This window comes from Loxodonta africana, chromosome X (assembly GCF_030014295.1).
Source record: "Loxodonta africana isolate mLoxAfr1 chromosome X, mLoxAfr1.hap2, whole genome shotgun sequence".
Taxonomy (NCBI): Eukaryota; Metazoa; Chordata; class Mammalia; order Proboscidea; family Elephantidae; genus Loxodonta; species Loxodonta africana.
In genome coordinates this window covers 46,979,619-47,265,350 of record NC_087369.1, presented here as the reverse complement: position 1 = coordinate 47,265,350, position 285,732 = coordinate 46,979,619, and the positions used below count along the sequence as shown (strand labels likewise).

General features: G+C 39.8%; 2 protein-coding genes and 1 long non-coding RNA gene across 14 annotated transcripts; all 3 read right to left on the bottom strand.

The window, feature by feature from the left end:
* Positions 1–55,204: 55,204 nt before the first annotated feature.
* On the bottom strand, positions 55,205–58,837 carry LOC100663733 (Golgi-associated RAB2 interactor protein 3-like). Its single transcript, XM_064278163.1, has 2 exons — positions 56,472–58,837; positions 55,205–56,225 (listed from the first exon to the last, which is right to left on the bottom strand). Exons 1-2 carry the CDS (start codon positions 57,328–57,330, stop codon positions 55,240–55,242), a joined length of 1,845 nt encoding a protein of 614 aa, XP_064134233.1. The 5' UTR covers positions 57,331–58,837; the 3' UTR covers positions 55,205–55,239.
* A 76,123-nt stretch (positions 58,838–134,960) lies between these two features.
* On the bottom strand, positions 134,961–270,856 carry USP9X (ubiquitin specific peptidase 9 X-linked). 12 transcript variants are annotated; one of them, XM_064278153.1, is made up of 47 exons: positions 270,742–270,856; positions 269,076–269,153; positions 265,999–266,077; positions 231,858–232,111; positions 221,549–221,694; positions 219,138–219,217; positions 217,054–217,166; positions 215,535–215,753; positions 210,498–210,613; positions 210,043–210,294; positions 209,827–209,965; positions 207,430–207,582; positions 206,381–206,485; positions 201,067–201,273; positions 198,916–199,052; positions 196,815–196,963; positions 191,587–191,674; positions 188,654–188,996; positions 187,317–187,412; positions 186,638–186,849; positions 185,498–185,738; positions 185,052–185,201; positions 184,159–184,279; positions 177,218–177,348; positions 176,748–177,026; positions 174,495–174,620; positions 173,381–173,506; positions 172,254–172,420; positions 166,752–166,860; positions 166,365–166,511; positions 165,629–165,775; positions 164,662–164,884; positions 162,286–162,506; positions 160,531–160,721; positions 156,553–156,726; positions 154,112–154,253; positions 151,708–152,461; positions 151,224–151,347; positions 149,808–150,033; positions 149,192–149,321; positions 143,096–143,281; positions 142,411–142,631; positions 142,235–142,323; positions 139,375–139,531; positions 138,945–139,205; positions 138,527–138,622; positions 134,961–136,993 (listed from the first exon to the last, which is right to left on the bottom strand). In XM_064278153.1, exons 4-47 carry the CDS (start codon positions 231,951–231,953, stop codon positions 136,856–136,858), a joined length of 7,728 nt encoding a protein of 2,575 aa, XP_064134223.1. In that variant the 5' UTR covers positions 231,954–232,111; positions 265,999–266,077; positions 269,076–269,153; positions 270,742–270,856; the 3' UTR covers positions 134,961–136,855. The 12 variants fall into 12 exon arrangements, with proteins under 12 accessions (XP_064134223.1, XP_064134222.1, XP_064134225.1 ...); XM_064278152.1 differs by lacking the exon at positions 269,076–269,153 and having other exon boundaries at positions 270,742–270,854; XM_064278155.1 differs by lacking the exons at positions 269,076–269,153; positions 270,742–270,856 and adding an exon at positions 266,299–266,381.
* Positions 222,167–231,851, bottom strand: LOC135228902 (uncharacterized). Its single transcript, XR_010319761.1, has 2 exons — positions 228,083–231,851; positions 222,167–224,760 (listed from the first exon to the last, which is right to left on the bottom strand). It is a non-coding gene; the product is annotated as an uncharacterized LOC135228902 (long non-coding RNA).
* Positions 270,857–285,732: the final 14,876 nt, after the last annotated feature.

Here is a 285,732-nt window from a genome sequence, read left to right as displayed (position 1 = left end):
GACTACCCTGGTTCTGGGCTTCATTTTACTTATGAGTAGAGCCTGTGTACAGGGTACTGCCATGGGAGTGTCTAAAAGAATTAAAATATACAGCAGTTTCCTATTTTTAATTAACCTCTGCTCATAAGCATACTCAGTTCAAACCACTAGGGTGTTTTGTTAATCAGTATGTTAGAATATCAAATTGGAAAAGAAGCAAAGAAACGTATAAAGCTTTTTTTCAAACACATTGACTCAGAAAAAGAATGATACACACACTTGAGGTAGCGTAATGAGCCAACTTTTGCAGCATTCCAAATGACTTTTCCATTAAGCAGTATTTGCATATCTTCACCTAGCAGGCATTTGCAAATTTTATTTGAAGTGGCCTAAAAAGGGATTGGAATGGCCGAAAGCAGGGAAGTTTGTTTGTTTTTCCACGCTCACTTTCTTATATTCCCAGGCATTTAAGTTTAGTGCCCATATTGGAGCAAATACACTATCTGCACCCACATCCACACCCCCACCCCTGCTCCATCTCTGGAGGCAGCCAAGTGGTCAAGAGCCAAAGAACTGGGGTCGGATTGACAGTTCAGTTCCCTGCTTTACTGCCTATAAGTTGCGTGAATGGGGGGCAACTTACTTGCCTTGTCAGTGCCTTATATTCCTGTAAAGTTGGAAGAAAAGCAGCATCTGGCTCAAAAGATGGTTAGGATTAAAGGGCTCATACATGAAAGTGCTTTGCAAGGAGTAAGTGCTTAGACATGGTAGATACATGTACATACGTTGTTGTCGTTAGTTACCGTGGAGTCAAGTCTGACTCAAGGCAACCCCATGTATGCAGAGTACAACTGCTCCCCAGGGTTTTCAAGGCTGTGACCTTTCAAAAGCAGATTGCCAGGCCTTTCTTCTGAGGTGCCTCTGGGTGAGTTTGAACCAACAGTTGAGCACTTAACTGTGCCACCTAGGGACTCCTACATGTATACATACATGTAGTCTATCTCCCTGTCGTCTCAACTTCCTCAGCAGAGTAGGTCGCTCTGGGCACTGGGCTCCCACTTTTCAACCCTCTACTATAACACCACATTGTCCTGCAGTTTTGGGTGGGTACCTCTCCTGGAGGAGCCGACAAAGGAGAGGGAGCTTATCAGACCCCAGCACTGTGCAAGGCATGGCCTGTACATAGCTGCTCAATAGGTGTTTGATGGCGAGTGAATAGGGCAAACGCCCACCCTGTGCCAGTCATGATGCGGGCCATGGTAAGGGGTCTAGATGCATTATTTTGCTTCCACAGATGGCTTTAAGCAAGTTTCATCATCACTCTGTTAGACTGAGATAGAGTGAAATCACATTATTGCAATGCAAATAAATAATGTGCCCAAGTTACCTAAAACCATGCTGAAATATAATTCAACTATTCTGCAGCTAGAAGAAAAGGAATAGTAACGGGGATTGCAAGCCATAGAAACTTGAGAGCCTTTAAAAAGCATCATGATTGCCGGGGCTTTTTAGCAGGGTCCAGGAGCAAGACCTGGGTCCACCTGACCCACACTTTTCTTTAGTGTGGGTTGGAAATAAAGTTCAAAGAGGGTGGAACTCCCCTGTAATCAGAATGATAATTATAGGTGTCGATGCAAAAGCAGTTCCCTGCTGAATCTCCTTTTATGTTTTAAAGTTTAATAGCCTTTTTAGATTTTTTGTTTGGGGCTTCAGGTAAAGCAGATTGTCTTCAAATGACAGATAGTTTATGATAATTATGAGAATATTACTACGGAGGATGATAAAAGTTCTAAAGGAAAAAGAGATCGTAAGACTTTAGGATATTGCTGTAAAACCTTGTTCTTCAAGGGTGAGATCTGGTACATACTAAACCAGGAATGTTACACCAGTAGCCACTGAATGGATTCTGACTCAGGGCAACCCCACGTGTGTCAGAGGAGAACTGTGCTCTGTAGCATTTTCAGTGGCTGATTTTTCAGAAGTCGATCGCCAGGCCTTTTTTCTGAATTGCCTCTGGGTAGACTCAAACCGCCAACCTTTCGGTTAGCAGCTGAGCACATTAGCCATTTGCATCGCCTAGGGCCTCCAGAGATGTTTTAGGCAATCATTATACTTCCAAGTAGCAGATCTGACCCAGAATCCACTTTGCTTCCACAGAGATGTCAAGACCAAAAGCAAAATTATATTGGGGGCATCTTCTCTATCACTAACGTTGCTAAGAATATTTCCAAACAGAAAACCCCGTGTGGAGTGATTGGGTAGTACAAGAGAGAAATGAACTGGCGTGAAAGGGGCGAGGAGGCTGCCTTGCCTTGGGAGAGAAGACAAGGAGCCTTGGAAGTACTATGAAGGAGGTTACATGCCCTCCAGATTCTAGGCTGCGTCTTGGGTTGTTGTTAGGTGCCATCAAGTTGATTTTGACTCATAGCGACCCCTTGTGACAGAGGAGAACTGCCCCGTAGGGTTTTCTTGGTTGTCATCTTTACAGAAGCAGATTGCCAGGTCTTTATTCTGCAGAGCTGCTGGGTGGGTTGGAACCGTCACCCTTTTGGTTAGCAGCTAAGCGCTTAACAATTGCACCACCAGGGCTCCTTGCATCTTGGGTATTAGGGGAATTTCTCACCGTTACTCTCTCAGATGATGTCGAACTTGCAGCGAGGCCGGAACTGCATAGATGGGCTGAGTACTGGTCCTGTGTTGTTTCAGTTGCGTGGTCTGTACTTCCTAAAACGACTCTGCTCTTTCCCTTGCACCTTCCTACTTGGTGATTACTGCTGTCATTGTCACACAGACCTTGGTGGCTACTATGTTCACTCATTTTAAAAGTTTTTCAATTTTTCAAAAATATCTTTAAAGACATTTTGTTATGATCGTCCGGTCCAAAACAGGATATTTTGCTTTGAACAGACTCCGAACACCCTTCTGCGAACTCTCTTTTCATGTTGACAATCCCAATATTATGAAGCAAAAGACAGGGAAGAATTCATCATGGAAATACAGTTTAATTACAGACTGTCTATGAGTATTGCCACCCACACAAGGCAGGTGACCCATTCTGGAATGTGGAGGCCAGAAGGGAAGGTGCTTTGGAAGTCTGATGTACATTCTCTAGGAAGCTAAATAGCTGCATTTTCAACAGTCTTTTCTGGGTGCCAGGCACTGTTACATGCTTCACATGTATTGGCTCATCTAATCCACACGGCAAACCTGTAAGGAAGGTACTATTCCCCAGTTTATAGATGGGGGAAGGAGCCCTGGTGGTGCAGTGATTAAGAGCTTGGCTGCTAACCAAAAGGTCAGCAGTTCCAACCCACCAGCAGCCCCTCAGGAGAAAAGACCTGACAATCTGCTCCCATAAAGATTATAGCCATGGAAACTCTATGGAGCAGTTCTACTCTGTCCTGTGGGGTTGCTATGAGTCAGAATTGATTGAACAGCACCCAACAACAACAACGCAGATGGGGACACAATGGCCTGCTCTTGTTCATGAAGCTAGTCAGTTGTGGACCTGGGAGTCAAAGCCAAACAGAAGGAATCCCGGGCCTGTGCAGTCAACCAAGGCTCCTCAAACACCTCAAACTCAACAAGTCCTCAGTAGAATGCCTCATCATCTCCAAAAACAACTGGTATATGCGTCTCCTTTCTGGGTGATCTTTCTCTCCCTCAACACTGTTCAAGCTCTCCATTTCTCTAGTTCTCCCGCCTCTTCTTTGGGGCATCTTTTTTCTCGGTAGAGCAGAATCTTAAAGAGGTACTAGGCTCTGCAGAGATGCAAGGAAACACTCTCTGCCCTCAATGAGTCCAGAGCCTCTGCAGTTAATCCAGACCCCTCAAACACCTCAAAGCTGGTTGCTGTTGAGTCGATCCCTGCTAACTGAGAGGGTGGAGGTTTGAGTTTACCCAGAGCAACTCCGGAAGAAAGGCCTGGTGATCTACTTCTGAAAACTCAGCCATTGAAAGTCCTGTGGAGCACAGTCCTACTGTGTCACACATGGGGTCACCAGGAGTCAGAACTGACTCAGCAGCAACTGGCAGTCAAACCTCGAACTCAACAAGTCCTTAACAGAATTCATCATCATCTCCAAAAATAACTTCCTCCTCTGATCGTTATCTCAGATGATAGCATCATCTTTCCGAACACCTAGACTTAAAACCTCGGGGGTTTTTCACTCCATTTCTCTTTTTCCCTACCTGCTATCCATAAACAAATCCTGCCCCCTTCTCCACCTTATGCCTCTCAAGTTGGTTTCCTTGTCTCGCTGCCTAGTTCAGACCTTTCTTTACCTCTATATCAGTGACGCACAATCTTTTTTTTTGTGTGTGTGTGAGTGCCAATTTAAGAACGATATAAATGTTGATGAGCTAGTTTTATTCCTTATAGGAAAAAAAAATTCTCCCCAATAGTCTGAGCATTGCCTCCACCTGCTCTTGATGAACCCAGGAGCGTCCTCACTGCCCCTCTTGCCTTGGCCTCTCACCCTCTACCTCACTCTTTACATTTCTGCACTTTTTGCCCCAAAATAGTCCTATTGTGCCACTTCCCTGCTCAAAAACCTTTGACAGCACCTGTAATATTCAAGAAGGAGCCCTGGTGGCGCAAACAGTTTTGCGCTTGGCTGTTAACCGGTTGGAACCCACCAGCTGCTCTGAGGGAGAAATGCCTGCTAATCTGCTCCTGTAAAGATAAGAGCCTAGGAAGTCCTATGGGGCAGTTCTACTCTGTCATATAGGGTCGCTATGAGTCGGAATTGACTCCACAGAACCCAAAAACAACATAGCATTCAAGTTCCCGACCTCCTCCAGCCTAGTTCTCTACTCACATTTTCTCCTGGACGCCACCATTCTCCACCCCTCTGTCCCTCTATCCACCTCCATAACCCCCACTACCATCCTGGCACTTTTTTTTTGAAATTTCAGAAACTATTTCCTGGTACTTTTTGCGCCTCCACTGGACTGCACATTATCCTCTGAGTAGACTCAGCACTTCCCCACCTCTGTGCCTTCATTCACTGTGTGCCCTCCACATACAATGTTCTTCTGTGTTCCTGCTTCCCAAATCCCTACAAAGCCCTCTTCCCTGAACCATCACACGCGCACACACACACATCTGACCTCTCGCTGCTGTGCTCCTGTAACTCTTGATTTCTATTACTGTGGACCTTGTATGATATGTAATCGTATACTGGTCACTTTCCTCTGCTGTTACATGTTCCCTAAGAGCAGAGGCCGTTCTCATCTTCGCATTTCCATGGAGCCTAGTACCTCTTCAAGGTTCTGCTCCACCCATAAAAATCCCAAAATCCCATTGTCACTGAGTTGATTCCAACTCAATGGCGACCCCATGTCTGTCAGAGTAGAACTGTATTCTGTAAGGTTTTCAGTGGCTGTAATCTTACAGGAGTAGAATGCCAGGGCTTCCTTCTGCAGCCCTTCTGGGTGGATTTGAACTGCCAACCTTTCGATTAGTAGCCAAGTGCAAACCATTTGTGCCACCCAGGGACCTTACCAATAAAAAAGATACCCCAAAACAGGCTCGAGAAATGGAGAGCTTGAACCATGACGGGAACCAAACCCAAAAAACCCATTCGAGTTGATTCCGACTCATAACGACCCTATAGGACAGAGTAGAACTGCCCCATAGGATTTCCAGGGAGTGGCTGGTGGATTTGAACTGCCGACCTTTTGGTTAGCAGCTGAGCTGTTAACCATTGCATCACCAGGGGCGGCCTACGGCAGGGCCAACCGATGATATCCCTATGGAATGCAGGCCCAGGAGTGCCAGGTGGTTCCAGAGTACCTGGCAATCCAGATTTTTGTATGAAAGATCCCAACTTTTAACTGTTGGCAACTAATTCAGGTCATTTCAACACACTGTTTTTGCCTAGGAGACTTCAGGGCTATTGATATTGTCCTGTTTTCCTTTTGTTTGGCTCTTTTAAAAATCAGATTTATTAAAATAATATCGAATAATAAAATTGACCCAATATAAGTGTACAGTTCAATGATTGCTAATAATTTTTTCCTTTGTTTTTTATTGTGCTTTAGATGAAAGTTTACAGAGCAAATTAGTTTCTCATTAAATAACTAATACACGAATTGTTTTATGGCATTGGTTGCCAATCCCGAGATGTGTCAACACTCTCACCTTCTCCACCCAGGGTTCCCTGTTTCCATTCGTCCAGTTTTCCTGTCCCTTCCTGTCTTCTCTCGTCCAGTTTTCCTGTCCCTTCCTGCCTTCTCTCATCCAGTTTTCCTGTCCCTTCCTGCCTTCTCATTTTTGCTTTTGGGCTGGTGTGCCCATTTAATCTCGTGTACATGATTGAATTATGAAACATGTTCCTCACGTGTGTTATTGTTTGCCCTATGATAATAATAATAAAACCAAACCCATTGCCGCCAAGCCGATTCCGACTCATAGTGACCATATAGGACAGAGTAGAACTGCCCCATAGAGTTTCCAAGGAGTGCTGGGTGGATTCGAACTGCTGACGTTTTGGTTAGCACCCATAGCACTTAACCACTACACCACCAGGGTTTCCATTTGCCCTGTCCACCTGTCTAATCTTTGACTGAAGGGTGAACCTCAGGAGTGACCCCAGTACTGAGTTAAAAAGGTGTCTGGGGGCTATACTCTGGGAGTTTTTCCAGTCTTTCTTACACCAGCAAGTCTGGTCTTTTTTTGTTCGTGAATTTGAATTTTGTTTGCATTTTTCTCCTGCTCTGTCCAAGACCCCCTATTGTGATCCCTGGCCAAGCAGTCAGTGGTGGTAGTTGGGTGCTATCTAGTTGTTCTGGGCTCAGCCTGGTGGAGGCTGTGGTAGTTGTGGTCCAACAGTTGCCATTTCTACAGTTATTCTTCTGTTTTTAAAGCTGGGTCAGTAGGTACATAAGTTGTTTTTTCCCTATATTTTTTAAACTTATATGTAAGTTACAAATTTCCTTTTATATGTATTCAAAATTAAATTAAAAAAATCTTTAAACCCTTTACATGAGTTCAAGTTTGTGGCCTCTGCTGTATGTTTGTTGTTTTGTGATATTTGCAGATTAAATGAAAGTCTGTGGCTATACACCTTCACTTGAATAATAATTAGATTTGTTAAGTGTTACTTTGTGCTGAAAATAGAAAAAGTCAGCAATGCCGTTTCTTCCACAGAATTGTTCTATGAAGGGAAAAATGCTGCAGCTCACCACCCACTCTTTCCTCTCTGGAGTGTTTTTGAATCCATCATATAAATTACCTCTCACACAACTTGATCTTGAATATAAGAATATTAACTGGTCTACGTAAGCCAAACCAGGGCTTCGAACCAGTTCATTTGGGTTCAAACCCCTGCTGACAATTTGCATTTCTAACAAGGACCTTGCTGAGAATTTGCGTTTCTAACAAGTTCCCAGGAAGTTATGCATAAGAATCAACTGGAGATCTTGTTTAAATGTCAATTCTGACTCAGTATATGTGGAATGGAAATGCAGATTCTTGACAGGGAACTTGTTAGAAATGAAAATTCTTGAGCAAACCAGTTTGAAGCCCTGAACCAAACATGTTCCTCTTAGTGACTTTGATAAAGTCTGTATATGAGTATGTTATTGTTATTGGGTGCCAACGAGTCATTTCCGACTCATAGCAACCTTATGTTCAACAGAACAAAACACCGCTGGGTCCTGCACCACCTTCACAATTGTTGCTATGTTTGAGTCCATTGTTGCAGCCACTATGTCAATCCATCTCACTGAAGGTCTTCCTCTTTTTTGCCGACCTTCTACTTTACCAGGCATGATTTCCTTCTCCAAGAACTGGTCCCTCCTGATAACATGTCCAAAGTACATGAGATGAAGTCTTGCTATCCTCTCTTCTAAAGAGCATTCTGGCTGTACTTCGAAGATAGATTTGTTCATTCTTCTGGCAGTCCATGGTATATCCAATATTCTTCGCCAAGACCATAATTCAAAGGCATCAATTCTTCTGTGGTCTTCCCTATTCATTCTCCAGCTTTCCCATGCATATGAGACGATTGAAAATACCATGGCTTGGGTCAGGCGCACCGTATTCCTCAAAATGACACCTTTGCTTTTTTTTTAACACTTTAAAGAGATCTTTTGCAGTGGATTTGCCCAATGCAATGTGTCGTTTGATTTCTTGACTGCTGCTTCCATGGGCGTTGATTGTGGATCCAAGTAAAATGAAATCCTTGACAACTTCAATCTTTTCTCCATTTATCATGATGTTGCTCATTGGTCCAGTTGTGAGGATTTTTGTTTTCTTTATGTTGAGGTGCAATCCATACTGAAGGCTGTGGTCTTTGATCTTCATCAGTAAGTGCTTCAAGTCCTCTTTACTTTCAGCAAGCGAGGTTGTGTCATCTGCATATCGCAGGTTGTTAATGAGTTTTCCTCCAATCCTGATGCCCCGTTCTTCTTCATACAGTCCAGCTTCTTGGACTATTTGCTCAGCATACAGATTGAATAAGTATGGTGAAATGATACAACCTTGACACACACCTTTCCTGACTTTAAACCACACATTCTGTTCAGATGACTGCCTCTTGGTCTATGTACAGATTGCTTGTGAGCACAATTAGGTGTTCTGGAATCCCTGTTCTTCCCAATGTCATCCATAATTTGTTACGAGGCACACAGTTGAATGCCTTTGCATAGTCAATAAAACACAGGTAAACGTCTTTCTGGTATTCTCTGCTTTCAGCCAGGATTGATCTGACATCAGCAATGATATCCTTGGTTCTACATACTCTTCTGAATCCAGCTTGAATTTCTGGCAGTTCCCTGTTAATATACTGCTACAACTATTTTTGAATTATCTTCAGCAAAATTTTACTTACACATGATATTAACGATATTGTTTGGTAATTTCTGCGTTCTGTTGAATCACCTTTCTTTGGAATGGGCACAAATATGGATCTCTTCTAGTCGCTTGGTCAGGTAGCTGACAGATAGTATGTGAGTATACTAGGGCACAATTTGTACCTCCGTGTTGATGAGAGATCTCTAAACAGTGGCACCACAGTTTGGTTTTTTTTTTTTTTTTTGGAATTTCCTGAGAAGTATGTTCAGAAGGATTCTTTTTTATTTTATTGTGCTTTAAGTGAAAGTTTACAAATAAGTCAGTCTCATAAAAAACTTATACTCACCTTGCTCTGTGCTCCTACCTGCTCTCTTTCTAATGAGACAGCACACTCCTCTCCACCCTGTATTCCCCATGTTCATTCAACCAGCTCCTGTCCCCCTCTGCCTTCTCATTTCCCCTCCAGACAGGAGCTGCCCACATAGTCTCATGTGTCTACTTGGGCCAAGAAGCTCACTCTTCCTCAACATCATTTTCTCTCTCATAGGCCAGTCCAATCCCTGTCAGAAGAGTTGGCTTCAGGAATGGTTCCAGTTTTGGCTAACATAGGGTCCAGGGGCCATGACCTCCGGGATCCTTCTAGTCTCAGTCAGACCATTAAGTCTGGTCTTTTTATGAGAATTTGAGGTCTGTATCCCACTGTTCTCCTGTTCCATCAGGGATTCTCTGTTGTGTTCCCTGTCAGGGCAGTGATGGGTGGTAGCCAGGCACCGTCTAGTTCTTCGGGTCTCGGGCTGATGTGGTCTCAGGTTTATGTGGCCCTTTCTGTTTCTTGGGCTCATATTTACCTTGTGTCTTTGGTGTTCTTCATTCTTCTTTGCTCCAGGTGGGTTGAGACCAATTGATGCATCTTAGATGGCCGCTTGCTGGCATTTAAGACCCCAGATGCTACTCACCAAAGTGGAATGCAGAACGTTTTCTTAATACATTTTGTTATGCCAGTTGACCTAGATGTGCCCTGAAACCATGGTCCCCAAACCTCGGCCCCTGCTACTCTGTTCCTCAAGGTGTTTGGTTGCGTTCAGGAAACTTCTTTGCTTTTTCACCTATACTTTGAATGAAGCAACCATGACCCACTTGCAGTCTGGAACAAGTTATATCATCATTCTGTGCCTCAGTTTCCTCGTTTATAAAATAAGGATAATGAGAGCCAGTCACTAAGTATCACATATAGGTGATAGGAAATTATTTTATCAACGTAGGGGAAGAAAACCGCAGGGGGGAGGGAGAGAGTATCAAATCAAAGTATGATGTTAATCATTCAAAAGATGTTTGTTGAACACCAAGGGCTCATGGGGAAAGAGGGGGGACAAATAAGTTAAAAACGTGGCCTCTGTCATCACAAACCTGAGAAGACAAGGCATACATACAAAAAGATCATTAGCACAAGAGGCACAACAAGAGGCAAATGCCATCTAGTCGGTGAGCTCCTCTATAGTAGTAGGTCTGTGTCCTGTTCATCTTAATAAATGTGGAATGAATGGTACGAAAAGTTCAGTAGCTTTTCTAAGGAGGAAGATAACATGGTGGCCTGGAAAGTTCAAGAAGCCTTCAGTGGGTTTGGAGTTTGAGGTAAACCTGGAAACATGGATAGAATTCAGATCATGGCGAGAAGGGAAAGTGCTATTTTTTGTTGTTGAGAATATACACAGTAGAACGTACACCAATTCAACAATTTCTACATGTATAATTCAGTGATGTTGATTACATTCTCACCCTCCTTTTCTGAATTGTTCCTCCCCCGTTAACAGAAACTTACAACCCCCTAGGTTTGCTATGTAATCTTTTGATTGTCAATTCGAACCTCCAGATAGTTCTCAAAAGAGCACAATGTTCAAGGCAGACATTCTTTTCTAATTAAGCTAAACTATTGTTTGCTTTAAAAAAAGACTTCAGGGGATATTTTTGGTTTAAGGGTTTAAAGATTATCTCAGGGCAGTAGTTTCAGGAGTTCATTCAACCTTCATGGCTCCAGAAAGTCTGGAGTCCATGAGAATTTGAAATTCTGTGCTACATTCTCCCCCTTTTCATCAGGATTCTGCTATAGAATCTTCAATCAAAACATTCAGTAATGGTAGCCGGGCACCATCCAGTTCTTCTGGTCTCATGGCAAAGGGTGCTGTTATTCATGAGGCAATTATCCACGCATTCCATTTTCTTTTCTAATTCTTGACTCTTCTTCTTTGTTACTCGAGGCAAATAGAGACCTGTTTTTGTACCTCAGATGGCTGCTTGCAAGCTTTTAAGACTGCAGGCACTATGCAACGAACTAGATGGTAAAATAGAAATGCTAAATATGATATTAGGTCAATTAACTGGGATGTCCCATGAAACTATATCCCATGAAACCTCCAAACCAAGAAACCAAATCCCATGAATTATTTGGTTGTACGTAAGCAGCCTCAGCAGCTGCCCTTTCATTGTTGTTGTGGATATATTTATCACACAACACTTGTCAATTCAATTTTTTACAGGAAAAGGCTATTTCTGGTGGAGGTGGCTCTGGGGATGAGAGAGAAGACAACGAGTGTGTGAAACTTGAGGTGGGGGGGAAGAATGGCCAAGGTGCTTTTGGAAATGGTGAGTTTTGGAAACAATGGTTGGAGGGGACAGTTGTATGATCACCCAACAAAACCCACAAGACACTGTCCTAGGAGCTGGGAATACAGTGGTGAATAAGAATGACACCAGTTCTTGACCTGATGGAACTGACCATCTGTTTTACCATGGTGTTTGAACAGACGTCTTAAAAACTCACCAAAACCAAACCTGTTGTTGTCAAGTTGATTCTGACTCATAGCAACCCTATAGGATGGAGCAGAACTGCCCTATAAGGTTTCTAAGGCTGTAATCTTTATGCAAGCAGACTGTCACATCTTTCTCCTGCAGAGTGGCGGGTGAGTTCGAACTGCCAACCTTTCGGTTAGCAGCTGAGCACTTAACCAGCATGCCACCAGGGATCCTTTCTAGAAAAATAGTGGAAGGTAAAAATTGGAATGGTAAGTTGAGGCTGCTCATGGAGGATGAAGTGTTTAGACTTTATTTTGTAAGCAGTGGGGAGCGACTCAAGATTTGTGAGCAGGGCAGCAACAGGAGGAAATGTTGCGTTTGGGGTATTAATCTGTCAGTGTTGTGTACAGGGTAGATTGGGGCAGGGAGAAGCTGAGGCTGGGTAGTCAGTTATCAAATGTCCCAGGGGCCAGACTGCAGCAGGAATAGGAGAGAAAGGAGAATAAAAAGAGGGACATCACACAAGGAGAAATGACAGGATGAGGTGCTGATTAGACATGGGGACAAAAAGCATTCTCAGGTTTTGAGGCCCAGATATTTGTTATATTGTTGTTAGTTGCCATTGAGTCAATTCCAACTCATGAAAACCCCATGCATGTAAAGTAGAACTGCTCTATAGGGTTTTCAAGGCTGTGGCCTTTCAGAAGCAGATCTCCAGGCCTGTCTTCCGAGGTGCCTCTGGGTGGGTTCAAACTGCCAACCTTTCAGCTAGTAGTTGAGTGCTTAACTCTTTGCGTCACTCAAGGACTCCATAGTATTTATCATGCTGTTAGGTGTCATTTAGTCGATTTCAACTCGTGGAGACCCACGTGTTACAGAGTAGAACTGCCCCATAGGGTTTTCTAGGGTGTTATCTTTACGGGAGCAGGTCTTTCTCCCATGGAGCCACTGAGTGGGTTCAAACAACCAACCTTTCAGTTAGTAGCCAAGTGCTTAACTGTAGTATTTGTTATAATGATCATTTAATCAATCCAAAGGTTCCTGGGTGGCACAGTTTGTGCTCCACTACTAACCGAAAAGGTTGGTGGTTCAAACCAACCCAGTGGCACTGTGGAAGAAAGATCTGGCAATCTGCTTCTGTAAAGATTACAACCAAGAAAACCCTATGGAATAATTCTACCCTGTAACACATGGGGTTGCCATGAGTCAGAATTGACTTAACAGCAATGGGTTTTTCGTTTTGTTTTGCTTTTCGATCAGTCCTAAATAACCCGGGTCCCTAGGTGGTGCTAACCAAAAGGTTGGCGGTTCGAATCCAACCAGAAACACCTCAAAAGAAAGACCTGGTAATCTATTTCTGAGAAATCTGCCATTGAAAACCCTACAGAGCACAGTTCTCTTCTGACACATGTGGGTTTGCCATGAGTCAGAATTGGCTCGATGGTAACTGGATTTCTGTTTCTGGTACAGAAGCGAGGTCAGGCCTTATACTTGAAAAAAATCTTGGAGGAGAACTTGGCCTAAACCAGAGGTTCAATCCTCTCTTCTCACTTACGAATCTCCAGGTTCCTTCCCAGCGTGCCACTGGACACACTTTTCTGGTTATCTGGGGAGGAAGCATCACACTCTGTTTGGAATATAGGCCACTGCCTAACGAATCTCATTTGCCTCCCTCGAAGAGTCAGTGCAAAAATTAGGCAGCTTGCCATGGGAGTCAAAGCTTCTCAAGTGAATGTTGCTGTGCAACAAGACCTACCTACACTTCTCCTTGATGCTTATACTTTACAGTGAAGACCACCTGTTGAACTCCCAGGTGTCATTTTAATTTTGAAAAATGATCATTTCCAGGGGTTAATTCTCTGTTTATCTCACAGGATCTCAGTTTTGGTATTAGTCATTTTGGGATGTAGAAAGAATCATCTATCTAGACAATGAGCCAGTGGTAATTAAAATGAAAAGAATGACTCAATGTTTTTACACAATATATAAAAAAAAAAAACCGTTGCCATCAAGTCGATTCTGACTTATAGCAGCCCTATAGGACAGAGGAGAACTGCCTCATAGCATTTCCAAGGAGCGCCTGGTGGATTTGAACTGCCGAAGTTTTGGTTAGCAGCTGTAGCACTTAACCGCTATGTCACCAGGGTTTCCTTTACACAATATACTAAGACCTGTATGTAGCTAGAATAATGCTAGAATAACACTAGAATTCAACTGGTCGGCAACAGATAGTGAATCAGAACCTGTCTGAAGGAGACAAGCAGGAGCAGCCTTCCCACCAGGCCCCGGGCCATACAGGTTTCTTTATATCCCTTACCATGTTCCGAGGGAAGGTGTATGCTCACATGCCCCTGCCCCCATGAGACTGTGAGCACTTGAAGGCAACTGGATTTTATTCATTTTCAAATCTCTTGTACCTGGTACTGAACCTGGTACATAATAGGTGCTTAACAAACACTGACTGAATAAATGATGAATGAATAAACAGATGAAATACGTATATGCCCTTATTTGACATGGATGACAGGGCAGGCCAGGAGATCACTATAATTATTTTTTTCTTTTTTAAAAAATTTTATTCTGGTAAAATATATGTAACAAGAAAATTTGTCATTTTAACTGTATCTAAGTGTGCAATTCCATGACACGAATTACATTTAACGTGTTGTGCACCCATCACTTCCAACAGAAACTCAGTAGCCCTTAAGTAATAACTCCCAATCCTCCCTCCCTTCAGCCCCTGATAATCACTAATAAACTTTTGTCTCTATGCTTTTACCTATTCTAGATACGTCATATAAGTGGAGTCATACAATATTTGTCCTTTTGTGTCTGGCTTATTTCACTCAGCATAATGTTTTCAGGGTTCATTTATGTTGTAGCATGTATCAGACCTTCATTTTTCTTTATGACTGAATAATCTTCCATTGTATGTGTAAACCACATTTTATTTATATTTTCACCTGTTGATGATCACGTGGGTGGTTTCTACCTTTTGGCTATTGTGAATAATACCGCAATGAATAATGGTGTACAGGGTTCTTTTGAGTCCCTGCTTTCAGGTCTTTTGGGTATATACCTAGGAGTGAAATTTCTGGGTTGTATGGTAATTCTATGTTTAACTTTTTGAAGAACTGCCAAACTGTTTTCCATAGTGGCTGCACAATTTTGCATTCCTCCCGGGAATGAACAAGAGCTCTAATTTCTTCACATAATCATAGCCATTTTAGTGAGTGTGAAGTGGTATCTCACTGTGTTTTTGATTTGCATTTCCCTAATGACTTATGGGAAACCCTGGTGATGTAGTGGTTAAGTGCTATGGCTGCTAACCAAAAGGTCAGCAGTTTGAATTCACTGGGCGCTCCTTCGAAACTCTATGGGGCAGTTCTACTCTGTCCTATAGGGTCACTATGAGTTGGGATCGACTCGACAGCAATGGGTTTGGGTTTTTTCTCTTTTGGTAATGACTTATTAGAGTGAGCATCTTTTCATGTGCTTGTTGCCCATTTGTATTTCTTCTTTGGTGAAATGCCTATTCAAGTCCTTTTCTCATTTTTTGATTGGGTTGTTTGTCTTTTTCTTGTTATTATAGTTCTTTATACATTTTGGATATTAAACCCTTATCAGACTTACGGTTCTCCCAATCTGTGGGTTGTCCCTTCATTGTATTGATAAAGTCCTTTGACAAACAAAAGTTTTTAATTTTGATAAATTCCCATTTATCTATTTTGCCTTTTGTTGCTTGTGTCTTTGGTGTCATATCAAGAATCTGTTGTTAAAAACTAGGTCCCACAGAATTACCCCTATTTTTTGTTCTAAGAGTTTTATGGTTTCAGTTCTTACATTTAGGTCTTTGAATCATTTTGAGTTAGTTTGAATATGGTGTGAGGTATGGGTCGAGGTACACCCTTGCTTTTAAAAACTGCTTCTTAAATCATGATTTATGAGAGCTTTGAGGCATTTAAAATACCATAATTTTATGTAAATAAAGTGCACCTTATACATTTGTTTCCCAACCGTGCCCTCCCACCTTGAGGTATTTTCATAAGCACCAATATGCCAATTTGTTTTAACATGTTGCTGTAATAATTAAAAAAAAAAAAAAGCATAGTGCGTTATTTGTGTAAAAATACACTGTATCTAGAGCCTTCAAACCTACCTTTAAAGTTTTATTCCTTTGTTATTGTGCTGATAATAGTGGAAACAGATTTCTTTTAAAGGCCCAGTGCTGATTCCTTCCTCCTTCCTCCATGGTAAAACTGTTCTGACAACTGTTAATCTGAAGTGTTTTCTGAGGGTCCTGGAGGATTTATATAGAGTTCTAGAAATGTAAACTAGTCAGTATTGTATGTGCTGAACTTTCCTTTTGTTGCTTCCCCCAAAGGTTTATTGGACAATTATGCTCTTTAATTAACCTAACTTTAATCGCTGGAAAGGCTCCTTACTTCGTAATTAACCATCACAACCTCCTTTTATTGTTTCTTGACCTCATTACAAGAGCAACTAGAGAAAATGTCTCCTAGGTCCTCCAGTTTGAGGTGACCCAGCACTGGGGGAAGCAGAAAGGAAACAAAGGCTTCTTGAGAAAGACCCCAAGGGGTTGGTGACAGTGGAGGTGGAATCAAGCCTCTTCTTATTTGGTGGACCAGTCTATCCTCTGCTCCTGCCTTCCTTGCCATCATTGTCACCATTATTACTTCTGAGAGACCTGCAGTTAGTTCTGTGGCCTAGTGCTGCTGGGGAAGGACCAGAATGAGGTAAACCCTTCCTCACGGGCTGCAGTCTGAGGGACACCTAGCTGCCTGCCTGTATCCTTAGCCGTGCCCTAGGGAAAGGGCACTGTGTTTTGGGAGCCCCAAGAGAAACCAGCTGCTGCAGCCGTGCTCAAAAACACCTTTGTCACTTCTGACTTCCTCCTTTGTGAGGCACCTTGGCAATGCTGACTGTAGAGTTTACATTGTATAGGGCTTTGAACAAAGCCTTTAAAAAAAAAAGAACAAAATATATAGATTTACTACATCCTTTGAGTTCAAACCAGTAAAAGATCAGAAATGTTTGATGTTAGAATACCGCTACTACCACACCACCACCAGCTGCCTTTGAGTTGACTCCAACCCATGGCGACCCCATGTGTATCAGAGTAGAACTGTGCTCCATAGGGTTTTCAGTGACTGATTTTCAGTTCCATAAAGTCTGGAAACATTGATACGATTTTTTTTCTGCAGATGTCCTTGATGACACTCTGTTTTTGCCTGTGTCCAGACTTTATGGGCACCCTATATACTTAGTTAGGCTGTAAGTCAATTAAAACATGAATGGAGCTTTTCTCCGTCTTGCCTGTGGGTTACCTGACTTTACGTCACTCAGTTTCCGACCCATTACATTTTTAAGTCATAGATTCGTTCCTTAGGCAAATTTTTTTGAGTTCCGTCTGTGTTTTATGGCAGAATTCCAAGTAGAAGGAGGAAAACAACTACTGTTTATTGAGTATCTACCTTGTACGGGAACTGACCCCTTGATAAATTCTTTGTGTCTTATCAGCTCCTTTAACGTAATTACACGTTTCCTTCTGGAACTGGTGAAACTCTGAGAGTCCTGAGTAAGCTCGGTGACTGTGTTACCCTGACTGATTTAATTTGTGTAATTGTTCAACCATGAGTCTGCCAGCCTTGTCATAAAAAAGAACAACAACCCACTGAAAATGCACCAAGAAAATGACTACTCTGTTAAAGTCATTTCCATAGTACAAGGAAGCTCAGGCTATGTGCCTAGAAGGTCTGTCTTTACTCAGTTCCTTAAGCCAGTCTCTGAAAAACACCTGCACTGCTCTGTCTGAGGAAGCATCCAGTTCTTTGAAAGAGATTATAAAGATGTAAAAGATTTTAACTAATATCAGTGAAACTGTAGAGACGGAAAGTTATTTTTCCAGTAAGCTATGGAACACTGACCCAGAGTTACTCGTGGAATTCCACCAAGGGTTTTCCACCAGAATGCCACAAATAGCTTATGTTACCTTGTTTACAGAATGAACCTCATTCAACAGTTCATGGTTATTATTAACTTCTTTTCCTTATTTGTGATTGCTAGACTTCCAGCCTAGGAAAGGGTCCATGAATCAGATTAAGGAGAAACAGACTAAGGTCTAAAAGCTGAGCATCCTGGGAGATTCTTGATTTTTTTAAGCAAGTTGATCATGGGACAACACATGTTTTTGGGAGTAGATAGTAATCTGGGACTGAAATGTTGTTGTGCTTTATAGGAAAGCAAATTTTTGGCGCAGTCTACATTCTGGTTATTGGTTTGTAAAAAACACCACAGAACTTAGTGGCTTCAAACAACAGTTTATTATGATTTCTCACAGTTTGGGGGAATGATAGCTCAGCTGCGTGGTTTTTCCTTAAGGTTCTAAATTAGATTGCAGTTAACTGGGGGATAAGGCGGAGTTATCTGAAGCTTCTTCACTCACATGTCTGGCACCTGGGCTGATGTGGCTGGAATGTCTGTGGGCTTCCTTACAGCATGGTGATCTCAGAGTACGGACCTCCCCAAGCCCACATGGCACCTGGCTGCACCCAGAGCACATGTTCCAAGAGACTCAGGTGATAGCTGCAAGGCTTCATCTGACTAAGCCTTGGAAATCATGCAGTGTCATTCGGCTGCAATCTGTTAGCCAAAATGCAAGTCCCAGGGCCAGCCAAGATCCATGGGCATGAATATGAGTGCTTTGGGGGGCACGTCTTTGGAGATTGGCTTTCACAGTCTGGTACTACAGAGCAGGTGGTGCCTGAGTTTGAGATGCAGTATTAAGGCGGGCCTCGTGTATGAATGGATGGATGCACACCGTGCCTTCTACCCTTTGCTCAGCACGCAGGTACAGCACCCAAGCTCACAGGCTGTAGCAGCCCAAGCCTTCCTTACCTTGCCATTCTTTCTTTCTCCTTACTGCAGCCTTTCACCACTCATGGCCCAGCAATTCCACCTCAGGCAATCTCTTTGGCTTATGTCATCTTTGAGCTTTTACCGTGATCCTCTAGCACTTCCCACTGGTACTTAGTTTCTTTAGTAAAATCTCTCCCTCTTTTCATTCCATGTTTGAGCCCAAACTCACTCCAGTCGTGGCTGGTGTATTAAGAAAAGAAAAGCCAGAAGCTGAGGAGTAAAATTAGGCAAAAAGAACCAGTGACTTCAAACCCTAAACCCTTTTAGAGTTCCCAGAAGTACCTGCCTTCCCAAGAGTTAACTGCTTCTTCCTTTGTCGTTGTCACATCTGGTTTCTTTACATGCTAATGTTTCAGATGAATAAAACCTGTCTTCTTTTCTATTCTAAAATTGTTTTTTAAATTATTAATATTGCAGAATGTCATTTTGTTTCCTACCGCTTTTTAATTTTAGGAGGTACGTTGGTATTGTTGCTGTTTAGTCAGCTCCAACTCGTGGTGACCCCATGTACAACAAAACAAAGCATTGCCCAACCCTGTGCCTTTTCACGGTTGCTGGTGTGCTTGAGTTGTTGCCACTGTATTTTGAGTGCCTTCCAACCTAGAGGGCTCATCTTCCAGCACTAGATTGGACAACATTCTGTGTAATTCATAGGGTTTTCATTGACCAAGTTTTGGAATTAAATCTCCAGGTCTTTCTTCCTAGTCTGTCTAGAATCTCTGCTGAAACCTATCCACTATGGGTGACCCTGCTGGTATTTGAGATACCAGTGGCATAGCTTCCAGCATTGTAGCAACATGCAAGCCACCATAGTATGACAAACTGACACATGGGTGATAGTAAGAGATGGATATTTCAGCCTTATTCTGAGTTATATGAAGAAACTTTGTGGTGCAATGGTTCGAGCACTCAGCCAATAATCAAAAGGTTGACGGTTCTAACCTACCCAGTGTCTGTGCAGGAGAAAAATCTGACAATCTGCTCCCGTAAAGTTTACAGCCTAGAAAACCCTACAGTGCAGTTCTGCTCTCTCAAATGGGTCGAAATTGACTCAATGGCACCTAACAACAACAACATGAGAGACAGAATTTTGAGTTCTAACCTAGGAATTTAACAACCATTCAAACACTGTTCTGTTTTTCTATATGAAAAAAGCATTCCAAACTTCCAAGTGACATTTTGCAGACATACCTCACTGGTATCTGACTACTGTCATTTGCTTCTTTCCATTGAGTTATATCATGAACTTGGATTTTGTTGCATGACATTAAAATGTTAAAAAGCAAAGAACAAATATTGTATGATTCCACATACATTAAATATCTGGAATAGGCAAATGCATAGACATCAAAGTCTCTTAGTGGTTACCAGGGATGGGTGGGAGGGGGAAATGAGGAGTTATATTGCTTAAGGGACACTGAGTTTCTGTTAAGGGTGATGGAAAAATTTGGAAACAGTGATGATGGCTATACAATATGATAAACGTAATTGATGTCACTGGATTGTACCCGTAAAAATAGTGGAAATGGCAAATGTTTTGTATACAGGCACTTCCTGGATTACAAACAAGTTCCATTCCTAAATCTGTCTTTAAGTTGAATTTGTATATAAGTCAGAACAGTTAGGTTTGTCTTAGTTTATCGTGTACCTTTCTGTGCACAAAAAACATGAAAGAAACACTTCCAGATACACTAAAACATCTTTAACATAATAATACAATAATGATAATAATGTTTTGTTGCGCTTCTCAAAGTAACGCTCATTTGTTATTACGACCATTGAATGTACCTCAGATTTTTAATATAATAGGCTTTACAGGTGTTGGTTTGTAACTATGGTTGTATGTAACCATAGTTCATAACCTGGGGATGGCCTGTATATGTTTTACCACAATAAAATAAAAAAATTTTTTGAAAAGCAGAGTTGATGTGGGGATTTCAGAAATGTTCGGTATTGGTTCAGAAATGAGTTATACATCTCCATGCCATGCTATCTACATCAAATCAAACCTTTAGTCTTCCTGTAAACCAAAGAAACCCTGGTTTGGTTTTTGTTTTTTTTTAAACCAAAGAGGGACAGGGATTTCCCTTTGGGAACGTTTTTCCACATAAACTGCCAGTTAACGTTGCTGGCCAGTTTGAAGGCACCACTGTCTGGGCTGGCAACCTCTGGGGTCATTTTCCACACTGATCTGCTTTCCCTCAGCTATACCCTCCAGCTGTTAGTACCCAAAGGCAGAGAAGCCAGTGGGAGCAGTTGGGATAGCAGCAGTGCCCCAACAGAAAAGACAGCCATAGACCCAGCCTATGAGCCTCATTATTGCCCCATACCCCACCCACTCCCAGCGATGTAGGGACACAGTTCTCAGAGACCCTGCCACACTCAAGAAAGCCATAAGGAACAGGACTGAGACTTAAAATGCAAAAACCCTCCCACAGCTCCTAGCACAGTGTTCTTTACACAGTAGGCACCTGGTAAGTGAACTGAGCAAGCAACTTTCAGTACTCCAGCTAGACAAAAATGTGGATTTGCAGCACATGTAATTATTTACTTGGCAAAAAAAAAAAAAAAAAGAATCACCCTGGGCTTTCTTTCAAGGGCAATCCTAAGAGAAATTAGAAATAGGATTTCAGTTACACATAACTTATATCCATTATGGAAAATAAGACCTGCCTTTATGCAGATGTTGTTAATTATGAATGATTTTTATTTAGACATACTCATTTTTCCTGGAATTATCCAGAAAATTGGGGCATGTCAGGGGGATTTGGGGACTAGCCATAATTCTTAAAACTTTCACAGACATAGAAGTTTTCTTTAATTAAAAAAATTTTTTAATTGTATTGTAGTGAAAATATACGTAACAAAACATGTACCATCTCAAGAATTTCTACATGTACAATTCAGTGACATTGATTACATACTTCAGGTTGTACAACCATTCTCACTATCGTTTTCCAAATCATTCCATCACCATTAACATAAACTCAGTGCCCCCTAAGCAAAAATTCTTGCTTCCCCCTCCTTCCCACCCCTGGTAACCATAATAATCTTTAGTTTCTATATATTTGCTAATTTCATATATGTGAGATCATACAATATTTGTCCTTTTGTGACTGACTGACTTCTCTCAGCATGATGTCTTCAAGGTTCATCCATGTTATAGCAGGCATCAGGACTTCATTTCTCTTTATGGCTGAGTAGTATTCCATTGTGTGTATATACCACATTTTGTTTATCCATTCATTGTTGATGGACATTTCGGTTATATCCACTTTTGGCTATTGTGAAAGTGCTTCAGTGAACGTTGATGTGCAGGTTTCTGTTTGTGTTCCTGCCTTCACTTCTTCTGGGTTTGGATTGTGATTGCTGGGTCATATGGTAGTTCTATATTCAGCTTTCTGAGGAATCGCCAAACTGTTTCCCACATCAGCTGCACCATTTTATATTCCCACCAGCAATGGATGAGAGTTTCAGTTTCTCCACAACCTCGTCAACACTTGCTATTTTTTGTTTTTTTGATCGTTGCTATTCTAATAGGGGTGAAGTAGTATCTCACTGTGATTTTGATTTGCATCTATACGGTCACTATGAGTCGGAATCGACTCAACGGCACTGGGTGTTGTTTTACTGGCTATAGGGTCGCTATGAGTCGGAATCAACTCGACAGCACTGGGTTTGGTTTGGGTTAATGGCTAATGACCTCGAGCATCTTTTCATGTGCTTGTTGGCCATTTGACCATCCTCTTTGGTGAGATGTCTGTTCACATCCTTTGCCCATTTTTTGACTGGGTTGTTGATCTTTTTGTTGTTAAGTTATAGAAGTTTTTTAAAATATATTTTGGATATTAGACCCTTACTGGATATATGGTTCCTGAAGAACACAGAAGTTGTTACTTAAGCTGGGGTAAGAGGAAGGAATCTTTTGAAAGAGTCGCCAGTATTTATTTGTTGCCACTTAATCTCATGGACTCTAAACTAATCACCCTGCCTTGAAATTAAGCTTTTACCATATCTATGAGTCTTCTAAACAGGCACCGAAAAGTAGGGTCATCTTCTGTTGAATAGCACCTGTCAGAGGTTGGCAAAAACTCTGGGGGAAATTCTCAGGCAATGTTAACTGTGCAGTCCACAGCCAGAGCACTGACCAGGTCCACACAGGACTCCAATAAAACCTGAAATGGCAGCACCAACCTATCAAATTGCAAATATTTTCCCCACCCCTCCCCCCAAAAGATAGCACCTTGTTATGGATTGAACTGTGTCCCCCAAAAATATGTGTTGTAAATCCTAACCTAGCCCTGGTGGCTAAGTGGTTAAGAGCTCGGCTGGTAGCCAAAAAGTCAGCAGTTCAAATCCCGCTCCTTGGAAACCCTATGGGGCAGTTTTACTCTGTCCCATTGGGTTGCTATAAGTGGGAATCCACTCAGTGGCAACAGGTTTGGTTTTTGTTTTGGTACATGCCTGTGGTTATGCTCTCATTTGAAAATGGGTTATCTTTGTTATGTTAATGAGGCAGGATTAGTGTACAGTGTGTCTTGAGTTGGAGATATAAAAGGGATTAAACGAGCAAGACAGTGAGCAGAGAGAGGGGAAGATGGATGCCAAGCCACAAGAAACCAGGAAACAGAAGCTGAAAAGACAAGAACCTTGCCCCAGAGCCGAAAGAAAGAGAAAGCCTTCCCTTAGAGCCAGCGCCCTGAATTTGAACTTCTAGCCTCCTAAACTGTGAAAAAATAAGTTTCTGTTGGTTAAAGCCATCCACTTGTGGTATTTCTGTTACAGCAGCGCTAGATAACTAAGACACACCCAATGACTACTGATGGCAGGATGCAAGGGAATATAATCTCATAAGCTGTTGGTAGAAGATTGGACTCAACTTCTGTGGAGAATAACTTGTCAATATCAAAATCCTTAAATAAAAACATTTATACCCTTAAAAAAAATTCCACTTCTAGAATTGTATTAAAAGAAGACAAAAAAGTATATGTAAGGGATGTTTATCCCATTTTTATTTATAAAAAAATGGGATAATAGTGGGGGAAAAAAACGAAAATGTGAAATAAATAAGACACAAATAATTAATGCTGTGAAGTCAGTAAAGCCATTATGATTGTTAGGGTTGTGTGTCAGCTTGGCTGGGCCATGATTCTCAGTGGTTTGGCAGTTATGATGTAGTTTGGCAGTCATATAATGATGTAATCACTTCCGTGATGAGATCTGATAAAATGTGATCACCTCCATGATGGGATCTGCTGTGAGTAGCCAATCAGTTGAAAGGCAGTTTCCTCGAGGGTGTGGTCTGTACCTAATATAGGTAGACTTTGTGGCAATGCTTATGGGCCTTTGCTTGCTCTGAATCCTGCAGCTGGCTCCTGTTCATCTGGGCTCCAGTTCTTGGGACTTGAGCTAGCAGCTTACCTGCCATCTTGCCTGCGGATCTCGGGATTTGTAGTTCTTTGCAGCCTGTGAGCCAGATCCCTGATCTCTGACTTGCCGATCTTGGGTTCACCAGCCCCTGCAGCTATGTGAGTCAGGTGAAGCCTCCAGCCTGATCCACGGACTTGGAACGTTCCAGCCTCTACAACCACGTGAGCCATTTCCTTGATATAAATCTCTCTATATATGTATTTATACATTTTACTGGTTTTGCTTCTCTAGAGAACCCAGCATAAGACAGTCATTAAAGTTATAGAAAGATATTTAATGACCTGGAAAAATGTCCATGACATCTTAAGTAGAAAGAAGTAGGTTACGAAGGAGCTTCTTCCCTAGGTTCAGAGGGATAATGTGTGTTTATATTTGCACAGAAAATGGCTTGGGGCGGGGCACACACATCAAAATGTTAACACGATTTTCTCTGGGTGGCAGAATCAAGGGCAATTTTTATAGTCTTTATGCTCTTTTTTTCTGATTTTACAGTAAACACAGCCTTTTTTTTATTCTGCTTTAGATGAAGGTTTACAGAGCAAATTAGTTTCTCATTAAACAATTAATACACATATTGTTTTGTGACATTGGTTGCCAACTCCACAACATGTCAACACTTTCCCCCTCTTGACCTTGGGTTCTCCATTACCAGGTTTCCTGCGCCCTCCTGCCTTCTCGTCCTTGCCCCTTGGCTGGTGTGCCCATTTAGTCTCGTTTTGTTTTATGGAACTGTCTAATCTTTGGGTGAAGGGTGAACCTCAGGAGTAACTTCATTACTGAGCTAAAAGGGCGTATGGGGGCCGTACTCTCGGGGTTTCTCCAGTTTGTGTCAGACCAGTAAGTCTGGTCTTTTTTTTGTGTGAGTTAGGATTTTGTTCTACATTTTTCTACAGCTCTGTTCGGACCGTCTATTGTGATCCCTGTCAGAGCAGTCAATGGTGGTAACTGGGCACCATCTAGTTGTGCTGGACTCAGCCTGGTGGAGGCCAAAACACAGCTTCCTTTTATAATCAGGAAGAGACATATTCTAATGAAAAAGTGGTTCTGTAGGGCCCCTTTTTTTCCTTTTCTGAACCTCATTTGTGTGACAAACCCCTTTGAGAATTTGATGAAAACTATGAATCTCCTCCTGTCATGGATTGAATTGTGTCCCCCAAAATATGTGTCAACTTGGCCAGGCAGTGATTCCCAGTACTGTGGATTGTCCACGATTTTTTCATCTGATGTGATTTTCCAATGTGTTGCAAATCCTACCTCTATGATGTTAACGAGGTGGATTAGCAACAGTTACATTAATGAGGCAGGACTCAATCTACAGGATTAGTCTGTGTCTTAAGTCAATCTGTTTCAAGATACAGAAGTAAGCAGAGAGACAGGGGGACCTCATACCACCAAGAAACAGGAACCAGGAGAATAACATGTCCTTTGGACCTGGGGTCCCTGCACTGAGAAGCTCCTCGACGTAAGGAAGATTGATGACAAGGACCTTCTGCTAGAGTTGACAGAGAGAGGAAGCCTTCCACTGGAGCTGGCACCCTGAATTTGGACTTGTAGCCTCCTAGACTGTGAAAGAATAAATGTCTCTTTGTTAAAGCCATCCACTTGCAGTATTTCTGTGATAGCGGAACTAGATGACTAAGGACACCTCCCCAGAAGTGCAAATGCACATCAGATTTGACGTATAATTTCAAGGTATTCACAGCTTCAAGGTTCCTAAGTCCCAGGTTAAGCACTGTTAATCAAGTCTGGGGGCTTCTGTCCCATGGACCTGGTCAGCTCTTTGCTCTTTGCCTGGGCCTGCACATCAGCCTCAGCATCTCAGTGGGCCACAAGCAGGTGCTTTGAATGTGCCCCAGTTTAGACTCTCAGGACACCAACAACTGAGAGGCGTGGATGGAGAAGGTCTTAGTGTTCTAGAATCCTGCCCTCAAAACCAGGTACTCAGAGTGGAGCATGCAGGCCGCTTTTGTAGCTCCCTAATGAGCCTTGCCTACTTGATACTCCCTAGGGGACTGGGGAGTATGTGCTCAGATGACTGTTATTTGAATGTGACCAGCATGATCCTTGAGACTTTGGAAATTAACAGCAGGCAGCCATCATTGAGAAACATGACTCATTACAGGAATAAAATGATGAGAGCAACAAAGTAATGACCAAGGACTGGAGGAAAACCACAGTTTCTAGGTTACTGTTAGAGATTGGAATACAGGGACTTGGTGGTGGAAGTGAAAAGGGACATAGAGCTTCAAACCACAGCCTCACTGGACCCAAGACCTTTGAGGAAGACCTCGTATGTATGCCTTGTGTGTGTGTACGTGCTAAGGCTGGGCAAGGGTGCTAAAGCCAGTTTGGGAAGACTTGTATCTCTTGTACAGGAATTGAAAGCTGATGATATGGCCAACAGAAAGGCCACAAAAGTTTCTAAATCAAAAGTGACCAGATCTGATTTTGCCTTAAAAAAGATAAAAAGAACTATAGATGTGGGGCCAGAGAAGGACTAGGAGGCTGTCGAGAGCATGATGGGGCCTGAACTGAGGCAGGGGGGATGGCAAGGAGATTTTGGAGCTATAGAACACTGAGGATCTGGTGATAGATTGGGTTGAATGGGGAGAGGAGAAGAGAAGGAGCACGTAAGAAAATCTCTGAGGTAGGTAGCCCGGGAGACAGTTCGGATGACTCCATTCACCGAGACCATGGATACACGAGGCAGAACTCAGTGGGAGGACATAATGAGCTGTTCTGGGCTTGTTAAGTCTGAGGTGCCTGCGGACATCTAAGTGGAAATGTCCAGTGGGCATTAGGAAATAGGGTCTAAGTAGCTAGATGACATGGCTTAGCACAACATTAGGCTGCATTTATAGCCACATAGTATTTAAACCAAACCTAGTGCCATCGAGTCGATTCCGACTCATAGCGACCCTATAGGACAGAGTAGAACTGCCCCATAGAGTTTCCAAGGAGCGCCTGGCGGATTCGAACTGCTGACCCTTTGGTTAGCAGCCGTAGCACTTAACCACTATGCCACCAGGGTTTAAAAAAAAAAAAAGGCAGAGGTAATTACCTACTATTTGCTAGTCAGGTATGACAGTGGAGTGCATCTCATTTGTGTCAGGAGCACTGGGGTGGCAGTGGGTGTATTTTAAGGCCAACGTCAGTAACCCAGCCTAGAACTGGTCCAGAGGGTGGCAACCAGAAGAATAGGAGAATTTTAAATTGTGTTATATGCACTAAAAAAAAACTAGATGTTAGTGTTGTCTGGAAAAAGAACTTCTGGGTTGAATGATCAGTGTGTAACAAGATATGAAAATAGAGGTTTCTACAGAGACACCAAGATACAATAAATGGAAAATTTTGGAGTGAGGTGCCAAATCACGAAATACAGATTGACAAAAGAAATGGTTCTTGGACCTATTCAGTGACTCTGGGAGCCCTCAGTCAGATCAAGGATATGAAAAGGTCAGAGAGTGGGAAGGGGAAAGTAGAAGAAGAATTGGCTTTTGGGGGGGAGTAGTTGCTGTGTTTGTGACCCCACCTGACCCCTAACATGAGAGGTTTACATGGGGAAGGGTGTATGTGGGGGGTGTTACCTTTTAACCCAAAGTCTAATGAGGGATCCATCTAACCTGTCTCCACACCCCCCAAGCCTGAAAGCAGAGCCTGAGGAAAGGGTTTCCTTGTAAGCAGTTTCTTTTGTGGAATGATCCCAAGGAACAAGAGTGAAACACAGGGAAGAGTGAAACACAGGGAAGAGTGAAACAGGGAAGGAGGGAAAGCCAACTAATTCAGACTCATCATTATGTAGGTAACTGGGCTTGATCTCACTGGGGACTCCCAGAGGAGCCATGTAAAATGTGCCTTAGAATTATCTGCCCAAGGGACGGAAGAGGAGAGTATTTGTCCTTGGGCTTCAATCCCAAATTGGTCATGGGGTGTCCCCAGCATGTTTGCACATGTTTCAGAATGCCACAGTGGGCCCTACTTTCTCCCAACCCTCCCAGCCAGAGAAGCCCCAGGGCCAGAGCAGGAGATGCTCAGTGCCACAGAGGGAGGGGCCACAGGAGACCCATGTCACGGCTACACCCAAGAAAGCCAAGGGAGAGGTGATCTGGGGTCTGCCCCAATGCAGAACAGCTAAAGGGCAAATGATTAGGTCTCGCTGCCATGGTGGCCAAGCAGGCCTGTGCAAAGGGTCAGAGACATGACAGGGCAGCATGGGCTGGAGAAGAGTACAAGGCGGGTAGAGAACACGGTTAGAAAGGTATTGGGGGAGGGGCTGAGGGGAGGCAGGTTGCAAGAGCCTTGAATGCCATGCTGAAGAATGTGGACTCTATTATGAGAAGCAGAGGAGAACTAGAATGGACCCAGAGGAGGGTGCCTAGGATGGTGAGAAGCCTAGAAATGCATGCTGTTGGAAACGGACTCTCTGGACTCCAGTGCCAAGGACTGGGCTATGTGGTGGGGAGGCTGCCCTGGGCGTGAGGGGAGAGGCAGGTGCCTCCTAGAAACGGTGGCTCTTCTGCCGGCTCACTGGCCTAACTCCCACTCTACCTTGTGCCTCCACTGGCTTGCTGCGCCTCACCCCACTTTGTATGGAGGCTTTTCCTTTCCTCAACCTCACTTCTCTTCCCTTTCCTCTTCTCATCGTTCCAGCTTCCCTCTTCTTTCCCTCCTGTTCTTTTCAGTTTGCCAAGTGTTCGGAAATCTACTTGCAGTGGTCATGCTGTCCTGGGAACATCCTTGATCCAGCTCCTTTTCTCTTCCCTGTGGGCTCCCCGGATTCAGGCCTGTGTGAAATGCGGTGCCACAAGGAAAGCAGCTGTACATATTTTTGCATACATTTTCTATTATTGAAAAAATTTTAACTTTTTATTATGGAAATTTTTAGCATATGCTCAAGTATAGAAAACAGTATAATAAGCCCCCTTGTACTCATCCCCCAGTTGTCAAAAGTATCGCCTCATGGCCAATCTTATTTCTGCTATACAGAGACCCACTCTCCCACACACCCCGAATACTTTGAAGCAAATCCCACAATCATCATTTCATCTGCAAATTTTTCAATATGTATCTCTAAGAGTTAAGAACTTTTATAAAAAACTATAACCACGCGATGACTGCCCTGACAGGGAGCACAATAGAGAACCCCTGAGGGAGCAGGAGATCAGTGGGATGCAGACCCCAAATTCTCATAAAAATACCATACTTAATGGTCTGACTGTGACTAGAGGAATCCCGGCGGGCATGGTCCACAAACCTTTTGTTGGCACAAGACAGGAACCATTCCCGAAGACAACTCATCAGACATGAAAGGGACTGGACAGTGGGTAGGAGAGAGACGCTGAAGAAGAGTGAGCTAATTATATCAGGTGGACACTTGAGACTGTGTTGTCATCTCCTGTCTGGGGGGGGGGATGGGAGGATAGAGAGAGTTGGAAGCTGGCAAAATTGTCACGAAAGGAGAGACTGGAAGGGCTGACTTATTAGGGGGAGAGCAAGTGGGAGTAAGGAGTAAGATGTATATAAACTTACATGTGACAGACTGACTTGATTTGTAAACGTTCACTTGAAGCTCAATAAAAGTTAATAAAAAATATTATTTATGGGTTTTGATGCCATTTTAAATTATTATCTTTCATTTCAATTTCTGATTATTTGTTGCTGATGTACTGAAATGGAATTGAAGTTTGTACACTGACCTGGTTTCTTATGATCTTGCTAAACTAACTTATTAGATCTAGTAGCTTGCTCTAGTTAGCAGTTCTAAGTAGTTTTATGAATATTAAAGGATTTTTTAGATATGAAAAAAAAAAAACTATAACCACGGTACCATTCATACCCCCTGTGTTAGTTATCTAGGGCTGCTATATAGGGTTGGAAACCCTGGTGGCGTAGTGGTTAAGTGCAATGGCTGCTAACCAAAGGGTCGGCAGTTCGAATTCGCCAGGCGCTCCTTGGAAACTCTGTGGGGCAGTTCTACTCTGTCCCATAGGGTTGCTATGAGTTGGAATTGACTCGACGGCACTGGGGTTAGGGGTTGGGGTGTATAGGGTCGCTGAGTCGGAATCGACTCGATGGCAACAGGTTTGGTTTTTTGGAGTAGGCCACAAGTCCAAATTCAGGACGTCAGCTCCAGGAGAAGGCTTTCTCTCTCTGTCAGCTCTGGAGGAAGGTCCTTGTCATCAATCTTTTCTTGGCCTGGGAGCATCTCTGCACAGGAACGCTGGGTCCAAAGGATGTACTCTGCTCCCGGTGCTTCTTCCTTGGTGGTATGAGGTTCCCATGTCTCTCTCCTCGCTTCTCTCTTTTATATCTCAAAAGAGATTGGCTTAAGACGCTACCTAATCTCGTAAACTTCATCAATATAATTACTGCTAATCCATTTTATTACATCATAGTGATATGATTTACAACATGTAGGGAAATCACATAAAATGGTGGACTGTCATACAATACTGAGAATCATGGCCCAGCTAAGTTGACAGATACTTTTGGGGGACACAATTCAATCCATGACACCCCCCAAAATAACAATAATTACTTCATATCATCAAATATATAGTCAGTATTCACATTTCCTCCAATTGTCTTACACATTTTTTATAGTTTGTTTGAACTGAGACCCAAATAAATCCAAATGTTGCATTTGGTTGGTATGTTTCTTAAGAGTTTAGTCTATAGGTTCTCCCACCATCGTATTTCCTTTCTGAAATTTGTTGTTGTTGTTGAAGGAATGGAATAGTTTGTCGTTAAGAGTTTCCATAGCCTGAATATTGCTCAGTGCATCCTCATGGTGCAATTTAACATGTTCCATTCCCCTCTGTATGTCCTGTAAAGTGGAAGTTAGAGCTAGAACAGTGCTGTCCAATAGAACTTGCTGCAATGACAAAAGTGTTCTATATCTGTACTATCCAATATGGTAGCCACTAGCCACATGTGGCTATTGAGCACTTAAGATATGGCTAGTATGACTGAGGAACTGAATTTTCATTTTATTTCATTTCAATTAATTTAAGTAGCCACATGTGGCTACTGTACTGGACAATACAGATCTAAAGGCTTGATCAGATTCCATTTTATTTTACTTCTATTTCAGAACTACTTTAGGTGGTCGTGTGTACTTCCATCAGAAGATACATAATGTCCAGTTGTTTTTCTTTTTTACTGTTAGCAGCCATTCTTTGATGATCATTGCTTAGATTCATTAATAATTCATTAAGGGCTGCAAAAGGTGATATACTAATTTTATCATTCCTTTTTCTTTGCGTATTGGAAACCCTGGTGGCGTAGTGGTTAAGTGCTACGGCTGCTAACCAAGAGGTCGGCAGTTCAAATCCGCCAGGCGCTCCTTGGAAACTCTATGGGGCAGTTCTACTCTGTCCTATAGGGTCGCTATGAGTCGGAATCGACTCGACGGCAGTGGGTTTTGGTTTGGGTTTTCTTCGTGTATTACGATGAGGTTAAAATCATACAGGAAATAGGAAAGGCAGGAAAAATGTCTGATTCTTTCCCTTTATCAGCTTTCAAAATAAAGAGGTGATTCCCTAGCATCCTCCAGTGTATGTATGTGTGTGCATGTGTGCATATAAATGGCATAGAATATCATTAGGAACTCATGGAGATTAACATATTTGATATGTTTCATTCCATCACAGTTATTATCCGTATTAATACTGAAATCATCTTGTCTTTGGCCAATGGGAGGTTATTAGTATTGACTTTTGAGTCTTTTCAGCATGACAACAGAAATCTGATAGCTTCTTTGCTAACTGCTACATTTCCTATCCAGACCTGGAATCAGCTATTTGTCCAAAGATCCTAGCTCATTTTATTTATTTATTTATTTATTTATTTTATTGTACTTTAGATGAAGGTTTACACAGCAACTTAGTTTCCTATTAAACAATTAATGCCCATATTATTTTGTGACATTGGTTGCCAACCCCACGACATGTCAACACTCTCCCCTTCTCAATCTTGGGTTCCCCATTACCAGCTTTCCTGTCCCCTCCTGCCTTCTCATCCTTGCCCCTGGGCTGGTGCGTCCATTTAGTCTCATTTTGCAAAGATCCTAGCTCCTTTTAGTGGGAAATGTTTTTCAGAGACCACAGTCTGGGCATTAGGAGTAACAGCAGTACTTTAAAATCTTCTGCCAACATCTTTTGCAACACGCTTGCCATTGCTCTTGAAGCTAGACAGACGGAAGTACGTTAGTTAGATGAATAGGCAAATAATCTAGGTTAAAAAAGACTCAGGTGAGATGGGGAGAGCTCTGATGTGCAGTCCTCGCCATACTTCATCCTCACCTGCCTCACCACTGCATTCACTCCAGATTTATTTCTTCTTGTTTGCAATTATCTGCCCTCATGACTACTAGCCTGAGGGTTGGTGGTTCAAATCCACCCAGCAGCACCTCGGAAGAAAAGTCTGGCAATCTGCTTCTGTAAAGATTACAGCCAAGAAAACCCTATGGAGCAGTTGTACTCTGTAACACATGGGGTTGCCATGAAGCGGAATCAACTCAACTGCAAAGGATTTAATTTTTTTTTTTTTTGGTGTATGTGTCTGTGCCTGTTATGCATTTCTCAACAAGTCAGTGGGTGGCACTTGTGGGCCTGATCCCTTCCAAGGAGTCCGCCAGTACCATAGGCACAATAACTTAGCCAGGACCCAGCTACACAGCAATTTTTCCCTTCCTGTTTTGTTGGGCGTCATCATATTTCCTTCACATAACTTATAAAATCATAGAATTAGAATATATCTTCATTTTACAGATGAATAAAATGGGTCAGGGAGAGGAGTAGGGTGCTTTTCAAAGCTGTGCTTCCCTTTTCAATGAAGAGCTCCTCTTGAGAACCCCTTTGGAGGCGATGGGTGGATAGAAGCAAAAGGGTACACAGCTAGTTAATGGTAAAGCAGATAGAACTTAAGTCCATCTCCTCATGCTCACACCAGTATTCTTTCTTCTTTATTCTATCATATTGTGAGTTCTGTGGTAAACATGCTGGTGTTGAACCATCCTTGCATTCCTGCAATAACTCTGTTTGGCCATAATGTTTTAGTTTCTTACACATTTTTGGATTTGACTTGCTAATATTTTATTTAGGATTTTTTAATTTGTGTTCATAAATGAATTTAGCCAATTTCTTTTTTACCTTGTTATTGTATGTTATAGATTGAATTGTGTTCCCCCAAAATATGTGTTGTAATCCTAACCCTTGTGGATATAATCCTGTTTGGAAGTAAGATAATGAGACCATATCAAGGTAGGGTATGTCCTAAACCTAATCACTTCTGAGATATAAAAAGACCAGATTAGACACAGATATAAGCACAAATGGAGAAAGACATATGTCGTGTGAGGATGACCAAGGAACCAAGGAATACTGGGGTTATAGAAGCTGAAAGAGACAAGGATCTCCCCCTAGAGTCATACCCTGAATTTGGACTTCTTGCCTCGAGAACTGTGAGGAAATAAATTTCTGTTCTTTAAGCCACCCACTTGTGGTATTTCTGTTACAGCAGCACTAGGAAACTATACTTGTCTGGTTTGGGTATCAAAATTCTAATAGCACCATAAAATTAGTTGGGCACATTCCCTTTTTTCTATTTACTGTAACAGTTTTTTGTGGTATAAAGGCAGCCTGTGGAATTATTCAAATAAGCCAATCACATCCTCCCCCAGGAACCAAGGGTTACCTCAACCTGTTGTTACTACAAAGCCTGCTTCCCACAGCCCCTGCTTGTTCACTCTGTTCCCAAATGCAACCCCCATGTGGCCCTGCATGGCATGTTATGTCCTCCTTCTTGGGGCTGTGAGTATAAGTGACTAATAAACTACTGTTGATTTCACTGTCCAGTGTCAAATGTTGTGTATTCACTCCCATAGCCCTAGGGTAGGGATCCCTCCCTTACCAACGGGGCGAAGAGGAGGTGATCAAAACATTTATATAAGGAAGGATTTCCTACTTTTTGAAGACTGAGTGAAACACATCCATGAAATTGTCCGGACCTAGTTTGTTCTTCCTCCTCCCTTCCTTCCTCCTTTTCTTTCTTTCTGTCTTTCCTGGGAGGTGTGGTAAAGTGCACTGGGAAAGATTTTTGATTCACTGATTTTTTAAAAAGGTTATTGGTTTATTCTGATTTTTCATTTCTTATTGAATCAATTTTGATATTTTACATCTGGAGGATTGTCTCTTTCATCTAATTTTCCAAATTTACACCATAAAGTTGTTCACTGTGATCTCATGTGGTTTTTAAATCTCTTCCAGCACACTTTCCTCCCCACCGTGCTGATTCCTGTACAGTCCCGTGCCACAAGGCCTGCATGATGACTTTGTATTCATGATTCTGAATACCAACCCCAAATGTACAGTACATGTATATTATTCATTTATTGGTAAGACAGAGAGTGTTAACCCGATGTGGAGAGAAAGCAACAGTTCTTAGGACTTACAAAGGGCATTTAGTTTTATCTGTTGTATTTCCCCCATAAACCAAAAAACCAAATCCAGTGCCGTCGGGTCGATTCCGACTCACAGCGACCCTATGGGACAGGGTAGAACTGCCCAATAGAGTTTCCAAGGAGCGCCTGGCAGTTTTAAACTGCCAACCCTCTGGTTGGCAGCCATAGCACTTAACCACTACACCACCAGGGCTTCCATTTTCCCCCATAGGAAAGACAAATCTATGTAAAATACTGCTGAGTTTTGTCACTGTCTTGCTTAAGAATGTCCCCTTAGCACTGAGTGTAAATTGTTTTAGCAGGCTCTCAGGATCCTGTGAAATCAGCCCTCAATGAATCACTGTGACCAGTATTGAACTTAGAACCAGAGAGAATTCTGGAAACAATGACCACATCTTCAGGGGGTTGGGAAGACATACTGACACAAATAAGAGGTAAATTACATGCTAATTTGTAAGGTACTACTGTAGTTACAAACAGCAGGGAGCAATTGGACAAAGGAAAAGTTGTACTAGTCCCAGGGGCCAGGAAAGGATTGGCTAGGCAGGGAGAGCACAGAGAAAGTTTTGGGCAACAGAAAGTTCAAGGAGAAAGGCAAAATCGGTAGAACAAAGACACAGAGGCAAGAAACACCAGAGGACACAGAAAGAGGGGCCTGGCCTAGAGGACCATTCAATTATAGACATAGAAGGAGAGAGGGCATATCTGCTGGTGTCTTCTATGTATAAATAGGTGGGGGGTGAGAGAGAATCGACAATTAACTTATATATAAGAATATAGTCTTAGATTATCCTGTATCATATAAGAATGTATTCTTAGGCGGGGCCAAGTGGTGGAATAGTCAGATGCTTCCTGTAGACCTGAAAAACAAGTGAATCAATTATATGTGACAATCTAGGAGCCCTGAACATCAAAGACAAAGTTGAAGAGTCAGACTGAGCAGCATGGAGAGGGAGAGACAGTCCAGAAGCAGCGAGGATATGCCAGACCTGACCTGGCTGGCACCCCACAGGCTGGATCGGCTGATGCACACCAGCTGAGGCAAGCAGTAGTACTCATGATGCATTTTCCACTCCAGGAGAAACCGAGCGGCAGAGAGTCTGCACAAGCCTGTGAAACAAGGTGAAAGCAGTGCAAGATCTGCGGAAGCTAAGTACAAGCATCTAACCTACCATACAGAATCAGAAAAACTCTTCCCTTCTGGGAACTACCTCTCTCCCATTTACCCACCCCCTCCCCACTTTGCTCCAGTCTAGGCCTGACTTCAGTGATTGCTGCATGCCCTGGGCCGGAAGTGGGGCCGTCCTGCACCCTGAGCAATTCTTGTGGCTTTGGAGAGGAGACAAATTAACATACAAATAACAAACAGGAAAAAATGATAGAGCCAGCACAGCCCCTTTGCGTAGGCACAGGCATAAGGGGTCCATGGACTTTGAATGCCTTTCACCCCTGCCTATACCTATGTGGGCCCATTTCAACAGCATAGGCCTTCGTTAGCATAGAACAACAAGGTACACACCTGAGGCCCATTTTCAACTGCAACAGCTAAGGGGAAGTGGCAGATTCATGACATTTGACACTGTCCTACCCATTAAGCAGGGTCCTTGCCTACCCACATCAGGGGCCTGAGGACTGTTGGCTCCACCCACCCCTATTAGCCACCCAGGACGGGTCTGAGAATAAGTGGTGCCTCCCATTCCTTACAGTGAGCAGAATTCAGTGCCCAAAGTCTGGTTGCAAAACCCACTGACCTACGTGCTCTAAGGAACAGGGACATGCCTTCCACCCAGGCACTCAGGGGCAGCCATCAGCCCCCTGCCTTGCTCAGCACATAACCCCCTACTACAGCCAGATACTGTTCCTGCTCCAATCACCCCTACGTAGCTCTGCCCATCTAGGACTGTAGGTGAGAGTATATACCACACACTCGGTGACTGAAGACCTGGACACCTGAACTGAATCCACACAAGAAAAGTAAACAGGCTCCTGGACTCACATACATAGTAGAAGCTCTGCTACTAGGTATGTCAGAGCTTCAAGGACGCCAATAATCAAAGTAGTTCACACGACCAGCCTATTTGGGTATATAAAAAAAAAAAAAAAAAAGCTAGGACACAGTAAGCAAACATAAAATAAATAAATATAATAACTTATAGATGGCTCAACAGATGGCTCGGAGACAACAGTCAATATCAAATCACATAAAGAGGCAGACCGTGATGGCTTCAGCAAGTAACCAAAACAAAGAACCAAGAAACCGCCTGGAGGAAGAAAAGGTCTTGGAATTACTGGAGGTAGAATTCAAAAGATTAATATACAGAGCCTTCAAGAGATCAGGAAGAAGATCAGGCAAAACTCAGACCAAGCCAAGGAACACACAAACAAAGCAACAGAGGAACTTAAGAAGGTTATACAAGAGCATAGCGACAAATTTAACAGGCTGCAAGAATCCATAGAGAGACAGCAAATAGAAATCCAAATGGTTAACCACAAAATTTCAGAATTAGACAACTCAACAGAAAGTCATAGGAGCAGAATTGAGGCAGTGGAAGTCAGAATTAGTGAAATTGAAGACAAAGCACTTGACGCCAATTTATTTGAGGAAAAACCACATAAAGGAATTAAAAAAAATGAAGAAACCCTAAGAATTACGTGGGACTCTATCAAGAGGAATAACCTATGAGTGATTGGAGTACCAGAATGGGGTGGGGGGGGATAACAGAAAATACAGAGAGAATTGTTGAAGATTTGTTGGCAGAAAACTTCCCTGATATTGTAAAAGACAAGAAGATATCTGTCCAAGAAGCTCATTGAACCCCACACAGGGTAGATCCCAAAAGAAAATCACCAAGACATATTATAATCAAACTCGCCAAAACCAAAGATAAAGAGAGAATTTTAAGAGCAGCTAGGGATAACCGAAAAGTCATCTATAAAGGAGAGTCAGTAAGACTAATCTCTGACTACTCAACAGAAACCATGCAGGCAAGAAGGCAATGGGATGACATATATAAAGCCTCTAAGGAAAAAAAAATTGCCAATCAAGAATCCAGCAAAACTGTCTCTCAAATATGATGGTGAAATTAGGGTATTTCCAGATAAACAGAAGTTAAAAGAATTTGTGCAAACCAAACCAGAATTATAAGAAATACTAAAGGGTGTCCTCTGGTTAGAGAATCAATAACATCAGATAACAGCCCAAGACTAGAACACAGGAAAGAACAACCAGATATCAACCTAGATAGGGAAATCACAAAAACAAACCAAAGCTAAAACACTGAAAATACACAAACAGAAACATCGATATGTAAAAGATGACAATTAAAAAAGAGGGACTAAATAATGTAGTCATAGATCTTTCATATGGAGAGGAAGTCAACGCGATAAAAAGAAATAAAAGATTGGTTTAAACATAGAAAAATAGAGGTAAATATTAAGGTAACCACAAAAGAAGCTAACAACCCTACACATCAAAATAAAAAGGAAGAAAAACATAAAGACTCAGCAAATGCAAAATCAGCAACAATGGAAAAGATGAAAAGAAAATAAACAAAAATGACTCAGCACAGAAAATTAAGTGGAACAAAGAAACTGTCAACAACACACACAAAAAAAGACATCAAAATGACAGCACTAAACTCATACCTATCCATAATTACGCTGAATGTAAATGGACTAAATGTACCAATAAAGAGACAAAGAGTAGCACAATGGATAACAAAACACAATCTGTCTATATGCTGCCTACAAGAGACATACCTTAGACTTAAGGAAAAACAAACTAAAACTCAAAGAATGGGAAAAAAATATATATCAAGCCAACAGCAATCAAAAAAGAGCAGGAGTGGCAATATTAATTTCTGACAAAATAGACTTTAAAGTAAAATCTTCTACAGAGGATAAGGAAGGACACTAATAATTAAAGGGTCAATACACCAGGAGGACATAACCATAATAAATATTTACGCACCCAACGACAGGGCTCCAAAATACATGAAACAAACTCTAACAGCATTGAAAAGAGAGAGAGAGAGCTCCACAAAAATAGTCGGAGATGTAACACACCACTTGCGGTAAAAGGACAGAACATCCAGAAAGAAGCTCAGTAAAGACACAGAAGATCTAAATGCCACAAGCAACCAACTTGATCTCATACACAGAACACTCCACCCAACAGTAGTCAATTATGCTTTCTTGTCCAACGCACGTGGAACATTCTCCAGAATAGACCACATATTAGGCCACAAAGCAAGCCTTAACAGAATCCAAAACATTGAAATATTTCAATGTATCTTTTCTGACCATAAAGCCATAAAAATAGAAATCAGTAACAGGAAAAGCAAGAGGAAAAAATCAAATACATGAAAACTGAACTACACCTTGCTCAAAAAATACTGGCTTTTTGAAATCAAGGACAGAATAAAGAAATTCACAGAATGAAATGAGAATGAAAACACATCCTACCAGAACTTTTAGGACACAGCAAAAGCAGTGCTCGGAAGTCAATTTATAGCAATAAATGTATACATACAAAAAGAAGAAAGGGCCAAAATCAAAGCATTAGCCCAACAACTTGAACAAATAGAGAACAGCAAAAGAAGCCCATGGGCACCAGAAGAAAGGAAATAATAAAAATTAGAGCAGCAATAAATGAAATAGAGAATAGAAAAACAATTGAAAGAGTTAACAAGACCAAAAGCTGGTTCTTTGAAAAGATTAGCAAAATCGATAAACCATTGGCCAAACTGATGAAAGAAAAACAGGAGAGGAAGCAAATAACTCAAATAAGAAACAAGATAGGTGATATCACAACAGACCCAACTGAAATTAAAAGAATCATAACAGAATACTATGAAAAATTGTACTCCAACAAATTTGAAAACCTAGAGAAAATGGACAAATTTCTAGAAGCATACTACCTACATAAACTAACACAAACCGAGGTAGAACAACTAAATAAACCCATAACAAAGGAAAAGGTAATTAAAAACTCCCAACAACAAAAAAAAGCCCTGGCCCTGACATCTTCACTGGAGAATTCTACCAAACTTTCAGAGAAGAGTTAACACCAACACTACTAAAGCTATTTCAGAGCACAGAAAAAGATGGATGCTCCGGAACTTATTCTGTGAAGGCAGCATAACCCTGATACCAAAACCAGGTAAACAAAACAAAACAAAACCCACGGCCATCGAGTTGGTTCCGACTCATAGCAACCCTATAGGACAGAGTAGAACTGCCCCACAGAGTTTCCAAGGAGCACCTAGCAGATTCGAACTGCTGACCTATTGGTTAGCAGCCGTAGCACTTAACCACTGTGCCACCAGGGTTTCCAAACCAGGTAAAGACACCACAAAAAAAGAAAATTATAGACCAGTATCCCTCCTGAACATAGACGTAAAAATTCTAGCCAATAGAATTCAACAACATATCAAAAAAATCATTTATTGTGAAGTGACCAAGTGAGATTCATACCAGGTATGCAGGGATGGTTCAACATTAGAAAAGCAATCAATGTAATCCATCACACAAATAAAAGATAAAAACCATATTATCTTATCAATTGATACAGAAAAGGCATTTGACAAAGGCCAACACCCATTCCTGATAAAAAAAAGTCTCAGCAAAATAGGAATAGAAGAGAAATTCCTCAACATAATAAAGGGCATTTATACAAAGCCAACAGCCAACATCATCCTAAATGGAGAATGTCTGAAAGCATTTCCATTGACAAAAGAAGCCAGACAAGAATGCCCTTTATCACCACTTTTATTCAACATTGTGCTGGAGGTCCTAGCCAGAGCAATAAGGCAAGAAAAAGAAAAGGACATCCAAATTGGTAAGGAAGAAGTAAAAGTATCCCTATTTGCAGATGATATGATCTCATACACAGAAAACCCTAAATAATCCCCACGATAACTTCTGGGACTAATAGAAGAGTTCGGCAGAGTATCAGGTTACAAGATAAACATACAAAACTCAGTTGGATTCCTCTACACCAACAAACTAAAAAAAAAAAATTTTTTTTTTTACACCAACAAGGAGAACTTCAAAGAGGAAATCACCAAATCAATACCATTTATAATAGCCCCCAAGAAGATAAAATACTTAGGAATAAATCTAACCAGAGACATAAAACACATATACAAAGAAAACTACAAGGCACTATTGCAAGAAATCAAAAAAGATCTATATAAGTGGAAAAACATACCTTGCTCAAGGATAGGAAAACTCAGCATTGTGAAAATGTCACTTCTATCCATAGTGATCTACAGATACTATGCAATCCTGATCCAAATTCCAACGACGTTTTTTAACAAGATGGAGAAAAAAATCACCAACTTCATATGGAAAGGGAACACGCCCTAGATAGGTAAACATTACTGAAGAAGAAGAACAAAGGGGGAGGCCTCACACTACCTGATTTTAGAACCTGTTATACCACCACAGTAGTCAAAACTGGTACTGGTACAACAACAGATACATAGACCAATGGAACAGAATTGAGAATCCAGATGTAAATTCATCCACCTGTGAGCAGCTGATGTTTGACAAAGGTCCAAAGTGCGTTAAATGGGGAAAGACAGTCTCTTTAACAAATGGTGCTGGCATAACTACATATCCATCTGCCAAAAAATGAAACAAGACCCATACCTCACACCACATACAAAAACTAACTCAAAATAGATAAAAGACCTAAATATAAAATCTAAAATGATAAAGATCATGGAAAAATAGGGACAATGCTAGAAGCCCTAATACATGGCATAAACAGAATATAAAATATAACTAACAATGTACGAACACCAGAAGAGAACCTAGATAACTGGAGCTCCTAAAAATCACACACTTATGCTCATCAAAAGACTTCACCAAAAAAGTAAAAAACAACCTACAGACTGGGAAAAAATGTTTGGTTATGACATATCCAATCAGGATCTAATCTCTAAAATCTACAAGATACTGCAAAACCTCAGCAACAAAAAGACAAATAACCCAACTAAAAAATGGGCAAAGGATATGAACAAGCTCTTCACCAAAGACGTTCAGGCGGCTAAGAGATACATGAGGAAATGCTCACAATCGTCAGCCATTAGAAAAATGCAAATCAAAACTGCAGTGAGATACCATCTCACCCCAACTAGGCTAACATAATCCAAAAAACACAAACTGATAAATGTTGGAGAGGCTGTGGAGAGACTGGAACACTTATACACTGCTGGTGGGAATGTAAAATGGTACAACCACTTTGGAAATCGATTTGGCACTTCCTTAAAAAGCTAGAAATAGAACTACCATATGATCCAGCAATCCCACTCCTTGGAATATATCCTAGAGAGATAAGAGCCTTTACATGAACAGATACATGCACACCCATGTTCATTGCAGCACTGTTTACAATAGCAAAAAGATGGAAGCGACCAAGGTGCCCATCAACGGGTGAATGGATAAATAAATTATGGTATATTCACACAATGGAATACTAGGCATCGATAAAGAACAGTGATGAATCTGTGAAACATGTCATAACATGGAGGAATGTGGAAGGCATTATGCTGAATAAAATTAGTCACAAAAGGACAAATATTTTATGAGACTACTATTACAAGAACTCAAGAAAAGGTTTAAACACAGAAGAAAACATTCTTTGATGGTTAGGAGGGTGGGGAGGGAGGGAGAGGGTAATTCACTGACTAGATAATAGACAAGAATTATCTTAGGTGAAGGGAAGGACAACACACAATGCAGGGGAAGTCAGCACAACTGGACTAAACCAAAATCTAAGAAGTTTCCTGAACACAACCAAACACTTCGAGGGACACAGTAGCAGGGGTACGGATCTGGGTACCGTGGTTTCGGGGGACATCTAGGTCAATTGGCGTAGCAAAGTTTATTAAGAAAATGTTCTGCATCCCACCTTGGTGAGTAGCATCTGGGCTCTTAAAAGCTAGTGGGCAGCCCTCTAAGATGCATAAATTGGTCCTAACCACCTAGGACAAAGGAGAATGAAGAGCACCAAAGACACAAGGAAAATATTGGCCCAAGAGACAAAAACCAAAAAAACCAAATGCAGTGCCGTTGAGTCAATTCTGACTCATAGCGACCCTGTAGGACAGTGTAGAACTGTCCCATAGAGTTTCCAAGGAGCGCCTGGCGGATTCGAACTGCCAACCCTTTGGTTAGTAGCCATAGCACTTAACCACTACGCCGCCAGGGTTTCCAAGAGACAAAAAGGCCACATAAATCAGAGACTCCATCAGCCTGAGACCAGAAGAACTAGATGGTGCCCGGCTACCACCAATGACCGAGGAACAGGGAACACAACAGAGAGTCCCTGATGGAACAGTCCCTGTGGTGCAGAACTCAAATTCACATAAAAAGACCAGTCTTAATGGTCTGACTGAGACTAGAGGAACCCCTGAAGCCATGGCCCCTGGGCTGTCTGTTAACCCAGAACTAAAACCATTCCCAAAGGCCACTCTTCAGACAAAGATTAGACTGGACTATAAAACATAAAATAACACTCGTGAAGAGTGTGCTTCTTAGTTCAAGTAGATACATGAGACTAAAATGGGCGGCTCCTGTCCAGAGGTGGGATGAGAAGGGAGAAAGGAATAGGAGCTGGCTGAACGGACATGGGAAACCCTGGGTGGAAAGGGGAAGTGTGCTTTCACATTATAGGGATTGCAACTAGGGTCACATAACAATGCATGTGTAAGTTTTTGTTGGAGAGATTAACTTGAGCTATAAACTTTCACCTAAAGCACAATAAATTAAAAAAATATATATATGTATATATATTCTTATACATAACCAGTTGCCCTAGAGTCAGTTCTGACTCATGGTGACCCCATGTGTGTCAGAGTAGAGCTGTGCTACATAGGGTTTTCAATGGCTGATTTTTTGAAAGTAGATCACCAGGCCTTTCTTCTGAGGCACCTCTAGGTGGACCCAAACCTTCAACTGTCTGGTTATTGGCTGAGCAATTTTACTATTTGTACCACCCAAGGACTATTCTTATATGTAAGAGAAGAAAACAATGTGTGTCTGTGTATATATCCTGAAATATATAGACCAGAGAAATCAGTAATTTTTGGAAGTTGGGAGAACAGAGAATATTCTGTATTCTACATTTCCATATTGTTTGAATATCTTTATAGGAGCATATAATTTTGCAATCATGAAATAATTAAGGATGAAAAAATGGAACAGGATGTAATGAGATAGATTATCATGAAAAGTACTTGTGCTGTGGCCACAAGTCACCTCAGAGGAGAGTTTTTTCTTCTTTAGGTTGAGGGTGGGAACATCTGCTTTCCCTTAGAACCCCTGGAATGCCTGAGAGATGGGGAAGAGCAGACAGAAAAAGGTAGGGCTTCACAGGAAGCTGCTTCCTGGGGACCTCTCAGGATTCTCCCCCTTGAGAAATAGGGGTCTTGGAGGCTGGCAGTCAACTGAACAGACGCATCCCACTTCCACATGCCCTGGCCCGTCACCCACTCACCTCCCGTCCCTGGGCCTGTCCAGGGATCTGAGCTGGCCAAGTGCACAGCAGCTAACAGACACACAAGCAGAGGTTCTGAGGCAGGGCCTCTGGCTGGAGAACACCCCAGGCTTCTGGGTCAGCACAGCAGCCTCCCTCTCCAACCAGAGACAGGCCCATCTAGAGATTTTGTAAGGCCAGCCCACTTTCCTTGTGGGAGAACCCAGCAGAAGGAGACTGGGAGGGAATGGGCGTTTGAAACTCCTGTTCCTATACTCTGCCTCCCAAGTTGCTAGGGTAAAATCCATAAACAAGCTGACTGGTTTTATTACTGATTAATGAGCTCCAGCTTTATGCCTGACAGTCCTTGGACTGGACCCAAGGTGGCTCCCTGCTTCTCCAAACAGCAGGTTTGAAACTTTGTGGCTCTTGGATCCCCAGACTCCCACCAGCCCAGTCCCAGCAAGTAACTGGGGACTTCTTCTCCACCAAGGCCTGGTGCAGTGGCCTTCTCTTTGCTTCTCGGCTCATGGGTGTCTCCATTTGCATATCAGGGTTGCTATGAGTCTCAACGGGTTTGGTTTGTTTGGAGGGGGGTTTAATCAGAGACTGTGTGAATGCCCTTGCTGCTTTCCCAAGGCTGACCCAGCACCTGTGCCCTCGAACCCATCCCACTCGCCCCCTATCTCTGGGATGTTTCTTTTTTTTTTTCCTTAAATGAATTTACATTTTATCACGCAGGTGTACATACATTTGAAAATATAACCAATGAGTAATTTAGCAATACCTATGAGTGATTTTGGTGTTTTATGAGTGATTTGGAGTCCCTGGGTGATATAAATGGTAAACACACTCGGCTACTACCCAAAAAGTTGGAGGTTTTGAGTCTACCCAGAGACACCTCAGAAGAAAGTCCTGGCAATCTTCCATGAAATCAGCCATTGAAAACTCTATGGAGCACAGTTCTACTCTGGCACACATGGGGTTGCCATGAGCCGGAATCAACTCAAAAGCAACTGTTTTTTGTTTGTTTTTACTAGATGAATGATTTAATCAATAGACAATGCCTAGTGCTCATAGGTGTTAGAGCATACCTTGCAGTCTTCACTTCCTTGGGGAGAGAACTACTAATCTAGCAAACCAAACCTCCCCCTCAGTTTTTTAGTGAGGGAGTTGGAGAGAAGCATGGACCCGTCCACACTCATTAGTTACTCAGAGCTAAAATTTGAAGCAGCTTCATATCCAAGATTAATCAATCTTGGGGTGCCAAGGGGTGTTTTATCAGAGGTGCTGACTGGGCAGAGGACATCTTGGGCCAGGCCACTAGTGACTGTTCGATTATGGGGCAGAAACTATTCATGGAGGTAGCCAGAAACAAAGACCCACTGCTGTTTGTAGAAAATATGCATATAAAAAAAGTCTAGAAGGAAAAACACAAACACAGTGAAAATAGATGTTACGGTAATGAAAATGCAATTTTTTAAAATCTTATTTCCTAAATTTTCCATAAAGTGGCTGTATTGCCTTTTTTTCCTGTATTTATTTATTTTGTTGTTGTTGAGAATATACACAGCAAAACATACACCAACCAACAGTTTTTATATGCACAATTTAGTGACATTGACTACATTCTTCAAGTTGTGCAACCATTCCCACCCACTTTTTCTTGGTTGTTGTTCCCTCGTTAACATAAACTCACTGCCCTCTAAGGTTTCCATCTAATCTTTTGAGTTGCTATTGTCAATTTGATCCCATATAGATAGTTCTTAAAAGAGCGTAATACTCAAGGCAGACCTTTTTTACTAGTTAAGCTAAACTATTGTTCAGTTTTAAGATGACTTCATGGGATATTTTTGGTTTAAGGTTTAAAGATTATCTCAGGGCAATAGTTTTAGGGGTTCATCTACCTTCTATGGCTCCAGAAAGTCTAGAGTCCATGAGAATTTGAAATTCTTTCCTGCATTTCCCTTCTTTTCATCAGGATTCTTCTATGGAATCTTTGATCAAAATGTTTAGTAACAGCAGGGCACCATCCAGTTCTTCTGGTCTCATGGCAAAGGAGGCAGTTGTTCAAGGAAGCAATTAGCCGCACATTCCATATCCTCCTTCTATTCCTGACTCGCCTTCTTCCTCTGTTGCTCCAGGGGAATAGAAACTAATTGTTGTGCCTTAGATGGCAGCTTGCAAGCTTTTAAGACCCCAGGTACTATGCAACAAACTAGGAGGTAGAACAGAAGCACTAAATGTGTTATTAAGCCAATTAACTGGGATGTCCTGTGAAACCATAACCCTACACCTCCAAACCAAGGAACCAAATCCCACGAGATGTTTGGTTGTACATAAGCAGCCTCAGCAGCTACCCTTTTTTTTTGGTCCTTATTGTAAATAGATCTAGCACACAACTTTTGCCAGTTCAGCTTTTTACAGATGTGCAGGTTATTGACAGCAATGACAGTAATTGGCTGTGCAACTCCACCCTTAATCAATGTGATTTTTCCATCACTGTTAACCCCCCTTTTTTCCCTCCCTGTTAACCCCCCTTTTTTCCCTCCCCCCCAACCAGTGGTAACCGCTAATAAACTTTAGTCTCTATACATTTCCCTTTTTTTTTTAATTTCTTAGATTTTTGTTGTTGTACTTTAGGCAAAGGTTTACAGAACAAACTAGCTTCTCATTAAACAATTAGTACACATACTATTTGCAACATTGGTTACCGACCCCATGGCATGTCAACACTATCCCTTCTCGACCTTGGGTTCCCTATTACCAGCTTTCCTGTCCCCTCCTGCCTTCTTCTCCTTGCCCCTGGGCTAGTGTGTCCCTTTAATCTCATTTTGTTTTATGGGCCTGTCTAAGCTTTGGCTGAAGGGTAAGCCTCAAGACTTCATTACTACATTTGCCTTTTCTTGTCTTTTTATTTAAATGAGGTCATAGAATATTTATCCTTTCATGATTGGCTTATTTCACTCTGCATAATGTCTTCAAGCTCTGTCCATACTGCAGCATGTATCAAGATTTCATTTCTCCTGAGTAGTATTCCATTGTATGTATTGTACCACATTTTGTTTATCCATTCATCTGTTGATGGGCATTTAGGTTGTTCTCACCTTTTGACTATTGTGAATATGCTGCAGTGAACATTGGTGTACAAGTCTCTCTTTGAGTCTCTGCTTTCAAGTCTTTTGGATATATACCTAGGAGTGGAATTGTTGGGTCATATGGCAGTTCTGCTCTGTCCTATAAGGTCGCTATGTGTCGAAGCCACGCAACAGCAACAGGGTTTTTTTTTCCTTATGGTATTTCTATTTTCAGTTTTTTGAGGAACCTCCACACTTTTTCACAACTGCTGCACCATTTGCATTCTCACCAGCAATGGATAAGGGTTCCAATTTCTACATAACCTTGCCAACATTTGTTATTTTCTGTTTTTTTTTTTATCTTAGCCATCCTAGTGGGAGTGAAACGGTATCTTATTGTGGTTTTGATTTGCATCTATCTGATGGCTAATGACACTGAACATCTTTTCATGTGTTTGGTGGCCATTTGAATATCCTCTTTGGTGAAATGTCTATTCAGGTCCTTTGCCCATTTTATGATTGGGTTGTCTTTTTGCTGTTAAGTTGTCAAAGTTTTATATATATATATATATATATTGATTATTAGATGCTTGTTGGATATATGGTTCCTGAAGATATTCTCCCAGTCAGTAGCTTGTCTTTTCACTTTTTTGGTAAAGTCTTTTGATGAACAAAAGTATTTAATTTTTATGAGGTCCCATTTATATATTTGGTCTTTTGCTGTTTGTGGTTTTGTTGTTATGTTAGATAATCCATTGTTGAAAGCTAGGCCTGACAGCACTGCCTCTGCTTTTTCTTCTAAGAATTTTATGGTTTTAGTTTGCACATTTAGGTCCTTCCTTAATAGATTTTGAATTTGTTTCTGTGTATGGTGTGAGGCATGGATCCTGTTTCATTTTTCTGCATGTGGAAATCCAATTTTCCGAGCACCATTTACTGAAGAGACTCTTCTTTCCCCATTGAATGGACTTAGCAGCCTTGTAAAAAATCAATTGACCGTAGATGTGAGCGTTTATTTCTGGACTCTCAATTCTATTCCATTGGCATATGTTTCTACTGTTATACCAGTACAAGGCTGTTTTGGTTACTATAGCTGTATACCCAAACCAAACCAAACTCATTGCCGTTGCGTCGATTCTGACTCATATTAAAATCAGGGAGTATGAGTCCTCCTGCTTTGTTCTTCTCTTTCAGCATTGCTTTAGCTATTTGGGGCTTCTTGCCATTCCATATAAAGTTGAAGACTTGTTTTTCTATGTCTGTAGAGAAGGCTGTTGGAATTTTGATTGGGAATGCATTGAACCTATGGATCACTTTAGGTAGTATTAAAATCTTAAAAATATTAAGTCTTCTCAGACTTAATGGTCTGACTGAGACTAGAGGAATCCTGGCAGTCATGGTCCCCAAACCTTCTGTTGGCCCAGGACAGGAACCATTCCCGAAGACAACTCATCAGACATAGAAGGGACTGGACAATGGGTTGGAGAGAGATGCTGACGAAGAGTGAGCTACTTGTATCAGGTGGACACTTGAGACTGTGTTGGCATCTCCTGTCTGGAGGGGAGATAGGAGGGTAGAGAGGGTTAGAAACTGGCAAAATTGTCATGAAAGGAGAGACTGGAAGGAGGGAGTGGGCTGACTCATTAGGGGGAGAGTAAGTGGGAGTATGGAGTAAGGTGTGTATCAGCTTATATGTGACAGACTGACTTCATTTGTAAACTTTCACTTGAAGCACAATAAAAATTATTTAAAAAAAATTAAGTCTTCCAATCCATGAACATGGAACATTCTTCCATTTATTTAAGTCTTCTTTAATCTGTTTCTGCAGTGTTTTATAGTTTTCATTATATAAGCCCTTCACATCCCTGGTTAGATTTATTCCTAGGTGTCTTATTCTGTTAGACGCTATTGTAAATGGACTTGTTTCCCTAATTTCCCTGGTGTATAGAAATCCAACTGATTTTTGTTCGTTGACCTCATACCCTGCAAATTTGCTAAATTCCTTTATTAGCTCTATAAGCTTTTTTGTGGACTCTTTGGAATTTTCCATGTATAGGATCGTATCCACGAACAGAGATAATCTTACTTCTTCTTTTCCAATCTGAATACCTTTTATTTCTTTTTCTTGTCTTATTGCCGTGGCTAGGACTTCTAATACAATATTGAATAGAAGTGGTGAGAGCAGGCACTGTTCTTCCCAATTTCAAGGGGAAAGCTCTCAGTTTTTCTTCATTTAGTATAGTGTTGGCTGTTGGCTTTTTGTATATGCCCTGAATCATATTGAGGAATTTCCCTTCTGTTCCAGTCTTTTTTAGGGTTTCCATCAAATGCTTTTTCTGAATCCATAGAGATGATCATATGGTTCCTTCCCTTTGTTCTATTGATTGAACTATTCCTGCATTCCTGGAATAAATCTCACTTGGTCATGGTGTATGACTCTTTCGGTATGCTGTTGGATTCTGTTTGCTAGTATTCTGTTGAGGATTTTTGCATCCGTATTCATAAGAGATATTGGCCTATAGTTTTCTTTTCTTGTGGTGTCTTTGTCTGGGTTGAGTATCAGGGTTAAGTTTGCTTCATAGAATGAATTAGGTAGTATTACTTCTTTCTGTATCTTTTGGAAAAGTTTAAACAATATGGGTGTCAATTCTCTAAGTGTTTGGTAGAATTTCCCAGTGAAACCATCTGCTCCAGAACTTTTTTTCTGTTGGGAGGTTTTTCATCACTGATTCAATTTCTTCGCGTCTTATGGGTTTGTCGAGACTTTCTATTTCCTCTTGAGTCACTTTGGGTAGGTCATGTGCTTCTAAGAATTTGTCCATTTCATCTAGGTGATTAGTTTGTTGCCATACAGTTGTTTATAATATTCTGTCATGATCCTCTTTATTTCTCTCGTCTCAGTTGTAATGTCTACTCTTTCATTTTATATTTTGGTTATTTGCATGTTTTCTTTTTTTTGTCTGTCTAGCTAAAGGTTTGTCAATTTTATTGATCTTTTCAAAGAACCAACTTCTGGTTTTATTGATTCTGTCTATGGTTTTTCTATTTTCAATTTTATTTATTTCTGCTCTGATCTTTGTTTTTTCCTTTCTTCTGGTAGATTTAGGCTTAGTTTGCTCTTCTCTTTATAGTTCCTGGAGTTGTTGAGTCAGGCTGTTAATTTGAGATCTTTCTTCTTTTTTTTATGTAGGTATTTATTGCTATAAGTTTCCCTCTGAGTACTGCCTTTGTTGCATCCCAGAAGTTTTGGTGTGTTGTGCTTTCATCTTCATTTGGCTCTAAGAAATTTGTAATTTTTCTTTTGATTTCTTCTTTGACCCATTGGTAGTGTAATAGTGTGTTGTTTAATTTCCATGTGTTTGTGTATTTCCCAGGTTTTTTTTTTTCCTGTTATTGATTTCTAGCTTCACTCCATTGTGGTAAGAGAAAATACTCGGTATGATTTCAGTCTTTTAAATTTTATCAAGACTTGCTTTATGACCTAAAATGTGGTCTGTCCTGGAGAACGATCCATGTGCACTTGAGTAGAATGTACGCCATGCTATTATTGGGTAGAGTGTTCTATATATGTCTGTTAAGTTTACTTGGTTTATAGTGTCAGTCAGGTCCTCTGTTTCCTTGTTGATCTTCTTTCTAGATGTTCTGTCCAATATTGAAAGTGGTGTATTGAAGGCTCCAACTACTGTTGTAAATCATTGCCATGGAGTCAATTCTGAATCATAGTGACCCTATAGGACAGAGTAGAACTGGCCCATAGAGTTTCCAAGGAGCACCTGGTGGATTCAAACTGCCGACCTTTTGGTTGGCAGCCATAGCACTTAACCACTACGCCACCAGGGTTTCCAACTATTATTGCAGTACTGTCTATTTCTCCCTTCAATTCTATCAGTGTTTGCTTTCTATATTTAGGTCCCCCGATGTTGGGTGCATATATATTTATAATTGTTAAATCTTCTTGATTAATTGACCCTTTTATCACTATATAATATCCATCTTTATCTCTTCTGACAGATTTTGTCTTAAAGTCTACTTTGTCTGATATTAAGATTACCACCTCAGCTCTCTTTGGGTTATTATTTACATGAAATATTTTTTTTACATCCTTTCACTTTCAACCTATTTGTGTCCTTTGGTTTAAAGTGTGTCTCTTGTGAACAGCAAATAGTTGTGTCATGTTTTTTTTATCCATTCTGCCACTCTCTGCCTTTTGATTGGAGCATTTAGTCCATTTACATTCATTGTAATAACTGATAAGAAGTGACTTGCTACTGCCATTGTGTTGTTTTTTGTGTGTCTTAAGCCTTCTTGGTCTTTGCCCTTTACTACTTTTTCCTTTTGTGTTTTGTTGCTTTATTGTAGCGATCCTTTTTGGTTCCCTTCTCCTCTCTTTTTGTGTATGTTTTTTTATATATTTTCTTAGTGGTTACATTAATATTACATTTAAGAGCTTGTATTTATAATATTCTAGGGTAAGTTGGTATCAACTTAACTTCAGTAAAAAAAAAAACTTCAGTAGCATACAAGAAATTCTATATACCATTCCTCTCCCCCCTTTGGTTGTCATTATCACTAATTACATCTTTATATTTCATGTACCCTGTAACATTTTATCCTTGCATTTTATATATTTGTTATTAAAAAAAACACGAAGGACAAAATACTTAGAATGGTTAAGCATGAATACCTTATTATTAGCCTTATACTTGTCCATGCATTTCCCTTTATTAGGGGTCTTTCTTTTTATGTATAGCTTTGAATTACTTTCTATTGTCTTTTCCCTTCCATCCGCAGAACTCCCATTAGAATTTTTTGGGCTGGTCTGGTGGATATGAGCTCTCTCAGCTTCTGTTTGTCTGGGAATGTTTTAATTTTACCATCATTCTTTTTTTCTTTTTTTTGTAGCTTAGATGAAGGTTTACAGAACAAACTAGCTATGGGATGCACAGGGAAGGAGGTAGAGTGTTTACAATGGGAGCGGACTCACTGTGGGGGCTTTCTGTACCAGTTTGCGACAGTGTGGCAACCATCAATTACCAGGTGGGGGAGGAGGTTTCACACTCCGGTCAGATCCCCATAGAAGTCTGCTTTGTTACTCTCAGAATCCCCCTCAATAGATTGTTGGCTGTGAGTGCAGCCTCCACTCAAGATTCCTGCTTCCTAACACACAGCAGCCTCAGTCATAAGTTCTCAGCACCAACTGGAAATGGGAGCAGACTAGCCCTAATTGACCCCCAGGGAAGTTTGTCCTAGAAGAGGCCAGCGCTATGGGGTACACAGGGAGGCAGGTAGAGTGGTGTGACAGTGGGAGTAGATGCCACTGCAAGGCCCTTCTGTAGCAATTCACAGCAGGCTTGCAAGAGACAGTATCTGGGTGGGAGGGGGCTGTCATTCTCCAAGCAGACCCCCAGGGTGGTCTACCTTGTTGCTATCAGAGCTGTCCCTGGAGTATGTTGGCTGTGGTTGTAGCCTCCACTAAAGACGCCTGCTTCTCAGCACACAGCAGCCTCAGTCAGCTAGTCCTCAGCACTGACTGAAAGGGAGAGCAAACAGATCAGAACTGACTCTCTGGGAGGTCTGTCCTGTTGTCCTGTTGGTTTGGGGTACACAGGGAGGCAGGTAGAGAGTGCTGACTATGAAAGCAGACTCCACTGCATGGGCCTTCTGTAGCAATTTACAGTAGGCTTGTAACCAACAGTGTCTCAGTGAGGGAGGTGCTGGTACACTCCAAATGGATCCTCAGAGTAGTCTGCCTTGTTGATTTTAGGGCAGAAGCTTGGGGTCCTGTTTCTTTATACAGGCAGAGGCTGTGGTGGTTAGGGAAGCAAACTCTTTTTTTCTGGGGCCACTATGCCAGTTCACAGCAGCCGGCAGCCCACGTGGCTGGGGGTGGGGCAGGGATGGTGGAAGAAGTGATTTTCCTACTGTATGTGACTTGTTGATTTTGTTTATTCTTTCCTGTCTGCAGTTCCCCGCTGCTTTCCACTGCTGCCCAATTCAGAGTCCCCCAAAGTTGAGCACCATTCCCTTGTTGTATTGCTTATTGTATTTGTGGGAGAGAGCTGTAACAAATGTTTGTTTACACCACCACCTTCCCAGAATCTCTGAGATCTTTATTTCCCTAAAATCTCTCATGTTTTCCTTCTCTCCGTCAACAGACTTCTTCCTCACACACTGTAAACATGATCCATATCTCCCCTGTCCTTAAAAAATAATCCCCAAGTCTTGTGCTTCATACAGCCTCTGATATAGGCCACATTGCACCTCTCTCATCCCCCCTCCAAATCACTAGAGACAGTTGCATAAGGTCTAATACAAGTCTCCCAAATACTTCCCATGCATTCTGTTTTCCTTTAAAAAAAAAAAGTTTTATGAAAGTATACTTTACGTACAATCAAATGAACCAATTTTAAGTATACATTTTGATGAGATTTGACGAATGCATACGCACATGTGACCACTACCACAATCAAGGTATTTCCATTACCCCCAAAAAAGTTCTCTGGTGCCTCTTCCCAGACAACCTTCTCCCTCCACCCCCATCTCAGGCAACCACTGATCTGCTTTCTGTCACTATTGTCTTTTCTACAGTTTCATATAAATGGAATCATACAGTTTATCTACCCTTTTACATTTTGCTTTTTTTCATTCAACAGGTTTTTTGAGATTCACCCGTGTCAATAGTTCATTCCTTTTTATTGATGAGTATACCACAATTCTTTTATCCATTCACCTGTTGATGTATATTTATGCTGCTTCCATATTTTGGCTATTGTGAATAAAGTTGCTGTGAACAGTCTTTCTGTGGACACATGTTTTCATTTCACTCAGGTAAATACCTAAGAGTAAAATGGCTGGGTCATATGGTAATTCTTTGTTTAAATTTATAAGGAAATGCCAAATGATTTTCCAGAGAGTCACAGTTACTCAATGTTATGGGTTGAATTGTGTCTTCAAAAAATATGTGTCAACTTGGCTGGGCCATGATTCCCAGTATTGTGTGGTCATCTACCACTTTGTGATCTAATGTGATTTTCCTATGTGTTGTAAATCCTACTTCTATGATGTTAATGAGGCAGGATTAGAGGCAGTTATGTTAATGAGGCAGGACTCAATCTATAGGATTAGCTGTATCTTGAGTCAATCTCTTTTGAGATATGAAAAAGAATCCAGCAGAGAGGAGAGGGACCTCATACCACCAAGAAAGAAGAGCTGGGAGCAGAGCATATCCTTTGGACCCAGAGTCCCTGTGCTGAGAAGCTCCCAGACCAGGAGAAGATTGATGACAAGGACCTTCCCCCAGAGCCACAGAAAGCCTTCCCCTGGAGTTAGTGCCCTGAATTAGGACTTATAGCCTCCTAGACTGTGAGAGAATAAATTTCTGTTTGCTAAAACCACCCACTTGTGGTATTTCTGTTATAGCAGCACTAGATAACTAAGACACTCAATATGCCTTCTAGCACTTGGTATTGTTAATCTTTAATTTTAGCCATTTTAAAATTGATATGTATTGGCACTTTGTTTTCTTTTACATTTGTATCATGAAATATTTTAAGTATTCAAAATATTAGAGAAAATGAGATAACAATACCCAGGAACCCAGCACCTAGCTTTGTCAGATATTAAGATTTTGCCATAATTGCTTCAGATCTATGTTTTTTTATGCTAAGAATCTATTGAAGAAACTAGTCCACAGGACTGATAGCCCACATAAACCACATCCTCTTATAGCCTGAGACCAGAAGAACTAGATGGCACCTGGCTACCACTACCAACCATTCTGACCAGGGACGCAGTAGAAGGTCCCGGATAGAATGGGAGAAAAATGTAGAACAAAATTCAGATTCCTAATAAAGGCCACACTCACCGGACCGATAAAGACTAGAGGATCCCCCAAGACTATCTGTAAACCAGTTTGGGGAGTACATATTTCCATCTTAGTAATATTAAGTCTTCTGATCCATGAATATGGATGTCGCCATATATTTAGTTCATTAAATTTTTTTGACAGTTTTGTAGTTTCAGTGTATAAGTCTTACACTTCTTTTGCTATATTTAAGTATTTTATTCTTTCACTACTAATGTAAATGGAATTGTTTTCTTAATTTCATTTTTCCATTTGCTCATTGCTACTGTATAGAAATACAATTGATTTGTTTTCATTTGGCATTGTATGGCTTTATTATTTATTTACACTGCAGTAACAAAAGCTGGAATTGGCTCCCTAGGGAAACTTCCCTGAGCCCTGTTCTCCACTGCAGCTTCCTGCTCTCACTCCCTTTTAAATGGATTTGGCCTCAAAGATTATTGTCTCCGTGGTCTCAGATGTCATGGTACCCATGATCTCCAGGTCCTGGCCATCCTGTGGTTTCTCCATCTTGGCCTCAATGTTGCACCTCTCCACAGTCTTGGCCACTATGTCTACCCCTCTCTCGTGGGATGTCATTGCTGTTTTTGAAGCAGGAATGGCTCTGAAGCTCCTGAAAAAAGAGCCAATCCTGCTGGATTTCTTACCTGCAGAAGTTGAGCTAGTTGCAGATTGGGTCCACTCCAGTTTGTGAGTTGTCCGAGACTCCTTTGGGGTGGGACTGTGGCTGACACTTTTGTGAGAGGAGGATCTGTATTCTTTACTTTTTAGGATGCTGTGGCATTTTTCTTTTTTGTCTTCTCTGGTGGTTCCATGGCTGGTTAAGGACCGGTGGGAGGATGATTTCTGGGTTGACTTGTCCTTACCTGTCCTGTGGTGATGAGAACTTTTCCTAGTGGGATTTTTGTCCTTCTTTGCTCTTCTTCCCTTTTGTTCCTTCCAGGCTTCAGCGCTGGACTGGGAGCCCCTCTGGCTCCCATCCCCCTCACTCATGTAGCCTTCATGCTGCAAACTTGAGACAAGGGGTCCTCCAGCGCTTTCTGTGACAGGCTTGTTGGTAGTGACTACTCCTGCAAAAACCATGCTCATGTTGCTTTCTGGGGAGGGACTGGTAGCCATTGTTGATATGGCAGAGCTACCCAGTGCAGATGTGCTTGCAGCGCCCACCAAGACCACGTTAACATTCTTTGAGGACATGTCAGTAGCACCCACTATGGCCTTGCTGGATCCCCTTTCTCCTGGACCCTTGGTGGCCACTCCTGCCAGGGCCGCACTTGCCTGTCCTGGGCCCGAAGACTTGGTGATAGTGATGCCCATGGCACCTGCTGTAAGGCCTGCAGCCGTCCCTGCTACTGCTGCACCTGCTGTACGGCCTACAGTTGTCCCTGCTACTGCTGCTCCTGCTTCGGGGCCTGCAGCTGTCCCTGCTAGTGCTGCACCTGCTGTACGGCCTACAGTTGTCCCTGCTACTGCTGCTCCTGCTTCGGGGCCTGCCGCCGTCCCTGCTACTGCTGCACCTGCTGTATGGCCTACAGTTGTCCCTGCTACTGCTGCTCCTGCTTCGGGGCCTGCAGCCGTCCCTGCTAGTGCTGCACCTGCTGTACGGCCTACAGTTGTCCCTGCTACTGCTGCTCCTGCTTCGGGGCCTGCAGCTGTCCCTGCTACTGCTGTTCCTAAGGCAGGCCCTGGAGGTTTCGTGGCTGCAGGAGTTGTATGAGGCATTCCATGGACGGCTTGTTGGATTACCTCTCCCCCAGCGTAAGCAGAAGAGGTAGCTCCAGACACCTCGCGGAGCTTGGGAAGCCTGACCTCACCCTGATCCTCTTCTCCACAGAGCTCTGCAGTCATGATGCTTTTGTCATCATTTGTCAAACTCACGGAAGTGGTTGTTAGATCCCCAGTTAGGAGGGTCGGGGTACTGGTATAACTCTCCACTGGTGGCCTCAGGAGATAAACTAGTTTTTCCCAATAGCAAAAGAGGTCTTCTCGTGCATCCGAAGAGGGACACAGCTGCAGATAGAAAGTACGGCCAGTGGCAAGCTTCAGGCGCAGCTGCTGCTTCTCGTGATCATGGATGGAGATCTTGACAAACTTCAAGGGCAGAAGCCTGGTGAGCTCTAAGGTCTTTGTGGCCTTGCCACCTCTCCCCTTGGTGGGCTGGCCGTACCCAGCATGCTCTTCACAGACTCTAGCTGGCCGGGCCAGCAGCATGATGTCAGGCAGGGGGAGGATGGGGCTGGTGGATGTGATGCCCACAGTCACCATTCGGACACGGTTGTGTACATCAATCACCTGTCCTTTCTTGCTGATCTGGATAAAGTCACTCTCAAACATCGGTGAGTACTTGAAAATGTCATACTCTCCTCCCTTGTATAGTTGTCGTTGTAAGTCCCCCATGGAGATATTGAACACACCCATTGAACGGTAGCTGTGGGCGGTGTAATAAGGTAACACATATTCATTGCTCATAGTTCTCTTCTTTGAAGAGAGCTCCGCCAGCCACATATAGCGTCCCCAAGAGAGAGGGAGCAAAGGCCACTGCCCAGCTCCCTCCAGGGCTTCTGCCTAAAATTTCTTGCACCACTGCATTTATCCTCCACTGTCCTTTGTGACCTATCACCATCACATACCCCTTTGTCTTAACCTTCAAATAGCCGCCTCCTCAGGGCAGGGCCACCAGCCTCCCCCCAGCCAACTACCACCTCCAAAGGGACAGGCTGACTGACCCTGCCCAAGTGTAAGTGTGGGTGGACTGGATATTCTTTTTAAATAATTATGTGGGGTTGTATACTTGATGAAACCATCCTACTTTTGTAAATGTCTGGGTTGTTTCCAATTTTTTTGTTGTTTTTGTTGTTGTTACAGATAGCCCACAGTGATCATCTTCCTGCAGATATTCTGAAAATCATATTTCTGAACATTCGGCGGAATTACTTCCTGGCAATAAATGGTTGGAAGTAGACTGTGTGTTTGCCAAGGGCTGGGATGGTTTCTAGAATGTTGTTCTCTGTGTCCCCAGTGTATCACAGTGCTGGCAGGCACGTAGAAGTAGCTGCTGAATGAATGGTCCGGTGGAGCTTCTGCTACATATCAGAACCAGAGTTCCATCGGCACGTGGTTTCCAGGGTCTGGAGGATTTTCCCACCCTTTTTCTCATTTGAGGGTGGTTTAAAAAAAAGGCAAAAAACCATAATTTTAGGGTGAGGAAACTGAGGCTCAGGATTAAGTGTCTCACTCAGGGTCAAAGTGTTGGAGTCTAGCCCAGGTCTAGTGATGGAGGTCAGGGCATTTTCTCTGCCTCCAGCTGCCTGGCTCACCGTTATGCTCTCATTCTACACCCAATATGGACACACTGGTGCTCAGCAGTATGCGTGGGGACTTACTGGGAACCACAGGGATTCCTAGAGGTCTCAAATCATTATAGGGTTTCCCACACTGGCATGCCAGCTACTTCACTCTTTTTTGTTGTTGTTGATGAGAATATACACAGCAAAACATACACCAAATTCAACAGTTTATACGGTTCAGTGACATTGCTGACAGTCTTCAACTTGTGCAACCATTCTCACCCACCTTTTCTGAGTCGTTCCTCCATCATTAACATAAACTCAGTGCCCTGTAAGGTTCCTATCTAATCTGTCAAGCTGTTGTTGTCAATTTGATCCCAAATAGATAGTTCTTAAAAGAGCATAATGCTCAAGGCAGACCTTTTTTACTAGTTAAGCTAAATTATTGTTTGGTTTTAAGATGACTTCATGGGATATTTTTGGTTTAAGGTTTAAAGATTATCTCAGGCAGTAGTTTCAGGAGTTCATCCACCCTCCATGGCTCCAGAAAGTCAAGAGTCCTTGAGAATCTGAAATTCTGTTCTGCATTTTCCCCCTTTTCATCAGGATTCTTCTATGGAATCTTTGATCAAAATGTTCAGTAATGGCAGCCGGGCACCATCCAGTTCCTCTGGTCTCATGGCAGAGGAGGCAGTTGTTCATGGAGGCAATTAGTCACGCATTCCATATCCTCCTCCTGTTCCTGACTCTCCTTCGTCCTCTGTTGTTTCAGGTGACTAGAAACCAATTGTTGTGCCTCAGAGGGCTGCTTGTGAGCTTCTAAGACCCCAGGCACTACGCAACGAACTAGGAAGTAGAACCGAAGCACTAAACACATTATTAAGCCAATTAACTCGGATATCCTGTGAAACCATGACCCCCTAAACCTCCAAACCAAATCCCATGAGGTATTTGGTTGTATATAAGCAGCCTCAGCAGCTACTCTTTTTTTTGTTATAAATATATGTAGCACACAACTTTTGCCAGTTTGACTTTTTAGAAATATAATTGATTTTTGTATATTGACCTTGTATCCTACAACCTTGCTGAACTTGTACGTTAGCTCTAGTAGGTTGTTTTTCGTGTGTATGGATTCCTTGGGATTTCCTTTACTCAAGATCATGTCATCTACAAATAGAGGTAGTTTTACTCCTTCCTTTTTAATTTGGATGCCACTTATTTCTTTTTCTTGCCTAATTGTCCCGGCTAGAACCTCCGGTACAATGTTGAATAGAAGTGGGAGAATGGAAATCCCTGTTTTGTTTTTAGTCTTTGGAAGTTTTCACCGTTGAGTGTTATACTAGCTGTGGGTTTTTCATAGATGTCCTCTATCAGGTTGAGGAAATTGTCTTTTATTCCTAGTTTGTTGAGGATTTTTATCATAAAAGCATGTTGGATTTTGCCAAGTGGTTTTTCAGTGTCTATTCAAGTGATCGTGTTGTTTTGTCCTTTATTCTGTTAATGTGTTGTATCACATTGATTGGTTTTCATATGTTGAACCAACCTTGAATTCCCAGGATGAATCTCACTTGTTCATGGTGTATAATTCTTTTTATATGCTGCTAGATTCTGTTTAGGAGTTCCTGAGTGGTGCAAACAGTGAAGCACTTGATTACTAACTGAAAGGTTAGTAGTTTGAACCCACCCAGTGGCACCTTAGAATAAAGGCCTGGAAATCTGCCTCCGAAAGGGCACAGCCTTGAAAACCTATGGAGCACATTTCTACTCTGCAACACATGGGGTCATCATGAGTCAGAATCAACTCAATGGCAACTGTTTTTTTTGTTTGTTTAGATTCTGTTTGCTAGTATTTTGTTGAGGAATATAGCACCAATATTCATAAAGAATATGGTCTGTAATTTTCCTTTTTTGTGATATCTTCATCTGGTTTCAGTATCATGGTAATACTGGCTTTGTAGAATGAGTTCTTCCCTCCTCCTCTATTTTTTGGAAGAGTTTGTGAAGGATTAGTGTTAATTCTTCTTTAAATGTTTGGCAGAGAGGCGGGGCCAAGATGGCAGAGTAGTCAGACGCTTCCTGTGGTCCCTCTTACAACAAAGACCCCCAAAAAACAAGTCAGTTGATTATATATGACAGTCTAGGAGCCCTGAACATCAAAGGCAAAGTTGAGGAATTGGACTGAGTGGCAGGGGGAGGGAGAGACAGTTCAGAAGCGGTGACGAGTTACCAGACCTGACCTGTCGGGAACTGGCACCCTGCAGGCTGGATTGGCTGGCGCACACAGTGAGGCAAGCAGTGGTGCTTGGGACACATCGGGGAAGACAGTGGTGAAGAGTCTGCTCAACCCTCCGGAAACAGCGAGAAGCGGCGCTCGGTTGGCAAACGATAAATACATGCATCTAACCTACCACACAGATCAAAAAAACACCCCCTACGGGAAGAAGGCCTCTCCCTGCTCTGCACCGGGTCCGGGCCAGCTTCAGTGATTTCCATGTCCCCTGGGCCTAAAGTAGGACCCGTCATGTGCTCTGAGCCATTCTCTTATCTTTGGAGAGGGAACAAATTAACAAACAGGAAAAAATAATCTGCCAGCTCCCCTAAACCAGAAACTCAGGGCAGGCACAGCCCCTTTGCCTAGGCACAGGCATAAAGGGTCCACAGATTTTGAATGCCTTTCACCCCTGCCTCAACCTGTGTGGGCCCATTTCAACAGCGTAGGCCCTGATTATCACAGTATAACAGGGTATATACCTGAAGCCTATTTTCATCTGTATCAGCTATAAGAAACCCTGGTGGTGTAGTGGTTAAGTGCTACGGCTGCTAACCATAAGGTCAGCAGTTCAAATCCGCCAGGTGCTCCTTGGAAACTCTATGGGGCAGTTCTACTCTGTCCTATAGGGTTGCTGTAAGTCCGAATCGACTCAACAGCAGCGGGTTTTTTTTTTTTTTGTTATCAGCTATAAGGTGGAGTGGCAGGTTCAAGACATTTGACACCACTCTGCCCATGAAGTAGGGTCCACACCTACCCACATCAGCGGCCTGAGTACTGGTGGCTTCATCCACTCCACCTAGCCACCCGTGACAGGGGTCCAAGAATAAGTGGTGCTTCCCAGTCCTTACAGCCAACAATGTTGGGTACCCATCGTCTGGCTGCAAAACGCACCCACCTGTGTGCTTTAGGGAACAGGGACATGCTTTGCTCTCAGACACTCAGGGGCAGCCGTCAGCCCCCTGCCTTGCTCAGTGCATAACCCCCCACTGCAGCCAGATACCTGTGCCTACTCCAATCACCCCTGCCCTTCTAGGACTGTAGGTGAGAGCCTGCACCACAAACTTGATGACTGACTATCTGGACACCTGAGCTGAATCCATACAAGAAAAGTAAATGGACTCCTGGGGTCACATACCTAGTAACAGTTCTAACCACCTGCTGACGGGACATGAGAGCTTCAAAGTCACCAATAATTAAACTAGCTCACACAAGCAGCCTATCTGGGCATATCAAAACAAAACAAAACAAGAAGCTAGGACATAGTAAGCAAGCAAAATAATAAACATAATAACTTATTGATGGCTCGGAGACAACCGTCAATATCAAATCACATAAAGAGGCAGACCTTGATGACTTCAGCAACCACCCAAAACAAAGTTTCCAGAAATCTTCCAGAGGAAGATAATTTCTTGGAACTACCAGAGGTAGAAGTCAAAAGATTAATATACAGAACTCTTCAAGAAATCAGGAAGGACATCAGGCCAAATGCAGAACAAGCCAAGGAACACACAGACAAAGCAATAGAGGAACTTAAGAAGGTTATTCAAGAGCATAATGACAAATTTAACAGGCTGCAAGAATCCATAGAGAGACAACGAATAGAAAGCCAGGAGAGTAACAATAAAATTTCAGAATTAGACAACTCAATAGAAAGCCATAGGAGCAGAACTGAGGCAATGGAAGTCAGAAATTAGTGAGATTGTGTATGTTGGTACACTTGATGGTGTCCCACAGGTCTTTGAGGCCCTGTTCATTTTCTCTCTCTCTCTTTTCTTCCTATTTCTCAGACTGGATAATCTCAATTATCTTCAAGTTATCTGATTCTTTCTTCTGCCTGCTCAAATCTCCTGTTGAGCCCGTTAGTGACTTTTTTTTTTATTTCAGTTATCATACTTTTCAACTCCAGTTCTATTTGGTTCTTATTGATAATTTCTGTCTTTTTATTGATATTCTCTATTTGGTGAGATATCATTCTCATGCTTTCCTTTTGTTCTTTAGACATGGTTTCCTTTAGTTCTTTGAACATATTTTATTTTATTTTTTAAAATAATTTTTATTGAGCTTTAAGTGAACGTTTACAAATCAAGTCAGTCTGTCACATATAAGCTTATATACACCTTACTCCATACTCCCACTTACTCTCCCCCTAATGAGTCAGCCCTTCCAGTCTCTCCTTTCGTGACAATTTTGCCAGTTTCTAACCCTCTCTACCCTCCTATCTCCCCTCCAGACAGGAGATGCCAACACAGTCTCAAGTGTCCACCTGATACAAGTAGCTCACTCTTCGTCAGCATCTCTCTCCAACCCATTGTCCAGTCCCTTCCGTGAGTTGTCTTTGGGAATGGTTCCTGTCCTGGGCCAACAGAAGGTTTGGGGACCATGACCGCTGGGATTCCTCTAGTCACAGTCAGACCATTAAGTCTGGTCTTTTTATGAAAATTTGGGGTCTGCATCCCACTGATCTCCTGCTCCCTCAGGGGTTCTCCGTTGTGCTCCCTGTCAGGGCAGTCATCGGTTGTGGCCGGGCACCATCTAGTTCTTCTTTGAACATATTTTAATAGCTGATTTAAAATCTTCAGTAAATCCAACATCTGGGCTTACTAAGGGACAGTTTCTAATGACTTCTTCCCCCCCCCCCGCCCCGTGTACGTATCATACTTTCTTGTTTCTTTGCATGTCTTATAATTTTTTCTTGAAGACTGGATACTTTAAATAAGATAATGTGGCAACTCAGGAAATCAGATTCTGCCCCCCCCCACAGGTTTGTTGTTGTTGCTGTTTATTCTTGTTTGCTTCTGAGTTAATTTTATAAAGTGTATTCTTTGTCATGTGTGGCCACTAAAGTGTCTGCTTGGTTAGCTTAGTGGTCAGCTAATGAATGGACAAAGATTTCCTTAAAGGCCAAGAACCAGTAAGTCTCCCAGTCTTTGTTGGTGAGCTCTTTGTGTGTGTTATGGTATGCCTTCTAAGGCCATCTCAGAGACTTTCCTGGGTGTGCACATAGCCCTGAGCATGCAGATGGCCTCTGAGGTTCCCAGGACTGTGCTGGAGCTTTTCAAAGCCCTCTATGGACATCTTATTCGCCTGCTCCTCCTCTTGTTGTTTTCTCTGTCTCTGTTGATAACATGGAAACCCTGGTGGCATGGTGGTTAAGTGCTATGGCTGCTAACCAAAAGGTCGGCAGTTCAAATCCACCAAGCGCTCCTTGGGAACCCTATGGGCCAGTTCTACCCTGTCCTATAGGGTCACTATGAGTCAGAATTAACTTGATGGCAGTGGGTTTTTGGGTTGATAACATCTCTAGTTTAATTGTGATTCTTTGGTTACAGGAAGTACCTTATTCCTCAGTGAGGTCAGCTGTAGGTGCCATGTGGGGCAATTAGAGAGACAGGCTTCAGGGCATAGTCAGGTCTTAATGGGCAGAGAGAAGCCTAGGCAGCCTAGAGCCTGAGACCCTTTCAGGCCACCCTCTCATGGCTTCTTCACTGCTCCTGGGCACTCTGCTTTCCTCTATCCCTGATGACCACATCCTCTGCTTATTCATTCATCCTTTCTATTCCCTCATAACCTCTGATTACTCATGGCCTACCCACTTCATGACCTTTTAGCTTCTGCTCCCACGGTTAACTGAGTTAGACCTCCGTTGTGTCTAAGTTTTTTTTTTTTATTAACTTTTATTGAGCTTCAAGTGAACGTTTACAAATCAAGTCAGATTGTCACATATAAGTTTATATACACCTTACTCCGTACTCCCACTTGCTCTCCCCATAATGAGTCAGCCCTTCCAGTCTCTCCCTTCGTGACAATTTTGCCAGCTTCCAACTCTCTCTATCCTCCCATCCCCCCTCCAGACAGGAGATGCCAACACAGTCTCAAGTGTCCACCTGATACAAGTAGCTCACTCTTCATCAGCATCTCTCTCCTACCCACTGTCCAGTCCCTTTCATGTCTGATGAGTTGTCTTCGGGAATGTTTCCTGTCCTGGGCCAACAGAAGGTTTGGGGACCATGGCCGCCGGGATTCCTCTAGTCTCAGTCAGACCATTAAGTATGGTCTTTTTGTGAGAATTTGGGGTCTGCATCCCCCTGATCTCCTGCTCCCTCAGGGGTTCTCTGTTGTGCTCCCTGTCAGGGCAGTCATAGGTTGTGGCCGGGCACCAACTAGTTCTTCTGGTCTCAGGATGATGTAGGTCTCTGGTTCATGTGGCCCTTTCTGTCTCTTGGGGCTCTTAGTTATCGTGTGACCTTGGTGTTCTTCATTCTCCTTTGATCCAGGTGGGTTGAGACCAATTGATGCATCTTAGTTGGCCGCTTGTTAGCATTTAAGACCCCCGACGCCACATTTCAAAGTGGGATGCAGAATGTTTTCATAATAGAATTATTTTGCCAATTGACTTAGAAGCCCCCTTAAACCATGGTCCCCAAACCCCCGCCCTTGCTCCGCTGACCTTTGAAGCATTCAGTTTATCCTGGAAACTTCTTTGCTTTTGGCCCCGTCCAGTTGAGCTGACCTTCCATGTATTGAGTATTGTCCTTCCCTTCACCTAAAGCAGTTCTTAGCTACTAATTAATCCGTAAAAAACCCTCTCCCACCCTCCCTCCCTCCCCCCGCTCATAACCACAAAAGTATGTGTTCTTCTCAGTTTATACTATTTCTCAAGATCTCATAATAGTGGTCTTATACAATATTTGTCCTTTTGCCTCTGACTAATTTCGCTCAGCATAATGCCTTCCAGGTTCCTCCATGTTATGAAATGTTTCACAGATTCGTCACTGTTCTTTATCGATGCGTAGTATTCCATTGTGTGAATATATCACAATTTATTTAATCATTCATCCGTTGATGGACACCTTGGTTGCTTCCAGCTTTTTGCTATTGTAAACAGAGCTGCAATAAACATGGGTGTGCATATATCTGTTTGTGTGAAGGCTCTTATTTCTCTAGGGTATATTCCGAGGAGTGGGATTTCTGGGTTGTATGGTAGTTCAATTTCTGTTTAAGATAACGCCAGATAGATTTCCAAAGTGGTTGTACCATTTTACATTCCCAGCAGCAGTGTATAAGAGTTCCAATCTCTCCGCAGCCTCTCCAACACTTATTATTTTGTGTTTTTTGGATTAATGCCAGCCTTGTTGGAGTGAGATGGAATCTCATCGTAGTTTGAATTTGCATTTCTCTAATGGCTAATGATCGAGAGCATTTTCTCATGTATCTGTTAGCTGCCTGAATATCTTCTTTAGTGGAGTGTGTGTTCATATCCTTTGCCCACTTCTTGATTGGGTTGTTTGTCTTTTTGTGGTTGAGTTCTGACAGAATCAGATAGATTTTAGAGATCAGGCGCTGGTCGGAGATGTCATAGCTGAAAATTCTTTCCCAGTTTGTAGGTGGTCTTTTTACTCTTTTGGTGAAGTCTTTAGATGAGCATAGGTGTTTGATTTTTATGAGCTCTCAGTTATCTGGTTTCTCTTCGTCATTTTTAGTAGTGTCTAAGTTTTAATTAGCAAGTGAGAGGAAATCTTGTCTGAGCTCATCTTCTGCTGCAGGTCACCTCATAGGATGCCATTCAGTCTGTGGATTTACTTGTCTTGGGTCAAGTGTTCTCCCTGGTCCAATCAGCTTTTGCCAAGAGGGTGGGGAGGAGTCAGGTATTCCACAAAAAAAGCACCTTCCAGAGGCTGTGGGTAGGACAGTCTCACTCAGAAGGTGCTGAGGGTTGGTAGGCAACATGAATAACATCTCTAGGACTGTCACATACATAGCGTCATGGTTAAGAGCATGATGTCCAAAGCCAAACTGTATGGATTCATATCCTAGATCATCTACTTACCAGCTGCATGTCCTTGGACAAGTTAACCTCTTGGGGCCTCAGTTTCCTTATCTGTAAAATGGGGACGGTGATAATAATCATACCTACTTCAGGAGAATTAAATGGATTAGTATATAAAGTACTTAGGACAGTCAGGCATGTAATAAGTGCCCAATAAGTGCTAGAAAACATGACCCAGCCACTGAAGGTAAGAAACCTAGACTCACATTTCCCTCTCATCTCTTTATTTCACCCACTTCCAGTGTCACTACATTCTATCAATTCTAGAGCCAAAATTCCTTTAAAGCTGTCATCTGGACTACCTCGTGGTTTCTCTTTAAGAACATTACAGGCACCTTCCAACTGGTCTCCCTGCTTTCACATGTCTCTATTCCCATCTCTCCACTGCCTCCAGAATAATTTTTTCCAAAATCCACATCTGGTCGTGTCACTTTCCTTCTCAGAAAACTTTTCTAGCTTCCCAATGCCTACAGAATAAACTTTAAGCTCCTTAGTATTCCCAATTTGGTCCCACCCTGTCACTTGAGGCAGGATAATTTATTGAACAACTATTTTATACACTGTCTGTCATGGATTGAATTACGTCCCCCAAAAATATTTGTCACTTGGCTAGGCCGTAATTCCCAGTATAGTGTCATTGTTCACCATTTTGTCATTTAATGTGATTTTCCTGTGTTGTAGATCCTACCTCTATGAGTTTAATGAGGCAAGGTTAGCAGCAGTTACGTTAATGATGCAGGACTCAATCTACAAGATTAGGTTTTGTCTAAAGCCAATCTCTTTTGAGATATAAAAGAAAGAAGCAAGCAGAGAGACAGGAAGCCCTCATACCACTATGAAAATAGTGCCAGGAGAAGAGCTTGTCCTTTGAACCTGGGGTCCCTGTGCTGAGAGGCTCCTAGTCCAGGGGAAGATTGATGGCAAGGATCTTCCCCCAGAGCCGACAGAGAGAGAAAGCCTTCCCCTGGAGCGGACACCCTGAATTCGGACTTCTAGCCTCCTAGACTGTGAGAGAATGAACTTCTGTTTGTTGAAACCATCCACTTGTGGTATTTCTGTTAGAGCAGCACTGGATAACCAAGACACTGTCCCTGTATTTTTCTCTCGGAGCAGGCCCTGCCAGGCCCTGTGTGGTTCCTTGCCTCAGGGGCTTTCGATGGGAGAAAGCTGAGCTGCTCAAGGCAAGTTCTCTTTACAGTTTTTAGGGAAAGTCTGGGCTGAATGGTTAGGTCATTCTAGGTGACAAAGGGAAAGGAGGGAGGGAGGGAACAGAGAATCCCAAAGATAGATGTGGGCATAGAGGTTGGCAACCTTGTGAACAGTGGGGATGCCCTGCTCTGTGGCCGTGCTCTGGGAAGGTAGCCAGATCCAGGAAAGTTGGCTCTGTGGTGTATCTGGGGGCTGGACTCCAGACTTCAGGACTCCAAGCCTGAAAAATATTCCTAGACTCCCATCATCCATCAGACCACCATCTTGGAATAACCAAAGGTCCCCAAAATAGTTTGTAGGGTGAATATATTGACTTAAAGAAGGCCATATTCCTTTATACTGAACATAAGCTTACATGGACCAGAAATATCCATGTTCCCCATTAGAGTACTCCTGCTCTGATTAAAGGAACCTGGGAGACTAAATTATTTTGTGGGAATCTGGCTAAGCAAAAGTGGTAGACATGCCTACCCAACCCCATTCTCCTCCCTTACTAACAGCACCCTTATATTTTGGGGGGTAGTAATGTAACAGATAGAAAATGACATTTCCCAGCCTCCCTTGCAGCTAGAGATGTCCACTGAGATGTCTGTAAGTGAAAATTGGTGGGTGAGGTTTCTAGGAAAGACCTTTTGTCCCTTGCCCTTACCCTACTTGCTGCCTAGAATGTGGGCATGATGCTAGAGCTCCAGCAGCCATTTTGTGATCTTAAGGACTGCGATGGTTAAGTTTATGTGTCATCTTGGCTAGGCCATGAGTCTGAGTGGTTTGGCAGATATTATTTAATCATCGTCCATTTTGTGATTGGATACGAACAGCCAGTCAGTTGAAAGGGGAGTTTACTTGGTGGTGTGGCCTGCATCCAATATCTATAGATGTTCTGGCAAAGCGCCCTGTCTCTGGATCCTGCATCTGACTTGCATCCTCTGACCTCTAGTTCTTGGGACATTAGCCAGCAGCCTGCCATGTGACCTGCTAATTCTGGGTTCATCAGCCCCTGGGTTCATCAGCCCCTGCAACCCTGTGAGTCGGGAGAAGCCTCTAGCCTGACGTCTGACCCACAGATTTGGGACTTGCCAGCCTCCACAACTGTGTGAGCCATTTCCTTGAAATCTCTCTCTCTCAATCTGTGTAAAACAAGGATGAAAGCCATGCACTATGAATGAATGAATAGAAACATAGAAAAAAAAACCTTGGGTCCCTGATGCCTGTGAAGCCGCTATATCAGCCTTGGTCTGCTTATCCCTGGACTTCTTTTACATGAAATAGAAGTAAATCTCTATCTTGTTAAAACATTTATTTGTTTTCTGTTTTATAAGCCATACCTAATCCTATGGAGCCCTGGTGGTGCAGTGGTTAAGAGCTCAGCTGTTAACCAAAAGGTCAGCAGTTCAAATCTACCAGTTGCTCCTTGGAAACCCTATGGGGCAGTTCTACTCTGTCCTGTAGGGTCGCTATAAGTCAGAATCAACTCGACTGCAATGAGTTTGTTTTTTTCGTTTGTTTGTTTTTACCTAATCCTAACTGAGCACAGAATCAGAATTTAGGAAGGAGAACAGCCTAGAAGAATATTTCACACAGGGCATGGTACCAGTACAGAGCCCTTGCTGTCCACCCCAGAGACTACCTGTGATAGGCAGCCTCAAAGATGGCCTCCTGATAATTATTCTCTTCCACATTGAATAGGGCTGACCTGTGTAACCAATAGGATACTGAGGAAATGACAGTTTGTGACTTTTGAGATTAGGCCATAAAAGATACTGCTGCTTCTGCTTTGCTGTCTCTTGGATCACTCATTCCAGGGGAAGCCAGCTGCCATGTTTTAAGGACACTTGTCATGGATTCAATCATGTCCCCCCAAAATATATGTATCAATTTGGCTAGGCCATTGTCGTGGATTGACTTGTGTCCCCCCAAAAATATGTGTATCAACTTGGTTAGGCCATGATTCCCAGTATTGTGTGGTTGTCCTCCATTTTGTGATTGTAATTTTATGTTGAAAGGATTAGGGTGGGGTTGTAACACCACCCTTACTCAGGTCGCCTCCCTGATCCAAGGTAAAGGGAGTTTCCCTGGGTATGGCCTACATCACCTTTTATCTCTCAAGAGATAAAAGGAAAGGGAAGCAAGCAGAGAGTTGGGGACCTCATATCACCAAGAAAACAGCACCTGGAGCAGGGTGCATCCTTTGGACCCGGGGTCCCTGTGCCTGAGAAACCCCTCGACCATGGGAAGATTGAGGACAAGGATCTTCCTCCAGAGCCAACAGAGAGAAAGCCGTCCCCTAGAGCTGACACCCTAAACTTGGACTTCAACCTATTAGACTGTGAGACAATAAATTTCTCTTTTGTTAAAACCATCCACTTGTGGTATTTCTGTTATGGCAGCACTAGATGACTAAGACAGCCATGATTCCAAGTATTGTGTGATTGTCCACCATTTTGTCATCTGATGTGATTTTCATATATGTTATAAATCCTGCCTCTATGATGTTGATGAGAGGGGATTAGTGGCAGTTACATTAATGAGGCAGGACTCAATCTGCAAGATTGGACTGTGTCTTGAGCCAATCTCTTTTGAGATATAAAAGACAAAACTGAGGAGAGAGACATGGGGACCTCATACCACCAAGAAACAAGAGCCAGGAGGATAGCGTGTCCTTTGGACCCAGGGTCACTCCCTGTGCTGAAAAGCTCCTAGTCCAGGGAAAGATTGATGACAAGGACCTTTCTCCAGAGCCAACAGAGAGAGGAAGACTTCCCCTGGAGTTGACACCCTGAATTCGGACTTCTAGCCTACTAGACTGTGAGAGAATAAACTTCTGTTTGTTGAAGCCATCCACTTGTGGTATTTCTGTTATAGCAGCACTAGATAACTAAGACAACGCTCAAGCAGTCCTATGGAGAAACCCACGTGGTGAGAAGCTGAGGCCTCCTGCCAACAACTAGCACCAACTTGCCAGACACATGAGTGAGCCATCTTGGAGGTGGATCCTCCAGGCCCAGTCAAGTTTTCAGAGGCTGCAGCCCAGGCTAACAGCTTGGCTGCAACCCCATGAGAAACCTCAAGTTAGAACCACCCTACTAAGCTGCTCCCAGATTCCTGACGCTCAGATGCTGTGAGATAATAAATGTTTACTCTTGGTTTAGCTGCTAACTTTTGAGGTAATTTGTTACCCAGCAATAGATAACTTATACACCACCACACGGAGACCTCTCAGCCAGGGTGGTCTCTTGCCCCTGCCAGGTTGGATACTGCCAGATGCCTGCTTTTAGGGTCAGTGGTCTCTGGACCATAGCTTCCCAGCCACAAGCCACGGCTCTATGTGCTGGGAATGGGTTGCAGGCATGCCACAGATACTGAGGATTGTAAATTGTACAGTCATTTTATTTGGGCTTTTATACAAATCCAACATTTTCTATCATCACCAATACTTTTTATTACTGTAATTATATGCTATAAAGGAAATATCATTTTTTTAACCAAGCCTCTTAGAGACACTCCCATATGAATAATACTAATAGACACTCCCATATGAAAAATACAATTATTATTTTCTGTGTGTGAAAAAGGTTAGGAAACCCTGATTTAGATTCCTTACTGGCCACTCTCTTCTATAACATATTCTTTCTCAAGTGGCTCTTTCGACAGAGCCCCGTTCTTTGACATGCACTCATATTTCCCCGAGATGATGACCTTAAGTGAACTTGGCTATGACCCACATTTCTCAGCTGAAAGCTCAGACCATCATCTCTTACGTGGCATGGAGGTGGGGTGGATTCCAGAAACTTCAAGTTGATGTCTCCGAATTTCACAATCCAAAGGCCACATATCTCCCCTTTGCAAACATTCCTCCATTGTCTATGGGGATTAGCTCCACTTCTCAGCCCACGCCACCTAGTCAGGTGGTATCTTGGGCTGTGGTTTGTCCTGGAACCTGGGAAAAGCCCCAGGGAAGGAGGGCTCCCTAATCAGAAATGGCCAATAGCTATGCTACTCCTTCTTTTAGCATCTGTGGTTCTCAAGATGAGGGCTCAGGACCAGCAGCATCAGCTTCTTCTGGGAACTTGTTAGAAATGCTAACTCCTGGGCTTCACCCTGGAAACCCTGGTGGCATAGTGGTTAAGAGCTACAGCTGCTAACCAGAAAGTCGACAGTTCGAATCCACCAGCCACTCCTTGGTAAACCCTATGGGGCAGTTCTGCAGTATCCTCTAGGGTTGCTATGAGTCACCACCATGAGCTGGAATCCACTTGATGGCAATGGGTTTTTTTTGGGCCCCACCCCAGACCTACTGAATCAAACCCTGGGATGGGGCCAGCAATTTGTGCTTTCACAAGCCCTCAGAGGATTCTGATGCCTCTCAAGTGTGAGAACTCCCAGTGCTCTTCAACCCTCTGTCTGCTCAAGGGTGTTTTCCCCTGATTTGATTAGAGCAGCATCTTTCCTCATCACTAGGTCACTCAGTCAGGGGTAGTTGTTGACCACAGTAGGCTCTGCAATTCCAAAGACAGGCTCGGCAGGGCCACTAGGCTCTCAGACACTTCCAGGGAACTCCTGGGACTCTTCCTCGACCAGGAGAGTGTATGGGTGGGGTTCACTCTTGTTAGCTGCCCTCGAGTGAGCCCCTGACTCATGAGGACCCCATGCACAATGGAACAGAACAGTACCCAGTCCTGCACCATCCCCGTGATCAGTTGCAGATAGGACTGCTGTGATCCATAGGGTTTTCAAAGGCTAATTTTGAGAAGTAGATTGCCAGGCCTTTCTTTCTAGTCCATCTTCATCTGAAAGCTCTGCTGAAATCTGTTGAGCATCATAGCAACACACCAGCTTCCAGTGACAAATGGGTGGTGGCTTCACGTGGGGTGCATCGGTCAGGAATCGAACCCTGTCTCCTGCATTCTACCACCAAACCACCACTGCCGAAAACTGGAACCATGGTGACAGACTCTTAAAGACATAAAATTCTACAGTGGGTTCTTCTGAATGGTGGGACCACAAGTAGAGCTTTTCTGTATTTTCCTTTTGTTTTAAACCTCAGGTGAGGGCCAAATTAATAACATTTCTCTGTTCATGGCGTATTAACAACACTGATCCACACAAAGCTTGTTGTATGTGTGTGTGTTTCATTTTATCTCCATTCCCACCCGCACTTCCTTCTTCCCTAGAGGCAATCATTTTAATGGATATCTTTTCCTTTCTATGTGCTCTTGTAAAGTGGGTATTGTTGTGTTGCATGAATGTGTTTCATTATAATGTAAATTTTCTAGTCATATGACATACAGATGAGGAAAGATGTGCACATATTCTAACTGCACAGCTTGGTAAATTTTCACAAAGCTATCACACCTGTGTAACCAGCACTCCAGAAACTTCTTTGTTCCCCTTCTAGTCACTTCCCCAAGGGTAATTTGTATCCAGACTTCTAACAGCATAAATTCATTTTCCTGTTCTTGAAATTTACATAGATGGCACCTGTGCACACATTTGTTTGTATGCATGTATTTTTAATTTACATAAATAGCATTGGGCTGTACCAAAAAAAAAAAAAAAAACCCATTGCCGTCGAGTCGATTCCGACAGAGTAGACCTGCCTCGTAGGGTTTCCAAGGAGCGGCTGGTGGATTCAAACTGCCAATCTTTTGGTTAGATTAGCAGTCAAGCTCTTAACCACTATGCCACCAGTGCTCCCGTGGGTTGTACATTTCTTCCTATTCCTTGTTTTTTCACTAAAGACCAAGGTTTTCAGATCCATTTCTGTTGCAATGTGCACCTATAATCCATAGCTTCTAATTGCTGCATGATATTCCACAGCGTACAGTCACCACATTGAACAGACAGCACAGCCGTCAGCATCTGAGGCATATCCCTCGTGGAGCCCTGTGAGGAGCTCTGTGGGATTTGGCCTGTGCTGAAAAGAGTGAATTTAACCTAACAGCCCTGAGACTGTTCGCCTTTGAAAGGGTGGCCCTTGGCCAGCCTCCTTGGATTTCAGGAGGGTTCTTACTATCCCTAAATGATAAGGGTGGTTCACTGTGCCTCAACTGTTTGTACAATCTGGTTTATGCTGGAAACCTGCCTTCCGTCAGGGATTCTGGAATTTTGGTGCAGAGGGTGCCTATGTGACTCCCCCTTTCCCGCTTTGCCCCTATGAAAACCTTGGACTCCTAGGCTCAGGTGAGCTTCGGTGCTAAACAACATTTTACATGTGTTGTCACAACTCATGCTGGAGGAATTATGTGTGTCGTGTGACTCCACAGGGAGAAGACTCTTGGAAACCTGTGCCTGGTTTCCCTTTGCTGATTTTACTCTGTATCCTTTCACTGTAATAAATCATAGCCATGAGTATGACTATATGCCGGGTCCCATGAGTCCTTACTAGCAAATCATTAAGCCTGGGGGTGGTCTTGGGGACCCTGCCTCCCACACACGCATGCCCAAGAGGGGAATTGCTGGATCATACAGAATGTATGGAGTCCTGGTGGTAGTGGTCAAGCGTTTGGCTGCTAACCAGAAGAAGGTCCACACTTCAAATCCACCAGGTGCTCCTTGGAAACCCTATGGGGGCAGTTCTACTCTGTCTTACAGGGTGGCTATGAGTCAGAATCAACTCAACGGCAATGGGTTTTATAGAATGCACATACTAAAGGGCGTTAAGTCCTGTAGTGCCTCCACCTCGTTGCCCTCTCCCCTTCTTCCCTTCCATCTCGCCAGCCTCTTTCCCATGATCTTCTTTTCTCTCTCTTCATACATCAACTCAGTTAATTATTTGTCAATTTCAAGGCAGGCTGCTCCCACCAGGACCACTAACTAACCAAACCTCTTGGTAGGGCACAGCTCTGCTGCTAACGAACAGGTCCGCAGTTCAAGTCCACCAGCCACTCCTTGGAAACCATATGGGGAAGTTCTAGTCTGTATTATATGGTCCGTATGAGTCAGAATCTATTAACTCAGCATAGTTTTTTTGCATAGTAGACTGACCATTCCCTTCAAGGTGCATAAAATAGACCAATTACAGGGTAGGCTGCAGCCCAACCTATTATTTTTAGTGAATTATAAACCCAAAGCTAGAAAGGCCAAATATAAAGAGAAACTCATTGCACCGCACTGGCCTTTCTGATCTCTTCCTCAACACTTAGGTCACAATTCACTTACAGAAATCTCTGCTGCAGTGAACATTGGTACATGAGTTTCTGTTCACATTCCTGCTTTCAATTCTTTTGGGTATATACCTAGAATTGGGATTGCTGGGTCACATGGTACCCTGAAACCCTTACTCTGGAAGATGAAGTCAGAGAAAGCTTTGGACAGTTTGGACGGTAGCTGAAACTAAAAATACTGGGGGGGAAGGAGGGGCAGGAAATGATGTTTCTAGTATTCAGTAAATGTTATTTTCCCTTTTTCCAAAGGAAAAACATTTGATTCCGATTTATTTGGACCTTAAATAAGCCTTTATCCTCAATTGGAAAGCATTATATACTGTGAAGAGAAAAACCAAAGAAAACCAAACCCACTGCCCTCCAGTTGATTCTGACTCATAGCGACCCTATAGAGGGCTTGAAAATTTTTAAACAGAAAACTTTTGACATAACAGTAAAATGAGAAAGAAAACTTTGATTTGAGGGCATATTATTTAGGACTCCTCTGGTTGCAAGTAACAGAACTGTGGAGCTCACTGAAACTCAGAAGAAGGTTATGCGATACGGCCGTAAGTGCCTCAAGAACCAGAGCTAGGAATTATTATTATGGATGATCTCGACGGCACTGGGGTTCACTGGAGAGGGTGATGCAGTGGGCCTCGAGAAGGCCTGAAGGCCACAGGGAGCAGTGACAGGATTTCTGTTGTCTGCCCCTCTGTGTGCCTGCTTCTCTTTGTTCTCTCTCCCTTCCCCCAGGCTGCTCCCTCTGCCTCCTCAGGTCTGCAGTCTCCCCACAGCGCCCCTGTGTACGCAGAATGGTCTCCCGCTCTTCAGAAACAGTTTTCTTTCTCGATCTCAATTCACAGTTCCCCAGCAAGGGGACGCTGGTGGCCCAGGACCCTGGGTCAGGTCTCACTCTGGCTAAAGGGCATGGGACTGCGGCATGCTCCCTGGGGCCCATCCCTGCAAGGAAGCGAATGCGCGCGTGGAGGGAGTGTGGGGTGGGGCAGGTGGCGTTCATTCGCCCCTCAGGAGCAGGAATATTCTGGAAGCTGCAGCCAGCACTCTGCCCCACTTTCCGTGCTGGGGACAGGTGCGTGCTGCTGGTTTGCCCGCTTCCCCTTTTGATTTAAGACGCTTGCAGGGCTCTCTGATTTGAAGCGTGGCTTTGAAGGAATGATTTTACCGCTAAAAAAAAATTTTTTTACCGCTAACTAGCCTTAATTCGTCCCTCTTATATAACAGTAACAACCGCCAGGCCGTTTGGATTTTTTTTTTCCGTTGCAGTCGTTTATTAATTCGCGTGCAAAATAATAATAACAACAGGGAAGTAATAAAATAACCTTGTTTATGTTCCAGACTGCGTTTGTTCATTTTTCTGCAGCCTGGCATTCCTAATCGGACCGTTTGGCCCCAGGGGAGGGGCCGGGATCTAGGGTTTCAGCATCTTAACGCTGCGGCTGCGACGGGCCAAAGCCATTCACTCCTCCCCTTTTCTCTTCCTCGCTCCCTCCCTCCCCCTCACCCTACCCCACCCCTGCCAGGCGGGTTGTAGGCGTCCTTGGAAGGAAAGAGGGCTTCCCGAGAGGGGGGTTTCGAGGCCGGAGAACTGGCCGCACTCATCGCAAACGTCTTTAGGAAGCGGAGACAGAACCAACGAGGCAGTCGAACCTTGGGTTTTCTAGACGGTCACCTAGCAGGGCCCAGGCCCCGCCCCTCCCCCCCATGGGGACCCCGGGCGCCGCCCTGCTGCCTCCCACCCCGTAGTTACGTGTGATGCTGTCCTTTCCTTCAAGGGTGCGTGAGGGGGCTTTAAACCCGGGCATCTCCACTTACAAGAGGCAATGCCGCGGTGCCGGGGCTTCCGGAGAACACGCAGCGGAGGGCGGAGGAGTCCGGCTCCCCGAAGCCTGGCCTCGCCCGGCGGCCCCGGGAGGCGCGCCGGCCTCTCGGCTCGAAAAGCCGGCGGGAGGAGCCGAGGAACACGCCCGGCCGTCGACGCCCCCCCAGCCCCGCACGGTGGGCGCTGGTCCCAGTGCGAGTGGCGGGGCCCCTAAGCGTCCCGCCCAGCACCCCTCCCGCTCCTCTGGACCCCCCGCGACCCCTCGGACCCCGCGTTCGTTTGCGCAGTTCCCAACGCGAGCACCGGTCAGGGAAGGGGGAGGGCGGGCCAGATGGCTCCCCGGGGTGCGAGAGCCCTCCTTCCCTCCTCCTCGCCCGCGCACTGTTGGAACCCTGCCCGGTTGGGGTGCGAACTGCCTTGGGAGTCTGGCCGGACTCCCCGTCCTTATTAACCTCATGGCGCACCCAGAAAACGGATAGGGTTTCTACAGCTCTGGGGGGAAAAAAAAAACGGGAGAGTATTTGTTGGTGGTGGGTGGTTGCCGTGGAGTCGATTTTTGACTCATGGCGGCCCCATGTGACAGAGTAGAACGGCCCCATAGGGTTTCCTACAGATCACTGGGTCTTTCTCTCCCGGAGCAGCTGATGGGTCCAAATCGCAGACCTTTCAGTTAGCAGCTGAGTGCTAAACCATTGCGCCGGAGTCAAAATGGGACCTGGTGGGAAAGAAAAGTTATTTCATTTTCTGTATATTATATAATCATGAAAAGAACAATAAAATGCAAACTGTTAGGAAAGGTGTTAAATATCAAGTATGTATATAAAATTTTCCAATGAAATCTTTCCAAGCCCCCTCTTTTTTTTTTTTTTTTAGTATGGAAAATGTCAAACAAAAGCAGAGCAGTAGTATAATGAATCCTTAACTTCAACAATTATCAACACAGGGCCCTTTTTGTTTCATCTCTACCTCCACCCACTTCCTCCTCCTATTGTGTCTTTTCAATTCTTTAATGATAAATTGAGCTTGTGTTTTAGTTAGCCATTGCTGCATAACAAAACACCCCAAAAGTTACTGGCTTAAAACAACAACAGCTGTTCTGGTCGTTGGCTAGGCAGTTCCTCTGCTGGTTTTGATGGGACTCAATCCAAAGGGAGGGTTAGCTGTGCTGGAAAGTCCAAAATGGTTTCATTCCCGTGTCTGGCTGTCCACTAGGATCCCTCAATTCTCTTCTCCATGGCCTTACATCCTCTAGTAGGTCAAACGGGCATCCTTATATAGCAACCAGAACTTTCCAGGAGAATGAAGACAGAAGCCTCAAAGCTTCCTGACCTCACAGTGGGAGTCACAAGTCACTTCTGCCCTTTCCACTGGCCATGTCATAAGGCCGGCCCAGACTCTAGGGGGATGGAGAAACAGACCTCACGTCTGGATGGGAGGGACTGCAGTCACATTGCAAAGTAGTGTGCATACTGGGAAGAGAGGAATTTGTGCCCTATAAACGATCTACCAGTTTGCTTCCATGAACATAACTTTTTATACAAGGCTTTATGCTGGCAATGGCCACCCACAGTTCCCAATCTAGATGTTTTAATGATGAATGCTTTGGATTCTTGATTGTCACCATCAAGCAGAAATTTTGGTGGTGAAAGGTAAGTGACATTTTTTAATCACCTGTTAAAACTCTTGCAACTGTTGAAATTCAAGTTAAAGAATCTAGCTGCTCTTCCTTTTGTGGACAAATGAAATGTTGAAATTTCTTGTGGTAATGGGAACGGATTTTGAATCCAAATACATCTTTTCATATCAGGCATTTCAAAGTAAAGATGAAGGTCGCACTTGCAGAAGGCATGTGCAGTATGAGGGCAGCCACCCTGCAGCTGCTTGGATACCAGAAAACTGCATATCAGCCACAAAGGGCTAGAAGTATCAGATATATGTGGAGGTAGCGATTCAAGGTATGGTGTGGAGGCCTTGTGCTACCAGGCCACCTCACCCCGCCACTCTGTCTCAGCTACACCTTAGTTTTCCCTTAGCCTTTGGGCACCTGAAAGAAGCCCCTGCCCCAGCAATTCCATGGGCCCTCCTTGTTCATGATAGAAAGGGGCCACTGAAATAGTGTCTAATGGCAGAGCCTGCCTTGGCCATGCTTGCCTGTCAGCTTTCACTCACTGTGCTCATCACCTATGGGGACTATGGCCAGACTCTACCACGCCGGGGTGCCCTCTAAGGCAGCTGAAGGTGACTATTCCAGAATCCCCATCCTGTCACCCTGATGACCAAGGGGATCGCTATCTCATGGCTTCCCTGAAATCATTTTCTTATTGTTACAGCTGTCATTGGAATTCCAGGTGATCTGGTAATGCACAGCTATGGCTAACATTCCTTTTTTTTTTAATTTTTAAAAATTATTGTTGTTGAAAATATACATGGCAAAACATACACAAATTCAACAATTTCTGCATGTACAATTCAGTGACACTGATTACATTATTCAAGTTGTGCCATCATTCTCACCCACCTTTTCTGAATTGTTCTTCCCCAATTAAACTCAGTGCCCCCTAAAATTCTCATCTGAACTTTTGAGTTGCTATTGTCAGTTTGGTCCCATATAGTTCTTCAGAAGAGCACAATGCTCAAGGCAGACATTCTTTACTAAGTAAGCTAAACTTGTTTGATTCTAAGAAGATTTCAGGGGATCATTTTGGTTTAAGGTTTAAAGACTATCTCAGGGCAATAGTTTTGGGGGTTCTTCCAACCTCTGTGGATTCAGAAAGTCTGTATTCCATGATAATTTGAAATTCTGTTCCATATCCCCCCCTCCTCCCCGCCTGATTAGGATTCTTCTATAGAATCTTTGTTGAAAACATTCAGTAATGGTAGCTGGACACCATCCAGTTCTTCTGGTCTCATGGCAGTTAGCCACACATTCCATTTCTTCTTCCTATTCCTGACTCTCCTTCTTCCTCTGTTGCTCCAGGTAAATACAGACCAATTGTTGTGCCTTGGACGAAATGGCCATCATTTACTATTAACATGATAGCATTTCTCATCTGTATAACTCCTTGTAAAGTTAGGGAACAGTCCACAAGACCACCTTCACTTCTGACAGCAACTGCACAGTTCCAGGGGCCCCAAGATCACCCTCAGGTTCCATAATTTACTAAAGAACTCACTGAAAGCTGTTATATTTATCCTATGGTTTATTACAGTGAAAAGATACAGATTAAAATCAGCCAAGAAAAAAGATACATAGGGCAGAGTCCAGGAGAGTTCGAAACGTGGAGCTTCCAATTGTTCTTTCCCAGGGGAGTCATGGACAGCATTAACTCTTACTGGAAATGATGTGTGACAATATGCATGGAGTATTGCCAACCAGGGAAGCTCACTTGAGCTTTGGTGTCCAGTGATTTTATTGGGGCCACCATGTGACTAATCTCAGCCTCTACCTACTCTAGAGATTGAGCTGATACCATGTGACCCAAGTTACCACCATAAATCACATTGTTAGAGTATCTGGTATGGCCCAAAGCCCCAGGTAAATAAAGACACTCTCATCAAGTAGGACATACCAAGATTTTAGAGCTTACCTCCCAGGAGCTGAGAACAAAGACCAGACCCCTCTTTGGCCAAGGTTAAATCCTTTTTATTTGTTTGTTTTTCTTATAACTCTCACCACTGTTTATTTCCAAAACTTTTCCATCATCTTAAATAGAAACTCTGTATCCATTAGGCAATAACTCCCCATTCTTCCCTTACTTAGCCTGTGATAACCACTAATCTACTTTCTGTCTCTATGCATTTGCCTGTTCTCGATATTTCATACAGTATTTGTCTTTGTGTGTCTCAGTTATTTCACTTAGAATGTTTCTAAGTTTTATCAAAGTCATAGCATGTATCAGAACTTCATTTCTCTTTATGACTGAATAATATTCCAGTGTCTGGATATACTACATTTTGTTTATCCATATTCACCTATTGATGAACACTTGGGTTGTTTCCACCTTTTGACTATCATGAATAATGCTGCAGTGAACATTTGTGTATACGTATCTGTTTGAGTCCCTGCTTTCAATTCTTTTGGGTATATACCTAGAAATAGAATTGCTGAGTCATATGGTAATTCTATGTTTAACTTTTTGAGGAACTGCCAAACTGTTTTTCACAGTGGCTGTACTATTTTGCATTCCCACCAGCAATGTACAAGGCTTCTAATTTCTCTACCACCAGCAATGTACAAGGCTTCTAATTTCTCCACATCCTCGCCAAGACTTATTTTCCACTTTTATGATAATAGCCATCCTAGTGGGTGTGAACCCAAACCAACCAAACCCGCTGCCGTCAAGTTAATTCTGACTCATAGCTATCCTATAGGACAGGGTAGAACTGCCCCATAGGGTTTAAATCTTTACAGAAGCAAGGCTGTAAATCTTTACAGAAGCAGACTGCCACATCTTTCTCCTGTGAAGCAGCTGGTGGGTTCGAGCTGCTGACCTTTCGGTTAGCAGCCGAGCACCTTAACCACTGTGCCACCAGAGCTCCTTAGTGGGTGTGAAGTGTTATTGTGGTTTTGATTTGTATTTCTCTAATGGCTCATGGTGTTGAGTATCTTTGCATGTTCTTATTGGCTATTTGTATATCCTCTTTGGAGAAATTTCTAGTCAAGTCTTTTGCCCATTTTTAAATTGGGTTGATAGTCTTTTTGTGGTTGAGTTGTAGGAATTCATTATATATTCTGGGTATTAAACCCTTATCGGATCTATAATTTCCAAATATTTTTCCCATTCTGTAAGTTGTCTCTTTATTTTCTTGATGCACGAACCTTTTTAATTTTGATGAAGTCCAATTTATCGTTTTTTTTCCTTTTGTTGTCTGTGTTTTTGGTGTCATATCTAAGAATCCATTGTCAAAAACAAGGTCCTAAGTCTCTACCTCTATGTTTTCTTCTAAGCGTTTTATGGTTTTAGTTCTTATATTTAGGCCATTAATCCATTTTGAGTTAATTTTCATCTGTGGTGTGAGGAAGGGGCCCAACTTCATTCTTTTGCATGTGAAGATCCAGTTGTCCCAGCACCATTTGTTAAAAAGACTGTTTTTCCCCCATTAAATGGACTTGGGACCCTTGTCAAGAATCGATTGTTCATAGATGTATGGGTTTATTTCTCAACTCTGAATTCTATTCCATTGATCTATATGTCTATCCTTATGCCAGCTCCTTGTTGTTTTGATTACTGTGGCATAGTGGTTAAGAGCAACGGCTGCTAACCAAAAGATCGGCAGTTCAAATCCACCAGGAACTGCTTGGAAACCATATGGGGTAGTTCTACCCTGTCCTATAGGGCCGCTATGAGTCAGAACTGACTCGACGGCAACAGGTTTTTATATGTCTGTCCTTATGCCAGTACCACATTGTTTTGATTACCGTAGCTTTGTAGTAAGTTTGTAGTAAGATTTTGGGAAGTATGGGTCCTCCTATTTTGTTCTTCTTTTTCAAGATTGTTTTGGCTATTCCGGGTCTGGGCAAGGTTAAATTCTTTACCACACAACCCTCATTCTGCTTTTCCTGTCTCTCCCTTTCCCCATCTTCCTTTCTTCCTCCCCCACCTCTTCTCCGTCCTAGGCTGGGAGGTTACATTGTTATCAAAGGGGAGTTTAAAGTCAATGAGAGGGGTGGGGCACCTTAGTAGCCCCCCTCCAGCATCTCCACAACTTTGTGTCAAGGGATCCACGTGGCAGACGCCACATTGCTATCCGCCAGGTGAGCCCTGGGTGAACAACAGAGAAGTACGGAGAGTGCAGTAGGCCTGAGCAGCCAGTGGTGCTCTTGAGTTCCCCCCATAGCCTGGCCAGTTGGGGAATGTCAGAGGCATCATATCTGCTCCCTGGAGTTCTAGGGAATAGACGCTGAAGGGACAGAGGGAGGAGCCTGAGCAGGTCCATGCTAACTTGCCTGTGGCACTGACCATGATTCCCCAAGTCCAAGCTGAACTCTGAGCTTTAGGCAGAATAAGGTCTCCCACCATCACACATTAGGGGGCCTGGTGCCTTGGAGATTGTGTGGCTCTGGGAAGGACTGCATCCAGGATGTAGAACAGAAGCTGAGCTAATGATGAGGAATTTGGGGGCCCCATAAACCTACCTGTTCTTTAGAACGTGCGATAGAGTGTTTGTAAATGGCCACGATTATTCCCCTCCCTGTATCCACATCCGTTTTTGATGCAGGGTAGCTCTTTCCATCAACAAGTGTAGTCCTTGAATCTGGGCTGGCCTTGGGACTTGCTTTGACCAATAGAATAAGTAATGTTGCACCTATTCTAAGTCTAGGTCTCAAGAGGCCTTGGGCATTTTTGCTGTTTCTGCTTGCTCTGTTGGAACCCTGCCACCTCCCTATGAACAAACTCAGGCTAGCCTGCTGGGGAGAAAGATGATCTGACCAGCTGAGGCCATCCTAGATCAGCCAGTCCCCAGCCAGCCCGGTAGCATATCACAGATGCATGAGCGAGCCAAGTGCGTCAGCTGAGCTCAGCCCAGACTGCCACTTCACAGAATCATAAGCTAAATAAACAGCTGTTGTCTCAAGACACTGAGTGGTGGTTTGTTTTGCAGCAAAAGTGAACTGGTTTAGAGTATCATGATGAAAATAAATAAGGACGTTCTTGGTGAATAGCCTAATCCTCTCAAATTTTGGTTTTCTATAAGTTGCAAAGCTTGAGGAAGACTAGTTGCTAAAGGTTTTGGAAAAACTTATGGTGATGACTGTCACCTTCAGTGGTGCTAAAGAAGCCTAGGACTTATTGGTGGTTAAGGTTCCAGCCTTATCAGTTCCTTTATTTTTTTTATTGTGGTAAAAATATATATAATAAAACATTTGTCAATTTAGCATTTTTTACGTGTACAATTCAGTGACATTGATTATATTTATGATGTTGTGCAACCATTACCACTATCTTTTTCCAAATTATTCCACCACCATTAACAGAATCTCACTACTCCTTAAGAAATACCTCATCACTTCCCGCTCCCACCCATCCCTGGTAACCACTAATAGACTTTGTCTCTATATACTTGTTTATTCTAGATTATTTCATGTTAGTGGGATCATACAGTATTTGTTCTTTTTGAGTCTGAGAGTGCCAGGCTGAAGGACTTCCGGTCTGATGGTGGTGGGGACATGTGGAAAGGAAGGAGCGTGGAAAGCCAAGCTGGCCCTCCAAGAACCAGGTCCACAGCTATCCCATGAGCCTCTTGGATCCTGTACTGGCAGCCCTGCAGTGTAGAAGCCAGGCCTGCAATGATGCCCCTATCCCTATGCAGGCTGGTGGGCCACCACCTTGCTCTGCCTTGTGGGAAGTTCCGACATGCCCATGTTAATGCTAAATGTGGAGATTTCTTACTCAGAGCTGGGTTTCGCACCTTCTGGCATTCAATACTAGCCTAGTTTTTAATAAAACAACACTATTTTGGTGCCGCAAACCTATTTTTTGCCATCTGGCATACCCTTCTGCTTCTTATGTTTCTACTTCTAGTAGAGCCTGACAGGAAAAAAGTCACTGTGGGACTATAATCTCCCTACCAACGAGGATATTATTGTATATTAAAACAGGCAAGGTACATCTCTTCAGGTGTCATCAGCTTAACTTTGAAGACCTCTTTCTTCAAATGTCAAACAAAAGAAGTTTAGCTGATGAAACATAAGGATAAAAAGTTAACATTTGAATTTTTTTCTTTTTTTTTTTTTTTACATAACAGATGATGACAATCTTAAAATACACAAGTAAAAAGAAAAACCACCTCTTCTGTCTGAGAAAAAAAAAATTTTTTTTTTTGAGGGAACAGTGAAATAAGGGCCCAAAGCTCTCCTCTGTAATTTCTTTGGGGGTGACACTAAAGGAAGGTAAGGCACTGGGGGAACCAACAGGAAATTAGCTTAATTAGTAAAATTAACCTAATTAGCAAAATCAGCTTCATTAGTAAAATAATTCTCTTTGGGTCAAGCTTTTAATAAATCTGTAGTAATTTTGTGATTCTCTGCATTTTCGAAGTCTGGTGTTGGACTGATGTTCTGCAGTACCTTTTTAATGATAAAGAGAGCTACCCCAAAGAATATAAATGTCTATAGGGAAGGGATCTTGAGTCTCCTTTTCCTCAATGAGCCTGCATTTCTTCTTGGTGCTTGTGTATGTGAGATGAGTGAGTTGTGTGTGCGTGCAGGGGTGGAGCCAGGATTTGTAGCACCTGAAGATTTTACAGTTTGGGGGGCCTTGGAGCCCTGGTGGTGCAGGGGTTAAGAGCTTGGCTGCTGACTGGAAAGGTCGATAGTTCAAATCCACTAGCTGCTCCTTGGAAACCCTATGGGGCAATTCTACTCCCTCCTACAGGGTCACTATGAGTGGAATTGACTTGAGGGCAAACTGGTTTGTTTTTTAAAAAAAAGAACACAAAATTATGAATACAAAATGAGGCAGAAAAGGAGTGTTTACTTAGGATCAGAAAGAAAACACGATCCGTAACATTTAAAATGCTGAGAAATGCCACAAATATCACATAACCCAGAAAAGTAACATAAAGTTTTGTTAACTGTCTGACGTACAAGAGCAAATAAATAATTTGGTGTTTTCATTGGCAAGGTTGACAGAACTTTGTTTTTCGTTATTGATAGTTTAGAAAACTTTCAGCTTCACAATTTGTTATTGGTAATGGCATGCACAGTTTTAGAATTGATGTCAAATTTGGGGAAACCTCTCAAGTTTCTTTCATACAATAGCTGTAAATTTTCAGGGCATATCGAATTTCATGTGCAGGGACAAATCTTAAGTACTCTTTGAAATGACGATACTCATTAACCAGTTTGACCTCGACGTCCTTGTTGGAGAGATCAGTTATAAGATTTATGTTATCGTTGTCGATGTCAGTAGTTTGGTCAAATCAGCAAGAAATTTAAATCTTCCCCAGTCTGTTCATATACTTCACTTGTTTTCATTAATGGGATTCTTAAACAATCCAAGAGCCCATACATTATCTCTACTCTGATCACACCTCTTTTGTGTGATCAGAAAATTGTTGTTTTTTTTTTCTTTACGGTTTACCTCTCAATCTTAGAATAGTTTCTATTGGTTTCATGAAGAAATATTTGAAAAGTAATTTCATTTTATGGTGAGTTTGCAGTTATATATTAACTGCATTATTATTTTCTTGACAGGAACAACTTCCCTTTGGATCTGCATACAGGTTTACACATTTGACTGAAAGGATTTCCCACAGACTAGCTTCTGGCTCTGTATATTGCAAACCTTGTTTCGCCTCCACCACTCACATTCTGGATGCTGTGGTGTTGTTGTGTCGTTAGGTGTCGTCAAGTCGGTTCCGACTCATAGCAACCCTATGTACCACAGAACAAATCACTGCCGGGTCCTGCGCCATCCTTACAATCATTGTTATGCTTGAGCCTGTTGTTGCAGCCACTGTGTCAATCCACCCCTTTGAGGGTCTTCCTCTTTTCCACTGACCCTGTACTCTGCCAAGCATGATGTCCTTCTCCAGGGACTGATCCCTCCCGATAACATGTCCGAAGTATGTAAGACACAGTCTCGCCATCCTTGCTTCTAAGGAGCATTCTGGTTGTACTTCTTCCAAACCAGTCACCACTCACATCCTGGATGCTGCAGGACACCTAGATATCACAATGCTCAGGTGTCACGATGTCAGGTGAGTTGTCACAGTGGGCAGAAGGACTATACCTGGAAGTCACACCTACCCCAAGATGGCCAGTAATAACTATATATGTAAACATACCCAACTAAACTCCCATTAAATGTATCCCCAGCTCAACTTCCCCTTAGCCAGATCCCAAAGGCCCTCAGCCTCTCCAGTGCCACAGAACATTAGGGCAAGTGTGACAGGGGGAAGTCAGAGGGCGAAGAGACTGCCATCTTAAGCAGTTACAGTTAAAATAGTTCTCATTTGCAAATTTTCATATGACCATGGGAATACCTTTCTAGGCCTCCTGCAAGGGCCCCTGGAAGGGTCTTTTGCAAATGAGGGGCCCTGAAACTTAAGCTTCATTAGCTCTGTGTTATTATAGTGTGGAGTCCCTGGGTGGTGCAAATGGTTGAAGAGCTAGGCTGCTAAATGAAAGGTTGGAGGTTTGAGGCCACCCAGAGGTGCCTCAGAAGAAAGGCCTGGCTATCTACTGCCAAAAAAATCAGCCATTGAAAACTCTATGGAGTTCAGTTCTACTCTGACACACATGGGGTCTCCATGAGTTGGAACCGATTTGAAGGCAACTGGTTTAGAAATCCCTGGGTGGTGCAAACAGCTTACTTGGCTGCTAACCAAAAGGTTAGAGGTTTGAGTCCTCCCAGAGGTGCCTCAGAAGAAGGGCCTGGTGAGCTACTTCTGAAAAATCGGCCACTGAAAACCCTATGAATCACAGTTTTACTCTGACACACACAGGGCCGCTATGAGTTGGAATTGACTCCCAGGCAACTGCTTTTGTTTTTTGTTTTTTTACTGGTAAATATAGTGTGGGAATTTTTTTTTTTTTCCTTAATTAACAAAGGGCGACAAAATACCAAAGGGCCGAGTTTAGAGGGATTGGATCTGTGTCTCCGCTTAAGCTCGGACTCCCTGCAACTTGAACAAATCACTCAACTCCGTCCATGTTGGGGTCCTCCCATCACGTATAATAGGACCCCCTAGTCCTGACCCCTTAGTCGGCCAGGTAACCTCAAGGCCTCTAGAGGGCACCACATCCTAATTCACCGGCAAACCCCAGGCTGCAGGATGGCGGCGAGGGTGGCAGCTGTGTTTGGTTGCCTGAGGACTTAGAATCTCAATGCAGGACTCGATCCCTGGGGCTTTTAGTGCTTTACACAGTCGTGCTCCACGCGAAAAGTCTATGCAAGCCGGAAATATGTCGACGAGACCTGGCCTCCCGAAGATCCCACTTTGCTTTGAACAAATGCTTGTGATGGGGCAGGAAGTCTCAGAGAGCTTCCCAGCTTCCCTACTGAAAAGTTTGTGGAGCTATTTCAGCTTCACACAGCCCCACAAGCCCCCACTCCTCCCCCCCGCCCATAGGCAAATGTCCTCTGGCTGTGGGTCTGGGCTCCTAAGGGAAGCAGGAAAGAGCTCACAGGCCTCGTAGAGTCATTGACTCCACACACAACAAACCGTGGGGCTCGAGACCCTGAGGGCCTTGGCCCCTCTGAGAGCTGCTTCGCTGAGGTCTGTAAGGGGCCGCCCTGCCACCAGGCCTCCCCTGAAGGACTTTTCCACCCTTCAGAGTCCTGAAGTGCACAGGACACTCCTGCTGTTGATTTGGGGTTTCTGGGCAGGGGAGCTCAGTAGATGATTCTGGAATGCTTCTAGCTGGCCACACCAACTAGAGACCACGGCACTGGGCCTCTGCCAGCGGCTGCTCTCTGTGCTCCTGTCCTGGAGGGCCTGTGTCGGTGGCACTTCCCTGCACTGGGTGGCAGGATATGAGGGGGTCTGAAGAGCTGAGACCAACCCTGCTATGCAGCCCCCTCAGAGGGTAGCTGGCTTCAGTCAGGAAGCTGTGGGAATGGGGAGGGGGGCTCTGGGAGACTGTCCAGAGCCCCCCTCCCGATGTCTGCAGGTAGGAGGGGTGGTGTGAGGAGGCAGAAGCAAAGGGTCTAGGTGAGAAAATCACTCTAATGAAAATTACTGTTGTCGGTCCCCACAGCTGAACCTTTGGACACCTCTTGATGAGGTGCTGGAGGCTGCCAGGCCTGACCCTTTGTGGGCAGGGCCCACAGTCACGTTCCTGTTGTGGCTTAATTCAATGCTCAATTTAATAGCTACTAATTGGCTGAGGAGTAAATAGGTGCCGGGAAAGTTTGGCAAAGCAGAGGGTACAGGAGGTTGTGCATGGAACTGATGTGTACCAGGCAGCGTGTGTGTGTGTGTGTGTGTCTGTGTCTGTGTCTGCGTCTGAGAGAGAGAGAGAGGAAGAGAGAGAGGAAGAGAGAAAGAGAGAGATTCTTGTAGCAGACAGGAGGTGGGGGTGGGGACTGGGGGGGGAAGGTACATACTTTTTTTCTTCATTGTGGTAAAGTACATATAAAATTCACCATTTTAAAGTGTACAGTTCAGTGACATTAAGTACATTCACAATGTTGTGCGACCGTCACCAAAAGGAACCCCACACCCATTAGCAGTCACTCCCCATTCCCCTTGCCCGCCAGCCCCTGACAACCAACCACTTATCTACTTTCTGTGTCTATCGATTTGCCTGTTCTGAACACTTCATATACATGAATGTTCAATATGTGGAATCATACAACAATGTGGCCTTTTGTCAGTGGCTTAACATAATGTTGTCAAGATTCGTTCATGTCATGGCATGTACGGAACTTAATTTCTCTTTATGGCTGAATAATATTGCACTGTATGTATATACCACATTTTGTGTATCCATTCATCCATTGGTGGACACTCTGGTTGTTTCCACTTTTTGGCAACTGTGAACAGACAGAAACACAAGTATTTTTATGTTTGTGTCTTGCCCTCACCTGCAGTCCCCTCTTGGTCCAGTACACTCTGCTAATGCTGGGCTGGGGGCAGGTGTTCTGTTACCTGCTTTGACCTACCCACTACCTCAGCCATGGGAATCTTTGTGTGCTCCGGGGTTGTGGTGGGATGGATAGCTTTTAGATGGCCTTTCTTACCATGGTCTTGTAACTCCCACCAAATGATTGGGTGGAACTATGCAAATAAGGTGCTTGTGGCCCACCAGAGGAATTGGACAGCTTGCTAATAATGCAGACAAGGTGCATGGCACCCTTGTGGGGGTGGGACCATGCAAATAAAGTGTATGGAAACTTAACAAGGGGATTGGTCAGTTTTGCCAACCCACTGGGTTTAAAAGACAGCCAATCCCAGAGCAGACGGGGAGACCTCACCGTCACCAAGAAAGAAGAACTAGGGGTGAAGTAGGTCCTTTGGACCCAGGATCCTTGTGCTGAGAACCACCTAGATCCAGGAGACAGAGAGAGAGAGCCGAAACAGCAAGAGGCTGCGGTGGAGCAGTAGCAAGAGAGAGAGAGTGGCGCGAGGCAGCAGGAACCAGGAGACTGGTGTGAGATGGCTGCGGTGGGGCTTGCCGATACACGGAGCTAAGCTGTAACACTTGCCTGAGAAGGCCCCAAACAGGGCCCAATAGCAGAGGGCTAGAAGAAGCTGTCATGATCAAGAACTGTATCCTGAGTTGTTCCTGCTACTTCTGAGTCATTCCTGATTCCGAGTAGTACCTTATTACTTCCCTAATAAACCACTTAACTGTAAGTGAGGTTCATGAGTTCTATGAGATGTCTCAGCGGGTTACCGAATCCAAAGACGGCAGGGAGAGTGCTGAGGGGAGAGGGAGTAGTTGATGTTAGAGATGATGCAGTGGCACAGCAGTTTGGAGAAGTTGGACATTTGGGACATCTTTAACCTCCGCCCTATAGGAACCAGCTCTGTGCTGATCCTTTTAAAAGAAATTATTCATTTAGGGGTCGAACAGATAATTTCATGAATAAGAATCAACATAAAGCTGGTTCCTATGAGACAGAGGTCAAGTAGATGCCAGCTTTCTCATTTCTCCATTATCTCTGACACCAGCTGCTCCCCCCATGGCACTCCTTTTTGCTGTGCGGTTCGATAATTGGCTGCAACGCCTCATAGAGCTCACAGACAATACTTACAATTACGCAGCTTATTAGAGTAAAAGGACACAACCAGAAGAAACAGGATATAGCTAGAAGTAACAGGATATAACTCAGGTTCAGTGTCAGGAAGAGGTACACGGGCAAGGCCTGGAAAGGTCTCCAAAGCAGAGGGCATGTTCCTCCCTTCAGCAATCCAGACAGCCGTTGGAGCAGACAAGCTCCTGGCTGGAATGGCCCTCGCACATCTCCCGGAGTGGACAAGCTCCCAGCTGGCCATGCTCGCTCTTGGCGCCTCTCTGTTCTCAGCCAGCTGCCACTGCTGCTTCTCTCAGCCCGTGCCACTTCACAACTGGGACAGCTCCACTCAGCACAGCTCTCAATCAGGTCTGGGAGGGTTTTCAGCACAAGGCTTCCACGCCCCAAGTGATGCACTATGCCTCTCAGCTTTCATCAGCCTGGAAGTTTCCCAACCCCCAACCTCCATGTTCCAGATAGGCACCTCCAAACCAAAAAACCAAACCTGTTGCCGTTGAGTCCAACCCATAGCGACCCTATGCACCTCAAGGGTGGTCAATTACTCAGGAAATCCCTCAAATTGTTTTTGTAAAAACCAAGGGCAAAAGACCACACAAGGAAACTCATTGCGCCACAGGGGCGCTCTGATTGATCAGGTATTGCCTCAGAGAGAGAATGTCCATCCAGAGTTGTTTCCTCTCCGGGGCTAGGCCTTTAAAACTCAGATGCCAAAAGAAATTCTTTAGAAGTTCTTCCCCTTTGCTCTGTGATACATCCCTAGGGAAACCCTGGTGGCATAGTGGTTAAAAGCTACAGCTGCTAACCAAAAGGTCAGCAGTTCAAATCCATCAGGTGCTCCTTGGAAACCCTATGGGGGAGTTCTCCTCTGTCCTTCAGGGTCACTATGAGTCGGAATCGACTCGAGGGCAATGGGTTTTTAAAATACATCCTTAAGGCACAGAATTGAGAATGGCCTGGCTGCTATGAATGTGCCAAGCACAAGAGAAAATACTGGAATGTGGAGGGGCATGGGGGGACAAAGGTGATATTTAAAAAATATGATCTCGCATATTTTCATCTTCTTCACCTCTCTCTCTGAATGTGCAAATGATTGGAGGGTAGGACAGTGGGGGGCACGACTCAGGAAAGTGGGGGAGGGGAAGTCAAAAGGGGCCACCTTCCCCTTCAACATGGCCAGTCTGCCCAGGCCCTTATATGAAGCAAGAAAATGAGAGACTATATGTGTGGAGGTGTGGGGGTGCCAGTGGAGGCCCTGCTTGGAGGGAGATAAGCAAATTGTGATCATCTATTCCGAAAAAGGCAGCTAGTGGGCCTTGGGGGGAAAATTCTCTCCCCACATCCACATGCAGGGAAGCCTCCCTAGGCCTCTGGATCGATGAACAACCCAGGCCCAGGTGACAAGTCTACTCCTTGGAGTTTAATGGCTTTTGGGGCCCTTTGACTTGTCAGGTCCTCTAGTTACAGAAAACAAACCCCCCCTCTATCCTTCCTCCACACTGCCCTTTGCTAAACCCTAATTTTGCTGTGAGCCCCATCCCAACCCACTTCACTTGGAATTCATCATTCACTGAGATGCCATAGATGAGTTGTTCTCAGGCTTCCAGATTTCACAGACTAATATGTATCTTTCTAAAGGGGATTGTCATGGATTGAATTGTGTCCCTCCAAATTATCTGTCACCTTGGCTAGGTCATGATTCCCAGTATTGTATAACTGTCTACCATTTTGTCAGCTGATGTGATTTCCCTATGTGTTGTAAACCCTATCACGGTGATGTAATGAGATGGATTAGTGGCAGTTATATTGATGATGAGATCTACAAGATCAGATAGTGTCTTAAGCCAATCTATTTTGAGATAGAGAAGTGAGCAGAGGGACATGGGGACCTCATACCACCAAGAAAGCAGCACCGGGAGCAGAGCGCGTCCTTTGGACCTGAGGTTCCTGCACTGAGATGCTCCCAGACCAAGGGAAGACTAATGACTAGGGCTTCCTTCAGAGCCGACAGAGAGAGAAAGCTTTCCCCTGGGTCCAGCACCCTAAATTCTGACTTCTAGCCAACTGGACTGTGAGAGAACAAACTTCTCTTTGTTAAAGCCGTCTACTTCTGGCATTTCTGTTATAGCAGCACTAGACAACCAAGACAGGGACCAAAATTAGTTTGTCGACTGTTTATTGTACTGAGTCAGAGAATTAAAAAAACAAGATGCACTACAATCACTATCATGTCACACAGAATGGACATTTGAATTTCAAAAGATTGAAAGGCGCATAATCTCATAGGACGGTCTTTTAAATGGAGCAAATTCCACTTTATGTAAATCTGACTACATTGTCCTGATTTCTCTCATTTTGACCAGCCAGCTCCTCAAGATTATGACGTCTGGGGATCCGTTCAGTGTTGAGAAACCACCTCCGCGGTCCCTCCCACTGGGGCCCTGGGAGTGTCCCATCTGGTTATCTTGTTTCTTTCTTTAATTATTCTTCCCAGTTTTTCGGGAAAACTCAGGCATTCCTGGGTCTTTGGCTAATTAGAAATCATACTGCTCAAGTCAGAACTTCTTGTTGCTTCTAGAAATCTCTATATGAGTCATGAGCAACCTTAATTTTCCCCTCAAGAGCCAGTTTAGGGGGAGAACAAAATGACAGTTACGGGCTGCATTTATTTTCATTCCAAATAAAAATAGCTTTGCGTCCCGTGGGGGCGGGGGTTGTATTTCCTTCCAAGGTAGTGTGTTTATGCAATCAGGTAGATTTACGCTAATGAGAAATGATGCAGCTTTCCAGTTCATATCTGGTATAGTTAAGAACTGGTCACATTGAGGAGGCTTTCTGATTTTTTTACCCTAAAATTAGTTGACAGGCTGAGGGCAGAGATAAATAGAATACAAAACAAAACCACTTACTACCAGCAGTATGCTTCATTTTTCCTCCTTGGATCAACCAATTACACTTGTTTTGAGCCAATATAGTAAACCAGGTGTCTTAATTATCTAGTGCTGCTGTAACAGAAATACCACAAGTGGGTGGCTTAAAGAACAGAAATTTATTTTCTCACAGTTTAGGAGGCTAGAAGTACGAATTCAGGGTGCTGGCTCTGTCCTCTCTGGGGGAAGGTCCTTGCCTCTTTTTGGTTTCTATTCCTAGGTTCCTTGGTGATCATGTGGTGTGTATCTTCCCCTCCATTTTACTTGCTTGCTTGCTTAATCTGCTCTTTTATATCTCAAAAGCGACAATATACACCCTACACTAATACTGCTTTATTAACATAACAAAGAAAATCCATTCCCAAATGGGAGAATAACCACAGTTATAGAGATTACGATTTATAACACATATTTTGGGGGGACATAGTTTAATCCATAACATTCCACCCTTTGGCCTCCCAAAATTCATGTCCTTCCCGCATGCAAAACACATTCACCTCATTACATCATCATCCCAAAAGTCTTAAATCAACTCCAAGTCTAAAATCTTATCTTGTGAATCATCTAACTCAAATATGGGTGATACTTGAAGTGTATTCCATCCTGGAGCAAAATTCCTCTTTATCTTTGAACCTGTGAAATCTAGAATACAAATTATCTGCTTCTAAAGTACAATGGTGGGATGGGCACAAGGTAGACATTTCCAATAAATGGAAGAAATTGGAGGGAAAGAAGGGATAACGACACCAAGCAAGCTCAAAACCCAGCAGAATGAATTATATTGGCTCTTAAATCTTGAAAATAATCCTCTGTTCTTCGGGAGTGTCTGGGCAAGGGCCCAACCTCCAGACTCTGGGTATTGGTCATGCTCTCCAGATTCTGGGGGGAGGCCCCTCGGCCTTGAGAGGAGGCCCCACCTAATGGGCCCTCTGAGATGGAAACCTCTCCCCCTTGGCTTTGGGTGGCCTCATTTTCCTGATCTACTAGAGTGGTGACCCCAGCCCCTCAGCCTGAGGCTACTCTGTTCTCCTGGCCCTTGGCAATAGCAGCCCCGTTCCTTCAGTTATGGATGTAGGCATCATTCTTCTGGCCCTTGGGCATGGTAGCCCCTCAACTTTGGGCTGTAACTCTTTTTTCTCTTGGCCCAACCTGAACAGCAGCCCACTTTTGGGAACCGAGTGGTGGCTTTGACTCTACCCTTTTAAAACCTAGGTGGCTGTGGCTCCACTCTTTGGAACCTAGGAGGTTGCGGCTCCATCCTTTGAAACTGAGTCAGCCCTACTTTCCGTGTTCCTTCCAGTAGTTCTGCTGATCTCCTAGCTGCTCCAGAGATGGTCCTTTTCTTGGAGGACAAAATACGTAGTTCCTTTGGCCTGTAGAATTCCAAGAGGCAGAAAGCTTTCCTCCCTTTTTTGTTCTCTGTGTGTGTGTGTGTGTGTATGTGTGTGTGTGCTGTAGGTAAAAGTTTACAGAGCAAATTAGTTTCTTATTAAAAAATTTATACACAAATTGTTTCATGACATTGGTTGCAATCCCTGCAATGTGTCAGCACTCTCCCTCTTTCCACCCTAGGTTCCCCATTAACATTCACCCAGCTTTCCTGTCCCTTACTGCTTTCTCATCTTTGCTTTTGGACAGATGCTGCCCATTTGATCTCAAATACTCGATTGATCTAAGAAGCATATTCCTCACTTGTGTTATTGTTTGTTTTATAGGCCCATATAATCTTTGGCTGGAGCCCTGGTGGCACAGTGGTTAAGAATTCAGCTGCTAACCAAAAGGTTGACAGTTTTAATCCGCCAGCTACTCTTTGGAAATCCTATGGGGCAGCTCTACTCTGTCCTATAGAGTTACTATGAGTCGAATCGACTCAACGCAAGGCATTTGTTTTTGTTTTGTTTAATCTTTGGCTGAAAGGTGAACTTCAGGAGTGGCTTCAGTTCTGAGTTAAAAGGGTGTTGGGAGCCATAGTCTCAGGAGTTCCTCCAGTCTCTGTCAGAACAGTAAGTCTGGTCTTTTTTGTGAATTTGAATTTTGTTCTACACTTTTCCCCTACTCTGTGCAGGACCCCCTATTGTGATCTCTATCAGAGAGGTCAGTGACGGTAGCCAGGCACCATCTAGTTCCTCTGGGCTCAGGCTGGTGGAGGCTGTGGTTCATGTGGTCCCTCAGTCCTTTGGACTAATATTTTCCTTGTGTCTTTGGTTTTCTTCATTCTCCTTTTCTTGGACGGGATGGGACCAATAGATGTATCTTAGACGGCTGCTCGCAAGCTTTTAAGACCCCAGACGCTACTCACCAAAGCAAGATGTAGAACATTTTCTTTATGAACAATGTTATGTCAATTGACCTAGATGTAGTCTGAGACCATGGTCCCCAGCCAACTTGGTCTCCAGTAAACTGGTCCCTCAAGGTGTTTGAATGTGTTTAGGAAGCTTTTATGACTGCACCCCTTTGTGCTCTATTATATATGTATGAGTACACATTCTGTATATGCAAATATGTATGTAAAAATATCCACAACCTAACCTATGTATGTTCATGGGTATATTCCTATACGCCCTCCTTCCCCTATTGAGCATATGTATCTGTTGTTATTTGCTTTTACTGTTGTTGTAGGGTTGTATATGCTACAGAATTTACTGTGGTTGCCTCTTTTTTTTTTTTTTTCTTCTTGTATTCCTCTAAGTGTCTTCCTTTGCCTTGGTCAAATTGTGCTGACTCCCCCTATGTTGTGTCTGTCCCTTCACCAAAGTTAACATTTGTCTACTATCTAGTTAGCGAATTCTCCTCCCCACCCCTCGTAACCATCAAAGATTGTTTTCTTCTGTGTGTAAGCCTTTTCTTGAGTTTTTACAATAGTGGTCTCGTACAATGTTTGTCCTTTCGTTGACTGACACATTTCACTCAGCGTAATGCCCTCCAGATTCATCCATGTTGTGAGATGTTTCACAGAGTCAACATTGTTCTCTATTTTTGCATAGGATTCCATCGTGTGTATATATACCACAATTTTTTAATCCGTTTATCTGCTGATGAGCACTTAGGTTGTTTCCATCTTTTTGCTATTGTGGATAATGCTGCAGTGAACATGGGTGTGCATATGTCTATTCATGTGACGACTCTTATGTCTCTAGGATATATTCCTAGGAGTGAGATTGCTGGATCATACGGTATTTCTATTTTTAGCTTTTTTAAGGAAGCACCATACTGTTTTCCATAGTGGTTTTACCATTTTACATTCCCACCAGCAGTGTGTGAGAGTTCCAGTTTCCCCGCAACATCACCAACCATTATTGTTTTCTGAATTTTTGATCAGTGCCATTCCTGCAGAGGTGAAGTGGTACCTCATTGTGGTTTTGATTTGCATCTCTCTAATGGCTAATGATCGTGAGCATCTTTTCCTATGGTTGTTGGCCGCCTGAATGTTTTCTTTGGTGAAGTGCCTGTTCCTTTCATTCTTTCTCTGTCCCCTTCAATCTAAGCTGATGGATTTTCTGCTATGGTAGTTGGCTAGATCTGCCAGTCACAGGCTTAATCTCTTTAACGAAAAATTGTGTGACCACATATTTGGTGAAAGTTCTCGGACATGTGTTTCTTAGTTTGTACAACAGAATTTTCCAACTCTTTAAGTTCTGCTTTCGTTTTCAACAGTTCATTTTTAAGTCCATCTCTTTCCTCTCACATTTCACTCTAAGAGGCGAAGAGAAACCTCACGGCCCCTTTAAGAATCTCCTCAGCCAAACAATAGTTTAGCTTAGCTAGTAAAAAAGGTCTGCCCTGAGCATTACGTTCTTTTAAGAACTATGTATATGAAATCAAATTGACAACAACAACTTGAAAAATTAGATAGGAACCTTAGAGGGCAGTGAGTTTATGGTAATGAGGGAGGAACAACTCAGAAAAAGAGGATGAGAATGGTTGCACAACACGAAGAATGTAATCAATGTCACTAAATTGTGCATGTAGAAACTGTTGAGTTAGTATATGTTTTGCTGTGTATATTCTCAACAACAACAACAGCAAAATAAATAAAATTCAGGAGAAAAAAAGAAGAATCTATATGGAATCAAATTGACAACAGCTTGAAAAGTTAGGAAGTTTAGGGAGCAGTGACTTTATCTTAATGGGGGAGAACAACTCAGAAAAAGAGGGTGAGAATGGTTGCACAACTTGAAGAATATAATCAATGTCTCTGAATTGTACACAGGGGCGGGTAAGCCAGTAAAAGCGGTATGCAACGGCTTACAGTAAGCAAGGTACCAAAAGCAAAACCGTTGTCGCCGAGTTGATTCCGACTCACAGCGACCCTATAGGGCAGAGTAGAACTGCCACATGGAGTTTCCAAGGAGCACCCGGTGGATTCAAACAGCCGCCCTTTTGGTTAGCAGCCGTAGCTCTTAAGCACTATTCCACCAGGGTTTCCAAGCAAGGTACACACAGGCTTGTGTTTACTTACTAATCTGTAGTGCACAATTTCCCCTGGGTTTCACTACATGAAATTGTGCATTGGGTAATCCATCCCTGATTGTACATGTAGAAATTGTTGAATTAGTGTATATTATGCTGTATGTATTTTTAACAACCACAAAAATCAAATAAATCATTTTTTAAAAAATCCAAGTTCACCACTTACAAGTTCTACCTTCTACCAAACACTTGAACATAACTCAGACAAGTTCTCTGCCACTGCATATAAAGCATCCCCCTTCCGCCATTGTCCAATCACGTGTTCATCAGTGCCTTTTAAAGCCTCCCCAGAGGCACCTTTTACCTCCACATGTCTAGCGACATCTTGTCGCTGGCGCCATATGTATTCCCTGAGGCGGTACGGGCTTTCCCGATTGCTGTCCTCACCTCTTCCTGAGCCTTCACCGGAATTGCCTTTGACATCTACAGTTCTCCCAGCGGTCTTTTCAAGACAATCTAGGCTTTTGCTATTGTTGTAGCTTGCCTTGGAGTTGATTCCAACTCATAGTAACCCTGTAGTACAGAGTAGATCTGCCCCATAGGGTTTCCTAGGCTGTAATCTTTATGGGAGCAGATTGCCACAGGTATAGGGTTAGAATTTACAACACATATTCTTGGGGGATGCAATTTAATCTGTAACACCAAGTTATTAAGAATGCTGTCTCTTAAGCATTCTGCTTGTCTTTAATACACGGCAAACTGTACGTGCAAGGCGGAACTCAGCTGGTTTCTAAGGTGTTAGCTATAAAGAATAGTGCTCAAAACAGCTGCTGTCCCCAGGTAGCCAGGGCTTCTGAAGAGGTCCTTAAGGAAGCCCAGAGTGAACTTACTGGAATTCCTCCTTGTATAAAAATTGCAAATTTTTATATATAGCTCATAACTCCAATTATTGTGTGGTCAAAATACCTTTTATTAAATCATTTAGCTGTGTCCTAGGCTACAAAGATCTTGATATGTTTGATGCTGGAGCTCACTGGAATCCCTGAGAAAGACCTGTTATCTTTGGAGATATTAACTCATTTAAGTTTTTGATAATGCTATATAAACATTGTTTCCATCTTACAGATAGCAAAACTAAGGCACAGCAAGGTCCCACAGTCGCTAAGTGGCAGAGCTGGAATTTGAACCTGGGCAGTCTGATACCAGAGCTCAGGTTCTCAACCACTGTGGTGCATTGCCTTAATGTACTGTTAGTGTTAACTAAGTTAGTTACCTCTGTGTTCTCTCTTTTAGTGCTAATCATACCAGTAGCCAATGAGTTCATTCAGACTCAAGGCAATGCTATGTGTTTCAGAATAAAACTACACTCCATAAGGTTTTCAATGGCTGACTTTTCAGAAGTAGATTGCCAGGCCTTTCTTCTGAGGTGCCTCTGGGTGGACTCAAACCTACAACCTTTAAGTTAGCAGCTGAATGCCTTAATTGTTTGTAACACCCATGGACGCCTAGTGCGGGGAAAAACAGGACTAGTAGAGGTCAAGGGAGTCAGCAAGACATCAAATATATGAAATGTTATTCATGATATAGCCAAGGAGGCACACATACACTGAAGAAAACTTGAAGAACTCACGTGGTCTCAGAAACGCTTCAAAATCCATTTCCTATATACTTGCAGTCCTAGGCAAGAATGTTTCTTACCATATCAAGACTAGTAGTAGAACTGTGTACTAGGCATTAATTCTAAACAAAATCAATGCTCTTAAAAGTGCTGCTCTCTCTGGAACTCGCCACATTGCAGCTGCTGACATTTTCTTCTCTAATTTTCTGCATTTCCCATCTTATGAAATTTTTACAGGTCTTCTGCTTGACTTATGAAATTCAATACGTTTAAATTTAGAAAGCAGAAGAAAAAGGAACACATATTAAAAAATACAACATAACTAGAATTCATCACCAGTATCATCCATTAATGATGACAATCTTAATCCTTGCAGCTCAAGCTTTCCTTTGTTTTCTTTAAACGATGCTGTGACCTATTTTTGGACCAAAACATTTTCAATATTCTCTCCTCTGGGTACATAGCAGTTATCTTGTGGGGACAGAATTGATTAACAAATGGTATTTACGCAGCTGTGAAATGCCAATGACCTATTCGAAGACATAAAACCACAAATTTTTGTCTCCAGTGCCACAGGGAAGCCTTTCATTATTAAATATAGACAAATTGCACCGTCAAAAGAGCAAGACATGAGGTAAGAACCCCAGCCGTCGGCACCGTTCATAAACCATGGAGTACACATTTGAAATGCCCCCAGCCCCAAACTCCTTTTTGTTTTATTTGACCAATAGTTTAATACAAAGAAAACAATTTCCTATTTTTCTTTCAAAACCTCTGTTTTCATGCTGGTGGAAAGACACAGGCTCTACACAGACTTAAGTTTTGAATTCAGATCTACTTCTTACTGCTGAGCAAACTCAGACAAGTCACTTACGCCTTTGAGCTGGAACCACTGCTCGCTGGAGGACCCTGGGCGATGCAAACGGTTTGCACTCAACTACTAACCTAAACGTTGGCAGTTTGAACTCAACTAGCGTGCCTCAGGAGAAAGGCCTGGAGATCTTCAATCTGTTTCTATAAAGATTACGGCCAAGAAAACCCTACAGAGCAGTTCTACTCTGTAATATATGGGATGGCTCTGAGTCAAAATTGACTGGACGGCAAGAGATTTGGCTTTTTGGTTTTTGACTGCTTGCAGAGAATGAAAGAATCCAATCTTTTCAAGTAGTCCTAGTCTATAGAAAAGATAAAACAAATAGAAGACTATCTTGTGACATCATTTATCAAATCAATAGAAAAAAAAACTCCCATTGAATTTTCCCAAAGCAAATGAAAAGCCAAGCTAACCACCAATGGTGAGTTATGATAATAATTTCCCAAGCGTTATCAACACTCACTTGGTGAGCTAGCTAGGCAGATGTTACAGAAGATTCTTATAGCTAATTTCAGCCACAAAGGCAAACGTAGACATAAAACCACAACATTGACACATCGCCCACCTTTCATTGCTTTTCTTCAAAAAGGAAAGGTACCTCAGCAATACAAGAGCACGCCATATTTGTTGTTTTACAGCAAACCACACGTTACCAAAACATCTTGGATAAAAATAAACTAAGTCATGTAGCCTTCCGAGATGAAAATTGGTTTTGGCTGCTCACACAATCATGCTTTTTGCTAAACTCTGGGCTTTGTTTTTGCTTTTTATTGAAGCAGGTTTATAAACACCAGAGGCAAAATGCACCAACTAGAACAGATGGCTGCAAGTGCTGTTTCATTTGTCATTGTTTGGTGAATATTGCAAAGTTGGGCTGCTGGGATTACAGGAATTAAAGGAATTGTCTTGGACAGAATCAAAGCCCCCTAGTTTAGCAAGCTTCTACACACAGCTGGAACTCAGTACTTTCCTTTTCTAACAGGAAAATTTGACTGATAGACACAAAAACATCCTTTTCTAGTTGATGGAACTTGAATTATAGGTGACAAAAATTGAAGAACTGACTAGATGTTATGTATACAAATTTAGAATTATTAAAATGTTTAATTTTTCATGATTAATTTTTATTAGTGAATGATAACAACTTAAGTATTCAAGCCTATTAATTGGTGAAAGGGAGGCCCTGGGTGGTGCAAACGGTTAACTGCTGGGCTACTAACCATAAAGGTTAGTGAATTGAACCCACCCAGAGGCACCTCAGAAGACAGGCCTGGCGATCTGCTTCCAAAAGGTCACAGACTTGAAAACCCAATGGAGCAGTTCTACTCTGCACACATGGGTTGCCATGAGTCAGAATCAACATGACGGCAACTGTTTGTTTTTGTGACTAGAAATCTTGTGTCCACGGATGGGAGAAGGCGGTCATGTCATACCCCACATGTATGTAGAATACCATTTCTAACCTAGGACCCCATTGCCATTTCTGGTGAATCATCATCAATTCCTTTGGACCTTGACAGCTTTTCCTATGGTTGTTTTACTCACACAATAAATCATCAACGGTCCTGAATTTACTGGGTCTTTTTCTTTCTTTTTCTCCTTCTCGGCATTTTTTAGCCATATCCTGAATTGGTTACTTGTTGGCAAGGTTAAACAAAATAAATAAAACCAAACCTGTTGACATCGAGTTGATTTCGACTCATAGTGACCTTATAGGACAGAGTAGAACTGCTTCATAGGGTTTCCAAGGAGCACCTGGTGGATTCAAACTGCCAAACTTTCGGTTTGCAGCCAAACTCTTAACCTCTACACCACCAGGGTTTCCATCAGCAAGGTTAGGCACCATTAAAAAACTGTGCCTGAAGGAGACACAGTCAATCAAGACAGCAGAATGGCAATGAGGATGTGGACAAAGAGAGACTTGGTTGTAATACCTGATTTCTTTTAATAAAGATGATACTTGAAGCTAATATGCCAGTTCTGGATAGTAGGTACATGGGTGTTGTATTTTTCTGTGTACTTCTCTTTTTTTTTTTCTTAAGTTTGGTGAAAACCTTTTTTCTTTCCTTTTTTAAAGAGTGACAACATTGCTCTATGGCAACGGTTTTCCAATGTAACTGCAGTTACATGTGAAACATTAAAAATGTTACAGATTGATAAGTCAATTGGCAAAATAATTCTATTATGAAAACATTCTGCATCCCACGTTGAAACATGGCGTCTGGGGTCTTAAATGCCAACAAGCGGCCATCTAAGATGCATCAGTTGGTCTCAACCCACCTGGATCAAAGGAGAATGAAGAACACCGAGGTCACACGATAACTATGAGCCCAAGAGACAGAAAGGGCCACATGAACCAGAGACTTACATCATCCTGAGACCAGAAGAACTAGATGGTGCCTGGCCACAACCGATGACTGCCCTGACAGGGAGCACAACAGAGAACCCCTGAGGGAGCAGGAGATCAGTGGGATGCAGACCCCAAATTCTCATAAAAAGACCATACTTAGTGGTCTGACTGAGACTAGAGGAATCCCAGCGGTCATGGTCCCCAAACCTTCTGTTGGCCCAGGACAGGAACTATTCCTGAAGACAACTCATCAGGCATGGAAGGGACTGGACAATGGGTTGGAGAGAGATGCTGATGAAGAGTGAGCTACTTGTATCAGGTGGACACTTGAGACTGTGTTGGCATCTCCTGTCTGGAGGGGAGATAGGAGGGTAGAGAGGGTTAGAAACTGGCAAAATTGTCACGAAAGGAGAAACTGGAAGGGCTGACTCATTAGGGGGAGAGTTAGTGGGAGTATGGAGTAAAGTGTATATAGGCTTATATGTGACAGACTGACTTGATTTGTAAACGTTCACTTAAAGCTCAATAAAAATTATTATTAAAAAAAATGTTACAGATTGAGGTGGGGCCAAGATGGCAGAGTAATCAGATGCTTTCGGTGGTCCCTCTTACAACAAAGACCCAAAAAAACAAGTGAGTCAATTATATATATGACAATCTAAGAACCCTGAGCATCAAAGGCAAAATTTAAGAAATTGGACAGAGTGACGGGGGATGGAGAGACGGCGCAGAAGCAGTGAGGAGTTACTGAGTTAGTGGCAGTGCATCAGCCCCTTTTCCTTGTCTTGACTGTGGAGGGGCTGGCAACAGTGTTCGAAGACACGGCTGCTTCAGCAAAAGAAAGCAAGTGAAGTGGTACACCCCTGGTCCCCTGGCATGACGGGGGCAGGGCTGGCAGTGGCATTTAGGACGTGGCTGCTTCAGTGAAAGAAGGCAAGCAAGATGGCGCAGCCCCGACCCCCTGTTGCGACCATGGCAGGGACCAAGACACCACACACAATCTACACATGCCTCCAGAATCTGAGATAAAAGAGCACTCTCAGCACAAGATAAGTGATTTTGTCTAAATTACCAGTTGGATCTAATAGCTCCTCCTTTTGAAAGAACTCTCTCCTATCTATCTGATCCCTCCTCCCTCTGCCCCAGCCGGCTTCATTAACAGTTGATTTCCCTGGGCCTGAGATAGGTCCTGCTCTGCTCCCTGAGTCATTCCCCTGGCCTTGGAGAAGGAGAAAATTAACAAAAGGGGAAAAAATACACTGCCAACTCCGATAATCCGGAAACTAAGAGCAGAAGCGGCTCCAATGCAGGCACAAGCAGTCCACAGACTTTGTCTTTCACCCCTGCATGGATCCAGGTGGCCCCATTAGAGCAGACAGGATCTGCCTGTTATATTGCAAGGGTGAATCAGTTTGAGGTCTGACTGTAACTGTTTCAGTTGTGCGGTGGAGAGGCAGGTTTTGGACATTTGATAGTGTTCTCCCTATTAAACAGGGCCCTCACCTACCTGCAGCAGGGGCCTGAGGGCTGGAGGCTCCACCCACACCACCTAGCCACCCTCGACAGGGGCCCAGGGGTAAGTCGTGCCTACCAGTCCTTACAGTTAAAAGCATTGGGTGCCTATGGTACAGCTGCAGAGCCCACCCACCATAGCACTGTAGAGAACATGGACGTGCCTTCCTCATAGACACTCGGAGGAAGGTTTTCAGCCCCCTGCCTTCCTCCGAGTGTGACCCCCTCCTACTACCAGTAACCTGTGCATACACCAATCACCACGGCTCCTCTAAGATCATAGGTGAGAACCTGCATCACACACTAGGTGACCAATTACCTGGATACCTGAGCTGAATCTGTACAAGAATAGTGAATGGTCTCTTAGGCTCATGCACCTGGTAACAGCTCTAGCCACCTGGTACCAGGACATTAGAGCTTCAAAGGCTCCAATAATCATGTTAACTCACTCTAGTAGCCTATTTGGGTATATCAAAACAAAACGAAACAAGAAACTGGGACACAGTGAGCAAACATAAAATAAATTAATATAATAACATAGATGGCTTGGAGACAACAGTTGATATCAAATCACATAAAGAAGCAGACCACAATTGCTTCAACAAACTCCCAAAACAAAGAATCAAGGACTCTTCCAGATGAATATGTATTCCTAGAACTACCAGATGTAGAATACAAAAGATTAATATAAAGAACTCTCCAAGTTATCAGGAAGGACATCAGGCAAAATGCAAAACAAGCCAAGGAACACACAGACAAAGCAGTTAAAGAAATTTAGAAGATTATTCAAGAATGTAATGAAAAATTTAATAGGCTGCAAGAATCCACAGAGAGAAAGCAATCAGAAATTCAGAAGATTAGCAATAAAATTTCAGAATTAGACAACTCAGTAGAAAGTCAGCAGAGCAGAATTGAGGAAATGGAAGTCAGAATTAGCGAGATGGAAGATAAAACACTTGGCAACAACATATTCAAAGAAAAATCAAACAAAAGAATTTAAAAAAAAATGAAGAAACCCTAAGAATCATGTGGGACTCTATCAAGAGAAATAACCTACAAGTGATTGGAGTACCAGAACAGGGAGGGATAACAGAAAATACAGAGGGAATTATTGAAGATTTGTTGGCAGAAAACTTCCTTGACATCGTGAAAGATGAGAGGATATCTATCCAAGATGCTCATCAAACCCCATACAAGTTAGATTCCCAAAAGAAAGTCACCAAGACATATTATAATTGAACTTCCCAAAACCAAAGGTAAAGAGAAAAATTTAAGAGTGGCCAGGGATAGATGAAAAGTCACCTACAAAGGTGAGTCAATAAGAATAAGCTGGGACTACTCAGCAGAAACCATGCAGGCAAGAAGGCAATGGGATGACATACATAAAGCACTGAAGGAGAAAAATTGCCAACCAAGAATCGTATATCCAGCAAAACGGTCTCTCAAATATGAAGGTGAAATTAGGACATTTCCAGATAAACAGAAGTTTAGGGAATTTTCAAAAACCAAGGCAAAAGTACAAGAAATACTAAAGGGAATTCTCTGGTTAGAAAATCAATGATATACCAACCCAATACTAGAACACAGGACAGAGCAATCAGATATCAACCCAGATAGAGAAATCACAAAAATAAATCAAGATAAAAAAAATGCTCAAAACAGGGAATCACCGATGTCATTATGTAAAAGATGACAACATTAAATCAATAAAGAGGGACTAAGTAGTCAATAAATATTTCATATGGAGGGGAAATCAAGGCGATATAGGGACATACAAGTTAAGTTTAAACTTAGAAAAATAGGGGTAAATATTAAGGTAACCACAAAGGAGACTAACAATCTTACACATCCAAAACAAAATATAAGAAAAACATAAAGACTCAGCAAAAACAAAATCAACAACAATGAAAAAGAGGAACTCACAGTTTACAAAGAAAAACTACTCAGCACAAAAATATGGGTGGAAAAATGAAACTGTCAACAGCACACAAAAAAAGATATCAAAATGACAGCACTAAACTCGCACCTATCTGTAATGACGCTGAATGTAAATGGACTAAATGCACCAATAAAGAGACAGAGAGCTGCAGAATGGATAAAAAAACATGATCCATCTATATACTTCCTACAAGAGATACGACTTAGACTTAAAGACACAGACAAAAACTCAATGGATGGAAAACAATATATCAAGCAAACAACAATCAAAAAAGAGTGGGAGTGGCTATACCAATTTCTGACAAAACAGACTTCAAACTTAAATCTACCACAAAGGATAAGGACACTATATAATGATGAAAGGGACGATATACCAGGAGGATATTACCATATTAAATATTTAAGCACCCAATGACAAGGCTTCAAGATACATAAAACAAACTCTAACAGAATTGAAAATGAGATAGACAGCTCCACAATTACAGTAGGAGACTTCAACACACCACTTTCAGTGAAGGAAAAAACATCCAGAAAGAAGCTCAATAAAGACACAGAAGAGCTAAATGCCACAATCAACCAACTTGACCTCATAGACATATACAGAACACTCCACCCAACAGCATCCAAGTATATTTTCTTTTCCAACCCACATGGAACATTCTCTAGAATAGACCACATATTACGCCATAAAGCAAGCCTTAACAGAATCCAAAACATTGAAATATTACAAAGCATCTTCTCTGACCATAAAGCCATAAAACTAGAAGTCAATACGAGAAAAATGAGGGAAAAGAAATCAAACATATGGAAACTGAACACCACTTTGCTCAAAAACAATTGGATTATAGAAGAAACTAAGGACGGAATAAAGAAATTCATAGAATCCAATGAGAATGAAAACGCTTCCTATCAAAACCTTTGAGACACAGCTAAGCAGTGCTCAGAGGTGAATTTATACCAATGAATGCAAACATACAAAAAGAAGAAAGGGCCAAAATCAAAGAATTATCCCTACAGCTTGAACAAATAGAGAGCAACAAAAGAAACCTCAGGTACCAAAAGAAAGCAAATAATAAAAATTAGAGCACAATTAAATGAAATAGAGAACAGAAAAACAATTGAAAGAGCAAGCAAGATCAAAAATTGGTTCTTTAAAAAAATTAATAAAATCGATAAACCATTGGCCAAACTGACCAAAGAAAAACAGGAGAGGAAGCCAAATAACCCGAATAAGAAATGAGATGGGCAATATCACAACAGACCGAACTGAAATTGAAAGAAAGATAACAGAATACTATGAAAAATTGTACTCTAACAAATTTGAAAACCTAGAGGAAATGGACAAATTTCTAGAAACACACTACCTACCTGAACTAACACAGAGGTAGAACAACTAAATAAACCTATAACAAAAGAAGAGGTTGAAAAAGTAATTAAAAAACTCCCAACAAAGAAAAGCCCTGGCCCTGATGGCTTCACTGGAGAATTCTACCAAACTTTTTTTTTTTTCAGAGAAGAGTTAACACCACTACTACTGAAAATATTTCAGAGCATAGAAAAGGATGGAACACTCCCAAACTCATTCTATGAAGCCAGCATAACCTTGATACCAAAACTAGGTAAAGACACCACAAAAAAAGAAAATTACAGACCAATATCCCTCAAGAACTTAGATGCAAAAATCCTCAACAAAATTCTGGCCAATAGAATTCAACAACATATCAAAAAAAAAATAATTCACCATGACCAAGTGGGATTCATACCAGGTATGCAGGGATGGTTCAACATTAGAAAAACAATCAGTGTAATCCTTCATATAAATAAAACAAAAGACAAGAACCAGATGATCTTACCAACTGATGCAGAAAAGGCATTTGATAAAGTCCAAAACCCATTCATGATAAAAACTCTAAGCAAAATAGGAATAGAAAGAAAATTCCTAAATATTATAAAGGGCATTTATACAAAGCCAACAGCCAACATCATCCTAAATGGAGAGAGACTGAAAGCATTCCCCTTGAGATCAGGAACCAGACAAGATGCCCTTTATCATCACTTTTATTCAACATTGTGCTGGAGTTCCTAGCCAGAGCTATTAGGCTAGATACAGAAATAAAGGGCATCCAAATTGGCAAAGAAGAAGTAAAGTATCTCTGTTTGCAGATGACATGATTTTATACACAGAAAAAACCTAAAGAATCCTCAAGAAAACTACTGAAACTAATAAAAGAGTTCAGCAGAGTATCAGGATACAAATAAACATACATAAATCAGTTGAATTCCTCTACACCAACAAGGAGAACTCAAAGAGGAAACCACCAAATCAATTCCATTTACAATAACCCCTAAGAAAATAAAATACTTAGGAATAAATCTAACCAGAGATGTAAAAGACCTATACAAAGAAAACTAGAAGATACTACTGCAAGAAACCAGAAGAGAGCTACATAAGTGGAAAAACATACCTTGCTCGTGGATAGGAAGACTCAACACTGTAAAAATGTCTATTCTGCCCAAAGTGATCTATAGATAGAATGCAATCCCGATCCAAAAAGCAGTGACATTTTTTAATGAGATGGAGAAACAAATCACCAACTACATATGGAAGGAAAAGAGGCCCTCGATAAGTAAAGCATTACTGAAAAAGAAGAACAAAGTGGAAGGCCTCACACTACCTGATTTTAGAACCTATTTTTTTTTTTTTTTATACCGCCACAGTAGTCAAAACAGCCTGGTACTGGTATAACAACAAATACGTAGACCAGTGGAACAGAATTGAGAATCCAGACATAAATCCATCCACATATGAGCAGCTGATATTTGACAAAGGCTCAAAGTCCATTAATTGGGGGAAAAGACAGTCTGTTTAACAAATGGTGCTGGCATAACTGGATATCCATCTGCAAAAAAATGAAACAAGACCCATACCTCACACCATGCACAAAAACCAACTCAAAATGGATCAAACACCTAAATAAAAAAACTAAAATGATAAAGATCATGGAATTAAAAATAGGGACAACACTAGGAGCCCTAATACAAGGCATAAACAGTATATTGTTGTTAGGTGCTGTCGACCGACTCATAGCGACCCTAGGCACAACAGAACGAAACACTGCCTGGTCCTGAGCCATCCTTACAACGGTTATGCTTGAGCTCATGGTTGCAGCCACTGTGTCAACCCACCTTGTTGAGGGTCTTCCTCTTTTCCGCTGACCCTGTACTCTGACAAGCATGTTGTCCTTCTCCGGGGATTGATCCCTCCTGAAGACATATCCAAAGTATGTAAGACTCAGTCTCGCCATCCTTGCCTTTAAGGAGCATTCTGGCCGCACTTCCTCCAAGACAGATTTGTTCGTTCTTTTGGCAGTCCATGGTATATTCAATATTCTTCACCAACACCACAATACAAAGGTGTCAACTCTTCTTCGGTCTTCCTTATTCACTGTCCAGCTTGCACACGCATACGATGCGATTGAAAAGACCATGGCTTGGGTCAGGCGCTCCTTAGTCTTCAGGGTGACATCTTTGCTCTTCAACACTTTGAAGAGGTCCTTTGCAGCAGATTTACCCAATGCAATGCGTCTTTTGATTTCTTGACTGCTGATTCTATGGGTGTTGATTGTGGATCCAAGTAAAATGAAATCCTTGACAACTTCAATCTTTTCTCCATTTATCATGATGTTGCTCATTGGTCCAGTTGTGAGGATTTTTGTTTTCTTTATGTTGAGGTGTAACCCATCCTGAAGGCTGTGGTCTTTGATCTTCATTAGTAAGTGCTTCAAGTCCTCTTCACTTTCAGCAAGCAAGGTTGTGTCATCTGCATAACGCAGGTTGTTAATGAGTCTTCCTCCAATCCCGATACCCCATTCTTCTTCATATAGTCCACCTTCTCGGATTATTTGTTCAGGATACAGATTAAATAGGTATGGTGAAAGAATACAACCTTGACGCACACCTTTCCTGACTTTAAACCAATCAGTATCCCCTTGTTTTGTCCGAACACCTGCCTCTTGATCTATGTAAAGGTTCCTCATGAGCACAATTAAGTGTTCTGGAATTCCCATTCTTCCCAGTGTTATCCATAGTTTGTTATGATCCACACAGTCGAATGCCTTTGCATAGTCAAGAAAACACAGGTAAACATTCTTCTGGTATTCTCTGCTTTCAGCCAGGATCCATCTGACATCAGCAATAATATCCCTGGTTCCACGTCCTCTTCTGAAACCAGCCTGAATTTCTGGCAGTTCCCTTTTGATATACTGCTGCAGCCGCTTTTGAATGATCTCCAGCAGAATTTTGCTTGTGTGTGATATTAATGATATTGTTCTATAATTTCCACATTCGGTTGGATCACCTTTCTTGGGAATAGGCATAAATATGGATTTCTTCCAGTCAGTTGGCCAGGAAGCTGTCTTCCATATTTCTTGGCATAGACGAGTGAGTACCTCCAGTGCTGCATCTGTTTGTGGAAACGTCTCAATTGATATTCCATCAATCCTGGGGCCTTGTTTTTCGCCAATGCCTTCAGAGCAGCTTGGACTTCTTCCTTCAGTACCATCGGTTCCTGATCATATACCACCTCTTGAAATGGTTGAATATCCACTAATTCTTTTTGGTATAATGACTCTGTGTATTCCTTCCATCTTCTTTTGATGCTTCCTGCATCGTTTAATATTTTCCCCATGGAATCCTTCACTATTGCAACTCAAGGCTTGAATTTTTTCTTCAATTCTTTCAGCTTGAGAAACGCCGAGCGTGTTCTTCCCTTTTGGTTTTCCATCTCCAGCTCTTTGCACATGTCATTATAATACTTTACTTTGTCTTCTCGAGAGGCCCTTTGAATTCTTCTGTTCAGTTCTTTTACTTCATCAATTCTTCCTTTTGCTTTAGCTGCTGGACGCTCAAGAGCAAGTTTCAGAGTCTCCTCTGACATCCATCTTGGTCTTTTCTTTCTTTCCTGTCTTTTCAGTGTCCTCTTGCTTTCTTCATGGATGATGTCCTTGATGTCATTCCACAACTCGTCTGGTCTGCAGTCACTAGTGTACAATGCATCAAATCTATTCTTGAGATGGTCTCTAAACTCAGGTGGGATATATTGAAGGTCATGTTTTGGCTCTCATGGACTTGCTCTGATTTTCTTCAGTTTCGGCTTGAACTTGCATATGAGCAATTGATGGTCTGTTCCACAGTCGGCCCCTGACCTTGTTCTGACTGATGATATTGAGCTTTTCCATGGTCTCTTTCCACAGATGTAGTCAATTCGATTTCTGTGTATTCCATCTGGCGAGGTCCATGTAAAAAATGTGTATAGTCGCTGTTTATTTTGGTGAAAGAAGGTATTTGCAATGAAGAAGTCGTTGGTCTTGCAAAATTCTATCATTCGATGTCCGGCATTGTTTCTATCACCAAGGCCATATTTTCCAACTACTGATCCTTCTTCTTTGTTTCCAACTTTTGCATTCCAATTGCCAGTAATTATCAGTGCATCTTGATTGCATGTTCAATCAATTTCAGACTGTAGCAGCTGATAAAAATCTTCTATTTCTTCGTCTTTGGCCCTAGTGGTTGGTGGGTAAATTTGAATAATAGTCGTATTAACAGGTCTTCCTTGTAGGCATATGGATATTATCCTATCACTGACAGCGCTGTACTTCAGGGCAGATCTTGAAATGTTCCTTTTGACGATGAACGCAACACCATTCCTCTTTGAGTCGTCATTCCCAGCATAGTAGACTATATGAGTGTCCGATTCAAAGTGGCCAATACCAGTCCCTTTCAGCTCACTAATGCCTAGGATATCGATGTTTATGCATTCCATTTCATTTTTGATGATTTCCAATTTTCCTAGGTTCATACTTCGTACATTCCAGGTTCCGATTATTAATGGATGTTTGCAGCTGTTTCTTCTCATTTTGAGTCGTGCCACATCAGCAAATGAAGGTCCCGAAAGCTTTACTCCATCCACGTCATTAAGGTCAACTCTACTTTGAGGAGGCAGCTCTTCCTCCGTCATCTCTTGAGTGCCTTCCAACCTGGGGGGGCCCATCTTCCAGCACTATGTCAGACAATGTTCCACTGCTATTCATAAGGTTTTCACTGGCTAATGCTCTTCAGAGGTAGACTGCCAGGTCCTTCTTCCTAGTCTGTCTTAGTCTGAAGCTCAGCTGAAACCTGTCCTCCATGGATGACCCTACTGATATCTGAATACTGGTGGCATAGCTTCCAGCATCACAGCAACACAAAAGCCCCCACAATACAACAAACTGACAGACACATGGGGGGTAAACAGTATACAAAACATTATTAACAATGTACAAACACCAGAAGAGAAATCAGATAACTGGGAACTCCTAAAAGTTAAACACCTATGCTCATCCAAAGACTTCACCAAAAGAGTAATAAGATTACCTACAGACTGGGAAAGTTTTTAGCTATGATGTTTCTGATCAGTGTCTAATCTCTAAAATCTACATGATACTGCAAAAACTTAACAACAAAAAGGCAAATAACCAAATTAAAAAATGGGCAAAGGATATGAACAGGCACTTCACTAATGAAGAGATTCAGGTAGCTAACAGATACATGAGAAAATGCTCATGATCATTAGGCATTAGAGAAATGCAAATCAAAACTACAATAAGATTCCATCTTACCCCAACAAGGCTGGCATTAATCCAAAAAACACAAAATAATAGATGTTGGAGAGGTCGTGGAGAGGCTGGAACGCTTATACGCTGCTGGTGGGTATGTCAAATGGTTCAACCACTTTGGAAATCGGTTTGGCACATCCTTAAAAAGCTATACATGGAACTACTGCAATCCCACAGTCCCACTCCTTGGAATATATCCTAGAGAAATAAGAGCCTTCACACAAACAGATATATGCACACCCATATTCATTGCAGCAGTGTTTACAGTAGCAAAAAAGATGGAAACAACCAAGGTGCCCATCAACAGATGAATGGGTAAATAAATTATGGTATATTCACACAATGGAATGCTACCCATTGATAAAGAACAATGATGAATCTGTGAAACATGTCATAACATGGAGGAATCTGGAAGGAAGGCATTATGCTGAGTGAAATTAGTCAGTTGCAAAAGGACAAATATTGTATGAGACCACTATGATAAGATCTCAAAAAATAGTTTAAACAGAGAAGAAATATTCTTTGATGGTTACGAGAGCAGGGAGTGAGGGAGAGGGGTATTCACTAAGTAGAACATAGATAAGAACTATATTAGGTGAAGGGAAAGGCAACACACAATACAGGAGATGCCAGCACAACTGGACTAAACCAAAAGCAAAGAAGTTTCCTGAATAAAGTGAACACTGTGAAGGCCAGCATAGCAGGGGTTTGGGGACCATGGTTTCAGGGAACATCTAGGTCAACTGGCGTAATAAAATCTATTAAGAAAACATTCTTCATCCCACTTTGGAAAGCGGAGTCTGGGGCCTTAAACGCTAGCAAGCGGCCATCTAAGGTGCAACAATTGGTCTCAACCCACCTGGAGCAAAGGAGAATGAAGAACACGAAAACACAAGGCATATATGAGCCCAAGAACTAGATGGTGCCCGGATACCACCGATCGCTGCTCTGACAGGGAACACAACAGAGAATCCCTGATAGAGCAGAAGACCAGTGGGATGCAGATCTCAAATTCTCGTAAAAAGACCAAGCTTAGTGGTCTGACTAAGACCGGAGGGACCCTCATGGTCGTGGTCCCCAGACGCTTTGAAAGCACAACATTGGTACCATTCCCGAAACCAACTCTATAGACAGGGATTGGCCAGGAGTATCAGATAGACAGGACTGCCAAAAGAACGAATAAATCTGTCTTGGAAGAAGCACAACCAGAATGCTGCTTAGAAGCAAGGATGGTGAGACTGCATCTTACGTACTATGGACATGTTGTCAGGAGGGATCAGTCCCTGGAGACATCATGCTTGGCAGAGTACAGGGTCAAAAGAGGAAGACCCTCAACAGGGTGGATTGACACAGTGGCTGCGAAAATGAGCTTAAGCATAACAACTATTGTAAGGATGGCTCAGGACAGGGCAGTGTTTTGTTCTGTTGTGCATAGGGTCGCTATAAGTCGGAACTGACTTGAACAAGATAAGATAGACAATGATGATGGTGACTATAAGATAGACAATGATGCTGGTGAGGAGTGACCTTTCTTCTACTATCTCTTCTGCTAGCTTGAGTTTCATTTTTTTATATCTCAAAAAGCTTAACTCAAGATACACTCTACACTAATCCCGCCTCATTAACATAACAAAGACAACCCATTCCTAAATGGAATTGTAACTACAGGTATAGGAGTTAGGATTTACAACACATATTTTGGCGGGGCACAATTCAATCCATAATATTCCACCCTTTGGCCCCCCAAAATTCATGTTCTTGCCACATGAAAAACATATTCACGCCACCACATCATCCCGAAAGCCTTATATCACCTTCAAGTCCAAAATCCCATCTTCTGAATCATCTAAATATGGGTGAGACTGTAGGTTTACTCCACCCTAGAGCAAAATTCCTCTTCATTTGTGACCCTGTAAAATTTACATTACAAGCTATCTGTTTCTGAAGTACAGTGGTGGAACAGGCACAAGCTAGACATTTCTATAACAAATGGGAGGATTTGGAGGGAAAGAAGGGATAACAGGCACCAAGCAAGTCCAAAACTCAACAGAACAATTTACATTAGCTCTCAAGATTTGAAAATAATCCTCCGTTCTCTGAGATCATCTGGGCAATGGCTCCGCCCTCCAGACTCTGGATGTTGCCAAGCCCTCTGGATTCTGGGTGGAGGCCCCTCTGCCCTGGGCTTCAGCTTTGCCTTCCAGGCCCTCTGGGATGGCAATTCTGCTTCTTCAGCTTTAGGTGGCCCCATTCTCCTAGTCCATCTGAGTGGTGACCCCACTCCCTCGGCCCTTGCAGGTGCTTTTCTTCTGCCCCTTGGGTATGGCAGCCTCTTTCCCACAGCTTTGGGTGGTGGCCCCATCCCCTTGGCACACCTTAATGGTAGCCCCATACTCCAGAACGGAGTTGGTGAAGATCCGACCCTTTGAAAGCTAGGAGGCTGTGGCCTCGCCCCTTGAGATCCAGAAGGCTGTGGCCTCACCCTTTGAAATCAAGAAGGCCCTGCTTCCCGTGCTCCTTCCCACAGTTTTGCTGATCTCCGTGCTGCTCCAGGAATGGTCCTTTTCTTATTTGGAGGACAACAGATGTAGTTCCTTTGGCCTGTTACCTGCCTGCTGAATTCCAAGAGGCAGACAGCCTCCTTTCCTTTCATTCTTTCTCTGTCCCCTTAGCTAAGGCTGCTAATCAAAAGGTCAGCAGTTCGAATCCACCAGGTGCTCCTTGGAAACCCTATGGGGCAGTTGTACTCTGTCTTATAGGGCCTCTATGAGTCGGAATCAACTCGAAGGCAAAGAGTTAACAAGTCTGTCCCCTTCAGTCTAAGCTAATGGGTTTTCTGCTGTGGTAATTGGTTAGGTCCATCAGTCACAGGCTTAATCTCTTTAACAAAAGATTGTGTAGCCACGTACTTGGTGAACATTCTAGGACACGCATCCTTAGTTTGTCCAACAGAATTTTCTGAATCTTCAAGTGCTGTTTTCATTTTGCACAGTTCATTTTTAAGTCCATCTCTTTCCTCTTGCATTTTACTATAAACAGCAAGGAGCAACCATGCAACTCTTTAAGATCTTGCTTAAAAATCTCATCAGCCAGGTATCTAAGTTCACCACTTACAAGTTCTACCTTCCACCAAACATTTGAACATAATTCAGACAAGTTCTTTGCCGCTGCATAAAAAGCATCGCCCTTCCTCTGTTGTCCAATCACATGTAGATCGTTTCCTTTTAAAGCCTCACCAGAGGCACATTTAACGTCCACATTTCTTGCAACATTCTGTTGCTGGTGTCATATGTATTCTCTAAGATGATAGAGAATTTCTCTATAGCTCTCCTCACTTCCTTCTGAGCCCTCACCAGAATTGTCTTTGACATCCATAATTCTACCAACGATCTCTTAAAGGCAATCTAGGCTTTTATTATCAGGCACCTTAAAACTCTTCCAGCCTCTACTCTTTACCCAATTCCAAATCTGCTTCCGTGTTTTAGGTATCTGTAAAAAAAAAAAAAAAAAAGTTTTTTTTTTTTTTAAGAGCAGCATCCCACTCGTTTGTTATCTAGAGCTGCTATAATAGAAATACCACATGTGGATGGCAACATTGTAAATATTAACAGCTCAGATGATAACAAAATCTAAATGGCATTTCAATATAAATTGGATTTCCTTCTCTGACCTTCTGAATCTTTAATTCTACTAGCCTTAAAACAGTTGTCACTGTGTTGACTCTGACTCAAGTAGACCACGTGCGTCAGAGTAGAACTGTGCTCCACAGGGTTTTCAATGGCTGATTTTCTGGAAGTGGATCATCTACCTTTCTTCTGAGGTGCCTCTGGGTGGACTCCAACCTCCAACCTTTCGGTTAGCAGCCGAGGGCATTAGCCATTTGCACCAGCCAGCCTTAGGGCAGCTCAATTTGGCAGTAGTATCTTTTTCAAGGTAGGATTGGCTATTACAGAATTGTACCAAACCAAAAACCCAAACCAGTGCCGTCGAGTCGATTCCGACTCATAGCAACCCTGTAGGACAGAGTAGACCTGCCCCATAGAGTATCCAAGGATTCGAACTGCTGACCCTTTGGTTAGCAGCCGCAGCACCTAACCACTACGCCACCAGGGTTTCCCAGAATTGTACAGATTTTTTTCTGATTGTCCTATCTTTTGGCTTTAACTTTAAATATTTAGGAAACCCTGGTGGCGTAGTGGTTAAGTGCTATGGCTGCTAACCAAAGGGTCGGCAGTTCAAATCCAGCAGGCGCTCCTTGGAAACTCTATGGGGGCAGTTCTACTCTGTCCTTTTGGGTCGCTATGAATCGGAATCAACTTGACAGCAATGGGTTTGGTTTGGTTTTAAATATTTAAGTTTCTTCTGTCATATCCAGTCAAGATTATTTTTAAGTCTGGAAGGTAGTGCGTTTTTTGGTGGAGCTGATGGGAATAGCTTTAAAAGTCTACCATATGCACCCTTATATTTACGGCACAACACTGCACACAAACGCTCACTCCTGGGACTGATAACCCAGTCACACTTTTGAAGTTCCTCCCCAAGCTCTTGTGTCTTAATCTTTTTTTTTTTTTTTTTTGACATTACCCCATCCTCCTTTAGATGATGATGAGGGCAACAGGAAGTGAAATTAAATAGTTCTCTTTGCTACTTGATAGCAACTTGGTACCTGTTATAGATTGAATTGTGTCCTTCTAAAATGTATATCAATTTAGCTAGGCCATGATTCCCAGTATTGTGTGATTGTCCACCATTTTGCCATCTGATATGATTTTTCTATGTGTTGTAAATCCTACCTCTATGATATTAATGAAGTGGGATCAGCAGCAGTTATGTTGATGAGGCAGGACTCAATCTACAAGATTAGATTGTCTCTTAAGTCAATCTCTTTTGAGATATAAAAGAGAGAAGTGAACAGAGAGACATGGGGACCTCATACCACCAAGAAACAAGAGCCAGGAGAGCAGCGCATCCTCTGGACCCGGGGTCCCTGCACTGAGAAGCTACTTGACTGGGAAAGACTGATGACAAGGACCTCCTTTCAGAGCTGACACAGAGAGAGAAATTCTTCCCCTGGAGCTGGCACCCTGAATTTGGACTTCTAGCCTCCTAGACTGTGAAAGAATACATTTCTCTTTGTTAAAGCCATGCACTTGTGGTATTACTGTTGTGGCAGCACTAGTTATCTAAGACAGTACCAAACCCCAAAAACCCATGGCTGTTGAGTTGATTCTGACTCACAGTGACTCTATAAGACAGAACTGCCCCATAGGGTTTCCAAGGCTGTAAATCTTTATGGAAGCAGACTGCCACATCTTTCTCCTGGTGGGTTCCATCCATTGACCTTTTGGTTAGCAGCCAAGTGCTTTAACCATTGCACCACCAGGGTTCCTAAACCCATTGCCGTCAAGTCAGTTCTGACTCACAGCGACCACATAGGGTTTCCAAAGCTGTAAATCTCTATGGAAACAGTCTGCCACATCTTTCTCCCACAGAGCTGCTGGTGGTTTTGAACCAATGACCTTTCAGTTAGCAGCTGAGCACTTAACCACTGCACTACCAGGGCTCCTTAGTTTGGTGCCAGGTAGCTAAAATTAATAAATAAAAACCAGGAAAATTTTATGTCCACCTACGGCTTTCTATCAAGCATATTTTACTGCTGGCTTCCATTGTGGCAGCTAAGAGCGAGCTTTCTTCTTATTTTGCTTCCTTTTACAATTTAAGATAAATCCTATGTAGAGGTCAGAAGTACTTCCAATGTTGGAAGGGGTCATCTTATAATGTGCCCATCAGCTGAAGCTTAGAGGACTATATTGTGAATGAGTGTGCCCATGAGGTTCGCCCCCTTGGGCAGGTCCTTCACCTAAGTCAACAGTAATCATCAGGTATTCCTGCAATACCTGTCATGTCCCAGTGTCATACATACATTTCAGTGAACAAACAGCCAAAATTGATACCATTCCCTTCTAGATTTTTAAATCTCTTGTCTATGGCTTGTTCAGAACGTCTTTGGTATTGAAAGGCTTACTGAGCAAAGCCTGAACCTAGTGACCCCCTGACACTCCTGTAAAGTGTCTCTGCTCTTCATCTGGCTCCAGTCCTTTCTTAAGGTTTGATAAAACTTCCTACCACTGCCTTCCTTGCTGGTTCCTTGACTTTGTGACATTGGAAAAAGGAAAGCGAGTTGAAGTCTACAGGAGCATTGCATTGTTAGCAACAGCAAATGGTTCAATTATTTTCAATAAAAATTAATTCAAACAAATACAGAGGAAAGTGACCAAAGCTGGACAAGTACATATTTCTGAAATATGTATGTATGTTCTTCATCTGAATGAATAAAATATTGACAAAAAAAGTAAATCCAATCAAGTAACCGAAAAGCCAATAATACAAACAAATCGTTCTGGGTTGTGTCGACCTAGCCAGGGAATCATGTTCAATGAAGATTTTATTTTCAGGCATTCCTAAACTTCCCATTTTTTCCATTTCAATTCCAGGCTAAGAGATGTTTTTGTTGACTTTCTTTAAGCACGAACATTGCATCAACTGTCTGTTCAGAAAGCTGAACTTGTTTACAGAAGGATACCGAGGACATCTGAAGAATCCCAGCAAGTACACACCTGATGCTAGTAGTTCTCTGGACCAAATACAAATTACTTTATACACAATTAATTGTAGTGCACCTGGTGATGAGCTTTCCAGAAGACTAAGTTGAGAGTAAATCTTCGTTTCAAATCAAGAGAGCAAGTAAGTGGGACAGACATGATTTAAGGCATCATTTTTTTAAGAAGAATCCAAGTTTGAGGAATGTGTTGTTGTTGCTAGGTGTCGTCAAGTCACTTCCGATTCATAGCGGCCCTATGTACAACAGAACAAAACACTGCCCAGTCCTGTGCCATCCTTGCAATCATTGCTATGTTTGAGCCCATCGTTGCAGCTACTGTATCAATCCATCTCGTCAAGAGTCTTCGGCTTTTTCCCTGACCCTTTACTTTACAAAGCATGATGCCCTTCTTCAGGGACTGTTCCCTCCTGATAACATGTCCAAAGTATGTGAGACAAAGTCTCACCATCCTCGCTTCCAAGGAGCACTCTGGCTGTATTTCTTCCAAGATAGACTTGTGGCAGTCCGTGGGACATTCAATATTATTCACGAACACCATAATCCAAAGACATCAATTCCTCTTCAGTCTTCCTTATTTATTATCCAGCTTTTGCATGCATATGAGGTGATTGAAAATATTGTGGCTTGTGTCAGGCACATCTTAGTCTTCAAAAGGACATCTTGGCTGTTTAACAATTTAAAGAGGTCTTTTTTTTTTTTTTTTTGCAGCAGATGTGCCCAATGCATAGGTCATTTGATTTCCTGACTGCATTTCCTGATTTCCATGGGCATTGACTATGGACCCAAGTAAGATGAAATCCTTGACGTCAATCTTTTCTCCGTTTATCATGATGTTGCTTATTGGTCCAGTTGTAAGGATTTTTGTTTTCTTATGTTGAGGTGTAATCCATACCCAAGGCTGTGGTCTTTGATCTTCATCAGTAAGTGCTTCAAGTCCTCTTCACTTTCAGCAAGTAAGGTTATGTCATCTGCATAACGCAGGTTGTTAATGAGTCTTCCACCAGTCCTGATGCCACATTTTTCTTCATATAGTCCAGCTTCTTGGATTATTCGCTCAGCATACAGATTAAATAAGTATGGTGAAAGAATACACTGTAGACACACAACTTTCCTGATTTTAAACCATGCAGCATCCCCTGCCTCTGTTCAAATGACTGCCTCTTGGTCTATTAACAGGTTCCACATGAGCACAATTAAGTGTGGAATTCTCATTCTTCACAATGTTGTCCATAATTTGTTATGATCCCCACAGTCAAATGTCTTTGCATAGTCAATAAAACACAGGTAAACATCCTTCTGGTATTCTCTGCTTTCAGCCCAGATCCAGCTGACATCAGCAATGATATCCCTGGTTCCACGTCCTCTTCTGAATCTGGCTTGAATTCCTGGCAACCACTTTCGAATGATCTTCAGCAAAATTTTACTTACATGTGATATTAGTGATATTGTTAGATAATTTCCACATTTTGTTGCATCACCTGTCTTTGGAATGGGTACAAATATGGATGTCTACCAGTCGGTTGGCCAGGTAGCTGTCTCCCAAATTTCTTGGCATAGACCAGTGAGTGCTTCCAATGCTGCGTGTGTTTTTTAAAACATCTCAGTTGGTGTTCTGCCAATTCCTGGAGCCTTCAGGGCAGCTTGGACCTCTTCCTTCAGTACCATTGGTTCCTGATCATATGCTACCTCCTGAAATGGATGAATGTCAACCAATTCTTTTTAGTCCAGTGGTTGTGTGTATTCCTTCCATCTGCTTTTGACCATAGAGTCCTTCCGTATTACAACTCGAGGCTTGAATTTTTATTTCAGTTCTTTCAGCTTGAGAAATGCCAAGGGTGTTCTTCCCTTTTGGTTTTCTAACTCCAGGTTTTTGTACATTTTGTTATAATATTTTACTTTGTCTTCTCAAGCTGCCCTTTGAAATCTTCTGTCCAGCTGTTTAAATTCATCTTTTCTTCCATTAGCTTTAGCTACTCTGTGTTCAAGAGCAAGTTTCAGAGTCTCTTCTGACATCCATTTTGGTCTTGTCTTTTCTTTCTTTCCTGCCGTTTTAATGATCTTTTGCTTTCTTCATGTATGATATCTTTGATGTCATCCCACAACTCGTCTGGTCTTCAGTCATTAGTGTTCAGTGCGTCAAATCTATCCTTGAGGTGGTCTCCAGATTCAAGTGTGATATATTCAAGGTCTTATTTTGGCTCTCTTGGACTTGTTTTAATTTTCTTCAGCTTCAACTTGAGTTTGCATAACAGCAATTGATGGTCTGTTCCACAGTCAGTCCCTGGCCTTATCCTGACTGATGATATTGAGCTCCTCCAAGGTCTCTTTCCACAGCTGTAGTCGATTTGATTCCTGTGTTTTCCATCCGGTGATGTCCATGTGTATAGTCGCTGTTTATGTTGATGAAAAAAGGTGTCTGGAATGAAGAAGTCATTGGTCTTGCAAAATTCTATCATGTGATCTCCTGCATCGTTTCTATCATCAATGCCATATTTTTCAACTACCTTTGTTTGCAATGTTTGCATTCCAATCACCAGTAATTATCAATGCATCTTGATTGCATGTTTGATCAATTTTAGACTGCAGAAGTTGGTAAAAATTTTCAATTTCCTCATTTGACTTTAGTGGTTGGTGCATAAATTTGAATAATAGTCATATTAACTGGTCTTCCTTGTAGGCATATGGATGTTATCCTATCACTGACAGCGTTGTACTTCAGCATAGATCTTGAAATGTTCTTTTTGATGATGAGTGTGATGACGTTCGTCTTCAGTTTGTCATTCCTGGCATGGTAAACCATGTGATTGTCTGATTCAAAATGGCCAATACCAATCCATTTCAGCTCACTAATGCCTAGGATGGAGGCCTGGTGGCAGAAAAGGTCAGCAGTTCTAATCCACCAGCTGCTTCTTGGAAACCCTATGGTGCAGTTCTACTCTGTCCTGTAGGATCCCTATGACTTGGAATCGACTCAACCGCAAGGGTGGGCTGGGTAATGCCTAGGATATCGATCTTTATGTGTTCCATTTCATTTTTTTTAATAATTTTTATTGTGCTTTAAGTGAAAGTTTACAAATCGAGTCAGTCTCTCTCACAAAAACCCATATACACCTTGCTACACACTCCCAATTACTCTCCCCCTGTTGAGACAGCCTGCTCTCTTCCTCCACTCTCTCTTTTCATGTCCATTTCGTCAGCTTCTAACCCCCTCCACCCTCTCATCTCCCCTCCAGGCAGGAGATGCCATTTCATTTTTAATGACTTCCAATTTTCGTAGATTCATACTTTTTCATTCCATGTTCCAATTATTAATGGATGTTTGCAACTCTTTCTTCTCATTTGGAGTTGTGCCACATCAGCAAGTGAAGGTCCAGAAAGTTTTACTCCACCCACATCATTAAGGTGGACTCTGCTTTGAGGAGACAGCTCTTCCCTAGTCATATCTGGAGTGCCTTCCAACCTGAGGGGCTCATCTTCTGGCACTATATCAGACAATGTCCTGCTGCTATTCATGAGGTTTTCACTGTTCAGTTTTTTCAGAAGTAGATTCCTAGGTCCTTCTTCCTAGTCTGTCTTAGTCTGGAAGCTCTGCTGAAACCTGTCCACCAAGGGTGTCTTTGCTGGTATTTGAAATACTGGTGGCAAAGCTTCCGATATCACAGCAACATGAAAGCTACCACAGTAAGATAAAATGACAGACATGTGGTGGTTGAGGGATGTGCAGGCTACATATGTAGAACCTGTTAACAACTCTCACCCTTCTTTCTTTCTTTTTCATTTACTTATTTTGTAAATATTGTATTGTGTTTTTGGAGAAATTTTAGATAGCAAACTAAGTTCTCCTTTAACAATTTCTATACATATTATTCATAAGGAGCCCTGGTGGTGCAGTGGTTAAAGCCCTGGGCTGCTAACTGGAAGGTTGGCGGTTCGAACCCACCAGCTGCTCTGTGGGAGAAAGATGTGGCACTCTGCTTCTGTAAAGATTTATAGCCTTGGAAACCCCATGGGGCAGTTCTACTCTGTCCTATAGGGTCACTGAGTTGGGACCCACTCAACGGCAGTGGGTTTGATTTGTGTTTATACATATTCTTCAGGAAACCCTGGTGGCGTAGTGATTAAGAGCTACGTCTGCTAACCAAAAGGTCAGCTGTTCAAATCCACCAGGTGCTCCTTGGAAACCCTATGCGGCAGTTCTACTCTGTCCTATAGGGTCTCTATGAGTCAGAATCGATTCAACGGCAACAGGGTTTTTGGTTTTATTCGGTGACATTGGTTACATTTTTCACAATGTGTCATCATTCTCATTATTTCCATTCTGGTTCTTTGGTTTCCATTAATCTAGCTTCCTTGCCCCCCCCCCCCGCCCCTTACCTTCTATTCTTTGGTCTAGAGTAAATGTTGACCATTAGGTCTCATTTAGATGATTGCTAAAAGGAGCACAGCACTCACGAGTGATTTTATCCTATGAACCATTCTGTCTTTTTGGTGATAGGTGACTGCAGGGAGTGGTTTGAGTTCCAATTTAAAGGGTATCCCTGGGTTATAGTTTCCAGGGTTCCTCTAGTCTCTACTGGTCCAATAAGTCTGGGCTTTTTTAGGAATTTGAGTTTTGTTTTACATTTTTCTTCTATTTTTTTCAGAACCATCAATTTGTCCCTGGTTGGAATAGTCAGTAGTGGTAGCTGGGCACCATCTAGTTCTTCTTGTCTCAAGGTAGGTGAGGCCGTGGTTCTTGTAGACTATTAGTCCTATAGACTAGTCTCTTTGAGTCTTTGGTTTCCTTCCTTCTCTTTTGCTCCAGACACGTAGAGATCAACAGTTGTATCTTAGATGTCTGATAGCAAACTTTTTTTTAAATTTTGCTTTAGGTGAAAAGTTTACAGCTCAAGTTAATTTCTCATACAAAAATTTATACATATATTATTATATGACCCTAGTTGTAATCTCTATAATGTGACAGCACAATCCCCCTTTCTACCCCAGGTTTCCTGTGTCCATTCAGCAGCTCCTATCTCTTTCTGCCTTCTCATTCGACCTCCGGACAGGAGCTGCCCATTTAGTCTTGTGTATCTACTTGAACTAAGAAGCACACTCTTCAAGAGTATTATTTTATGTTTTATAGTCCAGTCTAATCTTTGTCTAAAGAGTTGGCTTCGGGAATGTTTTTAGTCCTGGGTTAATACAGAGTCCAGGGGCCATGTCTTCTGGGGTTCCTCTAGTCTTGGTCAGACCATTAAGTTTGGTCTTTTTATGTGAATTTGAGTTCTGCACCACACTTTTCTCCTGCTCTGTCAGGGACTGTCTGTTGTGTTCCCTGTCAGGGTGGTCATTGGTGGTAGCCAGGCACCATCTAGTTCTTCTGGCCTCAGGCTGATGGAATCTCTGGTTTATGTGGCTCTTTCATCTTTTGGGCTAATATTTTCCTAGTGTCTTTGGTGTTCTTCAATCTCCTTTGCTCCAGGTGGGTTGGTACCAATTGATGCATCTTAGATGGCTGCTCACAAGCTTTTTTTTTTTAATAATTTTTATTGAGCTTTAAGTGAACGTTTACAAATCAAGTCAGTCTGTCACATATAAGCTTGTATACACCTTACTCCATACTCCCACTTACTCTGCCCCTAATGAGTCAGCCCTTCCAGTCTCTCCTTTCGTGACAATTTTGCCAGTTTCTAACCCTCTCTACCCTCCTATCTCCCCTCCAGACAGGAGATGCCAACACAGTCTCAAGTGTCCACCTGATACAAGTAGCTCACTCTTCATCAGCATCTCTCTCCAACCCATTGTCCAGTCCCTTCCATGCCTGATGAGTTGTCTTCAGGAATAGTTCCTGTCCTGGGCCAACAGAAGGTTTGGGGACCATGACCACTGGGATTCCTCTAGTCTCAGTCAGACCATTAAGTTTGGTCTTTTTATGAGAATTTGGGGTCTGCATCCCACTGATCTCCTGCTCCCTCAGGGGTTCTCTGTTGTGCTCGCTGTCAGGGTAGTCATCGGTTGTGGCTGGGCACCATCTAGTTCTCCTGGTCTCAGGATGATGTAAGACTCTGGTTCATGTGGCCCTTTCTGTCTCTTGGGCTCATAGTTGTCGTGTGACCTTGGTGTTCTTGTTCTTCATTCTCCTTTGATCCAAGTGGGTTGAGACTAATTGATGCATCTTAGATGGCCACTTGTTAGCCTTTAAGACCCCAGACGCCACACTTCAAAGTGGGATGCAGAATGTTTTCATAATAGAATTATTTTGCCAATTGACTTAGAAGTTCCCTTAAGCCATAGTCCCCAACCCCCCGCCCTTGCTCTGCTGACCTTTGAAGCATTCAGTTTATCCAAGAAACTTCTTTGCTGTTGGTCCAGTCCATTTGAGCTGATCTTCCGTGTATTGAGTATTGTCCTTCCCTTCACCTAAAATAGTTCTTATCTACTAACTAATCAGTAAATAACCCTCTCCTACCCTCCCTCCCTCCCCCCCCATAACCACAAAAGTATGTGTTCTTCTCAGTTTATACTATTTCTCAAGATCTTATAATAGTGGTCTTATACAATATTTGTCCTTTTGCCTCTAATTTCACTCAGCATAATGCCTTCCAGGTTCCTCCATGTTATGAAATGTTTCACAGATTCCTCACTGTTCTTTATCAATGCGTAGTATTCCATTGTGTGAATATACCACAATTTACTTAACCATTCATCTGTTGATGGACACCTTGGTTGCTTCCAGCTTTTTGCTATTTTAAACAGGGCTGCAATAAACATGGGTGTGCTCACAAGCTTTTAAGACCCCAGATGTCACTCACCAAAGTGGGATGCAAAACATTTTCTTAATTAACTATGCTATGCTAATTGAGCTAGATGTTCTCTGAGACCATGGTTCCCAGCCCTCAACCTAGTAACTTCATCCCTCAGGGAATTCGAGTGTCTCTATGAAGCTTCCATGACCTTGCCTTGGTCAAGTTGTACTGGATTCCCCAGGATTTTGTACTGTCTTACCCTTCACCAATTTTTATATTTTTTTACCCTTCACCAAAGTTACCACCTACCTGTTGTCTATTAAGTGTTTTCCATCCCCCAGCTCGTAACCGTCAAAGATTGTTGCTTTTTGTATGTAAACCTTTTCGTGAATTTTTATAATAGTGGTACCAGACAATATTTGCCCTTTCGTGATTGACTTATTTCATTCAGCATAATGCTTTACAGGTTAATCCATGCTGTGAGATGTTTCTCGGATTCATCATTGTGTTGTGTTCCTCCATTGTGTGTAAAAAACTCCATTTATTCCTCCATTTCCTCCATTGTGTGTATATACCATAATTTATCCATTCATCTGTTGATGGGACCTAGGTTGTTTCCATCTTTTTGCTATTGTGAACAGTGCTGCAATGAACATGGGTGACAGATCTTATTTCTGTAGGATATATTCCAAATGATTGCAAACTTTTAAAATCTCAGATGCTACTCCCAAACTAGGATGTAGAACACTATCTTTATGAGCTGTGTTATGCCAATTGACCAGTTGCCCCCTGAGACTATGGTCCTAAGCCCTCAAACCCAGTAAGTAACCCAATTCCTCAAGGTATTTAGTCTCGGAAGTATCCATAACTGTGCCCCCTATGTGCCTTACTTATATAATAATATATATGCAGCAAGCACGAACATGTACATACATTTGCCTATAGAAACACCTATACACATGCACCTATATATGCATTTGTGTTTATGTAAGCATATATATCTACTGTTATGGATTGAATTGTGTCCCCCCAAAATTCATGTGTCAACTTGGCTAGGCCATGATTCCCAGTATTGTGTGATTGCCCACCATTTTGTCATCTGATGTGATTTTCTTATATGTTGTAAATCCTATCTCCATGATGTTAATGAAGTGGGATTAGTGGCAGTTATGTTAATGAGGCATGACTCAATCTACAAGATTAGGTTGCTGTCAGAACAGAACAGCGTTTTCCCTGTAGACCCCAGGACCTGGCCCCGGGGTGTGGAACCATCTATTGGCACCTGTCGTGGGTCACCCCCACTGGGTGGATTGGTTACTTCATCCCTTTGGAGGCAGAGAAATTGATCGGTGTAATGCAGGAGCCCACCATCCTACTGCACGGAGGGGCTCACGCTTCACATGGAAAGGAACAACGGCTAGACCATGAGGGGACCTCATAACACTAAGAAAGCAGCGTCAGGAGCACAGCACATCCTTCAGACCCAGGATTCCCGCACCTGAGAAGCGCCTAGACTGGGGAAGATTGATGACAAGGACCTTTCCCCAGAGCTGACAGGGAGAGAAAGCCTTCTCCAGGAGCTGGCACCCTGAATTCGGACTTCTAGCCTCCTAGATCATGACTTCTTTTTGTTAAAGCCATCCACTTGTGGTATTTCTGTTATAGCAGCACTAGATGACGGAGACATCTACCTATGGAACGTGTTTTTTGGTTGTTATTACTGTTGTTGCAAAATTGTATATGTTGTGGCTTTTACCAAAATTATGCCTTATGTATTTTTGTGTCATCTTTTACCTTGGTCAAGTTGTGCTGACTTCACCCTTATTTGGTGTTGTTTTTACCCATTGCCAAAACTAACAAGTGTCTACTATCTAGAAAACGATTCCCCTTCCCTCTCCCTCCCATCCCTGGTAACCACCAAAGTATGTTGCTGTCTTTTTGTAATAGTGAAATCATACAGTATTTGTCCTTTCTGATTGACTTATTTCACTCAGTATAATGTCCTCCAGATTCATCCACTTTACATTTTGAGAACTCATCATTTTTCTTTACGGCGCTTAGTATTCCATCATGTGTACGTACCACAGTTTATCCATTCATCTGTTGATGGATCGCCCTCCTTTCTTTAGATTATTTCTTCAGTCCTGTAATGTTTGCAGTATTATTATTCCCAAGTGATTGTTACATCGAAATTGACTTGTGATGAAGAGAAAATTCATTGTAACAAAGTCCAGTGTTAAATTTGTGTGAAACATTCCTGCCCTGAAGATCTGACAAATGGCTACCAATATGCAAACGGTCTACACTCAGCCCATCTCAGAAAGCTGTAAAGAGGTGCACCTTTAACCAAAATGACCATGGTAGGGTGTAAACAAACCTTTTATTTTTTAACGGGGAGAACATTCATAGTTGAGATCAGACTTGAGAATAATCACACACAAAGATTGCTTCATTAGTTATATGCATTGCTAGTGTGGCTGGACAAAAACACAGATTCCATAGGCCTGCCTCTTCTATTTGGTGTTGTAATGAAATCATCACTTGGGTCCTGTGACAGCCACACTTTAAAGCTGCTGAGGAAATTGGATGGATTGATGGTGGGTCAGGGTACATCAAGCCATCACTTTAAAAAATGAGCTGCCATTTTCTTTTTCTCATGGACCTGTGTGTGTTTCAAAAAGCACATCTGTACTTTTTCTCCTCATTCCAATTAGAGGCTACAAAGAATCTGTCATATGAACTACCGGAAATGTGTCAATGTCACTTTTCAACACACTGATTTTCAAATAAGGTTCGAAACCAGAGCTAAGAAAAAGTAAAAGGCATATTTCAGTTTTCAAAGTGTTTGTAACAGAAGTTGCTCTTCTTGGGGAGCTCACACTAAATGCATTGGAAAGAATGACGAAATTGATGTAGAGCATAACTGAAAATATTGGGTAATATTTTAGGCAGCTGTAATTCCTCTTTTCATCTCAACACGAGTGTAATACTACATTTCAGATTTCATGTATCATCCGTAAACAACGTCAGAACATAAAAACAAACCTTACTTCATTTTTCTTATTCACTAGCCAAATTTAGACGAACCAAGTTTTAACAATTGCTTTTAAACCAACCTAATGACAAACTTCATGATATAAGAGATTCAGGTATGAAATAATACAGAAGTTTTCCTTTGGCTCTAGCCTTACATTTTCAATTTATTCTTGTATTAAGGGGGAGAAAAGGGCATTTAAATGTTAAAGATTCCACAGATAAACCAGTTTTCTTATGCCAGAAACTGTTATTCATTTTTTTTCAGCCTCAAACTGATTTGTAATACATGACTATTGGCCATCACACTTTGGTGTAGCAGAAGCCACACCAAACCAAACCAGTTGTCACATGTATTACAGAGTAGAACTGCTCCATATAGAGTTTTCTTGGCTGTAATCTTTACAGGAACAGTTCACCAGGCCTTCCTCCATGGTGCCATCAAGTGGGTTCAAATCATCAACCTTTAGGTTAGCAGTCACATACAAATAGTTTGAGCCACCCAGGGTGTAGCAGAACAGCAATTAAAAGCTTAACTGTGAACTGTATGTTGATAAATTATTAACTGGTCAACAGCACCTGAAAATATTAGTGTTGCTCTTGGTTCACTGGCACTGTGATTTTCTAAGGACAAAAAAAAAAAAAAAAAAAGAGGGGCATCCTGTTGCCCTTTCTATTTTGTCACATGTACACCTAACTGAATGACCATAACCACCTTCTCCGGCCCACACTTCTTCCCGAAATGTTGAACTATTGTCCCTAGAAGAATGGAGTATCTCCTAATCTCAGTGTGAGAAACATATTTCAAGTGTCTTAACGCTGTTAAGGAGTTCTGGTGGCACAATGGTTGTAAACGCTGGCTGCTAACCAAAAGGTTCAAACCCACCAGCGGCTCTGAGAGAGAAAAGACCTGGTGATCTGCTCCGGTAAAAACTACAGCCTACGAAACCCTATGGGGCAGTTCTACTCTGTCACGTGGGGTCATTATGAATTGGAATGGGCTTGATGGCACCTAACAACAACTACAATGCTATGTTGGTAAGTGCTAAACAATAACCCAAGTTTACAGCAGTTACGTTACTAGCGATAGTTACTAAACCAAACTTCGGTGTCTATTTGAAAGGCAAACCTGCTATGTTACTGCAAGTCTGAATTTTTGGTTTTTGCTATTTTATTAAAAATCCCAACCTTCAACTATCTATATGGGATCAAATGGACAACAGCAACTTGAAAGATTGGATAGGAAGCTCATGGGGCAGTGAGTTTGTGTTACTGAAGGAGGAACAAGTCAGAAAAGGAGGGTGAGGATGGTTGCACAACTCGAAGAATGAAATCAATGTCGCTAAAGTGTACATGTAGAAACTGTTGGGTCGGTGTATGTTTGGCTGTGTATATTCTCAACACCAAAAAAATTAGTAAAATTTAGGGGAAAAAAATCCCAACCTGAGCAATACAGAAGTTAACTAAAGCCTAAGAGCTTGGTATTTAAACTGATACCAAAACTTTACTTTTTAAAAAAGACTAATGGACCATGTCTACCACGGCCTTCACCAGGCTTAGTCAAGTAAAACTAGATGGTGCTCGGCTACCACCACTGTCTGCTCTGACAGGGATCACAATAGAGGGCCCTGGACAGACCTGGAGAAAAGTGTAGAACAAAATTCTAACTCACAAAAAAAGACCAGGGTTACTGGCCTGACAGAGACTGGAGAAGCCCCAAGAGTCTGGGCCCTGGACACCCTTTTATCTAAGTAATGAAGTCACCTCCGACGTTCACCCTTCAAAGGTTAGACAGGCCTGTAAAACAAAATGAGGCTAAAGGGGCACAGCAGCCCACAGGCAAGGACTAGAAGGCAGGAGGGGACAGGGAAGCTGGTAATAGGGGAACCCAAGGTCGAGAAGGAAGTGTTGACATGTCATGGGGTTGTTAACCAATGTCATAAAACAGTATGTGTACTTTTTAATGAGAAACTAGTTTGTTCTGTAAACCTTCGTCTAAAGTACAAAAAAAAAAAAGTCAGGGACACATCTTAAGCATAAAGAAATGTTAGGGGAAGGGATTATGAAAGACTCCCTCAACACTTAAGTGCTCTAATGTTGACCTAGCTCCTTAGCACACTGCTGATGGGTCCTGTTTGTTCACAGCTGTGATGCAGGCAGCAAGAAGATGGATCAGAAGGAAAGGCAGATTTGGAACCTTCATGAAGAAAATGCTCCCTTCTCTCTGGTCCCACCTCAGCACCGAACTTAAGAACCAGAAAAAAATCATATTTACTTCTGAATTTCCAAAGGTGTACCCAATGTTCTGACAGATGGGGAAGAATCCAAGAACCCAACCCAAGTAATGGCAGGCAATTGAAGATTTAGGAGACACAGGAACACCCCAAGAATACGTTTATATTCCTGCTGCAAGAGAACTGCTCCAAAGGACTCCATGGAAAACCACTTTCCATGACAAAAACACCCATTTTGAATTGTCTTCACACCTATACAGTTGAAAATATAAAATGAGTATCGTTATCTTGTAGGGCGGCCCCCACCAGGCTGCCTTTGGAAGGGGGTGGATAGTGGTGGAAAAGGCAAGGAAGCCAGTTGCTATGCTTTTATTGTCTTAACAGAGAGTGCTTTGACTGGTGAAGATGAATCCCAGGGCAGCTGAACCAGACTGGTAGAGCCAGAAAGGCAGCTTGGTGTCTTAACTATCATGTATGTGAAAAGGAAACGAGGCCATTACACAGAATTTTCTCACGAGCATTGCTTATATAGGGCACTTCATTAATAGTTTGATGATTTCTCAAAGGTTCAGTTCCCCCAAGCTTTTTCTTGAACTTGTAAATTGGCCAGCTTTGCCAACAATCACACCTAAAAACAAAGCGGTTTCTGCTAAGCTAATGGAAAAACAAGCAACGTGAGAAATGCAAAAAAAAAAAAAAGAAAACCTAGTATTTCCATATGCAAAATGGCACCGTTTGCTGTGACATGGATTTCCACCCAACGGGTAATGTAATTGTGAAGTCGCCTGGTTTTGAAAGCCCTGGCTTTTGACCCAACAGTAAGTCCTAGTTCTACACTGATCCTACAACTCCCATTTCCCACATTTGAATACCCCTGAAAGTCGGGACACGTACCCTCAAGGACAGTTCTGCTGGCAGTGGTTTCGCTTGGTGCTGCACCTTTTAATCATGGCATCTTTGGTATGATGAAACGCGGATAGTCTAGTTAAAGGAGCACAATCAGACGGCCACTGTTGGTCTATTTCAGAAGACAACTGAAACTTCTACTCTCCTCGAATTTTGTACATTTAAACAGAATGCCTTTAAAAAACTGATTTTTATATGGATCTGAGATGTTTCATAGAAGTTTCTGAAGTGTGGTTTATGAACACATCTCCCTTGATATTTTACATTCCTAAAGAAAATGAGGTGTTAAAACCCTTTGTAACCCTCAACTTTCCTTAATTCGTCAGATTGCAACAAAGCAGTCCAAAACACCGATACGTGGATTTTCATTGTCAGGTGTACTCATGTAATGAATATACTTTAAAATTCAAGTTGAAATGGAAGAGCCAATTGGGGGGAGTTATTAAAAAAACTTTTTTCTGATTTTGAAAAAATCCACCCATGAGCTAAAACCTCATGAAGATTTGGAATGCATCTCTTTACCAGTAGTCCTGGGAGTAACTTTAGGGAAGCACCAATAGGTTTCCACGGAAGTTATACCCTTCTGGAACCTAGTTAATACTTTTCAAATACTCCAACACAAAGCAAACTGGATCTGCTAGAGAATTAAGTGAATCTTCACTTCTCTAACTCCCCTCAAAACATGTGACCAGCTTTGTTTCTGATGATTCGAACAAACTTTTAAACACCAAATTGCCAGATCTTGGTTTTAGGAAAAACTGTTAATCAGCAGTTAGACCATAACTCAGATTTTTTTTTTTTTTAACTCTTTAGATGTGAGCACTATGGATATGCAAAATGAGACTTGACTTCCTCTACTTGTTAACACTTCCCTTCAAATCCGTTACACTTCCACTCATTTACCTTTTGTTTAGAAATCTTAATAAATAAAAGGGGAAACCAAAACTTAATTTATAAAGTTTTATTTTTGGATATATGCTAAATCTTAGCAACTGTGGACAATCTGCACGTCAGTCCGTTGGCTTGTAAAAGGCTGAAAAGTGTGTAATGATTTGGGTGGTGAAGTTTCCTTTTGGGAATATAGGTTAAAAAAAAAAACTTTCATTTGTGAGTTTAAAATATGTTCCCCCCTTTTTTTCTTACACCTACAAATTTGGAGGAGGAGCGCTACACTTAGACAAATGTAAAGTAATTGTTAATAAATACAACCGGCAGCAAGTTTTTAATACATTTAGCACTTTCTGTAGTGATTTATCACACCCAAATACTAAACACTCACATAGGTGCAGACCAATCTTGGCCAAGCCCTACTATGAAACCAGTATGAATGCTTTTTTTCTTGTTAACACAAAAACTGTGGGCAGAGGGATGCTGTTTGAGGCTCTGTGCAATATGTGGTTATCACCAAACTAGAGACCAAAATTGGGCACTTAAAACAAAAAGACAATTTTCTCAACCAGTTACAATTCTGAATAAGGCAGGATATATCCACCAAATTAACCATAAAACTCGGCAAAGTAAGAGAGCCTATGGGAGAACGTAAACTGAAAAAAGATTACCAAAAAAACCCGGAAACTTTTCTGTAGTAATCTTAATATTCACTGACTGTTCCTTTCATTTACAAATGTTTTTAAATAAAAAATGCTCTAGATCTCTTTAAGCATTAAGTAGTTGCCCTTGAGTCTGACTCCACTTTGACTTGTGGCAAGCTCATGTGCTTCAGAGTAGAACTGTGCTCCACAGGGCTTTCATTGGCTGATTTGTCTGAAGTAGCTCGCCAGGCCTTTCTTCCAAGGTGCCTCTGGGTAGACTAGACTGTCAACCTTTCAGTTGGCACCACCCAGGGACTCCCTTTATCCATTACTAAACTAAAACACTTAAGTTGTCAGCACTTATTAATAAAAGTTAATCATAAAAAAAATTTTTAGTAATTCTAAATGTGTATACCTAACTGCTAAATGACCTGGTTGGGAAATCATTGAAAAATCGACAAAAGAGAAAAACTCCAAGTATGACTGAACTCTTATTTCTGCCTCTACAATGCTGAACATGAAAATTTGGTTGGCGGACGGCTTAGAAACAGCAGCAATGTGGTTTTTACCAAGTTGTGCACCGAAATACTTAGATCCAACAGGGCAAAACCCTTGTTTCACATAGTTCTACAACTCAAATACCTTCAGTCTTTACATTAACAGATTCTACTGTCTTCTATAAAGTAATCATGCCATGTAGAATTCTGGGGATATTTCTTTCAAAGCACTAGCAATTCCTCAACCAACATTTAAAGTAGGAAATATATGGCTCAAGAAATCAATCGAGGGAGTATTAACCGATCTTTAGGCACTCTGAAGACCTGAAATTTAAATGTGCCATTTACCTTCAGAAAAAGACCTCAAAATCACCACTGTGTTGCTCTTAACAATAACACGCATCTTAAAAATTTCCGCTTATACATTCATGCTTGCTTAGGAGTTAAATATAGAAAATAATTGGTACGAACAAAAAAATAACCACCTCGCCATCCACCTTCCCTTGCTCCTGGTCACAACACCAACAATCCTTCCTCAAACAAGAGGAACGAGGGATTCACAAGCCCTCACCTGGCACAAGCAGGCTTGTAAATTCAAAGCAAGGTTGGGGTCCCCTCCAAGGAGAAAAATTCACAGTGTTTTCAAACATCAAGTGTTCTCATGTCTGGAAATCATTAAACTTTTAAAATTAAGTACATACTTTACTTAAGGAGCAAGAAATACAAAATCACCTCTCAGATGGTGACAGGGTGTATTTAACAACAGTAACTTATCCAAAGAAAGTTCATTTTGTTCATTGTTGAGGAAGCCTGTAATTGAGGAAGTTTTAAATTAAGACGACCAATTGGAATTGCAAACACTATACAACTTTCGCTCCAACTTAAAATTAAAAATTCAGATGTGATATGCTTAAAGTAAAAACCGAAATCTGGTGTCAAAATTTCCTAGTATTACAAAAAGCCCAGAAGCATAGATGGATTTTATATAGAATACTGCAAATAAGATAGCCAAACCTTTTTCTTAAATACCTGCCCCTTTTAATCACAAAATAATGCAATTCTCAATTTTGTTTCTGCTTTGTTCACTTCCAACTGTAGCCTTTGACAAAACATTTCCCTGTTAACTGAATTGTAAAAAATACAACCAAGCTTGTGCTCATTAAATATACATGTATATAAAAAACATACAAAAAGTACAAGATTGATTATGTCAGGAAACTTTTACAGTGTCAACATCCTAAGTTTTTCTGAATCTTTAGTAAAGGGCTGAAGGTCAAATCTTTCTGTGCACAAAAACTCAAGGTGACTGAAACTGTGAATCTACCATCACGCCTTGACATGCTATGCACAGAATGGATTTTAATATGCAGTCCCTTAAAAAAAAGGGGGGGGGGGGACAGAAAAAAGAAGAGGAAAAAAAAAACCCAAAACACACCACAGGACAAAAAGTTCTTCTTAAATCAACTTCTATTTGTGAATTCAGCAAAATAATTTCTATAAAACAAAACAGCGAAATATTTAAATAGAATAGGGTGGGCTGTATCTGTTTGCAGGAGTATTTGGTTTTTAAGACAGGTTTCAAAAAATTACACACATTCAAGTTACCAATTCTCTTTGAAATACAGTATTAACTGAGTCCCTTAGATCTTTAATCAAATGTTTATTCTGAAATTGGGATACCTCAATTATATTGACTAACCAGTAGTTTCTTTAATTAAACCCTGCTTCGAATGTTAAAACTTTTGGAATAATGGGAAAGGAGCTAGGACAATTCTTGCTTTCAAGTAAAACTGTGACTGAGCAGAACATCAGCCGGACATCTTGGTGTAGTGGTACTCCAAGTACTGTGGGATTCTGAGGACTTCCGCTTCACTGGGATCCAGCAGAAGGAAAGTTTTAGAAGATTCACCTAATAAGTTCTACCAAAGAAACAAAACAAGCACACCAAATACAGTCTTCTATTATGCTCCAAGCATCTGGCATAGCAAATTTTTGCATATTTGTTTTAAATCTTTTAAAATTCCCCTTATTGAAACCTAAGTGTTCTTTACCCACCCAGAGACCAAACTGTCAAATATTAGAGATAAGGAACATATGTGCAACTGAAAACCGCCCATTTGTCAGTTTCTTCCCTTGTTTTATATTTTATAGTCTAGGTGTAAGAAGGAAAAGCTCTGAGCAATACAGCTGCCACTCTGGGACAACTGCTGTCATTATAGTAATTTTTTCCTCATTGGCTACACTAACATGGTGTGAAGCCATGCTAAATGTTACAGCATAACTATAGCTTCAAAGTGATTAACCTAACATCAGAATAAAAAGGCAATGAAAAAGATCTAGAAACAATGTTACGTCACCAATTTTCCACATCAACCAAATAATTCAAAGATTACCAGTCTCACATTGCTCATAGCAACATTGACTCCAGTGGCAAGAATTAACAGGAAACTATTGGTGTGGTTGACATGGATGGGCTCTGTTTTGTTGCTGTTGGTTTATTTTTGTTTTTGTAAAGGAGCTGATCCAACTGCCATGAGGCACGCAACACTGGTTGCAGAACGCAGTGGGAATAACAAGAAAATCAACTTCGGTAGTTTCTGTAGATCTGTGAGTCTCATCAAGAAAAGTTTCTTGTGTAAGAATTCACAGTCAAACATTAATATACTATATACACCTTTGCCATTTACACATTAGCATTAGGCCATTTATTACAAAACACTATACACTTTCCACTGCAGGCGGGTTATATATTGACAGCAAATTTCTGCAGATACGACAGTGAATAAACTCTCCACTCCATGTTGATTAGGAATAGTTTTTCTAGTTTTAAATATTAGCCAGACACAGAAAAAGGTTGGACTGTAAGGCCTGGGTGCACAGTCTTGATGGAACCAGTTAATTATGTGCATTTCACTGATCCTTCGTCTGAGGTGGGGATACTTCTTCACTGCCTTCATAATTTTCTTGTGCTCGTTGGCCGGTTCTCTGAGGGTTGTTCATGTGATGTGCTGCTGGGCCTGTATATGGCTGTCCATGCACATGGTTATTCTGAGAGGGGAGAAGAAGACACCTGGATGTTAAAACTTTTCATATATTTAACTTCAACTTTAAAATCATGGGCTGAAGTTGCTGTAAACGTTTCTTTTATTCCTGGGACTTATGCTTTCAATACGCTTGTGAAGGTTAAAAAATCAGTAATTTGAACAGTTAGTGTAAACACAAACCCCAAAGTCCAAAGTAAGAGCAGCAATTTTGTAGGTGTGGATGCATACTTGGTGCCCAAAATTATGTAGACTCAAGTCTGATAAATGAGAGCAATCTGTTACTGGTCAAAAATCTTCACAAAAAATGATTCGTGTGCTAGAACACATTTTTCCGACTTTCCAAGCACTCTGAAACTTATATATGACAAACCTGATGGATCATGATATGAGACCTACATAAGCAATAAACCTAAACACAAAGTAATGTTAACGAAAACAAAACAATGTTGAAGAAGATAATGGATTCATCAGGCAAGGCATAGTTAACATACGAGCTTTCTCAGGGTTGGGGCATTAACTTTTCTCCTTGTGGATTTGGTCTTTTAAGCCCCTGAGCCCTACACAGTACTCTTATTTTTCTGTACATCCCCCCATCAGCCAAGAAGATTTCAGGCTTTACTTTCTGCCATTTGTCTGATGGAAAAAAAAAAAGTTGAATATGTGTAACTATTCAGCATGTTTCTATTCCTGCCCTGAAATAAAAGAATGTCTTAATAAGATGGTTCCTAAAATGTAGTCCTCAGTCTAGCATCATCGTCGTCACCACCATCGTCACCAAGGGACCTTGTCAGAAATACAGATCATCACCAAGGGACCTTGTCAGAAATACAGATCATCGGGGACCACTCAAACCTACCTAGTCAGGTACACGGGGGATGGGGCCCAGGGGTCTATTTTAACAAGCCCTCCAGGGGATTTTGATGCCTATTCAAGGTTGAGTATAACCGTCTTAAAAGATGTGTATGAACTAGCCACATCTGTGTTTCAGAACGACAAGTTCTCATTTAGAATGTTTCCTCATCTAAGTATTGCCTCAGTTCTTTAGTTTTTACAGTTAAAAGCACCTACTGAAATCTCCCAAATCCCTGATTTCTTTTCATCAATTTTTAAGATCACTGAAACTCCAGGGAAAGTTACTGGGAACTTCTTACTCCTTTCCCGTATCTTAATGTCTTCAGAATCCACTTACAGACATATCCAACAGGAAACGCCATCTTGGTCCTTGGCATTAAATAATGATCATCATTTTACTTTGATAGAACTTATCACAAATTCACCAACTCTAACTACTAGCACAAGAAGGGACCCTATGTGACAAGGAACACACTGCAGGGCCAGTTCCGACATGTCGCAACGTGACCCCAAGCCAACAATTCCTCTTTTGATCACCCCCCCCCCAAAGCTAGTTGGGATCATCCCTCCATTTCTTTATACTCGCACATACAAAAAAACAAAAACAACAAACTGCCCATCCTTTAAATAAAGCATAAAAGGGTGGCTCTGGGGATAAAAAAACAGAAAGCAGATTCCTATTTACCTGTTGGTACTGAGACCCCGGTGAGTGGGGGTACAACGGGGCGTCTTCTGGTGGGGGTGACTCGTGCTCATCTGGGGCATCTTGGTCATCTGGCTCCTAGTGTTAATTATTTAAAGAGATATAAAGAATTCTGTAAGGCAAATTCAAGGTTATTTTTTCTTTCTATTTGAAATAAATTTTTAGAACTCCACAAAACTAACCCATTACCCAACTTTTCTATTAGTGCAAATAAACAAAGTAATAGGAAAAAACCCTGATTTGGAGTCTCTCAGAAGTACTACATTTCAGACAATTTCACAGAATTTCTCCCTAATTTAAGACCAAATACAGCAAACACTAAAGCAAACAAAACTGGAACATAACTATTTTTCACACAATCATTACTACATAAACACTGGCCTATAAAGTGAAGAATTACTTTGCTTTCTTCCATTTCTATCTGCTGCACACTGGTGGCTTTTTTTACCTCCTCTGGACAGAGTTCACAAGCTTTTGCAAGTGTCATCCTAGCACTATGTGATCTCTCCAAGAAATAACCATTTGATGTCTCATTGCTTTGTACTGGAGGAGACCAGTTATTATAGGTATATTGAGGATTGCCAGTGTACGGTCGCCTTTCAAGTTCATCTCCAAGCCATTCCACTGCCCAGGTCCACTTTCTTTTAAGATCTCCATTGCCCTTCAAAAGAAAATGAAACTAAATATGTAAGAGGATTCAGAACGTTTTTCAAAGTTAAAATGACAACCTTCAATTCTCATGACACTCTTAAAACAGAATTCTTAATTCTGATTTCTACAAAATTATAAGGAAAAAATAACCAACCAAACAAAAAAAAAAAACCTCTCACCTGTAGGATCTGGTAAGCAACAGGACAATTGCTAAAGAGAGCTACCATACATTTTATACATTGGTATGCTCTTTTTTGATAGTGATTCTTAGAGCGCTGGATTGTGTCAAACAGTCCATCTCGGTCATCTGGGATCCCTTTAAGTGCATTATGAATTCTGAAAAAGAGCCAGATATAAAACAAAAACTTCTAAAATTGAATGGTAACTAACATTCACTGAATGCCCACTACTATGTGCCATTCAAGAAATGTTTTGATGTAGTCACTGAATCTAACCCTAAACAGTAGGTACTATTATTAAACCCTTTAACAGATAAGAAAACAGGTAGAGAGAGGTTTCATCACTTGCCCAAGGTCACATACCTAGCAAGTGGGGGGCTGCCTAGCAGTCTGACTCCAGAGTCTTACCAACTTATTACCAACCCCAAATGATTTTGCTATGTATGTAATTTGAATATATTACTAGAAGCAAATTCAGGACACTAAAAGTAACGTGAACTTCCAAAATTAAAGTTAACTAAGTCTATGACTGTTGTAAGTCACTCCCTTTTATCACTGTATTTCAGAAGGTAGGTGCCAATGACTATGGAACAGTGATTTGCCAATACAGAACTAAGGTGACTTCTAATAAGAGTAATACAGGACAGGTAAAGCAATTGTTATCGGCAATAGTACAATTTGGTTGATTTGTCAATGATTTCATTTCAGCTCCGGTTGAACTGCAATGGAACAACATATACAGTCACTATTTCCTGTTCTTCCCCTCAATAACCAATATTAAAAATGATTTTAGAACAAAAATACGCCTTGTTTCTTTTGTGGTAAAAACATCACCTGCCAGCAATTTCGCTCTTAAGTATGTACGCGAGAGAAGTAAAAACATGCATTATTCACAGGAGCCAAAGGTGGAAACAATGCAAATGTTAAATGACACATGGATAAACAAAACGTGGCATTTCCATACAATGGGGTATTATTCAGCCTAAAAAGGAATGAAGTACTGATACATGCCATAACATAGATGAACCTTGAAAATATTATGCTAACTGAAAGAATCCAGTCACAAAAGACCACATATTATACAATTCCATAGATAGAGAAAGCAGATTAGTGATTGCAGAAAGGGGAGATGGGACAGGGAGTGACTGCTTAATGGGTACAGGGTTTTCTTTTATGGTGAGGAAAAATTCTGGAAACTAGATGGTGGTGATGATCGCACAACACTGTGAATGTACTAAATGCCACTGAAGTGTATACTTTAAAATGGTGAATTTCACTTTTATTTAAAAAAAAAAAAAAAAAAAAAAACCTGGATCGTCAACATTCTTATATACACCATATATTTTACTTAACAGAATATTTCAATTTAAAAAGCAAGGATTTAATGCATTACATGCACTTATACAATGTTTTGTTTGAGAGCCACTGCTACAGCAACTTTGCAACGTTTAGTCATTTCAGACAAAAGAACAAAACCATGTACAGGCTTTCTGCTGTTTAACTGAAACACTGAAGTACATATTCTGTTTTTTACCCTCATTTTTGTCAAGTGACAATGAGATGCCAGTCGATAGTTCTGCCACATCGTATTTTCTTCCTACTAGTATAAGCTGCTTTCAAATGCCATTTCTACCAATATTATCTTTGCCTGCGTTGTTCCCAGGTGCCTAGCAGTGTTGGGCACATAGAGATGCTCTACAAATACTTGAACACTGTTTATCGAGTGAACTAAAGAAAAATACTTTCAATCTTGGGCCACTGATTGATAGTAACAATACCATAGTAATCTCTTTAGACAAAAGCTGATTTCTCACAGTATACATGTTGTTAACGTCATCACTTGCTCTAATGAAACAAGATAGCTAAGACGTGACGGCCTTAAAGCTGTAAACGCTCAAAATTTTCTTCAAAATACTGATGTTAGGGTACCATGAAAACCAACTCTTAAGAAAAATCTCAAATTCTTTGATCATATTAAAAAGGGCACTGAATACTTCCTGAAGTAAAGGGGTATAAGCTGAAACAACTAAATTTTGTCTCATGAAAACTGATTTTTTGTATAAAATTCTGGCATTTGCAAGCTCGACTAAGATTCAAGATTGTAATTTCTCTGAGTACCTTGCTGTTACAGAATTTCTAAGTTTCTGTTTTGATTATTGACAGATGAGAGATAATCTATTCTGCAGATTTTAATTAAGTTGTTTACCAAAATAAACTATTATACTATCATCCATGTAGGAAGGGAATTTACAAAACCTGGCAGAGGTGGCAACTCATTCTATAATTCATCATCAACTGTGTAACTCTTGGGATTAAAGGTAATTTATTAATCCTTTGTTGCGAAAAACCAATCAGGAATTCTGGCAGAAGTTTAAGGGCCAGTTTAGCTGGTTAACATCTTAGTTCTAAAAAAAAAAAAAAAAAAGCACTCTAACTTCTCATATACTAAAAAACTAACTACTTACCTAGGACCTATTTTTAGGTATCTAAAGGTTTTTTTTAAATGTTACCTCAAGTGACTAATTCTACAACTAATATAATCTAATCCTAAAATAATTCTAGGACATCATGAATGAAACTCAAATATTTATCAAAAGCCTAGGCTAATTTTCCTTAAGCGGGGGGGCGGGAAGGGGATCAACCAAAAGAAAAAAGTACAGTAAGTATGAAATTTGGGTACTGAGAGAAAACAAAAGTAAATTTGTGAGGGAAAGGGGAATTTTTATTTATGTTTATCCTTAATTGTTTTTGTTTAAGATAAAACATTTAATAGAACTCCTAAAGTAAAATGTATTATGCACTGACTGGTAATTTCAGTCATGTCTAGAACCAGGGTGAATTTAAGTAAAAGGGTATTTACCTGTGAGTCTGCCAGGAATCTTCAATCAGTAAGATTTGCAAAAGCAGATCCAAATAGGGCCGGAGTTCATAGGTGTATGAATATGCAACCTAAAAACAGGCAACATGGTGAAGGACTTACTTAAAGGAACAATAAACTAAATTAGAGAGATAGATGAATGATTATTTTCCTTTAACCTGCCAGAGAAGTTCACTGAGGACAGTAGATGAGAACTGAGGATTCTCCCAGCAGCAAAAACGAAGTAACTTGACGGTTTCCTCCGAGTTACTGCAGTCTTCAATGATTTTCTTCACATAACTTGTTCTCACAAATAAAATGTCTGCCACATTCTGCTGAATTGGCATTATAGGTTGTGATAAATTCGGATCACCAAAAGGATTGGGAAGAGGGGGATTACCTAGAATATATATCAGTCACCAATGAAAAACTGAGAGGCTTCTGCACAGTAACGATACATACTTTCATCACAGAAAATTGCTTAAAATTTTTTTATTTTAGAAAAGTAACTTTCGTTTTGTAAGTACAATGCAGAAAGTAGTATTATGCATTACAATGACCGGATATGCCAAGATGATAAAATATGGAAGTTAAATGCTGACATTGACATTAAACTAAACAAAGGTTAAATATTCTTAAACTACTTCGTGAACAAGGTGTGAACCTCAATATCAAATAGATAAAGATCCCTTTAAACAGGTGAAAAAGCTAAAGGACCCAAAATATTATAAAATATTCCAAAGCATGGACCTTTAGACTCTTATTTTGTATTTAAACATCTTCAGAATAACTTTTAATCAAGTACTACATATGCCTTAGCAGTATCTTAAAACTACTGTAAAGAAATGAAACATTTTATTTTACCATTGATTGAGGACTGCATTCTTGATGAAACGTTGCAACAGCGGATCAGCTGTGACACTACTGAGTATAACTTGCCTAATTCAGCATACTGATATTTGATTGGAGGACCTGGTCCTTCATCTAAAGACACTAGCATAAAGGTAGCAGGTACACTCAATTTCAGAAGCTGTGTCTTTTCTGCCACACCTACAGTAAAGAGTGGGAAACAGAGGGAAAAAAAGAAAAGAATGTGTGAGAAGAAAAAATTAGGTTGGCAAGAGGCTTCATTACTAAAATATCTGTCTATTGTTTTTATAATCAAAAGCATAATACTTCTGCTTAGCATTCACAGAATTACTTAACCAGAAGAGAAAATTTACTGATTTAGTGTAATTAGATTTAAGTACTATATAATTGTGAAATAATGATCATGACTATGACGCTCCAATGTTGGGCCATGAGGAAGATGCTGCAGTGCTCATCGTAAGGTAGGAGGATAAAAACAACTAAATCAAGTGAGAAATAAGAATTCTTTTATAAATTGCCTGTCTTTCTTCTTTGTTCTACAGCCAAAAAAAAAAAAAAAAAAAAAAAAAAAACAGCCAAACTTCTTGAAAAAGACATCTAAAGTTTGCGTGTCCGCTTTTTCATTTTCCTACTACTCAACCCATGCCAATGTTTTCTGCCCTAACTTTCTTGGTGTAAAGCTAAGGAATCTCAAACCCCGACCACTCCCTCCTCCTTATTTTTATTTTCTTTCTACCTCTTCTCCTTGGTCTTATTTGTAAGTTTGTCTCCTCTTCTTCAAACTGATGCTCCTCAAAGTTCCCATGCCAGGCTATCTTCCCACACTCTATGCTTTCCCTGGATGATGAAACCTGCTCGAATGGTTTCTAAGTCTGGCTATTTTCATTCAGATGATCCCAAAATATTTTTAGGCATGTATCTTACTGTTCTACTGGACATCTCTACTTGGGTGTCAGGCAAGCTCAAACTCAATGTGACCCAGAGTAAATGCATCATCTTTCTCCACATATGTGTTTTATATCTTACGTCCCTTTTCTCAGTAAAAGGCACTACTCAATTGGTCAAGTCAGAACCCTGGGCATCATTTTTTTTTTATTGTGCTTTAGGTGAAAGTTTACAGTTCAAGTTAGTTTCTCATACAAAAACTTATACACACATTGTTATGTGACCCTAGTTGTTATCCCTCTAATGTGACCACACACTCCTTTCCACCCTGGATTTCTTGTGTCCATTCAACCAGCTCCTATCCCTTTCTGCCTTCTCATCTCACCTCCGGACAGGAGCTGCCCATTTGGTCTTGCGTATCTACTTGAACTAAGAAAAGCACACTCTTCATGAGTATCATTTTACTGGGTATCATTCTTAACATCTCTTCCCTGTCCTGGTCCCCTGAATATCCAGTCACCAAACCCTGCTGATTCTACCTCTTAGAAAAATCACTACCATCACTACTCGTATCCCCCGTCAACTTCCTAATAAGGCCACAATGATGCTCTATCTACAGGTCATCCGAACAACCTCTATTCTTGCTCCAGTGTGATCCATTCTACAGTGAAGTCACAGTGATCTGTTTAGAAGGTAAATGTGTTTCCAACCATACAATGGCTCATCAATACCCTAGGGCTTAATTAAGTCTAGACTCCCTTGCCAGAACAGCATGATCAGGGAATCCTAATCACCATTCCCACATCAGTTCTAGTCAGGCTGAGTAACTTTCGTTTCCTCCAATGAGCAAAGCGGAGGTAATTTCAAGTCTTTATATTTGTCTACTCATCCCCCATCAACTTCTGCAATAAACCCTTTCTTACTACATAAATCTAGTCAGGTATCCCTACCAATGTGTTTCCACAACATACTGTATTTTCCTCTGTTACAGCTATTAACATACTTTATGGCAACTACCTCTTTATTTGCATCTACATCTCACTATACAGTAGTCTGCCTTAATTTAACTGCTAGATTCACAATGTCTTACCTGAAATCCTAGAGCTATCATAAACAAAGTTTTCTCATAAAATTGGCATCAAAACTTGTGTTTGATGGGAAAATCTGACCTGAACTGACAATAGGCTATTTACAGCATTCATTTATTCCACCCCCGCCCCTTGTGTGGCTATTCATGCTTTATTACGGAAATACTAACGTGTTTGATTATAACATGCTGTCTCTGACTTTGCTGAGGATGATACATAATGTATAGTCAGAACCGACTCGACGGCACTGGGTTTGGGTTTTTTTTGGTTATGCACTGCCTTATCTTCCTAAAGCCAAAGAATTCTGAATCCCAAAATATATCTGGCCTTAAGGATTTCATACTGAGGTTTATAAACCTGTACTTGATTTTTGCAGGGAAACCTTACAACTAAAACTACATTACTGAGCAATGAGGTGTGTTTTATGAACCATTAAAAAAAAAAAAAAACAAAAAACCCGCTGCCCTCGAGTCAATTCCGACTCATAGCGACCCTACAGGATGGAGGCAGAACTGCCCCACGGGGATTCCAAGGAGCGCCTGGTGGATTCAAACTGCTGACCTTTTGGTTAGCAGTTGAGCTCTTAACCGCTGCACCACCAGGGCTCCAAAATGAAGGTGCTGGGGATCAAACACAGGGCCTTGTGCATGCTAAGCACACGCGGGAGTTGAACAGAATGTTTTTGAATGCTTAAATATGGTATTTCTTAAGTTTGACATACAGATGCCACTTATGCTCGTTTATATAATATTCCTTTCTCAACTACAAATACCCAAACATCTCAGGTCTGGACAGGTAAGTGGAGAGAAAAACAAGCTGCAGAGTATCAGAAAAAGGAAAATGTCAAACAGAATGTTCCTTATGCTATAAGGTTTGGCTCAATTGGTAATTAATCAGAAAAAAACCTGAAATGTCAGGGATGCTTAGGTACAGAACTTAACTCCATTTTGGATATATTTTCTACTTTTGGAGAAGTTATTACAAACTATCTGCTATGTCTCCAAGTAAGTTCCAAAATCTGGCTAAATACGCATTATCACCACCAAGATTTTAACTGGAGTATGTCTCGATAAATTAGTTTTTTGGGGCCCCAGTGCACAAACACTTGATTCACTGATTTCTCATTTTTATAATTTCAATCATGGGAAACTTACCATCTCAAGATAATAAACACCAAATGATGATGAAAATGAGGGATTTCTGATGATACTCCTAACTATCAATCTATTCATTCAACAAACATTTACTAAGTTTAAGTGCTATAATGCAATGCTCCGATCTTTGAAATCTAGTTGGGGAGCAACGTAAAAATCTGAAAGTTATCGAAACACGACAAAAATAAGTATAGGACAGTATAGCATAATTTTTATGGAAACATTATGGAATCACTGAAAAGAAATAATCAGGCGATGTTAGAGAAGGCCACTCAGAGGACAGTATTATTGTAATACAGAAGTAATACATGTCAATAAAGGCAAGTAAATTCCTTAAGTGAACATATTTATATATCACTAGTCTTAATTTATTTTACTTTAACAAAATGTTATATACAGTCCTTTACTCAAACTTGATGACTATCACAAACCATCTGGCACAAAAACCAACTCAAAATGAATCAAAGACCTAAATGTAAATCCTAAAACTATAAAGATCATGAAAGAAAACAGAGAGACAATGCTAGGAGCCCTAATCTATGGCATAAATAGAATATCAGGCATAACTAAAAATGCACAAACTCCAGAAGATAAACTAGATATAATTGGGACCTCCTAAAAATTAAATACTTATGCTCATCAAAAGACTTTACCAAGAGGGTAAAAAGAGAATTTCAAGACTGGGAAAAAAATCTCTGGCAATGACATATCTGATAAAGGTTTGATCTCTAAAATACACAGAAAACTTCAACAACTCAACAAAAAGACAAATAACCCAATTAAAAAATGGAGAAAGGACATGAACAAACACTTCACTAAAGAAGGCATTCAGGTGGCCAACAAATACATGAAAAGATGCTCTTGATCATTAGCCATTAGAGAAATGCAAATCGAAACCACAGTGAGATACCATCTCATCCCTAGCTAGAATGGCAATGATCAAAAAACAATAAATGCCAGCAAGACTGTGGTGAGACTGGAACTCTAACACACTGCTGGTGGGAATGTACAATGGTACAACCACTGTGGAAAATGATATGGCACTTCCTTAAAAAGCTAGAAATAGAAACACCATATTATCCAGCAATCTCACTCCTAGGTATATATCCTAGAGAAGTAAGAGCCATCACACAAACTGACATATGCGCACCCACGTTCACTGCAGCATTATTCACAATAGCAAAAAGAAGGAAACAATCTTGGATAAATAGATAGGTAACCTATGGTCTGTACACACAATGGAGTTCACACACAATGATAAAGAACAATGGTGAATCCCAGAAATACATCACAACATGGATGAATCTGAAGAGCAATATGCTGAGCAAAATTATCACCAAAGGACAAATATTATATGAGACCACTGATAAAAACTCAAGAAAAGGTTTACACTCAGAAAGAAACCATCTTTGACAGTTACCAGAAAGGGGAGGGGAGTGGAGGGAAAATGACTAATTAGATAGTAGACATGTATAAACTCTGGTGAAGGAAAAGGCAAAACACACCATAGGGGAAGTCTGCACAACTTGACCAAGGCAAAAGACAGGGAAAGTAATGTCAAAAAAAAAAAAAAGGAGGGGGCCACCACGGTAAATACTCCAACATATACAACCTTACAACAACAGTAAAAACAGTAATTTACAAGCAGATACGTAGGTAGATATGTATGTTGTAGATATGCAGGAAGGACTATAGGAGTATATCCATGTACAGATATAGGCTTGGCTGGTGATACCTTTATATACGTATGTGTATATACGTAATAGAGCACACACTGCGCACAGTCACAGAAGCTTCCTAGACGTATCCAAACACCTTGAGGGACCAAGTTACTGGGAACCATATTCTCGGGGGACATTCAGGTCAACTGGCGTAACACAGTTCATGAATAAAACGTTCTACGTCCTACTTTGGGTGAGTAGTGTCTGGGGTCTTAAAAGCTTGCAATCAACCATCTAAAATACAACTACTGATCTAATCCTGCCTGAAGCAAAGGAGAACAAACAAAACTGAAGACACAAGGAAAATATTAGTCCAAAGGATTAATGGGCCACATGGACCACAGCCTCTACCAGCCTGAGCCCAGAACTAGATGGTACCCAGCTACCACCACTGACTGCTCTGACAGATCACAATAGAGGGTCTCGGATAGAACAGGAGAAAAATGTAGAACGAAACTCAAATTCACAAAAAAGACCAGACTTACTAGTCTGACAGACTGGAGGAACCCCCAGGACTATGGCCCCTAGAGACCCTTCTAACTCAGAACCGAAGCCACTCCCAAAGTTTGCCTTTCAGCCAAAGATTAGACAGGCCTATAAAACAAACATTAACACTTGAGAGGAACGTGCTCCATAGAACAATCAAATATATGAGACCAAACAAGCAACACCTGCCCAAAAGCAAAGATGTGTGAAGGCAGGCAGGGGCAGGAAAACGAGATGAATGGAAACAGGGAATCCAGGGTAGAAAGGGAAAGTGCTGACACATTGCAATCAATGTCACAGAACAATCTGTGTATAAATTATTGAATGGTAAAGTAATACGCTCTATAAACTTTCACCTAAAGCACAATAAAATGTTGAAAGCAAAAACAAAATCAAAACCACAACCTGGGGACCTTTTCAAAATATGGATTCCTTGTGGCAGCCTTAGGAATTCTGATTCAGTTGGTATGGGATGATGCTTAGGAATCAGTATTTTCAAAAAGCAGCCAGAAAAAAACATGATTAAGACACAGATCCTGACCTGCATCTATCACAGACATATACATAAGTAACTTTTGAAGTACAAGGTAAAAAGTGCCATAAAAAAGGTTCAGATAAAACTCACAACAGGCTTTATGGAATACCGTTTCTAATTTAGATCAGGTTACATGTCATCACTTGGCCTAAATGACTATGCCGTTGAATATGAAATACAGAATCAATGCATTAAGATAAAATTACGAAACAAATGCTTACCTAAATTCGCATACATCACAAACAGGTTGAAATACTGCTGTAAGTGACGCCCATGCTCTGAAACTTCCCTTCTCAGAAGATTTAGTACTGCTCTTAATAAGTGATCGCTCAAGCTTAAATTATCATAAGCCTATAAATGATTAAAAAAAAATAAGCCTTTTATTTTCCTCCAGCAAAAAAGTACAGGTATAATACACTTTTACTTGCATAAAAAAGGACATGAACATATATAAGTTGAATATAGGCAGAAATTTCTGGAAGGACTGATCACACAAGAACTACTAAAAAGGTTTGCTTCTCAGAAGAGGGATAATGAAGTTCCAAGGTAGATTATAAAACCTTCATACTGTTGTAAGTTGTGAAGTTCATTTAAAATTTTTCAAAATAAAAAAATCCACTTCCTATGTTTGTAACTAAATCATTGCATGTAATTAATTAAACGGGAAATTCCCTTGTTTTTTACAGAGAGCCCATCACTATTGATTGCTATGAATTAATTTTAATGGAACTCAGAAATGGGACTGTATGCAAACATATCAAACCTGTAAATTCAGTTCCAGAATAAAGAATTTATTTATTAACACTTAAATCATTAGAAAGTAAGCTGTGTAATTACCTGACTAGAAGGTCCAGGAGATGCAAAAGGTGAAGGACATGGCCCATCTTGCAGGGAAAAATGTGCAATAAAAACTATAAGTTTTGCAAATGCACCCCTCACTTCTGCACTGGGGCACTCCAGAAGGTATTCAGAGAAGCGATTGGAAACATTAAAAAGAACGTTATGAGCAAACCAAAAACGTACATTCTTGCTGTGACGAAGGAGGATACACAGTGCATCATACCTAAAACAGAAAAAAGCCTATGAATATGAACTCAGTAACCTGCTTTCTATAGTAAACGAATGGGTCTCTATGAACCCAATAAAAATCAAACACCTTTATCTATATTTTTGTAAGACTTAAAAACAACAACAACAAAAAACACCTTTTACTACTGTTGGAGAAAAGCAGCAATGGTTGTTGCTTCTAGCACTAATATCAAAATGCCAGATGAACACTATGTTGTGATCTATTCCCATGGAGTTACAAAATAGATGAAAGCTTATATAGTCTTCAACAAATCATTACCTATCTCTTCTTGGTTCAGTGACAAAATAGTGTCCCTCTTCTATTATCTTACTTCTGGATGGATGAATAAAGTCATTAAATCAAGGAATTATAATGGCCTCTATACTTTGTTACAATTACTAGGGATTTAAAAAAAAGCATTTTAATTTTTCACATTTTAAATCTTAGGGTAAAATTTAATCTATGAAAGCTACAACCTAGTAACTTCGAAATTAAAAAGCTTAAGACTTTTACGCCTCATGTTGTAATCTTTTGTATAAGGGTATCAAAGATATGATCTAGGTAATAGAAGTACAAGCCAGCTTCTAAACAATAAAAAGGCCATGTTTAGAGTAAGTAATCATTTTAACATGATTCCTCCCACTATTGCTAACCAAGAGTATTTTACGTTCCAAATTCTCACGGTTTGTGTATGATCCCAGCTATGTGACATTCTGGAAAGGCAAAACCGTACAGAATAAAAGATCAGCGGTTGCCAGGGGCTAAGAGGGAGAAGAGAGGGATGAATACATGGAACAAAGGACATTTTTAGGGCAGTGAAACTATTCTATATGATAAATGGTGGACCCACGACATTAAGTATTTGTCAAAACTCAAATAACTATGTAATACAGAATCCTAACGTAAACTACAGACTTCAGTTAATAGTGATGTATCAGCGTTGGTCTACCAATTGTAACAGATGTACCACAGGGATGCAAGGTGTTCACAGGAGAAACGGTATGCAGCAGGGAGGGGACAAATGACAATTCTGTACTTTCTACAATTTTTCTGCAAACCTAAAATAGTTCTAAAAAATAGTCTATTAAGAAAAAAATTCACATGGTTTGTAAAAAAGAAAGCGACACATTAAAAGACCAAACCAGCTGTTGGTGTATCACAAATGAAAATTCAAAGCCATGTACCAATCACTGGCAGAGCCACGGACTATTTTCTTTGTGTGAAATCCTGTGGTAAAGAGGAATCTAGCAGCAAGCTGGATACTAATCATAGTGATTTCTTCTGCTTCAGGCAACAGGTGATCTTGCCCTAAAAATACGATAGATATAAAAATCAAACACATTTCTGCGTTTAAGTCCCATTTTCAAACAAGTCTGCATTTCCACTAATGGTGGCGAGTCTTAGAAAACTAATGCTTGAGTCAAATACAAACTGTTAAAATGCAAACTGTTTCCAGTAAGTCAACATACGGTGGTGTTCAAAGGTAGTCATTTTAAAGGTGATTTAAAAATAACCAAAAACAAAAGTTTAGACCCATTTTAAATGAAGATAAAACATTAATTTTATGAACTTAAAAAAAATTAAACACACGCTGATGCCTGCTAAGAAATCCTACAAATAAAACAAGAATTATTCTTTATTACTAAGAAGCTAATTCTAGATACTTACCTGGAGGAGGGTTTAAGTAAACACCATTACATGTAAGTAGTTTTTTCATAAACTGAAAATACTCTAAGCTGTACTGCATTCGGTTGTGCATGAACTGTACGTTTTGTTTCCGTACACTTCTCTCGATGGCTGATGGCATAATAATCTGATGGGGTCTTGTAGTGACAGCAAGCTCTGATATGTATCTTATCAACTCATCATCTTGGTCTATTGTGTCCATTCGTTCATAAAAAAGTATATAAGCATTCCACCACCTTTTCTGGCGCCTGTATGACATGCGCTTCATCATGTGATCAAACACCTCTCCCATGTACTCTCCACCGAAACACTGGTTCTTCATTTCTTCATCATCATCCATTTTACACTCTGTTACATCTCCATCATCAAATTTATACCAGCGATTTCTCTCACCATCTCCACCATTCCTCTGAATGATGTAAGAATAATAATGTCCTCCACTCGCTTGACCACTGTGCACGAGTACACCCACAAGTCTGTATTTTGTGCTTCCCGCCGTCTCACTTTCGGACTGCTCATTTTGTTGAATCAACTGACTCTCTGGGTTTACATTATCTCCTTCCAGCTTTGCAACTCCTGCAACAGTGTAGGGTTCCATGTCCAGCTCTCGAGGAAATTCAAAATAGTCATTGAATTTGATTGCACATTCTCTTTCCCAGTCATAGTCAAATCGTTTTAGTTGGATAGCAAGGACAGGAGGCAATTTTTTAATCAGCAAGCGCTTTACTGTATCAACCTAAAATAAAGAAAGTTACTAGACAGTCTCTTATAATCAATGTAAAAAACCTCAAACTTAAATTAATAAAATTTCTTAAGACTCATCCAAAATTATGTATAGGTGTAAACCAATACATGTTAATGAACATAACCAAGGTAATTCTGTCACAGTTGTTTTTTTTAAATGTTAACTAAATCTAAAAACATAAGGAGCCCTGGTGGCACAATGGCTAAGCACTTGGCTGCTAACAGAAAGGTTCCAACCTACCCAGAGGCTTCACTGGACAAAGACCTGGCGATCTGCTTCCATACAGATTACAGCCAAGAAAACCCTATGGGGCAGTTCTCTTCTGTCACATGGAGTGGCTATGAGCTCAAATAGACTTGATGGCACCCAACAACAACAAATCTAAAAATAAGTCATATGATATTACCTGTTATCTGATTTCCATATTGTCAATGCTATCTAACCATGTTAGTTTTTTACTGCTACTCTACTAATGAAGGTGGTTTGCTACAAGCAAAGTGAAGAAATACAATGGTATTGTTAATAGCAGCTAATATGTACTGCACAATTAGGTGCCAGGTAATATACTAAGTGCTGTAAAAGTAGTAACATACTTATTTCTCACAACCCTATGAGTCAAGTACTACTGAACCTTACTTTAATGATGAGGATTAGGGGCCACAGAGAGGTTAATAAGTAGCCTGCCTCAAGTCTCAGAGCTGTGGAATGGCAGACAGTATGGCTTTAAGCCCTTGATCTCAATCTCTAGACTTCGATACCTCTCCAAATGGTGTGTGAAGTCAAAATAACACAAGTGAGCTGGAGGTAAGAGGATGTGGGAGCCCAGAAAGATACACAGTATTTTATATTTATTTATTTATTTGTGTGTGTGTGTGTGTGTGTGTGTGTGTTGTAAGAGGGAGAGAGACAATTGTCTCTCCAAAGTGCTGTTAAGCTCTCACAGAAAAAAACTAATTAGGTGGGTCTAAAAATCTGATCCAAATGGTTCAAAACACAGGTGGTAGAAGAAATCTGATTTGGCTAAATGAAGAATTAACAGTTTCAGGGAACTTCATGGCTTTGAAGAGTAACCCTGGACTGAGAGGAGAAATGTTTCCCTTGTCAGCTCTGTAGCTCTAAGGAGTGCCACAGCAGTTTGTTTCAGGGTTGTGATGAAAAGTGTCTGCGTAACTCAGAGACAAGTGAATGTGATATTAGCCTATTATGACTTCTAAAACTATTCACTCTTATTTACTTGTTTTCCCTAGTCCCTCTGGCATTACCTCCTTTCTACGAAAAAACCTTTAAAACTGTTATCATCTTGACTACCTCTCTGCTACCACCAAAACAAAATAGGGTAGGGAACACAAGCCAAAACCAAACCCACTGCCACTGAGTCGATTTCAACTCACAGTGACCCCATATGGTTTCCGAGGCTATAAATCCCTACGGAAGCAGACTGCCACATCTTTCTCCCAAGGAGCCGCTGGTGGTTTCGAATCACCAACCTTTCGGTTAGCAGTTGATTACTTTAACCACTGTGCCACCAAGACATCTTAGGGAATACAAAGGAACTATTCTTCTGGGAATGAATAAAAACAACTTCTTCCTAATCCATTAAATGCAATCATAATATTTTAAACAAAACTGGACAATCCATACCTTTTTATTGCATTTTTCACAATGATATGCATTTGCACCTTCTAATAGATCTCCTTTGACATATTGTTCCAAAGAATCAAGAAGGTTTTGGTGATTTCTAATGTCTACATTCAGAGTTGTAAAAGATTCTTCACACTCGTACCTAAAGACATGATTTAAGAAATGATCAGTGACTTAGGATTAATATTTTAGTTTTCTAAACATTTTAGTTATGGACTTTATGACAAATGCATCTGTAGTATGTATTATATAATACAAAACCCATAATCATAGAATGTTATTATTTACTGGTCACTTACTGAACATTTATCAGCCACTTACTATGTGCTGGGCACATGAGGTTGTTTACACACGATATTGGGTTCTTCATCTTTGTGGAAAACCTGCTAGAAAAATACTACCACCCCACTTCAGAGAAGAGTGAACTAGGAAGGTCAGTAGGCAAAATGGGTGTTCTTAAGCTAGGTCTGTCTGGCTTCACGCATAAGTTCATTATATTTTCCCATGCTGCTTCCATTATCTGTTTAGATAGTAATTTAGCATGAATTTATCCATTTCCTTAAAAGGATGTTTTAAAGTATTACTGAGCTGAATTTTTTAATGTTCCTAATTTTAACAGAAGCCTAACTAAAGCATAAGTTTGAACACACAAATGAGTAGGGGATAAGCAATCTGAGCAGGAGCCACCAATCCAGATTGCAATTTTCTACCAAAGGGACTTTTAGAGATTTCTGATGAGACATATTTGTAAATTTAGAACACATCTGATGTAGGGAATACAATGCCAACGATCAAATTCATTCATTCAATAAATATACTGAGTGTGTTTTCCATGTGTAAAGAACTGTGGGATAGTCAATATTTAAGTCTCTCATATACAGGGATTCTCAATTTCGTTAAGGAAAAAAGATAGGTACACAAAGGCATTTATAAATGACACCAACGGACTGTGAAGTAGGTACTAAGCAAAATGCTACTATAATCAAGAAAAGCCTGTAAAGAGGGGGGGAAAGAACTGAATCTTATGACTCTAGTTAAAAAGCAGGATATGCTAAGACCAGGGGTCAGCAAACATTTTCTGTCAAGGGCCAGACAGTAAATATTTTAGCCTCTGCAGGCCTTATGATCTCTGTGGCTACCCAACTCTGCCACTGTAGGGAAAGCATCCAGACAGTATGTAAACGAGCAAGCATGGGTGCATTTCAACCAGTAAAACTTTACAAAAACAGGTGATGGGCTGGATTTCGCCCACAGGCAACAGTTTGTTGACCCTTATTTGTTGACAAATAATGCCCTAGAACAGATAGACTTGGAATTCTTTATGTAACCCAATGGCGTATAACAAGACTAGTTGTCAAGCAGGTATCTGAACATTAGTACGCTGACAAAAAATCATGCTTTGTACATTTTCACTTAGCAAAGAAAAACAGTAATTCCCAAATAAATCTGAAAACTGACTAAAACAAAAGGATGAACAGATGACCAAAAAGCTGGCTATATTATAAAAAACTAAAAACAAGAGGTTAAAATAACAATTTTATTGTCCATTGAATGTAAAAGGTCTTTCAAAAGGATCAAAAGTTACCCAAGTGAGTAAGTATAGCCCTTTACTCGCAATAAATGCTAAGAGTACACCTCATGGAAATTTCTCATTTCTCTATGTTCAAAGAGAATCACCTCCACTAATCATACACAGACACAACACCCATGAGTGTAATACAGTTTAGCTTGTAGAAAATACTACCTTATTGTGGTATTTCATGAAAAGGTATTTAAAACCAAAATTAATTAGTAATATACCACAACAAATTCCAAAGTAAAGCTTCCACGCAATAGGCATAAATGCATGTTTATCAGTGATGAGCTATTAATAAAGTTATTTAACTATTTTCAACAGTAGCCCTTAATCAAACAATTTTCCTTTTAAGTTAAAAAAAAATTTCTATTTTTTGTCAACTCTTATTAAATGTTTTGTGCACAAACATATCTTAAGGATGACAACAATGATCAGTAGTATTTTGAAAGTCAGTATTTCTTTTGTCTAGAAAATACTGTTGCAGACTTGTCATCTTCTAAGCTTAATATATTTAAAGTATTATTAATTCTACGATAAAGATCAAATTTTTAAGTAGCTTCTGTAGATATACGCAAAATGCCATTTTAGTTACCAGGAATGACCATACATGAAAGAGCGTTAGAGGAAATAAATAGCGAGAGATAAATAAGGTAGAGTAAAAGGAACCAGAAGTTATTTGACAAACCCCCCCCAAACAATCCCTCAACCCTCCACAATAGCAGGGTATGCACAGCACATAATTCACTCACAGTCTCAGGTATTTAGAAATCAGTGGCACAATTCTGTTTTTGTGACAATTTTATTTTTGTTAGGAAAAAAAAAAAAACAGTACAACACACACTTTAAATATGTCATTAGCACTTACCTATGTGGGCAGCCTTGGCAAATCTTCTGATCAGCAAAGGAACCTCCTAAGACTTTACTTAGCATAGCTGGATGTCCTAAGGCTTTTAAAGCTTCATCTAAACTATCCACCAATGAATTAAAAAATTCTAATGCGTCATGTTGTTCACGTAGATTAACAGGCTCACCCCAAAGCCTAAAAGATGAATAAAGTTAAACACAGAACGTATGACATTCACGAAGAACATACATTTTGCGGGGGGAGCGGGGGTAATGCAACCACAAATGAGAGTATATAAACTGAGATTTTTATTATTCAACTACATGAGGAAGTAGAAAAAAGTGAATGTACTTTATGTACAATGCGGGGAGAGAGTTAGGCTCATAGTAAAGTGGTATTCCAGTGGCAAAGAATTACCATGAAGCTCCTGGAGTGGTTGATGAATGGTATGGCTCCAAAAAAGGATGGCTGCCTACAGTGTATGCATACATTTTGAATCCAACTAAAGATGCTATTAAAATGGGAGGAGAGGAGGAATTTCACTTTTACTCCTATGTAGATATTATAATTACTTTCAATCCTTTTATTTTGCTTTAATTTGGGGGTACAGATATAGCACAAAGATCGTATCTGTTTACTCTTAACTAAATTCATTTTTCCAAGTAACAAGACAAAGGTTTGACTTGTTTTAGAGTTATATATATAGAATACAAGTGTATTCAAAGCAAGACATATCACAAATGTGTTTTAAATATGTCAGAGTAGCTGTCTTTTGACAAATTCTTTTGTAAAAGTTCTATGTAGCAAATAATCTCATCCCAATTATACTTTAGACAAAAATTTGCATGGAGTTTAAAGGCAGACATTTTATTTGTTAAAAGCAATTTGTTTCATTATTGGAAATGGCATTGGTCCATTCTATTTATATAGTCAACTCTCCATGTATGACCTATTAATTTTAAAGGAGAAAAGATAACTTCACGATGGAGAGATCCGTTAGATACCAAGGGATCAAAGTTATTATCACCAATAATTAGGCTAACTGATAACCAGGTGCTCTTAATACATGCAATGAGAAGTATATAATAATATCACCTTCTTTTCAAAGAAATGTTCAACATGAATCTAATCATGAGGAAATAATCACACAAATTCAGAAAGTAGAACACTCTACAATATAACTGGCCAGAACTCTTAAAAAAAATTTCAGTGCCACAAGTCATGACAAGTTTAGATTAAATAAGACTAAGGAGGTAACGATCAAATTCCTGCAATTCCTTTCTAGATACTAGACTGGGATGGGGAAAAAAAAAAAGGTATAAGGAACATTTTGGGGAAATCAATACATACTGATGAATATTAGAGATTATTAAATCAATAAACTTCTTGGGTTGTATTATACTTAAGTAGGAAAATGGCCTTACGCTGAGTAGATATATATTTAAGTATTTAGGGGTGAAGTCTCATGATGTTTGCAACTTACTATCGACGGGTTTAGAAAAAAACAAAAACACCAAAAATCAAGTATACAAATGAAAAGATAAGCAAATGTGACAAAATGTCAACAACTAGTAAATCTGGGTAAAGAGTATAATAGATAATACAAAGGTGATTATCGTACTACTTTTTTCACCTTTCCTGTAGGTCTCAAATTTTTCAAAATAAAAAATTGGCGAGGGGCGAGAGAATGGGGTTAACGAATCTGTATTTATTAAGAGCATATTACATACCTAAAGTGTGGCTAGTCCAAAAGTACTAGTCTACATAAACTGTGAGCTCCACTAGCAGAGGGAATAGCTAATCGAGAAATCAAAAATGTAAATGCATTATAACAAGAGAGAAAACAGTATTTATAGTTGAGTTAAATTTTTAAAGATAAAAACTCAACATGTGAGAGTAATTTGGAAGAGTAAGAACAGAAATGCTAAGAGCCTTATTGCAGAGATGGAACAAGGTAGGGCAAGAAAACGAAAGAACTAGAATAGTCAGAGGAGGAGGAAAGGGGTATGCCAGGTGATGGAGCAAAAAAGCACAGAGCTGAGAAGAAGAATGGTTGGTATATGCAAGCCACTAGTATGAATTAATAGGGGGGCCTAGTTAGGGAATAGAAAGAATTTATACGGTGACTCATAAGGGGGATCATTATATTATAAAGCAGTGGTTTTAAAAGAAATCTAAGTAGCATCCCTAGAGATAAAAGGGGGAGCTAAAGGGACACTGCTCTGATTAAAGCAGGGACGATGGACTGGGGTGTCAGTGTCAAGTGGCTGGTTGCTTCCCCTCCTCTCAGCTGTCTTCAAATTACCTTGTTGAAGGAATTCTACGGAGTATTTAAAAACTTACTGCTATGAAGGATTACAGTCCTTTTCATACACAGTACAGAATTATCTGGTTCTGCTGTTGTATTTTAGCACAGTGCACAACACATAAAAGGCAATGATTAAAAAAAAAAAAGGTCAGTAGAATAAAAAGTCAAAGAAACAAGATCAAGATATAAAGGCTCATAATCACTTTTGAAATCAACTATTTTATAAACTGATAAAGGAAGAGAAAAAGCACTTATCCTTCCTTTCCTATAAAATTTGTACATTAGGTAGCCCAATCATTGCTGAGGGAAAGCTTTCCTTCACATACAGGTCTATTCTGGCTAATAAATCAATGAATGATAAAATTAGAATACTGCCATGATGTAACCCTGATGTAATACTGATTTGGGCAAAAATGATCAATGGCTGTTAACATCATTAAGAGAAAAAAACAGACATTATGTACCTCTACTCATGGAGTAAACATTACCACCTATGAAGTAGTCTTGCCTGTCCATTCCAAAGAAAAAGAAAAATAACACCCAAATCTACTCAAGCCTCTAGATCTCACTACTCATTTACATGAAATACAGGGAGGGCTGAGGAAAGGAGAAAATACTAAAATACTACAGTGATGCAATCACCAAAATGCAGACTGTGGGAAAATTTACAGGGTCAAAAAAAAAAAAAAAGAACCAAACTCATTAACATCAAGTCGGTTCTGACTCATAGCGACCCTACAGGACAGAGGAGAACTGCCCCATAGGGATTCCAAAGCTGTAATCTTTATGGAAGCAGACTGCCACATCTTTCTCCCGTGGAGTGGCTGACAGATTTGAACTGCTGACCTTTCAGTTAGCAGTCTAGCGCTTTAACCACTAGGCCACCAGAGCCTGGTTTCATCAACAAATAATTCCAAGGGGGAAAAAAGATTACAAGAGTCACATCAACCATTTGTGAATATGGACCTCATTTGGATCCTGGTTTAAAAAAAAAAAAAAAAAGAGTAAAAAACACTTATGAGACAACTGGGTAAAACTGGACACTGGCAGGAATACTGGATATTAAGGTTTCTTAGATGTGACAAACAATATCAGGTTAAATTTTAAAACATACATGAGAGATACGTATTGAAATATTTACAGATGAAATTATGTCTGGGATCTGCTTCAAAACAATCTGGAAAGAAGTAGGTGAGAATTCAGATTAAGCAAGATTGGCCACAAACTGACAACTGTTGAAGCTTGGTGACGAGCAGACTCCACTTTTGTACACGTCAGAAGTGTTCCATAATAAAAACTTAATACTAAAAGACTAAAAAATGCTGCTTCTCCTTACTGTAACAATTTGTACCTCCTCCTATGGGGATAACAAGAAGGCAAAAACCTAACTAAGAAGGGCAGTCTGACCGTTTCCGTTGATCAATTCCAATTCACAGCAACTCTACAGGATAGAACCGCCCCACAGGGTTTCCAACGAGTGGCTGGTGGATTCAAACTGCCGACCTTTTGGCTTGCAGCCATAGTTCTTATCCACTGTGCCACCAGAGCTCTGTTCAACTATTACTATTGCTTAGATATTAAATAATTATAAAGATACCTCACAACATGTATTTTAGAAGTTTAACATTAGTGTACCTAAATGCTCACAAAATTTGTAGAAGTATCCCTATTACTGTTCAGCAATAGTTTACCTGAACTGTTTCCAAAATCCTCTGGGCACGTAGTATTGTAGTCGAGAAGCAGCTAAATGACCAAAGATGACCTGAAGATGTCTGAGGACACCAATGTTGTACTCTTTTCTATCTTCTGTTTTACTTAATGCTGGTTTGTCTTCAAACTGTTGAGGATAGCCAAACACGTCATCTCTGGGATCAACATTACTCTAGAAACAAACAAAAAGAACCATCATCATTAATGGAAAAAACCCAGTGCTGTCGAGTCGATTCCAACTCATAGCGACCCTACAGGACCAAGCAGAACTGCCCCATAGAGTTTCCAAGGAGCTAATCATTAATGAGCTTATCTAATTTTAGAAGTATAGAAAATATGCTGAGATGAATACCAAATATTGAACAAACCAAACGATTTGTATTTCTATTATGTTTCCTCATATAGCTGTTTTGAGGATTATATGAAATAATATATATAAAGTGCTCAGAACTGTACACATTCAAAATATAGGTATCAAGAATAGTGGTAGAAGACATAGCATAAAGACAATCTCTCACAATCATGACAGCTAAGAGAAGAATTTTGTATCATATTTTGTCTGCTTCATTTATTTCTTGTTGGTACGATCAGCTATCTCTACTTGTGTTTAACTCAATATCCCAACGATGTGATGGGTTACAGAACTAGAATTTGAATGTCAATTTCCCCTCAGAACAGTGGTTCTTAACCAGATATGGGTGTAAGCATCCTCTATGAAGATTGCAAAAAAAAAAAAAAAAAAAAAAAGAGTAAAAATACTCAACCCCAGCCCCTGGATGGTCTAATACAGTAGATCTGAGGAAAAACTGATTCAAGTATATGTTTCAGAAGCTCGAAATGATGAACTGCTTCCTAAGAGCAAAATTAGTTGTGGTGACGTAAGGGAAGGCATTAAGCAAAGAACCACTGAAGACATTTGCTACAATTAGAGATTATACTCTGGCTTATCTCTTCAGTGCCCATCAACAACTGTAAGCAGAAATGGTAAAATAAAACCAAAGAGAAAAACAGGGTGGGTATTAACATGACCACAACTCAACTCTTGCAATATTCACTTATTTAAAAAGCCATGTCATAGTTATATCTACCCTGCTCTGCCACTAAAACCTGCCTTTTCCATAGTTTTATTCTGCACTGGATACTCTTGGTAAAACCAAAAAACCAAACCCAGTGCCGTCGAGTCGATTCCGACTCATAGTGACCCCCTATAGGACAGAGTAGTTGGTAGGCAGTGTAAATTTTGCCAGAAGACCACATAACATCATTTAAAGTAGAACAAAAGTTTGTTCCTTAAGCAAGAATACCTAAGGTCTGGGTTACTTTAGTAACCTAAAAGTAAGCACAGATAATGAAACTGACAACATACAACTTGGCATACTTAAAGATATATAATTAAAAATGTGAAATAGGAAAGTCAAAATATAAGCTATTATTAAAAATCAACCTTACCATCACACAAACCCCAAATTATGCTGAACACTTTCCACATAAAATATGAATACATTACCTATGCTTTAAAGACGTGTAGATTGTCATAAAAATTAACTGCAGTTTAAAGCCTGGTAGATAGTGAACACTACACTATGTTATGTCAAGAGGTAGCAGCCCACACTAGGAGATTCCAGCCCTATGTTCGAATATACTTCAACAGGTCTGATAAAAGTACAATACTCTAAGTAAGAAGAATATTTGGTATCAGAATTTTCAAACACAAAATAGAAATGATTACAATTTACCTCATTGTCCTGCTTCTCATCCCCAGACATATCGTCATCTACATCACTGCCTGTGCCTTCAATTGCAAGAATACCATTCCTGATGGAAGGAATCATGTACAGCTGCTGAATCACAGAATTCATGTAACAAGTAGCACCAGCATTTTTCAGTCCCACAAATCCTTTTGGCGGGCGGGGCCCAACAGGTGGCAGGTATTCCCACTCAGTAAGTGCTTCACAAGCTGAGAGAAGAAAAGATTCTTGTAGCATAAACACAATCATTCTGTCCACCTGCAGCTCTAACTAAGCTGACATTTTAACATTAGCAACAATTCTACCATCATTACAGCTACCTTGAAGTAGGGCTCTAAGTTGTCATTTCACCCAACAAATCTTAAGATATACAGCAACATGCACCACTGAACAGATTCTTACCCCATCACCCATGAACCCGTGTTTTTTCTGACATGCTTCTACGCTCCTTTTACTTAGTAGTCATAAAAGATGTCACAATGCTAATTTCCATGTGCTAATTTTAGTTTCAGCTTTATTGTTTAGTCATTAGTGACTTTAATTCTTTGTATCTTTTTAAAGTGCCTTCAAATTAAGTGTGGCATGAAATGTCATATCAACACATTACAGTTTGCTCAGTTTTAGATAATCCTTAGACCATGGGTTCACGTTCTAACACTTAACTCTTGCTTTCAGGTAAGCCTTTTTCCTTCCTAGTAAATGCAATAATACAAGTAACACTTGCTTTGCCTATATCCAGTGTTATTTTGAAGAGCAAATGAGATAGTGGATTCCAAAGTTCTGTGAAAATTCCAAGTTACTGTACATCTCCTTCCATCTGGTATAAAAACGGAAACAACACTGTCTAGGCACACAGGTAGTCCCCAACTTACAAAGGGGTTCAGTTCCAACAACTCTGTTGTTCAGTCTGTTTCAACTTAAGTGAAATCTCTTTTTTTCCCGTTTTCATTATTATTGCCTTTAATTATCAATATTGGTGGCCCTAGTGGTGCGGTGGTTAAAGTGCTCGGTTACTAACTGAAAGGTCAGTGGTTCAAACCCACCAGCTGCTCTGCAGGGGCAAGATGTGGCAGTCTGCTTCTGTAAAGATTTACAGCCTTGGAAACCCTAAGGGGCAGTTCTACTCTGTCCTATAGGGTTGCTATGAGTCAAAATCGACTCAACAGCAGTGGGTTTGTTTTTTAATTATAAGTATCTTTATAAATCCAATCTTTATTTGTCCTTGGGGGTTAGAACATTACATATAAACTTATATTTTAACATTGTATGTAGTACATATTACTAACAATAAGATGTACCAACAAAAAAAAGATGGAAGTATGGTCCATTTTAACTCGAATACATCTTAAATTGGGGACTACTTGTATGTATATCCGTGCAGACGTGGCATACAGAGGATAAACATGAACTGATAATGGTTGCTGCTGTGAAAGGGGGCTAGGACTCTGGAATGGGCAGGAAGCCTACTTCTTAGTATGTACCTTCTTCAGCACGTGGAAATTTTACCAAGCAAATGCACTACTTAAAAACAAACCAAACAAAAAAACCCCACGAAGTTAAAAAAAACAAAAAAACCCACCAAACCACCTCATTATATGTAGACTTAACAGGATAAATAACTAAAGACCAACCTTTTAAGCAGTTGACTTAACTGAAAACTCCTAAAATGGTATTAGAAACTTCCTTATATTCTGATAATACAACATACCTAAACAGAATGCCACGTTTTTCAAAAAATTTACTAACCAATTATATCCTTAAGCTTTGTAGATAGTCTTCTCTTAAAACGGCCTCAGTTGTGCTTATTTCTGCTTTTTCTGATATTTTATATCCCCCCACCCCTTGTGTGCTTCAGAGTTCCTTATGTGTAAGATCTGGAGACTACAACCTATTTCCTGGGCTTGATGGGGGCTGGGAACATAAATAAAGTGCACTAAAATGTTAAGTTTTCTTATATTCTCATCTTCAAAGCTTGATTCCTTTTAGAACCCAGATGAAAATAATATTACAGAGCTTCTAAGTGAAGGCCTGGAAGGTTTTGCAGTACATACATTTGAATTTTAAGTTTGAATTTTGTAGCATCTATTTTGGCTACTTATTACTCTGGGATGTGGGCTTTTATTTCAGATACAATGAAATTTATTTTGCCAAATACTTGCACTAACAAAAAATGAAATTGAAAAATATTGTATATTCAGACTCACTGCTTATAAACTCATTTGCTAAAAATGTTAAATTAGTTGCTGAAAGAAATAAAAATGCAAGTTGAAGCTGTTTACTAAAAGGAAAACAGAAAAACAAAATTTTGAAACATAAGAATTACTTCCAATCACCAAAAACAACTTCATAATTTAAAATACTTACTGGTTATTGCCGTGCCAATGTAATACATTTCAGTTAAAGAGTCTACTATCTGTTTGAGATTCCTCACACAGCCAACGGCTAATGCTACCAGTAACTCAAAACCAGCATTAATGGTAGCTGGTGAACTACAGACTGGAATAGCCTGTTCAGCTGGCAGTTCTCCATTTCTCATATACTGTAGGTAAACATTGGATGCAGGAAAGATGAAATCATCAATTAATTCCTAAAGAGTTGAAAGAAAGGATCACACATTAGCAATGACATATATATTAAGAAATAAAAAAATATCTCTTCAGAGGAAATAATTTTAAAATTATTTGTCAGAATTCAAGATCTCATTACATTCCAGAAAATGATTTTCTAACAAGAAGATTCCACTCCAAAACACTATTTACAATAACTACTAGGCATGCTCAAGTTGCCAGGTTAAAATATTTTTTTAAGTATTGAAGAGGTAACTGTAGTATGTAAGGAAAATTATATTCTACGTAAACTTACTCCTTTAATCAAATGTATAACAAAATAAACTCATTGAGTAAAAATAAAATGTACTAAAATGATACTTTTTGTTTCCTTGAGTTGTCACACACGTGAAGAAACTCATTAAAGAAACATGACATACAGATGAACATTTTTGGAAAACAGAGGTTTGCATCATTTTAAATAGTCTCGATGAAGTGAAAATCTTATTTTTTAAATAGAAAAATTAATGTTTACTTTATTAAATGCCTTATGCTTAAATTTTATTTATATACAAAATTTAGACATCTCTTAAATAAAGACATAGTTATACTTTTAAAATTACTGTAACCTCTATAAAGATTTTTAAAAACAAAGTATAAAAAAGAAAAGGTCATGATAACACATTAAAGACATGATACTACAGATTAATCAGATTTGCTAATGAACACTTAGAAGGTTATGGTATCTACTTTAGAGCCAAGAAGACTTAGAACCAAGAACTTACTTTTATGAGGTTAGCACCTCCTTTTTCACAACCAATATGGTATTTTTTCTCAGGAGTTTGAAAAGCCAGTAACTCTTTTGTCACCCCAAGGTGACCTTCCAAAATCGTCTCTTCAACACCTGTTTCACCTGTTCTTTTAACATCATCCTGCCAAAAGAAAAAATATCAAATGCCTAACTTATGAAAGGGAGTTAGCGAGGGAGAGAAAAGCAAGAAAGAGAGCTGAAGTGAAATCTCAAGAATTCCCCCAAACCTTTCCACCCAACCAAGTTTATTTTTTCTTCAGAACTCCCCAGAAGTAGGTTCTACAAACTACTAGAACAAATGCTAATATGAAGGCTAAAAGCTACAGAAATAGATTCTCATACAACTCTGCCTAATAAGAAGTATCAGGAATTCAGATAAAAAATTAAATATAAGTGAGAGTCTATCAGACTCATTTTTTATGGAAACAATTCAATAATACTCTTTTCGAAATAGATGAGAATTTGCAAAAAGGCCCAAAATACTCAAATGGAAGAGGCTGAACGTTGGCATTCCAAGTGTCAAGTAAAGCCATTTTAACAAAACTGCTTATGCATTCATTCTATGAATCCTGAGTTACCGACGTCTACCAATGTGGACTATGTTTTTTGGTATTTTCTATTTAATTATAAAATGCTCAAAACTATAAGCCATTTATTAATAAAATACTATTAAAAGTGATGTGATACATACAGTATTAACTTCAACTTACCCTAATTCTCTTAAGCCAATCGATTTCATTATTAAGAAGAACTTCAGCATTGGGCACATTAATATTACTATTGTAAGCATAATTAAGAAGGTGCCTTAAAAGAGTGAAGTAGTCGCCTGAATGTTTAGCTCTCTCTCTGGCTGTGCTCTAAAACAATAAAAGTGAAAATACTATTAATTTGCATGTCCATGTTCAGGATCCATTTCATAAAAACCCAGAGTGAACTAGAGCAGGTCAATAAAATAGCATGGAAAATTACCAGTATTTTATTAAATATGGACCTACCTAATTTTAATGCAAGCTAAAACTATGAATTCCTGAATGTTGCTTGTTTAAAGAATGAATTACATTGATTAGCATTTGATAAGATATTAAAAAATATCTCACCCCCAAAACCGTAAAGAGCAGCGTAATGAAGAAAAGCAGAGGCCTGTGTCCCATGCAACATCTTGTGCACATTAAAAAGAACTGCTCCTGCGCCACTTGACGAACAGTTCTGAAATAGAAATGTTTAACATTTATCATTTTCACAGAAAAAGACTCCAACACTGGTATGGGGCGGGGCGGGGGGGCACGGCGGGGAAACGAGGAGGTAAATAGTACAATACAAGGTAACCTCCCTTAAGCACTCCAGCCATCAACATATAATAGATAAACTTACCCTGTGTGTCAAGGAATATAACTTCAAATTGTCACTGAAGAGTTTTGAGACTTTCTGTATTAAGATTTCTCTTACCATTTAACTACTTTAATAGGTCCTGTGGATTTGGGGTGGGGCTGGATGGTGCCAAGGGCAGGGAGGGGTGTGGGTGGGTGTATGTGTGTGTGGGGGTGTATGGATGTGGGTGTGGGTGGGTGTGTGTGTGTGATACCTCTTTCTCAGAACAGGCTGAAAATGCTCTTCCAAGTACTCTACAAGATGCTCATGCAGTAAGCCACATTTTTTTTTTTTTTTTTTTGACCTTCTACAGAATTGTTTTTATTCATTGTGCTTTGGAACAAATAAAAAAAATATGGCAATTACAATAAGGAAATTGCTGCCATTGTCCCTTATGTTAAAGCCACTGGTTCCGAAGTGTGGGCCACACATCAGTGGCATCAGCAGCACCTGGAGAGTCATTAGAAATGCCAATTTTCAGGCATCCCAGAGTTACTGAATCAAATACGGGGAGTAGGGGCTTTATCTTTTTTAATTTTACTGTGATGATACATAACAAAAAGTTTGCCGTTTTAAAGTGTCCAATTCAGTGACATTAATTACATTCACCATTTTATGCAACCATCACCATGATCCATTTCCAAAAGCTTTCCATTACCCTAGACGGAAACTCAGTACCCCTTAAGCACTAACTTCGTTACTCCTCTCCTCCCCCAGAGCCTCTGGTAACCACTAATAAACTTTGGTCTCTACCAGCAATCTGTGTTTTAACCAACCCTCCAGGTGATTCTGATGCACACTGAAGATTGAGAACCACTGTATTACACAATTCTATGAAGACTCATGGGAAAAACTTTAGTCTCAGCACTAGAAATTTTATCTGATCGCTATGGATCTATCTTTAAGATAATTATTACTATGTAATACACAGACCTCACTAGAATAAACACTCTAAGAGGGCAGAGACATCAACCATTTTGTTTACTGCTATGCCTCCAGAACCTAGGAGAGTACCTGGCACATAGTAGGTGCTCCAGAAACAGTTACCAAATGTATATATACTATTTATTTACAAGATGGTGGTCTGTTTCCATTAAAAAGTAAGTTCTCTCAGAGCAAGGGCTTTGCTGTTTTGATGAGAGACTTCTTAGCACCTAGAATAGCACCTGAAGATGCTCAGCAAGTATCTCCTGACTAAGCATTTGTCCATTTTATAGACACGACCAAAACTACACTTTGTGGGTGGCCGCCATGTCTCTGCCATTGTGCTAGCTGCTAGGGAGTTCAGAACCAGATTTACAGTTCTTGTGTAAAGGACTTTTTAACAAATTTCTGTGTACTAACCTCCTTCCTGCCTTTACCTTCACTTTTCTGCTTTTAATTTTCCCACTGTTCCAATTTCCTCATTAATGTCATTTTCTTATAGTGTCTTATATGCAGTTTTGACCCTTCTTGGAACAAGGCAGGGCATAAATAACACCCCTTACAAATTCCCTCTCAAGTATTCTTCTAAAATGATAGAAGTTACTTGTTGAATAGCATTAGTAGTCAAGTAACTTCTATCACACCTAGGGGAGGAGCACCATGTGAAGAGGGAACAGGGACCGGAGTGATGTGTCCACAAGCCAAGAACGCCAAAGATTGCCCGCAACCATCAGAAGCAAGAAAAAGGCAAGGAAGGATTCTTTCCTAGAGCCATCAGAGAGAGCACAGCCCCGACATAACTTGATTTTGGACTTCTAGCCTCTGCAACTGTGAGAGAAGAAATGTCTGTTGTTTTAAGCCACCATGTTTGTGGTACTTTGTTAAAGCAGTCCTAGGAAACCAATGCTAATCATCAACTTATAATAGCAAAATTTCCACAAACCATCGTCTTAAATAAACTTGGTTCTCCTTCACAGATGGCTGGAAAATCATCAGCAACTTTCAGGTACTAACTTATGAAAAGACAAATTTAATCTAAAGAAAAACCACACTAAAGTTAAGAGCATGAATGGAAGTTGTGTATGTGTGTAGATGCATGATTATGTATCAAGTCTGTCTTTCCAGACACAACATCTTTGTAGCCGTAAAATGGACAGGTAATCTAGTTCCCAAAGATCAAAGATCCAGTTCTCCTCCTCCTCTGACAGTTCCAAACCCACTGCCCTGTAGTCGATTCTGACTCACAGCGACCCTATAGCATAGAGTAGAATTTTTACACTGTAAGTTTTTACGGAAGCAGACTGCCACATCTTCCTCCCATGGAGCAGCTGTTGGGTTCAAGCCACTGACCTTTCGTTTAGCAGTCAAGTGCTTTAACCACTGCACTACCAGGGCTCATAGTAGGGACTCATATTTGCTGATGAATTTACATTATACAGAGTCAAGCTGTATGGCAGAGATAAATCAGAACTCAAGAGGTAGAAAACCTTAAGCCTTGGCTTTGGCATTGGTATGACTTTGTCAGTCATTTTATTTTAGTCTTAGTTTCCCCATCAGCAGAGCGTGACTCTCATACACCTCTCCTCACCCACTATCTCATCATCTGGCATTTTGCATTTATGACAACAGTAAAAAATCTACTATCTGTCCTGCACATTAACAATACACATTTGGCAGTAATGAATGCCCAAGTGCAAGGTGAGAGTAACCCTGGCTGTGATGGTTAAGGTTATGCGTCAACTTGGCTGGGCCATGATTCTCGGTTGTTTGGCACTTATGTGATGATGTAACCTGGCAGTTATGTAATAATGTAGTCATCTTCCATCTTGTGATCTGATGCTGTCATCCTCCATTTTCACATAACGACCTGGTCTTTGGGACCTAACCATGCCTGTAAGTGAGGAGTTGGTGTAGTCTACTTCAGAGTTACTATGAGAGTTAAGTGAGAAAACATATATGGGAAATGCTTTGTAAATAGCTATGCTGGTTATTAATATGATCATTTAAGTATAAACTCCACCTGAAGGGCAACCTCACGTATGCAGGTGCACAATTCCTCATCTGGAACCCTTGCGACCAGATGTTTGGAGATTCAGATTTTAGAAAGTTAATGTCTCATCCAGAGCAGATTTTGCCAAGAAATGAGTTCAGGCCAGGTTTAGTGTCGAATTATCACAAACCGGAGATAAGGAATTTTGAACCTGCAGTAGGTACTCAAGACATTTACAGAATAAACAAACTGCAGGGGACAAAGAGAGGGGAGCCTAGAACTGAAGAATGATGCTGAAGCCATAAAAACCAAATACTAAATTCAAAAAGACCTTAACCTTAGAATATCCCCTTTATTGTTGTAGAAAAGATAAAAGAAGCATAAAGAGATGAAGTGTTCTTTACAGTACTTTCATTGTGTGGGACATTTATAAAGGGTAGGGGCAGAAAACATGTTTAAAACCAAGTTCTTTAATTCTTACTAGCCAAAAATATGAAACAAGCTCCTAATTTAGTTTAAGATTGAAAAGATTCAACATAGAATAAAGAGATTTGCTACTTCCAAGGGTGACTTCATTCTAACTCTTGCCTAATTGTCTTTCCTCTTATCCCCCACACACAGTGCATTATTAAATGGAAAAGAACATACTCAACCAATTTATCTTTTTTAATAGTGCTGAGCTGTCCAATGATGATAAAGTCCTCTTACGTAGGTAGCAAAAGCAATGTGATTTATGGGGGTCCTTTTTTTTTTTGGTGTTTTGTTAAAAGGAGTTTCTGACACAGAGTAGACTAGATGGCTTCAAAAAAAATTACCTAATGAACTTCTAAAAAGAGTAACCATTCCTATTTGAGGCCTACTAAATCACTTTAGACCATCCTTTGTGGTGGGCAAGTTGAACCTACACTTCATTACATCACGTACATTACATTTTCAGCTTTATTTATCACTAAGCTTCATTTCAGCAAATTGCTGATTTCAACTTTATATTAACCTTTCACTCATCAAAGTTCTGTCACTGTTGAATGGCATGTGATGGAATGGTAAGCAAATAGAACATTTTCTGTGCTTTTTCACAAAACGTATGTAAGACAGATTAATTGCACGTAACAGTGACACTAATTAGAGCTCAAGTTAAAATAGTTACCTTTTTTTTTTTTATAGGGAGGTCAGGATTATACTGACATAAAAGGATGGACTGCAACATTTTCTGCAAATCCATACTAGACTTGCATAAAAAGTGAAGCCTCAAACAAAATTACTATCACTGACTAAATACTCTTGAAGTAAAAAAGTTTTATAATTAGTCTTTACTCTCACGGTAAGCTGCAAAAGTTCTTACAATAACCTCGCCTCATAAATTTCATAGAATTAACAGCTTCACTTAAAAAAAAAAAAAAAACCTGATACCTAAGAAGCCAAGATAGGAGGCTTTTTTTTTTTTTTAATAAAAATCTAAAAGAATTTAAAACACATCAAAAACTGGACTAAACCCAAGATTGGAACCATTCCCGAAACCAACTCTACAGACAGGGATTGGCCTGGACTGTAAGACAGACAATGATGCTCGTGAGGAGTGAGCTTCGTGGCTCAAGTAGACACATGAGACTATGTGGGTGACTCCTGTCTGGTGGCAAGATGAGAAGGAAGAAGGGGACAGGAGCTGGTTGAATGGACACGGGAATACAGGGTGGAGGGGAGAAGTGTGCTGTCTCATTAGGGGAAGAGCAGCTAGGAGTACACAGCAAGGTGTGTGTAACTTTTTGTATGGAAGACTGACTTGATTTGTAAACTTTCACTTAAAAAAAAATTAAGGAAAAAAAGGACTAAAATTTATGTCTCTCAAGTGACTCAATTCTGAAATTAGAAAAAATTAATTAGTGCGTTGAGCGTTAATGTTGGCATTTTGCAGAGACTAATACAAATACACTGGGTTTTAATACGAAAGAAATTTACATCTAAGCAAAACATGATTAAATAAAAATTTCCTGAACACCAAGGTGCTATACCAAAAAACCCATTGCCACCAAGCGATTCCAACTCATAGTAACCCTACAGGACAGAACAGAACTTTCCCACAGGGTTTCCAAGGCTGTAATCTTTACGAGGGCAGACTGCCACATCTTTCTCCTGTGGAGCAGATGGTGGGTTCGAACCACCGACCTTTTGGTTAGCAGCCAAGCGCTTTAACTGCCACACCACCAGGGCTCCTTAAGGTGCTACAAACTATAAATATTTGATTTCTGTAATAAATTTGGTCAGCATGAATTCAAGTTACTTAGAATTAAAAAAAAAAAAAAAAAAAAAAGACACTTACCTGCTGTGACAGTGCAACAGTAAGTCAATAATGAATGTTTGCCAAGCTTTTTCTTTACCGAGTGCATCTAAGGCTGTCGGAATCAAGGCAAAACATAACGTCATCACTTCCAATGCTTCACAGCAAACCTGTTCATCTTCCAAGTCCGGCTCATTGCCTGCATTGGTCTGTAAAATTGTAATCAGGAGCAAATTACCTAGAGATGCATTTAAGAAAAATCTCACAGGACTTCTAATTAGCACTTAAAACTTACCTAATTCACTTAAACCATTTGGCCTTAGTCTATTCACCTGTAACTCTTGAGCAGCTTTTAAAATAGCCTGAAAACTATTACAGAAAATGAAATTTAATTCCAGTCTTTTGCTATGTCCCAAGGAGGACTGAAGGAGCATAATGAGCAAACCACCAGCTTGTCTGTCCCTGAGGCTCCTAGAGACCTTCTGGTTTCTTTCCTCTGCATCAACAATCACTCCTTTCTCATGAACCACTCTGGCAATGCAGTTAGGTATTTCTGACTAGCTCTATTATGCAACTTATCTACAGTGCCATTTTATTCAAAACCAACAGTCTTGAATAACTGTTCAGGAAGGTCTAGACTTTTACAACCTAAATATGATTTGGGTAGGCAGCTAATAAATTCTAATCTGACTATATTCATCAAAAGTAATAATTACAACTCATGCCTGAAAAAGGATAGCCATTCAAATATTTGCTGAATAAATACCAGCACCATACCCACAGATACTGTTGGGCATCAACATACATCGGGGGCAACTCAGGGGTATGTTGGCCATACAAGGAAGCTCTACTAAGCCAGAGAAGACCCTATAACTCAAAGTAATGGCAGAAAGCAAATCACATATGAGACTGTTACATCTGGCCCCAATGAGAAGCAGAAGGCAGTTTCATTAAAAAGGTAGGCTCACTGAAGGGTTCTTTCAAGTACTTCAGTTTCAGAGTAAAGTGTTACCGTATTCTCATCTTAACTATAGTTACCAGTTCATTTTCATCCATTAAAATACAAGTGATTGGATATTTAAAGATAGCAGACATAATAAAAATTTAGTCACATGCACAAGTAAGCAACATTTATTCAAAAGGAATATATTTTTTGTAATAATTCTTACCTTCTCATAAATTTTAGTGATTTCTTCATTTGGGCTAAATACTAGCTGTAATGCCCCACATCCTGATGCCCAGATAATTTTCTGTATAGCTCTAATTACACAAATATCAGGCATATACCGTGAAGCCTGCAAAATAATAAGTAATTAATACTGCTGATAGGATATTCAAATGAAATAAACACTAGAAAAACAAAAATGTTTCTCCTTGTAAAGGAAATAGGAATGGTCATAAATAAGCACTATTACATACTTATATATTTAGGTTCCCAAGTTGCATTTGTCCCATATTTTTTGTTTGAACAGCAATACCAAAAAGTATATTCTCCATGTTATTATCTGGCCCTGTGCTATTTCCATAAGAACCTTAAAAAGACCACAAAAATCATCTAAACATTTCACTTCTAGTTTTTTACTCAAGAGAAATGAAAACCTATATCCACACAAACACTTGTACAGAATGTACACAGCAAGCTGTATTCACAGCCCAACAATTGGGAACAATCCAAGTGTCCTTCACCAAGTATATGGATTAATAAAATTTGGAATATTCATAATGGAATACTACTACTCTGCAATAAAAAGGAACAAACTACTGATAAACACAAGCATAGATAAATCTCAAAATAATTGTTCTGAGTTAACGAAGCCAGAGACAACAGAAAATAGACTGTATTTAAATGAAATTCTAAAAAACAAAAACTATAGTGACAAAGATCAGTGACCCCTGCCTGCAGCGAGAGGTAGAGAGAAGGATGGAGTTCAAAGGAGCTTAAGAAAGGAGCAATGGGACCGTTGTACATATTGATTGTGGCAGTGGTTTCACTACTAAACACATCTGCCAAAGCTCACTGAATTGTGTGCTTTATAAGGCTGCTACTTATTGTACACAAATTATACTTCAATAACATGGATTAAAAATAGAAAGTACTAATATTAATAGGTAAAATCCCATGTTAAGAAAATTTTAACTGAACTCAGATAGTGATTACAGCAAGCGGGGCTAGGAAAATTAGCCTCAAATTGTGATAAAGGCTATTTCTAAATTCATAGAGGGTCGAAAGGAGAAAGAAATGAACCAGCCAGGATCTCCGAGCTTTAAAAGTTTAATACTCACCTCATCAGATATCTGCTGAGCTAGACGAATGGACACATTTCTAAGCATGCACTCAGATGATGGATTAGGAATACTTTGAAGGGCACTCTGTAGCACCACTGCTTGATCATGAGTAACTTGGTTGACCTGAAAACAGTTAACCATTTTACTTGGAGTAAATTTGTACATAACCAGAACCCAACCATTTGCTCCTTATCCATCACCACTCCCTCAGGATGACCTCCTTATATATATATCCACTGTAGAACCCGTGGTGATTCATATTGTCAACAATGTGGGCTTCCTCTCTTTCTTGTGCTTTGGAGTGCCACATATCCCTCTGCAAACCCCCACCCTAGATGAAGCCAACATGTGTTTCTAAATCTGGGCTCAGATTAACTTGCAGGGGATAAATCATACAACAGACTGGTTCCACACTCATCTAGATACTTGGTAATGTTCTGCACATCTCTTACATTGCATGCTCCTGAACAGGCCCTGCTCACATTCCCCCTTGTCATCAAATTCTTTGAAAAGGAGAAAAATCAAGGAATATTAAAAAAGGAGTAATAAAAGTACTAACAATACTTAATAGTATAAGATTTCAAATCCATGACAAAAAACAGATTAATTTTTATTAAGTAGTCACTAAGCCAAGCAATCCTGTGTTGTTGTAACTTCCTTCTAGAGGCTGTATTTCTACAGGAATAGTTAAGACATGTCTGTTTTATTGATTTTGCATTTAGCGCCCTACTGTAAACTCTGAGATTACAGGTTATTATGTATCTTTGCATCTATAGTGACATATTTTCTAAATAAATATTGGAGAAAAGGTAAGAAAAAAAAAAAGGAAACCATAATTGTTTTCTGTTTACTTCATTAAGCACCTGTACTAGGGATCAGAGGTCCCTGGTGGCACAACTGTTTATGCTCAGCTACTAACCAAAAGGTTGGCAGTTCAAATCTACCCAGCAGCACCACAGAAGAAAGGCCTGGTGATCTATGTAAGGTTACAGCATTGAAAAAATCTTACAGAGTGCAGTTCTACTCTGGAAAACGTGGGGTCACCATAAGTCAAAATCAACTCGATGACAACAGGTTTGGTTTTTGGTACTTTATCAGGCATCATCACAAGAACATGTTTTTGTCCCAATAAGAAACACTATACCCTCACAAACACAGAACAAACAACACAACACAACAAAGCTTGTTTGAGGAATGGGGGTAGAGTTTTATAAATTTATATTCCTTATTTGCATGAAAAAACCACAAGGTATATAATACATGATTATGCTGTTTTTATTTATACCTTTTTAAATGTAAAATTTCTAACATACATGAAAGTAGAGATAATCGTAAAACAAACTCCCATGTACCCATTACCTAGATTCAACAATTATCCACAAAAGATCAAAACTGTTTTATCTAACACCTTTCTCCCATTTTCCATCTATCTCCCCACACCAGCATTATTTTGAAGCAAAACCTGGCTATCATCTAATTTTACCTTTAAATATTTCAGCAATTATTTCTAAAAGACAGGGACTTTCTTTTAAATATAACCACAGTATCATTATCACACCTAAAACAACAAACAATTATTCCGTAACATCACACAGAGTCAACATTTCAATCTCCCTGATTAATACCTAAGCCATTTCTAACGAAGAATATCTGTATCCAAGTAACTTCATCTTCTACAGGTAAATTAGTAAAATCATCACTTAAGATGTATAGAAAAGAACTCAAACTTTAGTTAGAATTAAATGCATAGTTTGGCCTCTCCTAAAAAGGCACTGAATTCTGGTATGTCTTCAAAACTTTCAGTAATGGGGATCAAGGTAAAGGACAGAGTCAGAATAAGCTCAGAACTAGAGGTTAAGCCAGTGGTGGGAAGGGAGGCTGGCAACAGGCTAAATCAACCAAATCTCTTTTATTACCATCTCTGTCTTTATAGGTTTGCCCAGTTAAGCGTTAACATGAGATTCATATGGGGTTTTTATTAGGCTTAAAATAATTGAAAGTCAAACAGGACTAAGGGAGGCAGGGAGGAACTGCCCTCTCGAATTACTGCAGTCAGTAAAACGCATTTGAACTTTTAAGATCACTAATAATTTAACAGAAGAAAACCTTTAAAATGAGGTGCCACTGGAAAGGAACTTTAAACATTTCGAATGAACCTTGAACACTATGCTTTTAAGAGTTGCCAAGAAGTTTAACTTTAAAAATATCCATCTACTGATATAAAAAGATTTTTTTTAAAATTGGTATTACCGATGTCATGGAACTCACGCCTTCCACACCTGGCTGACAAGCTTCTGCCACAGCTCGAACGTGGCCATAGCCAATGGCAGTTAGCAACAGTTTGGCTATTTTAAGAGCATTGAGGTAAGCACCCCTTCGAGTTTCCATATCTGCGTTTGGTAGGAAGTTGTTTCTTGTTAGCATACTCAGGACAAGGGGTAGGCCACCGCTTTTCAAGAAGTGAAATTGAAAGTCAGAGGAATCATCAGCCAGAGGTGCACCAGCAGGCATTAACAAGGCATAAACTACCTAGGGGAAAAAAAGGGGAGCAAAGACTGCATTTAAAGGTTTTTGAAATAATTTAATAACTTCTATTCCCCCATCATCATTGCTAAGAAATGCTTAACCATTTAAAAAATTCCTACCCATGTTCTTCACATTTCCATATAAAGAAGTCAAATTTAAAAACATCAAATAAACTCAAAAGGAAAAAAACCAACCTCTGTTAAGTATAGCACTTGTGAGGCTGAAGGACCAAAGAAAAGTGAGTCAAGAGACGGACTAAGGCTGCTCTCTCCAAGTTTTGCGTGGTCTAAACAAATGGCTCTTAGTTTTTCTATCGTTGTGCTATCTGTAAGAAAGAAGAGACACAGTCGAAAACAAAACATAATTCATGCGTTCATAATGTTTCGCTTTTGGTATTTTGAAGACTACTTTAATAGGGAATACCAATTTAGTTAAGCCACAGGCTGTAACTTCACAAGACATAATCAGACCTAGACTGGTAAAAATCAATCAGGACTCTCGGTCACCCCAAACATGAAGGAACAGTCTCCTACTCAAAGACCTTAAAACAATATGCCTCCCTCATGAACTAGATAACAAAAAAAACATAAAACACAGCAAAAGGAAGCAGCTCTTACTGGAAATAAAACAGAAAGAAATGACTAGCTCTTCCCAACACATTCACTACTCTTCATCTCTATGATCCTATGCATTGACTCTTTTGTTTTATTGAAAAGACTTAGAGGAACCCTAGAAGTTGAACCTTAAAAAGCAAGCATTTTAAAAAAAAAAGGATTAATGCCTGATTTTCACCTCAAAATAAGCAGAGCTTTGTATTCTCCCTTGTCACATTAAAACAAGAATTTCCTTTAAATCTCAGTGAAAAAAGAAATAGTTAAAAAAAATAATAATAATCTCGATACAATTAAGCATTAGCTACCAGACACTTGAATTTAGGAATAGTCAATCAACTTTAGAAAGTACTCTGATAATCGAGTTATTTCCAAGGTTAATTATCCTAGGATTAAAACCACTTGATAAATAATATTGTCCTTTTTATTGTTTTCAAGGTAAAAGCTTCTTTTGAAGAATAAAATAAAGGTAATTGAAAATAACCGTAACTTTGTTAGGGTAAACTAATTTTAACAGGCCTGTAAGTAGTCAGCTGCCATATCTTATTAACCAATCTTTAATTTGTGTTGAAGCTGTTGGTTTTCCCTACTCTGAAGGAATATAGTGCTGTGTAATGTAACTAATTCAAATATTACATTTTTATAGAACAATTTTAATATATTCTGTCATTAAATCTTCATCTCCTACATCATTTTTATTCATGATTAAAATAACAGTATGCCATTTTACTAGTATACCAGTTTAATCCCTATTTTCGGGAATTTAGGTTATTTCCAGCATTTTATTTTATTTTTTAAGAATAAAGATACTTTTAGCTAAATCTAATTATTTCCCCAGGAAAAAAATCCTGCAAGCAGAAAGAACAGTAAAGTCCAAGACTTTTAACATGTATTACCAAATTACCTCCTAAAAAGAAGTCAATTCGTACTCTTACCAGCAATATCTGAGAATGTGTTGCTTGGTTTAAAAATATTCTGAGTGAAGGATGGAGGCAAAAAAAAAAAAAAAAGTCAGAGAAAAGAAACGAGCTCTGAAAGACAAAGCTTTAAGCAAAAAATATTTTAAAGTTAATATTTCTGGGCTACAGTTTATTCATCTGAGGAGTTTGGACCACTTTAGCTCTAGGGGGAAAGTGCTGGACTTCTAACCGGAATGCAGGTTGTTCTACAGCCTAGAAAACCCTATGGGGGCAGTTCTATTGTCGCGATGGATTGCTATGAGTTGAAAATCAACTCGATGGCACCTAACACCACCAAGTCTGTGAACCTAAATGATTTTAGGTTCTTGATTATCTATACACGCTCATTTCATAAAATAAGGAAAATAACATTTAAGCCACTCATAATCCTATCATCCAGAGTTAAAAAAAGATACTAGTTTACTCCTTTCTAGTCTTTTATAAAGATATCCAAGTCTAAGCTTGTGAAGAATGGGAACTTCAAAACACTTAATTGTGGTCGTGCAGAACCTGCACGTCGATCAAGAGTCAGTTATTATGGGCGAAGGGAAAGACAACACTCAATACAAGGAAGGTCAGCCTAATTGGACTGGACTAAAAGCAAAGAGGTTTCCGGGATAAAATGAAAGCTTCAAAGGTCAGCGGAGCAGGGGCTGGGGTCTGGGGAACATAGTTTGAGGGGACTTCTAGGTCAACGGGCAAAATAATTCTATTATGAAAACATTCTGCATCCCACTTTGAAATGTGGCGTCTGGGGTCCTAAATGCCAACAAGCGGCCATCTAAGATAAGATACATCAATTGGTCTCAACCCACCTGGAGCAAAGGCAAAGGAAGAACATCAAGGTCACACGACAACTAAAGAACCCAAGAGACAGAAAGGGCCACATGAACCAGAGACCTACATTATCCTGAGACCAGAAGAACTAGTTGGTGCCCGGCCACAATCAATGTCTGTCCTGTCAGGGAGCACAACAGACAACTCCTGAGGGAGCAGGAGACCAATGGGATACAGACCCCAAATTCTCATAAAAAGACCATACTTAATGGTATGACTGCGACTAGAGGAATCCCGGAGGCAATGCTCCCCAGACCTTCTGATGGCACAGGACAGGAACCATCCCTGAAGACAACTCATCAGGCATGAAAAGGACTGGTCAGCGGGGGGGAGAGAGATGCTGATGAAGAGTGAGCTAATTAAATCAGGTGGACACTGGAGAGTGTGTTGGCAACTCTTGACTGGAGGGGGGATGGGAAGATAGAGAGAGAGGGAAGACGGCAAAATTGGCACGAAACGAGAGACTGAAAGGGCTGACTCAATAGGGGGAGAGCAAGTGGGAGAAGGGAGTAAGATGTATGTAAACTTACATGTGACAGACGGATTGGAATGGTAAATGTTCACTTGAAGCTTAATAAAAATTAATTAAAAAAAAAAAAGAGTCAGTTATTAGAACAGAACAAGAGGATAATGCATGGTTCCAAGCTGGAAAAGGCATGCAGCAGGGTTATAGCCTTTCACCATATTTATTCAATCCGTATGCTGAACGAATCATCTGAGAAGTCCGACTATATGAAGAACTTGGCACCAGGATTGGAGGAAGACTCATTAACAACCTGCAATATGCTGAAAAGGCAACTTGAAGCACTTACTGATGGAAGTCAAAAATTATACAGCCTTCAGTATGGATTATATCTGAATGTGAAGGGAACAAAAATCCTTATCACCGGACTAAAAGAAACATCATGATAAACGGAGAAGAAATCGAAGCTGCCAATGATTTCATTCAACTTGGATCAACAATCAACGTTCGTGGAAACAGCAATCAAGAAATCAAACAACATATTTGTATTGGGCAAATCTGCCGCAAAAGACCCCTTACAAGTTTTAAAAAGCAGAGATGTTACTCTGATGACTGAGGTGTGCCTAACCCAAGCCATGGTCTTTTTAATCATGTCACATGCATGCAAAAGCTGGATAATAAAAAAAGGAAGACAAAAGAAGAATTGATAAATTCGACCTACGGTGTTGAAAATCACTGAACATACTGGACTGTCAAAAGAATTAACAATCAGTCTTAGAATAAACACAACCAGAATGTTCCTCAGAAGTGAGGATGGCTAGACTTCAACTCACTTTCTTTGGATATTTTGTCAGGAAAAAACCGATCGCTATAAAAGGACATCATTCTTGGTAAAGTAGAGGGACTGCAAAAATGAGGGAAACCCTCAATGAGATGAACTGACACAATATTCACAACAATGGACTCAAAACATCATGAAGATGGTGCAGGACAGGGCAATGTTTCATTCTGTTATACAGAGTCTAAAGCAATTATTAAAAAGAATAGAAAATAGTAACAGACGTTAACAGTACAAACCTTGAAGCCCAACTGCCTGCATTTGAATTCTACAACTGCCATTTGAACTATGTGACCCCAGTCAAGTAACTTCATATGGCTGGGGCTGCTTTCCCACCTTTAAAATATAAAATAAATACGGTAATGCCCTTACAGAGATACTGTCAGGTTTAAACGCGTTAATATGGGCTTACAACAGAGTTTGGAACATTTTAATATATTAGTTATACCAAACTCCTGGAAAAATGGAAGTTCTTAAGTGGAAAAGTAACTCATTCTGTTTGTTCAAGTAATATTATTTTAACCATTCAGTATTGCGCAATAGTCTGTTTTTCTGATTCATGTAGGGAAAGGTCACAGGAGCTCTTAGAAACAGTCTAGGTTACAAGAGATTGAATTACCCACAAAGAAGACTGCAGAAGTTCTAGTTTAACAGCAAATCACAATGGAGCACTTGACTTCAGGCAGCAATTCAGAATAAACTAAAATAGGCAAAGTTAATGACTAGAAAAAACTATATTATTTTTTCCCGTTCAAGTACATGCACGTGTGCACACGTGCACATCTGACTACTCAAACGTTAACACATCTACTTACCACAGCCAGAAACAAAATTTATAACCATTTCCTTTTCTTAGAGCCTCTGCTTCCTTCTTGTAGAATTGAGAGTGTGTGCACATGTTTGTGTATAAACAACCATAATGACAGAATGGGTTAGCATTTGTTGAATACTGACTTAAGTACCAAGTATTAAACTAGGGATTTTTCCACAAAGCACCTCATTTAATCCCTGCAATTCTATGAAACAGTTATTATTAGCCCAGTTTTACAGACAAGGGAGGTCTGAAAGATTAAGATAACTTACGTCTAAGGCCAGAGTAGAAACCAGAAAAAGCAGGATTTGAACACTCAAGTCCATTTGGTACCAAAACCTACGATTTTGCTACTGTAAACCAATCACTGTTGTTTTTTTCAGAAGTTGGCTGTTTCAAATTTAGATAATATACTCTGATTATGTAAAATATTAAAAAGCACCTTCTCATGTTTCCTACTCGAGCTGCCTGGCAGTAGCATACTCTCGCCATCTGGTGGCATTATGCCCAAATCACAAAATCAGAGATTTTGATGAGGGTTTGTGCTTTGAGTTAATTTTTTTTTTAAGGTTGAATCTATCTATATACATAAATCAACAGTGACTGTTACGCTGATTCTAGTTAATGGAACAATATAAATTCTAAACGATACCAACAGATAAGGGATAAGAATTAAAATCTGAGAATTCTTAGCTGGCTAAGAGCCTAATTAATATATGAACTGATTCTATCCCACAGGATTCAGAAAGCAAGGCGGGGAAAGGTTAACAAGGTGTTTTACTTTAGAAAAATGATTGTAATGGAAGCACACTTTTGCAAGTTACCTAGGGCAATTAAATATGTGACACTGAACTGTATTAAACAGAAACTCAAAAGGACATGAGAACAGACAGGAAGCCACACTAGAGAGACACCAACAAATTACGAAGGTGTAGAGAGTATGGAAGATAGCTGGCTTAGCAAAACCAAGATATGTTTGTGGGGGACAAGAAGAGAAGGCACCTGTAAATTAGCCCATTCCCCCACTGAATCCTAGAAAAGCTAAGGATTTAGGGACAACTACAGATCCTAAAGCCAGAGGAACTGACTGACGTCTGCGTAAGAAGCAAGTTTCCACTCCCCCCATGAAGGAGGCAGGCCACTAACCTTCCTAACCCTCAAAGGAGGCTGGAGAACTCTCTTTAGAAACTGAAACTGAGAGGCTCTGGATCAAGATTCCCGGGTACAGAGAAGGGTGGTGATGACACTCTAGACCATGATGGCAGAAGCAAGAGTCTGAAGGCTGACAAATGAGGACGCATGCCCCAGTCCAGGTTTCTGAAAACTGGCAATGCAACTTACAGCACACAAAGAGTAGTCTGAAGCATGATTCTACGGAGAAGACACATGGACTTTTCCAGAGAAAAGACCTCACATATTATCATTAGAATCCCTAAATAGAATTAAGACCCTATCATTGTACAATGAAGTCCAGTAGTTGCTAAGCCATTTCCAATCACCTTGGAGCTCTATTCTTAAATACAAAAATATAAACAGACAGCCAAGCTCAGATATCTGATGAAAGCAATAAAAATTAAATAGACCCCCCTCCAAAAAAATAATTTCCTAAAAATTATCTGTAATTGCATACTAGAAAAAAATCTAAATGCCCCTACACAAGAGATTGGTGGAAAAAACTATGGTATATACAATGGGAATAATATGCAGACATAAAAATGAATGAGCAAGCTCTCTATAAACTGATAAGGAGTGATTTCTCAGTGAGAGAAGCAAAGTACATTTTGTGTAAGAAAGGAGGAATAAGTATACACCTATCTCCTCATTTCTGCAAAAACACACAGGAATGACAAACCAGACACTACTAAATTTGTTACTGAGAGAGGGTAACAAATACACTTAGAAATGTCTATGTATATCTTTTTGTACTGACATTTAGAACCATGTAGATTTTTACATATTAAAAAATATTACATAAGTAAGACTAGGGAAGGAAAGGAGTCCCTACTAGGCGGCAGAAATGGTTAAGCTGGACTACTAACTGAAAGGTGAATGTAATAGGAAACCATGAGTCCATACAGATAAAACTGAAATTCACACCACCTGACAGGTTTTCCAGCAAAAGATGCATAACCTGAATCTAACGACGAAACAGATCATTCTAAACTGAGGGGCTAGTTAACAAAATAACTGGCTTGTAGTCTTCAGAAGTGTAAAGATAATGAAAGTTAAAGACAGACTGAGGAAGCATTTCAGAAGGAAACTAAAAAGATATGTCAACTAAATGCAATATTTGATTCTGAACTAGATTTTTTTGCTGTAAAGGACATTACTGGAGAACCCTGGAAGGCGTCTGATGATTAGATGGTACTAACATAATTTCCTGGCTTACATGAATACTTTGGTTATACAGGAAAAATATCCTTGGCTTCTTGGGCTGTACAAAAACAGGTGGTGGGCTGGGTTTGGCATGTGGCTGTAGCTTACTAATTCCTGTTGTAGTCTATAGCACAAAGCATGTTCCATCTAGAAAAAGAATTTGCTAATACCCCCCATTATTGTCTAGCATGTACTTTATCAAATTATCCGCCCCCCTCCCCCCACCAAAAAAAATCTTACCTGGTGGCATAAGTTTCATAAGAACTCTTGCTCCATCTCTAAGAGGTGGCATATTTAGGCTGCTACCTAAGTCTGCAACTTGCCAAAGGAAAGAGATATATCTGGGATGCAGTGACATTATCTAGAATACAAAATATGCAAAACACTTACCTATAAATTACTCCCAAAATAAATGTTCATTAATCTCTACACTTTTGCTTATGTCACTTCTACTCTCAAATGGCCTGCCTTCCCCATCTTCTCACCTATACAAATCTTTTCGTCATGCAGACCGAATACATCATCCAAACAAGCTCCAATAATTTGTGACAGCTCTTCTACAGTCTCGCTGAACTGTTTATCCCCTACAGTACTTAACGTAGACATAAAAACGGCTGCCATGCCTACTAGTTAAATTCCTAATCCAGTTGTCAAAGGGAGCCAACTTCTTCTGACATTGGAGTGGTTGGTTATTATTGTAGGCATTAAAATTCTTGAGAGGGGAAGGAAGGGAGGAGTTGCTTTTTCTTTAGGTACAAGATGTTCCTGACAATTTGAGAAAGAGTGCAGATGTTTTCATACAGAAACACTTCTAACGGAAGAACTGATTTTACAGTGGTCTTTTCTTAAATTTGTACATTCAAGAGTGCTGTAATTAAGCTGTACAATATATTAATTCTATGCAAACATAATAATATTATATAGAGAACTTTTATTTTAAATTTCAACTAAGTTACAATCACCTTTCAGAGGGATCCACTCTCAAGTTGACAGTTAAAGCGTATAGTAATTTGGTATTTTACCTCATTAGACTGTAAGCTCAAGAAAAAAACAACTGTTCTATGTACTTTTTTATTCCCAAAGAACCTAAGCATAATGCCTTGCATACAATAGCTTAAGATGTATCTACTCACCACCCCAGGCAAACAGCTTTCCACTTCTGGATTGGGACCATCACTGTAATGATTACCATGGTTTCCAGGAGAGCCAGTTGAGGAATCTGAAGAGCTATCAGGACTTGAAGGCATATTGGAACTTATTTGTGTAAGTTTGGCTGTAATTAGCTGAAAATGACAGGTTATATTTGTATCAAAGACAAGGAAACACAGAACTTAGTGACCAACCCCCTCCCCCCAAAAAAAGACTATGCGCTGTCATTTTAAAAATATACTTTACAAGTGTTGCCTAACATAACAGCTGAAGTTTGTTTTTAAAAACCTTTTCTTTATCTACTGTGTCAAGATCCCTGTCTTAATGTTACAATCAAAATACCTAACAGAACATTGCATGTAACACTTACTGAATAAAAAAATCCTCAGGTTTGACTTTCTTGAAAAGTGTGATGATTACATATACTTACCGACTTATCTTTTAAGTTTAATTGTCCAATTAGCTTTCTGTCATCTGCAGAATCTATCAGCTCACCACCCACAAAGAGTTCGATTTTTGTATGGGCTACATTGGCCTTAATACGATTGAGAATACAACGTCGTACTGAACCAATTGTATCATTTGTATGAGACCATACGTCCAAGTCATCAACCTGTCTGCCTTGATTTGGAAATCGAACTATAAAAGAGAGGTGTTTACCACGAAAAGCTCTGGGGGGAGAAAAAAAATATCATCATCGTATTCAGCAGGCTTTCAAACACTGGTACCAAGAAAATAAAGCTGGGAATAATAGTAAATATTTTCTTATTAAACAAGAGGAAGTTAAAGATGTTATTTGTAGTATCTCAAAAATAAAACTTTATTGCTCCTTTTAACTACAAATGTAAGTAATCTTGAAAACACAACTTTGCCGTATTCCATTTGCATCATTCTTGTACTGATGGCTGCAAAAAATTATAATAAATTCAGACAGAGACATAACACTTCACTTATTTTTTGCTGCAAAAGCCCAATTCACTAAGACTATTTTTAAATGTGGAAGATAAACTTTAGCTTGAGAGCATCAATAAAAATGTCAAACTGGACTTTCTGTGTGAAATTTTCTTAGTATCAAAACCCACCCCAAAATGATAATTATATTTGGCATGATATCTTCTTGGGGTAAGATACAAAATACAAATCATATTCAAAGAACAGCTTTATATAATTTCATGGTTAACAAAGAGGCCTCTAAAAAAAATTACTGATGGTATTCATGCTAGCAACATCTCTAAACTATAAATACCATTGGAATTGCTAAATGGTGAGCATCTAAGAGAAATTTTAGCAGACCATTTAAAAATATGTCTTGCAGTATTGGCTATTTGTCAAAGCAGCTTTTAAGAGTTCTTTCCAATTACTCTCCAACCTGACTGCTATTATTTTAATAGTATAAATGAATGACATAAAATCACTTGGAATTGCAAAATATCAATGTGACCCCAGTATTTCCAAAAATGACAATTCCTTCACCCTCCTTTTACCTGTACATCATCGCTTTTTTTTTTTATCAAATGGCTAGGAAAATACCAAATAACTAAGAATCAGCGCTAGTAGGTCCATCACAAACCTTGACATTGGGAGAATTGTTCTTTCCTCATGATAATCGCTGTCACATTCATTTATATATTCCCTTAAAACAGTTAATACTCGAACCATTCGAACGGCTTCCTGTCTTGCACAATTAATACTGTCTTTGTCACCATCCAAAACACACAACGTGTCATAGGAGGCTTTCAAGCGATCAAAGCAAGACTGAATGAAATCTTCATGGATCACTACCTACAAAGAACAACAGGCCAGATAAAAACAGTTCAAGTTGTTTTGAAATATAAAAATTAAAGGCAGCTTAACCACAGTCTATATTGATAATAAAGCACATGTTTATTAAAAGGAGGCTAACGTTAGTAAATTAACAAGCATAAACGAGATAGTCAAGAAATAAACTTAAGGATTCAATGTCAGTATCAAACCAAATTGAGTTGAATCTCGTCATTCCAACACACAATGAATTATTATACTTGAAATCCTCCCCCGACACCAAATAACCCCAATTCCTTCAAGATAACTGTCAAAGCAAGATTCATTTAGTCAGCAATTTCTATGAGAGAAATATGGACTAAATAGATATAGTTGAGACAAAACATTTCCAGTTAATTCTGAATTAAAGAAAAAAATCTTAAAAGCAAAAAACGTCTTTCAATCACAATTCTAATTTGCGGAAGATTTTAAAACATCTCAATCCTCACCTGATTGACCTGTAACCTCGGACCAAGGTTTGTGTATATCTCTTTAAGGAGATCTATAGCTCTGCTGGCAATATCATCATTACTCTGAATCACAACCTAGGTTCAAAAAGATTAGTGTTAATACCGTTCAAGAAATGTTTTAATTCAGCATTTCAATTCAAACCATACCCTCAGTTATTTTTAATGGATTAGTCAATCATTTAACAGTATGTTGACTCTGATAATCAAACATATTAAGAAAAACAGACCAAGAGAATAATACATGTAAAACTCAAGTCTTTGAATAAAGTAATTTAAGAACGAGCCACATATTTTACACACATGAAACCTGCTTTTGACCAGTATTATTTAACCCTGCAATTGAACATCTTGATAATCAAGTTGTGAAGCATTCAAGAACGAATTCACATTAGTTAAAAGGAAGTAAGAAACTAGATGAAATAAAGCTTAGCACAAAGGGTTATCCCTCCCCATTTCTACAGATCTTTCTCACTCATCTAATTAAATCAATGGTTTTCAATAACAACGAGGATTAATAAATAGAAACCTTCCCACCACCACCAAATAACCTCAATTACCTTTGAGGTGTTTCAGAGCTGAGCCCTGTAACAGGTTTGGGGAGGGAAAAAGGAAGGAAGCATGGAGAGACTCATCAAAAAAAAAAAAAAAGGCAGGCCTTTCCCATTTTAACTAGTTCTCCATTTTGGAGTATCATGTAAATTGATTTTCAAAAAATGTTTCTGCAGTTTAAGAAGGTCTGAAAACCACTGACTTACAGTAAACTCTTAGTCTATGGCTCGCAGAAAAATGTTTTATATCCAAAAACCAATATGAACTATATAACAGATGAGACTTCAAAAGCTAGGAGTAATATATTAATAATATCAAGACAGAAAGACTAGCCTTAGTAGAACATGATATTTTACTCTTCCAGGTATTTTAAAACATCACAAGTTAAACCAGTGCCAGTAGAAGTACACATGCATAATCCCTTCTAAACAAAGTCTTCTCTCTTCTGTCCTCTATTGCAATAGCCTTAAATGTGTAATAACCTACAGTTCACATCGACATAGAGGAAACAAGAGACTAACACTGAATAAAAATGGAGGGAACAGTAACTTCCAAGACAACAGGAACATCAGTGGCAGAGGGACGGAAGGATTGAGGGTGGGTGTGTGTCCACTGCAAAATGACACAAAAAGACGAGCGATTACCAAGCCAGACTCCTGGGACCAGCATCAGAGCAAAATAAATACATATTAATTCATATGCAAAATCAGGATTCTTTACCTATTTGAAAAAATACATGAGATAGAGTGTTTTTACTTTTCACTTACCCTCCAAAGGTAGTCTAAACCTATTAACTCCAAATCATCCATCATATAGGCTCTTCTTTTTGCTACTAGTTTCCCTTCTCGACAATTCACAGCTTTGAAGAATCGCTCAAAACATTTCATTCCATTTTCAGTTAATAGGGATGGATCAAGCTGAAGCACATTACTTTCAAAGAAGTCCTTGTTAATATCAGGATCTAAGTCTGGTTCATCTCCCATCAATTTGGAATACCACTTAAAACAAGCTTCACGATCACAAAGGTAAACTGCATTCTCTGCTAAACACTTCCATATTTGTTTTGCTTGTGGAGCACAGAGCCACAGCTGGCCATCCTTCAACAAAAATCTTAGAAAAACAAAAATTAGCCATTAGGATCGGCATGATTTTATCCTCAGAGACTATTTGGATATGTATAAAATAAAACATTTCTTACAATATATTTTAAGTACAAAAGTTGTTTCAAAAGACCTTATTTCTCAATTTTTATCTGGTACTAAAGAACACTAGATGTTAATGAAGCATATACTGGGCACCTACTATGCGCAAGGGAACTCTGCTAGGTGTTTGGACCTAAACATGAATGAAATACTTGTTCCCTGAACGTGAACAGTTCAGTCTTTGAAACTAGCCATCTTAAAGGAATTTTAATAGGTTATTTGGGTTTAAAATAAAAGATTTCCCATGCTGCTTATATGGCATCATTGAAAAAGTGAAAGTCTACTAAGTGACTTTCACAGATAACCCACTGATATTTAAGAGTTAAAATAGCTTAACTTCTAATACGTTCTGACGATCTAATATCCATCACTCAGTACCAGACCACATTAAACAGAATAACCTACATATGGTTTAGTAAGTTTTTATCTCAATTATCAGTAAGATGCTTGTCAATTACTCAGTGATGTCCCCTAGGGTCTTTTTAGTTGTATGATTCCTGGTTTAGTCATTAAAATAAGACAATAATAAAGTGAATTCTGCTACAACTATAGTCTCTTCCTCAGGTTAGCGAATTTCTTTTAGCATTCATCCACCCACCCAGTCTGCCATGTGAATGACACACAAAGAGAACAGCTCGATTTATTCTGAACTGTAACTTTACACAAAATTCTTAGTTAACATCATAATGGTGGCTCCAGGCCCAGTTACAGAGTAAGGAGTATGCACCAAATGTCAGTATAGGTTTCCTTTCCATCTCAAAGCATTTTTGGATCTTAATTCTAGGGTCCCTTTGATTTTCATAAAATTGCTGAGCTTACGTGAGGGTTTCTAGCGTCTAGTCCTATCTAATGATGCCCGTCCTGAATTTACAGATAAGGAAACTGGTACAGTAGGATAGAATCAGTCATTTTCAAAGTTTTAAAAACTTTTTTTTTTTTTTAAATAGCAGCAAAACCCTTCTTCAAACCAAAATCCCATACAGAAGTCCATGGAACTGCCCCAGTTATTAGAACCAAGAAATAAGGAGAAAGTGGAGATCAAACTCCCCACTGTTCAGAAACCTTCAAGGCACCTCCTATGAAGCGCTAATGCTCCAAGGAACGTTTGAAAAATCCCTGGTCTAATGAAGAGAGCACAGATTTTAAAGTCAGATAGACTTAGTTGAGTAATCCAGCTCCATCACATACCGGCTGTGCAATTTCAAACCAGGTACTTTAACCAATCTGCATCTTGATTTTCTTATTAATCAAATGGGAATAACGCCCACCTCAATTGAGTGCTATGATTAAATGTAACGTGTTTATTTAACACAAGGCCAAATATACAGCAAGCATTAAACGGTAGGTTTCTTTCCCTTCAGTGAGTTCCTAGAAATCATAAAGATAGGCACTAATACAGCAGGGTCTAGAATAAGTCCTCTTGACTCCTAACTTTAATACAGCAAAAAGGTTTGTAACCATTCTTCTGTTCTAGTAAACCTAAGGGACACAACACATGCCCATCAATAACAATGGCTCTTTATGGCACTGAGTCTCAATCTGGGCAGGCAGGTCCTTTCACCCACATACAAAACACTTCACTTTAAACAAATGCCAAATATCTTAAAATCTGGTGGCTAGAATGCTTCTCAAGTTAAAATCATTATGTAAACACTTATGTAAGTTTTCTTCCATAAATAAGCACATAGTTTAATAAAAGTACATAATTAAAATAGATCAAGGAGAAAAATTCTCTAGAATGTATATTAAAATAATAAATACAATAGATTTCCTGCACCACTGACAAACTGGACATTTTCCTTTAGCACATTTATGGTCCCAATATGCTCTTCTGCTATCTGATGTGTTTTTTTTTTTTTTTTCCATTCATAAAAATTCTTATCAGATGTTCTTTTCAAATCTCTAAGTGTAGAGTCATTAAAAGTTAAATACTACTGAGCAAATCTAGCTAGCCTTGGACTACATTTAACTTTGGCTTAGTGGAATAACCTCTTTTCCTCCTTTCCACCAGAAGTAATGTCACTAACACATGACTTCAGATCACCTTTGTCAGTCATTGCTAGGATACAGAAGGCACTAGAGGACTCAAACCACTTTGTTGGGGTGCTGGTCCAGCAGCCTTTTGTCTCTTTCCCTAGTGCCTGTGACAAAAATAATGTTAACATGGTTGTCCAGTTAACTGTGTCCAATATATAAAAATTTGTTCTTTAAAAACATTTATACTGTAAACAAATATGAAGAACAGCACTGAATCCTAAAGTTCAAAATATGCTGTCCTCAAATACTGCAAAGAAGAAAAGCTGAAACTCAGCCAATAATATTAAAGTATTTAATAATGACCACATAAGGAAATGTCATGTGACTTTTAGGCAATGATGGGAAAACATTCAACTTCAGGGAGGAAAGTCCACCTAAAATAGACTTACATAGAACATTAACTCTGCATGCCTTACCTTAATGTGTCTTAACAAGAGTAACACTAATCGTTTAAAACATACCTAAGGAAGTTGAGCCGTTCTTGGACTTCTTGAACATGACTGTATCTACTTCCAAGCCTCACAGTTTGTGGGTCATAGTCTTCATGGTCTGCAAATTAAAAAGAAAAATCATGACTTACACGGATGGGTACCCACATCACTGCTGCCTTTAATCAAAGGAAATTAAGTCAGTTAAACAGTCATTAATGATCAAAAGGCAACCTGACATCTGCTGATAAATCTTGGACTTTACAGTATGGGCCCACAAGTGCCAAAGAGTTCTAGTTGTGTGAGGTAATAATTGAAGTCTTCTAAACCATGAGGTTCTTCTCTGAGCAAAATCTCGACACACTGTAAAGATGAAACTTTTACAATGTCTGGAAGCACAGATGTTTTTGAATCTTTGGTGAAGAAAGGAGTCCCATGTATTATGACTCACTGCTTTTTACTTTTACATGCGTTAGCATACGCCAACAATCCTAAACACAAATTGTCTACTTCCATGAAAGTCAATTTCATCAAAACCTAGGCCTGGAAGCCCTATTTCTCAAGAAATTGGAGAAGATATCAAGTTACATTCCATTATGGATAAATTTTCTTATTCACAGCACCAGTCTTGGAGCATCTGACTAAACACTAGAATTCAGCTGCCTTTTTTTAAAACATGTTCATGCACAACTTTGCATACTTTTTTAGCTGCGACTTAGTAATTTCAACCTTTAGCAATTTTCTAAAGTAATACAAGAATTCCCTTACAACCTTTACCCAGATTCACCAATTGTTTGCACTTTGCCCCATTTCCTTCATCACTCACCATACATGCATGTATCATTTTCTAAACCATTTGTAAACTGGAGACAAGTCCCTTTACTCTGAATACATCAACGTTTATCTCCTAACAAGGACATTCTCTTATATAACCACAGTACAGTTATCAAACACCGTTACTATAGTATTATGTAACCCAGGTTTTCTCAACACTATACTACTGACATTTTAAGGTCAGACAATCTTTGCTGTAGAGGTCTGTCTTGTGCGTTGTACGATGTCCAGCACCATCCCAGGCCTCTACGAACTAGATGTCAGTAAAATCTCTCCCTCCACCCTCCAAAGACAATCAATACGGTCTTCAGACATTGCCAAATATCCACGTGGAGCACTGCCAATTTAAACCACAGTCCATGTTCAAGTTTAATCAATTTTCTGATTATGAACCTTTATACTTTTTTTCCAAGCCCAAGACTAAATAAGCATTGCATTTGGTTATCATGTGTTTTTAGTCTTCACAAACCTGGAAAATTCATCATTTGTGTTTCTTGACCTTTTTGAAACTATACACCAATTTTGTTGACCGTCCCTCAAATTGGACATCTCTGATGCTTCCTCATGATTAGACTCAGTTTATGCATTTTTGCAGGAACACTGCAAAGGTGATGTCCCCGTGAGTGCATCGTTATCAGGAGGCACACCTTGTCAGTTCGCACCAATACTCATGACGTTAATTTTGATCACTTGGTTAAGGCAGTTTCCACCAGGTTTCTCCACTGTAAAGTTACTGTTTTTTCCTTCATAATTGGTAAGTTATTCGTGGGGAAATACTTTGAGGCTATTTAAACATCTTTTTTCTTACCCAACTTTTAACCACTAGTTTCAGCATTCCCCTTTTTTCCTTAGGTGTTGACTTTATTTATCAAGAACTAAGACAGTGTAGAACTTTGGGAACATTCAATGGAAGTCGAAGAATAATCAAGAAAAGTTGAAGAAATAAGACCACGAGGAATAGAGTTTTTCTAATACAGGATTGGGTAAGATGAGAAACACTGGTAAACTGTCCCTCACGAAACGAAACCATAACCCTAGACTCGCAGCTATGGTGAGAGGGAGCTTCCTCTTGTTGGTTGCACCTGCCCAGGGTAGTTTCCATATAATGGAGCTCAGAATGGGAAGAAAGGAGCAGGTTGTGGCTCAAACACTACATTCTCACTGTAGATTTAGATTTTCTTGAGTAAATGTTCCTCCAACGTTACTAGATTTTCTTAAAGAAATGTATCTCATTAGGATAGTTCCAGAGACATTATGTAATTCTTAAATTTTCTCCAGTAAATGGGTGTTTTGTTGTTAAAAATGGTTGTTTTGTTGGGGAGAAAGCAAGCATCTTATTCTGCCATTCTAGGAGTTAACCACCCTCATCTCTTGGTTTTTTATTTCCATCATATGTTCTACATTTACTGATTGGTATTCTTTATCAGTATGACAGAAAGATTCGTATTTTATTTAATGGGTTGAATTACTATCATTATTTATTTTGCTACTCTAAACAACCCACATTTGGCCATTGAGAGCTAACTTCTGTATCCTTGTGACACATCAGCATGATTTTCTGAGCACTTCCATACTTTCTGGAATAGGATGTTCAAGGCTCATCTTATACTTTTGTGTCCCAGGGCTGGAAACAGCCATTTCCCCAAAGAGATATAACCTTAATAAACAGATAATAACTAGCTTAATTTTTTTTAATCACAAAGAACCCACACAGATTTAACTTCATAGATGTTGTGTGGGAATGAGTCAGAGCTACTAATCAAGTCTAGCCCAGAATCTTCATTCTAATAGAACTGAGAGATACTCATTAAAGAACGCTTTTTGTGGAAAATGTTCCTAAAAACTGCCAGTGTTAGATGTAAGACAATGGGAAGAGATGGTGGAAATTCGCAATCCTAAAGAAAAAACAGACTCGTATCATAGGGTCACCATTGACTCCACAGCAACAGTTTTTTTTTTTTTAAGGAAACACAACGCAATAATGTGATCTACAATGAAGATAAGTCCCCCAACAGATCTAGAAACCAGGAAAAAATAAACGAAACTTTCAGTAAGTGTTCTATACAGCACAGCAATTATCATCTTTCTAATGGGCTAAAACCTGAGTGAAAACTGAAAATTGGTTTATGCTTTGTTGTATGTATATTTAAAAAAATGTTTTAAGAACCACTGGGGAAGCACTAGTGCATGAAGGCAGGAGTACTGAGACAATGAGTAAAAGTTGAAGAGAATAAATTATTTTCCGCCACCAGAGCTAATTTTAAAGTAGGAAGTGAAATCAGCTGACCATGTTACTGAGGAAATATTTTCTCCAAAGTAAAGATGAAAAATACTAGTGGAGATGAAATACAGACAAGCGAGACAAATTCTTAATACTGGTGAAATGGTTACCAGAAATTGAGAACATCAGTGAACTGTGGAAGCTGGATGTTATTTACTGCTTAGTATGTTTCATGCTTAACGCAATCCATGCATCATTTTTATTATACAGAGGCAAAAACCATAATTTGCTTCAGGATTACAAATTCAGAAATGCTGGTGGTTAATATTACCAAAGAAGTGATTTAATGTCATGAGAAGTTTAACTTAGGGGAATTTTACTAGTTAAAAAATTTTTCAAAAATGAAAAAAGACAGAAGGCAAATTACTTTCCCCTTTTTAAGTATGAGTAGACATCAATATTAATCAAAAGATTATTGTACTATATCAGAGGAGGAAAACAAATCAAGATTTGTTAGGAGAAACAGAACGTCTTAAGTCAACGAATTCAGAGGAACATACTAATAGCAAAAATTCTCATGTCTACTATTTGCCAGGTATTGTTCTAGCATACAGAACTTGCCTACGGTCATACAGCTGTTTGAGTCAGGTTTTAAACCTAGGCTATCCACCGATACAAATTCACATCTTTTACTTTGTGGAGATACTGACAATGTAAAGAGGAGAAGCTGAACAGTGCAGATATGACTAAAATGGACAGGACCCTAAGTGAGGCTGAACTGCACATGCACCATTCTCTTAACCTCCCTTGCAATAGGGTTTCCAACCTCTAACAATGAAATTCAATGAAACACCACACACAAATTAAATAAATAGAAATTAACATTGAAGCACATATAATTTAGATGGCTCCGCTTTGGGGGAAGGTCTACATGGGCAACTGGGAGAGCTTTGTACCACCAAGGTGAGACACAATCATAAAAAATCTGAGTTATATTAAACTGAGCCCAAATACTTCAGGGCTAAAGTGTACTGCATGCACATATTTTGTTTCTTTCACTAATTTTGGTCACATTTGATCAAAACATAAATCGTATGGCTGCATGACTATAATGCTTGCCTGTTCTGTCATATTGCTTAGAAGGAACCTAGAACTGAAATAATACAAGATCATAGCTTGGTGCCCATTAGCACCCTGATGCTTATACTGCTATACTGGCCCTTCGATCTATTCCAAGAGTATACTCTATTCTTCATAATAATGAGTACTGCAAATATACTCATTTTTTAAACACACACACACATTCTCTCTCTCGGCTTCTGCAGAGCCAAACAAAATGAGTGCTTAAATCCTACTCATTTAATGTAACATTCAATTAACTCATGCTCTGATTCTATTAACACTGGAAATATAAAGTATTTTTAATCAATATTCTGGGAAAAATTTTGAGCCTACAAGGCAGATTTTTTTTTTTTTTTGGGCCTATAAACTTGGCATAAAACAGAGGAGTATGTACTAAGGAACACATTTGTCCCCTAGCATACACACACACTCTGATGTAACTGTCAGACAGCAAAACAGTTTTGAAACAGGGCTCCACATATGGCAGGCACTCAAACACTGTCTGCTGAAATCACATGAAGCTTTACCACAACTTCAAACTCTGAGAACCAATTAAAACATGATGACTCCTACAATCTCCTGTCTCTATTCTTGTGAATCTTTAATTCATAAAATCCAGAACACTTATGAAACATGGACTTAAGATAAAAGAACTGTAATACATGCAAAAACAGACTTAGACAAACTTATTAACAGAAGATTTCTTACAGGTATGTTTTGAGTCAAGTTTTCTTAAAAACTAAAGGTGGTGGTAGTAAGAAAAAAAGGTTGAAAATGAGTCAAGTACATACCTAGGAAGGAAACAACCAATTGTAGTACAGGCAGGCAGAGCTCCCAGGCAGGGAAAAAAAAGAAATCAGTTTAACAAGGAGAACAGGGAAGCACAAGCACTTAGCAAAGAGCCTTGAAATGCTGGCCTGGAGTTTAGGTTGTGCAAGATTCCGGAGTATGTAAATTGTTAAGCTCATAAAGAAACACAATAACCAATTATGTTGTCATTTCTAAGGTAATTAACACAAACCAAAAAAAATGGCTGGGAAGTTGCAGTTATTTCCCATAGTTAATCTTGGCTTACAGTACATACCTCTAGCATACAGTCTCATGCTTTCCATGTAAGTTGCGAGGTTTTCTGCTACCAAAGTAACTAGGGCATGATTGTGCTGAAGTTGATTGATTAAGTCATGGCGATAAAATACATGGGGACTTCGCTGAGTTTGACTGAAACGAGAAGAACTTAATAATATAATTAGGCAATTAAACTCTGTTGTAATCAAAAGTTTATACAATATACATTCTTAGTTACTAGTTTAAAAACTTAAAATGGTTTCATTCGTAACAGAATTACACTTTTGTCCATTTACTTCCTTTGATGACAACAGCAAGCCATTTAAAATAATGCCTTGAAAAATTTTTTTTTAATTTTACATGAAAACCACGCGTCAATAATTCCAACCTCATCCCATAGGCGTCTACTTCAGTGGACTGATTTCTATGGTCTACCCCTATATTACACTAGTACCAAAGCACTCGCTAAGTTTACATGATTATTACAAAACAATTACAAAATAGAAGCATTCCTTGTACGAACAGAATCACAAATATTATGCTATGACTGTAGCAGAGAAATATAAGCAAAAGAAAATGCTTCAAGTAAAATTTTATTTAACAGCCCTTCAGGGTATATTCTGCAAAACTTGGCTATAGCCAAGTCTGCCCATAGGTGTCACCAGAAAGACATCTAGTTCCTTTCCAACCTCTTTTGCCGCCTTTATGAAAGCCAATCAACTATCACAACCATTACTATTTTAATGGAGACGAAGCCACTGTTTTTTTTTTTTTTGGCAAGCGTATGTAAACTACTATCTAAAACAAACAAATTCGTCTGAAAAAGGACAAGAGGCGTACAGACAGTGGGCCAAATATACGTAAAATATGTCCCCTTAAATAAATGTCACTGTTATTTCCTTTTTTTTTTAATAAGGTGTATGTCCAAATTTTTGCCAGTATTTATCCATATAACTTTCCAATTTCGTATTTTTTCCAGGCTTGGGAAAAAAATAAAGCAGAAGTTTGAGTTTAATATGAAACACTTATGTAGCCTTTCTTACTTTTTAGGCATAACCCATAGCAATCTGAGAGTTGTAAAGGATCTGAGCAATCATCTAACCTTACACATAAGAAAAATAAGTTCCAAAAGATTAGACAGCCTTTCTAAGATCATATTAGAAACAAGGTTCACAGCCAGGAATCCTGGCTCCATTGTGAATATTCTTTCACTACAACTAGCTCCTTCTGCATTGTTTTTCCTTTTCATGCTATTACCGGAAACCCTGGTTGCATAGCGGTTAAGAGCTACAGCTGCTAACCGAAAGGTTGACAATTCGAATCCACCAGGAGCTCCTCCAAAATTCTACAGGGCAGTTCTACTCTGTCCCATAGGGTCGATGTGAGTCAGAATTGACTCGATGGCAATGGGTTTGGTTTTTTTGTTTGGTATTACCAGAAAGGAGTCCTGGTGACACAGTTCTTAAGAGCCTGGCTGCTTACCAAAAAGTTGGCAGCTCAAACTCACCAGCCACTTCTTGGGAACCCCATGGGGCAGGGGCAGTTCTACTCTGTCTTATAGGGTCGCTAAGACTCAGAATTGACTCGATGACAGCAGGTTTTTATTGCCAGAAAACACAAGGACAAATTTTTCCAGTAACCAGAAATTGGCATCTAAGATAGTATATTTAAGCACAGTTATTTAAGAGAAATTTAGCTAAAATAAGCCAGGAAAAAAATTTATATAAGAACTACAATTACAATATGGAATTTAGGGTGGAAACTGGGCAAAGAAAAGGAAGGAAGGATAAAAGGAAATGAGTAGTGAGATTAATAGGCACAAGACATGCCATGAAAACTGTCTGGCGTACTTGTTAGAAATAAGAAAGAATTCTGAAGAACCTGAAGGTAATTATCACCATCTTGATTCTCATACTTATTCACTTTATCAGTGACTTGCTCTCTCATCAATAAAATAAAGAACCTGGGTATGATGAAGGATTCTTCTTTTGTTTCAAACTAACTCTTCTTTTAGTCTCCTGTTACCTCACTCTAATTGTCTTTCTTTGAAATTTGCTTTTACCAACTAATATGCTATAATACTAAATAAAAATATTGAAATTCTATGTTAAAAGCCTTACCTCAAGTTTTGAGGTGCTTCACCAAACAAACTACAAATTTCTCTAATTTGTTTCAGTGCGGGAATTACCCATTTGTCATTTGTGCGAAGTTCTTCTATAAAGCGATCTATCCACTGGATCTTTTGTGTGTCACGGTCCTTGAACAAACAATTTCAGTGTTTTATATACATCAATATTCAGGAGTATTCTACCTTCAAATTATTTCGAGAATAATAAAACAGAAGCTCTACTTGTAAGATTAGCATCAAACGATTATGTTGTTCTTGTAGTAAAGAGTTTAATGTAAAAAAAAAAAAACTCTTAAGTATTTTTATTTCACATTTACTACCAATATTCCAAAAAGTAAAGTACTACTATAAAAGCTCAGTATTACATGGGCTCAGATATAGCTATGCAAAGATATAGATCCTAAGTGTTAGATACATTGACAGAAAGCCTGATTTTAAAAATTTGCCATAAAGGTATTATCCAATGTTTTAAGCGATTCTACCATCAAAAAATTTAGCAATAGCATAGAACTGATTATTACTCTATGGATTTGTTTTCAGAACTTTTTTCTAACCACAGTAACACTGAAATTTATATTTTACCAGGAAAATGATGGTATGACAACTATGCAAGTTAAAACAAATCGTCAAAATAAAAAACATCCACATACACAAAAGTAGAGAAGGGGACAAAGACAGGCACTAGCAGTTACAAATTAAAAATGCTGTAAAACTCAAAACTGTTTCAAATAATATTTCACTTCTCATACTTTATTCACTCGTTAACAGTAATCAGAAGTGCAGGTTTGGTTACCTAATAAATTTATGTAAGTTTGGATTATTTTTATGTGTATATACTGGAAAACGAAAACAATTATGTGTGTGTGTCCCAACTCCTAATATTTGGGATTATCTCTGCAATACGTTCACATTTGTTTTGTTGATAACAAAACTAGATTCATACTCTGTTTTGCATCAAACACTTTCTATATCAGTAAGTCTTTCTACATCAAATAACCAGTTTTCAATGGCTGTCGAATATACTGTATAAACTATTGGTAATTATTCAGGACGTTTCCAAGTGTCCATGTCTATAAAACACTAATAAATGTCCTTCTGTGTATCTCTTTGTGCCCTTTTCCAATCAATTCTAAGAAATTTCTGTAAATTGAATTGCTGGCTTCAATAGTGTTCATATATTTCTGACTCTTTTAAAACATTTATACATGATCAAATATATCCTGCTCTTGAAAGCACAGAGGGGAGGGGGAGGTTGTATAATGATGTTTAAAAATTTGTTTCCCATACAAAAAATGAAGGATGAAGCTGAAAAAGGCAACATTCTACTAAGTTCAATGAAATCCAATAGCTATTTATGAATTAACGAGGAAAACTGCCAGGCACTAATACTAATGGATAGGAGGAGCTACTCGTTGAACTGTTGATAGCAAATGTACTCCTCCTTTGATTCATGATTCCCCAAATGGTTTCTCAGTTTAGCGCAATAATTTAAACTTAAGATTGTTTTTACTTAACAAACTGTCACAATCAAATATAATTAAAAACAAAACAAAACAAAACAAAACACTGAGTATCCCCTGAATCAGGCACACCTACTTAAGTTTATTTTCCTAGCTCTTACCTAAATTTCAGTTTATCAGTGCAGCCAAAACTTTTACTAACAATTGGGAAATTAATTGTTCAGGAATGTTCATTTAACCGTGTGTTAAAAGATACACAATGCTACAAGTTAGAATACACGGAAGCTGTTATGTGATTTGCTCACAGGAAAGGCACTGTTTTATTGTTTAGAAAATTCTACTCATTTTTCTTAACTTCCTATGTGCAAGGAAAACCTAATTTCTCTTACCTCTAAAAGGCCCTACACATCAGTTTTAGTATTTTACAATCTATTTGAAACTGGTATTTCAGCACCATACACTTGAAATCCTACCATTAAGTAATCTGTTTTGTAAATACTTTCCCAAGGAAAATAAATTGCTTTATTTTCTACACAAACCTTGCTATGGAGACATAAAAAGAGGAAGGCAGACTAATTTGAAGAAAAATAAGCCAATTCCTGAAAATCACTTCAAGAACAACCGTGTCAGAATATCCTGTAACTAAGCCATCCTAAATGTGGAAAAAAGGAACATGCCCTTACCTGGGAGCAACTATAATCTAGTATTTTTATGTGGGCACTGAGAGCCAGGTCCATAATGTCTACAGGCACATCATCACTGTGGGCCAGATTCCACAAAAGGTTCAACACTTTGTGTGCCATTACACCATCTTTATCATCTTCTGCCAGACGCCGTATCAGCTCAAGTAGCTTTTCACGTTGTTTTTTACTTGCATTTGTCCAACTTGCCTAGAAAAAAATTTAAAGGGCATGAAAATAACACATATTTGGTTGTCACTGCTTAAATTGTCAGTGGGTTAACTATATTCAATTCATCAGAAAAACAGCATAGCTGAGTACAGAATTACTCAAGTAATATCTGAGAGATAACTTCATAGTAGTCAGAGGGCAGACTTCAATTTCAGGAAAAGAGAAAACCCTCTATTTACAGTTAAATACCTTACTTAGACCAATTTTCTCAACTTTGGCACTACTGACATTTTGGGCTGGAAAATTCTTTGTTTGTGGAGGGCTGTCCTGTGCATGGTAGGATATTTAGCAGCATCCCTGGCCTCCACCCAGTAGTTGGCAGGGGCACACCCCTCCCCCTAGTTGTGATAACCGAAAACGTCTCCAGACATGGCCAAATACAATGGCCCCTGGATGAGAACCACTGCCTTAAATATAGTCTGTTACTTGAGACTTTAAAATTTTATTAGGAGAAGCAAACACCTCATGAGATTGGCTTTGGGTTTGAAGGCTTAGGACCACAGTCGTCTCATGGGACAGCTCAATTAATTGGCACAATATAGGTTCGTAAAGTGTATGTTCTATATCCCAAGGTGGTGAGCAGTGTCTGGGGTCTTAAAAGCTTGCGAGTGGCCATCTAAGATACAACTACTGGTCTCTCTACTCACCCGGAACAAAAGAAAAAAAAGGAAACCAAAAAACTCAGAAAAGAAAGTAGTCTACAATACTAATAATGTACACAAACGACAGCCTCATATACTCTGAGACCAGAAGAATTAGATGGTGCCCAGCTACCGCTACTGACCGTTCATTCTGATCAGGGCCACAACAGATGGATCCCAAGAGAATGAGAGAAAAATGTGGAACAAAACTGAAATTCTTATAAAGTCCAGACTTACTGGTCCGGCTGAGACAAGAGGACTCCCTGGACTATTGTCCAGTGACACTCTTTAAACCTTAAACACAAATTATCCCTTGAGAGCACCTTTTAGCTCCTTAACAGACTGGCTCGTAAAACAAGGAATATCACCCCTGAGTAATGAATTAGCTCCTTTTATGAGACCAAATGGTCAAAAATTACTCTGAACCAAAGACGAGAAGGTAAGAAAGGATTCAAGGAAATTACAGTACTAGAAATAGTACAAGTAAAAGAGAATAATGACATCGTGGAAAATATAATCAATATCACTGAGTAATTTGTAAAAAAATTTATATAGACACTGTTAAATGGGAACCTGATTTGCTATGTAAATATTCACCTTAAACATATTTTTAAAAATTTTATTAAAGGATGGCAAAAACAACTTGATATTACTTTTCAAAGTAAAAGATTACAGAGCAATGTGCATTATACATTGAAAGCAAAACCATAAAGACACAGAAGTAGTCTATGACAAAGTCTGTCATCAGCCAATAAAAATAATCTCGAATTTACACAAAAATAATGCAACAATGCTGTTTTGATGTAAAAGGCAACAGAATACTCATTTAAAACTCTAAAATGGTTAATTTAAATACCCATTTAATATAACATGGTTGTCAGAACTGGGAAGGGGAAGAGTGTGGGGAAGGAGTTCTCATGGCATCTAGTGGGTAGAGGCCAAGGATGCTGCTAAACAGTATGGAAAAAGCTGTAAGTATAAATATGCTCACCAGCGTTTATTAGAAAATTAACTGAACTCAACGTAATGTCAAACAGTAGAAGAATGATGAAGTAAATTACAGGAAATCCTTTCAATGGAGTTATTACACAGGCATTTACACTGATAAATATGGAACGTCTTGGAAGACAAACTTGAGTGCTTCTAATTCTTCCATGCGACAGAGGAGAACTGCTCCATATGGTTTTCTAGGCTGTAATCTTTACAGAAGAAGATCGCCAGGTCTTTCTCCCACGGAGCTGCTAGGTGCGTTTGAACCACCAACCTTTCTGTTAGCAGCCCAGCGCTTAACCACTGCACCTCCAGGGCTCTTCCTAATTCCTCTTAAAAAACCAAAACCCACTGCCGTAGAGTCAATTCCGACTCATGGCAACCCTATTAGCTCCCTCGAAATAATGTAAGAAATATGAAAACTGCTGAAGTTATAAGAAAAGACTAGTATTAACACTATGTTACAATTATGAATACCTGGATAACATTATAAAAGAGACAACCAGGCATAATGTGCCTCCTGAAGGAGGAGCACATAACCAACTATGAAGCATTCTAGCAAAAGGGGGGAGAAAATCAAGCCTCTATATCGAACTACTGATACACATCAAAACAACAAACATTTCCTTCAACAAATAAATTGTAAGGAAAGAATCAGATAAAAAGGGAGAACTACAGACCCAAAAAGACTTAAAACATGTATCAACCAATTACAAAGTACAGACCATATTTGGATTCTAGGTCAAACAAGCTTCTAAAATAAAACCTGAGACAACTGGAAGTTTTAAACACTGCCCGTTTTTTGTTTGTTTGGTTTTTTTCCATAAACAAATCTTTATTCACATATCCATTTACTTCTATAAGACAGAATACTGGATGTGGGACTAATGATTTAAAATATGTGGACATTTTTCAGGCTCACATACATATTGCTTCATTGCTCTCTATAAAGTTTGCACCTAAAAAACAGTTGCAATTCTAATTTAATAGGTCTAAGGTAGAACACAATAACTGGTATAAAATTTTTTCTTCTATTATAAAATACACATCTAGAAACACTGTAAATGTATACTATTACTATAGTATAACGCAAACACCTATTTAACTATCAAAAAAAAAAAAAAAAAGCCAATTGTCATCAAGTTGATTCTGACTCATAGTGCCCTAATATATTACAAACAGAACTATTCCATAGGGTTTTCTCAGTTGTCATCTTTATAGTTGATTGCCAGGCCTTTCTTCTGAAGCACTGCTGGGTGGACCTGAGCTGCCATGCTTTAGATAGCAGCTGATCGCAAACCACTTGCACCACCCAGGGACCTTATGTAACTATTACCCACGTCAAAAAGAACACTTAGTAAGCAACATTCTAAGACGCAAGCTGGAACCTTTTAAGTTTCTGTTCATGGCAACAAGCGGCGTAAGTTCTTGTGTGGCTATTCTTTTCTCCAACCTTCTGTTTAATAAGACTCATCCATATGGCTGAGTTGCTCTCATCTGTTCATTCTCATTGCCATGAAGTATTCTATTTCACGAACATACCACGGTTTATTTACTCATATTACTGCTTATCCAACCTCCACAGCACCCTGGTGGCGTAGTGGTTAAGTGCTGCAGCTGCTAACCAAGAGGCTGGCAGTTCGAATCTGCCAGGCGCTCCTTGGAACTCTACGGGGCAGTTCTACTCTGTCCTATAGGGTCACTATGAGTCGGAATCGACTCGACGGCAGTGGGTTTTTTTTAATAGCAGTTTTTGCTATTAAAAATTGTGCTACAAATGTTGTTGACCTGTATATCCTTGTGCATATGAGTTTCTCTAGAGTATATACTCAGAAGTCAAATTAATATGTCAAAAGACATAAGAATTTCATACTTTACCCAAAAGGCCAAACTATCTTCCAAAGTGGCTGTAGTAACATATATTCCCATCTGCAGTCAGTATAATCGTTATTTTTAACAAGAAACCTCTGTGATATAATGCCAGCTATTAATAGAACATACTTTTTTAACACTGATCCACAAATTCACCAGCTACTTGGGCTTTCACAAAGCCAACCCTAACAACTGGACAGAGAAAACTACTATACAACATGGCCTTAAAAAGTGTCCAATGACACCAACGGAGATATGACAGTAAGGGTTCTTGGGCTACATTATGAATTACATTTCCATTAAGACTCCAGAATACCTGAATACCTCTCAGTTTTCACTGCAACCCATCACCCTTCCCATCAGTCCCATACTTTACTTGAACATATTAACAAAAATAAAAACTGCCAGAGTAAATAAATCCAAAATGGTAACTGGAAAAAGACATGCATTATTTATAAGGACTATTATTATTTTTATAAAAACAAACACCATAGTAGGGAGGGGGCGGGGCAATCACTAACTAGATAGTAGATAGATAGGAATTATCTTAGGCGAAGGGAAGGACAACACACGATACAGAGGAAGTCAGCACAACTGGACTAAACGAAAAGCTAAGAAGTTTCCTGAACACAACCAAATACTTCAGGAACAGAGTAGCAGGGGTGGGAGTCTGGGGACCATGGTTTCAGCCGACAACCAGGTCAACTGGCATAACAAAGTTTATTAAGAAAACGTCCTGCATCCCACTTTGGTGAATGGCGTCTGAGGTCTTAAAAGCTAGCGAGCAGCCATCTAAGATGCATCAATTGGCACCAAACCAACAGGAGCAAAGAAGAATGATGAACACCAAAGACATAAGGAAAATAAGAGGCCAAGAGACAAAAAGAGCTACATAAATCAGAGACTCCATCAGCCTGAGACCGGAAGAACTAGATGATGCCCAGCTACATAACAGAGAGTCCCTAGCAGACCAGGAGTGAAGTGGGGTGCAGAACTCAAATTCCAGTAAAAAAAAAAAAAAAAACACACACCAGACTTAATGGTCTGAGACTGGAGGGACCCGAAAAGACATGGCCTGTGTTAATCCAGAACTAAAATCATTCCCAAAGCCAACTCTTTAGACAAAGATTAGACTGGACTATAAGACACAAAATGATACTCGTGAAGCGTGTGGTTCTTAGCTCAAGTAGACACAGGAGACTAAATGGGCATGCTCCTGTCCGGAGGTGAGATGAGAAGGCAAAAAGGGACAGGAGCTGATAGAATGGACACAGGAAATCCGGGGTGGAAAGAGGAAGTGTACTATCACATTATAGGGATAGCATAGTAATTAGGGTCACGTAACAATGTGTGTATAAATTTTTGGATGAGAAACTAACTTTCGCTTAAAGCGCAACTGAAAAAAACAAACAAACACCAAGTCCCCACTAGAAAAGAAAACAATAGCAATTCCTTCACACCAGAGATTGTTTAAAAAGATTTCTATTGAAGTATTTATTGGTTAAGATCAACTCCTGAATCAATTAATTAATTCTATTTAAAATGAAATGGTAATATTTTTATACTATGTTAACTATTACTACCTTAAAGCAATCAAAAAGATGATCAAGTTGTTCAGGAGAAAAATCCCACGCCAATTTTGCCAGTAGATCATGTACATTCTTCACAATGGCTTCATGTTTTCCCGCCTGTTGAGATGAGAAAACAAAAACAAAGAAAACCATGGCATAGTAGAATTTGAGCAACAGATAAGTAGTACAGACTGCCTGCTAATAACTATTAATTAATAAAATAGTCCCATCTCTTTCATCTAACCTTGTAACATAAGAAAATAACAGTTTAAATGCTTTAGAACTAACATCTAAAACTTGATTAACTCGATTTCCTGACATAAATTGTTAATGCGTACTTTGGAAATTTACATGAACCTTTAGTACAGTTTTATTCAATTTAACATGTCAATTTCAATACTGCCAGTAGGAGAAAAATAAGGCACACTAATGGTATTGTGGAGCCCTAGTGGTACAGTGATTAAGAGCTCAGCTGCTAACCAAAAGATCGGCAGTTCAAATCCACTTGCTGCTCCTTGGAAACCCTATGGGGCAGTTCTACTCTGTCCCATAGGGTCGCTGAGTAGGAATCGACTTGACGGCAATGGGCTTGGTTTTTTAATGGTATTGTTTCAAAGCTGGAAACTTTAAGCCCTCAAAGGTGAATGTTTTCTTGGTTTCTATAGACCTAAAAAAAAGAAAGCTTTTAAATCTAAAACGCAACAATCTCATGTTATCCATAGGTAGGAACCTATCATTAAGATAATCAAAGGAATTTACATAGTTTCCAGCTCTGAAAAACTTATCATTCTGAAAAATTACAAATTCTTCAGAATAATTATTACAGGTCCTTATAAATAATTTGGTGATTCGACTCTTCTGACATTGCAGGGTTTTTCTTTTCCATTCTATTAAATCTATGAGGAAACAAATTATAGGATGGCTTATACTCTTTCAGTAGACAACAAGCATTTAAACAAATATAAGCCTGCATGCCATTTCACAACCGCCATTATTTCTTTAGTTAAGAATTATCTTTCTTTTAAAAATTAAAACAGCCATTATTTTATTAAATTTCTTACCTGTGCTGCCCAGATGTTATCAAGATCTTGTAAAGTCAGAGCTTTTTCTTTGATGACAAAACGAAGAATCTTCTCTAGCTTTTCTACATACTGTGGTTGATGAAGACTATCTCGCAAGACTATGGATAAGATATTATTCTGCTGTATCCATTCCTAAATATAATTCAAAAAATTGTTTCAAAACAGAAACTAAAAAAGCAGCTTTAAAATATATATATAAAGTATTGTCCACACTTTTAAACATTAATCAGAATCTAGAAACACATTCTTAAGCTGTAATACACTAATGTAACATGCTTATCTGTTACTGTTAAATTATAAACACATTACAATAATTTCATAGAGCTGAATTCTGCACATACACAAATGCTTCCATGAATTAGAAAACCTGAAATCATTAAAAAAAAGATTCTACCCCAGCATTTAGTAAGACAAAAATTATTTAAGTGCAGCAACCAGCACTGTTTAGGTAGTGTGGGTACAGGTTCAATTTTAGGATCTTTGTATTAGTTATGCCAGTTTTGCCACAAAAGGATGTTTTCATCTTGGGTTAAAAGGCATCTATTATATTTTTTACTTTTATTCATTAACTGACTACCATGTGTCCGACACTCTGACTGCTTATCCATTAGCTCCTTAAGCTTTAAAACAATCCTAGTGACGGATGTATTATCCTATTATAGGAAAGTAAACAGGCTTAAAAGCGTTGTAACTGGTATCTGAATCAAGTCTGCATGCTTTCAAAGTCGGTATTTTTATAACACTATGCTATGCTGCTTGGTTGGTATTTAATATCTATAACCAATAGAAGAAAGCACTAACTCATGATACAAAAGAATAATTCACACTGTACGATTTTACAGTATTTCACTCATTGAGAATAAAAAGTAGTTGATCCCAAAATGAACTAGACAAGCCTACTTCTCAACTGGTAAAAAACTAATTATATTTCTAATCCATTACAGACAGGTTTTTTTTTTTAAATACAATAAAAATGTTGTGGAAATGCCACGTTGCTGCAAAAGTTTCTAAACATTTAATGTCATCTTTTCTGTGTTTATCTAGGACTGGTAACAGTTCAAACACCACGCCAATCATCAGGCAACACTCCTGAGGAGCTCTGTGCTAGACTTTTCAAAACGTGGACAAACCACACATACAAAACCAGATATCTACCACCTGATCCCATAACACTGGACCAACGTCCAAGCACAACTCCAGATACTTTTTCTTCTTGGATTAATTTTATCATGGTAAACTCTCTCTCTCTCTATATGTATATATATATGTGTGTATATATATATCTCACAAGAAATCTGCCATTTTAACCACTTTAAAGAGTACAATTGATATTAATTACACTCACCATGTTGTATGTCACCACTATGTCCAAAAGCTTTTTTGTCACCTCAAACAAAAACTCAGTATCCCTTAAACAATAACTCCCCATTTCCCCTTTCCCTAATCTGTGGTAACCATTAGTAATTTTCGGTCTTTATGCATTTGCCTATTCTAAATATTTCATATAAGTGGGGTCATACAATATTTGTCCTTTGGGGTCTGACTTATTTCCCTTAACATAATTTTTTCAGAGTTTGTCCGTACTGCAGCATGTATCACAATTTCATTTTTCTATGGCTGAATAATAGTCCATTGTATGTATATATCACATTTTGTTTATCTATTGATGGATATTTGGTCCTTTCCACCTTTTCGCTACTGCCCCACATACCTATTACACATTCTAATAATTATTTTCCCTATTAAACTAAGGCTCCTTTAGGACAGAGTTCTTCTACAGATGTTTCTCCAGTACTGTCACAGGGTATGCAGTCACAAAATACTAGCTAAGTAACTGAACTGGCATACTTATTCATTTTAAGACTACAATATATACAAATATCTATGGTAAATAGTTCCCTAAACTTTTTATAAGTGCTTAAAAAATAAAGTTGTTATGAATCATGATAAAATATTAGTTCATACAGATCTTATCCCATTAATCATATTGTCTGAAAATCTTTAACTGGGACTGGTTAAATTAACAATAGATCATTCATTTAACACCAGATACTATCCCATCCATCCCCAAGATTCACTCTATCTGTTCCATTTCAACCAAATCCACGTCCCTACAAGCTAGTAATTACTTCAGAACACCTACACTCAACAGTAAGTTTACCAAAGATGTACTAAGTTATCCATATCACTACTGAATAGTTACTACATTATGTAATTACTACAAAAAGCTCTCAGGATTAAACAGTCATAAATCAATCAAAATACTTCCCAATTTAAAGGTTTACTTAATCTTAGTATTACTAATTTTAACTAGGCCTATCCTAATTTTTGACGTAAGTAGATTCTTATTCATAAAAGAAGAATCAAAGCACTTACTGCCATTCGCTCAGCTGTGAGCCACTCTTCCTCCTCGGGATTACCATGCCGATGGGTATAATATGATACACTAGATATAACTTTATTGACTTCATTCAGTGCATTCATCTTTCCATTGAAAGAAGAAATCTGCAATAATCTATTAAGAGAAATCTGGTGTTAGGTATGACTCCAAAAATTTACACAAGCAATTGTTTCAAGAGGTAAGTAGCTTACCGAAGTATCATTTTTAACCTAAATATTTCTAAATTTTTTACAGTTTCTTCCTGTCCTGGAACCCTTGAAGCTAAATTCTTCAAAGATTTAATTATCATTGAAAGGGCGTCGTTTTTGGCTTCATTCTTAGCTTCTTTTTTCAGTTCTTCATCAGTTAAGTTTTCTAAAAACTGTGGAACCATTTCTATGACTGGAAGGAAGTACTTTTTCACTGTATGAAGAGTGAGAAACTCATAACATTGTCCAAATGGTCTGAAATAAGGAAGACAGGAAACGTCTGTAATTCTAACCTTCTTAAAATCAACTAGGACTTAAACTTTCAGAGTATTTTATATCACTTAAAATACTAACTTAAGAGGAAACCACACTTGAAAATAGAAACTCAATTTTTATCAAGCAGTAAAACAGCAATTTCTATAGTATGCTGAACATTGATTTAAAAAAATTTAACTTACTTAATAAGGGCTGCAATTATTTGAACGTTTAATGCTGTTCCATTAATAAAACGATCATGTAAAATCTGGAACCCATTTAAAGTGCCAAATTTGTTGAGAAGATCCACTAGCCAACCCTGCAATACAGTTAATGATAAAAGTTAATTTCCTGCTTTTAAGGGGGGGGGGAAGGTACTATATCTGAAGCAATTTCTTGATTGAAATATACTAGAAGGAAGAAATTTCACTATGTCAAATCTTCTTTGAAAAGACCATAACATACTGTATTTTGTTCACAGTAACCCCACCTGTAAGAGAGCAGCAGCATAAGTAGCATGTACTTAAGTAGATCAATGGGGCCACAACTCTTTTTGCCTGTACCAATAATATAGCTGGGGAATAGGAATTAAAAGCTATGCTTCTATTTTAGGAACATTACCATATGAGAATATCTTCTAGTTATCTGAAAATGTCTTGTATTAAACAAAATTTTAAGGGAGTAAAGACTTCAAAAAAAAATTTACTTGGTAACCTAAGATAATGAATTTTGAATCCATTCTTGTTTGTAGCTGTAAATAACTTCAATTTCCCTAAAACCATAATCTCAAAGCCTAAGAGTAAAATGTCAATTAAAAACTAATTCCTGGTGTAAATAGCTGTTATTCCCTAACTAGAACATACTGGTTAATGCCTTTGCTCCAGGTACCACCATACAATACAACGGAGTGTCTTTCAACCTTTTCCCTAAGGGACAGCAGCAACTCAAAGTACAATGCAACTGGGATAGGCATCGGTTGTATAAACCAAAAACCTATTACCATGGAGTGAATTCCAACTCATAGTGACCCTATATGACAAAGTCTAAGGCTATAATCCTTACAGAAGCAGACTGCCACATCTCTCCCGCAGAGTCAGTGATGGGTTTGAACTGCTGACCTTTTCGTTAGCAGCTGAGTGCTTACCACTGAACCACCAGGGTTCTATTAACTACCGTATTCTTTCTATAAAGCAGTTACTTTTTATTTAGCATTTTCTATTTCTCTTGGGGGAGGTGTCTGTCTATATTTATTTTAAATAGCTGTAGAGGTTATTTTTAAGGCTTAGTAGACAGCTTGACTTGTAGGGGGCAGTTTTTCTCATTTTACCCTCAGTGTTTTGTTAACTGGCTTTTTAGACGAAGGCAAAATATAAAAGGTTGTCTTAGGTACGTTAATTCTAGGTATATTTGATTCTTACACATACAAACCAAACCAAACCCACTGCTGTCGAGTCGATTCTGACTCATAGTGACCCTACAGGATAGAGTAGAACTGCCCCATAGAGTTTCCAAGGAGCGCCTGGCAGATTTGAACTGCCAACCTTTTGGTTAGCAGCCATAGTACTTAACCACTATGCAACCAGGGTTTCCTTCTTACACATACATAGCCTTTCAATTCATTTTAAGTTTTCACATATAGAAATGCATTTAGCTATACAACCAGGGGCCCTGATACTGCAGCTGTTAAGCGCCTGATTGATAACCAAAAGATCAGTTCGAAACCATTAGCCGCTCCATGGGAGAAAAATGTGGCAGTCTGCTTCCATAAAGTTTACAGCCTTGGAAGCCCTATGAGGCAGTTCTAAACCCTATAGGGCAGTGCTACTCTGTCCCACAGAATGGCTAATGAATCGGAATCGACTCCAAAGGCAACAGGTTTGGTTTTGTTTAATGGTTGCTTTCACACAATTTTATGAGAATCTAAACTAAATTATCTAATCAACCAACTATCACACTTCTATATGAGTTCACAAGAGTGCTTTCCTAGCCTTTTTCTTTGATTTTAAAAAGGCTAATTAAAAAAAAAACCACACAATAAAAATCTGAACACTTAATTCACTAGTCCCTTTTGGCATTCAGCAATTTTAAGAAAGTGCATGCTAATTATAAATTTCTTTTATTACGAAACTGTCATGAGACTATTAGACTTATATACTTACTCAACAGTTCTGTGTAATATACAAAAAATATACACACACAGTAAAGAATTAGTCTAAAGCTAATCTTTTCATTTTTTATTTGGTTGCAATGTATGCTTAAGCAATTAGGAATACTCAGTAAAAATCTGTATTAATGGTAAGAATCAAATACCAAAACCACCAAACCTATTGCAATTGAGTTAATTTCTACTCATAGTGACCCTCCAGGGCAGAGCAGAATTACCCCATAGGGTTTCCAAGGCAATGAATCTTTTACAGAAGCAGACTGCCACATCTTTCTCCTGTGGAGCGGCCAGTGGGTTCAAACCGCCAACCGTTCGGTGAGTACTTAACCACTGTGCCACCAGGGCTCCCTAAAAATCAAATAGGGTGCTTCAAATTGAGGTGTAGTTATAGTCTAAGGTTAGCAGCATAAGCGCTTCCTTTATCTGGCTCTTCGTTAAGATGGGAAGAGGCAGAGCAGTTCCCCAACAGAAAAATTCAAAATGATCTTAAATCCTGGAATTTGCCATGTTCTTTAAGTGTAGTTTCACCTGTACTATTGCTGTAAGTTGCTTTCTTCAAAGACAGCTAATGTGAACTTCGCCTGAGACTTGATATCTCAAACAATCAAGTTTTAACTACATTTTTAATGTTTGAGTAAATAATATTTATTTAAACATCTTAAAACATTTTGGGGTGGGGTGGAGTCAAGGGGGGAAATGCCATTTACCAAAGTCAGAAAAAGTAATACTCTCACATTGAGAGTCCCGACAGCTTATTTTAGTCACGGGCTAAAAAAAGTTCAGCCCACAGAGGTTCAATGTTTCTTATTGGGGGGAGGGCAGGCGAGGACTGAAGAAGGAAATAAAAGCGGAAGGGGATACCTACCAAGAATTCTACAGAGGGCGATTAGGTATTTAGGCTGAAAACGTTCCTACTAAAACAGACTTTTAAACTCTATGAACTCAATTTTTCAAAGGTAAACAGAAATGGACTGCAAACTTAGTACCTATAAGGTAAATAGAGTTTAGAAAGTTTACCTCCACTATCTAACTTTGGAAAACACTGGTGGTATAGTGGTTAAGAACTGGGGCTGCTAACCAGAAAGTCAGCAGTTTGAATCCACCAGGCTCTCCTTAAAAACCATATGGGGCAGTTCTACTCTGTCCTATAGGGTCGCTATGAGTCGAAATTGACTCGACGGAAATGGGTTTTATCTAACTTTGTGATGATCTGAATTTTGCCACCACTACCTTTGGCGAATAGGAGGGAAAATATATTGGCATTTCCATTTCTTAGGTTCTTCATTATATCATACATAATGCCTGCATCCAACTAGCGGCATGGTTGAAAATCCTGCCAAATATATCATCTTTTAATCAATTTTTATAAAATCTTTAAAAGACCTATTAGCAATATAATAAAGGATAAATTTTCTGACTGCAGAAGGAAGAAAATGAGCCATTTAACAGGCTTCTCCTTGATTCACAACTGTAATTTAGGCTATATAAAAAACTGTACTCTTGATAAAGGCTCTGAAAGGCTAAGTACTCTCATAGCTGCCGTATTTTATAAGTTCAATTGCAAGAAGAACTAGACTTCGAGGAAAAATATATAAAAATATCCTCAACCAGAAGTCATCCCAAAACTTCGTATTTACTCATCTTAAGTCAACTTGTTTCATGAGTCTCTGGAAGATGGAAATTATTATTGATCCATACAGTAAAAAATGAAGTAAAATTTAAAAAAAGAAATACGGTACAGATACCCTGAAAATTCCATTTAGATATTAATTTGGTTTACTAAAGGAAAAATAGGCCATCTAGTGGCAAACAACGTGAACTTGGAAATTTCAGCTCCAAGTACAACACATTTCAATGATTTCAGCTTTTAACAGGATAAATCGAGCATTGTATGACTTCAAATTTTCTTGGCCGGCTTTGTTCTTTTCAAAATAAGACTCAGAAGAGTAAAAACACCTCCCTAAATTCTAAAATTTTAAAACTATATTGTTAATTATTTAACATTTATTTACAATAGTACAGTTCAGGGATACACTTTTTAGAAGTGTATACTTTGTTTACATTAATACAGAAAATTTACACTGGAGAACTTTCCTATTTATGTATTGCTATCATTGTTAGCTGCTGTCGAGTTGGCTGGCCCCCAACTCAATGGCAACACCAGGCACACCAAAATAAAACCCTGTCCAGTCCCCACCATGGGTTGCAGATTGGACCTTTTTGATCCAAAGGATTTTCGTTGGCTGATTTTCTGAAATAGATCACCAGGCCTTTCTTTCACGTCTGTCTTAATCTGGAAGCTCTGCTGAAACCTATTCAACACCATGGCAACACGCAATCCAGTGGGTAAGCATGAGTTGCACTGGCTGGGAATTGAATCCGAAATCTCTTGCATGGTAGACGAGAATTCTACCACTGAATCACTACTGTCCCCACATTAATATATAAGGCATATACATTCAGTGAGATTTGAAAGTTTTACTATTTTGCTTTTATTTGTAATTTCTATAATTTTACTTTTATGACATACTGGGCGCTTATATCACATACTTGATTTTGGAGTCAAAAATCTTGGCATGTCTGAAATGATCAAGGCCTTAAATAACAACACCCAAGTTCTTGGTCAAAGAAGTTATCTTTTACTCTGATTTCAAAAGAAAAATATGGTCTATTTCATACTAACCTAAATTATGACTATTTCCAAAGAGGCTGGCCAGAAGACCATGGGGACTAGCTATACATGAGAAAGCTAAGAAAGATAGTCACTACCACTGAACTAACGTGCCACAGCCATGGAAAAAGCTCCCAGTTTTGTGTATTTCCATTTAAAATCTCAAAGTTGATTGTCAAACTTTAAATTTTTAAACACAGAAAAACTTAGCAGCAAAAACAGAAGACAGGACATAGCTTCGGCACAAAATAAAAGAATCCAAAAAGTAAAATAATGCAGAATTCCTTTAAGAGTAACATGAAATGAGCCTTCACACCACGTTAAATGGAATGTTTAGATAATTTAAAGTTCTGTAGCAGAACAAAACAATTGTTAATACTGAATTCTGAAAATAAACCAACATACTTTTGGTGATCGAGGATCTGGAGAACGAGCGAAGAGTTCATCTTCAGGCAACTGAACGTTTGAGGAAACGGATTCACACGGGCGTGTACCATTGTAGATGTGGAATTTGCAATGAGGATTTAAGGCCATGGCGAGAAGTTCTAGAAGTGGAAACCAGTCTTGGGACAACTTGGCCACACATAGCTCCACCAGGCGATGAGTATTGTTAACAATACATCTCTGTATTAAAAGGAGGGAAAAGTGATTTATAAAATGAAAACATTGCAATTTCAAACAGAAATATCTTCCAACCTTATTAATAATGATATATCTCCATTTTTCTATACTAGTCATTTGAATCATGTTTAACTGCACTAATACTGGGGTCAAGCCGATTTCAAGAAAGATAAATTAACATTTATTTACTTGGTAATTTATATACCACCTTCTTTCAAAAGCCATTTGCAATGGCTGACAAAATGAAGTAGGCATCATAGGTTGTCTCTTGCTGCTCTATGTCTATAGGCAAGATATAAACTACCATTTTCTCACTTTGGAATTTGTACACTAGAGGCAGTAATTGTAAAAATCTAAACACTGCCGATTATCCAAGACAGAGTAGATTTGCTATCTAAACCTCAATGGAAAAGTCTGACACCACTTTCAAAGTCTCCATAACCTAGAAAGTTATGTGTTGAATATGAAGATATTGGGATTTTTATGCCATGGTCATTTTTGGGAAATAGCTCAGAGCACAAAAATGTATCTGCTTTACATCCTATGATCATTTTCATATCATAAATGAGGAACAGAGACTTGGAATAATTATTGTATTTGATCAATCTAAAGTGCACTTTTTAAGATCTCTGGAATCATAAGCAGTGGCATTGTGCACTATTTTTCTAAACTGGTATTTCCAGAGATATCTGTATCTGCTTCTGCCTATCACTTGGGGGGCATTACCGATCTGCAACCACTTTCAGTTCTCTACTTCAGGGTTTTTAATATCACAACTGTAATTTGAATTCAGACTGAAAAACTCTTTAAATTCTGGCTTATAGTCAAAATTTTCAAGAGATTTTTTTTCTCCTTCCATTGGATGCCAAGGTTGAGACATACATGTTTCCTTGCTGTCGCTTTTTGCATGATGAGTTTAGTTCTCATTCACCTTTACATTGACCCTTTAGTATCCCAAACATGTATCGTGTATTAGTAGCGAATCTTACAATTGATAGCATGATATAGTTGATGAAATATGGTGACTTGGCTAAGATCATAAGGTACCAGAGAACCCAAAGACAGGTTAAACCAGTATTTTCTAACTCTAAATCTCATGCTCACTCTAAATGACCATGCTGCTGCCTTCAATTATTATTTTTTTAATTAGTTTATTTTTAGAGCCTTAGATGCAATTATCAGGCCAAATATATAAAACAAATACACACTGTGTATGCATGTGTGTGCGTGCGTGCACGCGCATGTATTACCCACAGGCATCACCACGTAAATCTGATTTTCTAGAGTCAAATGCAAGACTCACATGTATTTCAAACTTCCAGCCACTCACTGCCTCATCTGTAAGGATTTTAGTGAATGATATTGTTAGCCCATCTCGAAAAAATCGCTGACAGGCTTCACTTTTAACATCAAGGCCTAAGAAAAAGGAAGAAAACTTAATGTAAACAAAACATTTCTCTGGCTGTTTCACAACGTCCAATTACATGACAGAAGTTGGCAACTGTTCACTGACAGCTAACAAATGCAGAGTAGCTCTGGAAAAAAGACTCACAGCATTATCCTAAGAGGCCAATAATACTGCAAGGATTAACATTTCAAAATTTCTACATCTCAAGAAGGTAGCTTGATTCAGAAACAGAAAATAATCTTCAATAAAATTTTTAAATACTTAATTGTTAAAACTACATTAAACCAAATAATATCAAGACTAATTGAAAATGTTTTAAATTATGACGTTGGTTCTTAAACTCAGAATGGGTACCAGTACCATGTGCTAGGTAATCTAAATACTTCATAGCATGGTACTTCTTACATTTTAAAAATTAAGAAGCGGTATTTCTCAACTATTTAATTTCATCTGATTTCAGAAAGGCAATAGAGCACGTTTCCGAACAGAAAGAAAACTTCTAACTCTTAATGACAAAATAATTTGTAGACTAAAGTATTACTTGGTTTTTTAAAAAACAGATGATATTTAAACCCAGTACTGTACTTTAAAAAACCTGAACCTTGCATAAAATAAATTATGATTCCAGGAAGAAATTATAGGAGGAAACCCCCTGCAAATGATTCACGTCTACTGAATGTCAATGCTATTAAATACAGTATCTTCAGCTGTTTTTATCTATCACTGTACTGTCAGGATATAGAACATGCCTAGCACATAAGTCTTCAAATAGTTGTTGAAATGATGCATAAACGTGTAAATAGACAAAAGAAATTTGAGCAATGGAAAACAACTATAATCTGATAAGGTATTTTCATAGTTTACTAGATCTTTTTACAAGATTAATAAGATGTCGTGGATATTCTTTAAACGAAGGTGGCGTAATTATTTTAAGATAAACGAAATTGTTACTCTTGCCATGAAGTGAAACAGACTTAAGCAAAGTACTAAAGATGTTAATTTTGACGATCTATTTCTATTGTGATAGTTCCTATTTGATAGTTAAAACACATCCATGGCTACCCTATTTCAGAAAATGAATTGTTACTGCCACTTATTTTAACCTTCAATGCCTTAAAAATGAAGAGAGAAAAAAATAACCAGAGAGAAAATTTACTGCACCTAAAGTTAGGCCCAAGTCACTGAAAAAAATGATTAATTCCAACATTAAGCTTTTACTTCTGGGTAACTAAGCAAAAAATACCAGATTCCTTTTATTGGTGCTTCCCCTCCCCGCAACATAGGGCCTCATCTTTCAAGTCTGATTTTTCTTTTACAGAGAAATCAAATCTTTTCTGTGTACTCAAAATAAAAATCAAATATGCAATTAAGATAGCTTGTTTTAAAAAACAGTATTAATCACACAGCAATTTTCACCCAAAGGATCATACCTGAGGATTCTATTATGTACAAAGATCCACATGCCCTGGGATTCACCATCATTTCAGTAAAGCAGTCAAAGGGCAAGTATAAAGAATTTGTACGCTAACATAATACGCATCTTGAAATTAGAAATGGCTTCCGTTAAAAAAAAAAAAAGTCAGATATATCTGCAGTTGAATCCATCTTAGAGTACTTTCCAATTAAAAAGTGATCTTTAATTGTCTATTATTTCACATTCCAGGTAAGACTCTAGGTTAAAAATGTTTAACCTTTGCGTGACAACCCTTTTGATAATCTGATTAAATAATGCATTAGTGATATGAATATTCACAAATTTTATTTTTACGTTCACAAAGACCCTTGAAGGTTGTTCAAAGGTTATGAACCCTTGGCCCTAGGTATATATCATAAGGCTTACCAAGAAAGGTTGGTTAGATGTTCTAGTCTAGGAATATTTAATAGGTGTTTATAAGAGAGAAAAAGAGTTTTCAGGGATAAAGTTAAAGCATGTCTAATAGCATATACATTATAGAAAGCATAATAATATTCAAACTTACCTTTTTTACTAAGATCAATAGCAGCTTCTAAAAGCACTTCTAATTCCCCTTTCGGCAAAACTGGAACCACCCATCGAGGCCTAAGAGTTTTTATAAAATAAAAAGATGCTTATTGGTTTCACACTAAAAAAGGCACTGTAAGTTACTAATTACAATTACTTACCTCACCATAAAAATATTAAAACAACAAGGTTGACAAAATATTTGTTTTGTAGGACTAAGCACCATCTGCTGTCTCTACAAAGAGAAATTTTTTAAATGTACTATCGAACAAAAGATATAATCAGAGGGTAAAAATCCTAAATTATTTAATAAGTTTCATAGAATATAAAGCTACTATAATAATCAAATGTCAATTAAATGGATACTTATTGTTTAAGCTCTTAGGAAAGTGGTCCTGGGGGATTCAGGTTAGAGGAAATACTATAATGACCCTCAGTTGTCTAGAACTTCCTCACAAAGGAAATATTTTGGAGGCAAAGAACTTATTTCTGCCTTAACTCATCTCAGCAAAATATTTATCGTCTTTTCCTGAAGGTTAAGTGAGCCACGTGCCTCCAAAGTCTCTAAGCCTCCAGGGACACCATCCTCCCTCAAACAAATATGCTGCTTTACCCAGTGGCGCTTTCTCTGATCCCAATTCTTTTCCTACCCCTTCCTCCTCACCACCGCTCACTCACCCACTGCTCCCCAGAAGAAAAAGCCTTCTTCCATTCATCCCTTGGAGCCCTGGTGGCACAGTAGTCAAGAGCTCAACTGCTAACCAAAAGATCAATCCAATCCACCAGCTGCTCCTTGAAAACCCTATGGGGCAGTTCTACTCTGTCCTATAGGGTCGGTATGAGTCAAAATCGACTCGACTGCAATGGGTTGGTTGGTTTGTTGGGTTTTTTAATTCATCCCTTAAACCCTGTACCAAGAGTTGGCAAAATTCCCAAATATCTGTATTTTGTTAAAAGGCACTCCATTACCAGACAATCCATTACAGATAAATGTGTACCAACTTTGTCATTCTTTTCAACGACACAAAAACCATCATTTTTCTCTTCCCCCGAGGATTGACTGATATGCAACTTAGTCAGCATAAGAAGTACTAACAATTGCCAACCACCACACGAAACAGAAAAGCAGAACTACAACCTTTTGCAATGATGTTTCTACTACAGGGAATGGTGACAGACCATGGAACAACTTTATAGAAGTCTTATCTCTTTAAACTATACTTTGTTGTACACTATTACAGGCATCTTGAATCACACAATGTATTCTTTTAAAAAATGTCTTTTTTATTCTTTTTAAAAGTGTCTATATACCATTAAAAACAATGAATATAATCTGAAAGCATGTGCTCCTAATTGTTAAGAGTAATTTGGTTGGGATGTGTGTATGTTAAGGGATATTTTATAGATGACTGTATCTACATAATGTATTTCTATGTTTAACAATGTGCCTTAATTACTAACATAATTGAAATTTTTTTTTAAACAATGCAAAAGGTTTCCATTTCCTCTGCCATTACATATTTAATAGTCTTAGCCTATTTTTAGAAAGTGAAATACAACAAAAAAATGAGTAAGGCAAGTGCCTATAGGAGTGTGTTTCTGTTCCTTTCCTTTTTGGGGTGAGGAAGAATGTGTCATACTTCCTTACACTTACTTGAGCCCACAACCCCATTAGGCACAGTGAGGATCACAGTCACGTGGGGTTCCCTAACGTGCTCTTCCCTTCACCTCTTCAAATCTTTTTCGTCCCCTGTACACAAGCGTGGACTCTCACTCTCTTGGAGTCTTCCTCCAAATAATCAAACTGAATATTTAAATATATGTTTAAAAGGAAGAATACAAAGAAAGATGATTGTATGTGTGTGTGTGTTGAACTCTAAGTATGAAAAATTATACTTTGACCTGTGCCCTGAGATAAAGACCAAGAGAATAGTTGATGTGGTTAAATGCCTCAGGGCTTGCCAAGGGTTCACAAGGGGCAGCCTCCAAGGAACTCAATCTTCTTATGACCTGGTTTACCTCAGGGCCATCCCAGAATTATTAAAAAGCCATCCAGCAATCCTAGCAACCAAGATTACTAATGAGAGAAAAGCTTCATAAACTCACAAAAGGGAAGTAAGTCACAGGTAAAGTTCTAGTTCAGAAACACACCAGCTAGGGTCAACATCATTAATCTGAAAAAAATTATTCATATTATCATTCCTTATCATTTTTTAAATCCACAGAAATGACTGAATTAAGAACCAAGGATTACAAAGTATTTAGCTACTAATGAGGTGGGGGAATTGTTGTGACATTTCCACCTATTCCTCCCTTTTTCTCATTCACAACCATTTATAATGCTCAGAGACTTGGTGAGTTTTCCTGCATATTACACACATTAAAAAAACAACAACAAAAACAACTCACCTGTTGATCATGTCATCCAACTTTGCCAGATCAGTATGTGGAAATGCAGGCTCCTCATCTTCAAGCTGTGGCGGGCCATCACCTTGACCTTGTTCATCTGGGGGGGTTGCTGGGGAATTCTCATTAGAAGAATCAGGCGATGAAGTCTTAATAAAAAAATTAAATATTCCAAATTAAGTTTCTGTAACACATGTATAAAATCTAGCTAATCAGATACCAATGCAGATGAGGCGAAATTGTTGTATATCATTTTAAAAGATGTAATAATTAAAAGCTCATGATGTTTCAGGCAGAAAGCTCCTGATATTCAGGTAGTCTCTGTGTTACCGTGCTTTAAAAATAATATCACTTAATCCACAACAGCCTAATGAAATATTCTACTGCCATTTAATAGATGACAAAACAATCTCAGACAATAACAAGCCCAAGGGCACACAGCACAAAAAACTCCACAGCTAGGATTTGAATGTAGGTCTAACTTCTAAGGTACATGTTCTTAATTACAACGTATACTGTTTATACTTCCCATTATGAGTCCTGTAATGATATAAAAATTAGACTGTAAATATGAAATACCACATTTCACAGATTTAAATGTACCTGATTTATACCTTTCTACTTTCATTTTATAATTTGAAGGGAAAAAAATTAACTATATTCTACAATTTCCTACTCTCAAACTACTATCTGAACAATTATTTAAAAACTTCAAGATTGTGGTTTCTAAATAAGTCGTGTCCCTTTCAATATGACTACGGCTAGATTTTTGTTTCTTTCATTCCTCGTATTTACTATACTTTTCTCTTGCCCCCCCCCGCCCTTAATAACAATATTTTCACAACTAAGTGAATGAACTTTTACAACCCCTTATCCTTAATATGAGTTCGGGGGGGGGGCCGCACAAATGGTTAAGTGCTCAGCTACTAACCAAAACGCTGCCAGTTCAAATCTACCCAGAGGCACCTCAGAAAAAAGACCTGGCAACGTGCTTCAGACCTTGAAAATCCTATGGAATGCAGCTCTACCTTGCACACATGGGGTTGCCATGAGTCGCAACTGACTCGAAGGCAACTGGTTTTTACTCTTAATTTAAAAAGTAGTATATTCTTTCAGAATGCAACCAACATAATTTTTAAACTGATGTGTTCCTGAATTTTCTACCCACTGTAGATTAATGGCCCTTTTAGAGAAGGGAGCCCCCCCTCATCATTCTAGCATCTACTGAACACTTGTGTGATAAACACAGTTGCATAAATAAATGCTTACATAAAGACAACCACATTTACCACCATTAAGGTGTTACAGAGGCTATACACGAACTCAGCTGATTAACACCACTTAAAATTAAGTAAATGGCGAACATTTACTTATAATGGAAACCAACATTGTGCAGATACAGAGAACTGGTCTCAAGGCAAAAGAGTCTATAGCATGGAATACAAGTGTTAGAAGCCTACCAGAAATATTTGCATTTGAAGTATATAGCTTTAAAAGCCTACTTTAAAAAACCTTTTCCTCCGGATTTTGTATTATATACATTCATCTAGAAAACATAAAGACAAAAATAACATTTATAACACCTGTAATATACCAACAGAAAATACCAGTGTCATCTGTTCATATATACGTAAAAACTTACAAATGAGAATACATAGTTTAAGATAGTGTCCTTTTCCCACTCAACGTTTGAGTGCTTTCCCATACTGTTAAATCTTTTTGTAAAAGTTTGAAATTAAAGTAGAGGACACCTCTTATTTTGTTACATAAACAGAGCTATTATGAATCTTCTAACAAATAAATCTTATGCAAATCATTGTACTGTACTTTTTTTCCTTAGGGTAGGATCCTGGAAATGTAATAACTACAACAAAAGTATAGTTTTTCTTCTAAGGCCAATGACGTATACTACCAAATTCCACTGTAGAGTTTTACACTAATACATTCTTCGGCAACAGCAGCCAGGAGTGTTCATCTCACAATGCCTTTGCCAAGTGTTTCAATTATTCACTGAGTTGTACTACAGTAAAAACTGTGAGAGCCAGAACAAAAGAACTATCTTGTTTTTGCAGGTCTCGCAAGTTTTACGCCTTTGACAGGGTCTTATCTATCACTCCTTTTAGGGGAAAACACTTGAGTTTTCCTTCTCTGACCGGTTTCTGACTTACACCAGTCCCAGCTTTCACAAGTTTTACTGTACTCATTTCTTGTTGTTAGGTGGCAACAAGTCAGTTCCAGCTCATAGCAACCTTACGTACAACAGAACAAAACGCTGCCCGATCCTCCACCATCCTCAAAATCGCTGCTATGTTTGAGCCCATCGTTGCAGCCACCGTGTCAATACATCTCATTGAGGGGTCTTCCTCTTTTTAGCTGACCCTCTACCAGGCATTAAGTCCTTCTCCAGGGACTGATCCCTCCTGAGAACATGTCCAAAGTACCTAAGATGAAGTCTCACCATCCTTGCTTCTAAGGAGCATTGTGACAGCTCTGTTCATTTTTCTGGTAGTTCATAGGATATTCAATATTCTTCACCAACACCAAAACTCAAAGGCATCAATTCTTCAGTCTTCCTTATTCACTTTCTACCTTTCACATGCATATGAGACAACTGAAAACACCATGGCCTGAGTCAGGCACACCTTAGCCCTCAAAGGAGCATCTTTACTTTTCAACACTTTAAAGAGGTTTTTGCAGCAGATTTGCTAATACAATCTGTCATTTGATTACCTCACTGTTGCTTCCATGGGCGTTGATTGTGGATCGAAGTAAAATGAAACCTTTGCCAACTTCCATCTTTTCTCCTTTTACCATGATGTTGCTTATTGGTCCAGCTGTGAGGATGTTTGGTTTCTTTATCTTAAGGTGCAATCCACTCTGAGGGCTGTAGTCTTTGATCTTCATCAGTAAGTGCTCCAAGTCCCCTTCACTTTCAGCAAGCAAGGTTGTGTCATCTGCATACCACAGGTTGTTAAGGAGTCTTCCTCCAAGCTTGATGCCCTGTTCTTCATAAAGTAGAGCTTCTGGGATTTGCTCAGCATAGAGATTGAGTAAGTATGGTGAAAGGGTACAACCTTTCCTGATTTTAAACCATACAGTATCCCCTTGTTCTGTTCAAATGACTGCCTCTTGGTCTACATACAAGTTTCACATGAGCACGCTTAAGTGTTCTGGAAGTCCCATTCTTCATAGTATTGTCCATAATTTGTTATGACCTACACAGTGAATAAAACACATCTAATCATTTTTCTGGTATTCTCTGCTTTTAGCCAAGATCCATGTGACACCAGCAATGATATACGTCACTCCACGCTGTGACGGTTAAAGTTGTGTGTCAGCTTGACTGGGCCACGTCACGATTCTCAGTGTTTTGGCAGTTATGATGTAGTTTGGTAGCTAGGTAATTATGTAATCACCCCCATAATGAGATCTGATCACTGCCACAATGAGATCTGCTATGAGTAGCCAGTCAGTTGAAAGGTAGTTTCCTTGATGGTGTGGCCTGCATCTAATGTATGTAAATTTTCTGGCAAAGCTCACTGGCTTTTGCTCTCTCTGGATCCTGCAGCTGGCTCCTGATCTGATATCCAGTTCTCAGGGCTTGAGATAGCAGCCTACCTGCCGATCTTGGGATGTGAGCCAGAGGGGTCTGTCATCTTATCTGGCAATCTTGGGTTCACCAGACCCTGTGGCTACAAGTCAGGAGAAGCCTCCAGCTTGACCCACGAATTGGAACTTTCTAGCCTCTACAACCACATGAGTCATTCCTTGATATGAATCTCTTAAGTGTATGCCTATATATATATATATATGCATATACATATATATACACACACACGCTTCATTGATTTTGCTTCTCTAGAGAACACAGCTTAAGGTACACTTCCTCTTTTCAAATTGGCTTGAATTTCTGGTAGTTCCCTGTCAATGTACTGCTGCAACCATTTTTTGAATTATCTTCAGCAAAATTTTAACTTGTGTATGATATTAATGATATTGTTCAATAATTTCCTCATTCCGTTGGATCACTTTTCTTTGGAATGAGCGCAAGCATGGATCTCTTCCAGTCAGTTAACCAGGTAGCTGTTCTCCAAATTTCTTGGCATAGACAAGCGAGTACATCCAGTGCTGCATCCACTGCTGAAACATCTCAATTGGTACTCCATCAATTTCTGTAGCCTGTTTGCCAATGCCTTCAATGGAGCTTGGAAGTCTTCCTTCAGTATCATCAGTTCTTGATCACATGCTTATACGTCCTGCAACGGTTGAATGTCAATCAATTCTTTTTGGTACAGTAGTTCTGTGTATTCCTTCCATCGTCTTTAGATGCTTCCTGCGTCATTCAGTACTTTACCCATAGGTCCTTCAATACTGCAACTCGAGGCTTGAAATTTTCCTTCAGTTCTGTTAGCTTGAGAAATGCCAAGTGCATTCTTCCCTTTTTCTTTTCTAACTCCAGGTCTTTTCATATTTCATTATTACTATTTTACTTTGTCTTCTCAAGTAGCCCTTCGAAATCTTCTGTTGAAGTCTTTTACTTCATCATTTCTTCTTTTTGCTTTGGTTACTTGCCGTTCAAGAGCAAGTTTCAGTGTCTCTTCTCGCATCCATTTTGGTCTTTTTTTTTCTTTCCTGTCTTTTTAATGACCTTTTACTTTCTCCAAGTGATATCCCTGATGTCATTCCACAACTCGTCTAGTCTTCGGTCATTAGTGTTCAATGTGTCAAATCTATTCTTGAGATGATCTCCAAAATTCAGGTGGGAAATACTCCAGGTTGTACTTTGGCTATCATGGAGTTGTTTTAATTTTCTTCAGCTTCAACGTGAACTTGCATATGAGCCAACTGATGGTCTGTTCCTCAGTCGGCCCCTGGCCTTGCTCTGACTGATGACACTGAGCTTTGCAATCGGCCATTTCCACAAATGTAGTCAAATCAATTCCTGTGTATTGCATCTGGTAAGGTCCACATAGTCACCATTTATATTACTGAAAACAGGTATTTGCAGTGACTAAGTCATCGGTCATGCAAGATTCTATCACAAGATCTCTGCTGTTGCTTCTATAACCAAAGCCATAATTTCTAACTATCCATTCTTCTTCTTTGTTTCTGACTTTCTCATTCTAATCACCAATAATTATCAATGCATCTTGAATGCACATTTGATCAACTGCAGACTACATAAGTTGGTAAAAATCTTCAATTTCTTCATCTTTGGAATTAGTGGTTGATGCGTAAATTGGAATAACAGTCATATTAACTGACCTTCCTCATAGGCTTATGGAAATTATCCTATCACTGACAGTCTCGTACTTCAGGATAGATCCTAAAATGTTCCTTTTGACCACATACGCGATGCCATTCCCCTTCACTTTGTTATTCTTGGCATAGTAGGCCACATTATGCTGAGCGAAATTAGTCAGAGGCAAAAGGACAAATATTGTATAAGACCACTATTATAAGATCTTAAGAAATAGTATAAACTGAGAAGAACACATACTTTTGTGGTTACGAGCGGGGGAGGGAGGGAGGGTGGGACAGGGTTTTTTACTGATTAGTTAGTAGATAAGAACTACTTTAGGTGAAGGGAAGGACAATACTCAATACACAGAAGGTCAGCTCAACTGGACTGGACCAAAAGCAAAGAAGTTTCCAGGATAAACTGAATGCTTCAAAGGTCAGCGGAGCAAGGGCGGGGGTTTGGGGACTATGGCTTAAGGGGACTTCTAAGTCAATTGGCAAAATAATTCTATTATGAAAACATTCTGCATCCCACTTTGAAAAGTGGCGTCTGGGGTCTTAAATGCTAACAAGCGCCCATCTAAGATGCATCAATTGGTCTCAACCCACCTGGATCAAAGGAGAATGAAGAACACCAAGGTCACGGAACGGGCCACATGAACCAGAGACTTACATCAACCTGAGACCAGAAGAACTAGATGGTGCCCGGCCACAACCAATAAGTGCCCTGACAGGGAGCACAACAGGGAACCCCTGAGGGAGCAGGAGATCAGTGGGATGCAGACCCCCAAATTCTCACAAAAAGACCAGACTTAACGGTCTGACTGAGACTAGAGGAATCCCGGCGGTCATGGTCCCCAAACCTTCTGTTGGCCCAGGACAGGAACCATTCCTGAAGACAACTCATCAGACATGGAAAGGACTGGACAATGGGTAGGAGAGAGATGCTGATGAAGACTGAGCTACTTGTATCAGGTGGACACTTGAGACTATGCTGGCATCTCCTGTCTGGAGGGGAGATAGGAGGGTAGAGAGGATTAGAAACTGGCAAAATTGTCACGAAAGGAGAGACTGCAAGGGCTGACTCATTAGGGGGAGAGTAAGTGGGAGTATGGAGTAAGGTGTATATAAGCTTATATGCGACAGACTGACTTGATTTGTAAAAGTTCACTTAAAGCTCAATAAAAATTATTAAAAAAGAAAAAATGCAATCATATTGAAAAAAAAAGCCAAAACCAATCCATTTCAGCTCATTAATGCATAGAATATCAACCTTTATCCATTTTTTTTTACAACCTCCATTTTTCCTGGATTCATACTTCGTACATTCCATGTTTCGATTATTAATGTATGTCTGCAGCTGTTTCTTCTCATTTTGAATCGTGCCACATCAGCAAATGAAGGTTCCGAAAGGTTTACTCCATCCACGTCATTAAGTTCGATTCTACTTTGAGGCAGCTCTTCCCGAGTCGTATCTTGAGTGCTTTCCAACCTGCAGGACTTATCTTCCAGCACTGTATCAGATGATGTTCTGCTGCTATCCATAAAGTTTTCACTGGTTAGTTTTTTCTGAAGTGAACCACCAGGTCCTTCTTCCCAGTCTGTTAGTCTGGAAGCTCTGCTAAAACCTGTCCACCATGGGTGACTCTGCTGGTATTCGAAGTACCGATGGCATAACTTCCAGCATTACAGCAACATGCAAGCCCCACAGTACAAAAAATTGACAGACGAGTACTTACTAGAGCCTAAAATTCTCTCCTGTGGGACCAATCTTTTTAAAAATATTATATGTTAAATGAAAAAAACAAAATCTGTTCTTAGAAAAATTCCTTTTATGACAGTATGTCAAAAGCATACCCAAAAAGTGAGCCTTAAATTGAGCAGTGATTAATGCTGTGGTTGCTTCTTCTTGTTTCGACAATATCAGATCTTATGAAATAACTAAAATCTTAACATTAAACATGTAGAGAATAGGGTGATGAAAGAGTGAATACAATTTGTTTTGTTCCTTTAATGCTTTAAATTACCAGTTATCTTAAAAAATTAAAGCTACTAGAAAAAGAGCATCATGTATAATATCAAATTGAGTATCAGAAACCTAAGAGCTCCAAAAATTATTATCAAACTCATCTTAAAATAAAAGCTCAAAGTAGGGACTTAACTCGTTTTTTTCCTTTCTGTGTGTAAACGTTTTCATGAGTTTTGTTGTTTTGTTTTTTAATTGAACTTTAGATGAAGGTTTACAGAACAAACTAGTTTCTCATCGAACAGTACACACATTGTTCTATGACACTGGTTAACAACCCCACAACATGTCAACGCTCTCCCTTCTTGATCCTGGGTTCCCCATAACCAGCTTTCCTGTTCCCTCCTACCTTCCAGTCCCTTTCCCAGGGCTGGTGTGCCCCCTTAGTCTTGTTTTTTCCATGGGCCTGTTCTATCTTCAGCTGAAGGGTGAACCTCAGGAGTGGCCTCATTACTGAGCTGAATGGGTATCCAGGGGCCATACGCTCAGGGTTAACTTTCATCTAAAGCCATGCAAGCCACGAATACTACAGAAGAGGTTAGGATTCCATGCACAATACGAATATAAAATGCAAAGGACCATACTACCCAGAAATCCCACTACTCGGAATGTACCCTAGAGAAATAAGAGCCTTCACACAAACAGATATATGCACACCCATGTTTATTGCAGCTCTGTTTACAATAGCAAAAAGCTGGAAGCAACCAAGGTGTCCATCAATGGATGAATGGGTAAATAAATTGTGGTATATTCACACAATGAAATACTACGCATCGATAAAGAACAGTGACGAATCTGTGAAACATTTCATAACGTGGAGGAACCTGGAAGGCATTATGCTGAGTGAAATTAGTCAGAGGCAAAAGGACAAATATTGCATAAGACCACTATTATAAGATCTCAAGAAATAGTATAAACTGAGAAGAACACATACTTTAGTGGTTATGAAGGGAGGAGGGAGGGAGGGAGGGAGAGGGTTTTTTACCGATTAGTTAGTAGATGAGAACTACTTTAGGTGAAGGGAACGACAATACTCAATGCATGGAAGGTCAGCTCAACTGGACTGGACCAAAAGCAAAGAAGTTTCCGGGATAAAATGAATGCTTCAAAGGTCAGCAGAGCAAGGGCGGGGGTTTGGGGACTATGGTTTAAGGGGACTTCTAAGTCAATTGGCAAAATAATTCTATTATGAAAACATTCTGCATCCCACTTTGAAATGTGGTGTCTGGGGTCTTAAATGCTAACAAGCGCCCATCTAAGATGCATCAATTGGTCTCAACCCACCTGGATCAAAGGAGAAAGAAGAACACCAAGGTCACACGATAACTATGAGCCCAAGAGACAGAAAGGGCCACATGAACCAGTGACTTACATCATCCTGAGACCAGAAGAACTAGTTGGTGCCCAGCCACAACTGATGACAGGGAGCACAACAGAGAACCCCTGAGGGAGCAGGAGATCAGTGGGATGCAGACCCCAAATTCTCACAAAAAGACCAGACTTAATGATCTGACTGAGACTAGAGGAATCCTGGTGGTCATGGTCCCCAAACCTTCTGTAAGCACAGGACAGGAACCATTCCCGAAGACAACTCATCAGACATGGAAGGAACTGGACGGTGGGTAGGAGAGAGATGCTGATGAAGAGTGAACTATTTGTATCAGGTGGACAGTTGAGACTGTGTTGGCATCTCCTGTCTGGAGGGGGGATGGGAGAATAGAGAGGGTTGCAAGCTGGCAAAATTGTCCCGAAAGGAGAAACTGGAAGGGCTGACTCATTAGGGGGAGAGCAAGTGGGAATACGGAGTAAGGTGTATATAAACTCATACGTGACAGTCTGACTTGATTTGTAAACGTTCACTTGAAGCTCAATAAAAGTAAAAAAAAAAAAAAAAGCAAAGGAGAAAGGGAAAAATACTAGAACTCTGCTAGTTCCTGGTTTGAAAATAGAAATCTTTGGTATCCAACACAAACATTTGACTATCATACTTCTCTAAAATTGCAGAGGGAGAGGAAAAAACATAACGTAGCTCTTTTCTATACTTATGATACAATATTTAATTGGCAATAGTTGGGCAATAAGAACTTAGTCCAAAATGACAAATACTCTACAATCATAACACTTTTGCCTAAGAACTTATCTACACAAAATCCTACACAAACTTGCACCAGCTGTAGGAAGCATGTTTGTGACTCATGTACATGCACCTCAGCTATAAATTTACCTCTAGGCATTTAGCTGCAAATCACAAGTTTGAATGTTTTTCTGCATTATCATTCAGTTTCATACAAACAGGAAAAAGAAACTGTTTAATGAATCACAGTAACAACCTAAGAAATACTATTATTAATATTATCAATCATAGACATCATACCCTGAGAGACATTAAAAGGTAATAAAGAGTAAAAGGATATTAAAAACAACTTTACTGCAATAAATGTGACAATCTTGATGAAATGGGCAAATAACCTGAAAAGCACAACTTACAAAAAAAAATTTTAATTCTTCTATTTAAAAAAAAAGTTACATCTGCAATTAAAATCTTTCCACAAATAAAACCTAAGGCCAGATGATTCCACCAGTAAAATTTTCCAAATGATTAATGAGGAAATAACAGAAGCCTTACACAGATTCACCCAGAGAACAGAAAAAAGAACAGCTATTACCCTACTAGTTTTAGGCCAACATAAAGCTGTGATGTCAAAATCTATGTTAATTCCTTTACGAACATTATTTCACTTGATTCTCACAATAATCGTATGAAGTACCACAGTTACTCTAGTATTTAACCAAAGTCATAAAACTAGTATGACGCGAAGATGAAATCTGGAACACAAGCATAAGACATCAGAAAAAGAAGGGCTACATATTCAAGCATCACCATACACAGCACTTGAGCTTTCTCGTTACTGTACAAGACTTTTTAAATGAAACTTAAAATATGTTTTATGGCTACTTCACAAATTATTCAAGTCATGTTCCATTATTTAGTACCTCACAGTACACACACCAACATAACTTTAACCAGTATCTCCAACATCCTACCTGATTCTGTTGGAGGGGAGGCTGAGACTGTCCATCAGGAGCCTGGCCCTGGTTGTCATTCCCTCCTACTGGAGAGCCACGAGTCGTGGCTGTCATACTCGACACAGGGCAGATCTTTGCAATTTTGTCTGCTTATGTAGTTGTCTTCAGAAAAGAAATTATAGTCCACTTATAGAAGATGAAGTACCAGCATATGTCAGTCTTAAACAGCTCCAATTCAAGAATAAACCATCTTGCAGAGACCATTGCATAACCTACAAGTAGAAGGAAAAAAGTATATGTTTCAGATATAAAAAAACATGAATTAAGGAACTGTTTAAATTTTAATACGCTTAATAGCATCAACAATGCATCTAGTCGGGAGAAAGTGGCTGTGTAAGTGAGAGGGAAAGCGAAAAGCTCAAGTTCCATTAATACTATACTCAATGAACTGACAATGTTAAACCAGCTGGCATAAAAAAAAAAATACAATGCATAGTCTTATTTATGTAATATTCCAGTTTTCTCCTGAAACTAACTCCAAGGACAGTACCAAGGTACTTACTTTGCCATTCTAATTATGGAAAGGCAAAACTACGAGTCTTCACTGTAAAATGTGTACGCTTAAGATATAAAAGCAGCTAATAAAACTTGATTTTTTTTTTTTTTTAATTTCAGGAAAAAGTGTACAACTCACATTTTATCACTGGCACTGGGTTGGGGGTTGGATAAGGGCATTATAAATGGTTTTTAAACATGCTTACACAAGTGGTTTTAACATAAACTTGAAAACTTTGAGAAATTTTTCTTGGAGAGAGTTCAAACTATGTTACAACCCCAATACAATAAAATTTGTCATGTGACCTCAGCTCTCCACTTTTAGCAAAGTTTTGGCCACAGGCATTCCGGGAGCCACACCTGGGCTACAGGCCACAGCTACTTAACAATGGGAATCCTTCTTTGCACCGTGAAAAGCAAAGGCATCTAGGGGAAGGAATGTCACCAAACTCAATTCTACATTCATTAGACCAGTGATTCTCATCATTAACTGCATATCAGAATCACCAGAGGTGATTTAAAACCACTGACGCCCAACTCCCTCTCTCCAGATGGAATTAATTAGAAAATTTGGGCGTGAGGTCTAGGCACCAATACTTTTCAAAATCTCCCCATGATTGAGTCTAATGTGCCACCAGAGCAAGAACCTCAGCTTACTGATTATAAGCATTTGATTATAAATTAGGTGCCCACAACTCCCATTTTGCCCAGAACAGTTAACTCACTTAAACCCAGAGATGGGTTTCTAACTCACCGGCAGAGAAAGAGAGAGGATTTCCCACAAGCATTGTTAAAGTTTCACTTCTATGTTTTCTAATCATTTCCTGGCTTGACACACTAAAAACCAAATATACCCCATGATACATAAGACATTGTCACTGGGTGTCATCAAGTCAATTTTTGACTGATAGTGACCCCATGTGACGCAGCAAAACTGCCCCACAGGGTTTTCTAGGCTGACCTTTACAGGAGCAGATTGCCAGGTCCTTCTCAGACATACTAGGGTTTATCTGCTTCAATAATAGTAATATTCAATTATTTCTCACCAAATACTTAGGTGAGCAAAGCATCAAACATCTGTAAAGCACAACCGGTTTTCAAGTGCTTTCCTGTAACTTGTTTAATTTGATCCTCATACCCGCACCCAGTCTATACAGTACAGAAACCAAAACAAAAAAACCAAACCCATTGCCATCGAGTCGATTCCGACTCATAGCGACACTACAGGACGGAGTAGAACTGCTCCAGAGTTTCCAAGGAGAACTGCTGACCCTTTGGTTAGCAGCCATAGCACTTAACCACTATGCCACCAGGGTTTCCTGCAGTACAGAACTAAGGTATTATTATCCCCATTTTACCAAAGCAGAAATAAGAGCAGAAGGGCTTGCCCAGGTTATGCAGACTCTTCAAGTTTTCTATCCTTTCACAAAAAGTAGAGTACCTACAACTATTGGTCTCTACTCGTATGGAGCAAAAGAGAATGAAGGAAATCAAAGGCTCAAAGAAGAAACTAGTCCATGGAACTAACAATCCACATGAACCACATATCCTCTTCTAACCTGAGACCGGAAGACCTAGATAGTGCCCGGCTACCACTGCTGACCATTCTGACCCGGGACACAACAGAAGGTAGCGGATAGAATGGGAGAAATATGTGGAACAAAATTCAAATTCCTAAAAAAAGGCCGGACCTACTGGACCAACAGAGACAAGAAGAACCCCAAAATTATTGCCCTAAGATAACCTTTGAACTCAGAACTGAAGCTATTTCTGCAGGTCACCTTTCAGCCAAATAATAGTTTGGCTTATAAAAAACTAAATTACCCATGAATAATACTCCCTTAAACAATTATATGAGGCCAAATAGTCAACATTTACTGAAAAGCAAAAATGAGAAGGCAAGGGGGGGGAAGGGAAACTAGATCAATGGTAACAGTACAAACAGAATGGAAATAAAGAATTCTGACACACTGTGAACATTGCAATCGATGGCATGGAACAATTTGTATAAAAATTGTTAATCTGCTGCCTTTGATTCTGAATTCGACTCATACCGAACCTATAGGGCAGAGCAGAAACTGCCCCATAGGATTTTCAAGGCTGTTTTCAGAAGCAGACTACCACATCTTTCTCCTGCGGAGCAGCTGGTGGATTCAAACAGTAGAACTTTTAGCTAGCAGCCAAACACTTTAACCACTGTGCCACCAAGGCTCCTAAAAATTGTTAAAAACCGAACCCATTTCGTCAGGTTCATTCCAACCCTACAGGACCGAGTAGAACTGCCCCACAGAGTTTCCAAGGAGTGCCTGGTGGATTTGAACTGCCGACCTTTTGGTTAGAATCCATAGCTGTTAACAGGGTTTCCAAAAATTGTTGAAGAGGAACCTAATTTGCTGTGTAAACTTTCACATAAAACATTATTTAAAAAAAAAAAAAGGTAAAGGGTACCTTATGCCATGTAAAACAAATACATCCAACAGGAATAATGAGGTAAATGTAAACAACAATAGTATGAAAGTGTTAGAGGAATATGTTTAAAACAATGTCTACCCTCTAGGCAAACTGCAGAAGCATCAAGAGAGCTTATACATTTGTTTCTTTAAAAACGTAAAAAAACAGGACAGAATATCCATAACACATGTGTCTAAAAAATTACCAAAAAATAAGAAAAAGGAAAAAGAAAAACAAGCAATAGATATGAAAAGTCTCAGAAAAAGAAATACAAGTGACAAATGAAAATGAAATAATAATACCTAACTTGAAAATAAAGAACCCTGGTGGCACAGTGGTTAAAGCACTCTGCTAAGTACTCTGTTCTATAGGGTCGCTATGAGTCAAATCAACTTGACAGCAGTGGGTAATTTGAAAATAGAGTTTTTCACGTGCTAAGCACTATCTGAAGCACAACAAACCTACGCAACAGAACTGCTATTATTCCCCTTTACAGGTAAGGAGAGCACAGAGCACCAAAGTAAACTGCCTATATCAGTACCAAGTGACAAAACAGGATTCTAACATACGGAGCCCACAGCTCAACTGCTACCTTATACTGCGCCTCTTAACTTCATTAGTAATCATAAAAGTACAAATTATAAAAACGAGACTTTTTTTCCCTGCTCAAATTGGCAAAAAAGAAAAAAACATGCTTAAGGCTGTCAACATCAAGTACTGGCGAGGCTAAAGGAGCCCCTGTGGTGCCACAGTTAAAGCACTCGGCTGCTAACCTAAAGGCTGGTGGTTCAAACCCATCAGCCACTCCATGGGGCAAAGACTTGGCAGTCTGCTTCCATAAAGATTTACAGTCTTGGAAACTCTATGGGGCAGTTCTACTCTGTCCTATACAGTCGCTGTGAGTCAAAATCAACTTGATAAGAAGGGTTTGGCTTGGTGAGGCTAAGAACAGACACAGAAAGCTCTTTAACACATAATGCAAAAACACAAGTTAAATAATGCTGTGATTAAGCAGTCTCTTTCATTTTTCTTTTCCATTTTATATACACCTACATTATAAAATTTTAGTGAGAGGGAGGCAAATTTAAAAAAAAAACCTGAAGAAACTTGCTTATCACCTTTCTTAGCTGTTTGGGGTCTATTAAAATCTATTTGAGTAATTTTTTCTTACTGCTCAAAATATTTGCTACAAATTCAACTTCACTTTTCTCTACTTCAAATTAGCTCCAATTTCTTCCTTTTGTTTCCCAGTCTGGACTTGTGATCCTGTTGTCTACCTTCCCCAATGGATGATGCTTCAATCATCATCATACCCCCTCAATCTCTTTCTGGATGACCTTTTCTTAACCTGTAAATATACCTGAATCTCCCCTACTAAAAATCACCAATCTCTGTCCTCCTCTTTCCCCAAAAGTCCAAAAAGAATGTCTCTGCTTCCTCTTTTACTTCTTCATTCTCTCTTATTATCCGGCTTGTGTTAAACTACCAAATTTGCATTAAGCCAGAAGGTTTTATTGAGATCCATGAATGAGTTTGAAGATTAACTCCCATACAAAGCTTTGTGTGGATTCGCATCTGAGGGGAGGGGAGAAGGTCTGCTTCACAGATCACTGGCTTCTCAGTTTTCATTCTGTTTGCCCCATTCTCAGCATTAGACTCAATTGGTTGTCACTTCCCTGTCCTCCCTTCTTGACATGCTGAGCTTCCTTGGCTTATGCAATCCTAGACTCCCGGTTTGCTTTCCTTTCTACTTCTTTTCAAAGGGATGGGAGAGAGTAGCAAGGAGTGGCGATGTAGGTGATGAGTGCAGTTTTAAACACAAACTAAAGTGAAAACATTCACTAGACAGTTGGCTCTACCGGTCTGGAATGAAGGCAAACCTTGAGGATCTTGAACATGTAGCAAATTATTTACAAAAAGTAGGAGACTGATTCAATGGCATCATCCCGGAGTCTTTTGCAAATAACACAACCTCCATCCCTACCACCACCTGCTTAGCATGAGGTCAACACTCTAAGGGGCAGCTTAGTATATCCCCAAGTGTGATACAAGTCAAGGGGAGGACCCTGAGGTACATTAAAGTAGTACTCTTTAGATAAATCTTTATACTTTACACAGAATCTGCAGTATTTGTTCTACAAATTAGAAAACTGAGGCTCTACAAAGTTACATGTAACTTAACCAGAGCACAGGTAGAAAGTAAACAAGCCCCAGAATTCTATTACCTTATCCACTAAACCAACACTATATCATTTCCTTAAAAAAAAAAAAAAAAAGCAGTCTTTCTATACTTAAAAATGGCAAACTTTTGTTATATACATTTTACCATAATTTAAAAAGAAAAAAGGCTTTCTAACCTACACTACATTGTATTGAATGCTCCCTAACCTACATTACATTGTACTGAATGCTCCATTGCTTTGCAATCCTTTTGCATTTGGAGATCATTTGAGCTAAATTATTTTACTATTATACCCTTGTGTTGTTTTGTTTATGCCCAATCTCTCTCTCTCTACACACACACACACACACACACACACACACACACACACACACACCCCTCCCAGTAAACCCTCCATCTATAGACAAATCAAAAATATCTAACAAAAGGAGACCGTGGTGATAAGCAATTAAGAGGCTGGTAGCTCCATGAGAGCAACAAGCTAAACCTTAAACTAGCTAGAAGGTTAGCAGAAAACCAGAGAAAGAGCTAAGAAAAGTCCTCCTGGAGTTGTTTTAAAAAAAAAAAAAACTTCAAATAATGGCCTCAAAGATTACTTCAGAAAGCAGCCAGAATTTAACTGGATCAGACCACAGGACAATTTATGTCCCAGGGTATCAACTAAAACAATAGAGCACTGTGGCAGCAATTAGTGGAGGAAAACATTTGCATGTGATACCAACAGAGGCAGATAACAGAAAGAGCACAGAAGGACACAAAGAAAGCCTTTCTACAACTACTGTCATCCCACAGTGACTGTGTGCATGTCTAAGGCTGTGTCCTCTGAAGTGTGACCCCACAGGCTGCACATTATGGGGGGATAATAGATTTCACTTAAATAGTCTCTGGGTGGCACAAACAGTTAAATACTTGATTACTAACCAAGAGGTTGGTGCTTCGAACCCAACCAGAGGCGCCTGACAATCTGCTTCCGAAAGGTCACAGCCTTGAAAACCCTATGGAACACAGTTTTACTCTGAAACACATGGGGAGGCATGAGATGGGATCAACTTGATGGCAACCGGTTTTTTTTTTTTTTAATATCCAACCAGTCACCAAACAAATAAGGAACACCACCACCACCACCCGAGGGACTGGTGGGAGGAAATCAGTATCCAGAGTTGCTACATTATATCTAAAAGGTCTAGTTTTCACCAAAAAAAAAAGGGGGGAGCAAGATATGACAAGAAAGAACAAAGTGTGGAAAATACACAGGGAAAAAAAATTCCTACCTTTGTGAGAGTCCAGGTGTCAGACTTAGCAAAAGATTTCAAAGCAGCCATTATGACTATCTTCAAAGAACTAAATGAAACCATTCTTAAAGCAGAAAAGGAAGGTATGATGACAATGTCTAAACAAACTATCAATAAAGACAAATTTAAAAAAAGAATCAAATGGAAATTCTGGAGTTAAAAGTACAGTTACTGAAATGAAAAAAAAAATCACTACAACAGTTTAACGGTAGATTTCAACTGTCAGAACAAAGAATTGATGAACTTGAAAATGGACTGATAAGAGACTATACGATCTGAAGAAGAGAAAAACGAACAGCGCTTCAGAGAAACATGGGACACCATTAAACATACCAACATACGTGTAATGGAAGTCCCAGAAGAGGAAAGAAAGGAGCAAAAAAGGTATTTAAAGAATGGCTGAAAACTCAATAACAATGAAAAATAACCTATGCACCCAAGAGGCTCAAATACCTCCAAGTAGGATAAATTCAAAGGGACCCAGAAGTAGAATAAATGCAGAGTCCCAGGCTGAGACACACCATCAAATTGTCAAAGGCCAAGGAGCGAATCAAAGAGAGACTCCTGAAAGCAGCAAGAAGTAATTCATCACATACAAAGTATCTTCAATAAGATCAACAGCCAATTTCTCATCAGAAAACATGGAGGCCAGAAGGCAGTAGGATGACATATTCAAAGTGCTGAAAGAAAACCTATCAAGAATTCTTCAAAAAATGAAGTCAGAGATCCCCTTCTGGCATGAGAGTATGAAGAACTCCATGGACCCAGTTCCCGGCAAAACTGGTGAAAATTATTTTTTAAAAAACAACCATTTAAAGTCTCTGGAGACAGAAAGGCCCACATAAAAGACTACATCAGCCTGAAACCAGAAGAACTAGATGGTGCCCGGCTACAATCAATGAGTGCCCTGACAAGGAACACAACAGAGAACCCCTCAGGGAGCAGGAGACCAGTAGGATGCAGACCTCAAATTCTCCTAAAAAGACCAGACTTAATGGTCTGACTGAGACTAGAAGGATCCCAGAGGTCATGGTCCCCAGATCTTCAGTTAGCCCAAGACAGGAACCATTCCTGAAGCCAACTCTTCAGCCAGGGATTGGACTGGACTATAAGACAGAAAATAACACTGGTGAGGAGTGAGCTTCTTGGATCAAGTAGACACATGAGACTATGCGGGCAGCTCTTGTCTGGAGGGGAGATGAGAAGGTAGAGGGGGCCAGAAGCTGGCTGAATGGACACAGAAATACAGGGTGGAGAGAAGGATTGTGCTGTCTCATTAGAGGGAGAGCAACTAGGAGTATATAGCAAGGTGTATATAAATTTTTGTATGAGAGACTGACTGGATTTGTAAACTTTCACTTAAAGCACAATAAATAAATAAAGTCTCTGGAAATGGTCAAGGAAATGAAGAAACATCTATTCAAGAAAATCTACTCAATTCGAATCCATGTGAATGAACAGCACCATATATGATGTACTGTTGGGCCTATAACATAACAATGTAATATGTTTGCCAATAACAACACAAAGGACATAGGTTGGAACAAAGCTATTCTGGTCTAAGGAAATGACTCCAGATGGTAACTTGAAACTACAGAACAAATGACATGAACCGAAACTGATAAAATAAGGTTAATATAACAAAAGCTTCTTTAACAGTCCTAAAAATATATGCAGTAGTAATTGTAACATATTGCTGGGTTTTGTAACATTATGTGTTTAATATATATAACGGCAATACCACAAAAGGGGGAAAAACAACATTCCTGTACCTTGCTGTTTGAGGAATAACATTTCTGTATCTCACTGAAGTTAGCATAAATCTGAAGCTGATTCTGATTAAGATGTATATGATAAGCTGGAGAGCAATCACTAATCAAATCAGCACAGACAAAAAAGTGAACAATTCATTAAGTATGAATGGATTAAACATCCCACTCAATAGGCAAAGACTGTCACACTACATCTGAAACAAAAAAAAACAAGATTGAGTGCTATGCTGTCTACAGGTGACATTCTTTAGGTTAAAATATATATATATCATACAAACAACAACCTTGAGAAAGCTAGAGTGGTTATACTAGTATAAAAAACAGACTTTAAAGACCAAATAAGGTTACTACACATAAAGACATTTTATGATGAAAGGGACAATCTAGGAATAAGATAAAACAATTATAAAGATACGGGCAAAAGACATGAAACAAAAAAAAACTGACACGAAGGATAGGCAATTCAACAATAGTTGGAAACTTCAATATCTCGCTTGCAATAACGAGATAACTAAGCAGACGTTCACCAAAATGGAGATTTGGAAAACACTATATAAACGAACAAGACAAAAAAATCCTTACAACGTTCCACCTAACTACAGCGGAATATATATTCTTCTAAAGTACACATGAAACATTCTCAAGGGCAGACCATATGCTAAGCCATAAAAAAAACCTCAATATGATTGAAATAATACAAACTATGTTCTCCAACCACAATGGAATGAAATTAGGAATAACAGAAAGAAACGTAGGAAATTCCTAAGTTAAACAACACACTCCTAAAATCAATTGATTCAAGGAAAATTAGAAAATACTATGAGATGAATGAACGTGAAGACACAACACACTAAAACATGTTATATGAAACATCCACAGTAAGTAAATACACAGACAAAAATCAGGGGCTGGGGAGGGGGGAATGGGAAGTGACTGCTTAATAGGAATGGTGTTTCCATTTGGGGTGACGAAAATGTCTTGACACAAGATAGAAATTACAGTTGAACAACACTGTGAATATACTAAATGCCACTGAATTTCACACTTAATGATTAATGGTCAAATTTTATGTTATATGTATTTTATCTCAGTTTTTTAAAAAGCTTTAAAAAAATCAATTATATTGAGGGAAAATTCTTACCAATTTTAGTTGGTCACCCCACTTTGCTCGTGCCCCTGATCATTCTCCTGAAGGCCCAGCTGAGCTCCTGTTTCCCAGTGACCTTGGGCAGGTAAATGTGTATCTCTATCTCCAGCTTCCACGTAAGAGTAATACCTACCTAGCTAGGGATGGCAGGAGTCCCTGGGTGGTGCAAATGGCTAACATGTCTGGCTGCTAACTGAAAAGTTAGGGGTTCGAGTCTTCCCAGAGGCACCTCGGAAAAAGGCTACACGACAAACAGAATTAAGGAAACAATTCCATTTATAATAGCATCAAAAAGAATACTTAAAATTAAATTTAACAAAGTGCAAAACTTGTACACTGAAAACTATAACACTGCTTCAAGAAATTAAGACACATAAAAATATTCCATGTCCAAATATCAAGACTTAATATTCAGTTTAAGAAACTCAGAATAGGCAAAGCAATCTTGAAAAAGAAAAACAAAGAGGATCCTCTACTTCCTAATTTTAAAACTTACTACACAAAGCTGTAGTAATCAAGTTCTGGGTACTGGCATAGGATAGATCAATGGAATGGAATCAAAGAGTCCAGAAAGAAACACTCACATGTATGGTTAAGTGATTAACATAAAGGGTGCCAAAACATTTCAATGGGTCAACAATAGTCTTTTCAACTAATAGTGCTGAGACAAATGGACATCCACATTTAAAAGAATGAACTTGGGCCAATTCCTCACATCATACACCAAAAATTAACTCAAAATGGATCAGAAACCTAAATGTAAAAATTAAAACTACAAACTCTTGGAAGAAAACATAGCAGTATGGTAAATGTCAGTGGCCTTGGGTTAGGCAGTGATTTTTACATATAACAACCAAAAGCACAAACAACGAAAAAATAAATCCATTTGACCTCATCAAAATTAAAAACCTTTGTGCTTCAAATGACACAAAAAGAAAATGAAAACACAACCCACAGGATGGAAGAAAATCGCTGCAAATTACGTATCTGATAAGAGTCTAGTATTCAGAATATATAAAGTACAACTCAAAAAAAAAAAAAGCCCCCACACTAAAAATTGGGCAGAAGATGTGAATAAATTTGTCCGAAAAAGATATGCAAATAGCCAATAAGCACATGAAAAGATGTTCATCATTAGTAATTAGAGAAATATAAATCATAATCACAATGGGAAATCACTTCACATCTACTAGGATCACTATGGAACCCTGGTAGTGCACTGGTAAAGAGCTACGGTGAGCTACGGCTGCTAACCAAAATGTTGGCAGTTCGATTCCACCGGCCACTCCTTGGAAACCCCTAATGGGTAATGGGGCAGTTCTACTCTGTCCTATAGGGTCTCTGAGTTGGAATCGACTTGACGGCAACAGGTTGCTTGATAAAGTGAAGGGTCACCAAAAAAGAGGAAGGCCCTCAATGAGACGAGTTGCCACACTGGCTGCAACAATGGGCTCAAACACAGTAACAATTGTGAAGATGGCACAGGACCAGGTTGCGTCTCATTCTGTTGTACACAGGTTCACTACTAGTCGGAACCGACTCGACAGTACCTCACAACAGGATCACTATAATAAAAAAAGTATTGGTGAGGATATAGAAATTGAAACACTCATATACTGCTTGTGGCATTATAAAACAGTACAGTCACTTTAGAAAACAATCTGGTAATTTCCCCAAAAGTTAAACACACAGTTACCATATATATGACCCTGCAATTCCACTCCTAGGTATATAATCAAGAAAACTGAAAATGTATGTCCTCGCAAAAACTTGTACACAAATGTTCATGGCAGCATCATTCATAATAGCCAAAAAGTGAAAACAACCCAGATGTCTGCCAACCGATTAAAGAGATGAACAAAACATGGTATACCCATACAATAGATTATTATTTGGCAATTAAAGGGAATGAAATAGTAATACCTGCTACAACGTGGATGGACAAAAGGTCACATATTACATGATTGTATTTAAAGGAAATACCCAGAACAGGCAAATCTAGAGAAAGAAAGACAAGTGGTTACCAGAACCCATAGGGAGAGGCAAAATGGGAAGTGACTGCGAATGGGTACAGGTTCTTTTTTGAGGTGAAAAAAAGGTTTTAGAATTAGTCTTGATGGTGGCATATCTTTGTGAACATACTAAAAATTACTAAACTGTACACTTTAAAAGGGTAAGTTGTATGGTATGTGATTTGTATCTCAATAAGATTGCTATTTAAAAACACACCCAACACATACTTTCATATATGTAACCGAAATTCCAAGCAAAGTACAAAACAGGTAAGAAAAAGGGAAACTTAATTATCTCTGATTGTAGTAGACATGATTGTCTATGGAACATCTCAAGAAACTCCTAGAACGGGATTTTTAGCAAGGTTACAAGATACACAGTCAACTCACAAAAATCAACAGTATTTGTATACATTAGTAATTTTACACTTGGAAACAATTTAAAGCATGATACCATATGCAATCATTCAGAAGAATATAAAATACTTAAGTACAATCTAACAAAGCATATATAGGACCTGCACTCTGATGAAAGAAGAATTTAAAAAATGCAGACATAACATGTTCATGATCAGAAGACTCATTATAGTACAGATGTCAATTCTCCTCAAATTGTTAAGTTTAACACAATTCCTATCAAAATCACAGCAGGATTTTTTGTAGACATAGATACCTGGTTAAAAAATCTAAATGGAAAGCAAAGGAACTAGAATATAGCTAAAAGATTTTTGTGAAAGTACTAAGTGTGAACACTTACACTGCCCAATTTTAAGGCTTACCATATACAATCAATTCTCATTATTCATGGCAATTATGTACTATGAAGTCCCTGTGAACACTGAATTAGCAAATACTGATCCAGCTTTGTGCATGGGGTGAATCAAATTTTTCTCTGCTCTATACATACACTATCTGCAAAAGACCATGAAAGTGCCACTAGTATTGATTTTGCAATTACAACTAAATTTTTGTGAGTAGGCAAGTTCTCAAATACAGAATCCACAAATAATGAAGATCAACTGTAGCTACAGTAATGAAGACAGTGTGGTACCTGCAGACAGGCAGACATACAGATCAATGGAACAGAAAAATAACATATCCCAGGAAACGATCCACACAAGTATAGCCAAATGATTTTTTTTTTTTTATTGAGCTTCAAGTGAACGTTTACAAATCAAGTCAGTCTGTCACATACAAGCTTATATACACCTTACTCCATACTACCACTTACTCTCCCCCTGAGTCAGCCCTTCCAGTCTCTCCTTTCATGACAATTTTGCCAGCTTCCAACCCTCTCTACCCTCCCATCCCCCCTCCAGACAGGAGATGCCAACACAGTCTCAAGTGCCCACCTGATACAAGTAGCTCACTCTTCATCAGCATCTCTCTCCTACCCACTGTCCAGTCCCTTTCATGTCTGATGAGTTGTCTTCGGGAATGGTTCCTGTCCTGGGCCAACAGAAGGTTTGGGGACCATGACCGCCGGGATTCCTCTAGTCTCAGTCAGACCATTAAGTTTGGTCTTTTTATGAGAATTTGGGGTCTGCATCCCACTGATCTCCTGCTCCCTCAGGGGTTCTCTGTTGTGCTCCCTCTCAGGGCACTCATTGGTTGTAGCCGGGCACCAACTAGTTCTTCTGGTCTCAGGATGATGTAAGTCTCTGGTTCATGTGGCCCTCTCTGTCTCTTGGGCTCATAGTTGTCGTGTGACCTTGGTGTTCTTGTTCTTCATTCTCCTTTGATCCAGGTGGGTTGAGACCAATTGATGCATCTTAGATGGCCGCTTGTTAGCATTTAAGACCCCAGACACCACATTTCAAAGTGGGATGCAGAATGTTTTCATAATAGAATTATTTTGCCAATTGACTTAGAAGTCCCCTTAAACCATGGTCCCCAACCCCCGCCCTTGCTCCGCTGACCTTTGAAGCATTCATTTTATCCCGGAATCTTCTTTGCTTTTGGTCCAGTCCAGTTGAGCTGACCTTCCATGTATTGAGTATTGTCGTTCCCTTCACCTAAAGTAGTTCTCATCTACTAACTAATCAGTAAAAAACTCTCTCCCACTTTCCCTCCCCCCGCCATAACCACAAAAGTATGTGTTCTTCTCAGTTTATACTATTTCTCAAGATCTTATAATAGTGGTCTTATACAATATTTGTCCTTTTGCCTCTGACTAATTTCGCTCAGCATAATGCCTTCCAGGTTCCTCCATGTTATGAAATGTTTCAGAGATTCGTCACTGTTCTTTATCGATGCGTAGTATTCCATTGTGTGAATATACCACAATTTATTTAACCATTTATCCGTTGATGGACACCTTGGTTGCTTCCATGTTTTTGCTATTGTAAACAGAGCTGCAATAAACATGGGTGTGCATATATCTGTTTGTGTGAAGGCTCTTATTTCTCTAGGGTATATTCCGAGGAGTGGGATTTCTGGGTTGTATGGTAGTTCTATTTCTAACTGTTTAAGATAACACCAGATAGATTTCCAAAGTGGTTGTACTACTTTACATTCCCACCAGCAGTGTGTAAGAGTTCCAATCTCTCCGCAGCCTCTCCAACATTTATTATTTTGTGTTTTTTGGATTAATGCCAGCCTTGTTGGAGTGAGATGGAATCTCATCGTAGTTTTAATTTGCATTTCTCTAATTAGCCAGATGATTTTTAACAAAGGTTTTAACAAAAGCATTTCACTGGAGGAAGGATAGACTTTTCAAGAAATGATGCATCAACAGGTCAAAAATGAATACTGATCTAAATTTCTCATCTTATAAAAAACTTATCTCTGAATGGAACGTATCTGCATGTAAAACTATAAAACTTAGAAAAAAATATAGAAAGTGTTCAAAATCTATTATCTGGCAAAGCATCCTAACACATGACACCAATAGCACAATCCACAAATGAAGGGAGAAAAAAAAATCATTAATCAAAATTAAAAACTTTTTTGTTCTGCAAAACACCCTACTAAGAGGATGAAAAGAAAAGCCAGCCTGGTAGAAAGTATTTCTAAGTTATATAAGGGCAATGGGTTCTGGGTTTTATACCTAACAAAGAAAATGTGTAAACTCAAGATTAAGAAAATAACACAGTATTGGGGAAGCCTGCACAACTTGTACAAGGCAAGGTCACGGATGCTCCCTAGACACATCCAAACTCCCTGGGCTGAGGGCTGTGGGAATCGTGGTCCCCGGGAATACGTAGCTCAATTGGCATAACATAGTTTATAAAGAAAACGTTCTACATTCTACTTTGGTGAGTAGCATCTGGAGTCTTAAAAGCCTGTGAGCACCCATCTAAAATACTCCACTGGTCTCACCCCTCCTGGAGCAGGAAGAATGAAGAAAACTAAACACACAAGGAAAAGATTGGTCTAAAGGACTAACGGATCCATATACCACAGCCTCCACCAGACTGAGTCCAGAACAGCTAGATGGTGCCCAGCTACCACCAGTGACTTCTGACAGGTTATCACAACAGAGGGTACCGGGCAGAGCTGGAGAAAAATGTATAACAAAATTCTAACTCAAAAACAAAGACCAGACTTAGTGGCCTGACAGAGTGAAGAAACCCTCGGAGTATACCCCCCAGACATCCTTTTAGCTCAATAATGAAGTCACTCCCGAGGTTCACCCATCAGGCAAAGATTACAAAAAAGATTAGACAGGCCCATAAAACAAAACAAGACTAAAGGGGCACAACAGCCCAGGAGCAAGGACTATAAGGCATGAGGAGACAGGAAAGCTGGTAATAGAGAACCGAAGGTCGAGAAGGGAGAGTGTTGACATGTGGTGGGGTTGTCAACCAATGTCATAAAACAATATATATGTGCTGTTTAATGAGAAACTAGTTTGTTCTGTAAACCTTCACCTAAAGTACAATTCAAAAAAAAGAAAAACCTAAGTGCCCATCAACAGATGACTGGATAAATTATAGTGCATACACACAACGGAATACTACACAACAATAAAAAACAATGATGAATCCATAAAACATCTCACAACATGGATGAATCTGCCGAGTGAAATAAGTAAATCACAAAAGGACAAATATTGTATGACATTAGTTGGGAGTATTATAAAAACTCATTAAAAGATTTACACCCAAAAAAATATTCTTTGATGGTTGCAAGGGTCGGAAGGGATGGAGAAAAAAAATCACTAACTAGATAACAGACAAGTGTTAACTCTGATGAAGGGAAAGACAATACACAATATTGGGAATGTCAGGACAGCTTGACCAAGGCAAAGTCATAGAAGTTTCCTAGGCAGATCCAAACATCTTGAGGGACCGAGCTGCTGGGGCTGAGGGCTGAGGACCACAGTCTTGGGGGACATCTAGGTCACTTGGCATAACGCAGCTCAAAAAGAAAACGTTCTACATCCTACTTTGATGAGTAGCATCTGAGGTCAGCGGTCAGATGTGAGCAGCCATCTAAGATACATCCGTTGGTCCCATCATGTCCAGATCAAAGGAGAAAGAAGAAAACCAAAGATACAAGGAAAATATTAGTCCAAAGGACCAATGGACCACATGAACCACAGCCTCTACCAGCCTGAGCCCGGAAGAACTAGATGGTACCTGGCTACCACCACTGACCACTCTGACAGTTATCACAATAGAGAATCCCAGACTCAGTGGGAGAAAAACATAGGACAAAATTCAATACAAGTCCCCAAAAACCACTTCTCTTCAAAAAATACCAGCCCTCCAAACAATAGGCATTCAAACATATACATCGAAAACATCAATGAAAATTTAAGAAGTGTTAAAAGCATCAATATTCAATAAATACTATCTACATTTAATCTATTTCTAATCAATGATATAAGCAGATAAGATAGAGAAGGGAGAAACTAGGAGAACGGAAATGAGGGCAGAAAGAGAACCAAGAAGTGGGAGAAGCAGTGGGCAGAGGTGACAGGACACTCAACATTTCCTGAGCGTTTACAATGTACCACCTGTCATTTAAAGCTTTCTGATCTATTAATTTAATCTTCATGACAATCCTAAGAGATAAAAAAAAAAAAGTAATCATTATTTGCATTTTACAGATTTAAAAAACCAGGAGGAAAATAAAAAAAAAGTACAGAGAGGTAACCAAAGATGAAATAGTTCAATAGGAAACAAATCTAGACTTCACATTCAGACACACTAGTACCAAACCCTCTGTTCCTCATCACCTTGTTATGCTACTTCACTATTTTTGAGACCGCAGAGGGAAGTGCATGACTTCATCAATCCTATCAAGTGTTAATCAAGCCATCTTTAAAAGCCTCATAAAATGATATGCCAGAAGTATAAGAAAGGCAAGTTTTTAATCAGATATACATGAATTTAAACTTCCACTCTGGCACTTACTGAGTGATCTCAAGCAAAGTTTCCAAACCTCTTTGGGACTCAGTTTCCTCACCTGTAAAACGAGGGTACAAAGCTGTTACCATGATGATTAAATGAGACAATGATGATCTTAAACGCCAGGTGTCCAGAAGTATTAGGTCCCTTTCCTCTCAAATAACATTCCATTGGAGAAGAGCTCTAAAGGCAACTATTTGTTATTTAGTATTGACGATGAGTTTTGTAGTCAAAGACGGTCAACATGAAGTTTGTTCTGCTTCACGTACTTCTGTAACGGGTTTAGCTCACTGGCAAATGCCAGTAACACACCTGCAAGTCACATTAGTTCATAAGCAATCCCCCTCCCACAACTCATTAATAATTTGCACTCCCAAGTAACAGCAGTTGAACAAGGCAGGACAGGGGTGGGGGATGGGGGGTGGGGGGATACATGTCTGGACAGGATGCTCATTCACCCAAACATTCTTCTGGGCTCATTTTGGCCACAAGCTGTCCTGGAAGTACTTCCGCAGTTTTCCCTGATCTTTATACATTTTAGTCTTGTCTCCCTCTCTGTAACCTAAACACTTTCTTATACCTCTCCCCTTCCATCGGGTTGTCTTTTATCTTTTTAAGTCCTATATTTACTATAGTTTGTCAGAAATTTTGTATCTTTTTAATTGTGCCATTTATTTTATTAGCATTTCTATTGTTCTTGTTAGTGCCCTGACTTCATAGCTGCATAGCTTCTGAGTCATCAGTTTGCCTATTTTTCCCCATGAGCCCTGTTACTTTTTGGTGTATAATTTTGCAGAGATGAGGCTTTTCAACAATGCGTATATTGCAATATAACAATGGTTAATCTACAAATATCAATTTTTTCTCTCAAGGCGGCTAATACTTGTCTACTCCTGAGTTGTTGTAAAGCTTTAACGAAGAATGTATGCCAAGTGGGAGACAAACAGAAGGCACCCTAAAATGGTAGGTGTTATTCTAACAAGCACAGGTTATTTCTCCCTTGAAATGCTAATTAAATTATTACCCTCTTGACATTTCTTATCTTTGAACCGTCAGAAGCTCCCCTATCAATATGATCTCCAGAGCAGCCCGAGGAAATTTTTTCTCCCAGCCATAAATTCCCAGGATTCTTTGCTTCTCATGTACATACACAGCACAACCGCTTAGGCTGATCTTTAAAAATAAACAGCCTCAACAGTTTTACTGAAAGTAGCTGTTTTCATTATTCTATCGCATTAACACAGAATCCTACCATACTTGAAATAGTTTTTCCTACTTAAATACCTTACCATCTGTAAGACAATTCATAGCACCATTCCTGTCAGCAATTTGTGCTGGCTCTGAAGAAAATGTGACAATAGGGAGCTAGGAAACCCAGTAACAAGGTATGAAAGCATGTGGTGCTGTACAATTTACTAATGATCTGCTGAATGAAAAGAACAAATGAAGCACCCTAAAAGGTAGAAATATGAATGTATTTTCCATTTATTAAATAAGGAAATAACCTAGTAAAAATGGAGTTGGAGTCCCAGCTCCAGTTATCTTACTTAAGTGCCAGATTTCTATCAATACGAAGCTAGCTCGAGTTTGCAAATTCTGGTCCTAGCTTAACAGAATTTTTAAAACTAATCTACTTATTATTTTAATGCTACTTCATGTACACAAAAATGAATTTAGGATTAAACTCCTTATGATTATTGCCCTTATACAACAGCAACACCAAAGCAAATTTACAAACTAAATACCAACAAAACTATTAATATTATGTGACAGATGGCAGCATATATATACTACTGACTACTAAGGCATGGGGCCCTGGTGGCGCAGTGGTTAAGTGTTTGGCTGCTAACCAAAAATTTGGCAGTTCAAATCCACCAGCCACTCCCTGGAAACTCTATGGGGCAGTTCTATCCTGTCCTTTAGGGTCGCTAAGAATCTGAATCAACTCAACAGGAACAGGTTTTGGGTTTTTTTGTTTTTGGCTAAGGAATAGGTTGCTTTGCATTTTGCATGGCTATACTACTACCATCATAGTCCACATGGAAGACTGAACTCTACTTCTAATTGAATCACCACACCACTCTGTACACATGGTACGTTATGACATCATTTGCCCTTGGCACCAAAACAATCATGTGTTAATTCGACCTCTGTTGTTCTCATTATCCCACAAATCAAGTGGTACAACTAAGCACCGATGCATTAAAAAAACCAAGTACTGAAATAGTACAGCAGTTCTTGATTATGAGGCAATTATCCAGGTAGTCCAAAGGTACACATACTAATGTTTAAGAATATCACAAAAACGAAAACAGACCCAAGTTTGGGAAATACTAGTTTTAACTTAAGCACAAAATGGGTACCAAAGAGATTTTTAGAAGGCAAGAACCTTACAAGAAATGGGGGAGAGGCACACAAAGAATATTATAATTTAGAAATTAACTACTCTAAATGTTGGAAATACTGCATCTAATCTCCCCTTGAACATTTTCTGGTAGAACGCTGTGAAGCTCGCTGCTGTCAGCAAAAACGTCTTTCTTCTACTGAGTCAAAAAAATCTCTTGCCCTTGTCACTAGTTCTGCCCACTGGAAGAAGTTCATATTCACCATCTTCTACATTATAGTCCTTCAAAATTCTGAGCTTGAAGGTGTACGTATACCCCCGGGTCTCTTTTCAGAGAAAAATACATTTTTATGTAAATATTCCTTCATTTATTAAATCCACCAAAGGATGTATGATCCCAATAAATTCCTTTCCCTAAATAAATCAACCTAGTAATAATAAGCAAATTACAGCAATGTTGACTTAAACTATTAGATGCAAGCCACATACCAATGTCACAAAAGGTATGCCTACTTATCAGTCTACACTTTGTGGAAATGATAGGTTAAGACAAACTACTCGAGTTATCTGTTAATAGCTTTCACCAAGCTTATCAAAATTAACACTTTTAAAAGTTACTAATCTAATTATGAAATGTTGACCTAACATACGAAAAACATTTTAGGTTAGACAGACTATTAATAATTAACATTTTGGATGGGCATCCACCCAGTGGGTGCTCTTTTTGCCTGAATTTTCCATAACCAGATGGGGTAAGTCACAAACGTAGACAGTAAAGAATATGAAAAGAAAACTTAAGAATCTGAGATTTCTTCTAGTCAATGATATTATCTTCAAGGAGATTACCTTCACCTATTTTTTTACCGTATGTGATAGTTTTTATAGCAGCTGTAATTCACACACCAAACAAATCACCCATTGAAAGTATACAATTCAATAGTCTTTAGTATATTCAGAGTTGTACAACTATCACCATAAACAATTTCAGAACATTTTTTGTCACCATTCATCTCTGTTCCCTCCACTTGTCCCCCAGCCCAGCTAATCTACTTTCTGTTATGTATAGATTCACCTATTCTGGACATTTCATATAAATTAAATCGTACAATATGAGGTCTTTACGACTGGCTTTTTTCACTTAGCATGTTTTCCAGGTTCATCCATGTTGTAGCATGTTATCAGGACTTCATTTATTCTTATTGCCAAATAATATACCATTGTATGGATGTACCACATTTTATTCATTTATCCGCTGATGGACATTTGGGTTGCTCCTGTAATACGGCTTTATACAAGTAGGCTGCATTAAGAGATCAAAGAGAAAAAGAATCCTTTAAGTCTATGTCTTTGGACAGTTAACCTTAAGGGTTCAAAATAACACTGTGCAATACACCATGAAGGCTAGTAATCGAATCCAAACAGAAAAAAATCTCAAGTGGAAGCTATTATCAAGTTACTGAAAATAAATTTTTGTTAAATACAAAGTTGAAGCAAAAATGAAAACACTCAACATTAAAATTTTAAAATGTAATGTACAAAACACTAAAAATAAAACATTTACATTCAATTATGGCACTTTCTTTTCCTTATTATATAATGGAGACACTATCATCAAATAAAACAAAGAGGCCAGAGATCAGCAATTTTTGGGACAGAAGATCACAAAGGAAGTTAGAAGCAAAAGAGCTAAAGGCAAGAGATCCTCATCTTTAAAATGGGAAAGTTGCATGCTAACATCCTTTCCACTAACTGTATTTTACTAAAGAGAAAATCCAAGTGCAAGCCTAAAAGTGGCAACATTGGTAACAAGGAAAAAATGCTAACAAAGGCACAACGAAAAAGAAGATGGAAAGAGCTTACATGCAGTACAGAGCTCACTCGCTCAGAGATTAGTATATAGTATACAGTATATAGTATATTTTTTTACATAGTATATAGTATAGCGGTTACGAGTAGACATTAATATACGGTATGTGGTTAATACTCTTGACTGAAGCTAAACTGCCTTAGTTTCAATTCCTGTTCTGCCACTTAACTAGGTTACGTTGTTGTGGTTAGTAGCCCTGGAATCAATTCCAACTTATGGCTAACCCATGTGTATAGACAGAGAACTTGCTCCAGAGGGTTTTCAAGTCTATGACCTTTCGGAAGCATATCACCAGGCCTGCCTATGTGTATAGACAGAGAACTTGCTCCAGAGGGTTTTCAAGTCTATGACCTTTCGGAAGCATATCACCAGGCCTGCCTTCTGAGGTGCCTCTGGGTGGGTTCGAACTGACAATCTTATTGGCTAGTAATCGAATGCTTAACTGTTTGAGCTACCCAGGGGCTGCCTTAACTAAGCATACAAGTGGACAAGTTCTTAACATCTGTGTCTTGGTTTCTTTATATATAGAATGGGATAGTAGTATCTACGTTTTAGAATTGTTGTTAAGAATAAAAAGAATTATATATGTAAAGTGCACAGTTCTTCACACATAGGTACTAACAAGCATCATCTATTGTTATCTATGAGAAGTTTCCAAAGTAGAATAAGAGAATATCTAAGAATTAAATTAAAAACCTGTAATTTACAGTAGAGAAGGACAATGTGAGTACCAAGGAAAGACATCCAAGTTAGACTTGGGATATGCTCAAATATTAAAGATAAAACGCTATCTGAGATTTGCTTCAAAATGGAGGGAGTAGGTAAAAAAAAGAGAACAGCCATGAGTTGAAGGGGAAATGGGGGCTTATCAATGTGTTTGATTTTTTTCCTTAATAAAAAGCTTGGAAAAGGGGGGAAAAAATTAGATGAGGGTACAGAAAATCATGAAAGCTTCTCAGAAGAGGTAACATTTGAGTTCAATTTTGAGGAATAAGGCCACGTAACTGAAGGAGGGGGAGGCATAGAACAGTACAGAATGGCATCTTGCAGCCAATGAAACAGTAGTTCAAAAGAGTTTACCAAAAACCCAGCACCAATCAACTCATGCATAGCACAGCCTGGTTTCTCCTACCTCTGTCCTTAGAAGTTAAATTTTAAGATGACTTGGCCTATTCAAAAAGTTCACTGTAACCTGATGATTAAAACATGCAATCATATTAAAGTAAATCAGGCATTCTTAAGGGTACTCAAGGATATCTTTATCCCTGCCCATTCCTTAAAACACATTTATGTAAGTGAAGTCTAGTTAAATAACAAAAGGTGGTGGTGATTAAAAAAAAAAAAATTCTATAAAAGGGGTAACTTTTTTTTTTTTTTTTTGGTAACATTATAGGGAAGTGGATACTCTAAGGTTCACTAACTCATCTTCCTTTACCCCAAAGTGATGTTTTGAGACAATCTTAACTTGCACCACCTAGGACCAGCCCTTTTGCACTTACTGACGTGTAAAATGAGAATATTAGCCTTACCTAACACAAAAGTTGGTCTGGGGACCAAATAAAATTTTGGGTAAACATTTTTAACCACTAAAGCAAGAAAACCCATAAAATCCTTCAATATACTATTTCCTGACTTAAATTTTTATTTTGATCTTTTAGCAAATATTGAATGCCTATTCTGTGCCAGGCCCTAAAAAGACAGTAGTAAGCAAGACTTAGTTTCTACCCTTAAGGAATTTACAAGCCTAGGACCCCTGAATGGGGCAGGATAACAAGTTCTTTAAAATGAGTTTGACGAATGTTAATTTTACACATAAAAAGAATGATAGCTAAGCTTTGACGTTTGGATGTTGAAAAAAAAAAACCTGGACCTAAGAAATGGATGGTGTCCAGCTACCATTACTGAACATTTGATCAAGGACCCAACAGATGAACCCTGATCAAAAAAAGGAAAAACGTGAAACACAACTACAAGCACCTGTGGAAACCAGACTTACTGCATCCACTGAGACTGGGGAACTCCTTAATCTAATGCCTGGAAATTATCTTTAAACCTTGAACTGAAACTATTCTATGAAGCCATCGTTAACCAGTTTAGCTCAATTAACAAAGAATGCTTGTTATAAAGAATTATCTACATCAGTTGAAACTGACAACGACAACAGTTAATCTAAGGCACGGATGAGAACTTTAAAGTGCAGAGTCCAAGTTAGTGGTGATGAACCAGTATGGGTAGAGATAATGAGAATGCTGACAAAATATGTATGTAACCAGTGTTTTTGAACTGTTCATGTAGAAATTGGGAATAGATGTATGTTTGGTTGTATATATTGCCACCAAAAAGAAAAAAGTTCTGGATAGTGGAACAGACGCAAAATTGAATAAGCTTCCAGGTTCATTTCTACAGGCCACATTTTATTCTGAAGCACTGAATCTCTAAAGAGCAAAGATCTTTCCACACAGACATTCCAAGCCCAGTATGCTTTAAGTATACTTACTTTTAATTATCTGGAATATTTAACCCCCTAACGATTATCGTTATTATAATCAATTAAGTACATGCAAAAAAAATCTCTTATTTCAAAGAATTCACTCAACCAGTGGTTTTGAGCTACAGAGACTTTAAACCACCTAATGGTCAAGTTTCAAATTTTATAGGTAAGCAAGAGGTAAACAGCCAAATGAACAATAAGCATATGAAAAGGTTCTAAACATCATTGCTGCTGTTGTTGTTAGGTGCCATGGAGTTGGTTCCGACTCATGGTGACCCTATGTACAACAGAATGAAATACTGCCTGGTCCTGCGCCGTCCTCACAACTGTTGCTATGTTTCAGCCTGTTGCTGCAGCCACTGTGTCTGTCAATTCCTCTTGTTGAGGGTCTTCCTCTTTTTTGCTGACCCTCTACCATCATTAGACATGGGCAAATGCAAATTTAAGCTACCATGGGGGGGAAAAAAAAACCCAGTGCCGTTGAGTCGATTCCGACTCATAGCGACCCTACAGGACACAGTAGAGCTGCCCATAGTTTCCAAAGAGCGCCTGGCAGATTCGAACTGCCGACCCTTTAGTTAGCAGCCATAGCACTTAACCACTACGCCATGAGATGCCCTGAAGCCTCCCACTAAAATGGCTAAAATTAAAAGGACTGACAGTACTACATAAGTGTTGATGAGGATGTGGAGCCATAAAACTACATTATCGTACCATCAGTTGGTATAACCAACTACTTGAGAAATCTGTTTGCCAGAGCCCTGGTCGCACAGCAGTTAAGAGATTGGCTGCCAACAGTAGGAATCCACCAACTGCTCCTTGGAAACCCTGCAGAGCAGTTCTACTCTGTCCTACAGGGTTGCTATGAGTTGGAATAAACCAGACGGCAACAGGTTTGGTTTTTTTTGGTAGTACACCTACTTACAGCTAAACACTCATATATACCTTTACAACTCAGCAATTCCACTCCAGATTGTATACCAAAGAACCACCAAAAGACATAAACAAAAATGTTCATGACAACACTTTTATATTAGTGAAAACACTGAACAACCCAAATGTTCATCAACAGAATAGATAAATAAATCATGATATATTCGTACAGTGGAATACCACGTAACGATGAAAAACAAATTAATGAATCGTGTTAAATAAAAGAAGCCAGACACAACAATACATATTATATTGTTCCATTTACACTATGTTCAGAACAGGCACTGAGAGAGACGTCAGAATAGTTTGGAGGGGACATGAGGGAGTCTTCTACGGTGCTGGAAATGTTCTGTATCTTGATCTCAATGCTGGTTATACAGATGTATACGTTTCTAAAACTTTAGCAAGTTCTACAATAAGATATGTGCACTTTAATGGATATGAGTTATACCTCAATTAAAAAGTAAAAATTTTTAATAGATAAACCACTCAAAGGATGTGTCAAACTTTTCTTGGCAGCTTAAGGCACTGGTTCTCGAAATGTGATCCAGAGACCTCTGTGGTCTGTGAAATCCTTTCAGAAGGCCTGCGAGGTCAAAATTATCTTCATAGTAACGATAATACTAAGACACTTGTCATTTTCACTGTCATTCTCTCACAGGTGTACACTGTTTTCCAGAGGCCATGATGTATGACATCACAAATGACTGAAGGCAGAAGCAGGTAAGTGAATCCAGCTGTCTTCTATTAAGCCAGATATGAGAGATTTGCAGAACCGTAAAACAAGGCCACTATTTTCTCACTAATTTTTGTTTGGAGAAGTCATTTTTCATACAATATTATTTATTGTAACATGTACTGGGTTTTGTTATTTTTAAATGTATAAATTTTTTAAGTTTCTCCATTTTAATACAGTAAATATCAACAGACATAACCCTACTTAAGGAAAAGCTCTTTGGGGTTCCTAAGAGTATAAAGGAATCCTGATACCAAAAAGTTGGAGAATGGATAGCCTAAGAAATACAACAAAAATGATGAACTTCTTCTGCTAGTGGTCTTAAAAAAAGTCTTAGTGATGAAAAACGAGGCATCAACATTTTCTCTGAAACCATCTGTGCCAGACGTTGAAATCACTGCTACTATATTTATCTGTGTACTTTCATCTTCAATTCAGAAAAAACAATTTCCCCTATTATGTACTTTCCCTAGCAGGCTAGATCACTTTTCAGTAGCAGTAATGTTCTTAAAGCTTGACCTAGACTTTAAAATTTGACAAAACTTCAAACTGCTCTATCAGTGGAAAACTTACATCCCTGGCCATGAGTCTGTGGTCCCTAAATTCACTCCATAAGCTGTTGGTCAAGTACATTTTACCCAAAGAATTCTCCTAGACTGACTGATTAGGGGAGGGCGATTATTATATATTACCCCTCCCGTTACTTTTTGATGCAACAACTCCTAAGCCCATTAACCTTTTACCTACATTTGAAAATTTCTCTTCTTTAGACTCCTTCCAGCTTTTCCACATCTCTTGGGATAACAGCAAAATTTAAGAACTCTTTAAAAAAAAAGCTTTTAAAAGTTATTTCTTTTCCAACACCCTTGGAGAGCAACTCTACAGAACTGCCCTATACGGTTTCCAAGGAGTGGCTGGTAGATTCAAACTGCTGACCTTCTGATTTAACCACTGTACCACCAGGCCTCCTAAAAGAGATTACAACAAAATTTAAAAACTCAAAAAGAAAAAAGTAACTTTAAAAGTCCTTTCTTTTGCAACACCCTTGTTTTCAGGTAAGAATTGTGAGGACCCAAGAGGTTAGTTAAGTGAGTATTCACACAGATCAGTGGAAGAACTGAGCTAAAACACAGCCCTTCAAGTTCCTAGTCCAGCAGCTGTCCACTAACTACCCTACCCTAGTCACACTTAAAATACTAACATTGTTCATTTTAAAACAAAAAAACTTCCAAAATAGGAAGCAGTGAAACCACTGCAATTCTCTAACAATAAGATTATGCACTTATTTCTGTATATCAAACTACTTTAAAAGTTATAAAACAATACCTTCATGCAAACTATGGAGCTCCTACAGTTAACACTCTGGATTTCAGACCCTAGTCCTCCCGCTGGGGGAGAGGAGGAACGCGTTCGCCTTGATAATCTATCCTTTAGGTATAGAAGCCATATTGGGAGAATACAGTCATTCCATAACTCAGACCCCATCTCTCTTTATGACTTTCAAGAGACTGAAGCTCTCAGTGGGGAGAGAAAATTAGAAATGGAGATTTGAAAGAGTAGGGGAAGACAATACAGATGGTTTACCTCTTAGCTGAGTATTTCACTCAGTTACAGAGAAGCTGAAGTCACATTAGCAGCATTTCTCTCAGACAATGGGAGCTCCATGGATCTCATCCCTTTACCCCGTTTCCTACATCATTTTCTCTTATCACCTGTTAAAAATACTGTCTCCAAAAAAAAAGGAAAATTAGTGTTTCAACTCGCCTGCTACCCAACTCTCCCCCAACACATCCTCTATGACGCCATTAGAATTATCTTTCTAAAGCAGGCACAAATCTCAAAAAGTTAAACACAGAATTACTATTAAAAAAAAACTCGTTGCCATCGAGTCGATTCCAGCTCATAGCGACCCTACAGAACAGAACAGAACTGCCCCATAGCCTTTCCGAGGAGCGCCTGATGGATCTGAACTGCCAACCTTTTAGTTAGCAGCTGTAGCTCTTAACCACTACACCACCAAGGTGACCCCAGCAATTCCACTCCTAGATATATATACTCAAGAGGCTTGAAAACTGGGACACAGAGATACTTATACACCAATGTTCACCGCAGCATTTATTCACAAAAGACAAAAGGTGGAACAACTCAACAGGTCCACCAACATATGAATGGCTAAACAAAATGTGGTATATACATACAATGGAATGTTATTCAGTCATAGAGAAATGAAGTTCTGATACACACTACAACATGGATGAACCCTGAAAACCTCATACTGAGTCAAATAAGTCAGACACAATAGCACAAATTTGTATGATTCTACTTATATGAAATATCTAGTACAGGCAAATACATTGTTGTTGTTGCTAGCTACCATCAAGTCAATTCTGACTCACGGTGATCTCGTGTGCAGAGCAGGACTGCTCCATCGGGTTTTCAAGGCTATAATCTTTTGGATGCAGATCACCAGGCCTACCTCCCAAGGCTCTTCTTTCTGGGTGGGTACAAATCACCAATCTTTTCGCTAGTAGTTCAGTGCTTAACCATTTGCACCACCCAGGAACTCCAAAGCTGATGAAGAATATTTGGAAATGGGTAACAGTAACGGTTGTACAACATGGTGAATTTAAGTCACTGAACTGTACACATAAAAATGGTTGAAATGGCAAATGTTTTGTGATTGCCACGATAAAATAATCTTTTTTTTTTTTTTAAAGATACAAATCTAATCACGTCTCCTTTCACTTAAAGCTACAGCTTATTACCCTAAAAACAAAAGTGCCCCAACATGGCACTCAAGGACCCTTGCTATCTATCTTCGTTCAAACTACCCTTCTAGTCTCACCTCCCATTGTCCCATTCCTTCCCAATATCTCCAATGTCCCTTCCATAGTCTCCCAGATTTTCTCTGGAAACATACTTCCTTTCCTCCATCTCAAGTACACAGTTCTTAATTTTGAGGGAGTGGAATGCTACTGGCATCTTGTGAGTAGAAGCCAGGGATGTACAGGACAGCACCCCAAAACAAAGAATTATCTGGCCAACAAAAAAGTTAATCGTGTCAAGGCTGAGAAACCCTATCTCAACTTGCTCTCTCTGCCCAACGTCCCTGCTCTAATTCATAAGGCCACCAAAATAGAACACATCTGAAGACCAGCAAACCTTACCCAACACAAACTAGAACAATTTTTTCATCTCTTCTACCACTCCATTTTCACACCTCTATTTAATATAGCACTTATCACACCAAGTAATTGTCTGGCCCACTACAGCTTAGAAAGTAGAGGTCATCTTGATATCCTCCTGTGCCTACATTAGCATTAAACATATGAATTCAATTAGATCGCTATAATAAGACAGCAATCACCCATTCCACATCTTCTTCATTTTATAATTTTATGGACGTTAAATAATTTACTCACTAGTTGGTGGAATATTTACAACTGTAACACCAGTCTTCTGAGAGTTCTTTACCATCCACCACACTCCCTCAGCCAGGCTGAGAGGTGCTGACCATCCACAAAGAACAGCTCAGATTTAGAGACCAACAACCTAGCCTCAGGAAACTTCATAGCCAACTTCCCCAGGGTTGTTTCCAAAAAACTCAAAAGACAAACAAAAATATAATAGGAGGGGTTAAGGCCAAAGGAAAAGCACAGAGGGGAAAAAAAAAAAAAAAGGAAACGTTACCTGCATTTAGAGAAAGTAAAAACTACTTCCAACTAGAAAGAATAAAAAAATGCTCCATGAAGATGGCATGTGAGCTAGGCGTCACAGGCTAGACGTAAAGGGGAAGTGGAGCGCCAAGAATAAAGCCGTGGAAAAGGAAAGGTTGGCCCGTCTACACCGACTACGGATAAGTTTGATTACGTGGGAGAATAAAAATTAACCTTGGAACTATATCAAAATGACCTTGTTCTGGTGGAACTGGCAAGGTAAGAGTTTTGAACAGTATTTGGGGGAGGAAGCAGGAAGAGAAAAGGAGGTCCATCCACTTGAGGAACATGATTCTTATGGCTATGTAGCTGAAAAGAAGCTAAAGAATCTTCCCACAATTCTCCTTTCACTAATATGACTCCCCTTCCCATGATGCACTGAGGATAACTACAGCAAATTCTCAAATAAGAGCCAATTCAATTTGAGACAGGTGACATTTACACATTGCTCAGATAATGACATCCAATTATCTCAGGCAAGGAATAGACCTGTAGGCTATACTATGTTTCTTCTCCTCAGTCTGGTCTCCCAATCCCTCTTCCCACCCCCCCCCCACCTCAGCAAGTTCCAAGTCTATAACTCTTTAAGAGTTCTGGAAAACTGATATATATGCTACAGAAAATACAGCAAATAGATACGGACATATATATAACCAGTAGATTAAGTGAGATAAATGAGATTTCCTGCAGCCATTTCCATGAGGGTCTGAACAAACACCGTATATAGCCAATATCTTTCATTTCATATATAACATTTTCCTTGAAAATGTGACAGGAGTCAGGTATTTCAAAGCCAAACACTAGATTCACGTGTTTTTAGGGTTTTTCCCTACTCCGGAGTACAGGAAAATATTATAAAAATTCCTATTTACACCTCACCTTTCACATAAAGGCTTTATTACAGATTTGCCATATTTAATTTCCTGTTTCATTATGATTATTTCATTCATTATTGAACAAAGTTACCTAACATCATCAGTGAGTAGACCCTAACCCAGTAAGGCTAAAGAGTCATATGCCTAGTCAGGATATTAAGTTTGAGACCTACCACTGATGATACCCTGGTGGTGCAACGGTTAAAAGCTAGGCAGAATAACTAAAAAGGTCAGTGGTTCAAATCCACGATCCGCTCCTTGGAAACCCTATTGGGCAGTTCCATAGAGTCACTATGAGTCAGAATCAACTTGACAGCACATGACAACCACTGATGATACACTTTTCTGTTTTCCACTCATTTTTATAAAAGAACAAAATACAACTGAAACTGCAAATAAACACACAAGATACTGCTGTACAAATACAGCAAAGCTGCCGACAGGCAAATAATACCACCTTGCAATAAAAAGGAATCTTTTTCATCAGCTAGTACACAGAAGTTTGACTTAAGGAAGAGAGGTTTAAGGTTATCAACATATCATGTATAAAAATGGAGGCTACATACAAACCACAAAAATCGAATGTATCGACTGAAGACTAACATTCTTCTATGAGAAAATGTAAACAAACATGAAGCAAATGACTATAGCAACCAGAGCTCATCACAAAGTCCTTCTAAAGAGACCCTCACTCTTAGTTTACGTAGAACTGTAATATGCACTGTCTTCTAATTTCCCAGTCCACAGCAGATTAAAAAGATACTAAGACTAAACCACAAGTGACAACAGTGAGAACAATTATTGAAAAAAATCAGAATGCTAGCTTAAAAGAAAAAAAAAAAGATAAACCTAATTTAAAAAACCTGTATAACTACACGCACTGCAGCATTTTTCACAATAGCCAAAAGGTGGAAAAAACTGAAATGCCCATTAACAGATGACTGGATAAACAAAATGTGTTATTACCCGTACAATGGATTATGCAGCCCTACAGAGAAATGGAGTTCTAACGCATGCCAAAACATGGATGAACTCGAAAACGTGATGCTGACCTAAATTAAGACAGTCGCAAAAGGACAATACTGTATGATCTCATTCAAAAGACGTAAGCAAATACATACAAACCAAAGATTTTTAATCGTTTCCAGAGTTGGGAGGGAGAGGGAAACGGGGAGTCTTTGTTTGGGGGGCACTGAGCTTGTTAACAGTGACAGGATTTTTGGATGAAAACAGTGATAATGGTGGCACAACATGAAAAATGTAGTCAATGCCACTGAGTCCTAAACGTGGAAGTTGTGTTCGCAGATGTTTTGGCATGCCTATTTTCACCATAAGAAAAAAAAAATATAACTCAAATGAGCCTGAAACCTTTATAATGTATATGCAAACCACCCTGTAACCCTCAATAGCAAATGAAGATGAAAAATAACAGATGCATAAAATAGAACAGGCCAAAGATCAATTAAATTATGTTTATGATATGACTGGCACTAGCAAAGAAAGGGAATATCCTAGAAAGGGTATTGAAAGAACGAAGTTACAGAAGTGGGAAAGCATAGGACGTGCAAAGAGAACTGGAGATTCAAAGTAAATGGCGAATAAGAGGCAAAAAAAAGGAAGTGGTGGAAAATTATGTTGAAAAGTTGTATTAAAATCAACCTCGTAACAGGAGTTTTAAGCAATATTGTAAAAAATAGTATCTTAAAAAAGGCTTGGGAAGGAGGGGACATGAAAACAATGTCTCCTAAGTAGGATAAACAAACGCTCGTATTCAAGTCCTGAGGCAGGAGAGTAAGTAGAGGCAGGGGACAGAGGACATGAAAAAACACTGCCCATGTAACTGACTGGAACCTTAGATGCAACATAATCAGGAACTCAGAAGAACATTCACCCAAAAACGTTCATCACAGCATAATTAATAACAATGAAAAATTAGAGATAATCTAAAAGACCATCAACGGGAAAATTACATGATAAATTCATGTAAGAGATTATAGAGCCAGAAAAATACTTATGGAAAAATTTTATATGTTAAAATGAAAAAAAAAAAAAAAAAGTGTACCTAACTATAACAAAAAAAAAAGATAGGATGGAAATACACCTATTTAATTAACATGGCTGCTTCTACACGATGAAATTATCAAAAGTGCGTTCTGCTTTTTGCTTTTATTCTCTTACATTCCCCGAATTTTTTCTTACAGCAGTATGCGTTAATTTCATGAGATAAAAAATTATATACAGCATACAAAATGTTCACTATAGTTACATATAAAATCCTTACATATTTAAAACGTTTGGTTTTTTGAAAAATTCATTTATATATATATTCCCCAAGACATCAAATTATTATTGTATTTGACGATGCCTTTTTCCAGTTTAGGCTTCCTTTAGCATGAGTATCAAACACCACTGTCCTGCTTTCAAAATGGTACTTTATCTCATAGACTCTAAGCTCTAAAAGGTTTTCAGAAACCAATTTTAAACCGGTATATTTCACAAGGACAATTCTGTTTTGCTTACCTTGTATCCCCATTACCTGGTATAAATAACCCAAAATACCAAAACCATTGCCATCGAGTCCATTCTGACTCATACTGACCCTTTGGGACAGAGTAGAACTACCCCGCAGGGTTTCCAAGGCTGTAATGTTTACAGAAGCAGACTGTCACAGCTTTCTCCCTCGTAGAGGCTGGTGGGTTCAAACTGCTGACATTCTGGTTAGCAGCCAAGCACTTTAACCACTGTGCCATCAAAGCTCCTACCTGGTATAATACCTAACATAATAGGCATTTAATATGTAATTGCTGAATTTAAAATATAAATAAAAAGATTCAAGACAGAATCAGATAAACTCAAGCGATAATCCTAATCTCTAAACCAGTAATTCTCTCAGAGTGGTTTCAAGATTTTGGAATTTGTTAGAAACTCAAATTCTAAGGCTCCGTTCCAGGTCTGCGAAGACTAATACCGGGGGCAAGGCCCGGCAATCTGCGTTTTAGAAACCCTCTGGGTTCGAGAATCATTGCTCTAAACCAGGAGCTGGCAAACTATGCTTGGCCAACCAAATCTGGCCTCCTGTTTTTGCTGAGTCCACAAACTAAGAACGGTTTTCACGCAGGCATATTGGCAATCAATTTGATGATTTAAAAAAAAAAACTACTGTCACCAAGTCAATTCTGACTCATAGCAAGGAGCCCCTGGTAGATTCTGACTGCCGACCTCTTGGTTACCAGCTTAGTTCTTAACCACTACGCCACCAGTACTCAATCATTATACTTTGAGTTTTCGCCAATAAAATATTTATCTGGTATCATCAATTTTGCCTCTTGTTCCACAAAGCCTAAAATATTTACTATCTGGCCCTTTACAGAAAAGTTTGCCGATCCTTGCTCTGAACTTTGGAGGTATTATCAGAGCAAACAAGCAAATCGTTCAATACTACCTTGATCAAAGACAAAATACTGTTAAGCAGAATGGAGATCTAACACAATTTCCATGCTCTCTGGTGTCCAACTTAATAAGGAGTAGACTTATTTCATTAGTTCACAGAAATAACTGATTGAGAGAAAACAGTGATGTAACCAACGACCTTATAACTCTCAATAACCACAAAAGTAAGCAGAAAGGAAAACGGGCCTTAAAGACAGAAAAGGGAGGCTTCCCCTACTTCTTTTTTCTTCTTAAATTTTCTTTTCTTCCTACTTCACAGGCTCTGACAGAGGATGGGATCTAATATCTGAGACTATCAGCTCAAAATCATCCAAAGGAAAATAATTCCTTTGATAATGGTTAACCAACAGGTTCAAAACACACATGATTTATCGGTTGCAGAAAAGATAAAACTGTAAGGTGCCATAAAATGATACACCAATTCTGTGTAAGCAGTTCTAGGTATTGAAAGAAATACTCCCCCCAGATTTTGCCATTCAAACGATCAATAAGTATTTCCTGTAACAGTATTATTCTAGGCACTCTATAATATACAAAAACAAAGGACAGAATGCCTGATCTTGCCAAGAAGCTTATTACCTATTACTAGGAAGAGAATTAAGTGTGAATTTTATGAGAATGACTACAAGGTAAAGTAGTTCAGAAAATTAAGTAATTAATGTGACATGTTAAGGTATGGAAGCAGCTTCATGCTCAAGGTAGTCTACGAACTGCATGCTGTCTTGGCCAAGTTACTTCACCTCTTTTAGCCATTTTTCTCATGTGAAAAATAAGAAGTTTGACTAGATCTAGATCCCTTCCATGACTACTCATAAAAAGATTAGGTCACGTTAAGTCACTCCAATTGGCAGAGAAAATTAACAAAAAAGCATTTCCTTTATATATTTCTTTCATACTGTTTTATTAAACAAGCAAACAGAAATCATACAGAGAATATTAATACGCTGAAGTGACTATTCGTTCAAGAGTTACTGAGTACCTATGTGCCAGGCAGTTTCTAGGTGCTAGGGATGTATCAGTGACAGGATCTTGAGTCTGATCAGATGGATGCTACCAACCTAAAAGATAGAATTTGGAGGACAAAATTAATCAAAGCAACTGAACAAAATAAGTAAAACAAACAAGAGAGACAGAAAAACACACTATGTGGAGTTAACTGATAGAGCATCAGTACAGAAAAGGAACAGCAGAGGGAGTTACACCAGACTATGTTATTTCTGGCCAAAAATTAAGTATCATTAAGAACAACTATTCCTAAAGCCAATACGCAAAAACTTACAAAAGATTCGGTTTCTTTTTTTTAGACATCCGGGACTTACTGGAGAAGACTGGAGTTCAGAATGAATCTCTACCTTAAAGAACCTGAAAAGTTAACAGGAAAGTTTCACTAGCTGATACTATGCTGTTGTTAGCTGCCATCAAGTCGATTAGGTCTATTTCTTCTAATTTCATTCAGTCTCCTTCAAGGAGGCACAGTAAAAGAATGACAGAACATTACAGCTAGCAAGAACTGCAGAAATCAGCAGTCCGACCCACCTCACTTCATGCAACATAAGCTTCTAGAGAACAGTAATCTCTAAACAAAACTCAAAAGATTTCAGATCTTTTCTTCCCTAAAATGAATTTGGGGGAGGGGGATGGTAAGACTAGCTTAAAAAAAAAACTATCAAAATCACCTGTTAAGGTTTTTCTTTAAAACCCAGTTCCCACCGGAAATCATTTCTATTAGTATCTATAGAGATAAGACCTAGACAAACATTTTAAAAGCGCCACAGGTGTTTGTGATACATACCTGAGATAGAAAATCATTGTTAGAGACTGAGAATACAATCAAAAACCCATTTGCTGCCAAATATATGTATGTTGTTGGCAGGCGCACATTTGAAGAATAAATCTGAGCTAAGATACCTCTTCACAATCAAGTATTTTTTTCACATCGTATTCCTTGAAAGTATATTACAACAGTCATCACGTTATAATCCCCAGTAATAAATGAATGGTAAAGTCAAACCCCAATATACATAAGACTCAGATGTCTCATGAAGTCTTTTTTCCTTACAATACTTTCATGATCTTGGTAGTCCTATTTTCTATAACAGAAAGATCTTGAGAAATCTTGTGCCACATTAAGAATGCTCATGAATTCTAGTTTTTTTCTCCCTCTCTCTCAATATAGAATTTAGCACAATAGACAAAAGGGATTTTTAAACAAAGAAACAAACACCAAATGTTACTGCTATTTCACTCGTTCCACAAAAAGGTATCAGCCAATACTGTAAATGCTACAAAAACATGAAATTCAACCCTGACTTAGTTTTGAAAAATCTTTTTTTAATTACACTTATTTTAAACAGCTAAAGCTCAGAAACTTCAAACTGAAATAATGAAACTTACAAGATACCACGTTAATTTATGAGATGATTTAAATAAATGACTGAAAGACAAACGCCTGAATGTTACATCTTTTAGGAATGTTGACTGACATTATTTTAGTCATAAACAAACCCACCAACTAAAATATCACCCTGAACATGTTGGGAGACATATGGAAGGGGAAGAACCTTTTCTGCTGCAAAGCTTCAACATCTCCCCTGGCCAACCAATATATTTTTCAAATTGCTATTTTGATAGTTAAAAACCTAAAGCTACTCTGGCACAGAAAACAAACTAAAGGTTTTAAAGGTTTAACAAAAACAGTAATCGGTGTCATTTCACTAATGTGGCCCAGTAGTTGAACCACCAACAGTAGTTGAGCCTGACAAAACTCAGTCCCTCGTCCGTAAAATGGAAATGATACTATCTAATGCTCAATAACTGATAATTACGCTGACAGAACAGCCTAGGAAAAAATCTATTTTCTTATATATCCACTTGAAAGCTCTATAAAACATGCTGAAAGTAGTAGCCCAGCGGTTCTCAACTCTGGCAGCTTCTGAAACACACATTTGCGCAGGCCTCATAACAGATCAATTCATCAGTCTCTGGGAGTGGAACCAAAGCTTTTTTTTTTTTTTTTTTTAAAGAAACTCCCTAAGTGCTTCTAAAGTGCAGTCAGGGTTGAGATCCACTGCATTAACTCTTTCCCAAATATTAGTTAAGACTCTATGTTAAAATAAAACAAGAACTTAGTAATTATGATAGCTTTCAAAGATACAGCTCCTAAAAAAATCCAAATGGTAGCTAAAATCCTGTTTCTCAGTATCTGAAGATAAAATACATTAATTCAGAGAACATACCAGCAAAAGATAAAATAAAATGCGGGCTATCATAAAATTATTATGTTCTTTGAGAACAAAAATTAACTTGCCCAGCAACCACAGGATACAATTTTTTTTCCCAGTTTATTGCCCAAAGACTTAAAAAAAGACTAATCCTTTAACACACACACTCCTATGTATTCCGAATAACTGTCTTTAACCTGGTTTAAACAAATATTGGCTTTAATATTAAAATGCTGAAATAAAAGCATAAAAACGTCAATAGTTTCTAAGTTATCTTATGAAAGAAAAATCTTGCATTTGCCCAACTCCAACTAATCAAGATTTGGGTGAACTGACAAATCCATGACATTCATTTTCAAAACCTACAAGCAGCATTATTAATACCATGTCAAATAAAAATTATTTTTAAGGAGAAATCCATGAAAAAAAACCTCTCATCTTCTTGAAATATCAGAAAATGCATTTCAAGACCCTGGAAGGAAAAAGATTCAAAGTAAATCCTACGTCAGCATTCTACTTGATGTAACAAGCAAACTATACAGAACACCAACAAGAGATTCCCCTGTGGCGAAAAATAAAATCTACCTTTCAAAGTTACTTCCTGAAGAACTTAGATTCTCACGTGTTCTTACTGTTATTTAGTCTCCCAGAGATTTTCTCAGAAACCACCAAGGTCAGCAAACAAAAGGAAAAAACAGCCTGACAATATTAAGGTAGGTTAAGTACTAGAATAGTTAAACGTTCATACCAAAATGCTTAAGAAAAAACCGTAGGGAGAAAAAACATGCATAGAGTCCAAAAATCTTATTTTTAAATTAAAGAAAGGAAAACATACTTAAGGTATCAAAAATCTTTTGAGTTCACTCTTGAAACACCAATCCCAAATACTTCAGGCTTTCATTCAGCCCAAACACTGGAACGATAAAGCTCAAAGGATGAAAATACACGTATGACAAAGCACGTGAATTTAAGTTTTAAAACTGAGAAAAGAAATGTCGATACCTTTGCATACTTAATACATAAATCTTTAAAAACTTAGGATATTTGCTGAAACCAAAATGGCAGCCCACTGAATCTGTAGACCAATTGATACCTAGAGTTTATAGTCTCTATTTTTAAGTTCAAGTGTACTGGTTAAGATAGGCATGCTAGTCAAGATTTAGCTCCTACCACATCATCACTTAGAGTAGATAATGAGCTCTAGCAGAGGATTAAGTACCTGCTGAAAAGTTGCCTTATCAATGCACCCAAATTTTCCTCCTGGAAAATCAAAGTATACAAAACGTAATGTAGATTTAGGGGGCTCTTAGGTTTCCAGATAAAAGAATGCTACAAATACCTCCCTCCCTAAAAAATAAAGCATGAATATTTAATCTACGTACACCTACAACTCGCTCAGTTAAATTCAAAGACATTCTGAAGAAATTACACACACCTGGAAAGTAAATCGGTCTGTAGAAAATTCAACTAACGTTATAAATACGTCAGTTTTAAAAAAAATAGCATGTTAAGATACATATACTTAACAAGTAGGTTCTACTATAAATCCTAAAAATTCCCGTGTAAGTCCCAGTTGCCAAAGATATCCACACAAATAACATAAAATATCTCTACACCTGCTCCCTAACTCTTAGTGTTTTACAATGAATGGAAGAAAAATATCAAAACTAAAGCCTCCCATGAAAAGAATCACAAGGCTTTATCACAAACTCACACATGCTATTTTTTTTTTCTTTTTGCAGAAACAGTTAAAAATAGAAAGGTGGTACGTCCAAGCTAGTTTGGAAGCGATTTCTGCATCAAAACATCGTTGACGGCCTTGGCCCTCAGCAAATTAAGGGGGGCGAAGGCGGTGTAGGAGGACGATAACCCGGCTCAGGCTCCCCGACCCGAGGGCCGAGAAGCTGCGGGTTATCGCAGGAGGGTGGGGGGAGACGGACAAGTCGTCGGGCCTGATAGCCAGGCGTAGCCGGGGCCTAGCTCTATGCTCCAAATCACTCCACCTCAGTAATGGCGTTTGGTGTCAAGTGGAACAAGACTGGGGAGAGCGGCCGCGGGTCCGCGGACCGCCGTGCCCCAAGGCCTGGAGCCCGGGGCGGCTAAGCCCCTAAGCGGCCCCGGTCCCGGCCGCGGATGGGGGGTGGGGGGCTCTACGCCGCGCCCGGAGACTCCATCCTCCTCCTCTGCCCCAGACAGGACAGGAAGGGGGAGGAGAGGGAGGGACGGAGCCGTCAGCCATTTTCCCTTACAGTCCAAAACACACAGCCACGCTCCCGGGACGCCGGCTGGACATCGAGCCGAGACCCATGCCCCCACCCCGCGCCGCGCGCGTCCACCCTGCCGGGGGCGGAGGGAGGGGAGCGGGGAAGCCCCCGGCCCGGTCAGCAGCCGAGAAGGAGGAACCGCGCGTACACGCACACCCCCCTCGCCCTCCTCCCCTCACCCACAGCCAGCTGTTGGCCCCGGAAAGGCGCGTCGCCCCGACGCGGGTAGCTACTCACCGCACGACACGGCGTCTTCACAGAACCAGGGAACGCAGAGACGGCGGCAAGACTCAGTCCCGGGACGAGGTCGACCCTAGGTGCATCCCAGGCCGGGCAGTGACGGGCGACAAACTGTCTAGAGGCTGCGGCGACAGAACTAGAAGCTGCAGACTTGAAGACGAGGAGGCTGCAAATGAGCCCCGGAATTTCTTCCTTGCGGCGCCCGCACCGCCGCAGCGGTGGCCGCGGCCGCCTCCTCCTCTTCAGCCGGCGGCAGCCCTCTTCCCCCTTCTTCTCTCGGGCTGGGGCGCTCGCAAAGCTCAGACGGGCTCCGGGCGGTGCGTTTCTCCTGCGTCACCTCCTCCTGCTCCTCCTCCCGCAACGGCGGCTTCACCTTCCCTTAGTTGCCGCCGCTGTCCCCGCTCTGGGCCTGGTCGCTTCGCTGCGGCTCCTCCTTGCCCCCAGAGCGGACACAAACACCGGGCGCTGAGGCGGCCGCCTCCCGTGACGGAGAGGCGGCAGCAGCGGGCTCCCAAGGCCTCTGACCTGAGCAAGACCGGGAGGGGCTCGGCGCGGCAGAGGCCCGAATGGGCTGGGTGCGGGGAGGCTGCAGCTCCGGCGGCAGCGGAGACTAGCTAGCTTCCGCAGCCGCGGACTCCAGTCCTCGTCAATATGGCGGATCCGGCAAACCAAAAAAAAAAAAAAAAAACCGCTCGGCCAGTGGCGGCGGCGGAGGCGGTGGCAGCAGCAGCACTAGCAGCGGCAGCGACCGCGGAGGCAGCAGCACGGCAGCGCAGACTCCCACTAGCCCCAGCGCCGCCCAAAGCCCTGAGGTTCCCCGCCCCCGCCAGGCCCCGCCCCTTACAGGCCCCGCCCCTCGGCCCTCCCCAGGCTGCTGCCCAGCCCCCTCTGGCTCAGCTGCTCCCTCTTCTCCCCCTCAACCTGGGTCGGTCGGGCCAGGGAGAGTGGCGCGCGCCACTCGGGGAGCAGAGCCGAGCAGGAGACGCCCTGAACCCGCAGGCGTGGGGGAGGGGAAAACGATGCGGTAAAGATTGTTCACCAAGTATCAGCTATTCCGGCCAAGTCCTCCAGGATCAGGCTACTGCCAGGGGCTGTATTTCTCCCCCTCTGCTCGGGAGCGGTGCGAGGGCAGAGGTGGCACGAGGACGGACCGAAATGGGGGAGGGAAGCCCCGAAAAGATTTGGCAGGACTCGCCGGAGAGTGGACCAGGAAGTAGGGACTGGCAGAGTGTGGCCAGGACGGGGTTAAGCGCACCAGTCGCAGCCGCGTCGTTCAGAGTTTGACTTGGACCACTTGTTTTTGTTCCATTGTGAACCGGGGCCCCGCCGGCGAGTGCCCGGATGATGACGTCACCCAGCCTCCCCTTTTTCCGGGATTGTGGGGGGAGGGAGACGGAAAGAAGTGATCCCGAGACCACGCGCTGGGCGGTTGCAGCTGCGGGGGTCCCAGCGGATCGGCCGGCCTGCGTCACGTGACGCGCTAGCCAACCTGGCCGCGAGGCGGGTACCTGGGGGCGGCAGCGGTTCGAGGTCCCGAGGGCCCGGCCACCTGCTTCTCGCCGATAGGGGGAAGGTGTGGCTATCTCCTGCGGCCGAGGGGGCGCCTTTCCCCCCCAAGAGGGAGGTGTTTGAGAAACTCATTCACTGGATCCTGCTGCATCAGCACCTGAAAGCATTTGGGGTTCTTCACCCTATCTAACTGATTGACCACCCTTTGGCCATAGAAGCCCTCAAAATTTCATCAGACCAGCAAAGAAAAAAAACTATGAAATGACTGAGGCAGCATAAAAAAAATGTAGCAAGATTACCCTCTGTTGTCAACTCATCCATACAATTTGATGTTAGAACCCACAGGGGTCTTAAGGATTCTCTGTTTAAGATGTTAATGAACAGCCACTATGTCATGGAATGTTTTCTACGTGTTCATATTCCAAAGTGAAGGCCGAACAGGAAAACTATCAGAATAATCTCAAATAAATGGGATGCATGGAACAATTCTATACAGTCTACCCAAGATGCTCAAATAAAGAGAATTGTGTCCAAATAAAAGGTATTTCCTAACTTACCACAGATTTCTTTTTACTTAATGCCTATGGACACCAAATTGGATACAAAATCATAGCAAAAACCTGTAATACAAGATCTATGGTATTTTGTATAGAACAGGGTTGAATTTAGCTATGTTAAAATTACAGTTGTATGTCATACAGGGTTTTTAAAATGGAATCCAACCTAATTTAGGGTGACACAATGAGAGCACAAGGTTAGCAGTGTCTTTTTTTTTTTCTAATACAGTACTAGACTTCAAAGTTTTCACCACCAAAATTATCTATTAGAGCTCCAAGACGTATCATTCGTAGCTGTAATAACTCTTAGCGCTTTTTATCTTGTTTATGTAATTATTACCTTGAATGGCTTGCTTCCCCCTAATTGTTCCTAAAGAGTAGACACCAACAGCCGTGTGCAATGTAGGTTTGCTAAAGGCATGGATGTTACTTAATCCTTGGAATCCTGTGAGGTAGCCAGAACATACATTGCTTTCCTTTATTTCAATTAAGGAAACAGAAAGGGTAGGTGATTTACCCAAGAACACTAGACAAGATTGGTAAGTGGTCTTTTAAACCTACTAAAGCCAACTAAAAATGCACCTTTAACAAGGATGTCCACTCTCACCAATTCTATTCAACTTTGTACTTGACGTTTTTAGCCAGGGCAAGAAAAAGAATAAGGCATCCAAATAGGAAAGGAACAAATAAAACTACCAACATCTGCAGATGACATGATCTTGTATACTGTATAGAAAATCCTGAGGATTTCATAAAAAAAAAAAAAAACTTAGAATAAATGAGTTAATTAATCATAGAAGCAGGATATAAGATCAATATACAAAACTCAATTGTATTTCTATACAGGAAACCCACTGACCCATTGCTGTTGAGTTCTATACAGTAGTAATTAATAATTTCAAATTGGAATAAAGAAAATTCCATTTACAATAGCATCAAGAAGAATAAAATACTCAGGAATAAATTTAACAAAAGAAAAGGTTTGCACACTGAAAACTATAAAACATTAAAATAAATTTAAAAATACCAAAATAGATGGGAAAATATCCTATGTTCGAGGTTCAGAAGACTTGTTAAGCTAGTAATACTCCCCAAATTTTTCTACAGTCAACACAATTCCTATCAAAATCCCAGCTGACTTTTTTGTAGAAATTGACAACCTGATCCTAAATTTTATATAGAAATTCAAGGGACCCAGAGCAGCCTAAACAATTTTGAAAAAAAACAAAGTTAAGGGCTCCCGATTCCCCATTTCAAAACGTACTACAAAGCTATAGTAATCAAAGGAGTGTGGTACTGGCATAAAGCTGGGCATATAGATCAATGGAATAGAATTCAGAGTCCAGAAATAAATCTACCTTTATTATTAGTTGACCTTTTAATAAGGTAAAATTCACATAACATAGGCATTGTGAAGTGTACAATTCAGTGGTATTTAGTAAGTTTAGTACACTCACAACATCAAGCAAACATCACCTCTATTTAGTTTCAAAACATTTTCGTCACCCCAAAAGAAAATCCTGTACTCATGAAACACTCTCTAGTTCCCCTTCTCTCCAGTCCCTGAGAGCCACTAATCTTCTGTCTCTATGGATTTCCCTATTCTATTCTGGATATTTCACATAAATAAAAGCATACAGTATATGTATGACATTTTGTGTCTGCTTCTTTAACTTTGCATATTGTTTTTGAGGTTCATATTGTAGTATGTACCAGTACTTTTATCAAACAGTACTTTTATCAAAACATGTTTTGTATGTTATAAAACATATGGCTGAATAATATTCCATTGTATGGGTATACTACATTTGGTACATTCATCAGCTGATGGACACTTGTGTTGTTTCCACTTTTTGGCTATTATGCAAAACGCAACAATGAACATTCCTGTAAAAGCTCTTGTTGGAATACCTGTTTTCAAGTCTTTTGGGTAGATATCGAGGGGTGAAATTGCTGAGTCATAAGGCAATTCTAGATGTAACTTTTTGAGAAACAAACTGTTTTCCACAGTGGTCCAATCACTTTACATTCCCCACAGCATGGTTCAAAGTTTCCAATTTCTCCATATCCTGACCAACACTTGTTATTTTCCCTTTTTTTTTTTAATGATAAGCATCCTAGTGGGTGTAAAGTGCTCTCTCATTGTGGTCTTCGTTTGCATCTCCCTAAAGACTCAGGGTGTTTAGCATCTTTTCAAGCGATCATTGTCCCCTCCTCTTCTAATTTTTGGAAGAGTTTGATAAGGATTGGTATTAATTCTTCTTTAAATATTTGGTATAATTCACCAGCTATTTGCTGGGCTCTTATTTGATGAGAATTTTGGATTACTTATTTAGTAAGTCTTTACTTGTTACAGGTCTCTTGAGATTTTCTATTCATGTTGAATGAGTTTTGGCAGTTTGTGTTTCTAAGAATTTTCCCATTTCATCTAGGGTATGTAATTTGTTGGCTTGCACTTGTTCATAGTATTTTCTTACAATCCTTTTTATTTCTGTAAGGCTTGTAGTAAAGTCCCCAATTTCATTTCTAATTTTAGTAATTTCGAGTTCTCTTTCTCTCTCTTTTTTGTATTCTTAGTCCTTCCCCCCCCACCACCAGCTTACTTATTTACAAGGAACCAACGTTTGATACTATTGATTTTCCTTATTTTTTTTAATTCTATATTTCATTTCTCTCTACTCTAAACGTTATTATTTCCTTCCTTCTGTTAGCTTTAGGCTTGTCCTACTTTCTTTTTTCTCGTTCCTTAAGGCATAAAGTTAGACTATTGGTTTGGGATGTTTCTTCTTTAATAATGTAGGCATTTACAGCTATAAATTTCCCTCTGAGCATTGCTTTTGCTGAATCTCATAAGTTTAGGTACTTCATGTTTTTGTTTTCATTTGTTTCAAAATATTTTCTAATTTCCTTTGTTATTTCTTCTTTGACTCCTTCGTTGTAAAGAGTGTGTTGTTTGAACTGAACAACAGACAACCCAATCAAAACATGGGCAAAGAACTTAGACGTTTCAACAAAGAAGAAGTATGATATGACCCAGCAATTCCACTCCTAGGTATATACCCAGAAGACTTGAAAGCAGAGAATCAAAAAGAGACTTGTACACCAGTGTTCACTGCAGCACTATTCACAATAGCCAAAAGGTGGAAACAACCTAAATGCCCATCAACAGATGAATGAACAAAATGTGGTACATATATACAATGGAATACTACTCAAGCCAGTAGAAGAAATGAAATCTTGATACATGCTATGATATGGATGGAGCTTAAAGACATGCTGAGTGAAATAAGTCAATCACAAAAAGGACAAATATTGTATGACCTCACTTATACAAAAAGAACAGAAAAGGCAAATGTATAGAGACCAGAGTTTATTAGTGGGGTTACCAGGGTCAGGATGGAATAGGAAAGGGAGGGGTTAATGGTGATGGAAAAATTGGAGTCAATAAATAAATTGTACACCTGTAAAAAGTTGAACTGGCTAAAGTTGTGTGCTAGATACATATACCAAAAAAAAAAAAAAAGAGTAGCTGCTGAGGCTGCTTAGGTACAACCAAAAACCTCAAGGGATTTGGTTTCTTAGTTTGGAGGTTTAGGGTCATGGTTTCATGGGACATCCCAATTAGTTGGCCTAATAACGTGTTTTGGCAAGCATCCATCCAAGGCACAGCAATTGGTCTCTATTCACTTGGAGCAACAGAAGAAGAAGGAGAGTCAGGAATAGGAGGGGGGTATGGAATGTGTGGCTAACTGCCTCCAGGAGCAATTGCTTCCTTTCCCATGAGACCAGAAGAACTGGATGGTAACCAACAACCGTTACTGAACATTTTCATCAAAGATTCTATAGAAGAATCCCAATGCAGAACAGAATTTCAGATTCTCATGGGCTCTAGGCTTTCTGGAGCCATGGAGGCTAGATGAACCCCTGAAACTATTGCCCTGAGATAATCTTTAAAACTTAAACCAAAAATATCTCCTGAAGTCTTCTTAAAAGCAAGTAATAGTTTAACTAGTAAAAAATGTCTCCCTTGAGCATTATGCTTTTTTAAGAACTATCTATACGGAATCAAAGTGACAACAGCAATTCAAAAGATTAGATAGGAACCTTAGGAGACAGTCAGCTTATGTTAATGGTGAAGGAACAACTCAGAAAAGGAGGGTGAGAATGGTTGCACAACTCAGAGAACGTTATCAATGTCACTGAATTGTACATGTAGAAACAGTCGAATTGATGTATGTTTTGCTGTATATATTCTCAACAACAAAATAAAATTCAAAAAAAGAAGTACAAATGTCCAACAAGCACAGGAAAAGATGCTCAACATCATCAGTCATTAGGGAAATGCAAATCAAAACCACAATGAGCTATCACTTCTGTCATGGATTGAATTATGTCCCCCAAAAATGTATGTATCAGTTTGGCCGGGCCATGATTCTCAGTATTGTGTGATTTTTCCGATATGTTGTAAATCCTGCCTCCGTGATATTAATGAGGGAGGATGGGCGGCAGTTGTGTTAGTGAGGCAGGACTCAAACTACAAGATTGGATTGTGTCTTGAGGCAATCTCTTGAGATATAAAAGAAAGAAGTGAGCAGAGAGACAGAAGACCTCATACCACCAAGAAAGCAGCACCGGGAGCAGGGCACATCCTTTGGACCCTGGGTCCCTGTGCCTGAGAAGCTCCTCGACCACGGGAAGATTGAGGACGAGGACCTTCCTCCAGAGTCTACACAGAGGGAAAGCCTTCCCCTGGAGCCGACGCCCTGAATTTGGACTTTTAGCCTACTTTACTGTGAGGAAATAAATTTCTCTTTGTTAAAGCCATCCACTTGTGGTATTTCTGTTATAGCAGCACTAGATGACTAAGAAACCTTCACGTGCACTAAGATGATTATGATTACAAAACAGAAAATAACAGGTGTTTCAAGAATGTAGAGAAACTGGAACCCTCATCAATTATTGGTAGGATTGTAAAATGGTACAGCTATTGTGGAACACATTTGGCAGTTTCTCAAAAAGTTGAACACAGAACTACCATATGACCTAGCAATTGTAGGATGTATACCCAAGAGACCTGAAAGCAGCAACGTGAACAGACACATGTATACCAACTTTCATTACAGCACCATTCACGATAGTCAAAAGGTGGCAACAACCTACATACCCATCAATGGATGAATGTGTGACGGTTAATTTTATGTGTCAACTTGGGCAGGTTATGATTCTAAGTAGTTTGGCAGACCTTGAACTGGTTGCTGCTCCATACTGTAATGTAATATAGTATAATCACTTTCCATGATGTGATCTGAGGTGATCAATTAATCAGTGGAAAGGGGAGTTTCCTTGGCGGTAAGGTCTGCCTCCAGAATGTAAATGGGTTTTCTGTCAGAGCTCACCCACTCTTTCTAGAACCTGCACTCTTCTCGTCGCCTAATCTCCAGACCTTGAGACGCAAGCCTGCAGTCTCTAGCCCTTTGCCTGATCTTTGGCCTGCAGATTTTGGATTTGCCAGCCCCCACCACCCCGTGAACCAGCAGAGGTCTCCAGCCTGCCGCCTGACTTACAGATTTTGTACTTGCCAACACCCACAATTGCAGGGGCCATTTCCTTGAAGTAAATCAATCTAATCTAATCTAATCTATCTGTCTATCTATCATCTATCTCCCACTGGTTTTACTCCTCTAGAAAACACAACTAAGACAAATATTTAAACAAAATGTGGTACGTACACCCAATGGAATACTACTCAGCTATGAAAAGAAATGAAGTCCTGATCCATGCTGTAACATGGATGAACCTTGAAAACCTTAAGCTCAGTGAAGTAAGTTGATCACAAAAGGACAAGTGTTGTATGATCTCACTCATTTGAAATAACAAGAATAGGCAAATGTACAAAAACCAAAATTTATTAGTGGTTACCAGGGTGGGAGGGTGGGGGAAAGGGGAAACCATCGTTTAGGGAGCAGTGAGTTTTTATTTATTGTGGTGGAAAATTTGACAATGATTATGGGTGGTGTTTCCAAAACAAGATTAATGTAACTAATATCACTAAATTGTATACCCAAAAAATGTGGAATTCGCAAACGTTGCACTGTATATATATTACTATTATTTATATAATGGGTTATATAATTTATTATCTGATTCAAAATGGCCAATACCAGTCCATTTCATCTCACTACTGCCTAGGTAGAGTCGACCTTAATGACAAAGATGGAGTAAAGCTTTTGAGACCTTCATTTGCTGATGTGGCACAACTCAAAATGAGAAGAAACAGCTGCAAACATCCATTAATAATCGGAAACTGGGATGTACGAAGTATGAATCTAGGAAAACTGTAAATCATCAAAAATGAAATTAAATGCATAAACATCAATTTCCTAGGCATTAGTGAACTGAAATGGACTGGTATTGGCCATTTTGAATCTGCAATCATATAGTCTACTATGCTGGGAATGACAGCTGGAAGAGGAATGGTGTTACATTCATCGTCAAAGAGAACGTTTCAAGATCTATCCTGAAGTACAACGCTGTCAGTGATAGGATAATATCCATATGCCTACAAGGAAGACCAGTTAAGACAACTATTATTCAAACTTACGCACCAAATACTAGGGCCAAAGATGAAGAAATAGAAGATATTTCTCGGCTGCTGCAGTCTGAAATTGATCGAATGTACAATCAAGATCCATTGATAATTACTGGCGATTGGAATGCGAAAGTTGGAAACAAAGAAGAAGTATCAGTAGTTGGAAAATATAGCCTTGGTGATAGAAACAATGCCTGACATAGAATGACAGAATTTTGCAAGACCAACGACTTCTTCATTGCAAGTACCTTCTTTCACCAAAATAAACCGCAACTGTACACATGGACCTCGCCAAATGGAACACACAGAAATCAAATTGACTACATCTGTGGAAAGAGACGATGGAAAAGCTCAATATCATCAGTCGGAACAAGGCCAGGGGCCAACTGTGGAACAGACCATCAATTGCTCATATTCAAGTTCAAGCTGAAACTGAAGTGAATCAGAGCAAGTCCACGAGAGCCAAAACATGACCTTGAGTACATCCCACCTGAATTTAGAGACCATCTCAAGAATAGATTTGGCGCATTGAACACTAGTGACCGAAGACCAGACGAGTTGTAGAATGACATCAAGGACATCATCCATGAAGAAAGCAAGAGGACATTGAAAAGACAGGAAAGAAAGAAAAGACCAAAATGGATGTCAGAGGAGACCCTGAAACTTGCTCTAGAAAGTTGAGCAGCTAAAGTAAAAGGAAGAATTGGTGAAGTAAAAGAACTCAACAGAAGATTTTAAAGGGCGTCTCAAGAAGACAAAGTATCATAATGACATATGCAAAGAGCTGGAGATGGAAAACCAAAAGGGAAGAACACGCTCGGTGTTTCTCAAGCTGAAAGAACTGAAGAAAAAATTCAAGCCTCGGAGTTGCAATAGTGAAGGATTCTATGGGAAAAATATTAAACGACACAGGAAGCATCAAAAGAAGATGCAAGAAATACACAGTCATTATACCAAAAAGAATTAGTTGGTTCAACCATTTCAAGACGTGGCATATGACCGGGAACCAATGGTACTAAAGGAAGAAGTCCAAGCTGCTCTGACGGCATTGGCGAAAAACAAGGCTCCAGGAATTGATGGAATATCAATTGAGATGTTTCAACAAACAGATGCAGCGCTAGAGGTGCTCATTCGTCTATGCCAAGAAATATGGAAGACAGCTTCCGGGCCAACTGACTGGAAGAGATCCATTTTTATGCCTATTCCCAAGAAATGTGATCCAACCAAATGTGAAAATTATAGAACAATATCATTAATATCACATGCAAGCAAAATTTTGCTGAAGATCATTCAAAAGCGGCTGCAGCAGTACATCAACAGGGAACTTCCAGAAATTCAGGCCAGTTTCAGAAGAGGACGTGGAACCAAGGATATCATTACTGATGTCAGATGGATCCTGGCTGAAAGCAGAGAATACCAGAAGGATGTTTACCTGTGTTTTACTGACTATGCAAAGGCATTCCACTGTGTGGATCATAATAAACTATGGATAACACTGCGAAGAATGGGAATTCCAGAACACTTAATTGTGCTAATGAAGAACCTTTACATAGATCAAGAGGCAGTTGTTCAGACAGAACAAGGGGATACTGATTGGTTTAAAGTCAGGAAAGGTGTGCATCAGGGTTGAATTCTTTCACCATACCCATTCAATCTATATGCTGAGCAGATAATATGAGAAGCTGGAGTATATGAAGAACAGGGCATCAGGATTGGAGGAAGACTCATTAACAACCTGCGTTATGCAGATGACACTTTCTTGGTGGTTTTCTTTCAAACACAAAAGTTTAAATTTTTAAAAATTCCTTTTTTTTAAAAAAGTGTTTTGGTGAAAATATACACATCAAAATATACACCCATTCAACAATTTTTACAATCATCGCCTACTTCATATTGTGTTAGCGTTCTCCGTATCTCTGCCCATATTGTTTCACCACTGTTCACTTAGACCCTCCACCCCTAAAATTCTCATCTGTGCTTTGGAGTTACTGTTGTCTACTTAATCTCATTCGATAATTCTTTTAAAGAGAGCAATGCTCAAGGTGAACAGTCTTTATTTAATGAGATAAATTTTTATTTAGTTTAAAGATAACTTCATAGAATAGTTTCAGCTCAAGGCTTCAGAGTCGTTTCTAGGCAATAGATTCAGCGGTTCCTGCAGTCTTAATGTATCCTATAAGCCTGGTTTCAAATAAGAATTTAAAATTCTGTTCCACATTTTTTCCTCCTTTTGAATAAGATCCAACTATTGGGTCCTTGATCAAAACATTCTGTAATGGTAGCCAAGCACCATCCATTTCTTCCAGTCTTATGGCAAGTAAGTAGTTCATGGGGTTAATTAGACCTGCAAACCATTCCCTTTGTCTGATTCCGGGGGCTCCTTCTCCCTCTGGGAATAGAGACTAATTGTTGTATCTTGGGTGGCTGCTTGCAAGTTTTAAGACCCCAGGCACTACTCATCGAACTGGGAGATACAGCAGAAACTCTAAAAACAATAGGCCAATTGACTAAAGAGGCCCGCGAAACCATACCCCTAAACCTTTGACCCAAGAAAACTATTCCCATGAGTTGTTTATTTATACTCAGTAGAATCAACAGCTGCAGCCTTTTTTTTTTTGGCTGCTATTTTTCTTGTAAAATTACATGTAATATTTTATTTGCCATTTTGCCCCCACCCCCCATTTTTTTTTCCTGGTGTACAGCTTAGTGATATTAGCTATAAAAGTCAAGTTGTGTCAATGCCATTTTACCCACCACAATAGACAGAAATTCAGTACTTCCCAAAGAATGATTCCTCATCTCCCTCCTTCCTTCATCTCTGGTAGTCACTAGTAACCATTGGTTTTTATATAGTTATTTATTCTTGTCATTTCATATAAGTGAGATCATATTTGTCCTTTTGTGATTGACTTATTTCACTCAGCATATTTTTTTTTTAATATTTTCAGGGTTCATCCATGTTGTAGTATGTACCAGGATTTCATTTTTCTTTAAAGCTGAGTGGCATTCCATAGGCGTACATTTACAGTTGTGCAAGTTGTTGAGATCAATTACATTAATAGGCCATGCAACCCCAGTTTTTGTTTATCCATCACTGGACGATTTGATTAAGATTCTATAGGAGAATTAAGATTCTATAGGAGAATCCTGATCAAAAAGGGGAAAATGTAGAACAGAACATCAAATTCTCATGGAATCTAGACTTTCTGGAGCCTCGGAGGCTGGATGAACCCCTGAAACTATTGTTTCGAGATGATCTTTAAAACTTAAACTTTAAATCAAAAATATCTTCTGAAGCCTTCTTAAAACCAAACAGTAGTTTAGCTTAACTAGTAAAGAATTTCTGCCTTAAGCCCTGTGCTATTTTAAGATCGATCTATATGGGATCAAGCTGATAGCAACTGGAAAGATTAGATAGGAACCTTAGGGGGCAGTGAGGTTATGTTAATGGAGGAGGAACAACTCAGAAAAGGTGGGTGAAAATGGTTGCACAACTTTAAGAATGTAATCTTTCTCACTGAATTGTACATGTAGAAACTGGTGTACGTTCTGCTGTGTGTATTCTCAGCAGCAATTAAAAAATAAAATATATGTTGTTATTGTTGTTGTTAGGTGTTGTCGAGTCAGTTCCAACTCATAGCAACCCTATGTACTACAGAACGAAACACTGCCCGGTCCTGCACCATCCTCACAATTGTTGTTATGCTTGAGCGCATTGTTGCAGCCTCTATGTCAATCCTTCTCGTTGAGGGTCTTCCTCTTTTCTGCTGACCCTCTACTTTACCAAGCATAATGTCCTTCTCCAGGGACTGACCTCTGCTGACAACATGTCCAAAGTATGTAAGACATAGTCTCGCCATCCTTGCTTCTAAGGAGCATTCTGGTTGTGCTTCTTCCAAGACAGATTTATTCGTTCTTTTGGCAGTCCATGGTATATTCAATATTCTTCACCCACACCGCAATTCAAAGGCGTCAGCTCTTCGGTCTTCCTTATTCATTGTCCAGCTTTCACGTGCATATGGGGTGACTGAGAACACCATGGCTTGGGTCAGGCACACCTTAGTCCTCAAAGTGACATCTTTACATTTTAACACTTTAAAGAGGTTTTTTGCAGCAGACCAGTGCAAAGTATCTTTTGATTTCTTGACTGCTGTTTCCTTGGGTGTTGATTGTGGATCCAAGGAAAATGAAATCCTTGACAACTTCAATCTTTTCTCCATTAATCATGATGTTTCTTGCTTACTGGTCCAGTTGTGAGGATTTTTGTTTTCTCTATGTTGAGGCATAATCCATACCGAAGGCTGTAGTAGTCTTTGATCTTCATCAGTAAGTGCTTCAAGTCCTCTTCATTTTCAGCAAGCAAGGTTGTGTCATCTGCATAATGCAGGTTGTTAATCAGTCTTCCTCCAATCCTGAGGCCCCGTTCTTCTTCTTATAGTCCATTTTCTCGGATTATTTTCTTCGCATACAGACTGAATAGGTATGGTGAAAGGATACTACACTGACACCCACCTTTCCTGACTTTAAACCACTCAGTATCCCCTTGTTCTGTCCGAACAACTGCCTCTTGATCTATGTAAAGGTTCCTCCGGAGAACAGTTCTGGAATTCCCATTCTTTGCAATGTTATCCATAATTTGTTATGACCCACACAGCCGAATGCCTTTGCATAGTCAATAAGGCACAGGTAAATATCCTTCTGGTATTCTCTGCTTTCAGCCAGGATCCATCTGACATCAGGATTGACATCCCTGGTTCCACGTCCTCTTCTGAAACCTGCCTGAATTTCTGGCAGTTTCCTGTTGATATACTGCTGCAGCCACTTTTGAACGATCTTCAGCAAAATTTTGCTGGCATGTGATATTAATGGAAACCCTGGTGGCATAGTGGTTAAGTGCTACAGCTGCTAACCAAAAGGTCAGCAGTTCGAATTCACCAGGAGCTCCTTGGAAACTCTATGGGGCAGTTCTACCCTGCCCTGTAGGGTCACTATGAGTCAGAATTGACTCCATGGCAGAGGGTTTGGTTTTTGGGTTTTTTTTTGAGATATTAATGATATTGTTTGATAATTTCCTCATTCAGTTGGATCACCTTTCTTGCGAATAGGCATAAATATGGATCTCTTCCAGTCAGTTGGCCAGGTAGCTGTCTTTCAAATTTCTTGGCACAGATGAGTGAGCACTTCCACCACTGCATCGATTTGTTGAAACATCTCAATTGATATTCTGTCAATTCCTGGAGACTTGTTCGCCAATGCCTTCAGTGCAGCTTGGACTTCTTCCTTCAGTACCATCGGTTCCTGATCATATGGTACCTTTTGAAATGGTTGAATGTCGACTAATTCTTTTTGGCATAATGACTCTGTATTCCTTCCATCTTCTTTTGATGCTTCCTGCATCGTTTAATATTTTCCCCACAGAATGCTTCACTATTGTAACTCAAGGGTTGAATTTTTTCTTCAGTTCTTTCAGCTTGAGAAACGCTGAGTGCGTTTTTCCGTTTTCGTTTTCTATCTCCAGCCCTTTGCACATGTCATCATAATACTTTACTTCATCTTCTCAAGCCATCTTTTGAAATCTTCTGTTAAGTTCTTTTACTTCATCAATTCTTCCTTTTGCTTTAGCTGCTCGACGTTCGAAAGGAAGTTTCAGAGTCTTCTCTGACATAATCTCGGTCTTTTCTTTCTTTCCTGTCTTTTCAATGACCTCTTGCTTTCTTCGTGTATGATGTCCTTGATGTCATTCCACAACTGGTCTGGTCTTCAGTTGCTAGTATTCAAGGCGTCAGATCTATTCTTGAGATGGTCTCTAAATTCAGGTGGGATGTACTCAAGGTCATACTTTGGCTCTCGTGGACTTGCACTGATTTTCTTCAGTTTCAACTTGAATTTGCATATGAGCAATTGATTGTCTGTTCCACAGTCGGCCCCTGGCCTTGTTCTGACTGATGATATTGGGCTTTTACATAGTCTCTTTACACAGATGTAGTCGATTTGATTCCTGTGTATTCCACTGGTGAGGTCCATGTGTATAGTCTGTGTATGTTGCTGAAAAAAGGTATTTGCAATGAAGAAGTCGTTGGTCTTGCAAAATTCTATCATTCAGTCTCTGGCATTGTTACTATCACCAATGCCATATTTTCCCACTACTGATTCTTCTTCTTTGTTTCCAACTTTCACATTCCAATCACCAGTAATTATCAATGCAGTCTGATTGCATGTTCGATCAATTTCAGACTGCAGAAGCTGATAAGAGTCTTCAATTTCTTCATCTTTGGCCTTCGTGTTTGGTGTGTAAATTTGTTGCTGTGATTCTGGAAGCTATGCCACTGGTAT

Excerpts from the sequence above, each read along its gene's own strand:
- LOC100663733 (XM_064278163.1), bottom strand. The coding sequence starts at position 57,330 with ATGTGGCTGGCGGAGCTCTCTTCAAAGAAGAGAACTATGAGCAATGAA. Across the intron at positions 56,226-56,471 it reads AGTAGCAGGGACAGCTGCAG|GAGCAGCAGTAGCAGGGACA; the intron begins GCCCCGAAGCAG and ends GCCCCGAAGCAG.
- USP9X (XM_064278153.1), bottom strand. The coding sequence starts at position 231,953 with ATGACAGCCACGACTCGTGGCTCTCCAGTAGGAGGGAATGACAACCAG. Across the intron at positions 199,053-201,066 it reads TAGATTATAGTTGCTCCCAG|GACCGTGACACACAAAAGAT; the intron begins GTAAGGGCATGT and ends TGTTTGTTCAAG. Across the intron at positions 139,206-139,374 it reads TTGCTTACCAGATCCTACAG|GGCAATGGAGATCTTAAAAG; the intron begins GTGAGAGGTTTT and ends TTTCTTTTGAAG.